We start from the raw sequence: 288,358 nt of genomic DNA, 5'->3' as shown, positions 1-288,358 counted from the left end.
CAATGACACAGAGTTGTTAGAGAAAAGGTTCGGGGACAAGGAGAAGCCTGACTCACAGGAGATGTCTATGCATGAGCAGGACTGGTGGGAAATGAAGTGACAGGCCGTATTTGAATTCTCAGAAAACCACAAGTGAGAGAAGGTAGGGCTTCGAAAGACAGAAGAGTCCTGTGTTGAATTTTGCAATGATGGGAACATCAGCTGGTAGAACACAGATTATATGTTTCATTTTCATGCCCTTACCATGCCCTGAGAGACCAGTATTAATCAGAAACTCAACTTCTGATAGGAAAGAGTTGGAGGGTTTGAGCTAAGTCTAAGGGTAAAGATTGATTACCAGTGCAGATATCAATTTTGGATGTTACTTAGATGCTGTTGCTCATATACTCTTATGCTTCCAATTCTTGGAGAAATTAAAAAAAAAACAACTTTCACACTCTCTTAACAAATTAAACATAAAACCTCCAAAGTTGTCAACTGAGAAAATAATCTCAACACAGGGACAAGATTGGGAACCACATGAAAGACTTGATACAAATCGCTAAGATAAATGGGAGCACTGCCAAAAGTAAAATGTGTGAAAGTCATAAGCAGGTAATTTACACACATACACAAAGTAAAAATGGGTAATAAACATGAAAAGATTGCTACTCTCCTCAGTAATAGAAGCAATGCAAAAGATACAACAATGAAGTATCATTGTTTTCTATCCAACTAAAAAATACTTCTAAAATTTTAACAGCCAATAGTAATGTTAAGAGAAACTTTACAGAACAGTTTGATAATATGCATCAAAAAATACGCATACACTTTGAACAAACAGGTCGTTGCCAGAGGGGAGGGGGTTGAGGGGAGAAAAGAAATAGGTGAGGGAAATTAAGAGGTACAAACTTCCAGTCGTAAAATAAATGAGTTATGGGTATGTACAGCGTGGGGAATATAGTCAATAAATATGTAGTATCTTTGTATGGTGACATACTATAACTAGACTTATAATGGTGATCATTTTGAAATTTGATCATTAGAAATATCAAATCACTATGTTATGTAACAGGAACTAACACAGTGTTGCAGGTCAATTATATTTCAAAAACAAACTATAGAAAAAGAGATCAGATTTGTGGTTACCAGAAATCAGGGGGTTGAGAGAGGAGGAATTGGATGAAGGCAGTCAAAAGGTACAAACTTCCAGTTATAAGATAAATAAGTACTAGGAATATAAAGTACAACATGATAAATATAATTAAGACTGCTTTCATATATGTTGTATATGAAAATTAAGAACAAATCCTAACAGTTCTTATAATAAGAAAAAAATTTTTTTTTCTATTTCTTTAATTTTGTATCTGTATGAGATGACGGATGTTCACTAAACTCACTGTGATAATCATTTTATGATGTATGTAAGTCAAATCATTGTGCTGTGCGCCTTAAACTTATACAATGCTGTATGTCAATCATATCTCAATAAAACTGGAAGGGGAAAAAATATGTGCATACACTTTCACCCAACATTTGCACTTCTAGGAATGTATTATAAGGAAATAGATAGGATATACACAAAAATTTATGGCAGAGGTATTCACTACAAAGCTATTAAAAAAAAGAAAATTTAGAAACAGTCTAAAGGCCTAACGATCAATAATTAGTTGACTAAATTATATTATTTTTAACTTTTTATTTTAAAATAATTTTAGACTTATCAGAAAGTGTTTAGCGGTACAAAGAGATGTTTATAATAATTCTGGAACAAATTCAAACTGAACTCATAAAACCTAGGAAGGCATTTTGGTGGGTGCTTTCTGAGTAGCCAAAGGGGAGTTTGTCTGACAATTCTGAAAGTCTTTTGTGGGGAGGATATGGACAAAGTACACTTCTGTGCAAGCTCAGAAACCCAACAGTCATTTTGACTTGGACCAGGCTAATGTAGGACTGTAAGCTTCCATATTGCTGATGGCTTGGTTACAAAATTGCAATATTAATTCCCCATCCCCTGTGTATGGTGCTGCCTGTAGAGGAAAGTTAGAGTAATGTAAATGATTAAAATAACATTCAGACAGAGATCTTGAAAAGTACAAACCAGTGACAATCAATTCCCAGGAAAATTCTAGAACTGACTGCTACTCAGAATTTAGAAAATTTTCATAAAGAAAAGAGCAACACCATGAGACAATGTAGGCTAACAAAAAATGAGTCCAGCCAGATTAACCTCTTTGACTTTTTTGTCAAAGGGCCCCAAGATTCATAGAACAAGAAAAAATCATAGACTAAATCTAGATCTCATCCAAGTACTTTATGTCTTTTTTGATGTCTGTGACCAGTAGCAATTCTGTCCAATGACTTACTAAAGCACTTATAATTTATTAAGTGCATTTATATAGATGTAGCATTCACTACCATCTTTTTATTCCTTCCATAATGCCTGCACATAATGGACACTTAGTGTTTGCTGAATTGATAAATAAATGATGCTACATTTTAATTTTCTTTGGAGATTCTGGTAAACTTTTCAGTGGAAGGTTAGTTTTTAAAGAACAGGTCCTAAAGATAAATATGAACAAATGGCTCTGATTTTCTTTAGCAGAGGAGGGACGAATAGATTTTTCCTCTCAAGGTCCTAGATGAGAACAAACCATATTTCACTGGGTCAGCCGAGGGGAGGAATCCATCTGTTGATGTTTATAAAACAAACACTTGGGGTTCCATTAGATTCTATCAGTTCACAATTATTACCCTTTGCACGCCTCTTCCCAGTCCCCAAACCTGAGTGGTGGTGACCCAGCTCACTTTCCCCAATGTCCTTGGAAGTCACTTTTTCAGGATAATGAAATTTAGCATGATTTGAGCTATTAAAAAAAAAAAAGTAAGGGAGCTGAGGGAGGCACATGATATGATCAGCTTGGGGCTCACGAATCCACAAAGAAATGTCCTGCCCTTACTTAGAAAACCAGCTGGGTGAGGTTTTCCTCATTTGCTTATGCTTTTATGGATTGAAATTAAGTATATGTTCACATTCTAGAATGTTACCATTTCGATAATTTCAATTCTGTTCCAGACATCAGAAGTCCTGATTTTCCAACTGCCTTCCTGGTGCTTAAAAAATTTGTAGGAGTTGAACTTTAAAAAAAAAAAAAAAAAAGAAAAAGAAAAGGAAGAAAGAATTCAGGTCTTTAAAGGAAACAGCTCATCTTCCCAAATGTTTAAGTTAGAACATAAATTACAGGTAACTCCCACCATAAACACAGCTGCACTCTCTCTCTCATGACATTAAAGACAAACACTCTTCCGTCAGGATCTCAGGAAGAGCAGCAGAGATCTCCCTTTGTGGGGAGCAAATGAAAACAGTCCTGTTGGCATCCCCAAAATGCAGTGCGTTTGAAGATGTGGGCAAACAAACTCCTCCCTCCCATCCACTCTCTCTGGCTTTGAGAGAAGTAGGAACGTTTCCTTTAAAGAGCTTTGACATGAAAGGCAAGGCTTTCCAGCTGGAATGGGAGCCTGTGTGTCAATGACAAACACATGCACTGAATGTCAACAACACAACAGTTTGAAACATTACAGAAAGTGCTTCAGATGACTCTGTTCACTGTGGGCCCGACTGGCCATGCTGTTGAGACATAATTATAAGGGGCCCATAGGCACAGCTCCAGAGCTGGGCCCCATATGAGAGACTGGGCTGAGCTAGGATAAAGAGGCAACAGACTAAGTAACTCATTTTTTTGATAACCTGTCACTGAGATAGCCTCCAAGCATCTAAGAGCAATTAAAATTAAAATGAAGAGAAAATATTTTGTATTTACTCATTTTTTTAAAAGATTTTTTGATGTGGTCCATTTTTTAAAGTCTTTATTGTATTTGTTACAATATTGCTTCTGTTTTATGTTTTGGTTTTTTTGCCATGAGGCATGTGGGATCTTAGCTCCCCAACCAGGGATCAGACCCACACCCCCTGCACTGGAAGGCAAAGTCTTAACCACTGGACCACCAGGGAAGTCCCTTGTATTTATTTTTTAATAAAACTCTGGCTTCGATATCTCTCAGTGCAAGAGCTAGAAATAGAAGGAGGGAAGGGGAATAGAGGAAAGACCAGGAGAAGAGAGAGGTAAAGAGTAGGTAAACCTCCTACCAAATCTTGGATTAGAACCACAGAATTGTAGATCTGGATGGAATGTTAATGATGGAACCCTGTGGTTCTTAAGTCTAGTTGTACCTCAGAATTACCAGGGGAGCTTAAGAAAAAATGAGTGAGATAAGATACGTGATAGGTACGTAGGTAGGTTGATGATAGATGGATGGACAGATAAATAATGATGATGATAGATAGATAGATAGATAGATAGGCAGTCCCCCCATTTCCCACCTTGAGATTCTGAAGGACTTGAGCTAGAGTAGAGCTAGGGCATGGGTATATTTTAAGTTCCCGAGCAGAGGATTCTCTAGTAATTTCAGGGTTGATAAACACTAATTACCAAAAAAAAAAAAAAAAAAAAGGGTGTTCAGGGCTAGGATAGCAGAAGTTTAGGGTGCTCTGGAATCACAGACAAGGAATCCCTAACCCAGTTTGACAGGCTAGAAGGAAGTTGTGACGTGCTGACTAAATTGAACCCTAGACAAGTTGTCAGTCAAAAACAGAGAGAGGCAGAAATAAAACCATAGAGGTAGATGAGGCATATATAACATGCTAAGGAGTTTGGCAGTTATCCAAAGGCAGCTGGGAGTGGTAGCAAGACTTTCAATATGGAATGTCATGTACATCTGTTGTGTTCGCCTGCCAAGGCTCCCTTCTCCCCTTCAGCTGATAACAGAACACATTCATGGGGTTTGGGTGGAGCTGACTCTGTCCTCCAAGCCTAGTTCTACCCAAAGAAAGGCCTGCATGACTCAAGCTTCAGTGATTGGTTCACGTATAGACCCAAGACTCTTCTTGGGACCTGTTCTGCCAAAACCATGTGGGAAGATGTCCTGCTTTTGCTGGGCTGTGCAGCTGGTAGAGTCTGAGTCCGGAGCTCCCACTGACCAACACACCCAGCATGTATATTGGAAACCCTACATCATGCTGGGCCTTTCATCAGACCCATCTTTTGGATTTCCGAACGATGTAGCCCAAGAAATCCCTACATCATTTGTTTAATACAGTTTGAATTGGGTTTCACTCACTTGCAAGCAAAAAAAACCTAATACAAGACCACTATTGTATTTTAGAAAAAACAAGCCAGCTGCAAGGTAGAGAATGATGTACAAGTTCAGAGGCTACTAGAGTCATCTAAGTGAGAAATAACGAGGGCTTGAGCTAGGTGTGGGGATGGTGAAGATGTGATGAGAGAGACAGAGAGAGACCAAGTGAGAGACAGAGGGAGGGAGGGAGAGAACTGCTTCACCACGATGTTTGGGGGTTGATTAATGGAAAGGAAACAAGATGTGATAGATTTATGCAAGTGTCCCTTTAATGCTTACTGTATATAAAATGGGCATAACACCTCATGAGGATTTAATGAGCCCGTACATATAAAGAATATGCTTCCATAGCCACTGTGTAAAAGATAACTTGAGTTATGATGGATATATTTTTAGTGTCTTTGGGTCTGCAGGCAGTTTCCCAGTCATTTTTTATTCAAGTATTGTTTGATGTATTTTTGAGGCATGCTGCAAAAAAAGCTAGTGAAATGGGAATTCAGCTAATGAACTTTTCAGGAAGAAATACTTTTTTCATATCTGCCAGTAAGATTATCTCTTCATATATTGTGAAAAGATATTAAAAATGATTTCATAATTTACAGGAAAAATTTTATATTGATGAATAATTTTTAAAATAATTGTATTAACTGAAGGTGTAAAGTAATATCCAAGGATAAAAGAATCAAGCTTGATATAAATAAATCATGCATTTCTAGAGATTCCTGTACAACTCACTTCAAAAATATGAAGAAAAAGACCATTCTTGTCTGTCCTGAGATGAATTTACTAATAGAAAATTAATGGACACCAGTACTGAAAATTATAAAAACAGGCCAGCCTGAGGTGTGAATAGTCCACTTAAATTTTTGAGGAGTTAAGAGAAGTCTATGTCAGTGAAATGCAAGCAATGAGGCATGATTGACACAATTAGAAAGACAATGACTCAGAGAGCCCCAAGAGATCCAAGACTGTGCACCAAGGCAATAACATCAGAATTGGGGCCTGGAAAATCAAATCTCCAGTTTTAAATAACAAGTTCCTACAAGCTCAATAGGCTTAACTCTGCTGTTCAAGAAAAGTGAGAAGTCACCTGAGGCTGACAGGAATAATGAAACACTGCAACATGGTACAGCAAATGTTTTCTTCAGCATAAGCCAAGACATCTCCATCGTGGTCCTTGATCATCAGCATGGAGCATTCAGTGTGATTTATGCAGGAAAATCCAGAATCTTCTCATCTATTTTGTCCCATGCATCCTCTGTTATTCAGTAAGATATTGTCAGCCACCTTCTGGATATGACTAGTAATCCCTCATAAACTGAAAGTGTGTTTACAATGTATAGATGTATTACAAACAAACAAACAAACAAAAACAACTCCAAGCCTTAGCTAGATCCACCAGGTTCGGGCCATGCCGACAATATTTCCACTTGGGGAAATTTTGTATTATTTCTTGATTGGTTTCACTATCTCTTTTTCATCATTACATGATATTCTAATTGTCATAGCCCCTCTATTAATTGTAGCTTCTATATGCAATGATCATGAATTAGAATCCTTCCGGATTCATAAAAACCCTGACCCATACAGTTGCAGGACAGCTTAGCCCAACCTTCCTCCTAGGGTAGGAATACTTCCCCCATCACTGTCAAGTGATTTCTCTGCCTTGCTTAAATACTTGCAAAGGTAGGAAACTCTCCCACCTATGCTATATTCTGATGCCTACTTTACGTTTTCCCTTCTGTAGAATAAACTCCATCTCTTCTTCCTAGGAAGCAGCTATCTCAGGTACTTCTGTCATCCTCTCCCACAAGCTGCTGCATAAAGAAGTGCTCTTCAAATCTCCCCCAGCACAGAGGTCAGCTTGTTTTGTCATAGGCATAACTTTCAGTATGAAGCCAGATGCCCTTAGATTGCTGAAGCTGATCCCTCAGAGTCTCCACTTCCTAAGGATCGAATGAGCCAGGGTTCTTTCCAGCTTTCTCCAGAAATTCCCCCTGTGAACTGCTACAAAGGTTACCTAATTTTTCTTACTTCTCTCACTAGATTGAAATTTCTTCTCTCCTTACTTAGACTCAGATTCTACGAGCCAGAGTCAGTAAAGGTGCCTCTTCACTGTAGATTCTATAATTTTCATCTTAATTCATGTAGTATTCATAGAAGCACCGGTTTTTAGCCAGAGATGACTTGATAATCACCTGGTGCTTTGGCTCTTCAAACTTCTGTGGAGCCCTTTGACGTCATGTATAATTTTAGAGTTTCAGAGTCGAAGGACACTCCCTTGGGGAGATCCCTCAGTAAGAACTGCTGATCCAGACCAGGCTTTACACTTGAAAGATAAGAAAATAAGGAACATAGAAGACAAATCATTTGTCTGAGATCTTAGAGTTTAACAGTGTTAAAGCTTGCATTAAACCCCAAGTTTCCTGAATCCTGGTCTGGAGCCCTTTCTACCACCTCATGTTGTTGGTGCTAAATTATTAAAAATTGCACAGAAACTGGGATTGCAATTCAGTAGCAAGAAAGGCCTCAGCAAATCCTATGAGGATCTCAGGTGCTGGGGTGGCCATTCATAGTTGTCCTGAGTTGAGGAGGGGGATAATAGAGTGTGAGATGGGGAACCTGAACCTTTATATTCCCACACTAACCAGCCAATAGATTTGGACTGCTCAGAAGACATGTGACCTTGGGCCAGGAAGATCTCTTCAGGGCCTCTGTTGAGAGTTACCTGCCATCAACTCTCCCAGAAGGATAGTGGAATGAGTACCTTTGTCCTAGAGAGGGAGGAATCTGGATAGGGCACCATCACATCCACTACAGTGGGCATGAGAACACTTGCAACCGGCCTCCTATTCCTTCTCAAATAACCCTCAAATTTTTAAGGTAACATTTTCCTCTCTCTCTTTTGTTCTTCTTGGAAGAACTAATCAGCCCATAGATCATCAAGAGCAGAAAGAATGCACCTACGATGCCCCCAAACATATCTGTGCTAGACTAAGGACTCCTCTAAACACTGTAATGACAATTGACCTTGACAAAATGGGGAAAGTCCTTTTCCTAAAATAGTCCCTGGGGGATCCCAAAAGTAATGGGATGAAATTGATTGAGCAATACACCGTTTCGCTTTATAGGCTCTCCATTTGTCATACAAATTATAATGCATACTTATTTCTTGATTTACATTTCGGCCTTCACACAGTTTGCAGCTCCTGCCATGTTTACATGCACCATCTGGAAGAGCTAATGAGCCAAGGAGCACCAGAAATTACAACTTGCTTTGACTAAACCTGGAAGATTTTTACTGGGAATAAAATGATTTTAGTTTCTTTTCTTTCTGGATTTGCAAGGAGATTAAAACTTGAGCCTCACTGACTGTAGGGCAGGAATATGCAAAGCTAATTTTAATGGAGTGAACCTGAAGGCAGCTGGCATCCCTAATCAATTCAGAATAATTTAGCCATTATAGTAATAGTCATGATAGAACGTCTCTTCTGACATTGGAATTTTTTAAAATTACCTAGCCTATACGCAGAGGTCTCAGTGGGTCTCGGAGGGCAGAAAAGGAAACACTAAATGGCATAGAGTCTAAGAACGTGGACTCTGCCACCCCCCCACCATGGGCTTGGACCCAGCTCTGTCACTTAGTATTGATATGACTCTAGACAAGTTACTTAACCTCCTTAGAGATCAGGTGCCTTGTATATAAAACAGGAATAATGAAAGGAACAATATGATGGGTTATTTTTAGAATTAAATGAGATAATGCAAATAAATTAAATTGAACTGTTAAGGCAAGACATTAAAGAATCACTCAGTGATTGTTGGCAGTTAAATATTTCCTGTCTTTAGATAGTTTACCAAACAAAAAAAGTATAATACAAATTCTACTTTCAAAGGCAATTTAGTCTCTCTTGGTCAAATTTGCCCAGTGTAGAGGTAAACTAGATATAGCATGGATCGATTAAATACATCCATAATTAAGTCCAACCACTCATTTTGTCCCATGCTGAGCGTGAAGTTCTTCAGGGTTAGCCCTGATCTAGGAGGCTAAGTCCAAAGGGGCTCTAGGAAATATAAATGGGTATACAGATGGGGCCAACTACTTGAAAGACATTTCACATTCTACTCTTCAAAAAAGTTAAATTTAGAAAAGGAAAGAAGTGACTGTTCTAATCATTTCTGTTGCCATAGCAAACATCTCTCCCACTGGCAAAGTGAAGGAATGAGGCAAATATTAGGACTACCCACTAAATCCAAAAAGATGTCATTATAGTCCAAGAAAGGCTCTTCTAAAAATAACATACTCAATTTGGCATTAATTAATGTAATTTTTATAGTTTATATAAAATGGTATTTTTTATTTATGATTATAAAACAAAAAAATTGCATACTGTAGAAAATACATTAAAGTTTTGAGGAAGATAATAAAAATCACCCAAATGCTACAATTTAGAGATTAAATACTTAACATATTGATAGGTTTCCTTTCGGGGTTTTTTCCCCTATGTACAAATAGGAGTTTTTTTTTTAGAATTGTGGTCATATTGTCTATTCAGTATTTGACTCTGCTTTTTTCATTTACTAATTCACGTAAACACTTTCCAGCATTTTTACCTATTTCTTGAAGATGTGACTTTTAAAAATATGTGATAGGGCTTCCCTGGTGGCGCAGTGGTTGAGAGTCCGCCTGCCGATGCAAGGGACATGGGTTCAATCCCTGGTCTGGGAAGATCCCACATGCTGTGGAGCAATTACGCCCTGTGCGCTACAACTACTGAGCCTGTGTTCTAGAGCCCGTGAGCCACAACTACTGAGCTCGCTTGCTGCAACTACTGAAACCCGCGTGCCTAGAGCCCGTGCTCTGCAACAAGAGAAGCCACCACAATGAGAAGCCCATGCACAGCAACGAAGATGCAACACAGCCAAAGATAAATAAAATAAATTTATTTTTTTAAATGAAGCTGCAATAAACATTTTGCACATTAATCTCTGTCCAAATCTGATATTTTTAAAGGATTCCTAGAAGTGGAATTACTGCAAAGACTGTATTTTTAAGTCAATTATTGCCCATCAGTTGCTTTCCACAAAGATGATACCAACTTTCATTCCCACTGGCAATGTATGAGAACCCACCTTACCAAACTTTTGCCTGTACCGAATTTCAAAACTTCTAAAATTGGAAGAGTATTAATACGAAATAATTGATTCTTGGCAATAAGACTATTTTAATTATCTAAATTAAATTTTGAAAGTTAATTCATGATGTCTGGATCAAAGTTAGTTATATTTGCTATTACGGTCAGTCTCGTGGTTGAATTATCTGCATATTCCTTTATCTTTTGCCACCATTAGTAGTTTACGAGCCTCTAGAGGGCAGCAAAGGGTTTTATGTACCTCCCACAACACAGTATCTGTACACAGTTTATGATCAACAATGATTTGTGAAATGGAAATGATTGAGCTATCTAGCCTTTACGATGACTTCAGCCCATCTTGTGAAAGGGGGAGATACAGATTACAAAATCCAGAAATGTCTATCTCCCCATCACCACAGTCTGACTTGATCAGAGAAATATAAAACAAACTACAGAAAATCAGCCCTATAGTGATAACACTGGCACATCTTAGCTAGAAAAATAGCTTTCAAACTTCCTTTGACCATGGCTCACAATAAGAAAAACACACCATGACTCAGCACACATACATATATAGAGATAGATAGTTAAAATAAATATTGCTTCTCTTGTTAACCTGAGATGCCCACTGGTGTTTTCTATTCTATTTCCATTTTTAAAGAATGATCATCACAACTTACAAAATTATTTCACAATTATTCAGTTTGGAAAACAGTTCAGTAGAGCAAGGTTAGAATTGGCTACCAGTTGCATGGCAGCCTCGTAGGCTGTCAGCTTCCATACCTTTCAGGGGGTGGGGAGACATTTCTTGACCCTCCACTGCTCCTTCCCACATGAGCAAGTCTGTGGAGGCTGCCTCCACCCTGTGTGGTCCCACTGGTGTACCCTTGTTTCCTTAGACCATAGATCCAGGCAACAATTGGTAGTCTGCACTAGTATTGTAGTCTGGCTTGTGATTCAAAGCAGTCCAATGAGAAGAAATCCTTAATTGTTAAAGGTGAAACTTCTGTAATGAGCATGAATGACAACTTATAATCAACTGAAGTGATGAAAACCTTAGGAAAGAGGTGTAGATTTCATGCCAAAACCTCAGATTCAGTTAATTAGTTCACTCTAGAGATCAGAGCACCTCAGAAGTACGAGATCCCTGCTTTATCAGATACCAAATGTCAGTGTCTAAAGGTTGACAAAGACCATAGCACCCTTCACTGAGTTCCAGAAGCTGCCTCTTTCTTAAAAGCTCTAGCAAACATTCTCTGACTCTGAGATTCATAAGCAATTAACCACTCTTCTCATTTCCAGAAACTAGAGTTCCAAATTATGGCATTTCTGATGAAGACTGCAAATGAGGCAATTCTTGATAGGATAAAGGGAGAACTGGTAAACACTTATAAGGATGCAAGTTCCCCTTCACAAACACCTCAAATCTAGCTCTTTTACCACTAGATAAAGCTCTAAATTGATGCAAAAGGTGAAGTCGTCACTTTGCCATTGTGATACAGTGAATCTTCTTCTGGAGATAAAGCTTTAAGATAAATATAAAAGTCAAAAAAAAAACGTTTAATAAAACTACCCTAATAAAAGGCAAGAATCCAAGTAAATCCACATGTTTTCTTTTACTCATAACTAGCTAAATAGTTATTCTGTCCCAGACACCATATTAAAAGCTTTATAAGCATCATCTAAGTCTCATAATTCTATGAGATCAATCTCACTTTCCAGATAAAGGAGATTAGACACAGTAAATGTAAATATTTTGTCATTGGAAGAGGCCATTTGTCCTCAAACACCCATTATCCTCTTCTTGTTTTAGAAATAAACATCCGAGTTTAGCCTGGCACATAGCCACGTGACTAAAGAAAACATTTCCCAACTCCTTCATATAGCCATTGTCTTAGCTTGGGTTGCTTTAGCAAAATACCATGGACTTAAACAACAGAAATTTATTTCTCACAATTCTGGAGACTAAGAAGTCCAAGATCAGAGCTCTCTTCCTGGCTTGCCGACTGCTGTCTTGTATCCTTACAGAGCAGAGAGAGAGCAAGTTCTCTGGACTCTTTTTTTTGGGGGGTGGGGGTTCGCGGGCCTCTCACTGTTGTGGCCTCTCCCGTTGCAGAGCACAGGCTCCGGACGCGCAGGCTCAGCGGCCATGGCTCACGGGCCCAGCCACTCCGCGGCATGTGGGATCTTCCCGGACCGGGGCACGAACCCATGTCCCCTGCATCGGCAGGCAGACTCTCAACCACTGCGCCACCAGGAAAGCCCTGGTCTCTTTTTTTAAGGGCACTAATTCCATCAGGAGAACCCCACCTTCATGACCTCATTTAAACCTAATTAATTCCTAAAGGAATTAACCTAATTAACTAATTAATGGGAGTTAACTTAATTAACTCCCATTGGGAGATAGGGCTCAACATACGAATTTTAGATGGATATAAACATAAAACAACAGCCATGCAATTAAATCCTGGGCAACAAGCTCTGAGTTAAAGTGACATGTGTAATTTCTAGGTTGTTCCCTTAAAAGAGACATGCCCTCCCACTTTTCTTCCCTTCCCACTGGCCAGGATGCAGATTTGGCAGCAGGAGCTGGATCAACCATCTTGAACCACAAAACAGAAGCTGTATCCTGAAGATGGCAGAACAAGAAACCAGATACCATGAAGTTGTCACATCAACTCTCAAGCATGTACTGTGTTATGTGAGACAGATAGAAGCTTCTCTCCTACTGAAGCCACTGTACTCTGTCCTTTGCTACAACAGCTGAATCCATGTTGTAACTAATTCATTATCCAGGTCACATCCTCAATACATAACACAGCCTGCTATTTGAACCCAAATCTGTGTGAATTCAGTTTCTTACAGACCATGCAGTAGTGCCTGCAAAAACCAAAAGAGGAAAGTATACCAAAAGGAGGTCAAGCTGGCATCCAAAGAAGGTGCCAAATACAAACTAATTTTAGCTCTTTGATGCCTGCAGCAAGCCTGTACCACTTCACATTGGAAGGTCAGGCCTCCAGATCTTGAAAGGAAACACCAATAAACAGCTGGAAGGGAGGCCTTCCATCAACCTCGATTATGCAAGCACAAGTCTGACAGTTGCAGATAAGGGCTGGATTCAGGTTTGCTGTAGAAAGCAGCCATCATAAACAATCCATGGAGATAACACCATGTCAGTGACACTTCCCAGCTGAAGTCCCATGTGGCAGCACCAAAGTGCTTTGGTTGTGGCCACCTCTCACCCCACTCACCAAGAGTGTTTCTAACAGCCAATCCCAGTAGCATCCTGGATCCTGAAACTGAAGAGTTGTCCTTCCAAAATCTATGCTTTGAAAGAATCAGGGCTGGCCTGTCTCAAGGACATAACAAAGCAAGCCACCCTCCTCCTCAGCAGGAAAGCCTTGCTTTCCATCACAAAGCTGATTTGGGGACAGTCATTTGATTTGGCCAAAACAAACGAAAACCAAATCATCTGCTTTCAGACCTGAAAGATTTTCAAATCCAGCAACCAGGCACTCTTCCCATTTTTTTATATCAATGCCTGTGCCCTCATCCCCTCCCCACCACCTTGTAACCTGGAAACCTTGTGAGAAATCACTTTTATATAAATATGGGGATTTTGAAGAAATGGTATGCATTTCTTTTGTTTCTCTGAGCCTGAAGGAATCACTAAAATCAGTTGGACCCAAATGTCAGAACTTGGGGCCACATCTCACAGTCAAGCAACAAGGCAAGCAAACCAAATCAGCCCAGCTGTTTGTCCCAGTGGAAGAATGTAGGCCAAGGATGGTTTCCAGACTGCCTGTGGGCAGAAGCAGAAATCCAACACCCCAGAGAAAGACACAATTCCCTGTAAACAAAGAAGGGAAGAACTGTTTATTGCAGCCACTGAAGTCTTTTAATAACAGGCTCCAAGTATGTCAAGCACACCAAACAAATTTAGCTTCACCACCTGTTCCGGAAAAGAAACGCCCAAGCCAAAATCCCCCCAAAAGCGCATAGATATTCTCAGTGTGGATTAGTTGGGAGTCTTTTCAAATATGTTCTATATTAGAGTTTGTAAACTGGGCACTTGACATACACCACATGGCTGCCGTGTAAGACACGTGAAGTTTTTGCTTTGAGCCTAAAAAATCAAACTCCTTTACCCCACAGTTTTTAGACAACCTTTGACAAAATGGTAAGAAGTCCTAAAAAAGCACCAACAAACCTACCCTGGGTGTGACTCTGAGTTGGGGTCATGGGGAACAAAAAAAGAGGCCTATGTTCTTACTGGAGGGAAAAGACACAAACCTGAAAAATTCCACTGTTCAAGAGATATTCCAGGAGAGTGTGGTTAATTGCCCAAAGGGTGGGCTAGACGGCAATTGATAAAACAGAGATGTGTAAGTATGTCAGTGCCAAGAGGTATAAAATGCCACACTATGGGCAGGGAACAGGAAAAGTAATACCTCTGTTAAACCATTAATAAAATTGTCCAACTGGAAGAAAATATTTGCAGGCGATATAACCAATAAGGGCTTAATTTCCAAAATATGCAAACAGCTCATATAACTCAGTAACAAAAAATGAAACAACCCAATCAAAAAATGGTCAGAAAAATCGAAACCAAAATAAAGTGCTTCTTCTCACCCACTAGGGTGGCTATAATCAAAAGGACCAATAATAACAAGTGTTCATGAGGATGTGGAAAAATTGTAATTCTCATATATTGCTGGTGAGAATGTAAAATTGTACAGCCATTTTAGGAAACACTTTGGAAGTTTCTCAAAAATTAAACATGGAGCTACCATATGATCCACGAGTTCCACTCCTATGTACAGTCATCCCTCTATATTCATGGGGGATTGGTTCCAGGACCCCTGCTGATACCAAAATCCTCAGATGTTCAAGTTGCTTTTATAAAAAGGTGTAGTATTTCCATATAACCTATGCATACCCCCTTGTATACTTTAAATCATCTCTAGATTACTTATAATACCTAATACAATGTGTTATATAAATAGTTCCTGGTGTGCTGCAAATTCAAGTTTTGCTTTTTGGAACTTTCTGGAATTAAAAAAAATATTTTTGATCCACAGTTGGTTGAATCCACAGGTATGGATCCCATGGATATGGAAAGCCAACTGTATATACTCAAAAGAAATAAAAACATGTCCACACAAAACCTTGTACATGAATGTTTGTAGCAGCATTATTCATAATATCCCCAAAGCAGAAACAGCCCAATGTCCATCAATTGATGAATGGGTAAACAAAATGTAGTGTATCCATTAAAATGGAATATTATTCAGCAATAAAAAAAATGAAGTATGGATTCTACAACAACATTCAACAGTATACCATACTGTTGAAGTATGCTACAACATAGATGAACCTTGAAAACATTATTCTAAGCAACAGAATACTGTCACAAAAGAACATATATTATTATGACTCCATTTGCATGAAGTATTCAAAATAGGCAAATCCACTGAAACAGAACATAGGTTAGTGTTTACTAGATGTTGAGGGGGAGTGACTGCTAATGGGTTTGGGGTTTCTTTTTTGGGGTAATGAAAATATTCTCACATTAGATATCGGTGATGGTTGCACAACTGTGAATATACTAAACTCCACTGAATAGTACTCTTTAAAGGGACGAATTTTATGCAAGGTGAATTATCTCTCAATTAAGCTGATGTATATCAACTTATGTATATCATAATATCATATGTATGTGTACACACACACAGTTGAAGATATGAGGTGGAGGTGGTAGGTAGTTTCAATAATTGAAACTAATTTATTAGTTACTAATAAATTTCTTCTATTTAAAAAAACAAAAACAAAAAATGGGCAGAAGACCTAAACAGACATTTCCCCTAAGAAGACATGCAGATGGCCAACAGGCACATGAAAAGACGCTCAACATCACTAATTATCAGAAAAATGCAAATCAAAACTACAAGGTATCACCTCACTCTGGTCAGAATGGCTATCATCAAAAACTCTACAATAATAAATGCTGAAGAGGCTGTGGAGAAAAGAGAAACCTCCTACACTGTTGGTGGGACTATAAATTGGTTCAGCCACTATGGAGAAGAGAATGGATGTTCCTTAAAAAACTTAAAATAGAGCTACCATAAGATACAGCATTCCACTCCTGGGAATAACTGGAGAAAACTCTAATTCAAAAAGATACACAACCCCAACGTACACAGCAGCACTAGTTACAATAGCCAAGACATGGAAGCAACCTAAATGTCCATCGACAGATGAATGGATAAAGAATATGTGGTACATGCATACAATGGAATATTACTCAGCCATAAAAAAGGAAATAATGGCATTTGCAGCAACATGGATGGACATAGAGATTATCACACTAAGTGAAGTAACTCAGAGAAAGCAAATATATCACCTACATGTGGAATCAAAAATACGATATTTTGAATTTATTTAAAAACAGAAGCAGATGCACAGACATAGAAAAGAAACTTATGGTTACCAAAGGGAAAATGGGGTCGGGGGGAGGGATAAATTAGGAGTTTGGGATTAACAGATACATACTAATATATATATAATAGAAAAACAACAAGGTCCTACTGTAGAGCACAGGGAACTATATTCAATATCTTAAACTATAATGGAAAAGAATATGAAAAAGAATATATATATATTTAACTGAGTCACTTTGCTATACACCACAACATTGTAAATCAACTATACTTCAATTTTAAAAGTAAACAAATAAATAAAATAAAAAATAAAGGGCCCCCCATAAAAAGGGCAAACACAAAAATATAGTTCCACTCAACATTTACTTCAGAGCAGCTTCTCATCTACTGGTTCTGATTGATTGAGATAATGTCTTAAGTGTTTAGGAAAATGCCAGGCACCTGCTGAACTTTCAACACACTTGTTTTAAATTGATATATAATTGATTTACAATATGGTATTAGTTTCAGGTTGCTAATGTGTTTGTTGTTGAGAGGAAACTGTGCTCCCATGTACTTGCTCCAATCACAGACCTGCTGAACTTGGAAGCCTTCCTTGGCCACCACTCCCTTCCCCAAGCAGTGTTAGGAGCTACCCTGCTGGTGTCCCCACTGCAGAGTCTTACACACACAGAGCTCCTCCTATGATTCAGGAGTAATTTAAAGGTAAGGCACATAGACTCTTCATCTGTGCATCTAATGTCCAATTTGAAGCATGTCTGATGAACAAGTGAGCCCTAAGTGCTAGAAGAAAAGAAGGCAGGAAAGCAGACCTGTGGAAGCACCTGAGCCCCAATCTCATCAGCCTATGGACACACCCGAGGTCTCACCAACACCAACATAGTTGTCCCTTGGTATCAATGGGGGAAATGGTCCCAGGACCCCCTCAGATACCAAACTCTGCTGGATGCTCAAGTCCCTTATATAAAATGGCATAATATTTGCATATCAACTACACACATCCTCCTATATACCCCAAATCACCTCTAGATTACTTAGAATACCTCCTACAATGTAAATGCCGTGTAAATAGTTGCCGGCACCTGCCAAACTCAAGTTTTGCTTTTTGGAACTTTATAGTTTTTTTTCCTCTAATATTTTCCATCCCCAGTTGCTTGAATCCTTGGATGCTGAGCCCACAGATATGAGGGGGAGAGAGGGAGGGCCTACCGTACCTCAGCCTGGAGGGCAATACGCCTACTAGCATCGCCGCTGGGGCACAATCTAATTCCTTGCAAAGTTCCTTGGAATTCTTTCTGCAGTTCTCCAGACAGCATCTCCCGTGTGCTCGCAAGTCAGTTCTGACTACCACTTCTCTTTCTCCTCGGTCAATCTAAGGCCACGCCTTCCCCCGTGACAGCTCAGCTGTACCTCTGTATTGGGAACAGTCCCTCCTCTCAGGTTCTCCAATATGGCTGCATGGAAACAGCTAATCTCTGGAGCACTGTGAAGGCAAAGGTGGCCTCCCTCTCCACCACATGGTCATGAATTGGGGCTGAGAAGGGGGCAGGCTAAAGGGTCAGGTGAAACGGGTTTTTCAGGTAACACACAGCATCCATTTCTCAGCTTTCTCTCTGGGGTGCCCATGGGAAGTCAGAGTAGCAGAGCTGGGATGGGTACAAGGGCCAGCTCCGAAGCCCCAAGCTGCTTGCCAAGTCTGAACTGGGGGGTCAGTCCCCTTCATCCTCCACAGAAAACTCTCTCTGAGTGGCCCTCCCTCCAGGGTTTTTTACTGATTAGGCCCTGGAGACACATTGCTCACAGCCTATCAGCTGTTCAGCCTGTGAAAATGTTGAGACCTAACACAGACCCAAAGAAAGTATTTGTTTGTCCCAAAATATTTTTTAAACCATGCAAAAATTTAACATGAATATTCAGCTAAAGTGTTTACCAAACATAACATTGCATCAACTCAAATACTATTTCCACATGAAGACATTTATCATAGAATATAGGTGAGTTTTCACTTATTAGAATGATATGGGGTAGGTTCTCCAAAAGTAAGAGCTCTGACACAGTACTATATATAAAGTAGATAACTCATAAGCACCTACTGTACAGCATGGGGAACTCTACTCAATACTCTATAATGGCTTATATGGGAAAAGAATCTAAAAAGAGTGGATATATGTATATGTATAACTGGTTCACTTTGCTGTACACCTGAAACTAACACAACATTGTAAATCAACTATACTCCAGTTAAACTTTTTTTTTTTAAGTAAGAGCTCTGAGAGCCTCTGAAGGTCAAAACTGTCTATCTGAAGGTCAAAATAGGCATCCCTCCCTGCCATCTGATTCCTCTATCTCCAGCGTCCTCAGTCTGCCAGACTTGTCTAAAAAGACTGAAACTCAACTGTAGGTACACGTCAACCCTTTTTCATAGGAAAAAAAATTTGTGATAGAAATATCTGAATTTACACAAAAGAATACACAAGCAGAAGAGGCTTCCTCACTTTGATAAATAATTGAAGGTGATTTTTTTTTTTTTTTTTGTGGTACACGGGCCTCTCACTGTTGTGGCCTCTCCCGTTGCGGAGCACAGGCTCCGGACGCACAGGCTCAGCAGCCATGGCTCACGGGCCCAGCTGCTCCGCAGCATGTGGGATCTTCCCCGACCGGGGCACGAACCCGTGTCCCCCTGCATCGGCAGGTGGACTCTCAACCACTGCGCCACCCAGGAAGCCCCTGAAGGTGACCTTTGATGGCAACGGCGCCTTTACTGAGACTTCAGCAACCACATGGAATAAGCTTCACAAGCCTGTTCCTCTTGAAGAAAAATATAAGTTTTTTAAGTGGATTTCCTTTCAAGGTGGGCTGGCAATTCAGCAGACACAGGCAAGTAAAAATCTGACAGAGCGAAGAGCATTTTTATTTTAATCCATGTATACGAAACAAAGTAAAGTTCTTCAAAAAATTTTTTTTCCTTCGCATCATTCTCATTGAAAAAGTAAAAAATTGTTCTCCCTCTTTCTGCTGAGAAAGAACTGTAAGCACGTGGAAGCAAATGAAGAACGCTGCAACCTGTGAAATGGATTGTTAGTTAAACAATTTTATCAGTCTTTGTTCTTCACGTACAGTAATACCTGGGCGGCTCCTTCCTCTCTGTGAGGCAAAATCCAGCCTCTTCCACCTAGAACCCAATCAAAGCAACCTTTCCTAGCTGACCTCAACTGTGAGTATTCCCCAAGAAAATTCTCCTCTACCATGGATCTCACCTCCTTATTTTCTTCACCCTCATTCAACCCATTCCCACAAACCCTTTTCCTCACCTGATAAGCCCAACCTCTCCTGCTGGGGCACAGGTGAAGGTCCAGTCCCCTCACACAGGCTTTCATTCTCACTAAACCCTAACAACCTTCCCTTCTCCAAAATCCCGTAACAGAGCTTTACCCCACAATTTCATCCCTAAATTTATGCTCTTTCATATTATCTAACAATTATTTCTATTTATGTCTTATTTCACTAATAAGATTCCCAGCTTCCCCAAAGGAAAGAATTGTGACTCATGCAACGTTTCCCTCCAGCACAGTGTGAAGCACCTAGTAAACATTAAGTGCCTATTACCTTAATTTGCTTTGAAATGTTAGATCTAATGTGAGAACTGTCATTTCGGCTCTTTGTATGCTCACCAAATGGAATTTCATAACCTCATATGGAGAAATGTAGGTGGGTGAGGTTGTGACAGTACAGTATAGCGGTATCTTTTCATCATAGTCAATTTGACACATGTGCTTTAAAATAATCTATCATTGTCATTTTGACCAGTTCATTGACTGGAACCACAGAGAACTACACCAATTTATGGGCTGATATACAAGTATATCTTTGTGTTTTCCAATGAGCAAACATTGAGTTTTCCTTTTTGTTCTCCACGTCAATATTGACGAACATACTCCTAGCATTCAATTCAGTGTACTCCGAAAACAGAGAGAAAGGAAGCATTTTAAAATTTATCATTCGTGAAATTAAAGGTAACAAGGTAGGAAAAAATGTATCATTTTAGCAGTTTTACCATACCTTGGTAGGAATGGAATAGTCTCTGAGAAACTTTGGTGAGCACTTGCAGTGTTGAGACAGTAAGGATCTAGCTGTCAGAGAAGACCTCTAAACTGCTCTGAGGAAACAGAAAAGGAATTTCTTTGTTGTTTTAGAATGAGTGGGGGGAGGAGAGGAGAGAAAGAAAGGAAAAGAGAGCAGAACCAGGAGAATACCTTGTGATAAAGCCCTTTCCCCCTTTTCCATATGGAGCGAGCCAAAAGATGACCCAAGAGGAGGGACCCAAAAGGATTTTGGAGAATTTATTATAGACTTTTATTGTGAAATATGACCCCAAGTCCATATGTCATCCATATCTTCTACCAAACTATTCAATTAATTCTCTGCAGAACTCGATCTTTATAAAACTCAATCTCTCCACAACTCAATCTTTTCTCAACTCAATCTCTACCCAGATCAAATTCTTTTCAACTCAGTCTCCAATCAGTTAAAACAATACCCGAATCAGCTCAAACTCAATCTAATTCAAACTCTACTTAAGTAAATCTCTTCAGCTGAGTTCCCTAAACTAAATTGAATCCTGCTTACAGTTGCTTTGTATGAGGGGAGCTTTTGGAATCTGAAGCGACCTGCATTTCACATCTAGGCTGTAGCAGCGTAGGTCACAAAAAACACGAATGCACTTGTCAGAGGAGATGATCAGGATGTGAGTTCCTTCTGAATTTGCAGAAATCTTGCTGAGGATGGATTTCTACAGATTCTGGTTTTGAGGCATTCAAGTAAGCTTATTAGACATAAAAGGAGAAAGGGCTCCCAGTTGATGTGAGAGTTATACATATTTCTTAAGTCTTTGAATATGCATATGTAGGCCACATGAAAGTAGGAAAAATCCTTTAGAACTGCTCAAGTCCAAGGTGATGTTTAATGTTGTCTATATTTCTGGGAAAATCATTTCTAGCTAAGAAGGAACTCTTTACACCAAAAGAAATAGAAATCACCTGTGCAAAATCTGTTAACATCATGCAATACCATGGTGTAACACGGGAAGAACAAAGAACTCAGTACCCAGAAGCAGAGCCCTGAAGTTACCCAGAATGCACAGGTTGGAGAGCAAGACTATGACACTGAGCAAAGAGAAAAATAAGTCATTATCAGGTAGTCAGTGAAAGCATTGTACAAAGCACACTGTGGATAGCAAACCTCCTTAGGAAGCCCATTCATGAAGTATTTATTATTTAAAAGGCTTTTAAAGGGTACATCTGGCATAAAAGGGTGGAATGAAGAACAGCAATTATCTACCACCTTTTGAAATGCCACTAAAATAAATTAAAGAATTAAAAATGCATATTGCATAAGGACAAAGAAAAAACAGGGAGGAGACAACTGTCAATGAATGACATCAACAAATTTTCAAAGATGGAAAGCAGATAGGGGAGTACTAACAACTCTAGCAAAGAGAAGTAATCCAGTATAAAAGACAGAGAAAAATTATTTTTTAAAAAACAAACAAGCCAAATCACCTGCAATACCATGGAAAGGCTCATGAGTAGATGCACCAGGAATCAGAAAGTAAGAGGAGACCTAGGAATGAAAACCTGTATCCAACAGTAGGAAGTGATCAAATGCTAAGGGCTCTTTCCCTTCCCTCAGTTCCTTGCAGCCAGGCCACTGGCCTTCTCCCCATTGCTTAGGAGACTGGAAATTTACCCTTTGGAAAAAATGGGCCAGAAACACTAAAAAATATTAGGTAGTGGGGAGTTGACCTGAAGCATGGAGCTCAAAATAGGGGATTAAGGGGCTTCCCTGGTGGCGCAGTGGTTGAGAGTCTGCCTGCCAATGCAAGGAACACAGATTCGAGCCCTGGTCCAGGAAGATCCCACATGTCTCAGAGCAACTAAGCCCATGCACCACAACTACTGAGCCTGTGCTCTAGAGCCCACGAGCCACAACTACTGAGCCCGTGCACCTAGAGTCCATGCTCGCAACAAGAGAAGCCACCGCAATGGGAAGCCTGCACCACACCACAACAAAGAGTTGCTCGCCGCAAATAGAGAAAGCCCGTGCACAGCAACGAAGACCCAATGCACAGGGAGATCAACTTGGTGCTTTGTGACCACCTAGAGGGGTGGGATAGGGAGGGTGGGAGGGAGGGAGACGCAAGAGGGAAGAGATATGGGAACATATGTATATGTATAACTGATTCACTTTGTTATAAAGCAGAAACTAACACACCATTGTAAAGCAATTATACTCCAATGAAGATGTAAAAAAAAAAAAGACCCAATGCAGCCAAAAATAAATTAATTAATCAATTAATTAATTTAAAAAAACTATCCTAATATCCTAAGGTTAAAGGTAGATAGTACAGCCATGAAATAGGAATGAAAAATACAGTATTAAAAATTAAAAATCAAAGCAAAGAGCACTTTGAAATTGAAAATATCTTGGCTGAAATTTTTTAAAATTCGATAAATAAGAGTTGGAAAAGTAGAATGAAAAAGCCAAGGATAATAGTATAGAAGAAAATTAGTACTGACTCTTACTTCTAGCCAAAATTAGAATTGAGATCCCTGATCCAATTAACAGAAGTTCCAGACAGACAGAACAGAGAAAGAAATGCTAAAGAAATAAAATTAAAGAATTTTCCAAAACTGAAGGACATGGGTCTTCGTGCCAAAAATAACCCACAAGTACACATAAAGTGAATTATAAAAACCAACATAAAAGCATATTACCATGAAATTTTAGAATACCAAAGATAAACAGAAAATTCTAAGGAATTATACAGATTTAACAACAACAACAATAATAATCCATTTACAAAGAAAATGGGAATTGGAATAGCATCTGATTTCTTAACAGATTAATAAAATTAGATTATCTTCCTAAGGGAATAGAGCTTTTTTCACCAAAGGAAAATAGCATGTAAATATGTGAGGTGATGGATGTGTTAATTAACTCAGTGGGGGGAAATCCAATCACAACATATACATATCAAATCATCACTTTGTACACTTTAAATATCTTACAATTTTATTTGTCAATTATACCTCAATAAAGCTAGAGGGGAAAAAAATGACTAGATTATCAAAGACAGTAAACCAGGCCTTCAAAATTCTGGCAGATGGGGACAGAATTTTAAACCAAGCCAAATTATTAATTAATCAAGGTGTGGGATAGAATAAAGACATTTTCAGACTGCCCAAGAACTCAAAAAAATCAAGGGATGGGAAAGGCAAGGGATCTGGAAAACAGGGTCCTAAAACCAGAGAAGTCTCACAGTGATTCCTGTGTTGCTGGCCCACAACAAAAACACAGAGCAAATTCTCCAGGGCTGGGGAGGAATCAGAGGTCTGGGGAAAATGGGGTGGTGGGTGAGAAGAGGGAATGGGACCCATAGATTTTTCTTTTTGCAAAACTGGTTTGAGTGTTTTAAAAAATGTTACAGGTGTTTGACAAGTCTGTTGAAGCATTTGGAAAACAAAGTATCGATGCATACATGGAAAACTAAGGCAATGAAAAAATAAGGCAATTATTAACATCAGGATTAAAAAGTCATATATGAAAGGAAATGCAATCATCAAACATTACTTGCTTCTGCACTAAACAACTGATATAGTCATAATAATGCAAACACTGAGCATTCATTTAACCCCAAATCTAGACATAACTAGATTATGAGGAAGGGGACAGGAGCAGAACAAGCAGTGGGGATGGAGGAGAAAGAAAGAGCTAAAACTTCATCCACAATAAGAGAATAATGTCTAAAATTGATTTAAAAATATACATCAGTATGTGCATATTAATTGGAAATATTATAATAAATACTAAAAGCAACAGCTAAAAGAGTTTAATGTGACCACTTTCCAAGAGGCTGGGACAGAGGGTGAGAGGAAGGGAAGAGGGGAGAGCTTTTTCTTTATAAGTTTTTAGTCCTATTTCATTATGTTTATATATGCACATGGATTATTTTGATACAATAATTAATGCTGAAGTCAAAACTAATCAAACTAAATAAAGGGCTCTGAGTGAGTATAGCTATAAAGAATTTCCCACAAATGGTCATAAGAGCTGTGACACAAAAGAGTGACACCCCTCAGTCACCTAAAGCAGGCTGGGACCACCAGAATAAGGACAGCCAGAGAAAAAGGAACACAGACATGGCAGAAGAGAGCACTTCCTCAACACATCTGGTTCAGAGTTTTTATCGATCCCTTTGTGAGAAGGAAATTGGAAAGGAATAAAACCATATATTGTTTTTCATTTTTTTGCACATCCGGTTTTTATGGCCTCTTCCACAGTGTAGGTACAATTATTCTCAACAAACGTGCTCATCACCCTCAGCAAGTCCTGAGGTCAAGGCCCCGTCACATATGTCACAGATAGAAATCTGCACTGGCTGGAACCAAGGGGCAAGTTGAAAGAAAGAGTTCCTCTGAGAGAATGCTAATAGGAACTGACTCTTTGTTTTAACTATTCAAACACCGCAGGCACGCACGCACGCACGCCCCACAGTGTGTTCTTGGGAGGAAATTTTTTAAACTATTCTCTTCTGGCTTCATTTACTCAGCATTTGCTGTTCCTCTCTCCCTCCCTTCTCTTTTTAGTTGATGCACAACTTTTTAATTGGACATTCACTTCCATCTTAACTAGAACAATGAAGTGTAAATTGCCTTGTTTGAGCTGAGTAAAAGGCACAGAACGTTCTAGTCCATAGCATGACTTGGAGCAACAAATTATGATGATGCCAAAACTGACTAAAAAAGCAATTAACCTCACCAGAAAACTGCTCTAATTTAAAAGGATCTTGCTGCATTGGAACTTCTGAATGGGAAGACCGCATATGTTACTGCTATCTAGCTACATCTTCATAAACATATTTTCCTTTTGCTTTTTAATTTTCACAAACATATTTTCATTGCTGAAACAGCCTCGCTGCCTTGAGGGTCTGTCATCTAATAGTCCCTAAAATAAACTATGAGTTTTAAAAAAACAATGTGTTGCAAAACAATGCACAGTTACTCTTTAAAAAAAAATCAACTTATGCTCAAAGAGTTGCTTGTGTAACCCAGAAGCAGTGGGGATTCAGGAATTAAATGATAAACCCAGTGTGGGAGCCCAGCAAACCCTAGCTAGAAAGAAAATAGGGCGATACAAAGCTCATGAGGTAAATGCCATCTGAACAGCACAAGATTGCAAAAGACAATGCACAGAACTAACAACTCAGGACCCATGGCATGACCCCAGAACAGACCTTACCCTGTTACCACAGGCTCTGAAATAAGACCAAAAGAGGAGGTTTAAAATGCTTTAAGTCGGGGCTTCCCTGGTGGCGCAGTGGTTGAGAGTCCGCCTGCCGATGCAGGGGACACGGGTTCGTGCCCCGGTCTGGGAAGGTCCCACATGCCGCGGAGCGGCTTGGCCCATGAGCCATGGCCGCTAAGCCTGCGCATCCGGAGCCTGTGCTCCGCAATGGGAGAGGCCACAACAGTGAGAGGCCCACATACCGCAAAAAAAAAAAAAAAAAAAAAAAAAAAATGCTTTAAGTCACTGAATCATCATTAAAATAAATACATGGCCTTCCACAGTTTCTCTGAAGAGCACAATGCATATTTAGAAGTACACATTTCAGTTCACTTACTAAAATTCAGTTTCATTTCCTTATAATGCATTTGTTTTGTACATGTACATGAAGATAGTTTGAGGGAAAAGTGACACTAGAGATTGGATGATCCAAGGAAAACTTCCCACCAGAAGTAAAATTCACACTGGTGAACCAAAGTTCTGGAGGAACAGAACAAGAAAAAGGGAGTGCACTTATTTTCCAAGTAAGATGCCTTAGTAACTAACAACAAATAAGGTATGAATGCAGAGGAGGAGTGGTCTTAAGTAAGTGCAATGCCTGTGTCATTATTCCAGAAATGTCTAGGTACCAAATGTACCAGTATTATGTACCAACTTCTCCACTGTTTAAAGCAACCAACTCTCAAATTTTCTTGTTAAAGAGAAAATGAATTCTGAACAATATGTCCAGTTTTTTAATGTCTTTGTTTTCAATTAGCAGTCTACCCTTGTGTTTTTTAAAACATTCTCTCCTTCTCACTGTTTTTAATGATAAAGATCCCTATACAAAATCTCAGCAGCAGCCCCATCTTGGGAAAATAAAAATTCCATACCAAAATTGAAAAACAGAATCATGATTTTTCCCTAAATCCTTGAAAAAACGTGATAAAGGAGAGCTTTGTTTTGATATCTTCTGATCTTCTAAGCTCCTGAGGGCTGGAAAATGGAATCACTTAAATAACAACTCAGATTTTTTCCCCTTACAAAACAGAATAATAGTGGGAACATTTTTGTGACTCCAAGGAAACAAATGTTTCTAATTAGTGAACAAGATCAGCAGAGGTAGCAGCTCGGGGCATCTGTGCCTCTCATGAGGGATACTGTCCTGTCAAGCAAAGCAACAAAATTGCCTGAATTCTGTTTGTGAAGGTTGCCACCTACCGAAGAACATGCAGTATTACATCTGGCTTCAAGGAGGAAATGATGGGGGAACAAGGAAAAAGCAGTTGGTAATCCTATAACCGGGTGACACTCCTATGCAAAAGAAGGCAAGAGGGGGGCATGGCAGTGACTTGGCAGGCTACAGCTGTGGATACAGGATGGGTCAATCTGGAAGGCTTGTGTGGGGTAGGTGCTTACTGGACCTGCAAAGGGTCATGCATGGGAGTGAGGGGAGTATGTAAAGTGGAAGGAATAGTTTGGGGACAGAGAGATGACAAAAGCTATGATAGGACAGGGTCCAGGGAGGAGATAAGCCTACGTGTGGCAGAGTGTTTGCACTGGGAACTTGCAGGAAATGAGATTCAATACCAAAGGCCTTGGGTTGATGCCTTACGACTTTTCCCCAAAGGCAGAAAGAAACCCCTGAAGTTTTATCAAGGCCTCAGCAAATGACACTCAATTAAGCACTTTATGGATGCAACTGTCATGCCTGCCTCTGCCGCTGCAGGCTCGCCCCGCATCCATACCCCTCCCTCCCCACCGCCTGAGTGAGCCAGAGCCCCTGAATCAGCTGCTCCTTTAACCCCGTCCTGTCTGAGCAAAGAACAGACGCCCTCAGGAGGCAGGTCCAACTCCAAAGCAGAACCCCAGGAGCTGTGCGAACAAAGAAGAGAAAGGGAAATCTCTCCCAGCAGCCTCAGGAGCAGCGGATTAAATCTCCACAATCAACTTGATGTACCCTGCATCTGTGGAATACCTAAATAGAAAACGAATCATCCTAAATTGAGGAGGTGGACTTTGGGAGCAACGATATACTTTTTTTCCCCCTTTTTTTCTTTTGGTGAGTGTGTATGTGTATGTTTCTGTGTGTGATTTTGTCTGTATAGCTTTGTTTTTACCATTTGTCCTAGTGTTCTGTCTGTCGGGGTTTTTTCTGTGTTTGTTTTTGTTTTTTAGTACAGTTTTTAGCATGTGTTATCATTGGTGGATTTTTTTTTTTTTTTTTGGTTTGGTTGCTCTCTTCCTTCTTTCTTTTTTTTATTACTTAAAAAAATTTTTTTAATAACTATTCTTATTTTTTATTTTAATAACTTTATTTCATTTTATCTTCTTCTTTCTTTCTTTCTTTTTTTTCTCCCTTTTATTCTGAGCCATGTGGACGACAGGCTCTTTCTTGGTGCTCCAGCCAAGCATCATGGCTGTGCCTCTGAGGTGGGAGAGCCAAATTCAGGACACTGGTCCACAAGAGACCTCCCAGCTCCACGTAATATAAAATGGCAAAAATCGCCCAGAGATCTCCATCTCAATGCCAGCACCCAGCTTCACTCAACGACCAGCAAGCTACAGTGCTGGACACCCTATGCCAAACAACTAGCAAGACAGGAACACAACCCCATCCATTAGCAGAGAGGCTGCCTCAAATCACAAAAAGGCCACAGACACCCCAAAACACAGCACCAGATGTGGACCTGCCCACCAAAAAGACAAGATCCAGCCTCATCCACCAGAACACAAGCACTAGTCCCCTCCACCAGGAAGCCTACACAACCCACTGAACCAACCTTAGCCACTGGGGACAGACACAAAAAACAATGGGAACTACGAACCTGCAGCCTGCGAAAAGGAGACCCCAAACATAGTAAGTTAAGCAAAATGAGAAGACAGAGAAACTCACAGCAGATGAAGGAGCAAAGCAAAAACCCACCAGACCTAACAAATGAAGAGGAAATAGGCAGTGTACCTGAAAAAGAGTTCAGCATAATGATAGTAACGGTGATCCAAAATCGTGGAAATAGAATGGAGAAAATACAAGACACGTTTAACAAGGACCTAGAAGAACTAAAGCGCAAACAAACAGTGATGAACAACACAATAAATGAAATTAAAAATTCTCAAGAAGGGATCAATAGCAGAATAACTGAGGCGGAAGAACGGATAAGTGACCTGGAAGATAAAATAGTGGAAATAACCACTGTAGAGCAGAATAAAGACAAAAGAATGAAAAGAATTGAAGACAGTCTCAGAGACCTCTGGGACAACATTAAACGCAACAACATTTGAACTATAGGGGTCCCAGAAGAAGAAGAGAAAAAGAAAGAGACTGAGAAAATATTTGAAGAGATTATAGTTGAAAACTTCCCTAACATGGGAAAGGAAATAGTTAATCAAGTCCAGGAAGCACAGAGAGTCCTATACAGGATAAATCCAAGGATAAACACGCCAAGACACATATTAATCAAACTATCAAAAATTAAATACAAAGAAAAAATATTAAAAGCAGCAAGGGAAAACCAAAAAATAACACACGAGGGAATCCCCATAAGGTTAACAGCTGATCTTTCAGCAGAAACTCTGCAAGTCAGAAGGGGGTGGCAGGACATATTTAAAGTGATGAAGGAGAAAAACCTACAGCCAAGATTACTCTACCCAGCAAGGATCTCATTCAGATTTGACAGAGAAATTAAAACCTTTACAGACAAGCAAAAGCTAAGAGAATTCAGCACCACCAAACCAGCTTTACAACAAATGCTAAAGGGACTTCTCTAGGCAGGAAACACAAGACAAGGAAAAGACCTACAATACCAAACAATTAAGAAAATGGTAATAGGAACATACACATCGATAATTACCTTAAATGTAAATGGATTAAATGCTCCAACCAAAAGACATAGACTGGCTGAATGGATACAAAAACAAGAACCATATATATCCTGTGTACAAGAGACCCACTTCAGACCTAGGTACACATACAGACTGAAAGTGAGGGGATGGAAAAAGATATTCCATGCAAATGGAATTGAAAAGAAAGCTGGAGTAGCAATTCTCATATCAGAAAAAATAGACTTTAAAACAAAGACTACTGCAAGAGACAAAGAAGGACAGTCCATAATGATCAAGGGATGAATCCAATAAGAAGATATAACAATTGTAAATATTTATGCACCCAACATAGGAGCACCTCAATACATAAGGCAAATAGTAACAGCCATAAAAGGGGAAATCAACAGTAACACAATCATAGTAGGGGACTTTAACACACCACTTTCACCAATGGATCTTTCACCAGATCATCCAAAATGAAAATAAATAAGGAACCACAAGCTTTAAATGATACATTAAACAAGATGGACTTAATTGATATTTATAGGACATTCCATCCAAAAACAATAGAATACACATTCTTCTCAAGTGCTCATGGAACATTCTCCAGGATAGATCATATCTTGGGTCACACATCAAGCCTTGGTAAATTTAAGAAAATTGAAATTGTATCAAGTATCTTTTCCGACCACAATGCTATGAGACTAGATATCAATTACAGGAAAAAATATGTAAAAAATACAAACACATGGAGGCTAAACAATACATTACTTAATAACCAAGAGATCACTGAAGAAATCAAAAAGGAAATCAAAAAATACCTAGAAACAAATGACAATGAAAACACGACAACCCAAAACCTATGGGATGCAGCAAAAGCAGTTCTAACAGGGAAGTTTATAGCAATACAATCCTACCTTAAGAAATGAGAAACATCTCAAATAAACAACTTAACCTTACACCTAAAGCAATTAAAGAAGAAAAAAAAAACCCCAAAGTTAGCAGAAGGAAAGAAATCATAAAGATCAGATCAAAAATAAATGAAGGGCTTCCCTGGTGGTGCAGTGGTTGGGAGTCCGCCTGCCAATGCAGGGGACACGGGTTCGTGCCCCGGTCCAGGAAGATCCCGCATGCCGCGGAGCGGCTGGGCCCGTGAGCTGCAACTACTGAGCCTGCGCGTCTGGAGCCTGTGCTCTGCAACGAGAGGCCGCGACAGTGAGAGGCCCGCGCACCGCGATGAAGAGTGGCCCCCACTTGCCACGGCTGGAGAAAGCCCTCGTGCAGAAATGAAGACCCAACACAGCCAAACATAAATAAATAAATTTTTAAAAAATTAAAAAAAAAATAAATGAAAAAGAAATGAACGATAGCAAAGATCAATAAAACTAAAAGCTGGTTCTTTGAGAAGATAAACAAAATTGATAAACCATTAGCCAGACTGATCACGAAAAAAGGAGAGAAGGCTCAAATCAATAGAATTAGAAATGAAAAAGGAGAAGTAACAACTGACACTGCAGAAATACAAAGGATCATGAGAGATTACTACAAGCAACTATATGCCAATAAAATGGACAACCTGGAAGAAATGGACAAATACTTAGAAATGCACAACTTTCTGAGACTGAACCAGGAAGAAATAAAAAATATAAATAGACCAATCACAAGCACTGAAATTGAAACTGTGATTAAAAATCTTCCAACAAACAAAAGCCCAGGACCACATGGCTACACAGGCGAATTCTATCAAACATTTAGAAAAGAGCTAACACTTATCCTTCTCAAACACTTCCAAAATATAGCAGAGGGAGGAACACTCCCAAACTCATTCTACCATTCTACCAGGGTGATTGTGAGGCCACCATCACCGTGATACCAAAACCAGACAAAGATGTCACAAAGAAAGAAAACTACAGGCCAATATCACTGATGAACATAGATGCAAAAATCCTCAACAAAAATGCTAGCAAACAGAATCCAACAGCACATTAAAAGGATCATACACCATGATCAAGTGGGGTTTATCCAGGGAATGCAAAGATTCTTCAATATACGCAAATCAAACAATGTGATAAACCATATTAAAAAACTAAAGGAGGAAAACCATATGATCATCTCAATAGATGCAGAGAAAGCTTTCGACAAAATTCAACACCCATTTATCATAACAACCCTCCAGAAAGCAGGTTTAGAAGGAACTTTCCTCAACATAATAAAGGCCATATATGACAAACCCACAGCCAGCATCGTCCTCAATGGTGAAAAACTGAAACCATTTCCACTAAGATCAGGAACAAGACAAGGTTGCCCACTCTCACCACTCTTATTCAACATAGTTTTGGAAGTTTTAGCCACAGCAATCAGAGAAGAAAAAGAAATAAAAGGAATCCAAATTGGAAACGAAGAAGTAAAGCTGTCACTGTTTGCACATGACATGATACTATACATAGAGAATCCTAAAGATGCTACTAGAAAACTATAAGAGCTAATCAATGAATTTGGTAAAGTAGCAGAATACAAAATTAATGCACAGAAATCCCTTGCATTCCTATACACTAATGATGAAAAATCTGAAAGTGAAATTAAGAAAACACTCCCATTTACCACTGCAAGAAAAAGAATAAAATATCTAGGAATAAACCTACCTAAGGAAACAAAAGACCTGTATGCAGAAAACTATAAGACACTGATGAAAGAAATTAAAGATGATACAAACAGATGGAGAGATATACCATGTTATTGGATTGGAAGAATCAACATTGTGAAAATGACTCTACTACCCAAAGCAATCTACAGATTCAAAGCAATCCCTATCAAACTACCACTGACATTTTTCACAGAACTAGAACAAAAAATTTCACAATTTGTATGGAAACACAAAAGACCCCGAATAGCCATAGCAATCTTGAGAAAGAAAAACAGAGCTGGAGGAATCAGGCTCCCTAACTTCAGACTGTACTGCAAAGCTACAGTAATCAAGACAGTATGGTACTGGCACAAAAACAGAAATATAGATCAGTGGAACAGGATGGAAAGCCCAGAGATAAACCCACGCACATATGGTCACCTTATCTTTGATAAAGGAGGCAAAAATATACATTGAAGAAGAGACAGCCTCTTCAATAAGTGGTGCTGGGAAAACTGGACAGCTACATGTAAGAGAATGAAATTAGAACACTCCCTACACCATACACAAAAATAAACTCAAAATGGATTAAAGACCTAAATGTAAGGCCAGACACTATCAAACTCTTAGAGGAAAACACAGGCAGAACACTCTATGACACAAATCACAGCAAGATCCTTTTTGACCCACCTCCTAGAGAAATTCAAATAAAAACAAAAATAAACAAATGGGACCTAATGAAACTTAAAAGCTTTTGCACAGCAAAGGAAACCATAAACAAGATGAAAAGACAACCCTCAGAATGGGAGAAAATATTTGTAAATGAAGCAACGGACAAAGGATTAATCTCCAAAATTTACAAGCAGCTCACACCGCTCAATAGCAAAAAAACAAACAACCCAATCCAAAAATGGGCAGAAGACCTAAGTAGACATTTCTCCAAAGAAGATATACAGATTGCCAACAACACATGAAAGAATGCTCAACATCATTAATCATTAGAGAAATGCAAATCAAAACTACAATGAGATATCACCTCACACTGGTCAAATGGCCATCATTAAAAAATCTACAAACAATAAATGGTGGAGAGGGTGTGGAGAAAAGGGAACCCTCTTGCACTGTTAGTGGGAATGTAAATTGATACAGCCACTATGGAGAACAGTACAGAGGTCTCTTAAAAAACTAAAAATAGAACTACCATACAACCCAGCAATCCCACTACTGAGCATATATCATGAGAAAACCATAATTCAAAAAGAGTCATGTACCAAAATGTTCATTGCAGCTCTATTTACAATAGCCAGGACATGGAAGCAACCTAAGTGTCCATCGAGAATGAATGGATAAAGAAGATGTGGCACATATATACAATGGAATATTACTCAGCCATAAAAAGAAACAAAATTGAGTTATTTGTAGTGAGGTGGATGGACCTAGAGTCTGTCTTACAGAGTGAAGTAAGTCAGAAAGAGAAAAACGAATACCGTATGCTAACACATATATATGGAATCTAAAAAGAAAAAATGGTCATGAAGAACCTAGGGGCAAGACAGGAATAAAGACACAGACCTACTAGAGAATGGACTTGAGGATATGGGGAGGGGGAAGGGTAAGCTGGGACAAAGTGAGAGAGTGACATGGACATATATACACTATCAAACGTAAGACAGATAGCTAGTGGGAAGAAGTTGCACAGCACAGGGAGATCAGCTGGGTGCTTTGTGACCACCTAGGGGGTGGGAGAGGGAGGGTGGGAGGGAGGGAGACGCAAGAGGGAAGAGATATGGGGACATATGTATATGTATAACTGATTCACTTTGCTATGAAGCAGAAACTAACACACCATTGTAAAGCAATTATATTCCAATAAAGATGTTTAAAAAATTAAAAAATAAAAAAAGAACTTTATGGAAATCATTTCACAATATGTACTTATATGAAATCATCATGCGGTATGACTTAAATTTACACAAAATTCTTTGTTAATTATACCTCAATAAAGCTGATGAAAATTAAAAAGAAGCAAAATAAACAACAAATTAAAAATTTAAAAGAACCAATGGATTAGGGGAACAGTTCCATTGAAATCACTGCACAAATGGTAAACCTCTTGACTCTTTGAAAATTGTCTCAGAGGAAATTATTCAAATTAAAGATTGACATAGTGATCTGAAAGGTAAAATAGTGATCCTAACACCATCCTGGGCCACCATTCTCCACCAGTATACCAAAAGCTATAGCATATGTGGCTACCTGAGAGATCCATCAGTACTGGAGCCCCAACCCTGCCTTCCAAGACATTGAAGCCCCGATTCTGCCCACACATGCACCTCTCTCTCTGTCCCCATAAAAACAATCCTCCCACACTTCTACTTCATTCATTTATTCTAAATATATTAACTGAGCACCAACTGTGTTATTGGCATTAGCATTAGGGGAGAAAGGCAAAAAGACATAAGTGGTCTCTTCCCTCATTGTACTTACCATCTAGGCAAGCAGGGAGATGTTAATTAAACAACTACACAAATACTAGTATAAAAGTGATGAGTACTATAAACTCAAGGTTGTGAGAGCCTAGGTAGGGATAACTGAGCTAGTCTAAAGGTGGAGGGAGTTATGTAAGGAGATTCTTACCAAGGAAACAAAATTTGACCATTACAATAGTCCCCTCTTACCCACGGGAGTTATGTCCCAAGACCCCCAGGGAATGCCTGAAACCCAGTACCAAACCCATATATACCTTGTTTTTTTCCTATACACACATACCTATCATAAAGTTTAATTGATAAATTAGACACAGTAAGAGATTAACAACAATCACTAATAAAAAAAAGAACAATTATAACAATATACTGCAATAAAAGTTATGTGAATGTGGTCTCTCTTTCAGAATATCTTATTGTATGAATTTAATGCCTTTTCCATCTTAACTAAGCACTTATCATGCACTGTGGCTACAACTTTTGCAGTTTGACGCGTGACAGCAAAACTAGCATGGATTTCTTTTTCCGTCACAATTTCACAAATAAAAGACTCATTCTTACCGTAGATCTTAGCAACCTCAGCATGCAATTTTTTAAATTTCCTCTTTAAATCAAGAACTTTCAACTTTTCACTTAACAAAAGCACTCTACTGTTTCTCTTTGGCACATCCAAATTGCCAGCATCACTACTCTTGCACTTTGGGGCCATCAGTAAATAAAATAAGGACTACTTGAACATAAGCACTGTGATACCACGACAGTGCTTCTGATAATAGAGGCAGCTACTAAGTGATTAAAGGGCAGGATGGGCTGGACAAAGGGATGATTCACATCTTGGGCGGGAAGGAGCAGGATAGGGTGAGACTTCATCACGCTACTCAGAATGGCATGCAATTTAAAACTCATGAATTGTTTATTTCAGGAGTTTTCCATTTAATATTTTTGGACCACGGTGGACTGCAGGTAACTGAAACTGAGGACAAGGGGAAACTTCCGTATGCGTTATGGCTGCAGTAGAGTGTCCTTTAGTGGCACTGCTGCCACAAGGGGGCAGGCAGGAGCACAGGGTTTGGCGACCTCAGGTCTGGGTCCACATTTTAACAGCTCTTTCTCTGAACAAGTCACTTTAATTCTCAGTCTCAGTTTGCTCGCATGTAGAATGGGGAAAGTAGTGGGAATTAAATGACAAAGTACACATAAAGGGCTTAGCACAATAACTAGAACATAGTAGACCTGCAATAAATGTTAGCTGGTATGATTTTTGATGTTATTAATCCTCTCTGCTTTTATGTGGGGCAGGAACAATGAAGAAGGAGGGGAAAACAGATATGCATTTAAAGACTGGCATTGCTGTATGCTATTTATATGTGATATATTATTGAACATTATGATTCTAGATAGATCATAGGATCCAGTATGACACAGAAGCAAATAAAACTAATAATGCTATTAGAACTCTCTCTTAGCTACCTTGCTGGAAATTGAACCATTAACTTAACATCATTTCTGTGGGAAAAAGTGTTCCCATCCAAACTGAGTTAACAAAAAAATCCTTTTGAACACAAAGCATTTATAAACTGGTGACAGTCAATTATTTCACACAGAAGAATTTTAAAAGTCAGACCAATGTTTTACATATGATGAAAAGCAGCTGAAACATGGAGTAATGCCTTCTGATGGCTGTTAGCTATTTGACCTAGAAAGGACCGTAGTGATATCATGATGCACTCCCTCATCACACCTGGGAAACAGTCATGGAAATGACATGACTTAGCTGGTGATGGGTAAATGCACTCAGGACTAAAGCCCCTTAATCAGTATCCTTCCTACATCCCATTAAAGTGCTGCCCCTAGATAAATGGGACTTTTTTTTTCTCCTCTATGCCTTTTATTATGTTCACAGGACCAGCCTATGCTGTGAAGAAACAAAAACAAGCAATCTGGAGAGTTTCTGATGACTCAGCACTTTTGAATAACTGGGAAATTTAGGCAGATATCTGGAATGATTTTTTAAAATAAACTTAAGTGACTGTTTTACATAAAATGAATTCTGGGGTATTAAAATGTTTTAACTCTGTTCAGAATGATTTACAATCATGTGAGAAAAACTTGGACATATAAATAGATGATTGGAGGAAATTCTATTAAAAATGTATAAAAATTGGTTGGTGTCCTGTTTTAAATATTTTTTTTCAAACGTACTTTGATGGGTGTATAAATTTAAAATGAAAAGGAAAAAACTTTTTCCACATGGGGCCACAAAAATGCATAAAGCAGACCAAAAATATGAAACTTCTCATATTTGGGGGGAAAAGGTATTCACTTCCCACAACTCTTAATAATTCCTCTTTATACTCAGGCACCATGGAAATGCCAGAGGAACTCGGGTAAATATTTTTATTTTTTAATTGTATTGCCTGGAAACAGTCCAATTCACTAAAAATCAATTCCCAGAAAACTATTTCAGTAAATTGCCAAATTTACTTAGGGCAAATTGGTTTTCAGGAAAAAAAAAAAAGATCTAAAGCTGCATTGCCCAATTGTTGGATGAAATACACATAAGTTATATTATAAATAGCGGTGCTGGCAGTGAGCAGACACAACCTCCATCTCCCTGCTTCTCCTGAGTTTAACTGCTTATTATTTACCTGAAAAGTGTTGTGATTTCTAATGCCATTTCAATAAAATGCTTAAACTCACAAGGGTGCCAAAGAAAGTGGCTCTTTTTCTTGTTTTAATACTGAAACAGTACAAAGGATTGGATTCTCAAATCAGACTCAACAGAACCAGAGACCTTACTCCCTAATAGGCTTTACAGAACAGAGAGGGAGAGCTCCAGGTCCTCCAACTCGGCTTCCCAGGTCCTTTCCTACCTTATTTGGCAATACTGAACTTGTGCAATACCCCCTTTCACAAAAGAAAGCTATTTCTGTCCTAAAACATCTCCTTTTCATAGTCCTGTAGTCATATAGCTGTTAGTTCACAAACCGGCCCCCATACATGGGGAGCAAGAAGAGGCCAGAGAAAGAGGCAGATCACTCCAGATGGGTAGCTGGCAGGTTTAAAAGCAAAGGATCTTACTTACGGGGCTTGTCTTGAGTGGCCGAAAGACAAGTAGATCTCCACATCCACCCACCAGAATGTTAGAAGTTATATAGAGGTCTTACCTGGGTTCAGTCACATATTCAGTCCAGATGGACTGAACACCACCTTACTCTCTCAAGGCTGCATCTTTGAACCGGCTCCGGCTGTGGAAATGGTGGGTAGAATGTATATTTCAAGGGCAGGGGAGGGGATGAGGAGCCTCTGTTTGCCTGGGTCCAACTCTCCGGTCCAACAGCAGTCACGTCCTCTCAATGACCTCCCCCAATAATAGCTTATGTGACATTTTCAAGAGAGCCACGCCCCAGAAATCCATAGATTCCTGGCCTGTTTACCATGATCAGTTCTAGACAGACCAGGCACCTCCTGCTATGCCGAAAACACTCCACAATTGAGGACTCTTCCACTAGTGAACACCATTAGTGTGTTTGCTAAGAGGTCTGTCATTAATATGTTCATAAGGAGATTTACCTTTTTTCCAGCAAGTCTCTTACTGAAAGGGAGAGAATGAATTGCGGGCCTGGTGCTGTCTCTTTCCTTCCCAGCCACCAAGAGAAAAATTATTCATTTTTACTTGCTTCTTTCATTAAAAGCTTTTTTCTCATTTCAAAAGAAAAAAAAAAGTTTGAGGCAAAAATTATTGATAAGCAAAATAAGAATATTTCAATCAACATAATTCTTCATCCAGAGGTTAATATAAATAGGTGCCTGTATATTTTTCCATCTTTTTAATAAATGCATAGTATTAATGAAATGACTACAGGCTAATGGTCCTTGAGACACATAAATTATAAACAGGAAGGGGAAATAAATTTCTAGAATGGCAGTATGAGGAGTTTCACAAACCTCCCAGCAAAACAACCATAACTAGTAAAAATTATATTTTTAAATTGCTTAAGTCTCTAGAAATTTTCCTAAGGGCAAACAGCCCTGAGAGAGCCCTTAGAAAAATATTTGTTCAAGAAAATCTATTAAATCTCAGTAAGAACAACAAGAATTGGTGGCATTTCCCCCACCCCCAGCTCATGATGGAAGCACCAATCCAGGCTGGCACAGCCAAGAACATGAGCCCCACTTTCCCCAGCTCTCAGTCTGGAGCTAAAGTATCTCCCCAGGAGGACCAGGTTGCAGAAGCTCTATTCCAGGCAAGAAGAGCTGTGAGGTTCAGGGCTACCTTCCATCACCCTCAACTCATAGGGCAGAAGCTCTATTCCAGGCATGATAGGATAAGAATAATGGGGCCAAACCCCCTTGATCCCAGCTTACTTGTGGGCAGAGATTCCATGCCAGGAGAGCAAGCTGCAAAGCCCACAGGCTAGGCTACTCCCCCACTCAGCATACTGCTTGTCAAGCAAGAGTGTCATTCTGAGAGAAGTGGACCAATGTCCCTGCCCCAAGCTCTGGAGAAGTGGCACAGATGTTCTGACCAAGGGGAGAGGAAAGCCATAACAACAGAGAGCTTTGAATCCCTCAAAGGAATGATTTTATCTGGAAAAGTATGTGAGGAAGTTTAAGCCTAAGGGCACTGTTGAAAACAGTGGAGATTTTGGTGGTAAGCAATTAAGAGGAGGCTGGTAGCTTTATAAGACTGAGAAGCTAAATTGTAGACCCACGGAGGCTTAACAGGGAGAACTAGTGGGGCAGACAGCTAAGAACAGCCCTCCTGGGGTCAAAGCAAAACTCAAAGACTGGTCTCAAAGACTTTTACTCCTGCAAAAGGCCCGAATTTAATTAGATAGGACTGTAGAGCAATTTATGTCCCAGCATATTGTTAAAAGCAATAGAGCAAACAGCTGGAAATTAGTAGAGTCTAAAAGCTGGGTGTGATACCACCAGAGGTGAACAGCCTGATAGAGCAATCAGGGGAAAGACAATAAAAGCCAGCTCTGCTAAAGACACTATCATCCCAGGGGGGACTGTGGACATGCCCAAGGCTGTACCTTCTGAGGTCTAACATAAGAGGCTTTACCTTGAGGCAGGGCGGGTGGTACTTCCAGCCAAGTCACTGAACAAATATAAAGGAGATCACACATGAAAGTAATCTGAATCCTCAGGGGAAAAAAGGGGGGGCGGGGGGTGGCAAAAAGAGTAAATAAAGAAGGTGAATAATAACAAACACTATGAGTATAGGTAAAGGGTTAAATGTCCTTCTCTATGAAAACTGGCCCTTCAGTTAACATTTTAGTTCTGTCTTCTGGAGAACTGATAAAGGTAGTCTGACTCCATGGGGAAAACAGAACCCTGGGATGCAGTCACCTCTTCTTTCTCTTATTTATTACTATCAGAGTAAGTAAACAAAGACTGGATTATTATTCTCAGTTTGGCTTGTTGTCTTAAATTGACCACCTAAACACTTGAGTGCTCAACAAGTAGATGTTAACTATGACACTGTCAGTCCATTCAAGCTGCTAATAACAAAGATACCATGGACTGAGCAGTTTACAAACAATAGAAATTTGTTTCTCACAGTCCTAAAGGCTGTGAAGTCCAAGATCAAGGCTTTGGCAGATTCAATGTTGGGCGAAACAACCATCCTAAACTACCATCTTTTCACTGTAACCTCATATGGAGGAAGGGGCAAGAAGCTTTCTCAGTCTTCTTTTATAGGAGCACAAATTCCATGCTTGAGGGCTCTGTCTTCATGACCCAATCACTTTCCAAAGGCTCCATCTCCTAATGCTATCAACTTGGGGGCTAGGATTTCAACATGTGAATTGGGGTTGGGGGGAGAAATGAATATGAAGTCTATAGCACTAAGCAAACATTGCTTAATGATTAAGATGATCTTTGGTAAATTGCATTTGAATTGGGAGAGACTATAAATGAGGTCTAAATACCTGATCAGACAGGTAGCTGTGGATCTCCCTGAGTGTGGTGACTCTTATAACTGGATTGTCCTTTGGAGACCCAGGAAGCTCACTGAGTTGTTATAAGAAAGATTTAGTTACTGTGAGGTCTGAGGCTTCCAAGCCATGGCAGCTCCTGACCTGCCTGGTGTGTTTCTCCCATCCTTGCAGCAGAGTGGTACTGCTGCAAAGACTCCCACTGAAAAAGAATGCCTGATGCTGCTGCCCTGCAGATGAGCTGTGTCCTGCTGTGACACCCTCCGCAGCAGCCCGGTCCAGATGTACACTCTGATAGTCTTGAGTTTTAATGTCCGATTGACTCTAACAAGACACCCAGGTGGACACTGCAGACACACAAACACACGTCTTTCTATTACTTTACAAAAAGCAAATCATATCATGAAGACTGCTTGGAAACCCATTTTTATCACTTAAAAAATATGATGGCCATCTTTCTGGTATTAAGTACTCCATATTATTTGCAATAACTGCATAATATCCATTGAATGAACATACCATAACTAAACCTGGTGTTGGACATAAAGGTTTTTTCCAGTTTGTTGCTATTTCAAACCTCATTTTAAGAAACATGTGTGATATTAAATAGTTTAATCTATTCATGATTATTCCAAGGATATATTCCTAAAAATAAGAAAGTCCTCTTTATTTTGCCTGGATTCAGGCTAGTTTTGAAATTTCTACAAAAACCTTCTATGACTATTGCATTGAGATGAGTGCTTTCTCAGCTCCTCAGTTCACTAGGTAAAAGCCTTATCCATACCCATTTTTCTATTATCTAGTACTATATTTGTAATATTAAGTAGGTAGTAAATATTATTTTCCAGAAATTTTCCACAGAATAAAACCACTTAAGGCAAATATACTGCTTAATAGCTTTATAAATCTAACAGTCATGGTTTTTTGGTCAGAGTTAAGGAATGAAATGAGTTTATGGTCTATACATTTCTTTTTTCTTGCCAGTGAAATTGGAACAGGGAGAGGTTTCTTTGGTTCCTGAAGCATGTTTATAAACCTCTTCTAAAATTAGAAGTAATTTATGACTGAATGTTCTGTACAAAACAGCTGTGTATCCATCTGGCCCTGGTGGTTTATTACCTGATATGTCTTATAGGGCAATTTTTAAACATTTCTTTTCATCCACCGAGCTTATTTAATTTCCCTTTGCGTCTGGCCTGAATAATTCCAAAACTCTATTTCATCCTTGTGGCAAACACACAAAATAAATCCCATAATCCCACATGTTATCTTCCAGGGGTCATATTTATAATGTCCATAAATCAAGGAGAAGATTTGAAAAGGATTTTTCTTAAATTCTATTTAGAATTTGTTCATCCTATGCATGAGCTAAGCTTTAACTGATATTGAAGTTGGCTTTTGTCCCAAGTGGGATTATGCCTTTTTAGGCATAGAATCATAGATCTATCTAGAAGGAAGTTGCCAACATTCCACAAAAATTTATCCTCAAAGAAGAGACCATTTCTAAGGAGTTACAATATTTCAAGGGGCAACATGTATAGGTCAATTCATTAAGAATTTATCAGGCTTTCTCTAACATTAAACCTAACAGTAGTAAGAAAATAATGATTGCCTTTGGTTCCAACAGGGCTAACATGGAGAGCCATCTCCTGGAAAGACCAGGAATCCTGAACCCTAGCTGCCAGGTGTGTGCTGCAGTTAATTATCAGAGTGGACCAGTGCGGGAGGCTTTGTACAGGCCCCTGGCGATGGTCTCTGAAGGCCTCACTCTGACGTCCACTGTGTCTGCGGCTTGAGGGCACAACCAAGAGAGAGGCAAGGGGGTGAAATTATTTTGAATGGCTTGTCTAAGTCCAAATGAGGAGAACCCCACATCTGCTGTGAAGGCAAAAAGGCAGGATACTTGTGAAATGGCATAACCTGGACATTGAACTCAGTAAAAACCTAAGCAAATAGCACTGAATGCCTTGGAGAGGTGGTGGACCCAAGTGAGAGAGTGACGGAAAGCCTGTGATCTGCTTGGGTCACCCTACTGTCCATACCCAAAAAATACAACCAAACTTCCACTTAGCCTTGATACGTGGCAAATGAAGTGGTCACAGTGATCCCCCCGCCAAAGCAGGCACATTGCCTGGGTTTAGGGAAGATGGGGTGGGGAGTTAAGGAGTGCTTCCTATAGCTCTGGTGCTCAATGTTGCACATTCAAAACAGAGCCTTGACCACAAGATTAAAAGCCACTTATTTGAGATTTGTTTTTAGTTTTCTTAAGCGACAAGGTAAAGAAGTTTGAAGGGTCTAGATGACCTATAGTGTTCTCTTTGACTCAAAGCATTTAACCAAATACCTAATAATGCCTACCATTATCTACCTAAGGTTTACTCTATCCTAGGCACAGGCATCGCAGCTAGCAGAGTATAAGAATTAAAAGGTAAAAGACTATAACATTTGCTCCCAGATCTCCTATGGAAAAAGAACTATGTCTTATTTGTCTTTGCATTCTCTGGACATCACTGGGCATACAGTGGGCACTCAGATAAATATTAAACTAAATGATCTAAAGCTGTAACTAATTCAAGAAGTGAAAATGCCTCCAAAGAAAGTTTTAGAATTTTATCAGTAATGCAGTATTTATTTTCAGTCATGTAAATGACATCATAGAAAAGTGATATCCCCTATATTATTCTACTTGCTTTAAATAAAATATCTCAGAATACAAACATCAAAGCTTGATCCTGACACCTGAAACTAACACAACATTGTAAATCAACTATACTCCAATAAAAATTCAAAAAAACAAAAGCTTGATCTTGTTTTAGAAGAGGGATTCAATTTTGCTTCTTTGTTAAGACTGGATATGTAAAATTTCCTGCAGTGGGAATAGTCCCCAAAGTATATTCCGCAGAACACCCGTTCTACAGGTCGCTAGTACTCTTTAGGTTCCACTTTCCTAATGGGCCACCATTAGGCTGGGACTAATGGTTTGTGGTCAACTGGGAGTTGATCAAGAGTCCCACAGCTGGGACTCTTCTGTTTGTGGTCAAAAATATTAGGAGAGGGCTTCCCTGGTGGCGCAGTGGTTGAGAGTCTGCCTGCCAATGCAGGGGACACAGGTTCGAGCCCTGGTCCGGGAAGATCCCACATGCCATGGAGCAACTGAGCCTATGGGCCACAACTACTGGGCCTGCGCTCTAGAGCCCGCAAGCCACAACTACTGAGCCCACATGCCACAACTACTGAAGCCCGTGCGCCTAGAGCCCGTGCTCTGCAACAAGAGAAGCCACCACAATGAGGAGCCCGCACACTGCAACAAAGAGTAGCCCACGCTCGCCACGACTAGAGAAAGCCCGCACACAGCAAGGAAAACCCAACACAGCCAAAAATAAAAATAAATAAATTTATTTAAAAAAAAAAAAAAAATATATATATATATATATATATATTAGGAGAAGAGGACAAGGGATAAGAAACCAGGTTCCCAAATCATAACTTCTTGAGCATCCATTGCTACTGAGGGAGCTAAGAAATGCTTTCGGGGCCACTGGGAACTAAGGGCAAAGGGGAAAGGATAATTTAGGCAAGGGAACATGACGTGAGTACAGGAGAAGATGAAGGAAAGACAAAAATGAAAAGACAACAAATATAAGGTGAGAAGGGATATAAAACCACAATTAACACCCCCTTCCACATTCCACAATAATCTCAGAGTTGAGTAAAATTTAAGCCAGCAGAGAGCAGCTGACCAGTGGCCTGAAGACTGCCCTTTCCCCTAGGCCCTCAGCCTCTGAGCCTTGGCCTCCTAAGCCAAGGGAAGCCATCTAAATACACAGCCAACCTTTGTCGTCACTGTGATATTTCCTTCATGTTTCTCACTATTAGAGATTCTGCCATTTTGAATGTACAATATACCGTTCACTAAAATGATTTCATCTTGAGAAAAACAAGAGCACACAAAGGTTGGGCAGCAGGCAGAGACCATGGTTATTTGGCTTTAGAATCTCAGACTCATAGATATTCGGAATGTAAGGCCCTTGGAGCCAACTTGTTTTGGTGTCTGTCCTGCAAGTGGCCGTCAGAGATGTGTGCTTTCATAAACACTGCTCTTTATCTGAGGATCATTAAAGGTAAACCACCACTGTTCACTGCAGCTTCCCATCAGGAGGGACAGTCTAGATGACTTCTTGGGGCCTGTAGACTGTTAACTAAAATATTTGCACCAACCATATCAGATGCAAGCTGGAGGGTTTGGAATGCTATCTGCAATAGTGACATCTGGTGGCTTCTAAGTCCTACTACACCTCATTATGGCAGGAAATAAAACCTGGATTTTAAGCAGTATTTGGTGACAACATAAAGATATTACACGAGTTCTGGAAAAGGGCCCCAGAAATGTTAAGATTTAACAACTTCTGCTCGAAGCTTACGTTGCTTGTTATATTAAAAATAATGACAAAAGAACTATTGTGATGTAAGTCCTTGTTTCTACAGTGGAAGTAGTTAGGGAAATAACCAATTATCTTGATTGCAAGGGGTGCAGCATGTCTTCAAGTGATGTTTTCAGTGAATTTTTTGTCCATGATCTGCTCTGAAGTACTCCTCACCCACACATCTGATAAGTGGTGGCAGCCAGGTAACCCTGCCCATACTCCCTGTACCTTTAAAATGAAATGGACAATAAGCATTCTCTCCTGAGAATCCTGATTTGGGAGAATAAAACATAATGTCATTTATCTGGAGAGCTGAAGGAGGAAGTATCCCATGACATATAGGGACAGCCAAAATGGGCCCTGTACACAGTAAAGTTTTGAGGAATCAGGGTCTATGAAGACATAGACAAAGCTGGCCAGGAGACAGAAGGATGAAATCAACGTCAGAAAGGCCAAGGAGTATAAAAGAAAGCTAGGGAAATCCAGGAGAAGGAAGAGGACAGAGGTGACTACTCTTGATTTCTGCCCTTCTGTGGGCCCAATTGTTCTTTAATTTTTCAAAAATTTCACAGAGATAATTTGAGTGATGTCTTGAGCACAAAAAGAATCTTGATATCAAGTCTTTCTTACAACTCTGAATTGCTTTTCATATTGCACCAGTTCCTAGTACTGTTGTTGCCTATTTTCCTTATTTCTCTCCAGTGCTCAACAGCCCTAATTGAGAGGGCTTCTTGCTTAGAACAACATGATATTGGACACTTTGCTTCTATACGGTTGCATTAAAGACTCAGTCATCAGAGAAAAATATAACCGAAGGATTTCTTTGTCTTTTACTCAGAAAGGCCCAATTCATTCTGCAGTGGTTCTTGAAAGTTCAGAGTCAATCTGAACACGTGCCAGCATGCTCATCCATCTTCCCCATTCCACCTTCCAAACCTGCTCTCCCCTGTATTGTCAGCTTCCCTCCAGGAACCTAACCCAGAGAGCTAGGAGTCATTCTAGATCCTTTCTCATACCCCATATCCAACCGGGTGTCACCAAATCTGCTAAACTTAGAATTGCAGAAGCATAAATCTTAGCTACTACTATAGACAGAAAGTTTGTGCCCCCCCACCAAATTCACATGTTGAAACCTAACCCCCAGTATGATGGTATTTGGAGGTGGAACCATTGGGAGGTACTTAGGTCATAAGAGTGGAGACTTCATGAAAAGGATTAGTTCCCTTATAAAAGAAACCCCAGAGAGTTCCATTGCCCCTTCCACCATGTGAGGACACAGCAAAAACACACCATCTATGAAACAGGAAGCAGGTCCTCACTGTACAATGAATTCACCAACACATTGATCTTTGACTTCCCAGCCTCCAGAACAATGAGAAATGAATTTCTGTTGTTTATAAGCCACCCGGTCTATGATAGTCTGTTATAGCAACCCAAACGGGCTAAGACAGCCACCAACTGGCTTTGTGTAGTTTTCTTACACATTGCCTCATTCCTTTGGCCTAAAATAGAAACGCTTCTTAGAGAGTTAACACATGAAACTCTGATCAGTTCTACCACCACTGTCAACAATCAAAACCAATGGACATTTTTTCCTATTGTAAATTGTTGTAGTTATAAATCAAAATTGTTTTGGTCTTAAGTAAACATTTATTTATCCAACAGATAATCTGACCAAATAATATGTGTCAGGCACTCTGCCGGGCATAAAGATAAGAAATGTGATTCAAATAACTCATGTTTTGAAGAGACATGCTTTTAAACTAACAATTAAATGGTATTCATGCTATAATAAATGTCTGGATAAAAAATATCAGGAAATAGAGAAAGAAACCCTGAATTCTGCCTAAGGAATAGAGATGAGAAAACGATATGAACCTTCAGAATCAAATAGATATCACAAAAAAAGTATTAGGAATATCATTTTTGTCCGTTGTTATGAAATAGGAAAAAAACATCTTTATATGTGATTTACGTATAAATGATGTGACTGCGTGTAAAATGTAAATAAACATTCTTTCCTAGATTTTCAGCACCACCCCATAAAAACAGCAGCAAAATAGGGAAAAGATAAGATTTGGTTTTCCCAAGAGGAAGGTGATGAGGCAACAATTCTCAAAATTCTTCCATCGAGAGGACCAGTAAGTAGAGTGAATGGACCATGTGTCAAATTATCCTGAAGTGCTGCACCCCACTGACCTGTGCCTCACTCACAGCCAAAATGTCCTTGATGTTCCTATGCCCATCATAATAAAGGGCAGAGAACTGGAAAACTTGTATAGAGACGGAGCTGTGCAGGAAAAATCTTGCCCACTGATCAAAGTAGAACAGAACAAATCACTTGAGATTCTTTCCATGGGTCAAAGCTGCAGGGGGCAAATAGGCACTGTCACACTGCATTTTGGGCCAGGTTTGTGTCAAAATGGATACCACGGCAAAAGAACACAAATGACACAGCATCTTGCACCAAGAGCATTATCTGAGAGAAACAGAAAATAGACTGGGCTCCACATTCTCTCACCAAGTTCAAGGCCATCTCAGTAGAAGGGTGGCCATAGTGTTACCTGAATTATCCACCCTCTTCGCTAACCCGATAGTACAGGTTCTTTACTCTTTCAAAGATCGTGGTTCCCAGAACATCATAAACAGTGATTTAGAATCCTAAGAAGAAAACCCAAGAGGTGAAAAGGAAAGAGTTATCTAGGAAGCTGAATTGCAAATGAGTTGTATTAAATTAAGTGACTTTCAGCCTCACCTTTGGAGGTGTTATGTACCCCACATAGGGGAGACATCTTCCTCCTTCGGGGTGGGAATATGACAATTAACATAGTGATATGAAATTTGAATAGAAAATAAATTGTGCTGAATCTCACATATGGTGTCCTAAAAATGTACAAAATGATGTCATCCAAAGGAAGGGGGTGGGGAGGGAGATGGCAATTAGATGGTTGAGGAAGAGGCAGTTGAGAAAACAGATTAATGATGCCTTTGACACAATCAGCCTGAGAGGAATACTGGTTTCCATGACAACCAAACCACTTAACCTAAATTAACAAAGCTGTTAAAAAAGAAAAACTTAAAACATGGGGAGGGGAAAACCCAGTGCATCCTCTTTGGGGAAATTAAGTAGCCTGTCCCATCAGCACCCGTGAGAGGTGTGTGTGTTAACTACATATCGGCAGGGTCCAGTAATTAGTTTTCAGAAACAGCCCAAGGACGTTGAGAAATTGCAACTAATTAGTGCAGTTTTCTGATAGAACTGCCTTATTATTCTGATGCAGCCTTAGCTAGACAGCAAGGACAAGGAATAGACAAAAGGCTGCCTCTTGCTTTTCCCCAACTTTGTGTCGATATCTATACCCAAATATGTTCACAACATCCTCCCAGGAAAACTTTCTCAAGAGTATGCAGGTCAGACTGAATTCCGGAATTTTGTTTGTAGCAGAGAATAGCTGGTTGTGTAGTAAAGCACAGAGGCCATTCATGATGAGACAATGTTCAAATTAAATAATAAAATGTTTATGCATAATTTAATTTCCCCTATATAATAAAAGGGATCATTGGAAAATAAAAATAATTGTATATTCCTGAGTTACTTTTAATACAGTGTAGAACTAACCCTCAATTTTTCTGGTTCTGAGGTGAGCTTGTCTGAATCACAGTAGACATAACTGAAGGTGAATCTGACAGAGACAGGAGAGCAGGGAGGGAGCAGTGTAGTTCATCTTTATAAGCTTGTAAGTCTCCGTTACTAATTCCAACATTACTGTCCCACTTCTACTGAGCCTGAAGATGGCTGGGAAAAGGGGACTTCCCTTGAGCTGCCTCTTTGTTTTCTCCATTAAAAATATATCCAGTATAGATAGTCTACTGCCAACATAAGCAAGAAAGGAAAATAAAATAGGAACTCTAATAATACTGAGAGCACTGTCAAGTTTTAACATTTCTTATAGGTGATATTTTCTAATTTTATGAGAAAAAAATATATAAGTATTATATCAATGAAATTCTGTTAAATCCTGGTTAACATATATTAAATTTTATGAAAAACTAATACTACATTACAGTTTTGAAAAACAAAATTCAAGCTTCCATCAAGTTCAGTTTTAATTAAATCTAAAAGGGAAGAAACTTGCACATTGGAAATTTTCTTAAAACTAAAGAGCATGATGCATACCCACACAGCATCCACACCAGGGTATCTCCTATTTCACAATTTGGTTATAAATTTTGACTCACATTTTGCTTCCAATGCCAGGGATTCAAGAAATATCACTTTACCTGTGAGATGGAAGTGCTATTAATTTGGTAGAAGAAAAGAACACCGCATTGTTTACATTTTACCTTTCACTTTTCACGTTATTGGTGTTTTATAGTTCTTCCTTTATGAATTGCCTATGTCCTTTTTTTCTGCTAGGATCTTCTAATTTTTCTTATAACTATTATTGAAATTATAAAACATTAGAGTATTAATCTTATTCCTGCCACATTTATGAAAAATATCATTCCAGATTATTCCTTTTGATTTTGATGTGTCTTGGCATACAAAAGTTTTTCATTTTTATTGGTAAAATCTAGTGACATTTTCCTTTGAGGTTTCACCTTTTATTTTTACGTGTGGAAATTTTATAATTCTTAGAGCAGTTCAGTATTCATGTATATTTAATGTAATGATTTAGTTGATCTAGGATTTATTTTGATATATGGATCTAACTCAATATTATCTGTATAATCAATTTCCCCAATACTTTTTAAATTGAGATATAATTCACATAAAATCCACCATTTTCAAGTGTACAATTTGGTGGGGTTTTTAAAAATATATTTATTTAATTAGCTAGTTTTGGCTGCATTGGGTCTTTGCTGCTGCACGCGGGTTTTCCCTAGTTTTTGCGAGCGGGGTCTACTCTTTGTTGTGGTGTGCGGGCTTCTCATTGTGGTGGCTTCCCTTGCTGCAGAGCACAGGCTCTAGGCGCACAGGCTTCAGTAGTTGTGGCACACGGGCTCAGCAGTTGTGGCGCACGGGCTTAGTTGCTCCACGGCATGTGGGATCTTCCCGGACCAGGGCTCGAACCCGTGTCCCCTGCATTGGCAGGTGGATTCTTAACCACTGCCCCACCAGGGAAGTCCCGATGGTTTTTAATATATTCACAAAGTTGTGCAACCATCACCACTATCTAATTCCAAAATATTTTCATCACTCCCAAATAAATCCAATACCTATTAGGAATCACTCTTCCTCCAGCCCCTGGCAACCACTAAGCTACTGTCTGTGTATTCTGAAGATTTCATATTAATGGAATCACACAATATATGACTTTTATGTCTGGCTCCTTTCACGAAGCACAATGTTTTCAAGATTTGCCCATGTTGTAGCATGTATCAGTACTACATTCCTTTTTTGGCTGAGTAATATTCCATTGTATCCATATATACATTTTATCCATTCATCAGTTGATGGATATTTGGGTTGTTTCTACTTTTTGACTATTATGAATAATGCTGCTATAAATATTCATGTGCAGGTTTCTATGTGGACATATTTTTAATTCTCTTGGGCACATACCTAGGAGTGAGACCTTGTGATTCTTTCTTTATGATACATTAAATTCCTATTTTTATAAGAATTGGTTTCAGGGTTCTCTGATCTTTTCCACGGTCCTGTCACTTCTTTTTTTTTTTTTTTTTCTTTTTGCGGTATGTGGGCCTCTCACTGTTGTGGCCTCTCCCGTTGCGGAGCACAGGCTCCGGATGCGCAGGCCCAGCGGCCATGGCTCACGGGCCCAGCCGCTCCGCGGCATATGGGATCCTCCCAGACCGGGGCACGAACCCGTATCCCCTGCATCGGCAGACGGACTCTTAACCACTGCGCCACCAGGGAGGCCCCCTGTCACTTCTTTTTGCAAATACCAAACTTTTCCAATTTTAGTAGCCTTGTGTTTTATTAGCTCATAGGGCAAATCACCCTTTTTTCTTTCTTAATTTCTCAACTATTATTGCCTGATGACTCTTCACTGTCAATTTTAGAATAATTTTGTCATGCTGCTGGTATTTTGATTGGGAGTGGAAAATTAATTAGGGAAAATTAATTTGGAAAAATACTGATATCTTTTGCAATATTTCATCTTACTATCCACAAACATGGTGTATCTCTTCTTTTATTTAAATCTTCTGCTATATCTCCCACTAAAATGTTGGGACTTTCCTCACAGAGGACTCACCCATTCCCTGTGAAGGGAACTAGATACTCTAACCTTTGAGGTAATGACAGTGGGACGCAGCCTATGAGCTGAAGTTAACCAAGCAAAGACCTAAGGGAAGACTACCCTGAACAGAGCAGATGATGAGGCAAAGGCTCTGGGGTCAATACCAGTTGACCTACGAAAGTAACAGTGAGAAGGTGAGGGCAGCTGCGACACAGTGGGCGAGGAAGAGCAGGGGGAGTTAAAGTTAGACTTAGCAGGACTCAGATCACATAGAGCCTTGGTGGTCCAACAGGAACCCTTGGACTTTTGTCTCATACAAATAGGAAGCCACAGGAGATTTTAAAGCAGGCATCTGCATGATCCTGCATGAAGAAGGCAGCTCCCTCTGGTCCAGCTAGGAAGTGACTCTCTCAGTGTGATCACATAGCCTCCTGCCCCATAGCCAGGGCCAAGACTTATAGCCAGAAGGGAACTTGAGGGTGCTGGGAGAAGCCAGCTGGTAAACACTCACCTTCTCTTAACAGGCTCATCAGGACCACTAACCCCCCAAAACCTCCCACAGGTGACCCACCACCATTCACACACTTATTATGCTGACACCACCAGCACCACCAGAGGAAATTGCAGGTCCCAGAGGTACCCATTCCCCATCTGCCCGCTCAAACACCTATGAAAAACCCCACAGGGTGACTATGGTGACTACTGGCTTCTGGAGAGAAGCCAGTCAGTAAGTATCCTCTTCCCACCTGCTGGCCCATGCTTCTCCCTCAAAGCTTCTGCCAGAAGGAGGATGGGGACTTTCAATACCAAGAAAGGTGCCAGAAGTCACTGAAACCACCCACCACCCTTAAGGGCTTTGTCGTTGCTTCTTACTCACCCAACTGGGACCTGCTATCTTCACGGCCGATACTCTCTCAACCTTCATTCTCACTGTGGTCCCAGCCATTCAGGTTGCATGAAGGAATTTGCCCTGGTAACATCCGGTGAGCTCACACCCTCTCAACCTGCCAGGGAAGCTGAAGCTGCTGCCAGGCTGAGGGGGCCAGCCTTCATGGGATACATATTGAATTCTAGACAACTGTTAGCATCCATTCCAACATCCTCCTAGTGGGCCTTCCTAAACCGAAGAAGTTTGAAAGCTAAAAACCACATTTCCCAGATACCCTTGCTGCTATAGATCTGGGCATGAATTTCGTTAGATGTCGTAACAGGAGATCTGAAGGCAGAGGTAAGGCCCATCTTCCTGCAACTCTGGGCTGTTTACACTGGCAAGAAAGCTGTGGGAGACACAGATTTTTTCTGCAACAGGGTCTGCGTGCAGCAGCTAGAGAGCAGGTGGCTTCCTGATACCAGGATTACAGCTACACGGCATGTTTTCTAATTCAAGGTTAAATGTGGCAGCTTCGTAATGCTTCACCTTCCTGAGTATGTCCCCAGGTGAGTCACTTCTTCCATGTCTGGAGTCATTCCTGGAGGCCCAGCCTAGAATCTACTTGTCCAATCTGTCTGATGATTTTGTAAGCACCTAGTTTCCTGTTTTAAATCCTTTTCTTCTTAAAGCACCTAGAATGATTTCTACTGAATCTCAACTAATATTGAAATAACAACAAAAAAAACAATGATCTACCATGAGAGAACCAACGTAGGTTTATCTCCTCAGCAATCTCCATACAGCTTATTCACCTTGCATAGCAAAACCATTTTTGCCTGTTCACAGTCCTAAAGAACTGCCTTCACTTGCCACTTCCCCTCTACACGCAGGTTTAGTCATCTGTCAAGCCTGAAGGAAACTTCTAGGCTTCTCTTTTCCAGCTATTCTATGTAGTCCTTCCAGAAGACAACTCAACTGAGGTCTTCCAAGAAGAGGCAAGTCTAGGAAAGGACTCCTGACACCAGTAATCATTCAATACATATTGAAGGCCCATGCTTTGCCAGGGCTGCTTGAAAGGGACTGCTCAAAATCCCGACACCCTCACATTTTTGGTATGAAGGTCATCATGCAGGGACCAAGAGGGAGGCATTTAATTGTCCCTGCACATCAATTCTCTGTGGCGTTGAAAGAAAAAGAAAGCACTGTGGTATTATGGTCCAGCTGCAGTACAGTCAAAGGCTTGACAAAGTTGATTTAGGGGCCTGCCTGAGCCTGCTGTCCCTGCAGCACTAAAACCAAAGGAAGACTTTTCAGTAGGACAGGCTCCTCCTGGAGATGAACTTCCTGCACTCCCACTTATGACTGGTGGGAAAGCCATAGGGCAGCCCATTCAATCTTGGAACATAAGAATGTTTCTGCACAAGGCAGAGACTTTCCTCCGTGTGTGTGTGTGTGTGTGTGTGTACTCATGTGCAGAGAAGAACACATGCATGTATACGCACTTTGTATTGGTAGTGATCTTAGGAAGGAAAAAAAATCTCTTGTGGAGCCTTGGAACTCCAAGCAAATGCTACCTGGAAATGTGGATTTTTCTCTTTAGCCAACAGACCGTCTTCTGAATTTAAGTCTATAGACTTCAGCATACAAAAAAAGAGACATCACAGATACCACAGGTTTGTTACAGTACAGTGAGTTAAACTTTGTTGAATTACTAGTGAAACTTGGTTTTTGAGAGGATTGGTTGGGTATTTGTGCCCCTGTGGTCTGGCCTGTGAAAACCTAGCCCCTCTAGATAAGTGCCATGACGACCACTAGTCAGTCCAGTTCAGAGGCATCCTGCCCCACTCTGAGGTGTCCTGAAACAACAGATTCACACGCTGACCCATGCCCTTCTGTAACTTGCTAAAGTCCCACTGGCAGAATTGTCACCCTGAGCAGAGGGGGCCGACAATACACACCTCTGAGTTCTGTGGTGTGAGAGCCACGCTCCCTACCACGGCTCTCTACAGGGCTTGGCCTTGAAGAGTGAGGGTTGTAACCTTTATTCCTTACTTTCCCCTTTTCCCATTGGGTCAAGGGTAAGGGGTAAATGGTGATAAAATGTGTTTACTTAACTTACCTCTATCTTATGAACTGAGTTCTCTGAGTAAGACCTGCTCAGAAAAGAAGCTTCAGAACTAAGAAGCAAACACCTATGTCCATTGGCAACTGACAGTGTTACATGAGTGCCTTTCCCCAAATCAAAGGATGTAATGAATGTCCTAGTTAAGACTTTCTACTCTTTTCTCAATCTTTCATTTTTGGTATTGTGTTTTCTTCTGTAAATTGTGATTTTCATTCTTTTGATTTTGCAGAATTGCCTACAATTTAAAATGCTTCTTAGGGAGATCAGCTCGGTGCTTTGTGACCACCCAGAGGGGTGGGATAGGGAGGGTGGGAGGGAGGGAGACGCAAGAGGGAAGAGATATGGGAACATATGTATATGTATAACTGATTCACTTTGTTATAAAGCAGAAACTAACACACCATTGTAAAGCAATTATACTCCAATAAAGATGTAAAATAAATAAATAAATAAATAAAATGCTTCTTGTCTCAGTAAGTGTCTGGTCATTCATACTCAGCATTATTTGAATGATTTGGTGCATAAAACAAAATACATCATAGAGAAGACAAGCATACATTTGCTTAACAATAACAACAAAAATTGCAGCCACTGCAATCATCAACCATCTACATTAGACTCGAACTGAAGCCAAAGCCCAGGGACTTGACGATGGGATGAAAGGCCCTAGAAAGTTCCCAGCTTTTCTTCTATTCACAGCTTGTAAAGACCAGAAGCATGGCTTACCTTTGTAAATGTGAGTGCCAGGTCAAGGTCTACCAGAAGCTCTTCTAATTCTATGAAATCATGTTTTCAGGGCTCTTCCTAAATAAATGCCTGAACTACAGGGAAGCACAACCTCAATGACTGTTCCAGGAGACAGCTCGGAAGCCTAGCCTCAGTGCAATCGCCAGCTCTGGGAACTACCTATGTCATTCTATAGCTACCTGTCCAACAAAGATAGGAAAGGAAGCAGCCTTAGCTTAATTGTCAGGTCCTCTCCAAGGAAGGGGCTACTGTCAGAAGAGCTAAACATGGCTGGAGAGTCAGGAATTGCTCGCAACATTCATGGAGGAATCACCAAAAGGCAGTAATGCGAGGACAGTTAGTAGCTGGAGGGCTGTGAGAGCTTTCTCTCATCTGGGAGAGAAATTGCTGGCCTTGGAACAGGAGACTTTTTCCTTTGGACTAAGCTTTACAAACCCTTCCTTCAGAGGGCAGAAGATTGCTCAAGTCAATCAGAAACCAATTTTGTGACGAAGCAGGTGAGAAAGGAAAATGTGAAATCAAATCGATCATGCTTCTGAAGATTTGGGAAGACTTCCAGGGATCACTTTTAGGGAAATGAAAATTGAGCATCAAACGTTGATGGAAAAATTACTATGGGGGATATGGAAGAAGAGAGTTCATATGGAAGGAAAGATGGGAACAGTTGCTGAGTTCGTGCTTCCCTTTGGCTTGGACATTTAATAAGTAAGAGCCATGAAAATGGATTCTAAGTCTATTGAATTAGACCTGGAGTTGACTTGTTTCTTGATAACCAATGGCAGACACTGGGTTTTATTTATTTATTTTTTGATGTGGACCATTTTTAAAGTCTTTATTGAATTTGTTACAATATTGCTTCTGTTTTATGCTATGGTTTTTTGGCCCCAAGGCATGTGGGATCTTAGCTCCCCAACCAGCAATCGAACCTTCACTCCCTAAATTGGAAGGCAAAGTCTTAACCACTGGACCACCAGGGAAAGTCCCAAAACTTGGTTTTAATACCAATTATTGAGAATTTGTGCTGACTTGGTCCCTACTTTCTATACAATATATCCCAACAATGACAATCCAGCCATGGATTTTGTTAATCAAAATCTTGGACATTGGAACTTCCCTCGTAGTCCAGTGGTTAAGACTCTGCGCTTCCACTACCGGGGGCACAGGTTCTATCCCTGGTTGGGGAACTAAGATCCCGCACACATGGCGATGTGGAAAAAAAAGATCTTGGACATTTACTATTTTTTGATGTGTCTAGTAAACTAAGTGTAGGGACATAAAACTCATCTAGAAAGATGAGGAGGGCATCCTGGAGGCACAGACAGGTGCACCAATCTGAAATACCATCCTTCCCTATGGCCCTAGCCATCTCACTTTCTGCTTAGACAGGTGAGAATATTTGGAGATAGCCTTGGGGCCTTCTCCGGTGTAGAACTCAAGAGATAGAAATGTGAGAGCCACTACAACGAACCACACTGTGGCTGGCACTCCATACACAGATCGCTGAATGTCTCAGGGACAGCTTCCAGTCCTGAAAGCAAGTGAAACGAGATGTCTAAAAGAGCATGACACCAGTAACTATCTTTATTTTACAGATGAGATGAACCTTCTCAGAAGTTTCCAAACATAAGGCTCCTTTTCAAGAGCCATGGTTTCATTGACAGTGAACATCTTACAGCTAGTTTTGGCGGGGAGGTGGGGTGGGGTGTGATAATAGCGCTTTTATTTTATTTTTTTAACATCTTTATTGGAGTATAATTGCTTCACAATGCTGTGCTAGTTTCTGCTGTATAACAAAGTGAATCAGCTATACATATACATATATCCTCATAGCTCCTCCCTCTTGCATCTCCCTCCCACCCTCCTTATCCCACCCCTCTAGGTGGTCACAAAGCACCGAGCTGGTCTCCCTGTGCTATGCAGCTGCTTCCCACTAGCTATCTGTTTTACATTTGGTAGGGTATATATATAAATGCTACTCTTTCACTTCATCCCAGTTTACCCTTCCCCCTCCCAGTGTCCTCAAGTCCATTCTCTACGTCTGCATCTTTACTCCTGTCCTGCCCCTAGGTTCATCAGAACCTTTTTTTTAGATTCCATATATATGTGTTAGCATATGGTATTTGTTTTTCTCTTTCTGACTTGCTTCAGTCTGTATGACAGACTCTAGGTCCATCCACCTCACTACAAATAACTCAGTTTCGTTTTTTTATCTTATGGCTGAGTAATATTCCATTGTATATATGTGCCACATCTTCTTTATCCATTCATCTGTCAATGGACACTTAGGTTGCTTCCATGTCCTGGCTACTGTAAATAGTGCTGCAATGAACACTGTGGTACATGACTCTTTTTTGAATTATGGTTTTCTCAGGATATATGCCCAGTAGTGGGATTGCTGGATCGTATGGTAGTTCTATTTTTAGTTTTTTAAGGAACCTCCATACTGTTCTCCATAGTGGCTGTTATCAATTTACATTCCCACCAACAGTGCAAGAGGGTCCCCTTTTCTCCACATCCTCTCTAGCATTTATTGTTTGTAGATTTTTTTGATGAATGCCATTCTGACTGGTGTGAGGTGATACCTCATTGTAGTTTTGATTTGCATTTCTCTAATGATTAGTGATGTTGAGCATCCTTTTCTGTGTTTTTTTGTAATCTGTGTATCTTCTTTGGAGAAATGTCTGTTTAGGTCTTCTGACCATTTTTCGATTGGGTTGTTTGTTTTTTTGATATTGAGCTGCATGAGCTGCTTGTATATTTTGGAGATTAATCCTTTGTCCGTTGCTTCATTTACAAATATTTTCTCCCATTCTGAGGGTTGTCTTTTCATCTTGTTTATGGTTTCCTTTGCTGTGCAAAAGCTTTTAAGTTTCATTAGGTCCCATTTGTTTACTTTTGTTTTTAATTTCCATTTCTCTAGGAGGTGGGTCAAAAAGGATCTTACTGTGATTTATGTCATAGAGTGTTCTGCCTGTTTTCCTCTGTTTTATAGTTTCTGGCCTTAAATTTAGGTCTTTAATCCATTTTGAGTTTATTTTTGTGTATGGTGTTAGGAAGTTCATTCTTTTACATGTAGCTGTCCAGTTTTCCCAGCACCACTTATTGAAGAGGCTGTCTTTTCTCCACTGTATATTCTTGCCTCCTTTGTCAAAGATAAGGTGACCATATGTGCATGGGTTTACCTCTGGGCTTTCTATCCTGTTCCATTGATCTATATTTCTGTTTTTGTGCCAGTACCATACTGTCTTGATTACTGTAGCTTTGTAGTATAGTCTTTACAGCTATTTTTAAAAGATGCATTTATCTTTCTGATAGCTAGTCAGTAAGTTTCCTTTCAGGGTCAAATTTAGCCTGATTTGGCCTTAGAAAGATCACCTGGTTGAGGAAGGGTGGAGGAGGAATGTGTCCTGTTCTTACTGGATAAGAGTTATGCATAAATCTCTGACAAGGATTAGAAAAATCGAATTCCCCAAGGCAAGGAAATGTCAGAATACATGTAATTCCTACTAGATTAAGGGGCACCATTAATGGTCTACTGGTGGGTCTAACTTGTAAGGGGCATATGCGAACCATGGGAGAAGATAATGATGAATTCTAAGTAAAGGGAGTTTTCCTAAATAATCATTCTGTCATCATTAAAAAAAACAAACAAAAAAACCCCTACTTTTCCTGGTATAAAGGATTCCATCTCTTTTCAGAGAAGCCATTTTATGGACAAAAGAAAGACTCCTTAGTTCCATCCCTACATTGGTTCCATTATCACCATTCTTACCTCCATGTTCACCTAGCGTTTGCCAAATAGATATTTTGCCAAATTAACTTATCTGATAATGGAGGGGAAATCAGAAAAAAAGGTGATTATCTCAGGACTTTAAAAGATTATAATTTTCATTGGGGTTTGAGGAAGCTTTAGTATTCTAAACAACTTCAAACACACAAAAAAATAAAAATAAAAAGAGAAAACATTTCCTCTGGTAATAAAGAAAAATACAGTCTCCAAAATATTATTAAAATGACTTTGCTTTTAATCTCAACATGGAAGTGCTCTGTTTAAAACTATTAATGGTTTACTAACATAAACCATTAAGTGAAGGAGAAAAATAAAGTGGAATCTTTCAGGGCTAGAATGAACTCTTCTTTTTTTCCATTTAATATTTGGGTAGGAACAATTCTTGGAAATGATCACAAACGCAATAATTACTGGCTTAATTCTAACTAGATTTGCAGTCATTTCTTTTCATGTTATTTTTGGCATGCTGGCTGTAGAAGTGGCATGCTGTAATGTTGATATAACCAATTTCTCAGAAAACAAGATTTGTGACAATTTGCTGCATTCTGCTCCAGAGACAATCTGAGGCTTTCAAAGTGGGGCTAAAAATGCACACAAATCTTCCCCCACACAGCTGCTTCTTGTTTAACATTGTCAAAAATTTTTAATTAAAATTTTAGATTTTATGCTTGACTTTTTTTTTCCCTTTAAAGCTCAAATGACACTCTGCCTCTTTTAGATATTTGAGAGTCTGCAAAAAGCTAGATAAAGGTCCTAATTGTTTTATCGGAAGAGTTTGTTTTTAAGCTCTTAATATTATTCATCTATATTATATTTTATTCAATCTAAACCTCAACAGGCTCAATGTAGCTTTGAGAGTGAACAGAGCGTATAATTCACCCCAATTCATAACTATGGATGAAATGCCACGGGCACTCCCTGAGCTCTCCTTATAAAAGTCTCCAGCCACATGGTTTTCAATGCCATCTGTAGGACAAGGACTCCCAATTTTTTATCTCAACCCAAATTCCTCTCTCCCAAATTCCAGAGTCATTTATCCAACTACCCTTTCAATATCAAGACATCTATTTAATAGATATCTCAAACTCATTATGTCCAAAACTGATTTCTGAGCAGCCCCCCAAAATCTGCTCTGTCTGTCACTCTATCTCAGTTAATGGAATGCCATTCTTCCAGGTGTCCAGGACCAAACCCAAAACATCACATTCTGGTCTGAGCCACCATTTTGTCTGTATTCCTGCAATAGCCTCCTGTCTCTCTGCTCTGCCCTTGTCCACCTCACTCTATTCTCAGCATGACAGCCGGGGTAAACTTTTCAAAACATGTCACCATGTGTCACTTCTGCAAGGAAAATTCTGCAATGTCTCCTCATTTCAGTCAGGGTAAAGTTCTTAAAAGGGCCCCATTACCATACAAAGGTACCTTATAAACCTCTCATAGGGAGACAATTCTCCTGTTGCTTTCTGCACATCTTGCAAGAAGAGGCACTAACTTTGTTCTAGATCATGTTATCAAAAATCTTTGGATAGCGAGCAGCTTTGCAAAATATAGTGTCTCCTTCCAGAGCAGAGGGCAGGTGTGCTACCTGTCCAGTGTGACAAAGATAATGTCTCCCTCCAGAGCAAAGGGCAGGCAGGTTGGCTTGTAATCCATTATAAGAGATTCGGGTTCCCTGAGCTCAGGGTTCCCAGCTGTGATGGAAACCCACTGGGGAAGCAGCAGCCACCTGGGTGCCTCACATCACCCCCATGGGTCTTGAAAAGAGAAGGGGACTGATGTAAATATACTGATGCTCGTGCTACTTGAGGTGCCATGAGTAATGAGGGGTTTTTGCCTCTGACTCAGGAATCTCATGTCTTCTGCCAGAATCCACAAAACCATGTAGGTTAAACTTGTTAGCTTGCAAAGAGAGCAAAATCTCAGAGCCTCCACAGTTCTGACACCTCTCTGACCCATCTCCTACAACGGTCCCCCTTGCTCACTTCAGGTCAGCCATGTGGTCCTCTCTCTGTTCTTTGAATGCATTGGGCACACTCCTTTCTTTTTTTTTTTTTTTTTTTCGGTACGCAGTCCTCTCACTGTTGTGGCCTCTCCCATTGCAGAGCACAGGCTCTGGACACGCAGGCTCAGCGGCCGTGGCTCAGGGCCTAACCGCTCCGCGGCATGTGGCACACTCCTTTCTTAATGCCTTTGCACTGAGTTTGTTTTCTGCCTGAAATATTCTTCCCCCATATATCTAGTTAGCTCCTCCTCCTCTGTAAAGTCTTGGCTCTAGTTTCATCTTCTCAATGAGGCAGACTCTAATCATCTCACTTAAAATAGCAACAGATACTCTTCCCTACCTCAACATCTCCAGCTCTCTTTACTTGGCTCTATTTTTTCTTTTTTCCGTTGCACACATTCACATTCTTCATATTATAGAGGGGTCAGCGAATGTTTTCCCAAAGGCCAGATAGTAGATATATAATAAATATTTTAAGTCTATAGGCCTTAAGGTCTCTGTTGCAACTACTCAAATCTGCCATTGTGGTGGGAAAGCAGCCATAGATAGTATGTAAATGAATGGGCGTGGCTATTTTCTAATAACACTTTATTTACAAAAATAGGCAGCTGGCTTGTAGGCCTTATATTGCCAACCTCTATACTATAATTTTACTTATCACACTTACTGTTTGTCTTATCCCACTGGAATATAAGCTCCATGAAGGCAGAAATCTGTTTAATTCACAAATATTTTTCAAGTGCCTAGAACAGTGTCTGAAAGAAATAGTAGAACTCAGTAAATTACTTGCTCAATAAAAGTACAATCAGGGAACATATAGACCAATTTTCAAGTAACCTAAACCAGAATTATATTGGAGCCACAGACAATATTTGATTTAAAATTAGATAAACTTAACTTTATAATGATCACTTCCCCTAACTGTCTCACTCACCAGTGCATAGGGGTAAACTGCCAGTAGCCATGGTTGTTCCAAATGACTATGCTCCCTTAGTCACAATCGTGTGAGGGGAGGGTCAGCACCTCTCCCAAGCTAGGCCAATAAAAACTCTCCCTGCAAAGACTTGGAAGCTGAACTGAAAAAAAGTCATCTGTGTGGCTGGAACCATGACATGTGAACTTAGAACTACGGAAGCATGTGGTAGAATTGTACTCATCTGTTCCCCTGAAGCTGGGTGTAACAACATGACTTGCTTAGACAAATGAAACTTGAAGAGAAATGATGTATATGAAAGTTCTGGGTAAAAGCTTTAAAAGCCAGTGTGCTTTTCAACAAATGGTGCAGGGACAACTGGATATCCACATGCAAAAGAAAGAAGTTGGACCTCTACCTCATACAATATACAAAAATTAACTCCAAATGGATCAAAGACTGAAATGTAAAAGCTAAAAACTATAAAACTCTTAGATGAGGACTTCTGGGTAAGATGGCGGAAGAGTAAGATGCGGAGATCACCTTCCTCCCCACGGGTACACCAGAAATACAGCTACACATGGAACAACTCCTGAACAGAACACCTACTGAACGCTGGCAGGAGACCCCAGACCTCCCAAAAGGCAAGAAACTCCCCACATACCTGGGTAGGGCAAAGCGGAGAGATCCCCACACAGAGGATCGGTGCCGAGCGGCACTCACCAGCCCGAGAGGCTTGTCTGCTCGCCCGCCGGGGCGCGCAGCGCTGGAAGCTGAGGCTCGGGCTTCGGTCAGAGCGCAGGGAGAGGACTGGGGCTGGCGGCGAGAACTCAGCCTGAAGGGGGCTAATGTGCCACAGCTAGCCGGGAGGGAGCCCGGGAAAACTCTGGAGCTGCCGAAGAGGCAAGAGACTTTTTCTTCCCTCTTGGTTTCCTGGTGCGCGAGGAGAGGGGATTAAGAGCGCTGCTTAAAGGGGCTCCACAGACGGGCGCGAGTCGCGACTGAAAGCGCGGAGCCCAGTGACGGGCGTGGGACGCTGGGGCTGCTGCTGCCACCGCCAAGAAGCCTGTGTGCGAGCGCAGGTCACTGCCCACACCGCCCTTCCGGGAGCCTGTGCAGCCCGCCACTGCCAGGGTCCCGGGATCCAGGGGCGGCTTCCCTGGGAGAAAGCACGGCGCGCCTCGGGCTGGTGCAACGTCACGCCGACCTCTGCCGCTGCAGGCTCGCCCCGCACTCCGTGCCCCTCCCTCCCGCCCGGCCTGAGTAGCCAGAGTCCCCGAAGAGGCTGCTCCTTTAACCCTGTCCTGTCTGAGCGAAGAACAGACGCCCTCCGGCGACCTACACGCAGAGGCGGGGCCAAATCCAAAGCTGAGACCCAGGAGCTGTGAGAACAAAGAAGAGAAAGGGAAACCTCTCCCAGCAGCCTCAGAAGCAGTGGATTAAAGCTCCACAATCAACTTGATGTACCCTGCATCTGTGGAATACATGAATAGACAAGAAATCATCCCAAATTGAGGAGCCAGGAGTCAGTGCTGTGCCTCTGAGGTGGGAGAGCCAACTTCAGGACACTGGTCCACAAGAGACCTCCCAGCTCCACATAATATCAAACGGCAAAAATCTTCCAGAGATCTCCATCTCAACACCAGCACCCAGCTTCACTCAACGACCAGCAAGCTACAGTGCTGGACACCCTAAGCCAAACAACTAGCAAGACAGGAACACAACGCCACCCATTAGCAGAGAGGCGGCCTAAAATCATAAAAAGTCCGCAGACACCCCAAAAAACACCACCAGACGTGGACCTGCCCACCAGAAAGACAAGATCCAGCCTCATCCACCAGAACACAGGCACTAGTCCCCTCCACCAGGAAGCCTACACAACCCACTAAACCAACCTTAGCCACTGGGGACAGATACCAAAAACAATAGGAACTACGAACCTGCAGCCTGCAAAAAGGAGACCCCAAACACAGTAACATAAGCAAAATGAGAAGACAGAAAAACACACAGCAGGAGAAGGAGCAAGATAAAAACCCACCAGACCTAACAAATGAAGAGGTAATAGGCAGTCTACCTGAAAAAGAATTCAGAATAATGATGGTAAAGATGATCCAAGATTCTATTTCCCAGATCCAAAATCTTGGAAATAGAATAGACAAAATGCAAGAAACAGTTAACAAGGACCTAGAAGAACTAAAGATGAATCAAGCATCGATTAAAAACACAATAAATGAAATAAAAAATACTCTAGATGGGATCAATAGCAGAATAACTGAGGCAGAAGAACGGATAAGTGAGGTGGAAGATAAAATAGTGGAAATAACTGCTGCAGAGCAAAATAAAGAAAAAAGAATGAAAAGAACAGAGGACAGTCTCAGAGACCTCTGGGACAACATTAAACGCACCAACATTCGAATTATAGGGGTTCCAGAAGAAGAAGAGAAAAAGAAAGGGACTAAGAAAATATTTGAAGAGATTATAGTTGAAAACTTCCCTAATATGGGAAAGGAAATAGTTAATCAAGTCCAAGAGGCACAGAGAGTCCCATACAGAATAAATCAAAGGAGAAATACGCCAAGACACATATTAATCAAACTGTCAAAAATTGGGCCTCCCTGGTGGCGCAGTGGTCGGGAGTCCGCCTGCCGATGCAGGGGACACGGGTTCGTGCCCCGATCCCGGAGGATCCCACATGCCGCGGAGCGGCTGGGCCCGCGAGCCATGGCCGCGGGGCCTGTGTGTCCGGAGCCTGTGCTCCGCAACGGGAGAGGCCACAGCAGTGAGAGGCCCGCGTACAGCAAAAAAAAAACAAAACAAAAAACAAACTGTCAAAAATTAAACACAAAGAAATCATATTAAAAGCAGCAAGGCAAAAACAACAATTAACACACAAGGGAATCCCCATCAGGATAACAGCTGATCTCTCAGCAGAAACTCTACAAGCCAGAAGGGAGTGGCAGGACATAATTAAAGTGATGAAGGAGAAAAACCTGCAACCAAGATTACTCTACCCAGCAAGGATCTCATTCAGATTTGATGGAGAAATTAAAACCTTTACAGACAAGCAAAAGCTGAGAGAGTTCAGCACCACCAAACCAGCTTTACAACAAATGCTAAAGGAACTTCTCTAGGCAAGGAACACAACAGAAGGAAAAGACCTACAATAACGAACCCAAAACAATTAAGAAAATGGGAATAGGAACATAAATATCAATAATTACCTTAGGGCCTCCCTGGTGGCGCAAGTGGTTGAGAGTCCGCCTGCCGATGCAGGGGATGCGGGTTCGTGCCCCGGTCTGGGAGGATCCCATGTGCCGCGGAGCAGCTGGGCCCGTGGGCCATGGCCGCTGAGCCTGCGCGTCCGGAGCCTGCGCGTCCGGAGCCTGTGCTCCGCAGCGGGGGAGGACACAGCAGTGAGAGGCCCGCACACCGCAAAAAAAAAAAAAAAAAAATTACCTTAAATGTAAATGGACTAAATGCTCCCACCAAAAGACAAAGATTGGCTGAATGGATACAAAAACAAGACCCATATATATGCTGTCTACAAGAGACCCACTTCACACCTAGAGACACATACAGACTGAAAGGAAGGGGATGGAAAAAGATATTCCATGCAAATGGAAACCAAAAGAAAGCTGGAGTAGCAATTCTCATATCAGACAAAATAGACTTTAAAATAAAGACTACTAGAAGAGACAAAGAAGGACACTACATAATGATCAAGGGATCGATCCAAGAAGAAGATATAACAATTGTAAATATTTATGCACCAAACACAGGAGCACCTCAATACATAAGGCAAATACTAACAGCCATAAAAGGAGAAATCGACAGTAACAAAATCATAGTAGGGGACTTTAACACCCCACTTTCACCAATGGACAGATCATCCAAAATGAAAATAAATAAGGAAACACAAGCTGTAAATGATACATTAAACAAGATGGACTTAATTGATATTTATAGGACATTCCATCCAAAAACAACAGAATACACATTTTTCTCAAGTGCTCATGGAACATTCTCCAGGATAGATCATATCTTGGGTCACAAATCAAGCCTTGGTAAATTTAAGAAAATTGAAATTGTATCAAGTATCTTTTCCGACCACAATGCTATGAGACTAGATATCAATTACAGGAAAAGAGCTGTAAAAAATACAAACACATGGAGGCTAAACAATACACTACTTAATAACGAAGTGATCACTGAAGAAATCAAAGAGGAAATTTAAAAATACCTAGAAACAAATGACAATGGAGACACGACGACCCAAAACCTATGGGATGCAGCAAAAGCAGTTCTAAGAGGGAAGTTTATAGCAATACAATCCCACCTTAAGAAACAGGAAACATCTCGAATAAACAACCTAACCTTGCACCTAAAGCAATTAGAGAAAGAAGAACAAAAACATCCCAAAGTTAGCAGAAGTAAAGAAATCATAAAAATCAGATCAGAAATAAATGAAAAAGAATTGAAGGAAACGATAGCAAAGATCAATAAAACTAAAAGCTGGTTCTTTGAGAAGATAAACAAAATTGATAAACCATTAGCCAGACTCATCAAGAAAAAAAGGGAGAAGACTCAAATCAATAGAATTAGAAATGAAAAAGGAGAAGTAACAACTGACACTGCAGAAATACAAAAGATCATGAGAGATTACGACAAGCAACTCTATGCCCATAAAATGGACAACGTGGAAGAAATGGACAAATTCTTAGAAATGCACAACCTGCCAAGACTGAATCAGGAAGAAATAGAAAATATGAACAGACCAATCACAAGCACTGAAATTGAAACTGTGATAAAAAATCTTCCAACAAACAAAAGCCCAGGACCAGATGGCTTCACAGATGAATTCTATCAAGCATTTAGAGAAGAGCTAACACCTATCCTTCTGAACCTCTTCCAAAATATAGCAGAGGGAGGAACACTCCCAAACTCATTCTATGAGGCCACCATCACCTTGATACCAAAACCAGACAAGGATGTCACAAAGAAAGAAAACTACAGGCCAATATCACTGATGAACATAGATGCAAAAATCCTCAACAAAATACTAGCAAACAGAATCCAACAGCACATTAAAAGCATCATACACCATGATCAAGTGGGGTTTATTCCAGGAATGCAAGGATTCTTCAATATACGCAAATCAATCAACGTGATACACCATATTAACAAATTGAAGGAGAAAAACCATATGATCATCTCAATAGATGCAGAGAAAGCTTTCGACAAAATTCAACACCCATTTATGATAAAAACCCTGCAGAAAGTAGGCATAGAGGGAACTTTCCTCAACATAATAAAGGCCATATATGACAAACCCACAGCCAGCATTGTCCTCAATGGTGAAAAACTGAAACCATTTCCACTAAGATCAGGAACAAGACAAGGTTGCCCACTCTCACCACTCTTATTCAACCTAGTTTTGGACGTTTTAGCCACAGCAATCAGAGAAGAAAAGGAAATAAAAGGAATCCAAATTGGAAAAGAAGAAGTAAAGCTGTCACTGTTTGCAGATGACATGATACTATACAGAGAGAATCCTAAAGATGCTACCAGAATACTACTAGAGCTAATCAATGAATTTGGTAAAGTTGCAGGATACAAAATTAATGCACAGAAATCTCTGGCATTCCTATATACTAATGATGAAAAATCTGAAAGTGAAATCAAGGAAACACTCCCATTTACCACTGCAACAAAAAGAATAAAATATCTAGGAATAAACCTACCTAAGGAGACAAAAGACCTGTATGCAGAAAATTATAAGACACTGATGAAAGAAATTAAAGATGATACAAATAGATGGAGAGATGTACCATGTTCTTGGATTGGAAGAATCAACATTGTGAAAATGACTCTACTACCCAAAGCAATCTACAGATTCAATGCAATCCCTATCAAACTACCACTGGTATTTTTCACAGAACTAGAACAAAAAATTTCACAATTTGTATGGAAACACAAAAGACCCCGAATAGCCAAAGCAATCTTGAGAACGAAAAATGGAGCTGGAGGAATCAGGCTCCCTGACTTCAGACTATACTACAAAGCTACAGTAATCAAGACAGTATGGTACTGGCACAAAAACAGAAAGATAGATCAATGGAACAGGATAGAAAGCCCAGAGTTAAACCCACGGACATATGGTCACCTTATCTTTGATAAAGGAGGCAGGAATGTACAGTGGAGAAAGGACAGTCTCTTCAATAAATGGTGCTGGGAAAACTGGATAGGGACATGTAAAAGTATGAGATTAGATCACTCCCTAACACCATACACAAAAATCAGCTCAAAATGGATTAAAGACCTAAATGTAAGGCTAGACACTATCAAACTCTTAGAGGAAAACATAGGCAGAACACTCTATGACATAAATCACAGCAAGATCCTTTTTGACCCACCTCCTAGAGAAATGGAAATAAAGACAAAAATAAACACATGGGACCTAATGAAACCTCAAAGCTTTTGCACAGCAAAGGAAACCATAAACAAGACCAAAAGACAACCCTCAGAATGGGAGAAAATATTTGCCAATGAAGCAACTGACAAAGGATTAATCTCCAAAATTTATAAGCAGCTCATGCAGCTCAATAACAAAAAAACAAACAACCCAATCCAAAAATGGGCAGAAGACCTAAATAGACATTTCTCCACAGAAGATATACAGACTGCCAACAAACACATGAAAGGATGCTCAACATCTTTACTCATTAGAGAAATGCAAATCAAAACTACAATGAGATATCATCTCACACCAGTCAGAATGGCCATCATCAAAAAATCTAGAAACAATAAGTGCTGGAGAGGGTGTGGAAAAAAGGGAACACTCTTGCACTGCTGGTGGGAATGTGAATTGGTACAGCCGCTATGGAGAACGGTATGGAGGTTCCTTAAAAAACTACAAATAGAACTACCATATGACCCAGCAATCCCACTACTGGGCATATACCCTGAGAAAACCATAATTCAAAAAGAGACATGTACCAAAATGTTCATAGCAGCCCTATTTACAATAGCCCAGAGATGGAAACAACCTAAGTGTCCATCATCGGATGAATGGATAAAGAAGATGTGGCACATATATAGAATGGAATATTACTCAGCCGTAAAAAGAAATGAAATTGAGCTATTTGTAATGAGGTGGATGGACCTAGAGTCTGTCATACAGAGTGAAGTAAGTCAGGAAGAGAAAGACAAATACTGTATGTTAACACATATATATGGAATTTAAGAAAAAAGAATGTCATGAAGAACCGAGGGGTAAGACAGGAATAAAGACACAGACCTACTAGAGAATGGACTTGAGGATATGGGGAGGGGGAAGGGTAAGCTGTAACAAAGTGAAAGAGCGGCATGGACATATATACACTACCAGACGTGGGGTAGATGGCTGGTGGGGGGCGGCCGCATGGCACAGGGGGATCGGCTCGGTGCTTTGTGACCGCCTGGAGGGGTGGGATAGGGAGGGTGGGAGGGAGATGCAGGAGGGAGGGGATATGGAAACATGTGTATATGTATAACTGATTAAATTTGTTATAAAGCAAAAAATTAAATAAAAAAAAGGAAAAAAAAAGAAAAAAAAACATAGGAACAAGACAGGATGACTACCACTTGCACTTTTGTGCATCCAGGCAGGGCTCTCCAATCAGAGCAGTGAGACCAACGGCGGACGCGCCTGGGAAGAAGGAAACAGCCATTATTCAGACGTTACCACACAGAAAACGAAAGATCCTACAGGCAAATTATGAGAAATAATAACAGAACTTAGTGCTGTTGTTTAAAATGTGGACCGTATACTAAAGTTTATTGTACTTTGTATTCAAACAACTGTTAAAAAATCCAATTGAGGGCTTCCCTGGTGGCACAGTGGTTGAGAGTCCGCCTGCTGATGCAGGGGATACGGGTTCGTGCCCCGGTCCGGGAAGATCCCACATGCTGCGGAGCAGCTGGGCCCGTGAGCCATGGCTGCTGAGCCTGCGCGTCCGGAGTCTGTGCTCCGCAATGGGAGAGGCCACAGCAGTGAGAGGCCCGTGTACCATAAAAAAAAAAAAAAATTCCAATTGAAAGATTTTGTGGAGAATGGCACAAATATAAGGAACCTAAAAATAAATGTTTAAAATGTAAGACCTTAACATGAAAAAAAAAAAAACTCTTAGATGAAAACATAGGAGTAAATCCCTGTGACCTTAGATTAGGCAATGGTTTCTTAGCTATGACACCAAAATCATAAAGAACCAAAGGGAAAAATCCAAATAAATGGGACCTCATAAAATGTAAACTTTCGTGTGTCAAAAGACACTATCAAAAAAATGAAAAGACAACTTACAAAATGGGAGAAAATATTTGCTAATCATATGTCTGGTAAAAGTCTAGTATCCAGAATATATAAAGAACTCTTACAACTAAACAACAAAAAGGCAAATAATCAAAAATTTTAAAGAGTAAAAATTTGAATAGACATTTCCATCAAAAAGATATATAGGGCTTCCCTGGTGGCGCAGTGGTTGAGAGTCCGCCTGCCGATGCAGGGGACACGGGTTCGTGCCCCGGTCCGGGAAGATCCCACATGCCGCGGAGCGGCTGGGCCCGTGAGCCATGGCCGCTGAGCCTGCGTGTCCGGAGCCTGTGCTCCGCAAGGGGAGAGGCCACAGCAGTGAGAGGCCCGCGTATCGCAAAAAAAAAAAAAAAAAAAAAAAAAAAAATATATATATATATATATATATATAGCCAACAAACATAAGAAAAGATGCCCAACATCATTAGTCATTTGAGAAATTCAAATCAAAGAAGTCACAATGAAATACCACTTCACCCCCACTAAGAGGGCTATAACCAAAAGCTGGAAAAGAAAAGATGGTGAAGATCATATGTTGATGGTGGGAATGTAATATAATACAGCTGCTTTGGAAAATAGTTTGGCAAATCTCCAAAATTTAAATGTAGAGTTATCATATGACCCAGAAATTCCACTTCTAGATATATACCTAAGAAAATTTAAACCATTTGTTCACACAAAAATGTGTACATGCATGTTCACAGCACCATTATTCATAAAAGCCAAAAAGTGAAAACATCCCAAATGTTCCTCAACTAGTGAACAGAGGGAAAAAAATGTGTTATATCCATATAATGGAATACTATTCAGCCACAAAGACGAATGAAGTACTATTATATGCTACAACATGGATGAAACTTGAAAACATTATGCTAAGTAAAAGAGCCAGACTCAGGAGGTCACATATTATATGATTTCATTTACATGAAATGACCAGAATTTACAAATCCTTGCAGATAGAAATTAGATCAGTGGTTGCCAGGAGATGGGAGGAAGAGGGCATCAGGACTGACTAATGGATTCAAGGTTTCTTTCTAGAGTGATGAAAACGTTCTAGAATTGACAGTGATGATGGGTGTATAACAGTGAATATACTAAAAAACACACTGAATTGTATACACAGAATTGTGCACTTCGAAATAATGAATTTTATACTATGTGAATTATTGCTCAATTAAAAAAACAGTACACATCAAAACCTCAGTGAGATACCACTTCACACATATGAAGATGGTTAAAATAAAGAATGACATCATCGAGGATTGTTGAGGATGTAAAGAAATGGGAACCCGCACACATTGCTGATGGCAATGAAAATGGTACAGTCCATGCAGGCAGTTTCCTAAAAAGTTAAGCATACACTTACATATAACCCAGGAATTCCATCCCTGGGCATCTGCCTAAGAAAATGAAAACTTATGTCCACACAAAGACTTGTAGGTGAAAGTTCATAGTGTTGTTATTCCTGAAAGCCAAAACCTAGAAACAATCCAATGTCCACCAGCTGGAGAATGGATAATTGACATGTAGTAATTTCATACAATGGAAAACAATTCAGCAATAGAAAGGAATGAGCTACAAATATATCCAACATGGATGAATCTCAAAAACATTATGCTAAGCGAAAGAAGCCAGAAACAAAAGCCTATATCTTGTTTGATTCCATTTATATAAAGTTTATACTAAAGACAAAGCTATAGAGACACACAGGGCAGTGTTTCCCTGGGGCCAGCGGGTTAGGAGAGGGGACTGATAGCAAATAGGCAAGGCGGAAATTTTGAGGTGATGGAAATGTTCTAAAACTGGATTGTGGTGATGGTTGCACAAGAGTGTACATTTACTAAATGTAAACTTGGATATTTCAAAGGAGTAAACAGTATGGTATTTAACTTATACCTCAATAAAAGTGTTAAAAAAAAAAAAGCCAGTGTGTAATTTGCCAAACTCCCTTTCCTTTGCCATAGTGATGAGTATCATTACAGATGATGGGGGTTCCAATGGCCTCTACAATGCAGAACAGGGTTCTCTATTGACCTAAAATGCACATACAGCATGAGCAAGAAACAAACTATTGTTATTTTAAGCTGCTGAGAATTGGGAGTTGGCTGTTAATACAGAAATCAATTCCAGAAATGGTATTAACTCAAGTCAATATTAAGTTTAGTCAATTAAGTCAAGGGAGGTTGGATATGGGAGAGAATAATGTCTTAGAAATACTTTGGTGCTGAATCAAATAGATTAAAAGCACACTAAATTTTCAGAGACTGGTACTGCTAAAGAACCACCTGCACTGAAAGAGATGTGACTTTTTGATACTTAAAATGGCTCTTTGGCCCCAATATGGGAGAGGAAAGTGTTGAGAAAGTTGCTCATTTCCTAAGGAGGGCAATTTCCCTGATGGCCACTTCATATGTGGCCAAAAAATTATGGAAAATAAAGAATCACTCAGAAGGTGGAGCCAGATGCCAGAGAGAACAACAGACAAGAGTGCTCCTCCCAGAAAATGGGATCAAGGCCTAATCAAGAAGCATCTCCATTCCCAAGGTGGGAGCCTGAAAATATAGGATTTTAGAATTGCAACAGACCATTGTTTGCTGTGTGTTTCCCATGCTTCACTTATCACTTTCAGAATGGGAGTGTTTGTAGTGATTATCCTGCCTCTGTCCAACCAGTACATAAACTGTGCATAGAGGGCAAATAACTTCTTAGTTCATGGTATCCAGATCAATCAGATCTACATTTGGATTTGAAATAGACTACAGGGCACATCACAAAGATGCCACAACTGGATGATATCTAGGGGTGATCTCCCTTGGGGCAGAAATGAGTTTATTTTGTGTGCAGGAAGGAGAGTGAACCAAATACCTAGACCATGGTGGTCATTAACAACTATTTCTGGTACTTCTCCTTCCAAGTACATGATAGTGTCGCACTTTCCCACCCAGTTAAAGTTAGGTAAAGCTCTGTGATTTGCTTTGAACATGAAATATGTGTCACTTCCAAGTGGAGGCTTTTTTTTTTCTTTTTTGCGGTATGTGGGCCTCTCACTGTTGTGGCCTCTCCCGTTGCAGAGCACAGGCTCCGGACGCGCAGGCTCAACGGCCATGGCTCACGGGCCCAGCCGCTCTGCGGCATGTGGGATCCTCCCAGACTGGGACACGAACCCGTGTCCCCTGCATCGGCAGGCGGACTCTCAACCACTGCGCCACCAGGGAAGCCCCCAAGTGGAGGCTTTAAGAGCCAATTCTTTTTTTTTGAAAAATGGTATACAACATTATATTAATGTCAAGTGTACAACATAACAATTCAATCTTTGTATACCCTACAAAATGATCCCCACCTTAAGTCCAGATACCACCTGTCCCATACAGTTGATGTCCTAGAGCCAATTCTTGTATACCATGATTCCTTCCCCTCTCATGCCAGATGGCAAAGACTCCAACAGCCCAGGGCCCTGGGCGAGGACAATGTGGAGTGGATCCTTTACTGGCCTGCAGTAGAGATGGAACACAAGAGAAAAATAATCCTTTTTGTCATAGACATCTCCCTCCCATCATGTAGCCTGTGAACCACTAGCAGAGGTTCATCTTCTGAGAAGGAAGTGGATGCCCAGGAGAGACAGAGGAAAAACAATCTGCAAAGTTTTTCTACTCTGAATTCCAATACTTCTGAGGATCTCCCACTTTTCTTCCCCTGGGTTCCACAAGACACCCTCTATCTGTTTAACATATTCCTCAAGTCTGTTTTTCATTAACTAGCTCAAGTTGATTTTTTCACTTTCACTTCATTGAGTTATAACTAATACCTCCCCAAATCCATCTAACTGCTCATTCCAAAAACCAAAAGGCAAACATAAAAGCATGGACACATTGGGAAAATCATGGTAGATCCAGCCTAAATGGGGATGTGGCAGACACAAACTAACTGCTGCCCACACCCATTTCCTCTTCTCTGTGAGCCCACAGAGAGGCTACATTACTCTGCCTATTTTGTCATTAGGTGAAGCAAGGTGACTGAGCTCTAGCCAACAGAATGAGAACATGCAGAAGATGATATGTACCACGCCCCTCACACTACCCTCCATGCTTCTTCTCGTTTGGCAGCTTGATGCTAAGGAACAGAGTGACCTTAGCAGCCATGCCTAGAAGAGGGCAGAGCCACAAGAATGAAAGAACCTGGGTTACTGAATCATGACATGAAAAGCCATCCACTGGCAGGAACACCTGATCTGTGACAGACTTTAGCTTGCTCTAACTCATAGAAGGAAGGAGTGGAAGAAAGCATTTTATGCTGAATTAGCCCTTTGTGGTTCTTGCCTACCTCCTCCTTTGATCCTTCCTAGAGCTGAATGAAGCAGTGGAATCATCCACTTTTTACAGAGGTGCTAGGCAAAGTTCAGAGAAGTTAAGTTGCTGGGGAGGCGGTTCACATGTCACTTCCTAGATTAAGTTCAGTCTCAAATATAGACCTCCTGATGTCCAGAGACCAATTTCTTTTCTACTATGAAACATGAATGCTAAAGATTCTTCCTTAAATTGAACATACTAGCAGCTAATCTAAATCTCTGAACTACTAAATAGATTATAAAGAGATGAACATGAAGGCAATCATCCAAGACAACTGTATCATTCATTTATCACTTCATGCTCAGTGCTCAGCCAAAAATATGGCCCAAAGAAGGGCCTTCACATGTGCCTGTAAAGGTTTTTTAAAAAGTCTTACCAAGATGCTCAACATCGCTAATCATCAGGGAAATGCAAATCAAAACTACAATGAGATATCATTTCATGCCTGTCTGAATGGCTATCATCAAGAAGCCCACAAATAACAAACGTTGGAGAGGATGTAGAGAAAAAGGAATCCTTGTACACTGTTGGTGGGAATGTAAATTGATGTAGCCACTGTGGAAAACAGTATAGAGCTTTCTCAAAAAATTAAAAATAGAACTACCATATGACCCAGAAATATATACTCCTGGGTATATATCTGAAGAAAATTAAAACACTAAATCAAAAAGATATATGCACCCCAATGTTCATAACAGCATTATTTACAATAGCCAAGATATGGAAGCAATCTAAGTATCTATCAACAGATGAATGGATAAAGAAGGCGTGGGATATATACACGATGGAATACTACTCAGCCATAAAAAAGAATAAAATGTTGCTATTTGAAACAACATGGATCAACTTGGAAAGTATTATGCTTAGTGAAATAAGTCAGAAAGAGAAAGAAATACTGTATGACATTACTTATATATGGAATCTAAAAAATAATACAAACTAGTGAATATAACAAAAAAGAAACAGATTCACAGATATAGAGAACAAACTAGTGGTTACCAGTGGAGAAAGGGAAGGTCAGAGGGGCAAGATAGGGGTAGGGGAGTAAAAGATACAAACTACTATATATAAAATAAAATATAAGGATATATTTTACAGTACAAGGAATATAGCCAATATTTTATAATAACCATAAATGGAGTATAACCTTTAAATTTGTGAATCATTATGCTGTACACCTGAAACTAACATAATATTGTAAATCAACTATACCTCAATAAAAAAATCTTACCGAGAGGTGGAGTCAAGATGGCAGTGTGGGAAGACATCGAGTTAGCATCTCCCCACAACTAGGGCTCCTGCCAGCCGCTGGTGGGGGACTCTGACAACCAAGGAGATGGGTGAAACCCCAAAGTGAACTGGTAGGACGTAGGGGGACTGAGGAGGGAGGTGAAGTGGAGGTCAGACAGGATCAGCACCCCTGGAGCCAGGGAGACCAGGAGAAGCAGACAGGAGGTACTTTCTGGGAAGAGCAGGAGAGGAGTGGAGGGTGATTGCCTGGCCCACTCAGGCAGGGGAGCCTGCTGAGCTCCCAAGCCAGTACCTCCCTCCAAAGCCCCATCCAGCCTGCATGGGTCCTGAGGGCATAGGAGGGAGGCCGGGGAGATGATGAGAGGCAGGCAGGAGGAGCTATCTGGGAGGAGCAGGAGAGGAGAGGAGGGCGATTACCCTGCCCACTCGAGCCAGGGATTCTGCTGAGCTCCCAGCCCAGTCCCCTGACTTCCAAGGTCCCTCCCACTCCCCCCCCCCGGCCAAATAGGTCCTTGGGGCATAGGAGGGAGGCTGGGGAGATCAGGAGAGGCAGGCTGAGGGGCTCTCCCAGGACAAAGGAGCAGGAGAGGAGAGGAGGATGTTTGCCCCACCCACCGGAGCACAGGAAGCCTGCTGGGCTTCCAGGTGAGGTCCCCTGCCCTCTGAGGCCAGGGGTGGGGGGCACACTTGGGCCTCTTCAGCTCCTTGAGCCTAAGTCCCACCCCCAGAGCCCACAGGGCCTTTTCCAGCCCTGTGGGTCCTGAGCATAGGCCCCGCCCACCACCCAAACCTCACCCCTGCTTAGGCCCCACTCTCCACAGCCAAGACCTTTCCCCCCAACCATTTTTTTTTCTTTTCCCTCCTTGTGTTTTTTGCTATTGTGGTACTGTTGTACCTTCCAGATGTTGATTTATCTATATTTTTATATTCTTTCTAACATATCTGTCAGTTTCCTAGTCTAGTTTTATTTTTTACTTTGTTATTGTTTTTTTTTGCCACCCCATGCTGCTTGCAGGATCTTGGTTCACAAGCCAGGGGTTACGCTGAAGCTCCTGTGGTGGGAGCTTAGAGTCTGAACCACTGGACTAACAGAGAACCTCAGACCCCAGGGAATATTCATTAGAGTGAGGTCTCACGGAGTTCCTCAACTCAGCACCAAGACCCAGCTCTAACCAACAGCCTACAAATTCTGTTGTTGGAAACTTCAGGCCAAACAAGCAGTAAGACAGGAACACAATCCCACTCATTAAAAAAAAAAAATGAGATGGCAAAAAAATACGTCACAGATGAAGGACCAAGGTAAAAACCTACAAGACCAAATAAATGAAGAGGAAATAGGCAATCTACCTGAAAAAGAATTCAGAGTAATGATAGTAAAGATGATCCAGAATCTCGGAAATAGAATGGAGGCATGATTGAGAAATTACAAGAAATGTTTAACAAAGGGCTTCCCTGGTGGCGCAGTGGTTGAGAGTCCGCCTGCCGATGCAGGGGACACGGGTTCGTGCCCCAGTCCAGGAGGATCCCACATGCCACGGAGCGACTGGGCCCGTGAACCATGGCCGCTGAGCCTGCGCATCCAGAGCCTGTGCTCCGCAACAGGAGAGGCCACAACAGTGAGAGGCCCACATACCACAAAAAAAAAAAAAAAAAGAAATGTTTAACAAAGACACAGAAGAACTAAAGAACAAATGAACAGAGATGAACAACACAGTAACTGAAATGAAAAATACACTAGAAGGAATCAACAACAGAATAACGGAGGCAGAAGAACGAATAAGTGAGCCAGAAGACAAAATGGTGAAAATAACTGCTGAGGAGCAGAATAAAGAAAAAAGAATGAAAAGAATTTAAAATAATCTCAGAGACCTCTGGGCCAACACTAAACACAGCAACATTCGAATTATATGGGTCCAAGAAGAAGAAGAAGAAGAGAAAAAGAAAGGGTCTGAGAAAATGTTTGAAGAGATTATAGTCGAAAACGTCCCTAACATGGGAAAGGAAACAGTCACCCAAGTCAGGGAGCATAGAGAGTCCCATACAGGATAAACCCTAGGAGAAACACACCAAGACAAATATTAATCAAACCAAAAAAATTTAAATGCAAAGAAAAAATATTAAAAGCAGCAAGGGAAAAACAAAAAATAACATACAAAGGAATCCCCATAAGGTTATCAGCTGATTTTTCAGTGGAAACTCTGCAGGCCAGAGGAACTGGCAGGATATACTTAAAGTTATGAAAGAGAAAAACCTACAACCAAGATTACTCTGCCCAGCAAGGACCTCATTCAGATTCGATGGGGAAATCAAAAGCTTTACAGACAAGCAAAAGCTAAGAGAATTCAGCACCACCAAACCAGCTTTACAACACATGCTAAAGAAAATTCTCTAGGTGGGAAACAAAAGAGAAGAAAAAGACCCACAAAAACAAACCCAAAACAATTATCAATATGGTAATAGAAACATACATGTCGATAATAACCTTGAATGTAAATGGATTAAATGCCCCAACCAAAAGACACAGACTGGCTGAATGGATACAAAAACAAGACCCAGGGCCTCCCTGGTGGCACAGTGGTTGGGAGTCCGCCTGCCGATGCAGGGGATACGGGTTCGTGCCCCGGTCTGGGAGGATCCCATATGCCGCGGAGCGGCTGGGCCCGTGAGCCATGGCCGCTGGGCCTGTGCATCCGGAGCCTGTGCTCCGCAACGGGAGAGGCCACAACAGTGAGAGGCCCACATACCGCAAAAAGAAAAAAAAAAAAAAAAAAAAACAAGACCCATATATATGCTGTCTACAAGAGACCCAGTTCAGACCTAGGGACACATACAAACTGAAAGTGAAGGGATGGAAAAAGATACTCCGTGCAAATGTAAATCAAAAGAAAGCTGGAGTAGCAATACTCATATCAGGTAAAGTAGACTTTAAAATAAAGACTGTTACAAGAGATAAGGGGGGACACTGCATAATGATCAAAGGATCAACCCAAGAAGAAGATATAACAATTATAAATGTTTATGCACCCAACATAGGAGCACCTCAATACATAAGGCACATGCTAACAACCATTAATGGAGAAATAGACAGTAACACAATAATAATAGGGGATTTTAACACCCCACTTACACCAATGGACAGATCATCCTAAGAGAAAAACAAGGAAACACAAGCTTTAAGTGACACAATAGACCAGATAGATTTAATTGATATTTATAAAACATTCCACCCAAAAGTGGCAGAATACACTTTATTCTCAAGTGCACATGGAACATTCTCCAGGATACATCACATCTTGGGTCACAAATCAAGCCTTGGAAAATTTAAGAAAATTGAAATCAAATCAAACATCTTTTCTGACCACAACGCTATGAGATTGGAAATCAATTACAGAAAAGAAACTGTAAAAAACACAAATACATGGAAGCTAAACAGTGTGCTACTAAATAACCAAGAGATCACTGAAGAAATCAAAGAAGAAATTAAAAAATACATAGGGCTTCCCTGGTGGCGCAGTGGTTGAGAGTCCTCCTGCCGATTCAGGGGACGCGGGTTCGTGCCCCGGTCCGGGAGGATCCCGCGTGCCGCGGAGCGGCTGGGCCCATGAGCCGTGGCCGCTGAGCCTGCGCGTCTGGAGCCTGTGCGCTGCAACGGGAGAGGCCACAGCAGTGAGAGGCCCGCATAATGCAAAAAAATAAAAAATAAAAAATAAATGAAAAATAAAAAATAAAAAATACATAGAAACAAATGACAATGAAAACAAGATGACACAAAACCTACGGGACACAGCAAAAGCAGTTCTAAGAGGGAAGTTTATAGAGATTCAATCTCATCTCAATAAACAAGAAAAATCTCAAATAAACAATATAACCCTACACTTAAAACAAGTAAAGAAAGAACAAAGAAAACCCAAAGTCAGTAGAAAGAAAGAAATCATAAAGATCAGAGCAGAAATAAATGAAATGGAAATGAAAAAAACAAGAGCAAACATCAATAAAACTAAAAGCTGGTTCTTTGAGAAGACTGACAAACAACAAAATTGATAAACCCTTAGCCAGACTCATCCAGAAAAAAGGGAGAGGATGCAAATCAATAAAATTAGAAATGAAAAAGGATAAATCACAACTGACACTGCAAAAATAAAAAGGATTGGGGCTTCCCTGGTGGTGCAGTGGTTGAGAGTCTGCCTGCTGATTCAGGGGACACGGGTTTGTGCCCCGGTCTGGAGGATCCCACATGCCACAGAGCAGCTGGGCCCGTGAGCCATGGCCTCTGAGGTTGTGCGTCCGGAGCCTGTGCTCCGCAACGGGAGAGGCTACAACAGTGAGAGGCCAGCGTACCGCAAAAAAAAAAAAAAAAAAAAAAAAAAATACAAAGGATTATAAGAGAATACTACAAACAACTACATGCCAATAAAAAGGACAACCATGATAAAATGGACAAATTCTTGGAAAGGTACAATTTTCCAAGAGTGAACCAGGGAGATTTAGAAAATATAAACAGACCTATCACAAGCAATGAAATTGAAACTGTAATTTAAAATCTTCCAATAAACAAAAGCCCAGGACCAGATGGCTTCACAGGCTAATGCTATCAAACATTTAGAGAAGAGCTAATACTGATCCTTCTCAAACTCTTCCAAAAAATTGCAGAGGGAGAAAAAGTCTCAAATTCATTCTACAAAGCCACCATCACCCTGATACCAAAACCAGAAAAAGATATCACAAAAAAAGAAAATTATAGGCCAATATCACTGATGAACATAGACACAAAAATCCTGAACAAACTACTAGCAAACAGAATCCAAGAGCACATTAAAAGGATCATACACCAGGATCAAGTGGGGTTTATCCCATAATAAATCAATCAATGTGATACACCACATTAACAAATTAAGGAATAAAAGCCACATGATCAACTCAGATGCAGAAAAAGCTTTTGACAAAATTCAACACCCATTTATGATAAAAACTCTCCAGAAAATGGGCATAGAGGGAACCTACCTCAACATAATAAAGGCCATATATGACAAACCCACAGCAAGCACCATATTCAATGGTAAAAAACTGAAAGCATTTCCACTAAGATCAGGAACAAGACAAGGATGTCCACTCTCCCCACTCTCCCCACTCTTATTCAACATAGTTTTGGAAGTCCTAGCCACAGCAAACATAGAAGAAAAAGAAATAAAAGGAATACAAATTGGAAAAGAAGAAGTAAAACTATCACTGTTTGCAGATGACATGATACTATACATAGAAAATCCTAAAGATGCCACCAGAAAACTACTAGAGCTAATCAATGAATTTGGTAAGGTTGCAGGATACAAAATTAATGCACAGAAATCTCTGGCATTCCTATACACCAACAATGAAAAATCAGAAAGAGAAATTAAGGGAACACTCCCATTTACCATTGCAACAAAAAGAATAAAATACCTAGGAATAAACCTGCCTAAGGAGGCGAAAGACTTGTACTCAGGAAACTATAAAACACTGATGAAAGAAATCAAAGATGACATAAACAGATGGAGAAATATACCATGTTCTTGGATTGGAAGAATCAATATTGTGAAAATGACTATACTACCCAAAGCAATCTACAGATTCAATGCAATCCCTATCAAACTACCAATGGCATTCTTCACAGAACTAGAACAAAAAACTTTACAATTCGTATGGCAACACAAAAGACCCTGAATAGCCAAAGTAATCCTGAGAAAGAAAAACGGAGTTGCAGGAATCAGGCTCCCCAGCTTCAAACTATACTACAAAGCTACAGTAATCAAGACAGTACAGTACTTGCACAAAAACAGAAATATAGATCAATGGTACAGGACAGAATGCCCAGAGATAAACCCACACATACATGGGCACCTAATTTACAATAAACGAGGCAAGAATATACAATGGAGAAAAGACAGCCTCTTCAATAAGTGGTGCTGGGACAACTGGACAGCTACATGTAAAAGAATGTAATTAGAATACTACCTAACACCATACACAAAAATAAACTCAAAATGGATTAAAGACTTAAATGTAAGACCAGACACTATAAAACTCTTAGAGGTAAACATAGGAAAAACACTCTTTGACATAAACCACAGCAGGATCTTTTTTGACCCACCTCCTAGAGTAACGGTCATAAAAATAAAAATAAACAAATGGGACTTAATTAAACTTAAATACTTTTGCACAGCAAAGGAAACTATAAACAAGACAAAAAGACAGCCCTCAGAATGGGAAAATATTTGCAAATGATGCAACAGACAAAGGATTAATCTCCAAAATATACAAATAGCTCATGGAGCTCAATATAAAAAAACAAACAATCCAGTTAAAAAAATGGGTGAAAGACCTAAATAGACATTCCACCAAGGAAGACATACAGATGGCCAAGAGGCACATGAAAAGATGCTCAACATCACTAATTATTGGAGAAATGCAAATCAAAACTACAATGAGGTATCACTGCATGCTGGTGAGAATGGCCATTATCAAAAAGTCTACAGGGCCTCCCTGGTGGCGCAAGTGGTTGAGAGTCCGCCTGCCGATGCAGGGGATACGGGTTCGTGCCCCGGTCTGGGAGGATCCCATATGCCGCGGAGCGGCTGGGCCCGTGAGCCATGGCCGCTGAGCCTGCGCGTCCGGAGCCTGCGCGTCCGGAGCCTGTGCTCCGCAACGGGGGAGGCCACAACAGTGAGAGGCCCGCATACCGCAAAAAAAAAAAAAAAAAAAGTCTACAAACAATAAATGCTGGAAAGGGTGTGGTGAAAAGGGAACCCTCCTGCACTGTTGGTGGGAATGTAAATTGATACAACCACTATGGAAAACAGTATGGAGGTTCCTCAAAAAACTAAAAATAGAACTACTATATGACAGAGCAATCCCACTACTGGGCATATACCCTGAGAAAACCATAATTCAAAAAGAGACATGCACCACAATGTTCACTGCAGCACTATTTACAATAGCCAGCACACGGAAGCAACCTAGGTGTCCATTGACAGATGAATGGATAAAGATGTGGCACATATATACAATGGAATATTACTCAGCCATAAAAAGAAACGAAATTGAGTTCTTTGTAGTAAGGTGGATGGACCTAGAGTCTGTCATACAGAGCGAAGTAAGTCAGAAAAACAAATACCGTATGCTAACACATATATATGGAATCTAAAAGAAAAAAAATGGTACTGATGAACCTAGTTGCAGGGCAGGAATAAAGAGGTAGACATAGAGAATGGACTTGAGGACTTGGGGTGGCAGGGGGAAGCTGGGGCAAAGTGAGAGTAGCGTCGACCTATATACACTACTGAATGTAAAAATAGTTGTCTGGTGGGAAGTAGCAACATAGCACAGGGAGGTCAGCTGGGTGTTTTGCGATGACCTAGAGGGGTGGGATAGGGAGGATGGGAGGGAGGCTCAAGAGGGAGGGGATATGGGGACATATGTATGCATATGGCTGATTCACTTTGTTGTGCAACAGAAACTAACACAGTATTGTGAAGCAATTATACTCCAATAAAAATCTATTTTAAAAAAAGTCTTACCAAGAAACAAACATTCAAGTGTACATCACATTACAATTAAATATCAGCAAAACAGGCGTTATGTACATCTTTCATATGTAGAACAAGAAGACTGTAATTCCATCAAGTGTGATTTATTTAAATAATTCAAATGCACGCTGTAGGTAAACCAGTGTAGCAATATGAAAATATAGAATTCCAAGAATATCCAGCAACCTAAACATGCATCTAATAACACAGAGTATTCTGTAATACTAAGGAATGAAGAAAAAAACATTGACTTTTAAGTTGGGATGATTTATTTGCAATTAAAAATACAATTTTTAAGATGACATCTGTTTTCAAAAATGTCTTAATGTTAAAAATAGGCTACAGGAACTGATGTCTTCATGTTGAAAATTTAGATCTCATATCAGCATGAGCTTACACATCATAGATGATAACATTTTAACACAAAATCAGCAAACGAATACTCATTTGGGAACACAGTTTTGATATTAAAAATATCAGAAGTTCACAGTTTTCTTCTTCCTTCTAGACTTATATTGATAAAATGCTTTTATAGCTACAATCTATTTCACTTTCTAGTACCAGATCCAATGCCTACTTGATCAGCAGATGGATGCTACTAAACACATTTATCTTACTTAGAACTCACACATCTTCAATTTCTAAAAATATTTTGCTCTGTAAAACTGTGACCGCTGGCAACAGGGAAGATAGGATTTAAGTTCAAATGTAATGAGAAGGGAAAAAGTGAGATAAAATGCTGAAAACGTTTACTAATAAAACATTAAATTATAAACTATATACAGGTAGCTTTGATGATTCAACATGAAACTATACATTGATTTGCAAAACGCTATGGCCTGTAACTAAAATCCCTCTACATGTTAAGGAAACATGAAGGGTTTTTAGGTGACCAGATCACTAGACAGGTTTGTGTGTTTTAAGGCAAAGCAAAATTTACCAAGTGAAGTACCTACAAAATAAATTTGCTTTGGAAATAAATCTCAGTAATAAAATAATACTTCTCACTTATTAAATATATATTTTGCCTTTACATATGATTTAGCAACTTACATCAAAAATTTGAGAGTTCTATGAACATCTGCAAATAAATATTTTAAAACACAAGTATATAAATGAATCAGCTGGTATTCATTCAGGTGTTTGGATGGCAGGAGTTAGCAAAGGAAAAAAATAATAAACTACTTAGTTATAAAATTTTCCCCTAACATAGCATAAGAATGCAACATATTGTTGAGAATTAAGCAATTTTTCTGGACAGCATACATCAGTGAAATACATGTGTTCTCCTTCTGCAAATCTTAGTTACACAGAACCCAATGGTACTGTTTTCTTAAGCCGTTAAATTAATAGCCTAAGATTTATAATGTTTGCCATAATCTCTCTTTTCATGTAAATTATTTTCTTAAAGCACTATATAGAAAGCAGTTGTCTACTATGAAGAATAAAATCACTTCTGGAAAAAAATGGAGTAACTAATGAAAATTATTTAAACTCACTTACTATACCCAAAATTGCCACCTGGACACTTGGCTCCAATAAAGATAAGAATGAATTAAAACATCTGTATAACTCCAAAGCAGGGAGTGTCATCCCTTCAAACTGTGGAAGACCTTCCAGCATTTCAAAATAATATAATTCCTTTAAAACTGAAATAAGCAATATTCTTTAACACGTTCATTTTATCCAATTTCTCTGGCGTTCAGTTCTGTTACACTGAGACCAACTTTTTTTCCCCTAAATGATACTACACAGACTACCAATAATTAAAGCTAATTTACTAAAAAATATTAAGTAGCAATAAAACAAAAGCTCCCACTGAGATATACCAGCATCCCTTATATTAGTCATTTAAATTATGTGTGTCTAAGAACTATTGGATTAACATACAAGGTATATTGTATACTAATATGCAACAAAGTTTTACTTAATGAAGGTATTAAAGTACCTTGAGTTTTCCTATTAAATATCCAATCTGTAGGCACTGGTATGCATTTTTTATTAGCAAAATACAGTGAGGTGGCTGCTTTGATTTTCCCATGCAGAGCTGTGTTACAGTATTACTACACTGTAATTTACACATCTGTAAACTGGACAGAATGAGGGTTGAACTTCCTTTGAAGCTAGATCTACATAGTCCTTCAGAGATGGACCAGGCCAAGAATCCGTTCAGCCTTCTCAATCTACTAAATAGTCCCTGCATCACTTCTTTTTGTGGTTATGAAGTTATAAACAGACTGGAATGGACTTTAACATCATCACGATCAGACAGCAATTTCTTAACATAGAAGATATTTCCCCTCATGCTAAATTCTGGTGTGTACTTTTCATTACATTTCAAGTTCTACATTCTGAGGTAACTATATCTAAGGGATGTAAGGACAAAACTACTGACAATGAGAAGCAGAAACAGGGTTTCGCAACAAGCAATCTAATAACATAAAGAAAAAATATGTAAATAATTGGTCTGGGGGATGGGAAACATGAGAAAACCCTGCTCTCCTTCTGAGAGAACAATATAAAGCATTGTCTAGTTAATATTTGTAAGCTGTTTTCTATCTACCTACCTATTGACCTATCTATGTGCCAGATCAAGAAATGTCTAAATATTTAAAATATGACAATTATATGTATGCATATCACTTAGGTTTCATATACATTAAAAATATCAATAATAGGCAGCAAAAGATAAATATATAACTTCAAATAAACTATCTGCCAAATTATTCTCTACGTGGGTAACTACTGCCTAAAAATCTTTAAAGATGAATACTGGCCTAGCTGAGTCAATGGTGAAACATTGCTAATATAAAGGGATTGAAAAGGTCATCCACATTTTCAGAATAATGTTAATCTTAAAAAATATTTTAATCATAAAATCTACTAACATCTCAAAGGTGAGTCACTTCCTCTACAACTCTAAGAGTTTGTGCTGTTACATCTCAAAAAGTGAGGAATGTCTGTAAAATCAGATTTAAATAATAATCTTAAAAATAAGATCTCTCAAGTCTAGTATATAAGGAGCTGGGGGAGGGGGAGAATAATAATGTTCAAACATGCCAACGATCAATGATATCTGCAGAATAAACATGATCAAACAAAAGTTTATGGGAACTTAAACAGAAAAAGCAAAACTCACAGATATATATTTGAACCATGATTGACAATGCAACTATGGTGATTACGTGATCACAGTAGGCAGCAAGTAAAAGCCAGAACTCCAGGAAGCATGACATTGGGAGGCATATAGAAATGAACGTTCCCTGACTCTCAGCATCATTCCAACATGTGCCACTAGCCATGTTTCAAGTTCTCTATAGCCACATGTGGCCAGTGGCTACCGTACTGGACAGAGCAGGACTGAAGGAGGAACAACACTGTTTAGCAGTTGGGGAGGATGAGATAATTTTCCAAGGATTTACCCGGCTGTCCAGTGGTTAAGACTCCACCTTCCAATGCAGGGGCGTGGGTTCAATCCCTGGTCCAGGAACTTAGATCCCACAGGCTGTGTGGTGCAGCCAAAAAAAAAAAAAAAAAAAAAAAAGATTTCCAAGATCAATTCCATGCCCTATGAATCACAAAATCTTAGGGCATCAGAACAACCACTGGAGTCCTCATTGACTCATTTTAATTAAAGGCATTAGAATTTATGACTTATAAATGTGGATTAAATAACTAGGGAAAAAAGAGGAATATGAAAGAAATTAATGAAGAATTAATCAGAATGCCAGAAATTTTTCCTGTTGATCACAAAGACCTTTTCAAAATGATTAGTTTTAACGTCCAAAGGAAGAAAAATCTCTATTCGAAAACATCGATAGACTCACTTTAAACGAATGGATGAGAAATGAAATCATAATGAGTATTAATAGCAGGGGCTATTAGTGGCTAACACAATGTAACTACCTCTAAAAGTAGTTTCAATAGAAGAAAAGCTCACTTTTCTTTGAAAGGTGGTAACTTTCTTCTTTACACATATCCCACTGATTTGGAAACCTGATCGAAGACTCACAGTGACCTCAAAGTTCAACTATAAGGCTTCCAGGCCAGGTAGGAATGATAGTCACATAGCTCTGCTAAACTTACTCCTTTGCAAAAGAAATGGTTATACTCTTAGATTGTTTCAATGATTAAAAATCTTTGATGCTGATTAATCTGGAATTTACCTCCCTATAGCTTCTACTCACTTGTAGTAGAGACATAGCATCAATGAACTTCCTTTTCCTATATAACTTGGGACGTTCTTATATCCAGGAGAAGCACAGAAATATTAAGATATAAGTTCATACAAGAGCTGATATAGCTAATCTTCCATTAACTGTCAAGTGGAAATCATGCCTTCCTTGTCACCAATACTACAAAGCTTAACCTCTACTTGAGTCTTCAGTTTACACAGAACCAATCAGAACTCTGGCTCTTCATTAAAAAAAAAAAAAAAAGGTAATTATACCAAGAACTACACAAATTGCACAAACTGTCAGATATATTGGAAGACCAACCCCCTCACATATGCCCCTCAAAACAGCAGATAAAACATAGTCACGTCAGTACTCATTCTTCACAGAACACCCTGAATCACAAAATAACTCTAAAAATGCAATATTAGCTGATGTCACAATAAACTACTGCTGCCATGGTATCTTTAACATGGCAGGAAACATGAATATTTGTAGCATTAATGATATTACAACATTTAGGAGGAGACCTTCAAGATGGCGGAGGAGGGAGACGTGGAGATCACCTTCCCACAAATACATCAGAAATACATCTACATGTGGAACAACTCCTACAGAACACCTACTGAACGCTGGCAGAAGACCTCAGACCTCCCAAAAGGCAAGAAACTCCCCACGTACCTGGGTAGGGCAAAAGAAAACAGAATAAAGAGAGACAAAAAAATAGGGACGGTACCTGCACCAGTGGGAGGGAGCTGTGAAGGAGGAAAGGTTTCCACACACTAGAAGCCCCTTCGCGGGCGGAGACTGCAGGTGGCGGAGAGGGAAGCTTCAGAGCCACGGAGGAGAGCGCAGCCACAGGGGTGCGGAGGGGAAAGCGGAGAGATTCCCGCACAGAGGACCGGTGCCGACCGGCACTCACCAGCCCGAGAGGCTTGTCTGCTCACCCACCGGGGCGGGCGGGGCTGGGAGCTGAGGCTCGGGCTTCGGTTGGAGCGCAGGGAGAGGACTGGGGTTGGCGGCGTGAACAGAGCCTGAAGGGGTTGGGGTTAGTGCGCCACAGCTAGCCGGGAGGGAGTCCGGGAAAAAGTCTGGACCTGCCGAAGAGGCAAGAGACTTTTTCTTCCCCCTTTTTTTCCTGGTGCGTGAGGAGAGGGGATTAGGAGCGCCGCTTAAAGGAGCTCGAGACAGTCGCGAGCCACGGCTAACAGCGCCGACCCCAGAGACGGGCGTGGGACGCTGGGGCTGCTGCTGCCGCCACCAAGAAGCCTGTGTGCGAGCACAGGTCACTCTCCACACCTCCCCTCCCGGGAGCCTGTGAAGCCCGCCATTGCCACGGTCCCGTGATCCAGGGACAACTTCCCCGGGAGAGCGCACGGCGCGCCTCAGGGTGGTGCAACGTCACGCCGGCCTCTGACGCCGCAGGCTCGCGCCGCATTCCGTACCCCTCCCACCCCCGGCCTGAGTGAGCCAGAGCCCCCGAATCAGCTGCTCCTTTAACCCTGTCCTGTCTGAGCGGGTACAGATGTCCTCAGGCGACCTACATGGAGAGGTGGGGCCAAATCCAAAGCTGAACCCCAGGAGCCGTGCGAACAAAGAAGAGAAAGGGAAATTTCTCCCAGCAGCCTCAGGAGCAGCGGATTAAATCTCCACAATCAACTTGATGTACCCTGCACCTGTGGAATACCTGAATAGACAACGAATCACCCCAAAATTGAGGCGGTGGGCTTTCAGAGCAACGATATATATATTTTATTCCTTTTTCTCTTTTTGTGAGTGTGTATGTGTATGCTTCTTTGTGTGATTTTCTCTGTATCCCTTTACTTTTACCATTTGTCCAAGAGTTCTGCCTATCCGTGGTTTTTTTTTTTTTTTCCTGGTTGCTCTCTTCATTCTTTTTTGTTACTTTTTAAATTTTTTAATAATTATTTTTTAATTTTAATAACCTTATTTTTACTTTTTCCTTTCTGTCTTTCTTTTTTTCTGCCTTTTCTTCTAAGCCATGTGGCTGACAGGGTCTTGGTGCTCCGGCCGGGAGTCAGGCCTCTGCCTCTGGGGTAGGAGAGCAGAATTCTGGACACTGGTTCACCAGAGACATACCAGCTCCATGTAATATTACAGGTGAAAGCCCTCCCAGAGATCTCCATCTCAACGCTAAGACCCAGCTCCACTCAACGACCACCAAGCTGCAGTGCTGGACACCCTATGCCAAAACAACTAGCAAGATAGGAACACAACACCACCCATTGGGAGAGAGGCTGCCTAGTATCATAATAAGGTAACTGACACCCCAAAACACACCACCGGACGCGGTCATGCCCACCAGAAAGACAAGATCCAGACTCATCATCCAGAACACAGGCACCAGTCCCCTCCACCAGAAAGCATACACAACCCACTGAACTAAACATAGCCACTGGGGGAAGACACCAAACACAACAGGAAGTACGAACATGCAGCCTGTGAAAAGAGGACCCCCAAAAAAGTAAGTGAAGCAAAATGAGAAGAGAGATAAAGACACAGCAGATGAAGGAACAAGGTAAAAACCCACCAGACCTAACAAATGAAGAGGAAATAGGCAGTCTACCTGAAAAAGAATTCAGAGTAATGATAGTAAAGATGATCCAAAATGTTGGAAATAGATTGGAGAAAATACAAGAAACGTTTAACAAGGACCTAGAAGAGCTAAAGAGCAAACAAACAATGATGAACAACACAATAAGTGAAATTAAAAATTCTCTAGAAGGAATCAATAGCAGAATAAATGAGGCAGAAGAATGTATAAGTGACCTGGAAGATAAAATAGTGGATATAACTACTGCAGAGCAGGATAAAGAAAAAAGAATGAAAAGAATTGAGGACAGTCTCAGAGACCTCTGGGACAACATTAAATGCACCAACATTCGAATTATAGGGGTCCCAGAAGAAGAGAAAAAGAAAGGGACTGAGAAAATATATGAAGAGATTATAGTTGAAAACTTCCTTAATATGGGAAAGGAAATAGTTAATCAAGTTCAAGAAGCACAGAGAGTCCCATACAAGATAAATCCAAGAAGAAACACGCCAAGACACATATTAATCAAACTATCAAAAATCAAATACAGGGGCTTCCCTGGTGGCGCAGTGGTTGAGAGTCCGCCTGCCAGTGCAGGAGACACGGGTTCGTGTCCCGGTCCGGGAAGATTCCACATGCTGTGGAATGGCTGGGCCCGTGAGCCATGGCTGCTGAGCCTGCATGTCCGGAGCCTGTGCTCCACAACAGGAGAGGCCACAACAGTGAGAGGCCCGTGTATCGCAAAAAAAAAAAAAAAAAAAAATCAAATACAAAAAAAAAATTAAAAGCAGCAAGGGAAAAACAACAAATAACATAAAAGGGAATCCCCATAAGGTTAACAGCTGATCTTTCAGCAGAAATCTTCAACCCAGAAGGAAGTGGCAGGACATATTTAAAGTGAAGCAAGGCAAAAACCTACAACCAAGATTACTCTACCCAGCAAGGATCTCATTCAGATTCGACAGAGAAACTAAAACCTTTACAGACAAGCAAAAGCTACGAGGAATCAGCACGACCAAACCAACTTTACAACAAATGCTAAATGAACTTCTCTAGGCAGGAAACACAAGAGAAGGAAAAGACCAACAATAACAAACCCAAAACAATTGAGAAAATGATAATAGGAACATACATATCGATAATTACCTTAAATGGATTAAATGCTCCAACCAAAAGATACAGACTGGTTGAATGGATACAAAAACAAGACCCATATATATGTGGTCTACATGAGACCCACTTCAGACCTAGGAATGGAAAAAGACATTCCATGCAAATGAAAATCAAAAGAAAGCTGAAGTAGCAATTCTCATATCAGAAAAAATAGACTTTAAAATAAAGACTATTACAAGAGACAAAGGACAATACATAATGATCAAGGGATCAATCCAAGAAGAAGATATAACAATTGTAAATATTTATGCACGCAACGTAGGAACATCTCAATACATAAGGCAAATGCTAACAGCCATAAAAGGGGAAATTAACAGTAACACAATCATACTAGGGGACGTTAACACCCCATTTTCACCAATGGACAGATCATCCAAAATGAAAATAAATAAGGAAACACAAGCTTTAAATGATACATTACATGAGATGGACTTAACTGATATTTATAGGACATTCCATCCCAAAACAACAGAATACACTTTCTTCTCAAGTGCTCATGGAACATTCTCCAGGATAGATCATATCTTGTGTCACACATGAAGCCTTGGTAAATTTAAGAAAACTGAAATCGTATCAAGTATCTTTTCTGACCACAACACTATGAGACTAGATATCAACAACAGGAAAAAATCTGGAAAATATACAAACACATGGAGGCTAAACAATACACTAGTAAATAAACAAGAGATCACTGAAGAAACCAAAGAGGAAATCAAAAAATACCTGGAAACAAATGACAATGAAAACACAAACACGCAAAACCTATGGGATGCAGTAAAAGCAGTTCTAAGAGGGAAGTTTATAGCAATACAGTCCTACCTCAAAGAACAAGAAACTGCTCAAATAACAACCTAACCTTACACCTAAAGCAATTAGAGAAAGAAGAACAAAAAAACCCCAAAGTTAGACAAAGGAAAGAAATCATAAAGATCAGATCAGAAATAAATGAAAAAGAAATGAAGGAAACAATAGCAAAGATCAATAAAACTTCTTTGAGGAGATAAACAAAATTGATAAACCATTAGCTAGACTCATCAAGAAAAAAAGGGAGAAGACTCAAATCAATAGAATTAGAAATGAAAAAGGAGAAATAACAACTGACACTGAAGAAATACAAAGGATCATGAGAGATTACTACAAGCAACTATATGCCAATAAAATGGACAACCATGAAGAAATGGACAAATTCTTGGAAAGGTACAATTTTGCAAGACTGAACCAGGAAGAATTAGAAAATATAAACAGACCTATCACAAGTAATGAAATTGAAACCGTAATTAAAAATCTTCCAACAAACAAAAGTCCAGGACCAGGTGGCTTCACAGTCGAATTCTATCAAACATTTAGAGAAGAGCTAACACCAATCCTTCTCAAACTCATCCAAAAACTGCAGAGGGAGAAACACTCCCAAATTCATTCTATGAAGCCACCATCACCCAGATACCAAAACAAGACAAAGATGTCACAAAGAAAGGAAACTACAGGCCAATATCACTGATGAACATAGATGCAAAAATCCTCAACAAAATACTAGCAAACAGAATCCAACAGCACATTAAAAGACCATACACCATGATCAAGTGGGGTTTATCCCAGGAATGCAAGGATTCTTCAGTATATGCATATCAATCAATGTGATACACCATATTAACAAATTGAAGGATAAAAACCATATGATCAACTCAATAGATGAAGAAAAAGCTTTTGACAAAATTCAACACCCATTTGTGATATAAAAAAAAAACCCTGCAGAAAGTAGGCATAGAGGGAACTTACCTCAACGTAATAAAGACCATATATGACAAACCCACAGCCAACATTGTTCTCAATGGTGAAAAACTGAAACCATTTCCACTAAGATCAGGAACAAGACAAGGTTGCCCACTCTCACCACTATTATTTAGCATAGTATGGAAGTTTTAGCCACAGGAATCAGAGAAGAAAAGGAAATAAAAGGAATCCAAATCGGAAAAGAAGAAGTAAAGCTGTCACTGTTTGCAGATGACATGACACTGTACATAGAGAATCCTAAAGACGCTAACAGAAAACTACTTGAGCTAATCAATGAATTTGGTAAAGTAGCAGGATACAAAATTAATGCACAGAAATCTCTTCCATTCCTACACAGTAATGATGAAAAATCTGAAAGAGAAATTAAGGAAACACTCCCATTTGCCACTGCAACAAAAAGAATAAAAGACCTAGGAATAAACCTACTTAAGGAGACAAAAGACCTGCATGCAGAAAACTATAAGACACTGATGAAAGAAATTAAAGATGATACAAACAGATGGAGAGGTATACCATGTTCTTGGATTGGAAGAATCAACATTGTGAAAATGACTAAACGACTCAAAGCAATCTACATATTCAATGCAAGCCCTATCAAAGTACCAATGGCATTTTTCACAAAACTAGAACAAAATATTTCACAATTTGTATGGAAACACAAAAGACCCCGAATAGCCAAAGCAATCTTGAGAAATCTCCCTGACTTCAGACTATACTACAAAGTTACAGTAATCAAGACAGTATGGTACTGGCACAGAAACAGAAATATAGATCAATGGAACAAGATAGAAAGCCCAGAGATAAACCCATGCACATATGGTCACCTTATTTTTGATAAAGGAGGCAAGAATATACAATGGAGAAAAGGCAGCCTCTTCAGTAAGTGGTGCTGGGAAAACTAAACAGCTACATATAAAAGAATGAAATTAAAACACTCCCTAAGACCATACACAAAAATAAACTCAAAATGGATTAAAGACCTAAATGTAAGGCCAGAAACTATCAAACTCTTAGAGGAAAACATAGGCAGAACACTCTATGACATAAATCACAGCAAGACCCACCTCCTAGAGAAATGGAAATAAAAACAAAAATAAACAAATGGGACCTAATGAAACTTTAAAGCTTTTGCACAGCAAAGGAAACCATAAACAAGATGAAAAGACAACCCTCAGAATGGGAGAAAATATTTGCAAATGAAGCAACTGACAATGGATTAATCTCCAAAATTTACAAGCAACTCAGCAGCTCAATATCAAAAAAACAAACAACCCAATCCAAAAATGGGCAGAAGACCTAAATAGACATTTCTCCAAAGAAGATATACAGATTGCCAACAGACACATGAAAGAATGCTCAGCATCACTAATCATTAGAGAAATGCAAATCAAAACTACAATGAGGTATCACCTCACACCAGTCAGAATGGCTATCATCAAAAAAACTACAAACAATAAATGCTGGAGAGGGTGTGGAGAAAAGGGAACCCTCTTGCACTCTTGGTGGGAATGTAAATTGATATAGCCACTATGGAGAACAGTATGGAGGTTCCTTTAAAAAACTAAAAATAGAACTAGCATACGACCCAGCAATCCCACTACTGGGCATATAACCTGAGAAAACCATAATTCAAAAAGAGACATGTATCACAGTGTTCATGGCAGCTCTATTTACAATAGCCAGGACATGGAAACAACCTAGGTGTCCATCCACAGATGAATGGATAAAGAAGATGTGACACATATATATGATGGAATATTACTCAGCCATAAAAAGAAACAAAATTGAGTTATTTGTAGTGAGGTGGATGGACCTAGAGTCTGTCATATAGAGTGAAGTAAGTCAGAAAGAGAAAAAACAAATACCGTATGCTAACACATATATATGGAATCTAAAAAAAATGGTTCTGAAGAACCTAGGGGTAGGACAGGAATAAAGACGCAGACATAGAGAATGGACTTGAAGACACGGGGAAGGGGAAGGGTTAGCTGGGACAAAGTGAGAGAGTGGCATGGACATATATACACTACCAAATGTAAAATAGATAGCTAGTGGGAAGCAGCCGTGTAGCACAGGGAGATGCTTTGTGACGACCTAGAGGGGTAAGATAGGGAGGGTGGGAAGGAGACGCAAGCGGGAGAAGATATGGGAATATATGTATATGTATAGCTGATTCACTTTCTTATAAAGCAGAAACTAACACACCATTGTAAAGCAATTATACTCCAATAAAGATGTTTAAAAATAAATAAATAAATGATATTACAACATTTAAAAATTCATTGGATAGATTATCAGGTAACTATAAAAGAAAAGGAAATAAAAATACAAATGAAATAAGAACAAATAAAGGAAAAATCTTAATGGGAGATATGAATTTTTATATTTGTTTTGGTAATGTAGAGTTAAAATAAAACAAAAATAACTACCATTACCTTAAATCGTTTCCATTTCATACCAGAAAGTGCTACCAAAACTCTTCTAAGAGCTTTGGAGAATTTTTTTTCCAAGTAACATTCAAAGAAATTTTTGAACAGATTTTCCATTACTAATTGTAATGACAGTTATTTTCTCTTTTGTTTGGTCCTAATGTAAAGTTATATAATTCATATTAATAGCACATGATCAATCTACCACCAATATTATCTGAAGGGGTGGTACTCCGACTTGAGTTGTATTCATCATTTTCCACTGGAAAAACATCCTCAGTATTGGCCAAGAATTAGTACCTTAAAGAAAACAAGACCAAATACCTGCTGGATACAGGCTCATATAGCGGGGAATAAACAGCAAGGAGCAAATTCACAACATGAGCTCATGTCAGTGCCAAACACTTCAAATAAATTTAAACTTGTTTGAATCTCCACACTTTCATTTTATATCAGAGACCACAGACTCAAGCCAATACTTCTGTTTTGATACTGTAATACATACATAAAAACCATAACTATTACAACTCATATTCATGCAGCCTTTCAGTTTACAAAAAGCTATCATATGCATTATCTAATAGAGCCATCACAAGCACCAAGCTCTATGTTGCTATCCCCACCAGGGAAACTGAGTGCCAGAAAGGGTCAATGACTCACTCCATGTAGAGGAATTATTATTAACTAATAGAACTGGGCTCCTGACTGCCAATCTGGGGCTGTTTTTGTTAAACTGCAGAGGCTTCCACGACAAGTTATTCTTCAAAATAGAAATAAGACAAAACCCTGATTCATCGATTCTTGAACTGTTTTTTGTCGCTCTGGATGCAGTCTTGTCCTCAGCCACTGCACATACATATTGGAGAGCTGAGGGGCTGGGGAGGGCAGTGATGATTGTAAAATAAAACACACACTAAGTGGGAATGATCTGGATTAAACATTTTAACATTGTTTGCTGAAAATAAATATCTCAGCCTCAGACCCACAGTTATAAAACTAAAAGAGACCTTGAAATTCATCTGTTCTTTTTCCATTTCACAGATGAGGAAAATATGGTGATGGAGAGAGCACAGAACTCCCTAAACATCACCCCCCGGTAACTGCTGACAGCAGAGCCAGGACCACACAGAGTTGGCTCTCTTCCACTCCATGCCCTGATTGTGTTTGCAAATTAAAGGACTAAGCACAGTCCAGATATTTATAAGGAACCATCACAGTGCTAGAGAAATGAGCAGATTAGACCTTACACACCAACATTACGAGTGTAAAAATTATTATTTTACATATCATTGAAAGCAGCAGGAACTTTATAAGAAAAATAGTCAGCGTATATATTTTAGGTGCTCATTGTTAAGGTTAAGGAAATTTTCTAAAATATAACTTTTTTCCCCTTTAGATACATGGAATTTTTTTGAATTTTGTTATAATAATAACAGACTTAACTACATTCAAAAACAGGATAGTCTCTCAGAACCACCTGTAAGTTACATGAAAAATAAAAAACAATAACATTTCATCACCTTTTCTAGACACAGGTCTTTCAACCTATTACCTACATTACCTGTCCTGTTCACACCCATTGCCTGTCTTTTTCAGGAGTTTTCAGAAAGTTATTGAGCTATTTTGAATGTAGGTGATTCTTATTTCCCCTCTGAAACTTAAATGCTAGGCAACTAAATATCTCTGAAGTTTAACTGACCAACAAAGCTAAAAATGCTTAGGTTGTAAGCCATTTGCTACTTACACAATATTCATTTCCACATTAAAAAAATAAATAATCTAATTATACTTTACTGTACCTGTGAGTCCTTTAAAAGACTTTTCACTCTCCAATTCAAATCGGATATGAAATTTTTTTTGGAGATGCAGAATATAAGAGTTTTCTAGATATTATTTAACATCATTCCATAGGAAAAAAAAACCCCACTTATGTAGACCAATAGTAAACCACACAGATGATAGAAAATATTGACAGTAAAATTAGTTTTTTGTCTCACATTCACAAGATCATTTTTCCACTTTAATACAAGGTCTAATCTACAGCAGATGCCAGTACTAATTGAGAGAAAATTCCATCCTTCATGTTCTGATCAATCTGAGGAAGATTTTTTCCAGAGGTGAAGAGCTGCCTGAATTCTGAAGTGTAGTCTGGACTCCAGTGAGTAATCTTTGTAGTTATTTCTAAAGATAAATAACAATAACGTTGTAATGTCAAAATTCCTTTATACACCAGGGCACCACCACCCTCCTCCCCCTCCTCTCATCTTCATTCCTTATTTGCTTTCAAACGTTAATAGGCGTAACAGTGGATTTTGTTAAAATGCAGATTCTGATCCTGGGAGGAGATGAGGATGGAAATATTCTGTATTTCTAGAAGCTTGCTGGTGGTGGTCTAAAAAGCGTGCTTTGACTAGCAAGGTTTATGTAATTACCAAACCATTCACAAACAGCAAGAAGGTTACAAGGAGGGCTTAACAAATTTTGTGAACTATTTTTAAAGAGTTGACCTCCTTTTCTAAACTGGAAATTTCAGGCAGCCTGTATAAACAAGATGAACATAATCATTCACCCCCTCCATACACACACAAAAAAATTTATATATATATATAGATAGATAGATTTAGATATAGATATAGAAACTCTCACAAAACGACAATCACAACAAAGATAGCAGGATTACTTGGTGACACCAAAATTACTTACTGCAATTCTGATGGGCAAATATCAATGGGTTGATCAATAATTATTATGTGACAATGTCAGGAGGGGCATTAGAAATCCACAGATTATTTAAAAACTTCACTTAGATCATCCATGTTGACTTCTCTTTGCTAGAATTGTTCAGAATCAGCAAAATGGAATGCTTTGGACCTTGGGCTCTGCTTTCACACACCACCTTGGCCCATGGGAGAGCTGTACGTTCTTTCTTTGCAGTGGCATTCATTTCTTTCTATAGCCCTTTACTTTATACAGGTCTAAGGGTTACTTACTGGTAAACTTGATAAGGGTTATTATTCATAATGACGGTTATTATTCATAAGCTAAGCCAACATCTTACTAGAGTTTACCAAAGGACGTAACTGAGTATTCCCTAATTAACTTCGGAAGCTTTGCAAAGCTCCTACTGCACAAGGAAAACTGCAGATAATCAACAGTCTTGAAATTATGAGACGTCTGTTTATGTTGACATCACTGGGACTGTCTTGAGTTAGTGGTGACTTTTGATCACTGCTGGTCTTGCTTTTTCATAGTGAATTACTAGTCTTTTATTTTCATTGTTATAAATTTGCCTTATTCTGCATTGCTTAGATAACATCAAATATGTCCAAATGATATGAATACTTAGAAACCGTATTTTTAGTCCCAAATTTTCCAATGGGACTAAAAATTTTCCATAGATTTGAAGATACACGAATGTCAGTTGAAATAGGAGTCATACTCACTCTCAACAAATTAACTTTAAAAGTGACTTTCTCTCATAACCTCGGCTTTAAAAAAAAAAAAAGATAATGAAACCTCTCTTGGCTCCACTGTGCCTCCAAAGCTTCTGCCCCATTACTATGCTTTATTCACAGCCAAATATCCTGAAGGAGTTGCCTGGAGTAGCTAACTCCACTTTCTCACCTCGCTTGTCAAAGTCACCGATGATCATGCTGCCAAGTTCAGCAGCCACTTCTCTGGTCTCACCTTGACTGACCTCTTGGCGGCCATCTTAACAACTGACCACTCTCTTCTTTTGAAACATTTTGTTCACTTGGCTTTCCTGGATATCCTCCTAACTCACTGGCCACTTCTTTTTTTTTTTTTTTTGCGGTACGCGGGCCTCTCACTGTTGGGGCCTCTCCCGTTGCGGAGCACAGGCTCCGGATGCGCAGGCTCAGCGGCCATGGCTCACGGGCCTAGCCGCTCCGCGGCATGTGGGATCTTCCCGGACTGGGGCACAAACCCGTGTCCCCTGCATCGGCAGGCAGACTCTCAACCACTGCGCCACCAGGGAAGCCCCACTTCTTAATCTTATTGTTTAACCTCTAAAATGATGGCATATCCCAAGGCTCTATGCTGGATCTCCTTCTCTAGCTGTATAACTTTCCCCAAATAACCTCATCAAGCACCACAGCTTTAAATATCACTGTCTCTGTTCTGGTGACTTTGAAATATCTACATTTGGCCTTGACCTTTACACTGAACTCCATGCTGGTATATATATGACTGCCAACTCACCATCTCCACATGAATACCTATAGGCACCTCAAAATATCACAGTCCAAACAGGAGTAATTTTTTTTTTCTCTCTCCTCAATCCTTATCCTCTCAGTATTCCCCATTTCATTCAAGAAGCATCATCAACCTCGAGGCTCAACACCCTCCCTGCTCCACCCCCCAGCCAAGAATGCTCCCCACACAGTCCTCTGGTGACTGGTCTTCTCAGGACTGGCTTTAATTATGCTACATACCACCTGAAGGAAACCTTCCAGAATCAACTCAATCTAAAGTAGCACTCGAGTACCCTGTATCATATCGTAAATCTCAGCAAAGCACATACCATTGCTACTCTTCTTATTTGTTTATTTACCAATACCCCTCAACTTAGAAGGTAGAAACATTGCCTGTTTATGCACAGTTGTCTGTCTAGAACCTTTTCTAGTGTCTAGCACATAACAGGTACTCAGTGAATTTTCTGCTGAATTTGAGTAAATGAACAAACTAGTGAATCAGCAAGCTATTTATGGCCTACAGTTATCATGGCATTCTTTCTCCATGGCAAGTAGTGTTCAAAGCAAGCAGACCACAGGGTTTGTGCCCCCAGTAAGTGAGCCATGATCACAGGAGGTCTGAGAGCCACTGGACAGCAGAATTGATAAAGTACTTTGAAACTGCCACATAGTCAGAAAGAAAAAAGAGGAGAAGATTCAAAGGGCTTCTTCAAATCAATGGCTCTTTAAGGAAATGAGAGAGTTGGTGGAACACGCCAAGGATCAGCAAACTATGACCAAAATTATGGCCAAATCTGGGCACACCCATTTATTTACATATTGTCTTCTATGGTTGCTTTTAATACAATTGAGTAGTTGCAATGGAGACCTTATACTGTAAAGCCAAAAATACTTACTAATTGGCCCTTTACAGAAAAAGTTTGCTGACCCCTGATATAGAAGAGAACAGGCCAGAAATCTGTCATGTAGGTCCCCAAAATCACAACATTTGTAAACAGCCACAGGGTCTGGCATTAAGAGGGTTGGAAACAGCACAATTCCAGCAAAAGCCACAAGCAGAAACTAAGCATAAATTAGCAAATGTAAAATTGTGACTAATTTTTCATTAATGTGTTCATTTTAAGTGTATCAAGTTACTGCTGTTGTTAAAATTGTATTGACATTCCTGACTCCATAGCAATCAAGGAGAAGCTGCCATTATCACTTACCTTGCAGTTTCTAGGACCTTTATGGCCTTGTCAATTTCCCCTTGGTTTTTATACAAAAATGCCAACTCAAACAGAGTAAATGGCACTAGGTAGTGGTCATACTTCAGTAGCTTTTCACTAAAAGAGCAAATGAAAAGCAATTAAGTCTTAACAGAACAAGGAACATATCATTCTTTTCCAACATATATGTATTTTTCCCCATTCTTAAGAAAACAGCTACAGCACTAAGACTATTATCAGAGAAAAGCTGCCATTATACAGTTAAAGAACCTAATAAACCATGGCAATAAATACTATGCCTTTAATATATTACTCTTTTTTTTCTTTTTTACTTTTTTTTTTAACTGTTTTTTTTTTTTTTTTTTTGGCCAAGCTCTGGCATGCAGGATCTTAGTTCCCCGACCAGGGATTGAACCCATGCCCCCTGCAGTGGAAGCACAGAGTCCTAATCACTGGACCGCCAGGGAATTCCCTATATTACTGTTTTATTTTATTCCTTAATATAAATCCAGCACTGAGGATTGTTTACTGCCCTTCAGGTATACAAACGCATGCAGATCTTCAAAGATTAACCCTAGAAAGGACAGGATCATCCCTCCTGAACATGAATGTATTCAGGAAATGACTCCACTCAGAAAATAATGCCACTTATTTCTCACTGAGGTTCAACTCTCTTTGCACTATGCTGTCTTATAATGCTTCAAAATGTCAAGAAAGAAGTGGTCAACACTTCTGTTTTCAGCAGTATTATGAAAATTCTCTGACTACAAAACATCTAGAAGCACTCAAAAAAATAAGAGCAACACCCTTTAAAATGCAGAGCTCAGCTCACAAGGACATAAGGAAAACTCTCAAACTGAAAGCAAAACAAAACCAGAACTCTAAGTATGTGCATGATGCCAAAGCACTCCTAGGTCTGTTTCAGTCTGAATCAGCCAGAGCTTTGTGTCTCAATGTCCACACAGGAGGTGAGGCCTTGGGTCCACATAGTATGTAGAGCCTGAGCTGAGACTCTACATAAAGCTGGGGCTCTGCTCCACCAGAGAAAGGGCAGATGAGAAAAACCCACTTGCAGCATAGGAGGAAGACGGGCAGTTGGCTCCTTGGCCTGAGGTCTAGGTGAGGGGGGGCGGGAAAAAACACATCCCTTAGGAAATTAATAACCAATAGGCCTGCCCTCACATGAATTTTCAATTCAAATTTATGTGGCCCAAATGATCCAAGAACTTCTAAGCAATGAAATTAACATGAAGGTGGCCCTGGCCTGGAAAAGCCTATTGGGCATCTGGCAGAAATAAAAGCAAAATCACTTTAGAGAGAGACTCTTCCTCAATCCTAGCCTCATAGGAGCCTCAAGATAAAACCCCACTGAAGGTGAACTCACAATCCAAAACTATAAAACACACCAGCAAGCAATTCACTATGAGATTCAAAAAATACAACAAATAGCCCAAATGGGTCATCCTTTTGATCCTAATAAAAACACCAATAAAAGCGAACTCAATGGATACTTCTTTAACATGTTTACTAAAGACTGTATATTACTTATTTGGGAAATAGTTGTCTCTTTCAGCTTCTTATAAGGACACCAGTCCTCCTACATTCTCATAATATATAGTCAGAAAGAGGCAGATCAGTAGCTGTGGATGGAAAGGCACATGATATTGAACAAAAAATGTCAACCGGCAGTCTATGGCTGTGATCTATTTGGCTTACACAATGGTTTCCCAAAAATTGAGCCAAGATTTAAAAATCTGGAGACGTTATGCAAAATTCAGATTCCAGGCTTTCAATGAAAAATTGTAGGGACTTCCCTGGTGGCACAGTCATTAAGAATCCGCCTGCCAATGCAGGGGACACAGGTTCGATTCCTGGTCCGGGAAGATCCCACAGGCCGCGGAGCAACTAAGCCCGTGTGTCACAACTACTGAGCCCACACGCTACAGCTACTGAAGCCCGCACACCTAGAGCCTGTGCTCCACAACAAGAGAAGCCACCACAGTGAGAAGCTCGCGGACCGCCACAAAGAGTAGCCCCCACTCGCTGCAACTAGAGAAAGCCTGCGAAGACCCAACGCAGCCAAAAAAAAAAAAAAAAAAACTGTAGGGATTATTGCTACTGGGCCCACACTGTCCAGAGCAATAATCAATTAGAGCTCAGGAGTGGCTGCATTCTTTAGAGAGAACACACAATCTCCCTAATCTGCAGTGCCCACTAATCCCTATTCCTGCCATCATTCAGTAAGGTTACTTGTCTGGCCCCTGTAATTGCATTTGTGACTCCAGATGTAGAGAAGAGGGTCAGGCATCAGAACCTTGACTCAACTCTCTAATTAGCAAAAGAGCAGGACATCATCATCAATGCTCTTGGGGGGTTAAAACTCATTCATCTACAGAAAAATGTCCCTTGCCAAACGAGAAGCAGTTTTAGTATTCATCACAGTCATTCTTTCCTGTCACATTATCATTACAATGATGGCGAGTCTTTTTACTCAACTTTGAATCCCTAGGATTCAGGATCACAGTCTCTGGCACATAGTGGGTACTCAAATATCTGTGGAATAAATGAATGGCAGACAAATGCATGAATCAAAAAAGTATCAGATGTTCTGTACACTGCTGCCAGAATTTAGACAGACACATGTCAGCCTGGCTGTAAATTTAGCTTTTGTAAGTCACCTCTGAACACCAGGTAGAAAGGCATAAAGCCATGTTCCACTTAGGTTATAATTTTTTTCTCAGAGAATAAAGAAAACATTACTGGATTCTCTTTCTGGTAACACCAAGTAAAAGGTTAGCAGCGGGAGATAAGAGCATCACTTTCTCACAGCGATTCCCCAGAAACCACAATTTGCACTCAAGTTGGTTTCATTGTCCGCTTTTACCTTTGGACAATGTGATTGAAACACAATTCTGCTTGCAAAGGCCGCTGTAAGTTCTTCAGGCAGCATCCTTTCAGCAACTTCACTAAGCATTCATCATCTACAGAGTAGTCACTGGAGTCTTAAAGCAAAGCAAACATACAATTCACACACGGAAAGAAAAATACTTGTAAAAATCCTATTTAAGAGTTAGCACTAACAGCTCTTAAGTTTCAGAGGGACCATTTAAAAATAAGGAGAATATGTTTAGCATTTGTTATGCCTTACTAAATAAAATACAATGAAAATATTTCAAATGAAAAGAATACTAACTACATTAATACACCATTTTATTAAGGGGTTCACTCTAGCCACTTAAAATTTTTTTCCGGTGCTCATACTCTAAGTTATGTGACCTTAGGTATAATTATAGGAAGTTTGAACTGTAGATAAAGCAAGAGCTTTATTAGTTCTGTGAAAGGTAAAGCGGTGAGGAGGACGCACGCTGCCTCTTCCTGTGGTTCTGGTCCCTAGCTGTGCTGGCTTCCTGTAGAAGAGGGTAACACTTCCATATGGAGAAGCAGATGGCCTTCTCCCCATTAAAAATTCAGGAAGGAGCACACCCTCTCCAGATCATTATGTTTACAACTTATCAGTTCTCCCAGGTTATGTGCTTTTGGGGAAGAAATTATGTCATAAAATTAGACAAAATGGTTCTGAAGTGTGCAAGGCTTCTAAAGTCCCCACAAACTTCTAACTGCGTGAGGCTAATGCGGAGGATTTTCTTTCAGGACTTTTTCCCTTTTGAAAATGACTCATTACCTTCTACAGCCCAAGGCTAACATATATTAACAGAAGGAACCGTATCATGTGTGACATCTATCTGACAAAGGTTGCCATTTCACATCTATCACTTTTGAATTTGGGGTGGGGTTTTTTTTTTGCAAGTTAAGTGCAACTAACAAATCACTCCAAGACAGACTGATAATTTATACATTTCACGCTGTGACAACACAGGTGGGAAGGGGCAGTAAACCAAATTAATGAGGCTCTAAGAGTCCCTCATACTGAAATACTCTTGCTTTCAGTATAAACGTCAGAAATCACCATTAACACATGCTGGTGTTTTAATCAGTAAACTGCTTGTCTATGGGAGGTTAAGGATGCTACTTAACCAACTCGAAGGAGGTCACTTTACTTCTAGGTGCTGAAAATAGCTGATATTCACCTCTCACTTCCAAGATCTGACAGGTTATTCACTAAGAAAATCACAAATGTCAATGCCACATTACCTTCCCTATTAAAATCCATTCCCCCTTTTCCTCAGAAAAATCTGTTTATGCTTCTAATCATGGATGCTCATTGAAATATCCATTCAAGAAGTATTATCTTTCCAGGCCTAGAACCAAACCCTTATGGTCCATACTGGATGCTAAGTTTTAGTATCACTGTTGTGCATTCTATTGAGTTCTATGTCACATTTTATGACAGTTTGTCTTATCTCACCGTTTTGGTGCTCAGTGAAGGACAATCTTGCTGAGGAACACCATGGAAAGTTGAAGTACCATTAAAACACACAACTTTTATTTAGATCATGACTTTGGGATATGGAAAATGGATTCAAAAATACCATGTTCCTCCAAAAACCTTAGAAAGCAAAACCATTATTTCCTCAGACCACTACCTGTCAGATGATTATTTTCCCTTAAAATGTGAAGGCTTTATCATGACTATCAACCTCACGGGAGAGTTCCCGGATGAACATTTCAACACATTTTACACCCCAAGAAAATTACACAATAATGCTGCCAAAGCACACTTGCATCACAAAAGATCTGCTGAACTTAAAACAGAGGGTAGGCTTAGGGAAAAGGAAATTTGAGGCCCAAGCTACAAAATATGTACAATTGAACTTTTTCGAAGCTAGTTGATATGCACCAAAGGAAAAATGTGAAAATAGATTTAGAGGTGAAGAGCCATAAAGTAACACTTTCCCTTTTATGTAACTTGTATTATGCTTGCTACATAATTGCAAATTAGTTATAACAAATAGTTAAAGTAGAACTACTGAATCAACTTGCGGCTACATGTTGAATTGAGTCAGATTTCGAATGAAGCACTATTGGAATTAATAGCAAATACTGACTCAGGGCATACTACCAAGTTCTTTTCTGTCTTTAAACAGTATTCCTCCTTTTGTATCTCTGACCAGCCTTTCATAACTGTGGCATCGTCAGAGGAGAACACCAGTTATATCCTCTATCATCTTTTACTTTAGAGACACTTAACAAAGGTATGAGAAGCCAAAATACATTCATTTCCTAATAATGTGTATGTGGCGAGGGTGGGTAGGGGGGAAGGAGGTGTTTAGTGGAGGCTGAAGTCACCTCAGCTTTGCCACTTCACTCCATTTTCCAATTGTGGATTTTTTCCCTCACTCTGAAGGATAAGAGCTTAATTATTAAAAGATCCTAAGGGGGTAGGGGTATAGAATCAGGTAGTCATCTTGCGTAAAACCGTGGACCTAGAAGAGATCATCATAAATTTCATGTGCAACATCTAGCAAAAGTGATGTTCAGAAAAGAAACCAGTTTTTTGTTTGTTTGGGTTTTTTTTTTATCCAGCAAGAAGATATACAAAGACAAGTTTGTACAAAGTACAATGTGTCTGTCTGTCTGAGCTCTTCTCCCCGACCTGTTCTGCTTAAATATCTCTCAAAGTCTATCATCTCAATATGTCATTAAAAGAGAAAGGAATGGATGGAGAGAACAGCCTGATTTTCTAAACCTCTATTGCATTTTACATGCGTCGTCTGATACAAATATTACTCCTTTAATTTTTTTCCCCCACCAATGTAGGGACAAAATAAATTTAGAGGGAAGGGGTGAAGAGCCTACTCAAAGAGAGGAAAACTCAATAGTCCCTCAGGACTTCTTAACAGCGTGGGTGCTCTGTATCTGAGGGCTTCACATCCGCAAATTCAACCAACCAGATTGGAGCTACATTTAGGACCCACGGTTGATTGAATCCACAGATGCGGAAACTGCAGATACAGAGGGTGGACTATGGAACCTGAGCATCCAAGGATTTTGGTATCCACAGCGGGTCATGGAACCGATTCCACGCAGAAACTGAGGTACGACTGTATACAGAGCCCTTACTCCCTGGTGGTACGTAACAGTCTATACTACAAAGGACAGACATTCAAACATTAGGATTTATTCTACTGCACCAAAACCCTTATCTTTGTAGTAAAACAGAAGAAGCAAGCTAGCCTGCTTTTCTGGGGGAAAAATACCCTACAAATGTTTTAACTTAATAAAAAGAGGTTTTTCTTTACCTCCCAGTTTTCACATACCCACTTATTTTAAAACATATTCATTTTTCCATCTGATTTGTGAATATGTGGGGTTTAATCACAGATAATTCCCTTAATGACAGGAACAATGCTTTCTCTGCCTGTCACAATGCTATACTTAGTATGGAAAATCTAAGAGTGTTCAAAGGAACAAATTAATGAAGAGTGGCCAAGTTGATTCAACAAAAATAAACACTAGTAAATTTGTTCAAAAACCCAAATACATTTTACTGAAGTACATTTTGTGAAATCTCATTTTTTGAAGTAAACATTTATGGAGTTTCATCTAAGTTACATTTCAAAATGATGGGGCTCTATGTTGAGTTTCCACTCAAATCAAAGTAAGTATTTTTCCTTTTTGAAATTATTCCATATTAAGAAGAGTAAAAAAAAAAATCACCTCACACCCATTAGGATGGCTATTACCAAACAACCAACAAACAAAACAAATTTAAAAAAAAATAGAAAATTACAAACATTGGCAAGGATGTAGAGAAATTGAAACCCTGTGCATTGCTGGTAGGAATGTACAATGGTGCAGCCACTAGAGAAAACAGGATGACAGTTCCTCAAAAAATTAAAAATAGAAATGCCGTATGATCCAGCAATTGCACTTTAGGGCATATATCTAAAGGAACTGAAAGCAGGCTCTCAAAAAAATATTTGCATACCCATATTCATAGAAGTATTTATTATTCACAGTTGTCAAAAGTGGAAGCAACCAAATATGCATTGATGGATGAATAGATAAACAAACTGTGGTGTAAACATCCAAGGGAATATTATGCAGCCTTAAAAAGGAAGGAAATTCGGACATGTGCTACAACATGGATGTACCTGGAGGACATTAGGATAAGGGAAATAAGGCAGCCACATAAAGAAAAATACTGTGTGACTCCACTTACACGAAGTCTCTAGAATAGTCAAATTCATAGTAACAAAAAGTAGAATGGTGATTGCCCACAGCTGTGGGGAGGGGGAAATGGGGAGTTATTGTTTAATGGGTATGAAAAAGTTCTCAAAACTGGTTGCACAACCAAGTGAATATACTTAGCACTACTGTACCATACAGTTTAAAAAATGGTTAATATGGTAAATTTTATATTATATGCATTTTCCTACCATTAAAAATTTTAAAGAATTGTAAAAAATGTAAGGAGGTTTATCATAACTCTATATTACTAGAAACTATGCAGAAAATATGTTAGTGATGGAACATCTAGGACACACAGACAAAGAAAGTCTGAAATGTCCATATAGTCTGTACTTATACATACGTTGTTTTGGTTCTTTGTTAAATAGTACAAACTTTGAGTTCCTCCTTTTGGTCCCAGTTTCTTGAGCCTTCTCATCCACTGGTTTCCCTGGTGCCCAGAAATCAAAGGGAATTATCAGTCCATGAAGATGAATACCTCAATATTTTGGCTACTCTACCTAACCTCCAGATGAAAATGAGCGGAAGTATTATAACTTTTCTGTAAAAGGGGAAGGAAAAAGAAGGGAAAGGAAACCATCATTCTTTTATTTAAAATGATGCCTTTAATATGGGAAGGTGACATACTCGCCCTTCATCAACAGATAAGCTTTTCGTACGACTGTTTTTCAATAGTGGAGTAGAATATTCCACTCACCTGGTATCCCTGTGATCACCTGCTTGTATGTGCAAGAAGGCTAGTGGGGAGGTGGGGAGGGCGGTGGTCTGTGGCCTCAGAACAGCATTGCTCTTAGTTCCATTGCATTCTTTATCTATCCAGCCTGAAACCTTGAGCTTGTTAGCAGATAAGCCCACTGATTCAGCTTGCATTCTTTTCTATTGCTTCTCCTTATTGGTGGGAATCTAAAGCTACAATTATTTTAAATATGGAAGGCAGCCTAAATGCTCAACAATTCTGAAAGAGTTGATTAAATTATGATATATTATCTCCATGGAATGCCATGAAGCTTTTGAAATTATTATAAGGTTACTTAGCAACAATTAAAACATTTATGATAAACTACCATATGATCCAGCAATCCCACTTCTGCATATTTATCTGAAAAACAAATACTAACTTGAAAAGATATATACACCCTCATGTTCATTGCAGCATTATTACAACAGCCAAGCATGGAAACAACCTAAGTGTCCATCAATGGATGAATGGATAAAGAAAATGTGTTTTATATATATATAATAGAACATTCAGCCATAAGAAAGAATCAAATTTTGCCATTTACAACAACAGGAAGGACCTTGAGGATATTATTGCTAAGTGAACAAAAGTCAGACAGAGAAAGACAAACACCATATGATCTCAATTCTATGTGAAATCTTAAAAAAAAAAGAAAAAAACCTCATAGATACAGGTAACAGATTGGTTGCCAGGGGCGAGGGGTTGAGGGGTGGGTGAAATATATGAAGAGGTCAAAAGGTACAAACTCCCAGTTATAAAATAAGTCATGGAGATGTAGTATACAGCATGGTGACTATAGTTAATACTGTATTGCATATTTGAAAACTACTGAGAGAGTAGATCTTAAAAGTGCTGAAGGGCTTCCCTGGTGGCGCAGTGGTTGGGAGTCCGCCTGCTGATGCAGGGGACGCGGGTTCGTGCCCCGGTCTGGGAGGATCCCACATGCTGTGGAGCGGCTGGGCCCGTGAGCCATGGCCGCCGATCCTGCGCGTCCGGAGCCTGTGCTCCGCGATGGGGGAGGCCACAGCAGTGAGAGGCCCGCATACCGCAAAAAAAAAAAAAAAAAAAAAAAAAAAAAAAAAAAAGTGCTGAAGACAAGAAAAAAAATTTTGTAACAATGTACGGTGACAGATATTAACTAGACTTACTGTGGTGATCATTTTACAATGTATACAAATATCAAATCATTATGCTGTACACCTGAAATTAATATAGTGTTATATGTCAATTATCTCTCAATGGAAAAAAAAAAGTTTACGATATAATAAATGAAAAAAACTAGGCTAGAGTATGTCCAGGTACACTATGATTGTAACTATAAAAATAAAGCTAGGATGGAGCTTCCCTGGTGGCACAGTGGTTAAGAATCCGCCGCCGTAACTAGAGAAAGCCTGTGCGCAGCAACGAAGATCCAACGCAGCCAAAAATAAAATAAATAAAATTTTTTTAAAATAATAAAAAATAAAGCTAGCAGAAATTCTAAATTAATTCTGCATAGCAGGAAAAATATGGGTGACTTTTTTCACCCACATCTGTAACAGGGAAGAGCTAAAACGGACTCCCCATTGGATCTGTTTCTTTGACTTTAACCTTTTCATTGCTTTTGTTATTATAATCATACATAATGGCCTGCCTCAGGGAACCCTGCCCACCTGTGACTGGCTGCAAGAAAAAAGAAACTAACACATCCCCTCCCCAGGCTGGTCATTCCAGGAGTTTTGCAAGACTGGTGGCCCTTTTACTTTACTTCCTCACCACCTCTCCCTCTCTGATTCTATAAAAGAAACTGGCATCCAGACCCCGATAAGATGGTTTTTCAGAGACACTAGTCGCCATCTTCTCGGTCTGCCGGCTTTCCAAATAAAGTCGTATTCCTTGCCTCAGCACCTCGTCTCTGATTCACTGGCCTGTGGTGTGGCGAGCAGAGTGAGCTTCGACTCGGTAACACATCTATCAAATGTAATTACGTGTTTAATTTTTTAAAAGTAATTGTAAAGAGAAATGTCATTAAACATTTCAGCCCCATACTGTGGTTGAAGTAAAAAATGATCCACTGTGTAGCACAGGGAACTCTACTCAGTGCTCTGTGGTAACCTAAACGGGAAGGAAAACCAAAAAAGAGGGGATATATGTATATGTATAGCTGATTCACTTTGCTGTACAGCAGCAGAAACTAACACAACATTGTAAAGCAACTATACTACCAAAAAAATTAAATAAATAAATCATCCAAATGAGGTGCTCATCCCTGGAGTCAATCATTTCATCCCCCACGTGGGGAGTATACTGCATATGGAGCCGGTACTCCTTCGGTGCCCATTTTCTTCCAGCTAAGAAAAGTTAGTTACCTGTTAGAAATTTTCCTGGCTATTCTTGAATTTGTATGCCCTTTACAATGTTTATCATCCCAGCAATTTTTGCTTTACTTCTGTGATTAGAACATTCCAGAGGATAAGACCATTATCTTGGAAAAATACCTAAATGATTTGGGGGTTGATAAGGAATACAACAAAAGCTATCACTTATGGTATTGTTTAGCAAAAGTTAAAGCCTCTATTTATGACAGAGAACTAGAAAATGTCAGAGCAAGAAAACCCTGGGTATCATCTGGTCCAACACCACACCCATTTTAAAAGAAATCGGAGGCCCTCCTGGGTATGGGATGAGGTATGCTTCCCGGAGCCTCACAGCTGCAGGATTGGAACTATAAGCCCAGACCAGCTGATTTTCCTCCTACTATGCCAGCTGCTTCCAGTAAATAGAGCTTCCAGGACACTGGAAAGGGACCTCCTGTACAACCAAAGTAATGAGTAAAAAAATCAAATTGTGACAAGATTTCAACTTGAAAACAAACAATTCTCTGTGTCTGTAAAAACACAGTAGTCATTAGTAAGCAAAAATGAGGCACGGAAAGAATCACAACCAACTAAAATCAGTATACATTTCCCTTGAGCTGCTCTAGAACTCAACTCTCTTCTTCATCTTTTTATTTTGTAACAGCCTTAAGATAAAATTCCCATAACATACAATTCACCCCTTTAAAGTATGCAATTCACTGGTTGTGAGTATATTACAGAGGTGTGAACCATCACCAAAATCAACTTTAAAATATTTTCATCACCCCCAAAAACAAATGTCATAACCTTTAGCTTTCACACACCCCCAGTTCTCCATCCCTAGGCAACCACTAATCTGCTTTCTGTCTTTACAGACTGATCTATCCTCCATATTTTATGTAAATTATATCTCTCACTCGGTTTTCTTTTGCAGCTGGCTTCTTTCACTGAGCCTAACGTCCCCAAGGCTCATCCATGTTGTATCAGGTATCTTTTCTCCATCTTGATTGCAATCACCCAGTCACCTCGGCTCAAGCTCTTTTGTCCTCATCATGCACACAAATTAACACGGGCATATGTGCACAGGGAAAGGACGAGAGAGGGGCAACGGTAAAGATTTCCAGGCTCTTACTTTTCATACTTACTTTCACTTTGTAGATCTGCCTCAGCCTTTTCAACAGTTACCAACAGACTTTCAGAAAAATCTTTTCTTTTGCTCACTAGTGGAAAACCATTCCAAACATACATCATTTCCTAATGAGGAAAAATGAGAAACCATTCGCAATTATGTGAGGTTATTCAATGTTCTTTACAACAACAAAACTACCTATGTGTGTTTTGCCTCAGTTGCTAGTGATCTCAAGACAACATTTAGAGATCGTTTTCCTTAGCTTTCCTCATTTGGAATTTAGTGATTTAATTTCCCCTTTTCTCACTTTATTTAATGCTTTTTGCCTTTTATACTGCGAAGTATTCTATATATATATATATATAGTATATTGTGTTTTTACTGAAAAATTAATTTACTCGTTCATTTAACAAGTATTTATTAAGTACCTACTGGTATCCAATCCTTTTGGAAGATAATGGATTACAGATACAGAAATAAATGTAATATTTTAAAATGATACTATGAACAATTCTATTTAATATAGATTTTTGCTGTTACTCTTAAGTAAAGGGAAACATTTTTCAATATCTGCCAATTGTTTATATAAAATGTCTCCAAGGACATCACTGAAAATGAACATAGGAAATATTTTACCTGGCTCAGGTTCTTTTATACCATTAAAAACATGTGACAGTCCGGTAATGCAATCCAATATGCAGAAAATGCATTCATTTAAAGGCCATACGGCAGAATGACAGCCCCTAAAAGTGTAAACTAATGATTTCTCATTGCAAGTTACACTTAATAGGCAAACAGATGAGAATTTTTTTTTTTTTGGACCAAAAGCAAATGTGCTCTTGCTTGAAAATATTTTTCTGATCTTCCTGGTAGTGCAGTTCATATTTTGAAAGGTATGAAATAACCAGGGTAATTAGAATCTTCTTGGAAATAAACGAATGTGAAAATATTACAGAGATATTGTTTGAACAGCCTCTTACAGGGAAGCAGTAGAAATGAGGAAAATACATTGGAGTGGCAGCAAAGTCATCTTTACATTATGGTACTGAAAACTAAGATAACACTACCTTTTGTTTTACATCTAGCTTCTTACTGCTAATAGAGTAAGAGTTCAATTCAATAACTAACCGAACATTTATTTTAACTGATGATGATGTTTTTAAATTTTGCTTTTATCGAAGGAATATTTGTCAGAAGAATGAACGCTCATACCTGACCTTGCCATTTTATGACATATAGGATTTTGGTAAAATTCCTAGTCACCACAAATTCAAGCCAATTCTACACCCTTACCCCTGGAGAAATAAGTGCTCTGAGTTAACCTTCCTTAAGACCCTTAGTAATCAGAGCAAGCTATACATTGTCATGTACACACAAGCATCTAAGTTCTAGGGCAGAGAAAGGACTATGGTGCTCTAGAAAAATTTCAGGGAAGTTCTGTGACACAGAAAGAAAAAAATTTCCCAGCACAAATCACTAGATAGAAATGAAGCAGAAATGGGGCTGAAAGCTGTCATTGGTAAAACAGCAGCAGGCTCCCACGCTGGCTGGGAAAGGGGGATGTTTGGTCATTTTTTGTGATTTGTGTGGTGTTCTTATTTTTATCTGTGCTCAGATATGATTACAGAGTGATCATATATTTTTTTATTAAATTTATCTATTTATCTATGCATTTATTTATTTATGGCTGCATTGGGTCTTCGTTGCTGCAGGTGGGCTTTCTCTAGTTGTGGCGAGCAGGGGCTACTCTTCATTGCGGTGCACGGGCTTCTCAATGCGGTGGCTTCTCTTGTGGAGCACAGGCTCTAGGCGCATGGGCTTCAGTAGTTGTGGCTCACGGGCTCTAGGCCTGCGGCCTTCAGTAGTTGTGGCGCATGGGCTTAGTTGCTCCACGGCATGTGGGATCTTCCCGGAACAGGGCTCGAACCCGTGTCCCCTGCATTGGCAGGCAGACTCTTAACCACTGCACCACCAGAGAAGTCCCCAGAGTGGTCATATTTTTATCTCACTCCATCACAGGCACAGAACAACCCAGTCTGAGGGTGGTGTTCTCCGAGACTAAGTTGGGAAACCTGGGTCAAGGTACTAGGTGCAGGCTAGCTCCCAACGGATGCCTGTGAGGGGCTGCAGTTTTCTTTCTCAGAGAATATTTAAAGAGCTTCTATATCAATGATAAAATAATAAAAAACCCGATGAAATTAGGGAAGTAAGTATATGAACAACAATTCACAAAACAAGAAATAAAAATGAAAAAGCATGTGAAAAGATGCTCAACTGCACATTTAAACAGTAAAACACTGTTGGTAGGAATTTAAATTGGTACAGCCTTTCTGGAGGGCAAACTGGCAATGTCAAAGTATTAAATACATATGCCCTTCAACCCAGAATTCCATTTCTAGACACCTCTCCAAGACAATTTTATGCCCATGTACAAAAAGAGAGATATGAAAGAATATTAATTGTAGCTTGTCTGTAGTAGTAAAAACTGGAAACTAAATAACTGTTAAAGGGGGATAATTGAATAAACTCTGGAATCAAAAAAAAAAAAAAATCATGGGCCTTCCCTGGTGGCACAGTGGTTGAGAGTCCGTCTGCTGATGTAGGGGACACAGTTTCGTGCCCCGGTCCGGGAAGATCCCACATGCCGCAAAACGGCCGAGCCCGTGATCAGCCATGGCCGCTGGGCCTGCGCGTCCGGAGCCTGTGCTCCGCAACGGGAGAGCAAAAAAAAAAAAAAAAAAAAAAAAAATCATGAACCCCCAAAGGAGGACAGCAGGTGTCAGCTTGCACTAAACAGCTTTCCTGTGCTATGTGACTACCTACACAAAACTAAAGCCCCAAAGAGTCATCCTAATTTGATGTATTCAGTACTTAAAAAAAAAAAGTCTTCATTAAGACAATTTAAGTTGAAATTATGCTTTTCACAAGTCTAGCCTAAATGGCATACCGATCAAGAATGTGAGCTCTATGGGGCTTCCCTGGTGGCGCAATGATTGAGAGTCCGCCTGCTGATGCAGAGGACATGGGTTCGTGCCCCGGTCTGGGAAGATCCCACATGCCGCGGAGCGGCTGGGCCCCTGAGCCGTGGCCGCTGAGCCTGCGCGTCCGGAGCCTGTGCTCCGCAACGGGAGAGGCCACGACAGTGAGAGGCCCGCGTACCGCAAAAAAAAAAAAAAAAAAAGAATGTGAGCTCTAGCGCTGGGCTAGAGCACAGCAGTCACCAGCCACTTATGGCTCTGGAGCAATGCGACTGGTTCAAACTGAGACACAGTCTAAGCATAGAACACACACCAGATTTCAATGGATGAGTACAATATAAAAGAATGCGAAATCTCATTAATAAGTTTTTAGAGATTACATACTCAAATGACAAAATGTTGCATAAACTGGATTGAACCAATACTCTTAAAATGATTATCATGTGTCCTTTTATTTTTCAATTTTTTACCTTTTGATTTTTAATGTGGCTACTAGAAAAGGTACAGTTACATATGTGGCTTGCATTATAATTCAACTCAATTTCAATTAAGTCAACTCACCTGTCTCTGCCTGAATTTCCTTACTTGTCAAATGAGGCTACAAAGAGAAACTCCCCTTATAGAGTTACTATAAGAATTAAATGATATATTTTGTAAATAGCCTTTATCAAAATTCCTAGAACACACCAATCAGTCAAAAAACATCTGCTATACTTTTTATTATTCATTAATAATTTATTTATAAATGTTCACCTTACAAACACAATGGTTTTTAATTGAGCAAACTTCACAACAAAAGTTAGATGTTCTCCCTGCCACTGTGAATAGACAATTTATTTCTAGGATGCAAACAGTAAATAAAATAAAGGCAGATACCAGGGCAGGCAAGACGAGCTTCACGGGTGCAGGCAACGAGGGAGAGTAACGTCGAGCCTTCCTCACAGCAAACTTCTCGGTAGGGATCGATTTCCCAGCAATTCTCTGCTTCAAGCCATCCACCTGTCTGTGAAAAGCCCCAGCACCAGTGAAAGGTCATTAAGAACATGTACATTATTTACATCTGTCCTTGTCACGCTGTGCTCCCCAGACTGGTAGCATCAGCATCACCTGGAAACCTGTTGGAAATGTAAATTTGCAGGCTCCACCCCAGACCTATTAAATCAGCAGCTCTAGAGCTGGGGCCCAGCAATCTGGATTTCAATAAGTCCTCCAGAGGATTCTGATGCACGCACAAGTTTGAGAACCACTGATTGACACGTATTTCTTTCTAGTTAACTTAGCAAGTGTCTTAGCCTATCAAACAGAGTCAAGGAAATCTAGATATAAAATTGGCAATTTCCATAAGTAAGCAGGAAAAAGTCCAAAGTATTTACATTGTGGATACTTCTGAGAGAGGCAATAGCGTATACTGGTACATCTCCTATTCCTTTCTGCAAGTATGACACAGATCTGTAAAGTAATGTGGCTCAAAAGATGGCCGTCAATTCATGTATAATTTGAGAAAATGTTTCCAAAGCATAGGTGATTTTGAAAATAATCAACTAAGAACATATACCATGTTTACAACCTTTCTCTCCAAATTCTAAGAAATTCCAATTATAAAATTCACAAGCACATAAAATTGAGAATAGGATGATGAGACTACATGTTCCTTGGGCACTTTCTTATACGTAACTTTGCAAATGCACCAAACACATTGCCAAGAAGAAATTTAGGGAAATATCCAACTATACTGAAAGAAAAAGATGCAATAAGAGGAAAAAACATTCCAGTATGAAGACAAGCTTGTGTTACATTATTTCTGGGCACAATTTGGGAATATGGATTTTTTTAATTGAGGTATAATTGACATATGACATTATATTATTTTCAGGTGTACAAAGGGCTATGGCTTTTAAACCAGAATGCCCATCCTTACTGTGAATTAAAATCAGTGGAAGAGGCAGTGGAAATGTGAGGTGGGAGTTGAGGGAAGGGGTCAGAAGCATGCAGTGGACATGAAACCTTGTCATTTAAGGATCACAGAGTCTGTATGAAGAGAACATTCATTTGGGGGACTCTCCTCTCATTATCCCAACAAATTAGATGCTACCACACATGCAGCAGACCTCAAGCTTTCTCCTGAAAATAAGATTGGTTACATATTTCAAAGAAATTATTTTGATATGGAGAAAATTTACTTTGAAGTACAGGAAGTGTGGATGTAAAAGATCTCAATGTATCTTAATATTCCATTCCATTTGTTGTTTGTGTGAAATGAGGCAGTACCTTCTACCAGTACGAGGTGGCATTAATCTACATGGCTTCCAATAATGTTGATTCTATTAGTATACTTGGTCCTATTGCTAAAAAGAGCTTCTCTAAAAGCATGAAAAAGTAGTCCTGGTCATACCTTCAAATTTGTTCTGACAAATTTGTCAGAGGGTTCAGCCAGGCCATTATTTCTCATAATGTGGTCACACACTATAGTATTCCCCTTAAAAGTATTTGTCACTGGGCTTCCCTGGTGGCGCAGTGGTTAAGCATCTGCCTGCCAATGCAGGGGACACGGGTTCGAGCCCTGGTCCAGGAAAATCCCACAGGCCGCAAAGCAACTAAGCCCGTGTGCCACAACTACTGAGCCCACGTGCCACAACTACTGAAGCCCGCGCGCCTAGAACTCGTGCTCCGCAACAAGAGAAGCCACCACAATGAGAAACCCGCGCACCACAACTAGAGAAAGCCCGTGCACAGCAACGAAGACCCAACGCAGCCAAAAATAAATAAATAAATATTTTTAGAAAAGTGTTTGTCATCAATTATGTTTGAAGAACGCAGTTGGGCTTCTCCGTTCCTTAACTTCCTCATCTCCAGCGGTCACCTCCTCCTTTCCACCACAGCCACCCACCCCTACAGTCACACCTTAGACCACTTCATCACCTGTGACTTTTCGACCTCAAAGCACAAATTCAAGCACACCACCCTTTGAACGCCACTCTCCTCATGCTACCTTGGCTGTTCTACTAAGACTTTCAGTCCTCTTGCCTTTCAACTTTCTCCCAGCTCAGCAGTCTCCTTCTTTCCCCATCCCTCCATCCTCCTGCTTAGACTGCCAGGCAGGCAATCTTTACTGCAGCATGCTCTGGCTTATGTCCTAGACTCCTTGCTAATGCCTAGTCGTTGCACTCATCTGGGTGAAGCTCAGTATCCATCCTCCCTGCAACTGCACTGAGAACAAGTTGGTATCACTGTAAATTCATCAACACCAACCTCAAACGAGCCCTGGCACCGCCTGCCATTCCCCCTCCTGTGTTTCTCTCATCACCTCACTGTCCCACCCTCTACAGCAATGATTTCCAATATTCTTCATCCTCCTCACACCTCCAGCCCACTCCTTTCTCCTTCACTCTCAACAGACAGCCCTGCCTCCTACTTCATGAAGAAAAACAGAAGCTGTGAGGGAGGAAGCCCTCCATCTCACACTACCACACACGAGCTTGCATGCCTCCACACCTGTTCTGGACTTCCTCCCTCCCATACAACAGAGGACCCGGTCCTCCCTCTAGATAAAGCCAGTCCTGCCATCAGTGCTTTGGATTCTATCTCCTCTTGCATTCTCAAGAGCCTTGCAAATATCAGTTATCCCATTTCTCGCTTATACCATTTCTCGCTTATATGTCTAACTTCTCTTTCTCCAAAGGATCCTTCCCAGTGGTTTTTGAGAATGCTCAGATCTCTCCCATTAAGATATTCTTTGATATTACATCTCCCTCCAACTCTTTCTCTCTCTATCTCTTCCCCTTCATAGTCAAAGTTATCCAGGGATGTTATTTATGCTCAACTCTCTTCATTTCTTTGTATCTCATTCCCTCTTTAGCCAATCCCAGTCTGGTTTCTACCTCTGTTCTATTACCTTACCAACTCCCACTCGGGATACCAATGAGCTCTGTGTCCCTAAAACATTTTGTCTTTTTTTTTTTTTAAGCCTACAGCACTCGGTAGTCCCAGGTGCTCTCCCATCCAGGTACGAACCAGCACCGACCCTGCTTAGCTTCTGAAATCAGACAAGATCGGGCGCACTCAGGGTGGTACGGCTGGAGACTCTTGTCTTATTTTTAAAAGGAATTCTGTGTTCTATGAGACATATTTTGAGCAATCCTGGACGTTCATTTTCCTTTGACCTAGATATAAAATGTAGCATTACGTCCTGTCCAATATCAGCTTTGTCTTAGTTCTTTTAATGTGCAGTGCTCCTTCCTGCAAGAGCATCCTCTCATATGCTGTTCCTGCAAGAGCATCCTCTCATATGCTGTTCCTGCAAGAGCATCCTCTCATATGCTGTTCCTGCAAGAGCATCCTCTCATATGCTATTCCTGCAACAGCATCCTCTCATATGCTGTTCCTGCAAGAGCATCCTCTCATAGGCTGTTCCTGCAACAGCATCCTCTCAAATGCTGTTCCCTTGGTCTGAAACTGTTATCACCACAACTCCCCACTGCCCCAGCAGCTCCCAAGCCACCTTCAGACCTCATCTCAACTGTCATTCCCTCTGTGCTCTTATCCATACCTCTCCTCCCACTGGGGAAAGGAGGGACAGTGGGTAGTGTTGGTGATGCAAGTATTATAGGTTTTTGCCTTGCTAACTGGTAGTCCCAGTCACTGAGAGAGGAAAGAACACCAGGTTTGCTAGGGAAGATTGGATGTGGTGAGTTTTAAATGCTTTGACATATCTAAGTGAAGGTGGTAAACGGGAGCTAGATATATGGGTCTGGAGCTCAGTCACAAGGTCTGTACTAGGGATTTCAATTTGGCTTGAATCAGATTTCCTAAGGTTGAGGTTCTAAGACTGACCTTTGAAATCAAAAGCACCAACTTTTAATAGATGGAAGTAGGATGAGCTTACAAAGATACCAAGAAGGAATGGTGAGACAAGTAGGAGGAGAAAAATCAGTCATGTGTTATAATTTTGCATTTACTGGGTGATTATTTCACTGATGTCTAGTTCCACTACAAGATTATGAACTGCACAAGGACAGGATCCATGCCTGTTTATTCAGCACTTAACACAGTAGTCTTCATACAGTAGGTGCTCAACATAAAGGTTAGAGATGAATGAATGGATGGATGGATGGATGGATGGACACTGGTCTAAACAAAGTTAAACAGATTACTTCACAGCAGAGCTTCTCAGAATCTTTGGCACACTAATGAAAACTAAGGGTATATTATATTGTGTTATATTCTTAAGTTTTTCTGATCACAAAATACCTTTGATTTATAATAGTAAACATCTTTAGCTAACAATATCATTTTAGGAAACTGTGTTCAAAATGCAGTAGCAAAGCCCCAGTTACAAAACAAAAAAACATGTGTTCTCAAGATTCCCAATTACACTGGCATATCTGCAAAGTCTTGCTAAAAGGATGACATTTTGACCCTTAGTTAAATATATTTTTTAAGAGTTTCTGTATCAAATCAGATAAGTTAAAGAAATATGAAGGTGAAACATGGAAGAGCACTAAGGGAAAAAGAAAGTATTCGTGTGTTCCTCTATTCATTCAGGATCTTTGTTATAGAAATAGTGTCTTGCTTACCTAAATAAAGTTACCACATCCTCTTTAGTTGCTGCTACATCTTCCTCTGGAAGCATGCTCAAAATTGCAGCTTTTAAGAACACATATGTTGCCTTGAGGAAAAGAAAAGCAGCTAGTCAGAGAGCATCCTAGATACATGACATTGCTATCTTGCAAATCAGGAAAGACCTACAAATCTTCCAGATATAATATTTAAGAGGTATCAAATATAAAAAAAAAGAAATGAAGTCTTATATCACCTGTTCCAAATGAGATCAAAACTTTTCACCTAATTTTGGCCATTTTCCTACTATACAACTGTAACGTTCATGGATGAGAAAATGGACAAAATGCAAAAGAGATCATTATCTCATTCCTCCCAACTTTTCACAAATGGATCAGAATTTTTTTAGAACTCTTTTTTTTTAATTGAAGTACAGTTGATTTACAATATTACATTAGTTTCAAGTGTACAACATAGTGATTCAATATTTTTATAGATTATACACCATTTAAAGTTGTTATAAAATATTGGCTATATCCTCTGTATATTACAACTTTGTATTTTATTTATTTTATAGCTAGCAGTTTGTACCTCTTAATCTCTTTCCCCTAACTTGCCACACCTGTTGGAATGGCTATCATCAAAAAGACAACAAATAATAAACGTTAATGAGATTGTGGAGAAAAGGGAACCCTAGTATACTGTTGGTGGGAATGTAAGTTGGTACAGCCACTATGGAAAACAGAAGGAAGGTTCTTCAAAAAATTAAAATAGAACTACCATATGATCCAGCAATTCCATTCCTGGGTATATATCCAAAGAAAAATGAAAACACAAATTCAAAAAGATATGTACATCATAACGTTAATAGCAGCATTATTTACAAAAGCCAAGACATGGAAGCAACCTAAGTGTGCATCAACGGATGAATGGATAAATAATTAATTTTGATTATTGTGAAAAGCCTTGTTATCAGGGTATCAAAAAGTCTACAAACAATTATCAATACTTGATATTTAATACTTTTTATATATAAGTACAGTTCATCTTCACAGATAAAGCCTCTTTGTTGAAAAAGACTATTTGGATGGCTTTTAAAGCACGTAGTGCTGAGAACAGTGGTTATAAACAGCAGGTACTTAATGTCCACTTCCTCCTTTGATGGATCTCTAAGTTGAGAAAACAGTGTCAGTATCATACTATGGAACAAACAGTCCTAAATGAAAATCATCCTGTACACTTATTAGCAAACAGATATTAATGAAACTGTACTTTACCTTGGACCATTTACTCTCTTTGCAAAGCAGATCTGAATAGTAATACGCCTCCCTCCAGTTTTGTTGGAATACAAAAATCCACATCAGCTCCCAATAACAGAGATGGTGAAACTGTTTCCATTCTTCTTGAACTGAAATGCATTTTCGAAATATCTCTTGTGCCTATAAGTCAATTGCATAAAGCTGATCATCCAGATATTAGACAAGGAGATAATAACCTAATGGAAAAATACATAAAACACTTTGTACAAAAAGAGCAAAATCATCATTCATTAAACCACTCAAGACAACAACACATTCCTTTCCTTACATGCAACAATACAGTTAAATTTTGCCTCTTTATTTAACTCTGTGAGAGGGCCATGGAACTTTATAATGTGGGAGTAGCAAAGTTCCTTTCTTAAGTAAGACGTAAAATGCAGAAGTCCTTTAAGAAAAGATCTAACAATAAATTTAGAACTTCCAGAGGATAAAATATACCTTAAACAAAGTTAAAGGCATGGACAGACTAGGAGAAGATATCGCTATATGCATAACGGGCAAAGGATTAACCCTTATCATACAGCAATTTTATAAAATCCTTAAAAAAAGACAAACAACTCAGTGGGAAAATTGTTTAAAGATATAAATAGGAAATTAGAGAAAAATATATATAAGTGACAAATATACATATGAAGAAATTTTTACACTGGGAAAGATAAATTAAAATATTAGATTATCATTTTTCAACCATCACATTGGCAAAAATAAAAGATAAATAATGACCAGAGTTGGCAAAGAGCACTGAATACAAGTATTCTCATATCTTTATAGGAGTTTAAATGGACTAGCCTTGTTAGGAGGGCAATTTGTCTGAATTTATCAAAATGCAAACATCTTTGACCTAGAAATCCTCATTATCAGAATCAATCTTATATAAATACACCTTTGCACAGAAATATACACATAATAATGTTTACAACAGCATTATGTATAGTAGCCAAATGTCTATCAATAGTGGACTGCTTTAGTAAGTACAGTATATCCATTTCATTGAATGAAACCCAGCCATCAAAAAGAATGAGGAAGATTTAGAAATACTGACCTGGAAAGAAATCCAAGATGTATATTAAGTAGAAAAAAATCAAATCAAGGAAAAATACATGTTTGACCCCATTTGTGTAGAAGAAAATTGTTCATGAGTATATTTATATAAAAGGCTATTCACTCTTCTTCTTCAAGGGAATTAGTGAATAATTTCCTTTGATGGGGAGCACACATGTAGTACAGTGGAGTGACCTTTATGCAGGGGCAAGATTCCAAAGTCAATATGTAATACCGAGATGGATAGTAGTCAAAGATTTTTGAAAGCCCCTTAAACTGCCCAACTGTATTTCTATATCCTACCCTGAATTGCCTCAGGTACTTTATGTGCAAATGTAGAGTATATTCAGTAATCTATGACATATCATAGAGTGCATCCACACAATTAACTTTTGGCTTTTTAATTACATATCTTCCCTTTATTTCTGTCTAGTGCATATAGCTGGACTTGATCATATGGAATGGGTGCACTACACAACTCCACCAGATAGACAGCCCCCTAAATGACCCCCTCAAATAAGTTACCTCTTCCACATTTCCTTTCAGCAGCTCTATCCGGCCATGATAAAACAACATGAGGGAGCCCTGCGGAGGGAGAAACAGACTGTTCAATGGTCAACCCTGGTTGATTGATTATGGTTGAAAAAGACACTTGAAATTCTAAGCGTACATTTGGAAACTGCTGGAGGTAGGGTTCAAGGAGACTCTCTGCTTCCACAACATTCACTTCTCCTGTACCTAGAAATTTAACAGGAAAAACCTCAGTCTTCAAGAAATGTGGTCGACATTGATAACTATTTCTCCAAATTTCATTAAAATGTAGCAAAGACCTATTCATGGAAAACATGAAAACTGTTAATTTGTCATTTTAATATTTGGGAAAGGGCTTCCCTGGTGGCGCAGTGGTTGAGAGTCCGCCTGCTGATGCAGGGGACACGGGTTCGTGCCCCGGTCCGGGAAGATCCCACATGCCGCGGAGCAGCTGGGCCCGTGAGCCATGGCTGCTGAGCCTGCACGTCCGGAGCCTGTGCTCCGCAACAGGAGAGGCCACAACAGTGAGAGGCCCGTGTACCGCAAAAAAAAAAAAAAAAAAAAATATTTGGGAAATAAAAGAAGACAAGTCTCATCTATGACTTTAGTTTAAGAAAGCTCTCGGGCAAATTCTTAGGAGCAGAGGTGGTTGCCTTCAATTCCTAATTGAAATTTCTGGCTTTAATAGCAATATTAAACTTATTTTAACCAAAAATTTAATCTTTTGCTAAAAAAAGAAATGTAATATGCTAAAAATAGATCACCTTAAACAAGCTTTATAGAATTTTTTAGCTGAGAACAGATTAAAAAGAATTTGATGGGGCTTCCCTGGCAGCGCAGTGGTTGAGAATCTGCCTGCCGATGCAGGGGACACGGGTTCGTGCCCCGGTCCAGGAAGATCCCACATGCCGCGGAGTGGCTGAGCCCGTGAGCCACGGCCTCTGAGCCTGTGCGTCCGGAGCCTGAGCTCCACAACGGGAGGGGTCACAACAGTGAGAGACCCGCGTACCACAAAAAAAAAAAAAGAATTTGATGAAAGAAACCCTCCACCCCTCTGCCAAATGTTACTATGAGAAATGTCATAATTTTCCACTTTTACTCAAAAAAAAGGTAAATATAGACTACGTCCTCTTACTGATTTTTCTAAATTTTTACTTACTCAGATGAAAGATAATCAACTTTCAATGATGTGAAATATAATCCAGTCCTTACCAAGTATCAGGGAGATATAAGTATGAAAAGCTAGTATAGTTAAGCAGCATAGTGGAGACCTCATGCTTCTTCCTAAGGCACCTTCCCGTAACTGCAGGATGCCCAACTCCTATAGGAATTAGAGGCATTTTAGAATGAGAAGAGCATGATTGAAACATCATATTCAGAGACTTTAAAATGCTAGCTCACGGATCCCCATCCTCCATGAAGGTGGGGTTTATTTTTCAAGAGCTTAGAATAGAAGTAGTATCTAACTAGAAACAAATTTTACATTTTAAACTGGCATAAGACAATCTCCCCAATTCTTATATCATGTGATCTTAGGGAGAGAAAAAGGTAGAGCTCATTTCATAGAAAATGCTGTATTTCTCTTATATAAATATTAATTTATTAAAACATATTGAGGATCTAAGTACAAAACGCTATGGTGGGTATGAATATATACAGTTCTATGTCTTTAAAGATCTTTCCATCAAATAGCGAAGGTAGTACATGAACACATAATTTTATTGGAATATGGCGAGGGCCATAAGAAAGATAAGTAAATGATTCTGAAAGTTAAGAATACTTGAGCTTTGTTGGGAGAAGATAAGGGAAAGCTTTGTGGAATAGGTGACATTTATCTCAATCCTAATGGATGGAGAGGCTCTCAAGAGACATTATTTGGGAGGATGCCAGTTGGGGAGGACATCCAAAACAGACACCAGCAGAAGCATGGAAACAGAAAAGCACAGGGTCTATTTGGTGAACAACCATTTGCCCAGTTTAGCAGGAACACTGGGGAAGCAAAAAGGATGGGTAGTAGGCTAGCAGCATTGGCTAGAATCAGATCCGAGGGCCCTTGAATCCATGCTATAGTTCGGACTTTATTCAAGGGGCAAGGTGGAGCTACTAAAGAAATAAGGTGGAAGATGAATAGTAGAGGGGAAGGGTAACGATGAAATACAGAGTCTGAATAGATAGACCACATCAGGAAGGGATCACCATAAATACATAATACTTATGGAGAACCTGGACAGTGGAATAAATAGGGAAAAAAATTACAGCTTCTTGTACTTGTTCTCATACATTTCTCAAAACTTGCTCTCTGGACTAACAGGGACAACTTTTGCAATAAGGCAACTCTGGTAATAGCATATTGAGTGTTATGATTAATAAATGTTATACACTACAAAAACAACCACACAGAACTATAACAAACAAAACTCATGGAAAACAAATTTCCTTGCTTAGTTTTATAGTGAAACTTGTAAAAACAAGGAAAACCAAAACACTGCAACTATGCTTGATCCATACGAATCATAAAATGTTAGACAGGGAAATCTAGCCTAATTTCTTGGTTTTGCAGGAAACATTGGGGTTGCAAAAGTGTTAGGGAAGCATATTTTAACCTCACATGAGTACTAAAGATCCAGCAAGCAGCAATATTAGTAAAACATAAATTTTAATCCCAGAATTTAAATAACAAAGATGAAAATTTTTAACTTTCAATAGAAAAACCATCTCTAACTCCTGAAAAATATCATCAAGACCCAATGCCTCTTTATTGTTCTGGAAACAAATTGTTAGTTACGAGGACATGTTGTATTTCTCTCATATTCAATAAATAACTTTTATTTTCCTTGTCAAAATTAAGAAAAAATTAATTTTGTACCCTATTTCCAGAAAATCCTATAAATTCTAGTAGTCTGATAATCCGTGCTGGTAAAAGGGACAGCATCTGTAAGAAAAAAAATACAAGTGTACTTATGTGTTAGTACATCTAACTGTAGATAAATGTTAAACTCTAACCAACTTAAAATTTTAATGATTCAGTAATATGAAAAATTAGAATCAAGGTTAAACCACTGGACACATCTCAATCACCACATACTGCACCTAGTATAATCATTACTTGTGACTTAATTTCATTTAATTAAGACAATACACCTAAAAAATTAAAAACAAAACAAAACAGAAAACCTGGCTTTTTCAGAATGCTCTAAAGAACACTTGCTCCTTTCATGTGGGTTGATAAAGTGATGAGAAGATAACCCCCAGTGTCCACCTCCAAACAGTGTTTCTTTTAGCATCCTTTTCCAGAAAGCAAAAGTCTGTTGTATTCTTCATATATGCAGGCATGACCCAGAAGTAGACACCTACAGCACTACAGCCCCTCTGTGGGATATCCCTACAGAGTAGGATAAAGGGAAGTCCTCCCAGGGCAGAACTTTGAGCAGTGCCCTGGTTGTTCACTTTGCTTGGAAGGAGAAATGGCCATATATGCAATTATTTACTGATTCATGGGTGGTTGCCAATGGTTTGGTTGGATGGTCAGGGCTTTAGAAAGAACATGATGGGAAAATTGATGACAAGGAGCTCTGGGAAAGAGGTATACGGACAGACCTCTCAGAATGGGCAAAAAATGTGAAGATATTTGTGTCCCGTGTGAATGTTCACCAAAGGCTGACCTCAGCAGAGGAAAATTTTAATATTCAAGTGGATAGGGTGATTCATTTTGTGGACACTAGCCAGCCTCTCTCTTCAACCACCTCCATCATCAACCAATGGGCTCATGAACAAAGCAGCCACGGTAGTGTATACACTTACGTGTGGGAGTCCCTTTACCACTTAATTTTCTCACCAATTCCAGTCAAAGCTTAATAAAATATCAAAATATCTAAATAATATAGCAATTGGACAGATATCTACTCAAACCCTTCACCTACCCCAGAGCTTCATCATCCCTCAAACTATATTGTTCCCTCACCTATTTTCAATTTCAGAGCCACCATTGCTATAGCAATAATATTTCTGATGTGGAAATAGAACTGAATTTCAAGCTTCTTATTACCAAAAAATGTTACTAGTCCATTCAGAGAGCTGCATGCTTCCCTTATTATACAATCAAAAACTATTCTGAGCATGTGCAGAACTTTACAGCACATTCTGGCCAAAGCCCCCACTGGTTCACAGCACAAGAAAACTGATCCCACTGTAGCCACTTGCCAACCAAACCCAGGTAGTGGTTCAGGGTGAGGTTCAAATGCAGTAGCAGAGGCACTGAAAACCTAAGGTTCTTTTACAAAAGATTCTGGTTGCTTTCTGATTACTTACCAAATTAAAGGCCCCTATTCCAAGCTTGACGCCACCTTCAAACTCATAGAATAACTGCTGCTCAACTTTGTTCTTCTGAATTACATGCAGGATAGAAAGACATTCTCTGGATTGAAGAAAACAGTTATACTGTAAGTTTACTATGACACTGAAAACTAATTTTAAGTCAAATTTTGCATTTACATACCATAAGATAAATGTCATTAGCCAAAACACTAGAGAATTTTTAAGTGGATGATGCTGTGCTGAGTTTACTCTTTTTTTAGTTTGCCGATATTTTATTTTATTTTTTAATACATCTTTATTGGAGTATAATTGCTTCACAATGCTGTGCTAGTTTCTGTTGTACAACAAAGTGAGTCAGCCATATGCATACATATATCCCCATATACCCTCCCTCTTGAGCCTCCCTCCCACCCTCCCTATCCCACCCCTCTACTGGATAATCATCATTAAGGAAAAATGACACACTCATTTCTACACTGTTTATCAGGACCAATCTTTCTGGGCTTAAAGCAAAAGAGGGTTCAAATATCAGCAAGCATGACTCAGGAGCCATAGGACCGAAGGACTGTGATCACACAGTTTCCCAGCAATGTGTTAGAGGAGACTACCTAGGAATGCTCAGTCTCTCAGCTGTTGTGCACACTTCAGCAACCTACCTTCCACTGAGTAACTGAGGTGCTACTGATAAAAAGACTTGAATTTCAGCATGATCACCATGGTCTCAAATAGACCAAAATAAAACTCACAACTAGGAAAGATTGAAAGAGGAAAGCAAGCTTGATCACAATTGCCTGCAACTGTCCTCTTATTTTTCCCTCTTCCATCCAAGCCAATCTTTCTGATTTCTCACTTTAATTAATTTTCTATGCATTTTCCCTTTCCCTTCACATCTTCGAAAGGCAAATACTTAATAAGAGAAATGCAGATGAAAACAATGACTAAGATGTAAAAATTGGCAATAACCACAAATTGCTTATCAAACTGACAGATATATTTTTAAAGGTAATAAGAAATAGCCAGATATTATGTATCACCTGGTGTGATGCAATTATAAATCATGCAACTTCACTTATGATGTATTCTAGCCAAATGCAGCTAACCTGAATCTAATTTCCAGTTTACAGGAAATATAAGGGGCTACAGGAATGCTATGGACTGAACTATATTTCCCCCAAATTCATATGTTGAAGCTCTAATCCCCCCGCCCAGTGTGACTGTATTTGAAGACAGAGATTTTAGGAAGTAATTAAGGATAAATGAGGTCATATGGGTGGGGTCCTCCTCTGATAAGATTGATGGCCTTATAAGAGGAAGGTCTCTCATTGCCACGTGAGGACACAGTGAGAAGGTGGCTGTCTGCAAGCCAAGAAGAGAGTCCTCACCAGAACCTGATCATGATGGTACCCAGATCTTGGACTTTCATCCTCCAGAACTGTGAAGAAATAAATTTCTGTTGCTTATGCCATCCAGTGTATGATATTTTGTTATGGCACCCTGAGCTGACTATGGCAAGTAACAAGCTAAATGAAAACTCAAGGAAGCCACCAAACAAATCTGTACATATCCTGCAGGACAAATGGGTTGGGCTTTTCAACAACTCTCATGAATATAGAGACTCTTCTAGAATAAGATGTATTTAATGAACGTAAACACTGGATGCTCAAGACAGTCTTGGGTTGGATCCTGGTGCTGACATTCCAGCAGTAAAAGAGATTTGGGGCCAACAGGCAAAATTTGAACATGGATCGAGTATTACACGAAATGAAGACTTGTTGACACGAAAAAGTAAAGATCATTAACTGAAAAAAGCAGGTTAAAAAATAGTACATACAGTGTGATCTCATTTTTGTTTAAAAAATATATATCTTTAGATACATGTAGAAAATATTCTGAAAGAATATATACTAAGGTGTTAACAGCCATAATTACTGGGTGATAAGTATATGGGGTGTGTGTGTATTTTAATATTTGCTCATCCACGTTTTCCTATTTTCCAAAATATATATGCCACTTTTGTGATAAAACCCATTACTTTAATTTGTTAAATGGAAAACCAGTGCTGGCAAAGGTAAGAACAAATAGACACATTCATTTATTTCTGGTAAAATGGTAGTTATAGTAAAGAGGTTGGCAACCTATTGGAACATAGCCACACCCATTTACTTATAGTCTATGGCTGCTTACACCTTGCGGTCATAGAGTTGAGTAGTTGGGACAGAGATCTTACATCCCACAAGCCTAAACACTTACTGTCTGGTATTTTAAGAAAAAGTTTGCCAATCCGATTATTCTTCAGAATAATTTTGCAATATATATCAGAAATCTTACACACATGCATACCTTTGAACCAACAAATCTAATTTTATTCTAAGGAAAGAGCATGGATACACACAAAACTTGACCTATAAGGAAAGATACTGTATTACTACCTATAATAAAAATTTATAAACAAACTAAATAGGCAACAAACGGAAATTGGTTATGAAGACAGTTGCATGCATGCATACATTTATACATACACATGTAGTATATCCACATAGTGGAATACTATGGAGCCATTAAAAGTCATGATTAATTAAAAATACTTAATGACCTAAAATTTTTTGACATGAAGTGAAAAAGGAAATTTCAAAATGACACAAAGCATATAATTTCACTGTATAAAAAGATAATTATATATGCTTATACACATGCACAAAAATTCAAATGTCAAAATATCAACAGGATGGCAGGATATGCATATTATGTTCAGAGTTATTTTCTGTGTAAATATTCTATTTGCTGATAATAGATGATTATTATAAAATGCTCAAATAATATGGAGAAAGCCTAAGTGTCCCTACACAATCATCCCACAGAGAGATGGTCACTGTTAACAGCCTGGTACATAATTTTCTAGTTGTTTTTATGCTTTACTAAGAATGCAATCTTTAGAAAACACAAAAGAGATCATATAGTATATACTCTTCAATAGATTATATTGACAATTTTCCATGAAAATGCATGAAAGCTACCTTATTCTTTAACAAGTGCATATTATTCCATTCTATGGAATAATTTATTTAACCAAATTCCTATTCTTAAATTTTCAAGTTGTTTCAAAATATTCCATAGTACAAACAATGCTGCTAAGAGTGTCCTTAGACCTTCATCAAGTACCTTCCTATATCAGGGACTATAACTATATTTATACCATCCTAATTGTTCATAGGATAAATTCTTAGAAAAACAACTTCTGAGATCGAAGGTGATACATATTCTTAATTTTGGTATATACTGCCAGAACATCCTTCATAAAAACTCTATCAGTTTAGACCCCCACCAACCTATGAGTTTCTCACACTGTCATTTGCCTTGAGTCACTTATATCACAGTTCTATTTGTATCTTTTATTACGGGATATTTTTGCCATGATGAAAATTTATATGTTTATTTGCTCAAGTCAGTCTTCTATGGTTTCTGATTTTATGTCACACTTTAAAAGGCTTCTGAAATTGACATCATATATCTACAGATATGACACACTGAGAAGGACACCATATCACTTCTATAGTATTCTTGCCATAGAAAAATCTGAATTTAATCATTAAGCAACATTAGATAAGTCCACCTTGAGCGATGGTCTAAAAAATACCTGCCCAGTATTCTTCAAAAATGTCAAGATCCTGAAAGACAAAGAAAGACTGAGGGACTCTTCCAGATTAAAACTGACTAAGGAGACGAAACAACTAAATGTGACATCCAGGATCCTGAAGTGAATCCTGGACCAGAATAAGGACACTGGTTGGACAACTAGAAAAATTTGAGTAAAGTCAATGAAGTAGTTAATAATATTATATCAATGTTCGTTTCCTGGTTTTAATAATTATACTGTGGTTCTATAAGACGTTAACATTTGTATATTGGAAGAATACATGAAAATTCTTTGTAAAAATTCTGGAATCATTTCAAAGTGAAAATTTTTTAAATAAATCAAAAGTTTAAAGGCCTTTGTACTTGAGGACTATAAAAAGACTTTCCTATGTTTTTGCTTGTACTCTTCTAAAAATATTTTAATATTAAATCTATATGGAATGTATCATTTTTTAAATTTAATTTTATTTATTTTTTTATACAGCAGGTTCTTATTAGTCATCAATTTTATACACATCAGTGTATACATGTCAATCCTAATCGCCCAATTCATCACACCACCATCCCCAACCCCCCACCGCTTTACCCCCTTGGTGTCCATACGTGTGTTCTCTACATCTGTGTCTCAATTTCTGCCCTGCAACGTGGTTCAACTGTACCATATTTCTAGGTTCCACATATATGTGTTAATATATTTGTTTTTCTCTTTCAGATTTACTTCACTCTGTATGACAGTCTCTAGATCCATCCACATCTCAACAAATGACCCAATTTCGTTCCTTTTTATGGCTGAGTGATATTCCATAGTATATATGTACCACATCTTCTTTACCCAGTCATCTGTCGATAGGCATTTAGGTTGCTTGCATGACCTGGCTATTGTAAATAGTGCTGCAATGAACATTGGGGTGCATGTGTCTTTTTGAATTATGGTTTTCTCTGGGTATAAGCCCAGTAGTGGGATTGCTGGATCATATGCTAATTCTATTTTTAGTTTTTTAAGGAACCTCCATACTGTTCTCCATAGTGGCTGTATTAATTTACATTCCCACCAACAGTGCAATAGGGTACCCTTTTCTCCACACCCTCTCCAGCATTTGTTGTTTGTAGATTTTCTGATGATGGCCATTCTAATTGGTGTGAGGTGATACCTCATTGTAGTTTTGATTTGCATTTCTCTAATAATTAGTGATGTTGAGCAGCTTTTCATGTGCTTCTTGGCCATCTGTCTGTCTTCTTTGGAGAAATGTCTATTGAGGTCTTCTGCTCATTTTTGGATTGGGTTGTTTGTTTTTTAATATTGAGCTGCATGAGCTGTTTATATATTTTGGAGATTAATCCTTTGTCCATTGATTCATTTGCAAATATTTTCTCCCGTTCTGAGGGTTGTCTTTTCGTCTTGTTTATGGTTTCCTTTGCTGTGCAAAAGCTTTGAAGTTTCATTAGGTCCCATTTGTTTGTTTTTGTTTTTATTCCCATTACTCTAGGAGGTGGATCAAAAAAGAGCTTGCTGTGATTTATGTCAAAGAGTGTTCTTCCTATGTTTTCCACTAAGAGTTTTTTATAGTATCCAGTCTTACATTTAGGTCGCTAATCCATTTTGAGTTTATTTTTGTGTATGGTGTTAGGGAGTGTTCTAATTTCATTCTTTTACATGTAGCTGTCCAGTTTTCCCAGCACCACTTATTGAAGAGACTGTCTTTTCGCCATTGTATATCCTTGCCTCCTTTGTCATAGATTAGTTGACCATAGGTGCGTGGGTTTATCTCTGGGCTTGCTATCTTGTTCCATTGATCTATGTTTCTGGTTTTGTGCCAGTACCATATTGTCTTGATTACTATAGCTTTGTAGTATAGTCTGAAGTCAGGGAGTCTGATTCCTCCAGCTCCATTTTTTTCCCTCAAGACTGCTTTGGCTATTCGGGGTCTTTTGTGTCTCCATACAAATTTTAAGATTTATTGTTCTAGTTCCACAAAAGATGTCATTGGTAATTTGAAAGGGATTGCATTGACTCTGTAGATTGCTTTGGGTAGTATAGTCATTTTCACAATATTGATTCTTCCAATCCAAGAACATGATATAGCTCTCCATCTGTTGGTATCATCTTTAATTTCTTTCATTGGTGTCTTATAGTTTTCTGCATACAAGTCTTTTGTCTCCCAAGGTAAGTTTATTCCTAGGTATTTTATTCTTTTTGTTGCAATAGTAAATGGGAGTGTTTCCTTAATTTCTCTTTCAGATTTTTCATCATTAGTGTATAGGAATGAAAGATTTCTGTGCATTAATTTTGTATCCTGCAACTTTACCAAATTCATTGACTAGCTCTAGTAGTCTTCTGGTAGCATCTTTAGGATTCTCTATGTATAGCATCATGTCATCTGCAAACAGTGACAGTTTTACTTCTTCTTTTCCCATTTGTATTCCTTTTATTTCTTTTTCTTCTCTGATTGCCATGGCTAGGACTTCAAAACTATGTTGAATAATGGTGGTGAGAGTGGACATCCTTGTCTTGTTCCTGATCTTAGAGGAAATGCTCTCAGTTTTTCACCACTGAGAATCATGTTTGCTGTGGGTTTGTCGTATATGACCTTTATTATGTTGATGTAGGTTCCCTCTATGCCCACTTTCTGGAGAGTTTTTATCATAAATGGGTGTTGAATTTTGTCAAAAGCTTCTTCTGCATCTATTGAGATGATCATATGCTTTTTATTCTTCAATTTGTTAATATGGTGTATCACATTGATTGATTGGCATATATTGAAGAATCCTTGCATCCCTGGAATAAATCCCACTTGATCATGGTGTATGATCCTTTTAATGTGTTGTTGGATTCTGTTTGCTAGTATTCTGTTGAGGATTTTTGCATCTATATTCATCAGTGATATTGGTCTGTAATTTTTTTGTAGTATCTTTGGTTGGTTTTGGTATCAGGGTGATGGTGACCTCATAGAATGAGTTTGGGAGTGTTCCTTCCTCTGCAATTTTTTGGAAGAGTTTGAGAAGGATGGGTGCTAGCTCTTCTCTAAATGTTTGATAGAATTCACCTGTGAAGCCATCTGGTCCTGGACTTTTGTTTGTTGGAAGATTTTTAATCACAGTTTCAATTTCATTATTTGTGATTGGTCTGTTCATATTTTCTATTTCTTCCTGGTTCAGTCTTGGAAGGTTATACCTTTCTAAAAATTTGTCCATTTCTTCCGGGTTGTCCATTTTATTGGCATAGAGTTGCTTGTAGTAGTCTCTTAGGATGCTTTGTATTTTTGTGGTGTCTGTTGTAACTTTTCCTTTTTCATTCCTAATTTTATTGATTTGAGTCCTCTCCCTCTTTTTCTTGATGAGTCTGGCTAATGGTTTATCAATTTTGTTTATCTTTTCAAAGAGCCAGCTTTCAGTTTTATTGATCTTTGCTATTGTTTTCTTTGTTTCTATTTCATTTATTTCTGCTCTGATCTTTATGATTTCTTTCCTTCTGCTAACTTTGGGGGTTTTTTGTTCTTCTTTCTCTACTTCCTTTAGGTGTAAGGTTAGACTGTTTATTTGAGATTTTTCTTGTTTCTTGAGGTAGGCCTGTATAGCTATAAACATCCCTCTTAGAATTGTTTTTGCTGCATCCCATAGGTTTTGAATTGTCATGTTTTCATTGTCATTTGTCTCTAGGTATTTTTTGATTTCCTCTTTGATTTCTTCATTCATCTCTTGGTTGTTTAGTAATGTATTGTTTAGCCTCCATGTGTTTGTGGTTTTTTTCTTTTTTTACCCTGTAATTCATTTCTAATCTCATAGTGTTGTGGTCAGAAAAGATGCTTGATATAATTTCCGTTTTCTTAAATTTACTGAGGCTTGATTTGTGACCCAAGATGTGATCTATCCTAGAGAATGTTCCACGTGCACTTGAGAAGAAAGTGTAACCTGCTGTTTGTGGATGGAATGTCCTATAAATATCAATTAAATCTATCTGGTCTATTGTGTCATTTAAAGCTTGTGTTTCCTTATTAATTTTCTGTTTGGATGATCTGTGCATTTGTGTAAGTGAGGTGTTAAAGTCCCCCACTATTATTGTGTTACCTCGATTTCCTCTTTTAGAGCTGTTAGCAGTTGCCTTATGTATTGAGGTGCTCCTATGTTGCGTGCATATATATTTATAATTGCTATATCTTCTTCTTGGATTGATCCCTTGATCATTATGTAGTGTCCTTCCTTGTCTCTTGTAACATTCTTTATTTTAAAGTCTATTTTATCTGATATGAGTATTGCTACTCCAGCTTTCTTTTGATTTCCATTTGCATGGAATATCTTTTTCTATTCCCTCACTTTCAGTCTGTATGTGTCCCTAGGTCTGAAGTGGGTCTCTTGTAGACAGCATATATATGGGTCTTGTTTTTGTATCCATTCAGCAAGCCTGTGTCTTTTGGTTGGAGCATTTAATCCATTCATGTTTAAGGTAATTATTGATATGTATGTTCCAATGACCATTTGCTTAATTGTTTTGGGTTTGTTTTTGTAGGTGCTTTTCTTCTCTTGTGTTTCCCACTTAGAGAAGTTCCTTTAGCATTTGTTGTAGAGCTGGTTTGGTCGTGCTGAATTCTCATAGCTTTCGCTTGTCTGTAAAGATTTTGATTTCTCCAACGAATCTGAATGAGATTCTTGCTGGGTAGAGTAATCTTGGTTGTAGGTTCTTCCCTTTCATCACTTTAAGTATACCATGCCACTCCCTTCTGGCTTGTAGAGTTCCTGCTGAGAAATCAGCTGTTAACCTTATGGGAGTTCCCTTGTATGTTATTTGTCATTTTCCCCTTGCTGCTTTCAATAATTTTTCTTTGTGTTTAATTTTTGCCAGTTTGATTACTATGTGTCTCGGCGTGTTTCTCCTTGGGTTTATCCTGTATGGGACTCTCTGTGCTTCCTGGACTTGGGTGGCTATTTCCTTTTCCACGTTAGGAAAGTTTTTGACTATAATCTCTTCAAATATTTTCTCTGGTCCTTTCTCTCTCTCTTCTCCTTCTGGGACTCCTATAATACGAATGTTGTTGCATTTAATGTTGTCCCAGAGGTCTTTTAGGCTGTCTTCATTTCTTTTCATTCTTTTTTCTTTATTCTGTTCCGCAGCAGTGAATTCCACCATTCTGTCTTCCAGGTCACTTATCCGTTCTTCTGCCTCAGTTATTCTGCTATTGATTCCTTCTAGTGTAGGTTTCATTTCAGTTATTGTATTCTTCATCTCTGTTTGTTTGTTCTTTAATTCTTCTAGGTCTTTGTTAAACACTTCTTGCATCTTCTCAATCTTTGCCTCCATTCTTTTTCCGAGGTCCTGGATCATCTTCACTATCATTATTCTGAATTCTTTTTCTGAATGGTTGCCTATCTCCACTTCATTTAGTTGCTTTTCTGGGGTTTTATCTTGTTCCTTCATCTGGTACATAGCCCTCTGCCTTTTCATCTTGTCTATCTTTCTATGAATGTAGTTTTTGTTCCACAGGCTGCAGGACTGTAGTTATTCTTGCTTCTGCTGTCTGCCCTCTGGTGGATGAGGCTATCTAAGAGGCTTGTGCAAGTTTCCTGATGCCAATTTTTCCAAAACCATTTATTAAAGTACCCATATTTTCCCACTGATTTTAAAGAGATTTATGTATATATAGGTTTTTAGTATGCTTTGAATTCCCTGGTAAATGTATGTGTGTGTACATAGAAGTGCATGCACAATGTGCACACACGCATACATGCACACGCATGCACACGCACATACACACACACACACACACAAGCGTTTCTAAGCCCTATGTTCCATTCCACTGATATATATTTCTGTGCCATTACAAGACTATTTTAATTCCTTTGGTTTTTAAGTTTTGATGACTGAAAAAGCAATCAACTCTTTAACATTCTTTTATATCTTCTAAAAAACATTTCAAGAGGAAAAGTAAAAACAATATATCAGGTTCCCAAAATCCACTCCCTTCCAGGATTTTCAATGGAATATAATTTTATGAAATCATTTTGGGTAAAAGCATCTCTTAAAATACTAAATTTTCGTTCTGCTTCTAGTAATGGCAGGGTGGCTTATATTAGATTAACCCTCCCACGGATAACAATTATAAACTCTTGACAAAATGCAAAATACATATTTAAAATATATTGGTAGGCACTGGAAACTGAAAAAAAAAAAAGTAATGGGAAACTGGAGAAGGGTTGAAATTTGAAAAACGAGAACAACTCTTGAAGGGACCTTAAGTTTATATGGCTAGTCACCTGGAAGTACTCCCCAGTACACTTGGTGCGGGGTGCCTAGAACTTACACAGAAAGCCACAGTCTTATTGGCTTCAAAAGGAGCACAGAGTTCAAATCTGCCAGAGTATCTATAAGGTAATGGGGGAATTTTCAGATAGGAGAGAACCACATAGGAGGGAAACACCAAAATCAGTGTTAGAACTCCACTCAAATTCTTGGCTGATTCATGAACTATGTGAGCACTGGGGAAACTCCAAAGAAAAGCAGAGACAAGATAGAAGAAGTAATGGAACCAAGATTTCAGATGCAGTCCACTACCAAAGAGTAAGAGTATGGGCTCTAAGTCTAGTCAAGTCAAATACTTCCCAGAGCAAGAATCAGCACTACTCGGAGAAAGAAAACAGGACCTACAGAGTCTCTACAATGTATCACTATCTAGTGTACAATCAAAAAATTATTGACTTGAGAACAGAAAAACATGACATCTAGTCAGGAGAAAAAGCAGGCAATAGAAATTGACCCCAAGACAGCCCAGATGTTGAGATAATGTCTAATCTGAAGAAAACAATTTTTTTACATGGACAGCATCTCAGTGACCTATTGAACAAAATCAGGTAACTAACAAGTAATTAGGGTCTCAGAAGGAGAAAAGTGAGACTAGAGCAGAAAAAAATACTTGAAGAAATAATAGCTACACATTTCTCAAAGCCATACTTAAGCACATCAGTCAATGTGCTAAGAATCAAAAATACAAGTCTTCAAAGCAGCCAGAAGAAATGACAAATTACAGACAAGGGAACAATAATTAAAATAACAGCTGACTTATGATCAGAAACAACAGAGGTTATAATACAATGGATTGACAGTTTTAAAGGGGTAAAAAAATAAAAGAAAAAGGAAACCTTGTAACTCAAGAATACTATACTGAGCAAAAACAGCCTTCAAAAATAAAGATGTGGGCTTCCCTGGTGGCGCAGTGGTTGAGAGTCCGCCTGCCGATGCAGGGGACACGGGTTCGTGCCCCGGTCCAGGAAGATCCCACATGCCGCGGAGTGGCTGGGCCCGTGAGCCATGGCCACTGAGCCTGCGAGTCCGGAGCCTGTGCTCTGCAACAGGAGAGGCCACAACAGTGAGAGGCCCACGTACCGCAAAAAAATAAATAAATAAAAAATAAAGATGTTTTCAGGTAAATGAAACAGTGAGAATTGCTGAAAGTAGACACACACTGTAAGAAATCTTAAAAGAAATGCTTCAGTCTGAAATTAGACAGGAATGAATGAAGAACACCAAAAATGGTAAATATATGGGTTAATAGTGAAGACCATGACATAAAATTGTTTAAAGCAAAAGGTGGGGCCTCCCTGGTGGCGCAAGTGGTTAAGAGTCCGCCTGCCGATGCAGGGGATACGGGTTCGTGCCCCGGTCTGGGAGGATCCCATATGCCGCGGAGCGGCTGGGCCCGTGAGCCATGGCCGCTGGGCCTGCGCATCCGGAGCCTGTGCTCCGCAACGGGAGAGGCCACAACAGTGAGAGGCCCACATACCGCAAAAAGAAAAAAAAAAAAAAAAGCAAAAGGTGGGTACCACTCTGTGGGGTGTATAATATACATACGTGTACTATTGTAAGAATAGTATAAAAGACAACAGGTGGTAAATGAAACTATACTTTTGCAAAGTTCTTATATTTGTGCAATGGTACAATATTAACTCTAAGTTGACTATGATAAGTTAAGAAGGCTATTATAATCACTAGAGCAAACATTTAAAAAAAGTAAAGAGGGCTATAGCTAAGAAAACAATGGAAGGATTCCACTGGAATACATATACATATTTTTTTTAATTAAAGCAAAAGAAGGCGGAAAAATAAGGAGGGGGGGACAAATAAGGCAAAGGGAAAAAGCAAAATGGTATTCACAAGTGCAAACATATTAACTGTCACACTGAATAAAAAAGCAAGACCCAATTAAGCATGTTCACAAAAAATGCAAATTAAATATAAAAACAACGTTAGGTTTAAAGTAAAAGAATATATGCCATGCAAATACTAATTATAAAAAAGCACGAGTAGCTTTATTAATATCAGACAAAACAGATTTCAAGACAAGGAATATTATAAGGAGTTACGTAGGAACATTTTATAATGATGAAAGATTAATTCATTAGGAAGATAAAACAATTAAAATATATATAAGCCCAATAACAGAGGTTCTAAATATACAAAGCAAATACTGACAGAACTAAAGGGAGAAATGGATGACTCCAGAATCAAAGCTGAAGATTTTTAACTCTGTGAGTAAAGGATAGGACAACTAGATAAAAATCAGTAAGGATATAGAAGATGTGAATGACACTATGGTCCACTTTAATTGAACACCTGAATCACTGCAGACACTTCATTGGAGCAGTGATGTTCTAGTGTCTGGACCAAAGACATACCTGTACATACCTGTCATTTTAAATTTATAAATTGTTTTTAGGAGAGAGAAACTAAGATTATCTAATCAGAAATTATATAAGTACTTTTCTTTACAGATATTTTTCTTTTAAAACTGCATTTAAACTTAAATTGTGTTGTCTTATGGCATTGAATACACCTCAGTAAGCCAAAAATCAAGTGCATTTTTACCAACACCAAATTTTAAAAAACATAGTCATACTGACTGAGAACTTTGAAGTACAAAATGGTACATAGTACAAGAATCACTTAGAAACCACAAGAACGTGGTCAAAAAGGTACAAACCTTGTTAAAATATTTTTTATAAATCTTAATTTTTAACTTACTTATATATTTGGTAACTTGTTCTAATTTTGAGTCCACCTTTGATGAAGTTGATCATATTTTCATCCTGAAAACAATTAAATAATTAGATCATTTAGCAAAAGATTCTTAAACTGTCCCCACAGCTGTGTAGCTGCGTGATTAGAACAAAACACTATCTTTTGAGGATATGATTTTTAAATTAAAACATTCTTCTTGCTTTATATCTGAAATGATTTTTTATCATTTTTCTTCCAAGTTAGAGGACAACAAAAAGGAAACATTTCTTAAATCCTTGCATTACTTTAAGGATGTAAGGAAGTAGTCCTCATCAATTTGGGGCCATAAAGGTTAGTCCAAACGTACTTCAATAAACATCATCAACTACTGAGCAACTTTCTTCTGGGTTCAATGGAATTCAAAATGGCTGACTTTAAGGATATGCTCCAAGGACTTTCCTGTCTGTCTTACTCCAAGTAATGGGATTATGGTTTAGGGGGTACTTTAGCAGGCAGTCTATTTAACATTGTGGATTTCATTCATATACATTTCCAGACCACAAATAACTGATTTGGATTCTAAATTTGTTGTCACTAATATGAAATAATACTGTTTAGGGGAAAAAAGATCACTTCTCTTTGCCTGATGGTCATCAACCATAAAACTGGGGCAGCTGGCCTAAATGAATGACCTTTTTAGGGTGAGCATTCTAGGATTCCAAGAGTCTCTTATTAAAGCATATCAAATAACTGCTTGAAAGATGTTACTCTAATAGAAGGTGCTAATGGAGATAGTCCCGTGCTTTTCTAGTCCGTTAATATCAGAAGGATGCTCTGGTATTGATTTCCTGTGCACTTGAGCATCCTTCTGAAACAAAAGAAGAACTAATTTTAGTTTGTTAATGTCATCAATTACTTAAATACTTAATATTTAAATTATTAAAAGAATCAATAAATGTAAAATTCACTATGCAATTTAAATGTTTGTTTTCTGATTTTAAGGAATCCTCTGGTTACACAAGTTCCAATAATGGCCAGGAAAGAAGTTCTTAAATTGGATTAAAATCTGCCTCAAATAAGAATATTTCATTTCAGGATTCACCAAACATTTGCTGAATGCCTATTTTACAGCAGGCACCCAAACACAGAATCAGAAAAAAGCAACACAACTTGCTAAGGGATGGAGACATGCATGGATGGAGACATGTGGGGGATGTCATGACAGCACAAAGGTGGGCGGGGATGTGAAGAGGTCCACAAAAGCCTCCTGGAAGCATCAATGCTTAAAGCACACACATACACACACACACACACACACACACACACAAAAAGACTGGGAAGTAACCAGCTGAAGGAAAGAAGGCAAGGTAGGTATGAACTTTGCAAGCAAAAAAATAAAACAATGCTCAGGGAAGCATTAAAGATCCTGGTGTGCTTGGCTTGGCCATCTGTGCTTATATAACTCAGCACTGCTGCAGAAACCTACTGCAAAAAAGGGAATGACTAAGGAATAGAAAGCTACCTGTGTTGTACCTGTGCCACTCAAGTATGCAACATACCTGCCAGTAGCAGTTGAGGACACTGGTAAGAGGAGAGTGGGGAACTTGAGGGGAGATACCAGTTTGGTTAGAAAAAGCCTTCCCCATTTGTGATATTCTGATACAGAACCACTGCCATAGTCAATGAGGGCTACTAAATGCTGAAGCAGAGACATGACCAGGAGAAATTCTCATCTTTGAGAGGGTGCACAATTGCACAATGGAGAGTGAGCTGGAGGGAGGAGAAACTACAGACCGAAGGTCCCTGGGTTGCCATGCAGTCTAGGGAAGAGCTGACAAGCCCCCCACTAGAACAATTATAGTCAGAATAAAGAGGAAGAGACGGAGCTGATAAACCTTCAAAAGGTAAAAGCAGCATGACCACAAGCCTGGCTGGATACAGAGGCATGAGAAAGAGGGGAGCCATGGATATCTCCCAGACGTTGCACTACAAGCCCCCCAGACATAAAAAACAAAAAACTTTCAGATCAATGATTTTATTATCAAATTATCATTTGAAAAACACATCAGAAAAAACTGGGGGCCTCCGTGACTAGCCTTATGTTTACTGAGGCAGTAAGACTGTTGTTTTCAACCAGCCTTTATAATATGTGGGGTTTTAGGAAACAGGGCCCTACATCAGATTGACTTAATTTTACTTAACCAGAATCCAACCTAAGAGGTCACCCTCCAGAAAAAGAGAAAAGCAACTCTCAATTCAATGTAAATCATTGAGATTGAGGAAGATTTTCCATCTTACAGTTGAATTTCTGCCCCCTTACAATCTCCACCCCACTTCTACCCCACTTGTATCCATCACCGCCACCTGCGTGGCCACAATGTTAAAATCCGTATTTTTTAGAAGAACTGGAAGCTACAATGACAGGCAAGTACCGGTGGTAACAATTCCTAGAGGTGAAATTTAAATGCCCCATGAGAAAAGGAGTCATTGTTTTGTTTAGTGACTTGGTACGTGGGCCTCTCACTGTCGTGGCCTCTCCCATTGCGGAGCACAGGCTCCGGACGCGCAGGCTCAGCGGCCATGGCTCACGGGCCTAGCCGCTCCGCGGCATGTGGGATCTTCCCGGACCGGGGCACGAACCCGTGTCCCCTGCATTGGCAGGCGGACTCTCAACCACTGCGCCACCAGGGAAGCCCTGTTTAGTGACATTTTTTTAACTGCTCTTCCAAAATAAGAAATAAAAGAAAAGGGAATGAGAATACAATGAGCGGGGAAATAAAATCTGAGGTATACATGGGAAGTTTGGCTCTCGATGCATGCATAACTAAGCTTTGCTGAAGCATCTGATGCAAGAAGGGAACAGCCAAGGATGCTGAAGCCTCCTCCAGCCGGTCACTCCTGTGTGCAGCCCTCCACCATAAGCAAGCACAAAGAGGGATAACCTCACAGTCCTCGTACAGAGCAGCATCCTGAAATTAGGTGAGGTAGTTGCAAGACAGCTTCTTCAAAAGCCAGAGGTTCCCAATAAAGCGAAGTTCGAAACAGAATTTTAAGTACATTTGCGTAGGAAAAAAACAAACAAACCAGGGTCTTCTTTCAGCAAAAGTTTATCAGTAATAACAAATATCTTTCACTACAACTCTAAGTCAAAAGAACTGAAGCACTGACATAGAATGAGCCACATTTCTTCTATGTCGTACTTGGCAGGCTTCCCGGGCAATGCTGATTCTAAGCCAAATGTTCATTACCTGCACAAACGTGAGGGCTGCTTTCTGTAGGAGGCACTCGGCATAACAGATTTCGGCATGCATTTCCTCTATTAAAAACAAATAAAAATATATTAAGGAAAATCCCATATCCACCGTAATTGCTCTGAGATGTTCAGAAAAAACGGGTAGATAAATGAGCCCAAGGGAGACAATAAAAACCTAGGTTGCTTTGGTGCTTCCATAAAAGTGGAATGATGACCTCAGTTCTCAGGCCCTCAGCAAGAATTTTCCAGAATGCATGAAATGTTTGGGGGGAGTTATCTTTGCCTCCATTCACATATAACTGCCAAGAGTCAGGCCCTTGGTGTCAAAGACCCAAACTCAGCTCACCAAAATGTAAAAACCAAAATGTAAAAGCACTTCTTGGAAAAAAGGAAACCACTTATCTGTTAACTTAACGGGAACAGGCAAGTTAAACACAGTTATAGATTGGAAATCTAATTTAAATATACTAATTCTAGCTTCTAAAACATGAAGGCATGATAGTCATGACAATGGTTAGGCATGCTATTAACTTGAAGAGAAAGCAGTAATTCCCTAGGGTTCTAGGAAAAAGAACTGGCCTGCGTGCCCAACTCATGACTCCTCATTCAGGGATGACTTGATGTAAAAAAGTCACACTAGCACAGTTTGGGGCTATTTGGATCACTGAGATATCTAGTGCAGGAACAAGGCACTCACAAAAGGGCTACATAAAACTACGTATGTATCCTTGGGACACGTGGAGTGCCCCAAAACACGTGGCCTATCTTCCTAAACAGTCCATGATACCTGCAGAGATTGGGGAAGGAGAAATCTTTGCATTTTCTTTTTTTTTTTTTTTTTTTTTTGCATAAACAAAATCAGCAGATTCCCGTTTTATCCATGGGATGCAAACTGGTGTGTTATTTAAGTAAATGAGCTTTGGGGTACTTCACGGCCTAGGTGGCAGGGAAGGCCCTGCCACGTGCTAGTTGTAGAACCTCGAGCAAGTTACCCTCCCTCTCTCTGCTGGTTTCCTTGTTCCTGAAGTCCAGCTAATGACATCTCTACCTCAGAGCTGAAGAATTCAACCAGGTGCTACCTGTGAAGCTCACTGGGCAGAGTAAGCCCTCGATGCATCAGCTAATTTCACTAAGATTACTGCCCTTGGTCCATGTCATGCTTTTTGCCAAAAGTTCAGGAAGTAGAACATCTTTATGTGATGTAAGTAACTGAAAAACGGGGTATCTCTGTGTTAATGGGAACATTGTTGAATCTAACTGGATAAGAACTAGTGCTTTATTTCTTTCACTTACACACACAGGACCCCTCCCGACCACACACACACACACACACACACACACACACTACTAGTTCTCACAAACAGGTTCACCTTCCTGCCACGCTCATGTTCCAAAGGCTGATTTACAAAGAAGCAACAATGCAACTAAGATCTTCCAACAGCACGCATAAGATGGGGCCAGACACACAACAGGCCAAACTTGAGGAGCTGTGGCCTCTGCGCAGTCTAGCAGCATCAGCAGCCAGAGTCTCCGTCCTTCGGAACACCTCACCTCAAAGTGCTCCCCTGAATTTTCTCCGTGTGTTCAGTGGGAGAAAAACTGGTAACTTTTATTTTTACAGACTCACTTGAATATCCTCTTTCCAGGGAAACTTGTAACAAAGTGGGAACTGTTAGTAATTATTCACTTTGAAAGCCTGCTCAGTAACCCAGATGGCTGGCTTGGGGCGTGTGCCAAGAAGGGGGTGAAGTGGCTGCTGGGAGAGAACCAACACGAGCAAAGGCAAGGAGCACCGAGCCCTGCGTGGCAAGTCCAGCGGTGCACCTTTGGCTGAAGCACGAGGTGTGCACAGGGAGGAGTGGGCAATGAGCCTGGAAACGTAAGTTGGGGCTGAATTATGGACGACCTTGAATATCAGAGTCTGGGCTTCCTTTGGTAGACAATGGTGAGTCCTTGCAGAGATCTGAGCAGAAGGGCAGATGGATCAGAGTTAAGCTAAAGATGGACAAGTCAAAGAGCAGCACAAATGACGTAACAAGAAGCCAGAGATAAAAGGGAAGAAAGTTTGAACTCTGTATTCTGCGTGTAAGGAATCTTCATATTAAATTCCTTGCACATCCTAAGCACTGTATATAAACGTCGGTTTTTAAAGGCAGTTTGAAAGCCATTTAGGGTAATATGCCAGCCATAAGGAAGGAAGAATGGGTGTGTCCCATGTTAAACCCACAAAAAAGTTTAATTAAATATCCTCTCTCCTGCAGAAAACCAGCCATTCAAGGATGGAAATGGAAATTACCAAGAGGAAAAACAAAGTGCACCCTAAATCCACAATGTTTTGACATGCTCCCTTGAACACAAAGTCTGTTTGGGTTGCAGCAACAGCCAAACTCATTAGGAATAAATGCAATTTAATTTATAAAAGTCTTATTTCTTCACTCTGATTGATTTATATTGGGCAGCCCTTAGCTCTCGAAATTAGACATTTGGCATTTACAAATAGGTACCTACCAGAACATCTTTTAATTATAAATTCTTCAGTTCACTGAAGGAAATATCTTCATTATGCACTGAAGTGTCAGCTAAGCATGCCTTCAGACATAAAAGTCTAAATAAACCTTATTTCAGAATAGGTTAAAGTCACAGCCTGATTTATTTTCATAATTTTTCAATTAAGACCTTAGTTTTTAAGAGCAGTTTTAGGTTCACAGAAAAATTGAGGGGAAGGTACAGAGATTTCCCATATATCCCTTTCCCCCCAAATACGCATAACCTCTCCCATTATCAACATGCCCTCCAAAGTGGTACATTTGTTACAAGTGACAAACCTCCACTGACACATCATAATTACCCGAAGTCCGCAGTTTACATTAGCATTCACTCTTGGTGTTGCACATTCTATGGGTTTGGACAAACGTATAATGACATGTATCTATCATTATGGTATCAGTATTTTTCACTGCCCTAAAAATTCTCTGTGCTCCACCTATTCATCCCCTGGCAACCATTGATCTTTTTACTGTCTCCATAGTTTTGCCTTTTCCAGAATCTTATATGCTTGGAATCATACAGTAGGTTGCCTTTTCAGATTGGTGTCTTTCACTTAGGAATATGCATTTGAGGCTCCTACACGTCTTTTCATGGCTTGATAGCTCATTTCTTTTTAGCACTGAATAATATTCCACTGTCTGGATGTACCACACTTTATTATTTATCCATTCACCTATTGAAGGACAAGTTCTGAATAAAGCTGCCATAAACATTCATTTGCAGATTTTGGGGTTAACACAAGTTTTCCGCTCCTAGTTTTGTAAGAAACTACCATACTATCTTCCAAAGTGGCTGCACCATTTGCATTCCCACCAGTCATGAATGAGAGTTCCTGTTCCTCCACATCCTCACCAACATTTGGTGTTGTCAGTGTTCCAGATTTTGGACACTCTCATAGGTGTGTAGTGGTATCTCATTGCTGTTTATTTTTCAATACTTCTAAATATGCCATGCCCAAAGACAGAATAAAAAGATAAGAACAGTACCATCTATTTTCAAGATGTCTAACATAGAAATAATTCAACATTTCCTTCATCCATATGTGACACATTTCATGCCCTTTTCTACCCAACTACAGGAGAAGGTGTGGGGTATGTGGCTTAGGGAAAGGCAGATCGGGTTTGAACTCTGCTCTGCTAAGCAGGTAATCTTGGACCATTTGTCAAATCTCTCTGAACATCACTTTCTAGTCTATAAAAAGGAGGTTACACAGGTTACATTGGACAATGCTAAGGAAAGCATCAAGGACAGTGTCTCACACATAGAGAGTGCCTTTAAAAAATGGGGCATTATCATTATTATGTTTTAAGTTATTATTATTATTCATATTTATACCAATAATACCATGCCATTCTTTTGTAAACTAAGGTTAAAAAAGAATCTCAAATGCCAGGCTTTATATTGCAAAGAAAAAGGGAGGCAGGGGGAAATGGGCCATGGGAGAGAAGCCATACAGAGGAAAACAGAAGAATATAAATGAGTCAAATTTCTTTGGGGCCCATTTAATTTCCCACTGACCTACTTTAGTGGACTTTAGGTCTCCTGGGGCCAATTTACATAAATGGCCCTAAGATGAAAAATATGAAAACATAGTCTATCTGAAATCAAGGGGATAAATAAACTCTTAAGGGCCCTTGGAGGTCAGTTTCTGGAGAAAAAGATGATGGGCTTCAGCTGCCTGGAGGGACCAGTGAAATCCACTCTGCCGTATGACAGCTGCAGGGCCAGCATCATACCTTTTGGAACAAGTCTTGTAATCCTCTCCTGTTATCAACACTCTAGTGAGCCCAAGTTCTCCAATGTCCATAACAAGTTGATAATACTCTTCTAACAAAGCAAACAAAACTTCATAATGAAACACACTCAAAAATGTGTCTGGCACACACTTGACCACTAGGAATGACAGACAGCAGTATCCAGAATTGCTCCTGCCTTAATCGGCTACAGCTACTTTAACGATTTTGTGTTACCTCTTCCAGAGAACAAATTTGACAATGACAGCACAGGCACAAATGCTCCTTGGATGGCAGCAGCTTTACTCTACAATGGCCTCATTTGAAAGATGTTATTTTTTCTTCTACAGGTGTACTGGGATGCTCCTTTCTTATAAACCATCCTGACTAGAGAATAACACTAATAAAACAGGGCTGATCATAGAACTTCTGCCCTAATCTCTGTGGAATATCAAGCAATTGACAGCAAAAGGAGTCATTTCCTCCCAGCCATTTGATCAAATGCTGCAGACATTCCTGGATTCTTGAATATTCCTAAATGTCCACAAACCAAACATCTTCCATACTGTGAAACATCATCATTATTTTAAAGGTATCAAAATTACTTTGACCTTGAGGAAAAAATTAATAGCTTGTGGAAAAATAGAAACTTTTGTACATGGGTGGTATAAGAATATAAACGGACCTAATTTTTTGCAGAAAAAATTGTCAATATCTATAAATGTTTTCTATTTTCAAATAGTCCCAGTAATTCCACTTCTAGCAATCTATCCTATGAAATACTTACAAAAATGCATGAAGACATTATTTGTAATAGCGAGAAAAACAATGTAACTGCCCTTCAATAGAGACAAAGTAAGTAACTGATGGCACCTGTCCTAAGGAATAGCTATTAAATAGAATGAAGTACAATTTATATGTCTTGACATGGAAAAAGTCAATTGCCAAAAATTACATTGTAGCATAACATGTATCACATGATTCTACATTAGCAAAAAATGAAAAATACATGAAAAACTACAAAAATCCTATGTGTACCTTCTGTATATATTTGTACATGTACACAGAAAAGTCTGCAAGGCTTGAAAACCAACTATTAACAGTGGTTACTTCTAGAGGGTGAGTATGATGGGGCAGAGAAAAAGACATTCCATTTACTTTAAATTATACATGTAAGTGCTGAATTTTATGATCATGACCATATTTTAGTTTTTCAAAGGAAAAAACCCTTTTAAATGCTTCTTACCTTCAGTCAGCTGTTCCAATGATCCTCTAGAAAGAAGACTTGAGAAAGATTCTACGACTGTGCATTTTTTCCTGTATCTGCAGAGAATAAGTAGAAGGGGAGATGGGAAGTAGAAAGAAAAAAATAACAATAATCAAGCTCATTTTCATTTGACATTCATTTCAGTCACAATCACACCAAAGAGTCACCAAAACAGAACTCTAAACCCTAAAATCTCTGGGGCAGAGACCACCCTTTTGAACCCTGCACATCTAGCTCCCAGCACTGGCATCCTGTGGGCATTTAATCCAAGCTTACTGAACAAGTGCATGGACAAACATACACATAATAGTCAATACTAACCCTGTCATGCACCTTCCCTGATCTCTATGGCTAAAATCAGTATTTCTGTTGTTAAGGGTCACCTCGCCACGGGTTAAGAATGGAGTTAGGGTGCAGTGTTTGGAAACTCTCTTCCCTTGAGGGGCTGGAAACATAATTACAAGAGGACATAATTTCAGCAATGTTAAAATTCACCAATGCTAGTTAACAGCTTTTGCTAGGAGCTTCCTATACACACAAAGATTAAAATAAAAATGAAATCCCATGTCATTTCCACCAAGTAAAAGTGTTTAAATATATCCATTTAGACAAATAAAAGACTCCCGTCTGACTTTGCAGCATTTCCCATATAAAAGAAGAATGCTCCTTGCTTGGCCGGGCTTGGCATGTGGTACCTAAACGCTCCACCAGGGGGACCCCGAGAGATGCTTGCTGCTAATCCCACTGAAATCCTCAGCCCTTCTTGGTAAGTTCAAGTACCAACGAGAAAAGTGGAAGATATAGATGCCACGTGTTCCGCCATCCCAGCATCCTACTATAACTCTTTAGTGGAAATATTTTTATCTCCCGTACATAAAACTACTTGAGGCCAGAAACCTGTGATGCTCAAGTCCTTTTGTATAACCGTGGCCAACTTCCAACAGAGCTCTCAGTCAGGCTAAGTGCATTTTGTCACACAGACAGAAAGGTTTGTAGGCGTGTCTCAAGTATTTAATTACTCAGCTCATACTTTTGGCAGGTTTGTAAGGCGTCCTTCATGGCAGAAATGCCATTTTGGATGTCCTGTTGCTCGAAGGTCATGACGGCCTGTAGCACCACAATGGTACTGTAGCCCAAGGCATGGTACATGCTCTCCTTAGCCCTGGGGAGAACACAGAAATTACTACATTTCAATTCAACTGAAAAGCATTCAGGTCTCATCTGAAACTAATCACAAGAAATTCTAGTAAATCCATGACGTGACTTTCACAGTAACAACTTTTACTCCTTCACCATGGTCACTGAAATAATATGGACTATGAAAGACATGCCCTAAAGAACTCAAACTCTGAGGACTTGCCAATTCAAGCCCAAGCAGGCAGCACGAAACTTTCCAGGTTGAAGCAGAGTGCGGCATACGCTGTTCCCTGTTTGAGCACAAGGGGGCAGCCTGCTGACTCATTTCCTAGAAAATGTTTCAAAGCAAACCCAATTTTTCCCAGTTGTACAAGAAGCAGTGTACCATCTTTTGCTCTGAAATAAGTGCTAAAATAAAGGCCACTGGAAATATAGTTTGTGACAGAGAAATTCTGATATGTTTTTTGAAAGGTAAGTCTTGTTTAAAATCATCCCCTCCCTTCTCCCAGCCAGAGGCCACGAGGAAGCAAGATTTTTGCAATAAGTTAGGTCAGCCACAAAGGGCCCAGACAAAAATTCATGGTAGATCCCTTACCAAATCTAATCCCATTATCTGGGAATCCTGATTAAAGTTCTGGATAATTCAAATTATCAAGTTATCTGTTCGATTCTTAAGGACATTCAGCCCAAATGGATGGCACATCCCAGACTCTCAGGCTATGAAAACCTCACCATCTCTTTCCTCAAAACTTCTCAAGCTATGTTAATTCGTTATTTATAAGATCTACAATATTAATGCATGGTTTTATTTTTAATTCAAATACATTTTTAAAATACTTTTTTTTTTTTTTTTTTTTTTGCTGCTCTGCAAAACAAATACAAGCCACAGTATACTTTCCCCCCAAGAAAGAGTCTAAACATCCTTTGGTAATTTGCAGTTAGTCCCAAACAGTGAGGGCACTGGCTATTCAAAAAAAGAAAAAAGAAAGAAAGAAAAAAAAGGAATAAGAGGAGCCCAAAGTGAATCAGCAATTGTGGTTTTAAACCTCCCGTTTAAAAAAAAAATTTTTTTTATTGAAGTGTAGTTGATTTACAATGTTGTATAAACCCCACATTTTAAACCAAAAGCTTCTCCAAGGGAAAAAAGTATTCAAGTGGGAAAAACGTATGTTTAACAGTGAAACATGCATAAAGATCAGAGAATATAAAACTTGACTAAGTGTAAGACTGTCATTTATTTTCATTCCATATTATGACCAGCTGGGTGTCAGTGGAGGAGAAAAAATGGAGACTTTTTGAATAAAAAACAAAGGAGACAGGCAGGCAGATTGAGAGAGGAGAGACAAGGAGAGAACAACAGGCAGAGAGAGAAATAGAGGGAGGGAGAAAGGAAGACAGAGGGATATAGAGACAGAAGATGAAGAGACAGACAGACAGAGAGAGGTCTGAAGGACTAAGAAGGACAGAAGGAAAAAGGCAGATACAGGCAAGGTAGAGCAGTGGTCCCCAACCTTTTTGCACCAGGGACCAGTTTCGTGGAAGACAATTTTTCCACGAACAAGAGGGGTTGGGGTGGGGGGGGTTCTGGGTGATTCAAGCGCATTGATTTATTATGGTCTCTGGGCAGTCAAACCTCTCTGCTAATGACAATCTGTATTTGCAGCCGTTCCCCAGTGCTAGCATCACCCCTCAGCTCCACCTCAGATCATCAGGCATTAGATTCTCATAAGGAGCGTGCAACCTAGATCTCTCACATGCGCAGTTCACAGTAGGGTTCGCGCTCCTACAAGAATCTGATGCCACCACTGACCTGACAGGAAGCAGAGCTCAGGTGGTAATGTGAGCAATGGGGAGTGGCTGTAAATACAGATGAAGCTTCACTCTCTCACCCGCCACTCACCTCCTGCTGTGCGGCCCAGTTCCTAACACACCCCAGACCAGTACCCGTCTGTGGCCCGGGAGTTGGGAACCCCTGAGGTAGAGGATGCGAGACAAGCATTGGGTGGAGACAGCCCTGGGCAATTATCACAGGACTTCACCATCTATTTTATCATCTGTTCTTAACCTCTGAAATGCTAACTGATCGCAGCTCTTCTAAGTCTGAGAATTACCACAGCCTCAGTAGGCACATTAATTTCTAAGATTCAAAGGCAATGAGCAGAGTCACATCACCCTGCTCACCCTACAGACTCCTCAAAGGAATGAGAGTCCCACTCTGTGCCCACGTAAATGTCTTGAAATTATTATCTGAGGTCTAAGCTTCATCCAAGGAAGACACTGTGTTTGGAGGCACAAGGTAAGATTATTCCTGCCGAGCTCTAGTCACACTGTACAGGTGGACAATGGGGTCAAAGTGAGGCCTAGTAAGAAGGCTAAGCATAGGTTTTGCTGCCACATCATCAGAATTAACAGGTTCTATGAATTGAAATGAAACTGCCTAAGTGATTTATCACATAAATAGGGAGTCCCAGTAAGATTTTTATTATCTTAAATTTCTTTTTAGCATCTGAGATGACCATATTTTAGTTCTTCCCACACCCGTTTCTTTTCTTTTTTTAAATTTATTTATCTTATTTATTTATTTTTGGCTGCACTGGGTCTTCGTCGCTGGGCACGGGCTTTTCTCTAGTTGTGGCGAGCAGGGGCTACTCTTTGTTGCGGTGAGCATGCCTCTCATTGTAGTGGCTTCTCCTGTTGCAGAGCACAGGCTCTAGGCACACGGACTCAGTAGTTGTGGCTCCCGGGCTCTAGAGCGCAGGCTCAGTAGTTGTGGCTCACAGGCTTATTTGCTCAGCGGTATGTGGGATCTTCCCAGACAAGGGATCAAACCCCTGTCCCCTACATTGGCAGGTGGATTCTTAACCACTGCGCCACCAGGGACATCCACCCATGCCCATTTCAAAAGAAACTTTTCTCAATGATATTTAAGTTTCAGAGGAATATCCATAAAAATATTTCACTGAAGAAAGCCAAATGAAGCTCTATGAAACTAATAAGATGACACTATTTGAACAAGTATAGACATTAAGATAGGAGAAAGAATCAGAAATGCTCTACTAATTAAAGTTGAAACGACAGATTTCTTAACTGGATATTAAAACTAATCAACATTTAGGGGTCTCAACCAAATTAGTTTATAAATATTCAGGAGGAAGTGCAGAAAAATTAACTGACAAGAATGACATCAGAGACAGAATCATCAAAAGCATCCAAAAAATATATTTTATCTAAAAGAAATAAAGTTAATTACCATGGTCGAAGCAATTCTAAGGCATCTGTAAATTTGTTACTTAGAAATAAGTTCAGTGCCATTGCACATTCTTCCAGGCCACTCCTGAGATCCACCTTGGTTGACAGTGACCTAAAGATCAAGAAAAAAATACACAGAATTTCTACAGTTTTTACTTTATCAAGTTGTCACAGGGAGTGTGTGTGTGTGTGTGTGTGTGTGTGTGTGTACACTTTGGAGACAGAAGGACAGGCTGGAATTCTACTCTGTCACTTACTAGCTGTGTCTCTAACCTCTGGGAACTTGACTTTCTCACCTGTAAAATGGGAACACCACCAACTACTTCATGGGGCTGTTTTGAAGATGGAACAAATTGACAAATAATGATCATAGCAGGCACTTAGTAAATGATAGTCCCCCCATCACTCCGAAGACCACAAGTGTAGGAACTACATCTATTCATGAGTGGGAGCAGAGGTTATTTTGTTTTAGTTTGATTATGTAGGGGTAAGAATGTATGTCAGTGGAAAACTGCATCGTCTAAAATCTAAAGAAGACCCTGCCAGGTTATTTGTTTTTGATTCCACAGGAACTATCTTACAGCTCTGTAAATTATACGTAACTGATATCAATACAAAATAACTGTTGTCTATAGACCCGTGTTAAAAAAGAGACAACGGGCCCAATCATCAAAAAAATCTACAAACAATAAATGCTGGAGAGGGTGTGGAGAAAAGGGAAACCCTCTTGCACTGCTGGTGGGAATGTAAATTGATACAGCCACTATGGAGAACAGTATGGAGGTTCCTTAAAAAACTAAAAAGAGAACTACTGTACTACCAGCGATCCCACTACTGGGCATATAACCTGAGAAAACCATAATTCAAAGAGTCATGTACCACAATGTTCATTGCAGCTTTGTTTACAATAGCCAGGACATGGAAGCAACCGAAGTGTCCATCGACAGATGAATGGATAAAGAAGATCTGGCACATATATACAATGGAATATTACTCAGCCATAAAAAGAAACGAAACTGAGTTATTTGTAGTGAGGTGGATGGACCTAGAGTCTGTCTTACAGAGTGAAGTAAGTCAGAAAGAGAAAAACAAATACCATATGCTAACACATATATGGAATCTAAAAAAAAAAAAAAAAAAAAAGTCATGAAGATCCTAGGGGCAAGACAGGAATAAAGACACAGACCTACTAGAGAATGGACTTGAGGATACGGGGAGGGGGAAGGGTAAGCTGGGACGAAGTGAGAGAGTGGCATGGACATATATACACTACCAAACGTAAAACAGATAGCTAGTGGGAAGCAGCCGCATAGCACAGGGAGATCAGCTTGGTGCTTTGTGACCACCTAGAGGGGTGGGATAGGGAGGGTGGGAGGGAGATGCAAGAGGGAGGGGATATGGGGATATATGTATATGTATAGCTGATTCACTTTGTTATGCAGCAGAAACTAATACACCATTGTAAAGCAATTATACTCCAATAAAGATGTTAAAAGAAAAGAGACAGCAGGCGCAAAATGGAGTCATTTATGCTAAGCCCCACCAGGACTTAAATAACCTAATTACAGTTCCAACCTTCTCCAAGAATGTGACCTCTAACCAGCCAACCTGGAATTTCCTGAACAGCACTTGGAAATCCACTGATAGACCCCTTCCACTCCCCTTAGGAGGGCAACCTAGCCTAAAACAATGCATTCTTTACTATTAATTTCCTCTTTCCCCTGCTTCTTCCTTGCCTTGAAAAGCCTTTCCTTTCCTGCAGCCTGAAGGAGCTCCTTTCTCTTGCTAGATGGGATGCTGCCCAATTCACAAAGAGTTTAATAAAAACAATTAGATCTTCAAATTTAGTCAGTTGAACTTGTTATTTAACACACGTAAATTCTGTCCTGGCCTTCAATCGACTTCCCTCCTCCACTGTGGAAGAAGCTAGTTTTGCCTGAATCTGCACATTCATTTCAACATTCCTTTACTCCATATAAATGTGTGCTGTTTTGATATCTCCTTCAAATCTGTTTTAACATCTGCCTAGTTCTCTCCCTGATTAATGAGTTAAGTAAAATTTTTAACATCTGTTCATTTTTACATCTGTATGAGTCATGATTTTACCTTTTGAAACTCATGTTAATTATTTATGATTGATAGAAATTCTGCCCTTTAAAATGAGAGCCATCTCTAAAATGTTTTGTGTAACATCTTTTAACAAGAAAATATGTCAGTAAGGAAATAAGCAGTACAATGATTCATTTCAAAGTGCTGAAAGTTGAATTTCTGTGCCACCATTCTCTCCATATTCACTTCTTAAGCAGGAAAACAAAAATGCCACTTCGGTTACTCATCTTCCAGAAGTGAGTTCTGAAGGTGCTGCAGGGAACCACCCACCCTCTGTCCCAGGTCTTCTCATGGCTGGTTCCTTCTTGTTATTCAGATATCAGCTCAAAAAGCACCAACTCAAGACCTGCCTCATTGACCTCAGCCCAACCTCTCCCATTGTTTTGTCTGCTCTATACCACTTATTACCATCCAAAATATCTTGTGCCTATATTTGTGGACCTGTTTGTCTTTGGCTATCTTCCCTCTCTAGGATATAAATGCAAGGAGGTTGTTTTAGTCACTGCTATGCCCCCAGGGCCTTTGGTTGTATCTAGAACATACTACAACCCCGTAAGTATTGTTGAGTGGCCGGATGGGTTGGGGGGATAGAGCGCTGCTCTGCGAGACGCTCAGCAACAGAATTCCTTATGCCTGGGACCTGAAAGCCTCTCTCCTCCAGGGTGGTGCAGAAAGGAGACAAGCTCTTGGAAAAGGGGTTAGCTGGAGAGCTCATTTTGTGATGGTTAATTTTATAAGGCAACTTGAATGGGCTAAGCGATGTCTAGATAGCTGGTACAACATTATTTTTGTGTCTGTGAGGGTGTTTCTGGAAGAGATTAGCCTTTGAATTGGTGAACTGAGTAAAGCAGATGGCCTTCCCCAATGTAGGTGGGCATCAGCCAATCCGTTGGGGGCCAGGATAGAACAAAAAGGCAGAGGAAGGGGGAAAGCGTGATCTCTTCTCTATTTGAGCTGGGACATTTATCTTCTCCTCTCTTGTGCTGCTGGTTACCAGGCTGTCGGGCTTCAAATGAACTGCACCACTGGCTTTCCTGGTTCTGCAGCTTGCAGACAGCAGACCATGGAACTTCTCGGCTTTGATAATCACGTGAGCCAATTCCCATGACAAATCTCTCTCTCTCTCTCTCTCTCTCTCTCTCTCTCTCTCTCTCAATATATCTCCTATTGGTCTTCTTTCTCTGAAGAACCCTAATACTAACACAGAATTGCTTTGCCCTTAAGTTTCTAGTGAATGAAGAGGTCAAATACGAATGCTAGGAGTTCACAAACCTCTCTCATGAAAATTTTTCACAAGTAAACTGCTTAATACCTTCCATATCAGTCCAGCTCCAAATTTTGTCAGTGTTAGTTCCTGAACATCTCTTGGATTTATCCTGTTTCACCTCCACTGCCTGCCAAGTTAGCTGTCATTTGCTGCCTGGTGTCTACAGACACATTTCTCCCCCTACTTCCTCCCCCTACCTGCCCCCCCAATCAAATCTCTACCTAGAATTCATTCAGCTAATATTTATGGAGCTCTAACTACACACCAGGCACTCTTCTAGGTGTTGGGAACACACACTGAGCAGACCCATAGGGTTCCCGGCTGTGGAAGAGCTGGGGAGGGAGGGCAGACTTAAAACAAGGAGACCAGTAACTAAGATCATCTCAGACTGGGATAAGTGGTCTGGGGAAGAAACTGGCTGGGGAAGGGGGTGAGGTGAGGCCCAACATTAATGAGGATGCTCATAGAAAGTTCTTGAAAAGGGTGACATCCAAGTGCTGCAGAGTGGAGGCCGCCATGAGAATATCTAGGTTGAGGGGAGAAGGGAGGTTCTAAGCTGGGAATGCGGTGAGCAAGGCAGAGAGTGGGAGGAAATGAGGACAGAAAGCTGGCAGAAAACAGAAACCACGGTGGCAGAGAAGAGGGACTTTGTTTTGTTCTGTTGTTTTTGTTTTAAATAGCAATGTTATTTTATTTTTTTAATTAATTAATTTACTTTTTTTTTTTTTTTTTTTTGCAGTACGCAGGCCTCTCACTGTTGTGGCCTCTCCCGTTGCGGAGCACAGGCTCCGGACGCGCAGGCTCAGCGGCCATGGCTCACGGGCCCAGCCGCTCCGCGGCATGTGGGATCTACCCGGACCGGGGCACGAACCCGTGTCCCCTGCATCGGCAGGCGGACTCTTAACCACTGCGCCACCAGAGAAGCCCAATTAATTTACTTTTTTAACATCTTTATTGGAGTATAATTGCTTTACAATGGTGTGTTAGTTTCTGCTTTATAACGAAGTGAATCAGCTATTCGTACACATATATCCCCATATACACTCCCTCTTGCAGTCTCCCTCCCTCCCACCCAAGAAGATGGACTTTATTCTAAGAACAAAAGGAAATTTTTAGCTCAGCAACCCCCACTCCCTTCCTCATCACCCCTTCCCTTCAACCATTAGGTTTTCCAGTGTTACCTCTCACCTGTTCTCTTAATTTCCACTCCCACCAGTTCTCTCAGAGTACAGCTCATCTTTTGTTACCAAGAAATGGGCTGAGAACAGATACCAGTCCCCTTGCCACAGAAACAGCCACCTCTGCATCTCAGCTGGCCACACTGGCACCTGGGTGGATGCACTTGCAAGCCCAGCTCAGAGGGAGAAACAGAAGTAGGCACTCGGCACCTCCGAACACCGTGAACTCAATTTTCTAAGCGTTTTACTAACCTGTTCACGTGAAATTAAGACCCCCTCCCCTCCAGAATACCAGTGCTACCATGTGTTCCACAAAGAATGACCAAGAGAGCAAGTGGAATCTCAGCTAGGACTTCTCACACACGTCTTGGGGTCAGCTGTTCTCTCCATTCCCGCTGCCTCCACATTAACTGAGACTATCACCACTTCAAGCCTGAATTCTGAAAGTCTCCAAGAATGCCTTCGTATTACCAGCTGTGCTTAGGCGGCTCTCAAACTTTAGCGTGCATTCAACTCACCAGAGGGCTTGTTAAAACAATACCACTAGGCCTCACCACCAGAGTTTCTGATTCAGTAGGCCTGGGGTGGGCTCAGCAAGCTCCCAGATAATACTAATTTTTCTGGACACCACCCTCAGACTATTCTGCCTAAAACAGATGTTCAATCACACTGCCCCCTTAGATCAAGGACCTAAAATGGCAGCCACACTTACCACATAAACCCTTCTGCTCAGCCTCATAACAACTGTCCAACCAGCCTAGAGTGATGAGTACGACTATTTAAAAACAGCCAAGGATCTCCAAGAGGCTCATCGTTGTGACATCATCCTCCTGAAGCCTGATGTGATAGAATGAAAATTCCTGGGCCGGCAATCAGAAGTCAGCATTGCCATTCTCTAGCCTGTGACCTTCAGAAAGTCACTCCACCTCCCTGAGTCCACTGCCTCATCTTTGAAATGCCCTCCCATTTCACAATGTGTGCAGGAGAAGCCAAGGCCATGGTTGCTACGAGGGTACTTGGTGAACTGTCAAGGCCTATGCAAATTAACAACCATGTATATATAATTCTCCAGAAGCTGTGAGCGCTCAGCCCTTCTCAGAGGAACTATACACTCATGGTCTCCATCTGTGGAAACCCCACCCAGGTGCCTCTATTAATATATATCTTCAGTAAATATATATCTTTCTTCCTGTTTCTGAATTAGAAGATATGTTCATCTAAAGGCAAAATGAGTTTTTCAGTCTTCTACTTTAAAAAGGATGGGCTTCCCTGGTGGTGCAGTGGTTAAGGATCCACATGCCAATGCAGGGGACACGGGTTCGAGCCCTGGTCCGGGAAGATCCCACATGCTGTGGAGCAACTAAGCCCGCGAGCCACAACTACTGACCCCGCGTGCCACAGCTACTGAAGCCCATGCGCCTAGAGCCTGTGCTCTGCAACAACAGAAACCACCGCAATGAGAAGCCCACACACTGCAGTGAAGAGTAGCCCCCGCTCATCACAACTAGAGAAAGCCCGCGCGCAGCAATGAAGACCCAACGCAGCCAAAATTAAATAAATAAATTTTAAAAATAAAATAAAATTAAGTAAATAAAAAGGAAAAATATCTAAAATAATAACTTGTTTATGTACTGAAGCAACTGTGGAACACAAGCCAAGTTAGCAATGATGACGGGGGGAAAGAATAAAATGTCAATATGGAAGATAAAGGAGGAATAAATTATGTTCAGAACATCTGAAGCATTATTTGTTACAAAGTTTTTCTTATTAAAACCTTACTGGTGGGCTTCCCTGGTGGCGCAGTGGTTGAGAGTCCGCCTGCCAATGCAGGGGACACGGGTTCGTGCCCCAGTCTGGGTAGATCCCACATGCCACGGAGTGGCTAGGCCCGTGAGCCATGGCCGCTGAGCCTGCGCCTCCGGAGCCTGTGCTCCTCAACAGGAGACGCCACAGCAGTGAGAGGCCCACATACCACCAAAAAAAAAAAAAAAAAAAAAAAAAGAAATCCTTTAATCCTGAGATGCTATACCTCTGTTCTTCTTCCTGCTTTCGACAAGTTTCTCAAGTAGATCAAGAAGACAAAATATACTTTGTCTTAGAGATTTGAAAGTGGGCAACCTTGTCGTCATTCCATTTCCTACGCAAGGCCAAACAACATGTCTCTCAACTCAAAAAGATATGGTAAGAGGAGGAAATGATGGGAAGGCTCAGGGCCAGGGTGGAAAGTCTTTCCTCCTTTTTCCAAAAGTGACTTTAACACAACTGCTTCTGGGTGTCAACAGATATGAAGTGACGAACACAGAACTTAACAAATATCTGCAACTTTGTCACTGGTGCCCTGGAAGGACACGGGCGATAACTCGAACTCAAAATATTTCAGAGTTTTGCAAGGCATTTCAGTTAGCCATGTACTGCTCTCGACATCAGGATCCTTACATGGAAAGATTCTTTCCTGGCTCTTTCAAGTTGAAGTATAATCAAAAGAAACCATGGTTGTCAAAACACTTTGTAAGACTAAACAGATGAGAGGGATTACAACCAGGGAAGCAAATGGGTTCATCATTAAAGATGCTCTGGCCAGGAAATGAGGAGATGGAGCATCAAGATGCAAATCAACCACTGCCTGGCTGAGGCACCTTGGGTATGTCACCTGCCATCCAGGATTGCTTGTTTGTGAAATAGTGACTAAACTCCCTCCTTGATTGCCTCACAGCTTTGTGTAGAAGAGCAATACACCGGGTGTCAGTGGAGCAGTCACATGGGGAGTATACATTAGCTAGGGTGCCATTATGCTCTATGCGGTCTAACTACCCACATACTTGCTCAAGTTTGAAGCATTGCTCAACTTTGCAGATGTCCTTCTGGGCTGCTTCACAATAAATTTACAAGTGCTTGTTTTTACAAATGCATTAGAAGACCTGTTGACTGAAAGGCAGAGTAGGAATATTTGTTTCATTTTTTTAAAGAAAAATCTTAATTTTAATAATTTAATTTTAAAATGAAACCTACAAATGCTAATACTATACTTCTTACGTTTCCCTTCTGTTTCTTCCTTTATGTCTTTAACCTTTCCTCTCTGCCCTCTTTCCAACTCAGAAAATGCACAAATCTCACTCATTTCTACTTAAAGTAAAACCAGCCAAAAAGATAACTTTCGATTTTGTCTTCTCTCCTGAACTTCTCCCACTCCTTCTCTTCATAGGCAAAAGCTTCAAAAAAGAGTTGACTCTCACTTTCCCTACTTCCCCTCCTCCCATTCATCTTCCACTGTAGCCTGGCAAGGAACCCTCTAAGCTAAAGGTCTATGATGACCTAACTACAAAATACAAAGGATGCTTTCCAGCCTTTATCCACGTAGACCTCTCTGCAACACCTGGCTCTGTTGACCTCATTCCAGAACTCATCCCTCCCCAACCCCTTGCCCATCTTGCAGCTACCATCTCATTTAATCATTCTGTCCCTCAAACCTCCATAGCTCTGCATGAAATCATTCCATTAGCTGCTCCTTCAATGTCTGTGTTCATGGGGCTTCCTTCCTTCACTCTCTTCTCATTTGTTTTGCTCTCTCTTGGAAAGAGCACATACAGTTCATGCCTTCAAAACTACACATCGGGCTTCCCTGGTGGCGCAGTGGTTGAGAGTCCGCCTGCCGGTGCAGGGAACACGGGTTCATGCCCTGGTCCGGGAAGATCCCACATGCCACGGAGCGGCTGGGCCCGTGAGCCATGGCCGCTGAGCCTGCGCGTCCGGAGCCTGTGCTCTGCAGCGGGAAAGGCCACAACAGAGAGAGGCCCACGTACCGCAAAAGAAACAAACAACAACAACAACAACAAAAAACTACACATATGCTGAAAATTCCCAGTCTACCGATACAGCCCAGAGCTCTCTCTGAATGCTATGCCCTTAATTTATCACTGCTTTCAGTAATATTTTTTAAATTTATTTTATCCCAGCTTTCAAACTCAGCATTATATAAATTTTGATGCAGTGGTTACCTAGGAAACTATCAGATCAGTTAGAGGACAACTATGAGGGAGGAATACATATTTCTGAAGATAGCTCAGATTTCCATGAGCAGAGACATATGAAATTAAAAAGTAATGTGGAAAATAAACGCCTTCAGATCCTGAGAAGTTATTTTCAACTTCATCTCCATTCCTCAATCCTTATAAATATTGCACCCCTTCATTATATTGTGAGGGTTGAGTCCTAAGACAAACCGCCAAGCCCATGAGTATTGTGAACATGCTCAAAAGTAGCTGAAATTTCAAATGCAAAATCTAAAATGCCGAAGATGTGCTGTATAAAGTTTAATAAACGCGTAAGGATAAATGGAAAGCACTTATTCATGGTATAAAATAAAGCTTTAACAGAGTTGCCTTAATAACCGAGAAAGGAACAACTTACATATTCAAAAAATGACAACTGGCTAAAGTAATTCTAAAATGGGCAGAAAGGAACAGTACTTAGCAATCAAATATGATATTATAAAACATATTCAGTGAAAAGGAAAAATGTCATGATATATTATGCTTTGAAAAGTGGGTTACCAAAGAGTAAAATTAATATGATCCCAATTTAGAAAAAAAATTAATATCTCTATATATGAAGAGAAAAAGAGAGAATACACACCCAAAAAACAGTTATGGTGATGGTAATACATATTTTATCTCTCCTTTGTGCTTTTGTATATCTCCTGAATTGTCTACGACAAATGCTTCTTAAATGCACTTTTAAGCCAAAGTTACAAGAAGAATACAATTAGAAAAACAATCACAATACAATGTTCAATGAATAAGGTATGGCTACATCTATATCAAGGAGCACATGCCTAGAGAAAAGACTGGAATGAAATATACCAAAATTCTAACAGTCCGTGTTAAACTGCTCCTAATTCTTCTTTCTTCCATCTTCCCTGATGCTTGGCAATATGGTTACATTATTTCATAATAAAATAAATGGTTAAAATTTTTTAAGATAAAAATAGGCTCAAGAGGGAGTTGTACCCCAAGAGTTGAATTTGGTTTTGTTTCTGCTTTTATGTAACAGGGTCACCTACTCACTAAATCCCTTAGGAGCTCCGAGACTCCTTCCTTAATTTGTAAAATGGGCACTACACCTACCCAGGCCTCTCTCCACCCTACCCATTAGTAAAACACAAAGTCCTATCATAACATCAACACTGCAATTTACCCAAGGGTTGGACTGCTCTCCCCAGTCCCCCAGGAATACCCGCAACGCCCCCCCATCCCGTTCCTGACCTTTTCACATTAGATGTTCGGTGCTGTCCAGATGCCTGTTTTGTATCAAATGATGAGAAGTGTTGGCTGCTTGTTGCCATATCTACACGAGAAGGCCTGTTAATAAAAAGGCAGTGAGGTTGTTACTTCTTTGTCTTACAGGAAAAGTCTACATAGATTAAAGTATACAACACAAGTCCTTCAATTATTTATATTATCTCACTTCCATTTCTTATTAGTTTTGAAAATCAAATAGCAGAATCCACTCAGTTACATGGTGAATATTCCTGAAATACAGCCCCAATAAAATAAACTTATTTTTCTTTATATTTCAGTACACAAAAAAGAAATTAATGAAATCACCCCCCAAAACTCTCCACCCAAAGATAACATTGTAGCTTGTATATATCCTTCCAAATCTTTTCCCAAGTAAATCTATCTATCTATCTGTCTATATTTTTCTTAATTGGAATGGAATATTACTGTAGGGGAGGAAAAAGTTTTTGTCAACCCTCTTAGGGTCCCCGGCTGGGTCTGGAAATTAAACTGACAAAGACAGATCAACAAGAGAAAAGCACACAAATGTAATTGAATGGTTACATGTACGTGAGAGCCTTCATAGGAGAATGAAGACCCAAAGAAGTAAGCAGAGCAGAAATCTTTTATACCTTTCTGACAAAGAAACAATACATTTGTCAAGAATTGGCAAAACAAATGGTGAAGGCCTAGTGGTAAATGGTGAAGGAATAACTTGGAATAAATAAGGGTTAATTTAACAAGATTTGTCTGCAGACTCTCTGAGCTGTACGAGTCTGTCTCCAGTAAAAACAGAATTTATGTCCTACCTTGAGGCAGAAAGAGGGAACTTTTTCAGTGTTTACTGCTTCTTGATTGCCTTCAGCTCAAAATGATTTTTATGTCAAAGAGGCATACGTATTTTGGGATAACATATTCTGGTTTCCTTCATTATATGCTAAATTTATCCTGAATCTTTTCTTCTCAACAAATACAGAGTTGCTCTATCATAGCTAGTGTCCACATAGCAGTCTACTGAAGAGAGGTAACATAATGTGTTACCTGTCCCTCACTCTGAGGCGTGCTAGTTGCTCCCAATGTTTGGCAATTATCAATACAAACAATACTGCAATAAGCCCCTTTACTCACTTGCCTGATTATTTCCTAAGGATAAATTCTGGAGTGAAAGGGCAAGTATTTTGTAAAATATCTTATGTTTTAAAAACTGCCTTGTTTCCCATTATATATTTATACCACAGAATGCCGAGGTAACATAAAGGAGCTGGAGACCAATCTGGTTTGCAGAATCTCAGGCCACATTTTGACCTAGATCTACCGCAGAGACACATGCGAAGGCAAGCCTACTGCAGAGAAGGAAACTTCCATAGAGCTTAAGAATGAGCCCTGCCCTGTATATAACAGAATCGTCAACCTCCCATCAACGATTCACCTTAACTGTCCACAAGCCATAGAGAAGAGAGGAAAGGGTTATTGACCATCCCTTTAGGAAAGCTTCTTTTTTTTTTAATTCTAAGATGTCAATGCCCTTATTGTACATTAAGTGGAGTTTGATTATATTCTACCTTCAGACTTCCCAATACCCGGTAATATTTTATATTCAACATTCATCTTTTCTTGAACATGTCAAGTTTCCTAAATTTCATACATCAGGTTAGGGGAAAATCAAGGTTCTTTTCAGAAGGGTGGTTGGGTGTGGGTGATGGGAGAAAAGAAAACGCCACGGTTAAGTGGAAATGTAGCTTGAAGGCATGTTATTTTCTATCACAAGAACTTCTTACCAGGAGAATGGAGGAAGCCCTAAGCACTTAGGTAAACGAGACTCCAGGGTACTGACTGACATCTCAGTTTACAAGCAGGGAAAGAGGAATAGATAGATTCAAAGGGCTGTCTAGCCTTTTGGACCATTCTTGCCTATCTGTTCCCTTACAGATTCATTTATAAGGGCTAGAAAAATATGTTCTCTGAAATGTATATAAAAATATCCCCATTTCTCATTTGCCTTATCTTTAATTTTAAAATTCTCCCCAATATTGAAATTTTTATATAATCAAAATTAATCATTTCCCTTTAATATTTCTGATTTTGAGGGCACACTTAGGAAAACCTCCCCTCCACAAAGATTATATAACATAATTGCTGCTTATTTTTTTAATATTTAATGTGCTGATCCATTTATAATTTGAGTATATGGTACAAGATAGTGCTGTGTATTTTTCTTAATCTTTTGCCATTTTTCCCAAGCTAATTTTTAAAAGCCTGTATCTTTACCCCAATGATTTGACATACCATATATATAAAACACTAAATTAATTAAGTTCTGCTAAAATCAAGTCTGTTGTGTCAGGTAAATGTTGCATGTTTCAAAGCTACAATTATAGCATCTTTACCAGGCAGAAAACACTTAAATTTAGCAGAACTTAATAATTATTAATAAAACAATACTAGATTTTTTTCATTTTTCTGGGGTACAAAAGTTTCGTTTTTTATGCTTTTATATACATGTACATTAAGTCCCAGAAATTCTACAGTATTTTAAAATTCATATTAGTATCACAATAAGTACATCATGCTACAAACTGATTTTTTTCCGTTTTTTATAGACCTAATTCACTCACTTACTAGATAGTAAACTACTATCTAGTATTTTATCAAGAACCTATTTTCCCCTTTTTTATGAGAAATGCTTAAACACATGGAGAAAATAATTTAACACACAAGTATATCTAGAATCCACTTTTGTGTACAGTGTGATCTAAATTTAATTGTTTCCCCTACGGATGGGCAATTATCCCAACAGCAATGAATAACTCATCCTTCAGCTACTCAGTAGCTTTGAAATAAGATAAAAAAAAAGATCGCATGCCCACTCAATGCCATCTTGGAGCATTGTCTAACAGGCCCACCCAAGGAATATTTCATTCTATAAGGGATATATCCTTGTTTGACTTGCTATTTTCTATTGATTAAGGTCTATATTCTATAAAATAATATGTTAACTTGAAGATTTTTTTTGTCTGGTACATATGCAAATAATTTGGTATGGTTATGGTTTTATTGCCTTGTAAGAGATTAACCAGTTTTGTATATAACAAATCATTCGAACATTCTTCCTTCAATTCCCCAAATGCTCTTGGAACAGTTTCACCATCTTGATGATTTCCTCATTGATAAGTAAATGTTTGACATGCGTTTACGGTAAAATTATCACACTCCAACATAATGAATGATGCTGTTATCTCTAACCCAGGGCAGGTTTCCGTACATGTACAGGGCAGTTTCAGGCACTCTTTTGATCCATTCACTTATTTGCCTCTGTCTGCACCATTCACACAACTTTCATTAGCTTGGCTTTATTAGATCCTATATGGCAATGGGCAAGCCCTCTACTTTATTAAATGCTCTTTGGGGGAGGGGGGTGTCTGGGACTGCTATTGCAACTTCATTCTTATTTACAAATTTTAGAATCAGTTACTGTAAAGTTCCAAGAGAAGTCCTGCTGAGGTTTTGAGTGGGACTTCATTACATTTTCAGAGATTTTGCAGAGAACTGTCATCTTTACAATATTATATTTTTCACATCTATACACATTTATTCAGGTCTTCTCTTACTTCCTTCAATAAAGGAAGGAAATATACATAAAACACTGCACTGAGGTACGTGTACCCTTGCAAAGACGCCATGCTAGATGTTCCTTATATTGTTTTAGTTTTAGAATGTGTACCACCAAAGCAAGTACAGTCAGTAAAATTTTAACTGAAAAAAATGACTTGTTTTTTCCACTTCTGAGCATAACCTAGACGTTAAACTCAAATGTCAGGAAAAAAATGTATTTTTAGCTAGAGAAAAATATTGCTACTGGGTTTATAGAGGCTAAGAAAAACAGTACATCATATTTCATTTACAGGTATAGGTATGCTAGGAAATGTGTCCTTATTTTGCCCTGATTTTACTGCTTTAATTTCTCTAAGTTTTTAAACAGCTTTATTGATACATTATTCACAGACCATACAATTCACTCATTTAAATTATACAGTCAATGTTTTTTAATATTCATAGATAGTATGTCACTTTCACCACAATCTAATTTTACACTTTGTCACCCAAAAGATACTCTATATCCATCCACCAGCAATTGCTTCGCATGTCCCTCCACCTCTAGCCCTAAGAAACCACTAATTTACTTCCTGTATGTACAGATTTGCCTATTCTGGATGTTTTATATTAATGAAATTATATAATATGTGGTCTTTCATGATTGGTTTTTTTCACTTAGCATAATGTTTTCAAGAGTCATTTGAGCTGTTGCATGTATCAATACTTCATTGTTTTTTACTGCTAAATAATAATCCATTGCATAGATATAACACACTTCATTTGTCATTTCATTAGTTTATGGGTATATGGGTTATTTCCACTTTTTGGCTATTATGAATAATGCTGCTATTAATATTCATGTACAAGTTCTTGTGTGGACATATACTTCATTTCTCTTGGTATACAACTAGGAGTGGAATTGCCGAATCCTATGGTAACTCTATGTTTGACATTTTGAAGAGCTGCCAGACCATTTTCCAAAGTGACTGTGTGATTTTACATTCCCACCAGTAATGTATGAAAGTTTCAGTTTCTCCACATCTTGGACAACACGTGTTACTGTCCATCTTCGGGGGTGTGATGGTATCTTATTGTGGTTTTGATTTGCATTTGTCTAATGACTGGTACTGAGTATCTGCTTAGCTATATATTAACCATTTGTATGTCTTCTTTGGAAAAATGCCTGTTCAGGTTCTTTGGCCATTTTTTAATTGGGTTACTTGCCTTTTTATTATCGAGTTTCATACCACTCTAAATTTTTTTTTAATTAATTTATTCTTGCTGTGTTGGTTCTTCGTTTCTGTGCGAGGGCTTTCTCCAGTTGTGGCAAGTGGGGGCCACTCTTCATCACGGTGCGCGGGCCTCTCACTATCGCGACCTCTCCTGTTGCGGAGCACAGGCTCCAGACGCGCAGGCTCAGTAGTTGTGGCTCACGGGCCCAGTTGCTCCGCGGCATGTGGGATCTTCCCAGACCAGGGCTCGAACCCGTGTCCCCTGCATTAGCAGGCAGACTCTCAACCACTGCGCCACCAGGGAAGCCCACCACTCTAATTTTTAATCACTAGGTAGAACTATTCTCAGATGAAAAGCTTACAGCTTCATTTTTTATACTTTTTCTCTCATTCAAATCATAGTTAGCAGAATCAATTCAAATTTAATTGCCCCCAATAAATCTGATACAATGAGCTATGTTCCTGCACCATGAAATACAAGCTAGACTATTTGAAAAAGAAAAAAATGAAATAAAATTTCAAAAATTAATAAAAAGACACTTAATATCTTTGAGGCTTTTTCATCAAAGTTAAAATCTCTCTTTAGGGGACGAGAGAAATGCATGAAGAAAGACCAGTGGGTGTGCTCCAGGAGGCACCATTATGAAACCTACAGTCGGAATGGCGCCCACTGGAGCTATGACACAGGACTCCAGGGGCACCACCGACAGATTTCTGGGAAACCTACTGCTTCATATTATTGCCCATATGACCAACCTGTCTTTCTTACCAAAGAAAACTGCTCCTCAGACCAAATTCTGTCCCACGGATGATGTTTTCAAATAGCCATTCTCATGGCCAGCGATGAGAGGAAAAAGGGAGGTGCTACTCCTACTGCTGGGAGAGCAGAACAGCCCAGAAATTACCAGGCACTCCCCAAATACATGTTACTGTCAACTTCACCCCCTCGCCTGCTGTGCTATCAGAATCAAAGGAAAGGAGCTTCCCGGTGGTGCAGTGGTTAAGAATCCGCCTGCCAACGCAGGGGACATGGGTTCAAGCCCTGGTCCGGGAAGATCCCACATGCCACAGAGCAACTAAGCCCGTGTGCCGCAACTACTGAGCCTGCGCTCTAGAGCCCGCAAGCCACAACTACTGAGCCCGTGCGCCACAACTACTGAGCCTGCGGGCCACAACTACTGAAGCCCGTGTGCCTAGAGCCCGTGCTCCACAACAAGAGATGCCACCGCAATGAGAAGCCCGCGCACCGCAACGAAGAGTAGCCCCCGCTTGCTGCAATTAGAGAAAGCCCACACGCAGCAACGAAGAGCCAATGCAGCCAAAAATAAATTAATTAAAAATAAATAAATTTTAAAAAAGAATCAAAGGAAAGAAATTTCAACATTTTTTTTTGCTATACTAGTCCTACCCTTTAGAGGGAAGATCTAAAAAGCTGAAAAAGGCCAAAGGGCAAGCACCAACACAGGATATAATTATTCTATTAGGTGAGATACTAGTGAATTTATAAACTAGATAAACTACCCCTAAAAAATTCATGCTTAGACTTATTAAAAAAGGCTTCCTCGATCAATATTTTAAACCTTCATATTATCTGAAGGACTTGGGTGGTTTTTACATTCTTTGTGCTTTTCCATAAAAGGAAGAGCTCAAGGAGGTGGAGAAACTTAACTTGGAAGAAAGAAGAGTTAGAGGAAAGCAGAGAAAAAGGAAGAACATGAGAGCTATTTCCAGACACTTCCCTCCCTTGTTCACTTGGAAGGTTCCAATGCATCCTTCTAGATCAGCTTCTCTGGAGCTGTATCCTACTCCCAAACGATTCAGAAAAATACATAATAGTGAGTATACAGACAGAGAAAAATACACAAATGTGGCAAAATGTTAAAAAGGGATTCAGGGTATAGAGAAGTTCTCTGTATTATTCTCATACCTTTACTCTAAGTATGGAGTTACTGCAAAATAAGACGTTTTTAAAAGACAGCTCCTGTAGCAAAGGGCAGAGAACAGGGATTAAATAGGAGTGGCCACTAGGCCTCCGGTACCTGTGGACCAGCCAACACCAGTGGAGAATGCCAAGCCCTTGGGGTCATGGGCACACCAACAGGTCCAGCCATCACAAGTGCTTCGGGAGCAAAGGCAGCAAGGACAGGGGTCACTGCAAAAATAGCTGATGAGACGTCAACCAGAGAGCAACACCCAGACCAGGGCTCCATCCCTGTGTCACTTCCTCCTGCCCCCAGAGGCCATCTGGGAAGGAGGAGAGGGAGGGTAACCTTTGAGAAGGGAGATGTCAGCCCGATGCAGAGTTTAAATTTTTACTTGCCTGGGCATTTACCTCTCCTACTCCCCCAAGAAAATCTGAGTCCCTCTGAAAGAGGCTGTCTGAATTTTGAACAGATGATGTCATCTTTAATTGACAACTTAATGGTTTTTTTCCCATCCTCAAGGGAGATGAGAGTTCCAGGACAAAGTGAGGACAGGTGAAAAGAATAAAAGTTCATCTCTGGATAAAAGAGAAAGCATGCTCAGACCCTACTCCCTAAGAAAATGGAGAGTGGGATTTACTGTCTCTTTAGAAAAAAGAAAGTACCCCAATAGATGCTGTTTTTCGTGCCCAGAGCCACAGCAAATCACTGACAGAGTTGGAAACTAAAATCAGAGCCTGTATCTTTTCAGTTTCTTTCCTTAGGCAAAGCAAACTGTACTCCACGTTATTTAAAACAAGTAACAATAGAATGTTAGTTGGCAAGAGATATACACGGTACCTGTTTCATTTTGCTGGGTTTTTTTTTTTTTTTTTACTGATTTTTTTAAATTTAAAAGAAAATCTCTTCCCTACTGGAAGGTTCTCTTATTTCTAGTGGAAAACTTCTACCTAATCTTTTAATTATCCTTCTTCAGTTCCCTACTGTAGTGCGAGTTAGGAGAAAGCATGCCGCAACACAGGCAGAATGTTGGATTCTACCCTAGCTGTGCAAGCAGTGTGACTATGGACCAATCACTCACCTCTGCCAGGGGCTGGGGGTGGGGTGAGTAGGAAGCAGGGAGGCTACTGTTTAATGTGTGTAGAGTTTCCGTTTTACAACATGAAAAGAGTTACGGAGGTGAATGGTGGTGATGGTTGCACCACATTATGAATGTATTTATTAATACGACTGCAGTGGTGGTTATGATGGTTAAAGTTTATGTTACATGTATTTTACAATGATAAAAACAAAAACAACAAAAATGGGGGACTTCCCTGGTGGCACAGTGGTTAAGAATTCACCTGCTAATGCAGGGGACATGGGTTCGAGCCATGGTCCAGGAAGATCCCACATGCCGTGGAGCAACTAAGCCCGTGTGCCACAACTACTGAGCCTGTGTGCCACAACAACTGTAGCCCGTGTGCCTAGAGCCTGTGCTCCACAGCAAGAGAAGCCACCTCAATGAGAAGCCCATGCACTGCAGCGAAGAGTAGCCCCCATTCACCACAACTAGAGAAAGCCTGTGCACAGCAACAAAGACCCAATGCAGCCATAAGTAAATAAATAAATTTATATATAAAAAGGGGGGGGGGAGCAGCACACGCACAAAAGCCAGAAGAGGGTTAACAATACATTTGTCCTGTCTACCTCACAGGGATGCTCTGCGGAAGCGATGCATTCCATTTTGTAAAATCACTTTTTAAACCGGAACATGACATAAATGTGGTGCTGATGTTGTTAGAAGAGTTAAGTGATTGGGGCCAAGAACTTCCCATTAGACAGACCACTGCACTCCTGCTACTCAGCAGTTCAAGTTTCCCGCAGTCACAGCCAGAGACCACTTAGTGGCACTTTGCCACTTTCCTTAGTCCCTCAAAGGAGGGATGCAGACCCTTTTCAGGATGCAGAGCAAATGGAGGTTTTCAGCATAACACTGAATGGGGGTAACTGTTTAACATTTCTTTTAAAACACCACCTAAAACAAAGATTAGCAAAAAAAGAAATTTCTAAAAAGCAATGGTGAAAACACGCTTTCCTTTCATTTGTCTCATGATCCATGAGGGAAAGAAAAATTAAGGCTACCCAAAAGTTTTCCAGGTTAGGTAATGTGTCTCTCCTTTGGGTTCCATGATCAGAATTTAAAACTCATCATAGTGGGCTTCCCTGGTGGCGCAGTGGTTGAGAGTCCGCCTGCCGATGCAGGGGACACAGGTTCGTGCCCCAGTCTGGGAAGATCCCATATGCCGTGGAGCGGCTGGGCCCGTGAGCCATGGCCGCTGAGCCTGCACGTCCGGAGCCTGTGCTCCGCAACGGGAGAGGCCACAACAGTGAGAGGCCCGCATACCGCAAAAAAAAAAAAAAAAAACAAACAAAAAAAACTTATCATAGTATGATGAATGGTCTACTTTTCAGTTGCTGTGAGTAGCTTACAAGCTTTTTAAGGACAGGGACTCTCTTAGCCCAGAGAAGCTCAATAAGTTTTGGTTGAATGAATGACATTTGTATTTATTCTATATTAGCACCCTTGTGCCAAACACAATATCAATACTTGGCATTTTATGTCACTTATCTAGATCACGGAAAGTACCCATGAATATCATGGAGTCCTCATTCACAAGCAAGCAGGTATCAGTAAATATTACGGCTTCCCCCACATATATCTATTAGAGGAGACAAGCAAAACACAAGGGGAAACGTACAAATACTCAGGTAATTAAGCGTCAAAGTTTAATTTTCTTTAGGTGTTTTCATAGTGGTGTACTGTATATATTCATATTCAGCCTGTGGTACCAAGTGGGCACATAAAATGGTTTTGTTATACAGGGATGATATTGCCTTTAAAAATAGCTAATATTAAAGATGGGTGATGGCACATAATGCTGTATATTAAGGCCCAGTTTGCTAGCTCATGGCAAGGCTCAAATTCTGCCCCACCCACTAAGCTAAGAAGATAATGACTACAGCCCCAAACCACAAGAGAAAGTCAAGTCTGGGTCCCACACTTCTCTGGTTTCTAAAATATAGTCACCTGTAATGACCTGAAATAAGATATTCTATAAACCACTAATCTAAAACGATCACCAAAGAAATCCATTCATACCACTTGAATGGTCACTAAAGACTTTCCACACCGGGTATTCCCTGGTAGCACAGTGGTTAAGAATCTGCCTGCCAATGCAAGGGGCACAGGTTCGAGCCCTGGTCCGGGAAGATCCCACAGGCCACAGAGCAACAAAGCCCGTGCACCACAACTACTGAGGCTGTGCTCTAGAGCCCGTGAGCCACAACTACTGAGCCCGCGTGCCTAGAGCCCGTGCTCTGCAACAAGAGAAGCCACTGCAGTGAGAAGCCCACGCACCGCACCAAAGAGTAGCCCCTGCTTAGGGCAACTAGAGAAAGCCTCGCACAGCAACAAAGACCCAAGGCAGCCTAAAATAAATAAATTAAAAAAAAAAGACTTTCCACACCTGTGAACTGATGAACTATCAAAAGAAAAACAAGCTATGCATGAAATTCATGTCAAACTCTGGTTCGTATAATCTGCCCATAGATGCAGTCCTGCCCTTTCTAAAATGAGCCAAAGACATAAGTGTAAATTTTGTGTTGAAAAGTAGAAAGCAAGTCAAACGATAGGAAGATCTCTGAGCATGAGGTCAAAAAACCTATAAGCATTTTTCATATGCAGAGGGCACTGCGACTTTATTAAAAGAGGGAGGGGGCTTCCCTGGTGGCGCAGTGGTTGAGAGTCCGCCTGCCAATGCAGGGGACATAGGTTCGTGCCCCGGTCCGGGAAGATCCCACATGCCATGGAGTGGCTGGGCCCGTGAGCCTGCGCGTCCGGAGCCTGTGCTCCGCAACGGGAGAGGCCACGGCAGTGAGAGGCTCGTGTACCGCAAAAAAAAAAAAAAGAAAGAAAGAAAAAAAAGAATCTAATCCATTTCTTCTCCACTAAGATATGAAAACGATGACACAGCAAAAAGCTGCTAAACCTCCCTCACTGCTTTGTTCAGGAAACCACACAGAGCTTCAAAATCCCTTATCTCATGACAGGCCTCAGAGACTTCTGCTAATCAAATGAGAGATTTGATGCAAAAAATGGGAGATTAAAAACCATACAAAGTCACAAGTGGGTTATAATCTTATAAATTTGTTAATGATGTACTGGGTTGGAAATCAAAACATATTTTCCATAAAAACAATGATTGATATATATCTATACCAATATATATCTCTATGCATGCGTTGTGTGTGCGTATATATATATATATATATATACACACATGCATATATCTCTATGTACATTCATATGTATATGCACACAAATATGTTAAATTCTCTACCTAAGCCATCAAAGCCTATTTAAGCCCTAAGTTATAAATAACTGGCCATAGTCTTAAGAGCCAGGAGCGAGATGACTTCACCACTCATACTTTAGTGACACTTCAGTGGCTCATCATGGCCCTTGCCACAGTTTCTTGGCAAGGTACCCTTGGTACCTGTCTTTCTCTAACCAGACTATCCTCACTAGAACTGAAGGCCTCTCAAGCTTCTTGGCAAACCCTGAAGAGACCATGGTGAAGGGGATCAGAGTATGTCACCCCAAAATATATCATTTTCACGTAAAGATTATTTTGAGGTGAAGGCAATTAGCTCTCTGCTCTCCTCCTTTCTATCTAAAATCAGGGTATCAGTTTCCTTTTGTAATGATGTCTCCCTCTCCCCCACCGGGAAGAAAACTAGTCCAAAGATAACTCTTATCACCTGAGAGGACTCATAGCTGCATAAAAAACTTACTAAACAATTCTTCTCTAACATACATTTTCTAATCATCTTCCCATAACTTACCTTCATCCAGAAGCCCCCCCAAACTCTTTTATTTAGCTTCTTCTCCACACTTCATCATTCTTTGTTTAGATGGTAAATAAGCCCCAAATTCTAACCACCTCCTTGAGGCACATTTCTTTGTGAACTTTCGTATGTACGTACGCAATTAAACTTGTTTTTCTCTTCCCTTGCTAATCTGTCTTTTATCCATTTAATTTGCAGGGCCCCAAGCATGAACCTAAGAGGACAGAGGAGAAACTTTTCCTCTCTTACAATGGTCTCTCATATCTCAGGGTCTTTGCCCTAATAAACTCTGCTGATACACCTGATTGCCACTAGTATCTAGCAATATCAGCCTCAATTCAGACATCTCCTCCTCCAGAAAGCCCTACAAGGTCAGCATCTCTCTGAACTCCTGCCATCACCCAGGTGTAGGTTGGTCATCCCTCATCTGTGCTCCCACAGAACCCTGACCTTCTCCATACTACAGAGTTCATCCCATTACATCCCAATAACAGTTTCTTGAATAAACTGAAGTGCCTGAATGAATATTAATAAGTCAGAGCCAAGATCAGACAAACACTTTACAGGTTCAGGTTCTTATTGCTACTATATTGTTTTTGTTTTATTTTGTTTTGTTTTGTTAATTTGGTTGGTTGGTTTGGGTCTGTTGTTTGCTCTTGATTCTGGTTTTGATTTTTTAGTATATATCTTTCCAGATACTGCAATGGAGTGAATGGTGACTAGGAAATCTAGCTACTGGCCCCATTTTAACTACTGTATGATCTCTATGTTTGCTCTCCTCCATCTGTAAATTGAGGGGGTAGTCTAAGAATGGTCCCTAAATCTCACTGCCCATAGTCCTCAGGGCATGCCCGTAACAAACACAGTTCTCCCTCCAGAGCTCAGATAACTCTAATAAGCAGCCAGGTTTGGGGACCACTGGAAGGGGCAGAGATGTAAAGTCAAGTCACATCTGGGATCGAGTTCTAATTCCTCCACTCACTTCCTGTGTGACCTTCAGCAAATTACTTAACCTCTCTGCATCTCCATTTACTTGCTTGTTACGGCAGAGATAGTAACTAGTTTATAGGATTGAAGGGAAGATTGATGCACACAGAGTACCAATTAATGGCTGGCCCACCACAGATGATCAGTAAATGGTACTGAGGCCCCTTCCCCCTCATGTGTATTCTCATGGCATCGTATCATTTCTCTGCCACGGCCCCTAAGAGCTTCCAGAGGGCAGGGTATCTCTGTCTTACTCTCCACCCCACCCCCAGTGCCCAGCACAGTGCCTATGGCAATGCCCAACATTACAGCACACACACAGTATTTACTGAATAACATACTAGAATATACTAACATAACCAATTTCCCTCCCTCTCTCAATAGACTAGACTGTGACCTCCTCCAAAGCAGGGCTTATTCCTTATTTACTGATCTAAAAAACAGCACTTAATATAGCGCCTATCACATGCTTGTTGAAATAATTCAATTATTTTCAAAATCTCTTTCCAGGTCAAGCATACCAAGGATCTGTGTTTCCAGAAGATCTGGGGCAGAATTACTTGGAAGTATTTGTATGTCTTTAATATAAATATTTGGCTGCAAAGTACCAATACTTTTACAGTTGAAAAATTACAACACATATAATGAAATAATTAGGTAGTTTCTGAATGTTCCCCTCACCTGCTTATAGTATCTGCTCCATGAGGGCAGATATAATATCTTGTTCAGCATCATGTCCCCAAAGCCTGGCAAGAGCTTTGTGACAAATGTAAACGTTTGTTAATGAATGAATGAAAGGAATGAATGAATATAAGTTCTTTACCAGTCTAGGTAAGGCAGAATTTCCTACTTTTAGGACTCTTTCCTCATTGAATTCAAAGTTGCTGCATTTAGGAATGACGAAATGTTTAAAAATAAAAACAGCAGATGTTTGATCTCTGGGTGGTAGAGTTTCTTTTTTAAAATCCTTGATTTATTTTTTATGCTGCAGGAAATCAATCAAAATACTAGCACCCAAAAAAACTCACATAATATATTCTGCATCTACAAAGACGACTGTTAACCGTTGGTATTTAAAAGTATTTTGATTACTGATCTCTGAACTTAACTTTTAGATATCACTTTAGCTAATGTGATTTTAAGATAAAGGAATGAGATCAGTAACCAAATGATCTGAATCAGATCACTAAAATAATAAGACTTTCATGTAACAAAGACCAATCAAGAACATATGGGGGTTATCAAGGGAACCAAAATTTAACCTCTCTCTTTACAAAAGGTTCAAAATTGATTCAATAAAAATTCAGCAAGGATACAGTTCTAGCCTCCAGTGTATTCCAAAGGGGACACAATGACTAAGGACAGATGTTTAGACTAAAGGGTCTGCGTCACCAGAAAAAAAATGGCACCAACTCAAATGCACAATTAGAAAAGGGTGGGCATGCAAAGGTCACTCTTGGGTAACTCCCCTTTACTGTGATCTGCTACAAAGAGACTGGCTGAACCCGACACATCACAGACAGCGGTGAAGTCTATGACTACTGACGCTATTCTGCCAGCATGCCACGGTACTTAATTTTTAGGGTTTTAATCACCTTAACAAAACAAAACGCCATAATGACGCCAACAAAGGACATAAGACAAACAGTGAATACAAAGTGAGCCGTCATCATCCTTCCATTGTTCTGCAGCCCCATGCACACCTTGCAGCAGCAGTAAACCAGCCATAGCATCCCGGGAAGACTGAATCCTTCTCAGCAAGATTCACTATTTTCTCCAATTTCAGCACTCACTCTCAGGAACTCAAGAAAAAAAGATATGGGGCGGGGTGGGGGGGAGCCCTGGCAGGCTTGACTTGAAGGCTTTAATGAAGACAATGTCAATTAACATAAACTGCAGGTCTCCAGTGAAATTTCACTCCAAGTTTTTTAATCAACATAGCTTTCCTTAAATTAAATCCTCACAGATCCAAAGAGAATGCTGCAATCATACCCCCAGGAACAGCTAAATAAATGTAACATACTCACAGGTTTAGAGCAGCTGTAACTTTGAAGGAATTAATATAGCCCCACTGTGAAGATGCCCTCTCTTCTACGAGATTTTTTAAAAGCCAATGAAAAGAAGAGACAATCCTCAATTTAAAAGGCAAAAAAATCCTCAATTTCTGTTTTATTTCTTGGTCTCCGGTGAGACTCTCAATTACTGAGCTTAAGAAAAGAAGTTGCCCGGCAGCTGACAGCATCCCAGAGCTTCCCAGGGCAGAATTTAAGACATGTCAGTTAAAGTGGCAGCTACACTCACTGCCGAAGCTGATGCTCCTGCAGGAAGGGATGCCGGGAGATTTTTTTTTTTTCCCAATCTCTGTTGCAGCCTAATTCTAATCCATCACTGTTTGATTATCCTAGGGAAGCAAGCAAGAAAAATACAAATAGCCTGGATTTATAAAATCCACAGGGCCTTTTAATGATTTTTCATCTAATCCAGGGATTCACCACTATCAAAGAGGGTTAAATGAGGAATAAAATGAATTACCTCTTTTGTTTTAAGGAAAACCTAAGAGCAGTCTGATGCTCCCAAGTTAGAATTGGATTTTATATCTTACTGACTTTTTACAAACACTAAATAAGGGAAAGTCAAGCTCTGTGAAGTTTTCGGTCAAATGGGTTAAATGCACAAAAGTTAAATTAGTGAAGTGAATGAAATATACGTATAACGTCACTCCACTGTAGATGGAAACTGCAATTTAAAATTAATATTAGATAAAGAATATTTGAATTGATTTTGATGAAACTCAAAAAAATAAAGTAGGCTTAGAGATGGTCAGTGACTTGACAACTTTCTTGTCTTGCCTTAAGGGCTCTTACACATATTAGAACTGGACTGTTTCTGTGATGTGGCTCACAGTTTAATCTGATTATAAAAGTATCAGGTAATGTACTCTGATATCTCCTGATTTAAAAATAATAAAGTCCTTACAGAGAACTGGAAACAAAGAAGGAAATTAAAACTGTATATGTATCCACCATGCATGATATTTTTACCTGTGGTTAGGCTAACTAATGGCCCCAAAGATATCCAAGTCTTGGGCTTCCCTGGTGGCGCAGTGGTTGAAAATCTGCCTGCCAATGCAGGGGACACGGGTTCGAGCCCGGGTCTGGGAAGATCCCACATGCCGCGGAGCAACTGGGCCCGTGAGCCACAACTATTGAGCCTGAGCGTCTGGAGCCTGTGCTCCGCAACAAGAAAGGCCGCGATAGTGAGAGGCCCGCGCAGTGGCCCCCACTCGCCGCAACTAGAGAAAGTCCTCACACAGAAACGAAGACCCAACATAGCCAAACGTAAATAAATAAATTTATTTTAAAAAAAAAGATATCCAAGTCTCAACCCCTGGAACCTATGAATGTTACCTTATATGAGAAAAGAGGCTTGCAAGCGTAATTAAGTTAATAATCTTAAAATGGGAAGATTATCCTAGATTATTTGGTTTGGGCCCTAAATGCAATCACAAGTATCCTTATAAGAGGGAAGCAGCAGGATATTTGACACAAAAGGCACAAGATGATGTGACCCTGGAACCAGAGTGATTTGAAAAGACTATGCTGCTGGCTTTGAAGTTTGCATAAAAACAAAGTCAAGGTGCCCTCACAGAAAACTTCCTTTGCTGATAAAATAAATAGAAATTAAAAGCTCGTAATTGCATTGCCTACAGGGGAGACCAAAATTATGCCTATACCTTTAAACATGCTACTTTATCAGAGCTACATGGAGCTTTAACACATTTTGAGATCATTCTGCTCACAGGTAATAAAAAAAAATACTCCTTGCTGGCTTGAATACTTTCACTCTGGACAATAAACATAAAATAAATAACACAGAAATTACACAAAAATAAAAATCACGAATAAATCCCCAAATACCTCTTCAGTGTTAAGCAATTTCAGAGTCCTTTAAATTTGTTAGTGGCTAAGTCTTCAGACTATTAAATGTGTATGATACATGATACACAACTATACATTATTTATAAATAATGTACCTAATGCAAACATCACTTCGTCTCTGAGGAGTTCTAGCTACAATGTTCTACAAGCATGAGGACACAAAGGGAAAAGGTAGGAAGAAGGGGAGAGAGGGAGAACCAGAGATACTGGTTAATTTTCAAAACATAGGCAACGGAGAAGTTTGACACATTTCAAAAGGCAAAGCTCCCAAGTATCTGCTTTTGTGGTGTTTTATTACTCATTTCAGGTTGCTATTTTTATCCGGATGGATAAACATATCAGAAAACAAGGCAGATAAAAAATGGTAGAAAGTTAACAAAAGGTAGTGAAGCTCACTACAACCCCTAAGAGTATGACAGCTCATTTACATAAACTTCAGATGGAAAGTGAGTCAGCCCAGAGTTGAGTAACGGCAAAGGAGTCACTGACAATCAGCACAGTGCTTAGTACGCCCAAACAATTGGACATTACCTAATTATGTATGTACAGGTTGATTAACACAACCAGCTGTCATCATTAAAAAGAAGAATAAAAACACATCCCAAAAGATCCTTTAACTCACTCTCCCTTTGAACAATCACAGCAATATCATTGTGCCCTATACTTGCTAAGTTCTCAGTAAATGATGGCTGGATTTTTTTTAATGCACTGCAAATCCTTGCAGTTTACTTTGAATATTCATCTATAGTTTCCGATTAGTACATTAATTCAACAAATGTATTAATTCGACAAATACATATTGAGCATCTACTATATGTCAAGCATCGTGCTTGGGTACAGGGTGCACGACGATGAGCAGAAGAGAACAGTCCCGGGGCTTCCCTGGTGGTGCAGTGGTTGAGAGTCCGCCTGCCGATGCAGGGGACACGGGTTCATGCCCCGGTCCGGGAAGATCCCACGTGCCGCGGAGCGGCTGGGCCCGTGAGCCATGGCCGCTGAGCCTGCGCGTCCGGAGCCTGTGCTCCGCAACGGGAGAGGCCACAACAGTGAGAGCCCCGCGTACCGCAAAAAAAAAAAAAAAAAGAAGAGAACAGTCCCATCCTCCTGGTACTTCAAGAGTCCAAAGGAACAGGCAGTCAAAAACAAGTAAAAAATAACTACAAAATGAGAAAGGGTGTGAGAGGAACAAACAGGATGCCAAGATAGAGGAATGAGGAAGGAGTAACCTATCAGGTGAAGTCATTAAGCAAAGTGGGAGGACATAGCACCTGAGAGCTGAGGATGACCAGGAAGAAGCTCTGGGAGGAATGGAAGGGAGTCGCTCTGGTCAGAGAGGCCAGATGCACAAATCTAGGGCAGCAAAGGTCTAGCTCAGTCAAAACCCTGGAAGAGGCTTCTGGCTGAGGGCAGAGAATGAGGGTGAGTGGAAGCAGTAAGTGGGGACCTGACCTTGACCTCAAGCCTTGCGGGCTGAGGTAGATTGGAGTCTTCATCCTCAGAGACATGCAAACTCATGCACAGATTCTAAGCAAGACAGTGACATCATCCAACTGAATTTCTAAAAGGATTTTCTAAAAGGATCACTCTGTCCTGAATCAAACTAACCTGCTGTTAATAAATTATGAGACAACTGGGAAATTTGAACACTGACAGCATATTTGATGAATGTTGTTAATTTTTTAGGTGTGACAACAGCCTTGTGATGTTTTTAAAAAGAGACCTATGGGCTTCCCTGGTGGCGCAGTGGTTGAGAGTCCGCCTGCCGATGCAGGGGACACGGGTTCGTGCCCCGGTCTGGGAAGATCCCACATGCCGCGGAGCGGCTGGGCCTGTGAGCCATGGCCGCTGGGCCTGCGCGTCCGGAGCCTGTGCTCCACAACGGGAGAGGCCACAGCAGTGAGAGGCCCGCATACCTCAAAAAAAAAAAAAAGAGACCTATGTTTTATATGCATACTAAAATACAGATACAGTGATGCCATAAAAGGCTTATAGATTAGATAATAGTTCTGTTTCAATGCAATTTCCTGCCCTTGTTATCTGAACGGTAATTACGTATAAGAGCACGCCTTTGTTTTCAGGAAGCACATACTGAAATATGTAGAGGTAGAAATAAAGTATATTGTCTAGGATATGATTCCAAATAACCTGGGGGTGGATTATAGATGAAGAAAGATCAGCCTTGAGTTAACAGCTGTTGAGGGTAAGTGGTGAGTATACAAGAGCTCAGTTTACTATCCTCTTTACTTTTTATATATGTTTGAAATTTTTCATATTAAAATTTTAAAATAAGGTAACTTCGGCTGTTGTGTGGAGAATGCGTAGGATGCAGTTGGGAGGGTGGAAGAATAGAGAACAAAGGAAGCATGAAAACACACTGGGGGCTCTTAAAGTAATCCAGGCAAAACCTGACAGCACCTCGAGCTAATGTAACAGAGAGGAGAGAGAGAGAAGTAAACAGATGGGAAATAAATGTTGGAGGTAGAAATCATCAGACTTGGTAGTAGGGAAGTTAAAGAAAAGGGAAGGAATCAAAGATGTCCACCAGGCATCTGGCTTGAGCAAGTGGGTGGAGACATTTACAAAGATGGAGAAGCCTGGGAGAGGAAACGGTTTAGGAGGGATGAGGGAGGCGGCCACCAAGAGTTCACTTTGAAACACAGAAATTAAGGCATTTGGGGGCGGGGACTTCCCTGGTGGTCCAGTGGGTAAGACTCCACGCCCCCAATGCAGGGGCCTGGATTCGATCCCTGGTCTGGGAACTAGATCCCACATGCATGCCACAACAAAGATCCCGCATGCCACAACTAAAACCCAGTGCAGCCAAAATAAATAAATATTAATTAATTTTTTTTTAATTAAGGCATTTGTGAAATATCCAAGTGAGTGATCAAATAGGCAAGGATTGGACCTATTTCCCATTACAACTGTTAAGGTAGTCCCGGACAGAGTAGTAGTCATGCCCAGAAGGCCACTCTTGGAGGAGGTAAGGAAGTCAGTACTGGGAGCAGGGCTTCTCTGACTTGCAGGCACAACTTGGGTGTTGCTACCTGGGGTTGAGTGATGGTCAGAGAGGCTCCTGAGCCTGCAGAAAAGGGAACCACAATGACAAAGGCCCTGTCCATAAGGGTTTACGGGTCATTTTCCATTCATTTTGCCACCAACACCACCAAGTCTTCCACCTCCCCTGGGCCTCCTTGGTCAAATGAGACAATTGGACCAAAGGGTCACTAAGAAGCTTTCCTTTCAGCTTAGGAAATACTGTCATTCCTCCTTAGAGTGAAAGGAAGCATTCATAGAATATACATACCTTAACTTAAAATGTGCATACACGCTCCCTACCCGCCCCCCATAAGCTTATATAAAGAACTACTTATTGTGGAAGGTTCCAATACAATGGCGGACCATTAAAGAAGACCTAACAGTACAAAAGAAAATACACAGAAAAGCAATTCAATACAGGGAAAAGACGCTCGGGATGCTGCTCAGTCTGGGCTTTTTAGCGAAATTTATTTCCATTCACTGTATTCCATGGACTCTATAACACAGATTTTTCATCATGTAATATCACCAAAACCCAGATGTATCTTAAAATCAAGAGCAACTTTGATTGCCCCAGATCAAAGTTAAATTCTTAGGGAAAGGATCCACATTGGCTTCTGCCAGTTACCTGAAGGCAAAACCAAGCTGATCCACTTAAAATTAAATTACCTGCTTGAAGTTGTTTGGGCCACACAGGTACCTAATATTCAGACCACAAACTAGCTTGTGACTGAAATTCTGAGAGTGCTAAAAAGTTAAACACAGGATTCCCATACAGCCCATCAGTTCCACTCCTACGTATATATGCCAGAGAATTACAAACATGTGTCCACACAAAGAACTGTGCACAGTTGTTTATAGCAGCATTATTCACAACAGTCGAAAACTGGAAAAAACCTGATTGTCTATCAACTTATGAATGGATAAACAAAATGTGGTATATCCACACAGTTGAGTATTATTCAGCCCTAAAAAAGAATGAAATACTGACACATACCACAACATGGATAAACCTCAAAAGCCAGACACAAAAGAACATATATTGAATAATCCTATTTTTATGAAATGTCTATACAGACAAATCTAGAAGCAGAAATTAGATTAGTGGTTGCCTAGGAGTGGGAGTGGGAAAGGAGAATTACTGTAAAGGGGTGCGGGGTTTCTTTTTTGGGTGATCAATTTTTTTTAATTAGATTGTAATGATGGTTGTACAATTCTGTAAATATAATAAACTCCAATGAATTGTAAATTTAAAACAGGGATTTTATGGGATATAAATTCATAATGTGATAGAGCTATTTTTAAAAGTTCCCAGGGCAGAGAATCTCAAGAGAAGTTTTTTTCCCCTCCCTACCTAGTACCAAGATTGAAATACACACATTTCCTTACTGTGTATTCCTGCATGACAGTTTTATTTTTCCCTTCCCTTAGGCAAAGTCACCTGTAAAACTCTCCATTGTGTTTTTCTCCTTCCTCAGTGGTATATACAATGTCAGCAGCATCTTAGATCCAATGAAATAATTAAATGCCAACCTGGTTAAGAAAAATCAGGTTGAGGTCAGGGCAGAGAGGTGCCCCTCCAGACCTGAGCAACATTTGGATTACCTAGACAGAGAAGCTGGGTCAAGGAAAAGATCACAGAAATATGAAAATTAATCTCACTCTGCCTGTAGTTACTAGTTATAATTTAACCACTATGAAGAAAAATATTAACTAGATATTTTTCAACTGCCATTCATCAAATATCACCCTAAGTAACCTTAAAACAGACAAAACTATTGCACCATAATTAACTGATCTAAACTGATGGGGGGCGGGGGGGTTGCCTTAAAAGCTTTACCTCATTCTAACCTACAGTTTGTAGTTCAAAAGAGAAGGTGTGAAGAAGGACGAAGTCCATGAGAAATGTTACACTACAAAATATTTTTAATTCTACTGTAAAGCTTCTTATCACCTGACTAAAAATGTCTGCCTCTTTCAACTTCTAGACGTAAGAACAAATTCACCATAGTTCCTGCACGTAAACACATACATCCCGTTGCCTCAGGACTTGATCAAACACCTATGAATTTCTATATAAGGATAAATTCAAAATTTTAATAAGGTACTATGGAATATTAAGAGATCACTGCTGAAAACATATTAAACCTGAATCTGCTCTAACAGTCTTTGCACATAAATTTGATGTCTCCTCTGACTTCTCTAAACTATCATAAAAAGAAAATCTTGATTAAGTAGTACCCAACCAAGCCCCCCAGTTAATTAGATTTTTGTGCCATGGCCCACTGTGGTTTTTATGAGAAAGAGGTTAATTGAAAACACTACCAATTCACTTGATTCCAAGCAGTTAATCTACTCTCCTCACTAAATGGAAGCCAGGAATCCATGGTGACCCAAAATCTCTTGTGTCCACAGGTGTCCCAGGTAACCCTAGTATCTCTCAAAACCCAAAACCAATGCCAGCCACTCCGATCTCCCAACCAGAAACAGCTCTTTGGAAACCCTGGAACATTTTATTTATTCTTCATATGTCATATCACTTAATTCATGAACAGACTTTATACCCACCACTACATCTTCAGATATGGTAGTTGTGTACAAACAGTGGGCAAGAAGGATACCCAGTCATCAGAGCACCAAGAAGCACATACCAGTATGGAATTATTAAATCAGGGAGCCAGAGACTAAGGCAGAGCTAATCTTCTAGCAAATTTCTATAGGCCATGAGATGGGTCTAATGTACGGTTCCTCCCTGAGAGATTACCTCCTATGCTAAACAAGTCAGAAACTTCATAAACAATTTTTTAATTTTTAGAAAGGACATGTTCAATGTCCCACTAACTGTTTTATATAAAAAAAAAATCTCTAATTTTCCCTACAGTTCTAAACGTTAGAGATGTTTGTACGATCTATCAGCTTGTAAATCTAGCAACTTCCCCAAACAGTTAATCACTTAAAATAACACAATTGTTACACAAAGATCCAGAACTAGGAAAATCTACATCTGTGGTGGTGAATTCATTAAGCAGAAAAGGAGAGTAGGAGATAATTTTCTTTTGTGGAAATACTTTAAGGCCTCCCTCATCTGTTCACTTGCATCTTTTCATTAGAAATTCAGGAGAAAGTATTCACAGGAAGAAATTAATCACCAGGTTGGCAAGAGGACCACATCCTGCTACAGAGAGGTGGAAGCGTTGCTACCTGCACATAAAACCAAAATATGCGGTTCAATCAGCATACGGAAAAAGAACTTGACTGATTTCAGCAGCTAATGGATCACAAGAGGAATGTCGTGGCATCGTAAATTTAATAAGAGGGAACGAGAGAGAAATTTTGGCAAACCCTGAAATTAGGACAAAATAGAAGTTCACATAAAAAACTGAAGAATTTTTTTACAATTAAAATATACTTGTAATCAGAGAGAAAACATACATAATATTTTAAAAGAAAAATCTTGAATAACAGATTACTTCAGTAATATTTTTAATTTCAGAAAGGGTCAGTAATACAGGAGACATAGTACAGTAACATCACATTCTATGTTATGGAATAGAGAAACATCCAAGAGAGCTTTCCCTGTGAATGAAGCACATCCTACTAACTTTCAAATGCTGTTTGAAAACATTTTTACTCATTTTGGAATTTTCTTAACATGTGTGATACAAGTCTCTACCCTCTTAAATAGAACATACTAGATATAATTTAAACTTTTTCCAATGTCTCAGAGACAGCAATATGAACATGCTTTTCTCAGTGGAGATTAACAGCATCCAAGGTGGGGGAGTAGTATACTACCAATATTTACAGAACACCTACTATGTGTTTATACCCATTTTCACATTTAAATTAAATTTCATTTTATCTTCCCAATAAATCTGTGAGAGGATAAAGAAACTGAGACTTAGAAACTGTCCCAGAGGGACTTCCCTGGTGGCACAGTGGTTAACAATCCTCCTGCCAGACAGGAATAAAGATGCAGACGTAGAGAATGGACTTGAGGACACAGGGAGGGGGAAGGGTAAGCTAGGACGAAGTGAGAGAGTGGCATGGACATATATGCACTACCAAATGTAAAATAGATAGCTAGTGGGAAGCAGCTGCATAGCACAGGGAGATCAGCTCGGTGCTTTTCAACCACCTAGAGGGGTGGGATGAGGAGGGTGGGAGGGAGACGCAAGAGGGAGGGGATATGGGGATACACGTAGGCATATAGCTGATTCACTTTGTTATACAGCAGAAACTAACACAACACTGTACAGCAATTATACTCTAATAAAGATGTTAAAACAAATAAAAAATAAATTAAAATTTAAAAATTAAAAAAAAAACAATTCTCCTGCCAATGCAGGGGACACGGGTTTGATCCCTGGTCTGGGAAGATCCAACATGACGTGGAGCAACTAAGCCCGTGCGCCACAACTACTAAGCCTGTGCTCTAGAGCCCACAAACCACAACTACTGAGCCTGCGTGCCACAACTACTGAAGCCCATGCACCCTAGAGCTTGCACACCACAACTGCTGAGCCCACGTGCCGCAACTACTGAAGCCCGTGCGCTCTAGGGCCCGCGTGCCGCAACTACTGAGCCTGCGTGCTGCAACTACTGAAGTCTGCATGCCTAGAGCCCGTGTTCTGCAACAAGAGAAGCCCCTGCAACAAGAAGCCCGCGCACCGCAACAAAGAGTAGCCCCCGCTCGCCGCAACTAGAGAAAGCCCGCGTACAGCAATGAAGACCCAAAAGCAGCCCAAAAAATTTTTTTAAAAAAAGAAAAAGAAAGAAACTGTCCCAGATCTCCCAGGCAGTAAATGGCAACTGAGACTGGTGCTCAAGTTCACCTGTCAAGTCCAAGGGCTTGACTCACCAGAAAGGTACATCTTGTTGTGTGCACCTAAACTAGGTAAAACCACACTGCTGTGCTTTGGAGTTCTATGACTGTATGTCATATTTACTTTCTTCTTTCCCTGCCATTTTTTGCTACTATCAACAAACTGGCTTCTAAAACCACCTCCTCGGGAAGGGGAAGCTGGGACGAAGTGAGAGAGTAGCATTGACATATATACTCTACCAAATGTAAAATGGATGGCTAGTGGGAAGTTGCTGCATAGCACAGGGAGATCAGCTCAGTGCTTTGTGACTACCTAGAGGGATGGGATAGGGAGGGTGGGAGGGAGGCTCAAGAGGGAGGGGATATGGGGGTATATGTATACGTATAGCTAATTCATTTTGTTGTACAGCAGAAACTAACACAACATTGTAAAGCAATTATACTCCAATAAAGATATAAAAAATTTAAAAATAAAAATAAATAAATAAAACCACCCTCTCACCATACCTCTTAGAACTCTGGCAAAAGTATGCCAAAAAGCATAAGTGTACTTACATTCATTGTAAATAGACTCTGGATGGAATCCTCTACTACAAGTAAAGGGCAAGATTTTTAGAGCATGAGCTCTAATACCTACTTTGGCTACCCTTTCCGGCTTTGGGCTCTATTTCAAAGAGGTAAGGTTCTCAATTAGGTAAAGTATTACTATTATGTGTTGCTACAACTAAGGTGAGAGAAGCAAGTACCAGGGACATTTTGGCAACATTGAAAAGGAAACACAAAACTGTTTAAGAAACAGTCTTAGGTGTCACAAGAAATAATGCACATCAGAAAACTAAAAGAACTAAACTAAACTAAGAACTAAAGTAAAAGGTTTTAGTTCTTAAAATCCTAATCACAATTAAGTTTTTTTATTCACATACATATTCAATGACATAAACACTAAAACTTTAGGACAATATAAAAATTTGCAACTCTAACATAAAAATAGCAATTAAGGGAAAGTATCTGTAGCAAATAGGACAAAATATGAAGGTGTATATATATTTTAAAGTTCATAAGTATGTAAAAGAAACATTGAGAAAAAAGTTAAATAGGCAAAAGAAGACTAGAATTCATACAAAAGGAAATGCAATGGACTAAACAATGATTATAAGAAAAAAAATTTGGGGGTGGTGTGCACCACATGGCTTGTAGGATCTCAGTTCCCTGACTAGGGAATGAACCCAGGCCATGTCAATGAAAGCCTAGAATCCTAACCACCAGGCCACTAGGGAACTCCCAGAAAAAAATTTTAAGATAAAACAATTAGGTATCATTTAAGCAGCAAAATGGTTTCAAATAATACCTAGGGATGATAATGCTACATTTTAAACCACTTCACTTCTACGCAGTTCACAGCCGTGCAAACTGGTGAAACCCTTTTGAAAGTGCTGGGGACTGAATAGCGTTCTCCCAAATTTCACATGTTGAAGCCCTGATCCCCAGTGTGATGGTATTTGGAGATGAGGACTTCGAGAGATAATCAGGTTTAGATCAGGTCCTGAGAGGGGGGCCCTCATGACTAATGCCCTTATAGGAGAAGACCCCAGAAAGCTTGTTCTCTCGCTCTCTCTCCCTCTGCCATGTGAAGACACAACAAGAAGATGACCATCTGTAAATCAGGAAGAGAGCTCTGACCAGAACCTAACCACACTGGCACCCTGATCTCCGACTTCCAGGCTCCAGAACTGTGAGAAAATAAATCTCTGTTGTTTAAGCCACCCAGTCTATGGTATTTTATTATGGCAGCCTGAGCTAACTAACACAGAAAGGCAACTTGAGAAATATCGCATTAAGAATAAAAATATTCATCCCTTTTAATCCAATAATTCTACATGGGTGAAGTTAACCTTTTGGAGATATTCAAAAATATGATAAAGCTATACACATTAAAATGTTCACTACTTAGTTTTAAGTTTTTAAACCAGTGAAAAACTAAATGTCTAACAAAGGAGAAATGAATAAGTAAATTGCGATGTTCCATTTGATCTAATATGATGTCATTTAAAATCATTACAAAAATTATGTAGGCTTATAGGAAATGCTTATAATAAAACTAAGTGCAAACCAAAAGCAAAAATCTACAATATGAGGCTAACCATGTAAATAAATATGGGCAAGATGTAAAAGGGTTAGCTATAAATAAATAAAATTTAATTTGTTGGAAAACATTTTTTCTTTCATTTTAGTTTAATTAAGGTTACAAGAAATAAGACTCAAAAATATATTTGATAGTAACTTTAGACACATCCTTTCTTAAGCTTAATCACATCCTAACTGTTAAATTATGGAGAAGTGAATTTTTCCAACAATAGCCACTACACTCAAAAAAATGAAAATGAAATATTTACATTTCTTATAAGAAAACCATCAATTTTTCTCTACTACATACATTTTATTATGTTACTACTTACATAGAGAGGGTTTCCAAGGCATCTTCAAAGATGTCCTGGGGGGGGAACAAAAAACACAATGAGTTTCTCAAGAATCAAGAAATTTAAATAGAAAAGAGAGAGAGAGAGAGAGTGTGTGTGTGTGTGTGTGTGTGTGTGTGTACTCCCCGTGTGTGTGTATTCCCCATGTGTGTGTGTACTCCCCGTGTGTGTACTCCCTGCGTGTGTGTGTGTACTCCCCATGTGTGTACTCCCCGCGTGTGTACTCCCCGTGTGTGTGTGTACTCCCCGTGTGTGTACTCCCTGCGTGTGTGTGTGTGTGTGTGTGTGCACGTGCACCCCTCGAGGCCGAGTGGGGACAGTTTGGGTGGGCTGCAGTAGAACCATTCCACTTAACTCTTACTAATGGAATTCCTTTCAGAGAAACCAACACATGAATTTAAGTGAGGTTTAATTTAGGGTTGGTTTTGTCACTAATAAGACGAGTAAGCTACTCAGCCAGCAATCAGACTGGGCGAATCTGAAGAGAATGTGACTCCTTCAGTGGGGTCTTCACTCCTCAGTCTCATCCAACCCAGAAGCAGAATAAAACAAAGAACAGGACCTGCCCGATTCAGTCGTCTCTTTCTCCATGGCTGGCCACGTTAGCACGTCTGGGCCATCGTGTCACGTCTAACTCCACTACCCGCCCAGCAAGTCTCCCTGTCACCAGCCTTTATCTGTAGCATACAGGGCAGCCCTTTCCTTCATGCCACTGGCCTGTTCAAAATCTGCAACAGGAGAAAAACCCAAACACACACACATACACACATAACACACACACACTCACATCTGCTTACAAATCCACACATGCACCCCACTCTCATACACACTAGCTCATACACTCACAAGCTCACCCCTAAACTCACAGTCATACACACACACAAACACACATACACTCACTCACTCACAAACTCACACTCACACATGAAGCTCCCTCACAGCTGTAAATCAAATCCAAGCTCCTCATCCAGGTATTTGGGACCCACCATAACCTAGTCAAACCTTCAAGGTCTCCTTCTCTCACATCCCTACCACCTTCTCCACAGCCAAGCACAAGGACCTCACTGGTCTCCCTACTCCCAAGCTTGACATCTGCCATTCAGCTCTTCACGCAGCAGCCTCAGTTATTCTTTCCTTTCCCTTCTTTTAATAAGCTCATACCATTCCACTGCTTTAGACCTCTTTAAAAGCTTTCCATTGCACTTAGAATAAACCCAAATTCCTTCCCATGATCTACAAAGCCCTAAATGACCCTGCCAGCCTCTGTCCACCTCTCCACCCGCCAGACTCACTCCACTTCAGCCAAAGGTCTGTCTTTCTGGTCCAGGCACAAGCCAAATTCATCCCACACCTCTCTGCATTGTTTCTCTTTCCTAGAATGTTCTTCACTCAACTCTTCCTATGACTGACTCATTCTCATCCTTCCGTTTGCAGTTCAGAAAGCCACCTCCTCAAAGAGACCACCTCTGATAACCCTAATTAAAATTACTAAGAATAGCAGCTTACTTATAGTTTCCCATCATCTGATTTCTTTCATTCATAATACTTATCATAGTCTCTAATCACCTTATTTGTTTCCTTGGTTACAATCTATCTCCATTAGGGCAGGTTCTCATTTATCATGTTTACAGAGAAACCGCCGGGTCTTGGCACGCTGTTGCTCAACGGCTACATGTTGCATAATGAATGAATGAACTGAGCCTGGACCATCAAGGCACTGATCACATCACCTCATTTACAGATAGGACACAGAAATGAGGAAGGAGGGTTACAGAGCTTTTCCCTCATGTGACCATTAATATTGAACAATGTATACAACATACTGATTCTGCATTTAGGCAGGAAAGGAAAAAAAATGTGTAAATATAAAAAAGAAGAAACAACATTATAAGTAGTGGCAGAAGTGAGTTTAGAATGTGGGATCCCTGACCTATTGATCTATATTAATACCATACTCTGTGAGGGAGGCACAGTCAAGGGCAATTCTTTCTTACCCTTCACTCTCCAGAAATTAGTGATTGGAACAATATCAGAAGACTTTGTCATTTTGAATCACAGCTCAGTGTCCCACATGCCAGCACACAGGTTTATTATGTGAGGGGTTGTGGAGAAGGGGAGAGACGAGTACTCTCCAGGAATACAGATCTGGTAATGATGACCTGTTACTTGTGCCAGACACCAGCTCATGGTCCCTCTGCCATCCGTTAACCCCACCTGGGCCTACCTGTACCGGGAAGGGGGAATGCAGAGAGCATGCTCCTCGGAGCTTCTGTGCATCCAACCCCTTCCTCACAAACCTCAACCCAGAGCAGGGCTCACAGCAGACGCTGAGATACTGAGTGGGCTTCAGAAAGGAGAACTCGGGAAGCCAGTTTTCCTTTTCTTTTCTTTTTTTTTTTTTTTTTTTTTTGCCCTACGTGGGCCTCTCACTGTTGTGGCTTCTCCCGTTGCGGAGCACAGGCTCCGGACGCGCAGGCTCAGCGGCCATGGGTCACGGGCCCAGCCGCTCCGAGGCATGTGGGATCTTCCCAGACCGGGGCACGAACCCGTGTCCCCTGCATCGGCAGGCAGACTCTCAACCACTGCGCCACCAGAGAAGCCCACCAGTTTTCCTTTTAAAAGGAGACAAGGATAATATTTACACTTAAACAAGTAATACCCCCATCCCCACCTCAAAACAAGAAACACTAAGTTATATCCAGTAAGAAATCATCTTCACTTGAGGAACATCTCTCCATTTTGTCATATGCAGAGGGTTCTCTAAACAAAGCATTCTGTACAACGTGGTAACCAGAGTTAACAATACTACATTATATATTTGAAAGTAGTTAAGAGAGTAGATCTTCAAAGTTCTCATCACACACACAAAAAAATTATAACTATGTGAGGTGATGGATGTGTTAACTAACCTTATTATGGTAATCATTTCACAATATACGCATGTATCAAATCGTCAAGTTACATACCTGAAACTCACACAATGTTATTGGTTAACTACATCTCAATAAAGCTGCTGGAAATTTTTATTTAAAAAAGAATGTTAGGGCTTCCCTGGTGGAGCAGTGGTTGAGAGTCCGCCTGCCGATGCAAGGGACGCAGGTTCGTGCCCTGGTCTGAGAGGATCCCACGTGCCGCGAAGCGGCTGGGCCCGTGAGCCATGGCCGCTGAGCCTGCATGTCCGGAGCCTGTGCTCCGCAACGGGAGAGGCCACAACAGTGAGAGGCCCGTGTAACGCAAAAAAAAAAAAAAAGAATGTTAAAATCTATTTTTTTCCATTTAGATGAATAATAAAAATTTAAGAGAATGCCTCTATTAGTAATGGGAAAAATCCACCAGAGTTCTAGGATATTATTCTAATAAACTAGAGATGAGAAAGAGAGAGGAAGGAAGGAAGGGAGGGAGGGAGGGAGGGAGAGAAAGAGAAAAGGAGGGAGGGAGGGAGGGAGAGGGGGAGAGAGAAAGGAAGGAAGAAAGGAAGGAAGGGAGGAAGGGAGGAAGGGTATTGACTTAAAAAAATGCACAATGTAAGAGTGGCAAGTTAAGTTTGATTTGGGGCAACATGAAGACTGCAGCCCAGGAGACAGCATTTCAGATAACTGAGAAACTGCTCCAAGGAGGCGAGGGGAGGAGCCATGATATATAGGAGTTTTGCAACAACAGGCAGGTAGTCTGGAATGGCAAAAGATTATTGTTAATTAAAGAAAACCAGATATCTCAAATTAAGGAATTTAGCGCTTTCGTATGTATGGGAAGATGCATATCTTCCTGTATTTTTACACCCTGAGTTTCCTCAGGGCTCACCACAGGGAGTGGCTTCAGTCTGATGGCTGCTAGATGGCAGGTATTCTTTTCAGCCCTGAGTTTCCTCAGGGCTCACCGGCTCACACTGGAGGGCTGCAATCGTTGATGACTGTGACATCCTTTGTTTATTGATAAGGCAGGAAATACTCCATTTATAAATATTCCATTCCATTATAAATATTCCACTTATCAAGGGGAAGAAAACTTTGTCTCTGAAGGTCAGACAAAGGGTGAACTTTTTTCACTTAAGAAAAAGGAAAGGTAAAGAGAAGAACTAAGATTTAACGAGCGCCTATCATGTGCCAGGCACTTTACAAAAGCTCCTCCCAATTTGCAGCAAGCAAATCCAGTCGCAGGTAACTACCTGCCCAATATTACACAGCTGACAAGTGAAGGAAGTGAGATTCACCCTCAGATTTCTTTAATGCCAAAGTATTTTTTTCAATGTTAATAAAAAATATCCAAAACCTAGAGCTAAGGCAGTTGGGCAGGAGTGGAGAGTGGGTGGGTGAGGAGGGGGCGGCATATCTCTGCAGGTCATACTGCATGTTGTTGCACAAATCTTCCCAAGGATTCCTGAATTCTCTAGGAGAACTTCCTTGTGTTTGAGACTTTGCTATTTACTATGAGATGAGAAACCAGATACTGTGAGATGACATGTTAGCTTGCAGATTTCGGAATGGAGAGAAAACCTCAGTGATTAGTTTTATAGCCCTGTAGGCCACTATCCAGTTTTACCTGTAGCCTAGCAATCTAAATCTAACACTGTTTTTGTTTTAAGCCTATAAATACCCAGTTCCACAAATACCCGGAGAATCAGTTTACCACTTTACTGTTTTCCTCGTTGATAGGCTAAATAAAATTTCTACACATTCACTTTATATCTTTATGAAAGTCATATTTCTAATTTTTGGAAATTATACTTTTAAAACATCTTTATTGGAGTTTAATTGCTTTACAATGTTGTGTTGGTTTCTTCTGTATAACAAAGTGAATCAGCTATACATATACATACATCCCAATATCCCCTCCCTCTTGTGTCTCCCTCTCACTCTCCCTATCCCACGCCTCTAGCTGGTCACAAAGCACCAAGCTGATCTCCCTCTGCTATGCAGCAGCTTCCCACTAGCTATCTATTTTACATTTGGTAGTGTATATATGTCCATGCCACTCTCTCACTTTATCCAGCTTACCCTTCCCCCTTCTCGTGTCCTCAAGTCCATTCTTTACGTCTGAGTCTTTATTCCTGTCCTGCCCTAGGTTCATCAGAACCATTTTTTTTTTTTAGATTCCACATATATGTGTTAGCAGATGGTATTTGTTTTTCTCCTTCTTACTTGGTATGACAGATTCTAGGTCCATCCACCTCACTACAAATAACTGTTTCGTTTCCTTTTTATGGCTGAATAATATTCCATTGTATATATGTGCCACATCTTCTTTATCTGTTCATCTGTCAATGGACACTTAGGTTGCCTCCATGTCCTGGCTATTGTAAATAGTGCTGCAATGAACACTGTGGTACATGACTCTGTGAATTATGGTTTTCTCAGCGTACATGCCCAGTAGTGGGATTGCTGGGTGGTATGGTAGTTCTAGTTTTAGTTTTTTAAAGAACCTCCATATTGTTCTCCATAGTGGCTGTATCAATTTACATTCCCACCAAGAGTGCAAGAGGGTTCCCTTTTCTCCACACCCTCTCCACCATTTACTGTTTGTAGATTTTTTCATGATGGCCATTCTGACCGATGTGAGGTGATACCTCATTGCAGTTTTGATTTGCATTTCTCTAATGATTAGTGATGTTGAGCATCCTTTCATGTGTTTGTTGTCAATCTGTATATCTTCTTTAGAGAAATGTCTATTTAGGTCTTCTGCCCATTTTTGGATTGGATTATTTGTTTTTTTGATATTAAGCTGCATGAGCTGCTTGTATATTTCAGAGATTAATCCTTTGTCAGTTACATCATTTGCAAATATTTTCTCCCATTCTGAAGGTTGTCTTTTTCTCTTCTTTATGGTTTCTTTGCTGTGCAAAAGCTTTTAAGTTTCATTAAGTCCCATTTGTTTATTTCTGTTTTTATTTCCATTTCTCTAGGAGGTGGGTCAAAAAAGACCTTGCTGTGATTTATATCAAAGAGTGTTCTTCCTATGCTTTCCTCTAAGAATTTTTATACTGTCTGGCTTTACATTTAGGCTTTAATCCATTTTGAGTTTATTTTTGTGTATGGTGTTAGGAAGTGTTCTAATTTCACTCTTTTACATGTAGCTGTTCAGTTTTCCCAGCACCACTTATTGAAGAGGCTGTCTATTCCCATTGTATATTCTTGCCTCCTTTATCAAAGATAAGGTGACCATATGTACATGGGTTTATCTCTGGGCTTTCTATCCTGTTCCATTGATCTATATTTCTGTTTTTGTGCCAGCACCATATTGTCTTGATTACTGAAGCTTTGTAGCATAGTCTGAAGTCAGGGAGCCTGAATCCTCCAGCTCCGTTTTTCTTTCTTAAGATTGCTTTGGCTATTCGGGGTCTTTTGTGTTTTCATACAAACTGTGAAATTTTTTGTTCCAGTTCTGTGAAAAATGCCATTGGTAGTTTGATAGGGATTGCATTGAATCTGTGCATTGCTTTGGGTAGTATAGTCTATTCACAATGTTGATTCTTCCAATCCAAGAACATGGTATATCTCTCCATCTGTTTGTATCATCTTTAATTTCTTTCATCAGTGTCTTATAGTTTTCTGCATACAGGTCTTTTGTCTCCCTAGGTAGGTTTATTCCTAGGTATTTTATTCATTTTGTTGCACTGGTAAATGGGAGTGTTTCCTTAATTTCTCTCTCAGATTTTTCATCATTAGTGTATAGGAAATGCAAGAGATTCCTGTGCATTAATTTTGTATCCTGATACTTTACCAAATTCATGGATTAGCTCTAGCATTTTTCTGGTAGCATCTTTAGGATTCTCTATATATAGTATCATGTCATACCTCCCACACCATATACCAGTCTCTCTAAGTCCCAACCCCCAGCTCAAATTCTATCCCTTTCCTGCTGCTGCTTTGGGGAGAACATTTCCTCTGTGGATTCCTATCAGCACCACTAGGTTTGGTACCTGATGTACAGGGAACTGCTAGTCAACAGTCTCCCACCCAGCATTAAATATCCCCACATACATTCCTCACAGAGCATAACAAGATTTTTCTACCTCTGGTCTCTTTGCTTCCCCAAACTCACCATCAACTTCCCAAAGCTTCATCACTGCTAGTTTTCACTTCCCCAGTGATTACCACAGCTGGTTTCCCTTAAACCTCCCAGTACTGTGTAGGCATACCACATGAACTCCAGTTGAAACACATATAGTCAGAGAAGCATCCAGAGTCCTTCCGGTTTAAGGAAAGTAACACAGGAAAGCTCATGCTGCTGACAAAGAAGATGTGTTCAAAGGAAAGCCTCAGTGTTTAGTTCTGTCCTTGAAGGCTGCTGCATTGGCCCCCCAACTCCCATGCCGAGGCCAACCTTGAGGAGCTATTATGCTTGGGCATAAGTGTAATAAATATTTATTTGCGCCACACCTGGCTCCTAAGCATACATTGCCTCAAACGGTACCTGGCTTTCTCAAGAGCCTATCTTGACTCCTGGCTGCAGTCAAGGGCCATCTGACTCCTTTTGAATCCACTTTATAACCTAACACAGTACTCTGCACTTCAAAGACTCTTAGCAGATGACTGTTGGCTGACTGGCTGACTGAGAACCCTTGCCTTGAGATAGGAGGTCCTTACCTTGACAGTTTCATTTTGCAATTCAGCAAATGGGCTAACCCTGTTAGGTGAGAGATTCCTGGGTGGGGCGGCGGGGGACACCTTCCAGATGCAAGCTAGCACTCCAGGGCTTGCTCCCTGCTAGGTGGGGAGCCTGAAACCTACCCCCTGCCCCCAGAGGGATGGAGGATCCTGGACACACAGAAACAGACACAGAAGTGAGGAAAGGGAATAGGGGTGCTGCATCAACTGCTAAGGCTTTCCTAAACAATTTTCATCTTAATTTGTTAACTTTGTAACATTCTGAGTAGCAAAAATGCATGCAAGTGCCTTTAAGTGACAGCAGGTTCTTAATAAATGTTTATTTCTTTAAGAATCTTAAATAATGGAGATACTAATGATGAAGATGTTTATATTATTTTTATCCCTAAGGGGGAGAGGCAAAGAATAAAGACAACAAATATGCAATTAACAGCAATAATTTAAGTACTCTGTATTAATTTCCAAAGAGACCAAATAGATTTACAAACTTTTCAGGCCTCCCCATCTGAATTTTAATTCACTTTGTGGTGTGAAAAGAAATATTTATGTGGCAAAGATTACTCCAAGAAGGAAGGGGGAGTAGGAAGGAACGTGATAAAAATTAAAATGAGATACTGCAAATCCAAAAAGTCGAATCACTTCTCTATGACCTCTTCCTTTCTCCCCTTACCTCCTTATTCTCCTCCTCCTCATCTTCCTCCTCTGCCTCTTCCTCTATTTCTCCCTCTCTCCTATGGATGACTTGAATGGGTCTGAGAGCGGAAGTCCCCATGTTCTCATTTAACTGTTGTTCTCTAGGGAGGGATGACAAGGTCTGAGGGGGCTCTGTCGGCTTTTACGCAACATTCCATTTGATGAGTAAGGAAGCTGTGTGTTTGGTACCGTGGACTCAAAGAACCCCAGAGCTGCTGAGAAGTCTGACAACTCTGACAGATTCCACGCCTGGCTCTGGGGCACATCTGGACTATTCCCAGGGGGATGAGACATGAAGAGGGTGCCCCAGCCTCGTGCAGGACTAAGGCAGGGATTAAGAGCCATGGGTATTGTGGCCCTAGGAACTGCAAACACTCCTCTGCATGGTATTCTCCCCTGGTCAACCAATGTGTCCAAAATGGAAAACAAGACTGACACCAGTTGTTACACTTTACCATTATCTTAGTGACACACCAGGAGTCTTCCTCAAATAGTGGCTATAAATCTTTTCACACATAAAAGGAAAAAGCACATTGCTAGTTAAAGGAATCATATGGGAAATGCATAAACTTAAGTGACATCATTTCCTACTATAACTTCAATAAAGTGCTGAGTTCTCCAAATCAGGATTAATTAATTTAAAATATACCTTTATTATATAGCCATGAAGTGACCCTTAGAGCAAAATTGGGGCAAACAACTTTTTTTTTTTTTTTTAAGGGTACTTTAATTTATTTATTTATTTATTTATTTTTGACTGTGTTAGGTCTTCGTTTTTGTGCAAGGGCTTTCTCTAGTTGTGGCAAGCGGGGGTCACTCTTCATCGCGGTGCGCGGGCCTCTCATATCGCGGCCTCTCTTGTTGCGGAGCACAGGCTCCAGACGCGCAGGCTCAGTAGTTTTGGCTCACGGGCCTAGTTGCTCCACGGCATGTGAGATCCTCCCAGACCAGGGCTCGAACCCACGTCCCCTGCATTAGCAGGCAGATTCTCAACCACTGCGCCACCAGGGAAGCCCCCAACTTTTTAATATATGCACCCTGAGCTCATGTGTCAAGGAGAATTTTTCATCTGTTCACATCTGCTATCCATGGCCTTTAAACTTTCTAGTTGCATTTTACAGCCTGCATTTTTTAAAAGTTCATATTGTAGGAGGGAACAGCAGTGCCCTGAGGCTCTCTGGAGCCAAATGTAAACCTCGGCTTCAGTATCCCCATTACTGCATCTAAAGGGTACAGACACCACTTATACCTCCCCTTGAAGGATTAACATCAAAACTTAACTGACCCACAGAGCTCCTAATGAAAGAGAAGGAAAGCGACGAGGGCCCATACACTAGAGACCCCTCACACCCCTCGTCCCCACCGGGCCCTTGCAGTGAACAAAATGTGACCTTTCCAAAGTTATGAACAGAATTCTCAAAAGTAGCAGACAAAAAAGAAAAAACATGACACAGAGTTCATCTTCCAAATCTGCCCAGAAGGTTTATAAAATCTAATTTTTTGGATATGCTTACAAAAAAACTGGAAGTTTTCTAACATTATTCAAAAATAGTTTTTAAATTTCAGATAATGCAAATAGTAAAAATCAGCTGCCAGGGGCTTCCCTGGTGGCGCAGTGGTTGAGAGTCCGCCTGCCGATGAAGGGGACACGGGTTCGTGCCCCGGTCTGGGAAGAATCCCACATGCCGCGGAGCGGCTGGGCCCGTGAGTCATGGCTGCTGAGCCTGCGCGTCCGGAGCCTGTGCTCCGCAACGGGAGAGGCCACAACAATGAGAGGCCCGCGTACCACAAAAAAAAAAAAAAAAAAAATCAGCTGCCAGAAGAAAAAAATGTGTGCCTGAGAAATTTTTATTTTAAACATTCATCACTTGAGATTGAAAATGATTTCACACATTCTCCAAGTACAGTATTAACATAGTTCTCTAGGTTCTCTCATGCCAGAGAAGTACTCCAATATTACCCCATAAGTCCTGTCTTTTTTTTTCAAAGCTTCATATTTACCAAAACTCGCAGGTCTGATAGTGAAAATAGGAGATATACAGTAGTAGTCACTCCATTAGGAAGGATTACATTGAACACAGAAATAAAACTGAGCATATTTTTACTAAGCCACTATTACGTGTTGGTGAGTTAGGTTTTATTCAAAAATTCCCTTAAGTGCATTTCCAACATAGGACAGTGGAAAACATAAATTTAGGCCAGGAAGTTAAACCTGTCTGGGTCTGAATCTCAGCTCTACCCCAACCCTGGGAAGGTCTAGCCTTCTGAATCCTCCTCCACTGACTTTCAAGAGCCTATCTTAATGCCCTGCCTGAAATCAAGGGCCATGACACTCCTTTTGAATCCACTTTGTAACCCAACACAGTACTTTTGCACTTTGCAGACTCTTAACAATGGGGATTCCAACCGCCTCCCCAGATTGTTGGAAGGATGCTAGTGAGTTAATGGCGTGTAAAAATCCAACTCAAAACAGGCTCAATAAATACAAAATATAATTCCTGAGGATACTAACTTCTCAGATATGGGATGAATCAGTAGATTCACAGAGACAGAGCTGGGATCCCTCCCTCACTGTACTTCCTCAATAACTCCTTCCCACTAAAGATTCTGCACCCTCTTTTGGAAGAGAGAAAAAAGGCTGAATGTGGGAATATTTATTGCAATAAATACTCAGAAATGTTAACTGTCTTTACTTCTCCCATCTTGAAATGCCTTTGTCTCCTATCCTTTAATGCCCGGACTCTTCCAACTCAGTGGGTGGCTCAGCCCAATAAAGATAACTTATGGGCACAGAGCCCAGGACCTCAGCTCACTGGGGAACAGTGACCTTGGCCAACACAGTGTGACCTTGGTTAATATATTCAACCTCTTGGGGCTCTAGCCGCCTCATGAGTAAAGCAAAGAGGTTGGTATAGATGCCATCCCTTACTCAAAACCCTAAATTCTCTGAATTAAACACAAATCCTCCCCAATAAGGTGGCTGTTTGTCTATCACACATGCTAAAGTAAAGTCCCTCAGGGAAGGCTGACATCCAGAGGGACTGCACCTAAATGCAGTGCTGCTGCTGGTGGGAGTGTGAATTGGTACAGCCACTATGGAGAACAGTATGGAGCTTTCTTAAAAAACTACAAATAGAACTACCATATGACCCAGCAATCCCACTACTGGGCATATACCCTGAGAAAACCATAATTCAAAAAGAGTCATGTACCAAAATGTTCATTGCAGCTCTATTTACAATAGCCCGGAGATGGAAACAACCTAAGTGTCCATCATCTGATGAATGGATAAAGAAGATGTGGCACATATATACAATGGAATATTACTCAGCCATAAAAAGAAACGAAATTGAGCTATTTGTAATGAGGTGGATAGACCTAGAGTCTGTCATACAGAGTGAAGTAAGTCAGAAAGAGAAAGACAAATACCGTATGCTAACACATATATATGGAATTTAAGGAAAAAATGTCACGAAGAACCTAGGGGTAAAACGGGAATAAAGACACAGACTTACTTGAGAATGGACTTGAGGATATGGGGAGGGGGAAGGGTAAGCTGTGACAAAGCGAGAGAGAGGCATGGACATATATACACTACCAAACGTAAGGTAGATAGCTAGTGGGAAGCAGTCACATAGCACAGGGAGATCAGCTCGGTGCTTTGTGACAGACTGGAGGGGTGGGATAGGGAGGGTGGGAGGGAGGGAGACGCAAGAGGGAAGGGATGTGGGAACAGATGTATATGTATAACTGATTCACGTTGTTATAAAGCAGAAACTAATACATCATTGTGAAGCAATTATACTCCAAAAAAGTTGTAAAAATAAATAAATAAATAAATAAAAATAAATGCAGTGCTGGGCTTTCAAAGCCCTATCAGTTACACTAACTCAATCCTCAACAGCCAGCTAATATGTTAAGTACCAGGCAAAGCAGTTCACACAATGACTCTTTGGAATTTCTAACAACTTCTAGCCAAGCACAGAGAAAACGTGAGAATTAAAAAGAACCACCAGATGTCACCCTCACAAATAACAAATGAACTGGACAGCATGACTTTAGTTTCTGCTAACATATAGAGAAGCATGTTTTTAAAAAATGAAACAGTTAACTTTATGAAGGGGGAAATATTTTCCTTTCTGCACCTCATTATAAATATGGAGTTGAGTTGCAGCTTATAGTAGGGGTTAAGTTCTAAGGCCAGTACTTAAAAGGAAAATCACGTAGAGTCAAAATTGACATTAACCAAATACTTTCAATTGCCATTATTATAGAGTTCACATGGTTTTGTATATAACCTCAGAGAGGAATGGGCATGTACAAACACAAAATGTGTACAGCAATGTATGGTGTGTATTAAAGAGTATATATGCAAAACAAGTCTTTTTACAATGGTGTATTGTTGAATTTGTTTAACATAAATGAGCAAATTATTTTACTCGCCTGTACATAGTCCTCAGTTACTATTTTTATGATTGTAAAATGAACCTTGGCAATCACTTAATAAGTCACGCACTCCTGTCCTCTAGTACCAGCCCTACCTAATCTACAGTAAACAGAGGAATATCTAGGGCATACTATTTTTGCAGGAGAATAATTTTACACAAAACAAACAGCAACAAAGAGAATCAAGAGACTGAGTTTTAACATTTTAAACTGCTTAATTTTGAAACCATCATGAGTAGAAGTATTTTTAAATTAAAATGAAGAGAGCTTATACTTCTTCCTATAAATAAATAACCATAAATTCCATTTATTAACACCCAGGCACTCTGTTAGACACTTAGATGCTTATTTCCAATTCACAAACAATCATAAAAAAAAAAAAATTTCACCTCTACTATTACTACTACTACTACTATATTCTGATAATAATAATAAAAACAATAATAAAAGGTAATACCATTCATTGCCAAACACTGCTCTAAATTCTTAAAGTGCCTTAACTCATTTAATCTTCACAATGACCCTATGAGATAGGGCTATTATTATATCCAAATAAGGAAACTAAGACTCATGGAGATTTAATTAACTTATCCAACATCTCATAGATGAGCCTCAGTTTTTTCATCTGTGAAATGGGAATAATGCCACTTAATTTACAGCACTGTTTTGAGGTTTAACTGCGATAATGTATTTAATGCACCCGGCTCCGTGTTGACACAACACTAACAAATCATTTCTTTTGTTATCATTAAAGTGGTTCTACAGCTGACAGTCTTCAGTGCAGCCTAAGGACAAGCAAAAAGAAACCCCTTGCATCATCTTATTTGACCCTCAAACTTTCCAACTATAACAGAAAAATGGCAGAGTTAGCATTCTCTTACTTGTAGCTCGGTTCCAAAGTAAATGTCTTAAAAAGAGAATCTCATCTCTTAATATGAGTGCTGGGAAGAGGCAGTTACTGAAGAATAAGGCTTCAAAGGCAAACTCAAGCTGAGAAAGCCCATAATGTGGGAGAGATAAGGTAAGACTTGAGCTCACATGCCCAGAATCAACCTCCCTGGGTTCAAATTCATTTCACCACCTACTAGCTCTATGACCTTGGGCAAGCCTTCTCCTTTCTTGTACCTCAGTTTCCCATCTCACTGGGTTATTCACTGATTAAATGACACAAGTGCAAAGCACCCAGTACAAAGTACCCAGGACAAGACACTCATTATCACTATTATTGTTGGGACTTGACTCTCCTAAAGGCACTAGTGAGTGGTACTAAGTGATGCAGCCTGGAGAAGGTTGGGGAGTGGGCAGGGCACAACACTTTGCACTAGGAATTCTGATTCTGCCCCACCCCCGGCTGACATGTCCAGGTGTCCCCAAAGAGATCCGATCAGTCCACCACCACAGAGGTCAGCCAACTACAACTCATGAGCCAAATCCAAGCTGCTGCCTGTTTTTGTAAATAAAGTTTTATTGGAACACCGCCACTCTCAATCATTTACATATTGTCTATTTATATATTTCCTGTTACACCCGCAGAACTGAGTAGTTGCAAGTGAGACGATATGGTCTACAAAGCTCAAAATATTTACTATCTGGTCTTTTACAGAAAAAGTTTGCCCACCTTTGCATAAATGGATAAACCATCAAATTTCCTTCCCTACCCCGTTAGATATTTTGAGAATAGAGTAAGAAACAGATGTGAAAAATCGAGAAAATAGTAGGAATTATTTACCCAAAAAACTCACAGCCTTCAAGCTTCAAATTCAAGGGGGAAAAAAATAATGCTAGATCATGGGTTTAGAGTCCTACCAACAGCTCCATCACTTCTTAACTATGTGTGGCTTTGGGCAAGTTACTTGGCTTCTCTAAGATTCATACTCAACACTGTAAAATGGGAATAACAGTAATATCAAATTTGTGGGATTGAAAGAATTAAGTGAGCTGTATGTAGGTGTCTGGTCCATAGTAAGTATTTGATAATGTCAGCTCTCATTAAATGATTACTTTCATTGTTATTACTGCAGTAGAAAGTTTTATGTCCAAATACTGGACCACTCAGACAGTACTTTCCCTCCCAGGGTACATACTCTCATGAGAACTATAGGTGCTAGCAAAGCAGAGATGCTGAGAACTCTAATCTGTTCTTTTGGGGGAATCTAAGAGACAAAAGGCTAAAACTTCGATGTATTCATTTCTTTCAAGACTAAATTCTCCTTCTCTCCCACCAGCACTCCCCCCTCAACATCAAGAAAATTTCAGCAAGAAGCTAAATGCATACCTATACATTTGTATTATGTAGAGAAATAAACTTTATTTATTTAGACAAAATGACTAAATCAATCCCATCATATGTGAAATGCTGACAGTTTGCTTCTAACAAGAAGCAATTAAATATAGAAACTTATTCCAAAATAGCAGAAGGGGGCTTCCCTGGTGGCACAGTGGTTAAGAATCCGCCTGCCAATGCAGGGGACATGGGTTCAATCCCTGGTCCGGGAAGAACCCACATGCCACAGAGCAACTAAGCCCGTGCACCACAACTACTGAGCCTGTGCTCTAGAGCCTGCAAGCCACAACTACTGAAGCCCATGCGCCCTAGAGCCCACACACTGCAACTACTGAGCCCACCTGCCACAACTACTGAAGCCCGTTTGCTCTAGGGCCCACGTGCCACAACTACTGAGCCCACGTGCTGCAACTACTGAAGCCCACGCTCCATAACAAGAGAAGCCAACACAATGAGAAGCCCACGCACCGCAACGAAGAGTAGCCCCTGCTCGCTACAACTAGAGAAAGCCCACGGGCAGCAATGAAGACCCAATGCAGCCAAAAAAATAAATAACTAAAATAAAATTAAAAAAAGAATGCAGACATGGACTCCTGTACACGTAGGAATTTATTTTGTGATTCCGTTAAAATTTAAATTGGAGAAAGAATAATGAATTATTTAATAAATGATGCTGAAGAAATTGGTTATCTATTGGGACCAAAGTGAAAATAAACCCATATGCAAATTTCTAGGTGCATTAAAGAGATAAACACAAAAACAAGAGATGAATGTATGCAGAATATTTTTCAAAGTCTTGAAAACAGGGACAATCTTTCTAAATAAGACACAAAACCGAGAAGCCATAAAGAAAAGAGTAAAAGGTTTGGCTACATAAAAATTTGAAACTTCCAAGACAAGCAAATGGCTAGGAGAAAATATTTAAGGCACCATAAACAAGCAAAAAAATTATTATCCATAATATATAAAGAACTCTTACAGATCAATAAGAAAGAGACAAACAACCAAAAGAATCATAGATAAAGGGTATGAAGAAACTGTGCACTGGAAAAGAAAACCAATAGCCAATAAACTTGGAAATGTGCACCTAAAAAGTACTATTATTTTGTCCATAACACTGGCAAACATTTTTTTTTTTTTTTTTTTTTTTTTTTTTTGCTTTACGCGGGCCTCTCACTGTCGTGGCCTCTCCCGTTGTGGAGCACAGGCTCCGGACGCGCAGGCTCAGCGGCCATGGCTCACGGGCCCAGCCGCTCCGCGGCATATGGGATCTTCCCGGACCGAGGCACGAACCCGTGTCCCCTGCATTGGCAGGCGGACTCTCAACCACTGCGCCACCAGGGAAGCCCTGGCAAACATTTTTTAAATTGATAATATCCACAGTTGGTAGAGATGTTGGAAAATAGAACGTATACTGTTGCTACAGTCTATTTAGAAGTCAGTCTAGCTGTACTTATTAAAAAATTTTAATGCATACACAGCAATATTACTTCTAGGATTCTATATTATTAAAATATACACATGCACAAGGGTCCATCTATTATGGTACACACTGTATTGAAACAACCTAAATGCTCTTCAACAGGGAAGTAGTTAAATAAATTATGGTACAATTATATTATCTAACTCTCTTCCGTCGTTAGATAAAAAGTAAAGCAAACAGTAGAAATACCTCCCAGATATATTAAATGGAAAGCCTGTTCCTGGGAAAGGTGTATGGTATAAGATCCCATTTACGTTAGTCAAAACTCAGTGCTGGGCTTCCCTGGTGGCGCAGTGGTTGAGAATCTGCCTGCCAATGCAGGGGACATGGGTTCGAGCCCCGGTCTGGGAAGATCCCACATGCCGCGGAGCAACTAGATCCGTGAACCACAACTACTGAGCCTGCGCATCTGGAGCCTGTGCTCCGCAACGAGAGGCCGCGACAGTGAGAGGCCCGCGCACTGCGATCAAGAGTAGCCCCCGCTCCCCGCAACTAGAGAAAGCCCTCGCACAGAAACGAAGACCCAACACACCCAAAAATAAATAAATAAATACATTTATTAAAAAAAAAAAAAAAAAAAAAAACTCAATGCTGATTTCTGCTAAGCATGGGCAGGGAAGGAATGGTAAAGTGAAAGATCATGTTGTGGCTTCTGAATGACTTAAATCTTTTACAACAGGAATGCTTTGATGTATTGCTTGAGTAATGTAAAAAAGAATGAACAATTTGAACAATATAAAAAAAGTTGAAGCATTTATTTTGCAATAAGTAGATCCAACATACCTACAGAAAAATTCATGCACAATAAGGTAAGATGACATTTCAACTAAACTGCTTCATAACCCAGATCCTTTTGTGCCCAGTATAAGTGAAAAGCACTTTCTGTTTCTAGGAAACCGGTTTTTTGTTTTTTGTTTTTGGTCACGCCACGTGGCTTGCAGGATCTCAGTTCCACGACCAGGGATTGAACTTGGGCCATGGGTGTCAAATCCTAACTGCTAAACCACCAAGGAACTCCCCCCAAAAAAATTTTTTTAACTTTAAAAAAATATATTTATTGGGCTTCCCTGGTGGTGCAGTGGTTGAGAGTCCGCCTGCTGATGCAAGGGACACGGGTTCGTGTCCCGGTCCGGGAAGATCCCACATGCCGCAGAGCGGCTAGGCCCGTGAGCCATGGTCGCTGAGTCTGTGCGTCCAGAGGCTGTGCTCCGCAACGGGAGAGGCCACAACAGTGAGAGGCCCGCGTACCGCAAAAAAAAAAAAAAAAAAAAATTATTTATTTGGCTGCACCACGTCTCACTTGCGGTACGCAGGACCTTCACTGAAGCGTGCAGGATCTTTAGTTGTGGCATGTGGGATCTAGTTCCCTGACCAGGGATCGAACCTGGGCCCCCTGCATTGGGAGCACAGAGTCTTAATTAACCGCTGGACCACCAGGGAAGTCCCTAAAACTTCTTATTTAGAAATAACTTCAAATTTACAGAATGGTACAAAGAAAGCTTGTATGCCATTTATTCAGATTCATCTAGTGTTAACATTCTGCCCCATTTGCCTTATAATCTGCTCTTCCCTCTCCCTCTTCAACTCCATTTCCCTTCTTCTCTATCTAGATAAAAATTTTTTTCTAAACCATTTGAGAGTAAATTACATATATTGTGGCCCTGTACCTCTAAATACTCCAGTTTGTATTTTTAAAAAATACAGATATTCTCTTACATAACCACAGTACAGTTATCCACATCAGTAAATTTAACTACTTTAAACTCCTGTCCATTTTCCAATTTTGTCAATTGACCCAACAATGTTCCTTGGTAGCATTTTTCCCTGCAATACAGGAGCTAGTCTCAGGTCAACTATTGCATTTAGCTGTTCCATCTCCTTTGCCTCCTTTAATCTGGGACATTTTCACAGCCTTTGTCTTTTATGACACTGACATTTTTGGAGAGTACAGCCCTCTTCTTTTTTTTTTTTTTTTTTTTTTTTTAATAGAACCTTCCTTATTTAAAGTTTCTCTGTGATCAGATTCAGGTTAGACTAGTACAGAAGGGACCCTGTGTCCTTGTCAGGTCACTTGTATCTGGAGGCACAGATGTTGTCTGCCCCCACTGGTGATATATTAATTTTGGTCACCTGGTCAAAGTAGTGTTTGATTTCTCCACTGTATAGTTACCATTTTTTTCTTGCAAGTCATGAGGAATCTGTGGTGAGATAGGGTAAGAGCAGATCAATATCACGCTCCTCCCCCAAACTTGTCTATATCACCTGTGATGATGGCTACCTGACTCCATCTTTACTAGGAGAGCTGAACACTGCTTTCCTACCTCTAGCACTCCCTCCACTTCTACCAGTTGGTCTTTGGCATTCTGCTGAAAGTAAATCCCTCCCGTCTCCTCCATGTGTCTATCTAGTTGGTCATCATCCATATGGACTCAAGGAGACCTATTTTCAGTGGTCTATAATACATTACTGTCCTTACTTATTTTGGTGCTCAGATTGTCCCAAATTTGGTCTAGGCAACTTTTACATTTTTCACTCTTTACCCCCTCAGAGCAAATTCTAATACCTAGAACTTGCTTATTATGAGAATTCTGTTTTTCCAAGGACTCTTATAAGGTTAGGCACATCTAAACTTTTACAATAAGACTCAATTATTTTTCCGAGTCCCCTAATGAAAACTGAGGTATGTAGCCACTGACCTACACACTTGACACGCCGATATACATGACAAAATGGACTTTGTTAAAAAAGAGAACATTAAGGGTCTGCTTGATTTGCTGCCATATGAAGCTGAGTTTCCTTACCAATTCTTAGCTGATTTAATAAATACTGGGAGAACCTAAAGGATCATCGGCGTTTGTATCAGAATAATGGTGCAGACCTCTAAAACTCAGTCTCTTTAATTGTTTCTTTTTAATTAAGAGAAAGAGCTATCTATAGTGAAAACTGGCAAGAGTGTGCAGCCAACCTGAAAATAAAGAACTGCCAAAATTAAGAAGCTGAGAAACATCTGGAGACAACAGAACAAGTCAGAACAATCAATGGAGTTTTGATCAATCACAAGAGAAATTTGAGGAACTGCAGTACAATTTACAGAGACAAGAGCTACTGAGAGCCTGAGAGATTTGTGGCTGTAGAAGAAGTAAGTTGATTCTGGGTGAGAATTAGGTTACACCCATTAAGATATACCCGTACAAGACCCAAAAGGCTGAGGTCATTTTCCTGCCCCTTTCTGACTTTTTCTGCTGTCAAGCAAGGGTGAGGGAACTGACATGGTCTCAACAGCTGGGCTCAGCATCCTTTCTCCACCTTCCAGCATATATAAGACAGTGGCAGCAGAGGTGTCTCCATTCTGGCTTCCTGATCCCTGAACCACAGCTACTGCAAAGCGCTGGGAACTCTTAGCTCTAGAACCATCAGCCACAGAATACCAGCACCTGCCCTAGTGAGTCAGTTCTGGACAGCACTGAGGGTCTTTCACAGAGGCCCAGCCTAGAACCACACCTACAGCCCTTCTGTGCACTTTGTAAACATCTGGGGATTCCCTTCTCAAACTCTTTCTTATGTAAACTACCTACACCAGTTTCTGCTTCCTGTGCTGAAACCTGATGGAGAGAGATGACAGAGAAGAAAATAAGCAAACAAGATAACACAGATGGTGATTATATCTATGAGGAAATAGACAGGATGCGTAATAGAGGAAAGAGAAAGGCTGCTTTGAAGATGAAACCCAAGGAAAACTGCACTTGGAACCTGATCTTTAAAGTGAGGATGGAAAGTTAAGAAGGAGCTGGTCACGTGAAGAACTGGTACAGTCTGCAAGGCTGAGGAAACTCTAACGCAGGAGCACTATGGTGGAAAAGAACTGGGCATGTTCAAGAAACCTAACGGAAGCCAGGGTGGCTACAGCAGAGGAACGAAGGGGAGAGGGGCAGGAGATGAGCTGGAGGGGGAAAGCCAAAGAAAAGAAGTGTGGATTTCATCCTAAATAAACAGTTTGAAGCACTGGCGTAATGTGATTACCATTTGTAAAAGCGCACTTGGGCTACAGAGTGAGAGTGGATTGCAGAGCCAGAGAGGAAGCAGGGATACCAGTGAGGATGCTCTTCCAGAGATGCAGGGGGGAGAAGACAGTGGTGTGGCCTGGGGACATAGCGGTGATGGAGAGAAGGGGCCAGTATGCAGTAAGGAGCCATGTTTTGGAGGTAGATCCGACAGGACTGGCTGATGACAGAGACGTGGGAGGCAAAAGAAGCGTAAACTGAGCGGAACAGAGAGGGAAGATCAAGGATGAGGCATGGGGAGGGCTTTTTTGGTTGAGTAATGCTGCTTTAAATTGTTCCCCCAAAGTCTTGTGTTTGCTCCTAAAATAATTATGGAAGGGGTGACTGTCACCAAATTGCCACAATTGAAATGGAATGCTTTTAGGTCTTTAACAAAGAGACAGGAGTTCATTTTAGCATGTCACATGCCCCCCCCCCTTGAACCTAATCTATTGTCACGTGAAACCTGCTCCCTGAGGCATGCAGACTTAAAGTTCTGACCCTGTACATCAAAAAGGGGGACTCTTATCTAAGTTAAAATGTAACCTCCTCCACCATAAACTATAAAGGGAGGTAAAAGCAGGTAAGCCTTTAGAAGATTAAAAAAAAAAAAGATTCTTTCTAAGCTAGTAGCTTTACTTTTTAAATTTCCAATATAATTAGCATTACAGTTGGACTTGTGGAACCTAACACCTTATAAAGTCATCTCTACTATTTATGAAATTGGAGTAAATTTGCTTGACGTCTCATGAAAAAGTCCACGAATCTCAATGTTTTCTATTTTGAAAAGTTGAGAGAAATACCACCTAGGCACATATGCTAGTATTACTAAATAGAAAACTGTTAGAAATGTGAACACCTCAGGCTTCTAAAAGCATTAAGTGTATGAATAAATTATACTCATCCTCATTTTCTGAATGCTCCCTATTTAGCCCAGCTAGATTACATGTGTTATTTCACTTCATCCCACTGCAGGAGTGAGGAAGCTTTGGCTCCAAGTGTCTTGCTCTTGGTTACCTAGCTTGGGCCGGTGTCCGCAAGGGCATTTACCACTGTTTGTATTTTAAAAGGAAAACAAACCAAAAAACCCTTCTCTCTCAAAACTAGATCTTAAAATGAATATCAGCAAATGCATACTGAATATCAAGATGTTCAATATGGCTAGTTGTAGTGTTTGATACAATCTTACTAGGATTCTTTCCTGCTCTGTAAAATTCTAGCCATTCTTATGTACTGATAAAAAGCAAAATCTATCCATCATTGCTATTCAAATGAATGGCTCTGGATGAGTTGCCCAGGCTGCTAGTACCAACTCTCTGAGGTGGCCATTGGAATCCCCCACTGACTGATGAGGAGACTGAAGCTCACAGAGATTAAGTAACTTGCCCAAGGTCACAGTGCCTCTGCAAGTGACAGAACCCAATCCATGTCCACTAACCTGTAAGCCCATCCATGTTCCTTCCTCTCTCCCACATGCCTTCCTAGGAACAGATACGACAAATCTGAAATTCAGATGGGGTGCCTGAAAAGAGGCAGAAATTTTTTGACTGTTTGTCCTATTTGAGACTTGTGCTAGGGTGACAGTCCCTTTCACTCAACTGTTAATGGCTTAGAAATGCAATTGCTTGCTTGTGCTTCTGGCAGCAAGCTAAACATGTTGGATAAGTAGCATCTGCCTTGGGGAATGAACTAGAAAATCAGGAAAAACCATCATCTGTATATACTGCACATCTGCTTTATTGCAAATGGGACAAATTATTCATCTCGACAAGGGTAATTCACTCAGCCCTCGAGCCTGTCTTCTGATGACGTCACAGTGTTAAGAGCCAAGTCAGCGCTGACCCAAATGCACTCTGCTCTGCAGTCTTGCTTTTTGATGCCTAACATGTCTGCTTTGTCCCCATCATATATAATGGCTGCTCATTTTTACTTCTGCCTGGGAAATTCTACTTTATCCTGATGATTTCTAATTTTTCAATCAATTTAAAGGTGAAAGGTATATTGAGATGAGAGCAGACAGGCACAAGGAATCTTTATGGGGTCATGAAAATGTTCTTAAATTGGATTGTGGCGATAGCTGCACAATGTAAATTTACTAAAGATCAATGAATTGTACACTTAAAAGGAGTGAATGAATGGCATGTAAATTACACCTCAATAAAGCTTTTTTTTTTAAGAATACTGAGATAAAGCTAACAGATTATGGAGGTAAATTCTCCTTTCTGGTTGAAAGGCTAAAAATATCACGTTGTTAGAAAGCACTGAATGGAGTTCCTTTGCTGCTTTCTGGGGGGAAAGTCCCACCCTTTCCTTCTGGAACACCAAGGCACCTACATCCTATCCCTGCTGGGTGTCATAGCCTGTATGGTGAAAGAGGAGTATTTCTCCTTGGAAGCAGCCAGGAATGCTAAATGGTCATTGAGTACCTAGAGGGGAGAAAATAAGGGAATATCTGGAAAAGCTGGAGGAGGAATGTACCTGAGGGAGGTCTTCAATGATGAAGAGGAATCAGCCAAGTGAGGGAACAGTGTATGAAAAAGCTGAGAAGTGAGAAAGGCTGCCCCTTTGGGAGACGGCGCCTGGAAGGGGAGCTACAAGCACTTCACCACAGCTGATATTAAAGGTCTTGTTAGGAGGGCAAACTCCTGGGAACCACCCCAGACCTACTGAAGAAGAATGGCTTGTGGTAGGACCTAGGAACATGCATCTTAATAAGCCACCCACTCCCCTAACCAGGTTACCTATGCACCCTAAAGCGTGAGAACCACCGAGATAGGTCCTAAGTAAGGCCTCATACACCATGCTAACTGTTTGCATAATACCTCAAAAGCAAATGAAACACTGTGGATAGATTTTAAGCAGCAAGGTGAGGATGGACTTGAACTTTAAACACAGCAGTCTGGCATGGCACATGATTTGGGGGCAGAGAGAGAACCCTAGAGCTCCCTCCAGGGCCCAGGAGTACACACACACTGTCACCTCCTTTACCTTTTAACCTCTTAAACTAAGTAGCCGAACACAAACATATCTCCTACAGTCTCCTATTAACATCTAGGTGCTTTACGATCTTATGGAAATGTCATAAGAATGTTATGACATTCACCAATGTTAAAGAGGGGACCATCCTGCACAGCCACACATTTGGAGAAACTAGAGGTTACCACACATACCATTTAGGTGTCAGGGGGCAAATGTCAGTTTCAAAATATTACAGACATGCGGCTTCCCTGGTGGCGCAGTGGTTGAGAATCTGCCTGCCAATGCAGGGGACACGGGTTCGAGCCCTGGTCTGGGAAGATCCCACATGCCGCAGAGCAACTAAGCCCATGAGCCACAGCTACTGAGCCTGCGCATCTGGAGCCTGTGCTCCGCAACAAGAGAGGCCGCAATAGTGAGAGGCCCGCGCATCGGGAGGAAGAGTGGCCCCCACTTGCCGCAACTAGAGAAAGCCCTCGCACAGAAACGAAGACCCAACACAGCCATAAATGAATGAATGAATGAATGAATAAATAAATAAATTTTTTAAAAAAGAATTCCCTTTCCTGGAAGTGTGTGAACAGATAAGTCACATAAGAAACTAAGAGGGCCAGTAAACATATAGTGAAAAATACTAACTCACTAGTTAGCGAATAAAAGTTTAAAAAAAATATATTATAGACATGGCTAAGTCCCTTGCTGACTATTATAAACGCTGTTCTGCTGAAACAGATGCCCCTTTGAGCCCATGTTTACACTCTCTTTTGCGGTAAGTGGTTTCCCCTCTCCGCTCAGGGAGGGAGAGGTGTGAGGATTATAAACTTGCAGAATTGACATAGCTGGAGTCCTGAGATTAGCCTTAGAGGTAACTGCATCATCCTAAAGGAATCCAAGTGGAAGAGGAGTCTTGCAGGACTCTGCATGGGCCGACCTTTATGCAAGTTCAGTTCCTTATTGGATTGGGAAATCAATGTCAAGTATCCGCATCATGCAGCCTTAATAATAATGGTACTAAGGGCCAACATTTGCACCCCATATGCTAAGCACTTTATAGGGTGTTAATCCGCTCAACAACCCTCTGAGGACTCTCCTGGTGGTGCAGTGGTTAAGAATCCGCCTGCCAATGCAGGGGACACGGGTTCGAGCCCTGGTCCAGGAAGATCCTTCATCCCGCGGAGCAACTAAGCCCATGCACCACAACTACCGAGCCTGCGCTCTAGAGCCTGTGAGCCACAACTACTGAGCCCACGTGCCACAACTACTGAAGCCTGCACACCTAGAGCCCGTGCTCCGCAACAAGAGAAGCCGCGGCAATGAGAAGCCCATGCACCGCAACGAAGAGCAGCCGCAGCTCTCCAGGACTAGAGAAAGCCCGCATGCAGCAACGAAGACCCAACGCAGCCAAAAGTAAATAAATAAATAAATAAATAAATAACTCTCTGAAGCAGGTTCTACAACATTATCCCCATTTGACTGATGAAGAAACTGAAGCTTAGAGAGATTAACTTATCCAAGGCTGTACATGGAGGAGCAGGGATTCAAACCCGTCTGACTCCAGAACTTCTGCCATAGCACTTCATGGGGTGTGTCAAATAGATTTCTACGTTTTCCGAGTTTTTGATGCCTATAATAGGAGTATTAAGGAAACAAGCAAATTTAATTCATAAAGCTTACGATGCTTTATAAACAAACTCACGCATAGCCCTAGAAATCACCTAGTACAGGGGTCAGCAAACTGTTTCCACAAAGACCCTATAAATATTTAGGCCACGTGGGCCATACGGTGTGTCCTAACTACTACCTCTGACATTGTGTGTAAACAGCAACAGGCAACACCTAAACAAACGGGCATGTCTGTATTCCAATAAAACATTATTTACAAGAACAGGCAGGAGGGAGGTTACATTGTCCTTGCAGCACAGTCTGCCACTCCCTGACCCAGTGGAAAGGGCCATGAATGTAGAGTTAGAGCACTTGGCTTCTAACCCTCATTCCATGCCTAAGTGAGCTGGGTGGCCTTCGGCCAGTCACTGCCTGTGTCTAGGCTGTGTACTTCTGCATTAGTTTCTCCCCTATAGGCTGAAAAAATAAGGTGAAACTACATTCGGACACACTAAAACAGATTCTCCATCAAACCCATAAATAATAAACAGTGGCAGCAATACCTTAAGGTAAAGCAGAAGGGAAGAGAGAACTAGAACGTTAAGGGTACTTCTATGTGCCAGGTGCTTTGTAAAACAGACTCGTATTTCATCCTGTTTGCCAACCTTATGGGGTAGTTATCATTATTCCTGTTTTATAAATGAAAAGCATCAGACAAGTTAAATAACGAGCCCCAGGTCACATAGCAAATGAGACAAGAAGCCTAGATCGGAATCCAAGCCAGGGGTAGCTATTCTCGAACAGCAAGCACTCGGGCGATGATTTTGCACAGACGATGACATCTGAGTGCTTCTGGCAGAGGGTCCTGGAGCCAGGCCTCATTCCCCTCTCTTCCGGACTCTCCCACTCTGTCATCTGTGTTGCCCGCCTCCTCTCCAAAAGATCCTACCCCATTTGGTCTGAAAAAATGATGTGAGACTCTGAGGTTTGTTGCCTTTAGCTCTGAGTGGAAGGACTGTGATTCATGCATGGATTTAAATAGACCAGGAAGCCCAGAACTCTGGGGCAAAGCAGCCTAAAGAAGCAGGGCAAGAGAAAAGGAGGACAGAGGACACCCTCAGAGAACGCCTGACTGGTCCTGCTGACCGCACCAGAGTCATGGGTCCAGGGGTTCTGCGTCTGACAACTTAGCTGAGGGTAAGAGTCTATGTGACAAAACACAGCCTATGGAAGTACTCAATCGTGCCTGACTTGTCTGCCTCCTTAACTAGTGCATTGCAGGTTACAGCCATCAGTTTAAAACTAAGTACTTTGGAAATAGGGCTGGGAAAGGAGAAACCACCCAAGAAATGGGATCATCATTGCTTCCTTTATCAAAAAAAAAAAAAAAAGAAAGAAAAAGAAACACATTTCCCAAATGTGGGAGGATACATATGTCAAGGAAGAAAATTGAAACAACAAACAAAAACAAAAAACCCAAACTGCTTAGCTGAGCATTCAAGACCTACCAAAATCTGCTGGAACACACAGAGCACTGTCTTCCAGCCTCGACCACAGAGCCCTCACACAGTCTGCACTTCAGCCTCCACCAAGCTTCACCCATGCCCAGGCATGTTCCCCTGCTGCTCCCTCTGCCTGAAGGAATGAAGCCGTGATCTGCTCTCCATGGCTGCCTGCTAAAACTCCACCCCTCAAAGTCCAGATCACATGTCACCTTCTAGATCACAAATGTCAAAGCCGAGAACTTCAGAAACAGATCATCAAGGTCAAATCCTTCAGGTTAAGTAACAGGAAACCAAGGCCCAAAGGGGTTAAGTCACACAGCTGGGCAGTAAAGACTTGGTCTGGAAACCAAGTTAGCTGATCTGACTTGGGGGCGGAGGGGCAGGGAGGCACGCCTCACCAGCACCTTCAGGGTGAGTGACGACCCCAGGAAAGCCCTCTCTTCCTCCTCCTCCTAGAAGCCCCAGGCCTGCTTACAAGCTCGCCGAACTCTCCCCTCCATTCCAGGTGAGAGTGGTTTTGTGTGTCCATATTCCTGCTTGCCTGCTGCAGAGGGATCAAAACCATGTCTTTCCCATCGTGTTATCCCAGTACCTAGCTAGCGCTGCACAGAGTGGGCCTTCAGGGGGCTGTAACAGTCATTCGACAAAACAAAAACACCAGAAAACAACCTCCCTCCCCAACTCCGGTCCTGTCTTCCTCCAATCAATCGGCCTCCATGCACTGCCAGAGGGACCCACCTACAGCACGGATCTCACCACACCTCTGCTCATCTGAAACCCTTAAATGCACACCATGCACATCATGATATCCACGATTCCGCATGAAAAACTTAGAAGAGCCCTTCCTGCCCTTGAGCCTCATTTCCTGCCACCCAGAGCACCACAAGCACTTCTTCACCTCCGAACTCTATGCTTGCTGTTCCCTCTCCCTGGGATGCACTGCAAGAGTTCCCTTTGTCCCCAGCTCTCTTCTACATGGCTAATCCCTACTCATCCCACAAGATTCAGAATGTCTAAGAAATGGCCTCCTTGAGGAAACCATCCCAGATTACCCGTTCCCTCCCCCCACTCCAGGTGAGATGCCCTCCTCCGTGCTGCCAAAGCACCTTGGCATCCATCCTGCGTAGTTCTCAGCACAGAGAATTGCATCTATTTGTCTACACACCTGCCCTCCACCTCCCACTAGACCATCACTTAGGGCAGGAGCACCTGGCATAAAACCCGATACATTAACTTAGACTGAATAATCTTCTCCTTCACTAGTTACAATCAGACCCAAGAAATATACATAGTGCATCATTTCATTAAAGTATTTTAAAATACAGGTCCACAGATCTCAGCAAAAAAAGCTCTTACTACACACCCAGTCTTTCAATAAAGAGCTCAAGATGCATAATGGCATTATGAACTACCAGGAAGTCAACACGTCAAGCAAGAGTGCCTTTAGAGAGGTGTGGTGACCTAGCCAGTGGCCGACTGGCCAGAGTCTGGGTATGTGACCGACCCCCACTAAGCACAGGGATGGAAGAGGAAAGTTCTGACACAGTGACCGAGGGGAGATTTGACAAACGGAAGCTCTTCCCAGGAAGCCTCTCAGCGCCCAGGCGAGTCCCCGGGCACTCCTCTCCTGGGAAGCGAGCACACAGTAACTTCAGGAGACCTGCCTGAGCTGGCCACCGGGGCACCTGAGACTGGGGGCCGGGGGACTGTCAACAGACTAGCCTCTCAGAATTCACAGTATCCAGTTCACACGGTGCATAATTAGTAACAGCACCCGTGCACAGGGAGCTAAGATAGGAAGGAAAGCAAACAGCTAACCCAAGGAAGAACTGATTCCTGTCTAAGAAGCATGCCTGCACCACTGAACTTGAGGGGGAGGTAGGAGGTGCGGGGCAAAGGGGACGTGAGCAGAAAATGAGGGCAAGTTTCACTGAGAAAGTAGCATTCCCAGAACAGATGGGCTTTCAAATGATTCAAAATTTAACATTTCAGGGGCTTCCCTGGTGGCGCAGTGGTTGAGAGTCCGCCTGTCGATGCAGGGGACACGGGTTCATGCCCCGGTCCGGGAAGAATCCCAGCCCAGGTCCGGGAAGAATCCCACATGCCGCGGAGCGGCTGGGCCCATGAGCCATGGCCGCTGAGCCTGCGCGTCCGGAGCCTGTGCTCCGCAACGGGAGAGGCCACAGCAGTGAGAGGCCCGCGTACGGCAAAAAAAAAAAAAAATTGAACATTTCAGGAAAATTGCCTGTTTGTTAACCTGAGCTGGCATCCAGGCTGAGGACGGTAAGCTGATGCTATTTTTTTCCTCTCGCTCACCTGCAGGATCAATTTACAAACATCCTTTCCTAACCTTGCCCAGATTCATCCACTCATAAGCAAATGGCCGTGCTCCCTCAGTAAGGAAAGTCACAGTGAACCAAGCAGGTGAGTGGATTCTGCATGAGGTCCTTCCCCACCCTCCACACCCACCGGAAGGCTGAACCTTACCCAGTTGTCTTCTTAGGTAACAGCACCACCAGCCAGCCAAGAATCATCTCTTACCGGCTCCTCCCTTCCCCCCATTCCACTGCCCCTCCAAGTAGGGAACAGGCCACCAGGCCAATTCCTCCTCCAAGTCCTCCCTGAGAATTCCCTCCTTTCTGGCCTCCTCTCTCCAACCCCATGACCTCTGCTCCACTCCAGTCCTCACCACCTCCCATTCTGAACTGTTGCAACAGCCTGTTGCCCTTCCTGCCACCACCTCCAGTCTGGCTGCACCAACTTCACCAGACTTAGCTTCCTAAAATAAATAATTGTATCACTCTTGCCTAGTTAAAAAGCCCTCTGGGTCCCCATTTTTTAGGAGATCGCAGCCCTCCGAGGCACTCCTCCCCATATGCTGAGCACCCTGCTGACCCCAGGGTGTGCTCTCATCCCCCCCCATCTCAACTTTCACCCACGCCTCTGCCTTATCGCACTTGCTCCACCTAGCACACCCTTCAAGATCCACTTCAGGGAGCCGGATTCTTCCAGCTCCATTCTTCTTCCTCCTCCATTCTTCTTCCTCAAAATTGCTTTGCCAATTCGGGCTCTTTTGTGTTTCCATATGAATTTTAAAAGTTTTTGTTCTAGTTCTGTGAAACATGCCATTGGTAACTTGATAGGGATTGCACTGAATCTGTAGATGGCCTTGGGTAGTATGGTCATTTTAATAATATGTATTCTTCCAATCCAAGAACACAGTATGCATTTCCATCTGTTTGTGTAATCTTGGATTTCTTTCATCAGCGTCTTAAAGCTTTCAGAGTACAGGTCTTTTGCCTTCTTAGGTAGGTTTATTCCTAGGTATTTTATTCTTTTTGTTGCGATGGTAAATGGGATTGTTTCCTTTATATACACACTACTATATATAAAATAGATGACCAACAAGGGCCTCCTGTATAGCACAGGGAACTATACTCAAAATCTTGCAATAACTAAAATGGAAAAGAATCTAAAAAAGAAAAAAATATATACATATATATATATACACATACATCTGAATCACTTTGCTATGCACCTGAAACTAACACAACATTGTAAATCAACTATATTTTAATAAAAAAAAATTTTTTTAAGACCCAGTTCAAATACCACCTCTTCTTTAAAGTCTTTGCCAGCCGCTAAACGAGGGCAACCAACCATTCCTGTTTGCACCTGTTGTCCTGGAGTAATTACTGAAAGCAGCACACTGACTTCCCCAGGGCCCTGCTGTGGATGATAAATTATATGGCCCTCCTACCTAAAATCTACCCTGACCCAAAGACAGCGCTTGTTACTTGTGTAACTGTGTCTTTTGCTAGAGCGTGTGTTCCTCAAGAGCAATCAAGCCATATTATCTCAGTATGGACTTCCAGCACCTAAAGACTGCCTGCACCTGGGGCAGTGCTCAATGAACACTGATGGAATCAAAGAATGAATCTGATCCGAAGAAAACTGTAGCAATCAGTTTTATCTAAACTTCATCTAAAATGCCAGTGGGGAAAATTTCTAAATCAGAATTAGATCGAAAAAGTCCTGGGCCAAAAATTCAGGCCATGAAAGCATCTGTCACATAAACCATTTCTTTCCCTAATCAGTGTTTCTCAACTTTTTTTCAGTATTGTCCCCCTGCCCCAGGAACCTTTTTAGACATTTTTTTCCTAACCATATCCCCCATGAAATGTTAATAGCACAGAGATATATCTGTACTTTATACATAAAAGAGCAAGTATAAAGTTTATTCTTCTTATATAATAATGGGTTCAGAATGGCAATAAAAATGTTAAGTCATGTTTTAAAATTTAAAGCTATTAACATTAAACTTTGTATTTGCTGAGTAACTTATAATGTAATTTTAATGTAAAAATGTGATGTATCAAATTATACATAAAAATTGCCAATTTCTACATAACAATAGCAATGTAACCAAATTTTTCAAACTTTCAAAACTGCTATTTTTCCAGAAAAGGTAAAACAATTGAAAAAAAAATCTTCTTAAAAGTTATTTTTCATGAACTTAACTCTTGTTTTATATGAGAAAATAATTTTTAACTTATCCAGCTGCTACATATTCATTCAGATATCATCAATAGTTTCTCTTTTCAGTACTTGGCATAGTCATTAGTGGGTTGAATAATTCTAATAGGATTAAAGAATAAAATATAAAGTACTTTTATTTAATTTTCAAATCCCAAGTCACACACAAAGCAGTGTGGGTCAAACATAAGCACTTAACATCCACAAGGCAGCCAAAGGCAGACCTAATGGATAAGGAAGTAACCAACAGAAATATGACTTCAGGATCAAGCTATTGATGGACAGAAAGTTCTCCAGTCATAGCCATCTATTTGCCATAGGTTTGTAGTAATGATCCTGCATACATTCTGTATATCTTCCATGAACTCAATGTCAATGTTGCTTGTGTAATACCCAAGAAAAACCAATGAGAGAAATTTAAATGTTAAGAAGTAAGATTTTGCCCACCAAGCTTTGAAGGGCCACAAACCACTGGAACATCTGAGAAGTTTCTGCCTCCCTCCAGAACCAATTTTTGCTGCCCCTGAGGCTGCAAGCCCTAACCTCTGTGTTCCCACGTTTACCCTCCTAGCACCTAGAGAAAAAAACAAAAACCCCCAGCTTACCTAAGAAAACACCCCATTCCACAACTATAATAAGGGCCCCTCTACTACCATCATCTCCTTGGGTACTTTGAAAGAAAAGCGATTCCCATACTATTAGCCTTTCTCCCAAACAAAGGAGCCCCCCACCTGTAAAAGTGTAGACTTTTGAAGCTGGAAGAACACTCAGGGCTCATAGAGCCTTTCCATCTTCAGATGAGGAAACTTAAAAGAGCCCTAAGAGGTTGAGAGACTGGCTCAATCAAGGTCACTATATTGTTATAGACAGAGATCTTGTCAGCCTGGGTCACTGTTGTATCTCCAAGCTAGGCCCAGGCTTGGCACATAACACAGGCAGATGTTTGCACACTTAATGAATGAATGGCTATTGGGCAAATTAGTGACAGAGCTGAGAGCCCAGTTCACCTAATTCCTAACCTACCACTTTTCCAACTACACCAATTTGTCCCTTTTTACTTTCCTAGAATATCAAATAGTGGCCTCAAAGACTATCAAATTTATATTAAGTGTTTGAAGAGCTTCCCAGCTCCTTTAGTTTCACACATCCAGAGTTGAAGAGCAGGGTCTTGTGCACTTGTGGTAGAGTGCTTCAGCCCACTAAAAGTGAGGGACTTTCCACAAATAAGTCAAGGTACCCGGTTGGCAATGCATCACTTCTTATTTGCTTACCCTGCCTTGATCTCTTTTCTAGAGTTCTTGTTCATGTGCCATATCTCCTTACCCAGACTGAGAACCGTAGAGAGCCGAAACTGCCTTCCGTTTCTAAGACACCTACTAAGTTTAAGCACGAAGCAAATGTTCAATAAATGTTTGCAAAACTTATTCCAATGGAAATGGTGCACCATGAGGGACAAAAGTGGATTTGGCATGAACAAAAAAATTCTGTTTGTACTTTGCTCATTTCCTAGGACCAGTAGAGTACCTAACATGTAATGGGAGCCTAACAGTTACTGGATTTTAAAAAACAAATGAAAGATATGGCAAAAACTGAGAAGTTATTAAGCATAGTCTTCATTCATTCAATAAATTCATTGAATTTATTCATTCAATAAATATGTATTACCAAGTATCTGTGTGCCAGGCTCTCTGCTGCTCTGAAACCTAATTTCCCCCACAGAGCTAGAGCCCTCCTCCCTAGCAAACGCATGGCATTAGGTTCACCTTGCAGGCTGTGGGCACAGCTAGGGTAGCCATGTCTCAATATGCCCAAGATAGTACCAGTTTACACCTATTGTCCAAGCATTCTCTCCCAACAATGCCCTGGTCTAGACAATTACATCACCCTAAGTGTAGCAAATCTTTTTCAACAAGAAGCCCAGGGATTCAAAAATTTCACTTCCACATTTACTAGCTACTTCCAGTCCCCTTTTTTTGGCTGTGCCATGCAGCATGTGGGATCTTAGTTCCCCAACGAGGGATCGAACGCATGCCCCCTGCAGTGGAAGGGCAGAGTTCTAACCACTGGACTGCCAGGGAATTCCCTACTCCCAGTCTTGTTTCCTTATTTCTAATACAGGCATAACACATTAAACTAAATGGTTATAAATAGAAAAGTGGCTGGGGACAAGGCTGGGACATCAGATTGAGACTACACTGTAGAGAGCCTTGCATGCCAAGAACACGGATACATAATTTAATATACAGCAGGGAGCGATAAAAACCCTTAAGGGAGAAAGTGAATGTATAGTCAAAGCACCAAGAAAGTGTTATGACGTTGATTACAGAAAAGATCTAAGACAGGAGGAATGAGAAAAGCCGGCTCCAGGTCGTACCAAAAAGACAGCCTAAAGCTGTAAATAAAGAAAGGTTGTCACAGATGAAAACGGCAACAAATATGCATTTCATCATTTGCCTTTATGTGTAATTTTAAAGTTTCAACAATACATGCAGCTATGCAAGCTCTAGTTCATTGATCTGTGGTCCTGATACCCTCCTTGGAAGGCACAGGTTGTAAGGAAGCATCTGGACAGTCCGGCTTGCCCTCCTGTCGGCCAGTCGTGTAAAGGAGCTGGAGTTCGGTTTTTGTTTTATTTTAAGGGCTACATTTCAACATAGTATTCGTTGTCAAAGGAGTTTCCCGACACTGAAAGAGATGAACAGGAAGCTTAACCCGCCAACTCCAGATCTTCCACTATTGCATCATTTGAAACTAAGCCTCCTCAGTCAGCGACTTGTAAAATTCAAGTCAGGTAAAATGGCAGCAGCAGCCGCTGCGGATGCTGCTGCTGCGGCCGCCGCCGCTAGCCTCAACTTAAAGCGCCGGAGAGCGCGTCTCTCCGGAGCTGCCAACTGCTCAAAGGAACAGTCGATAAATCAACAGGTCCTGCTCGCCCGCCCGAGGGTGCTCAGACCCGGGCGCGCCAGCCACTGGAGGAAGTGGCTAATTATTTAAAGACAGTCGAGACCACTGGAGGCCAGAGTCGGCTCTCCAAGCGCCTTCCCTCCGTCCACCACCCACACTGGGAACATGCTGGGAAAAGGCCCGGGCCCCGTAGACGGAGGGGAAAGCACCAATTCCTGGGCTGCTGCTCCAGGTCCCTAGCCCTCCAGCCCCTGGACAGCCCTGCACTGCCCGCGGGTGCAGACACCCCGAGGGCTCCTTTTTCCTCCGGCTGTCCCCCTCCTCTCATCGACTGCAAGCCTTTCTGTTCTGCCACCGGAAACTTCCAGAGAAGGTGAGATTCCCAGGTCAAGAGACGATTCTACAAACTCTAAAGGGCCAATGTCGGGACTTAAGAGTCAGACCTCATAAAGCCTAGGCGTCCCTGGTGAGGCTCAGTACTGCTCTGTACTGCGGGTCCTGCGCTCCCGCGCGTTCGCACCCATCCACCCGCTACCCGGACGTGGTGTCCTCCGATCCGCAAGAGCCCACGGTGCCGGCGCCCGCAACTTCAGCAGCGCCTCCGCTCCGAGAGCCGCAGAGACCCTCCTCGCTCCAGCGAGGACAGACCTCCCAAGGCCTGGTGTCCCCAGCCGCAACCCCGTCCCTTCCTCCGGGAGGGAGGCTGCAGGTCCCAGACAGGGAACCAAGGGGGCGGGACCTTGGCCGTCCCTGCCGGACTCGCTCAACCCTGCCGAGCTCGCTCATTCCTCCCGGGCTCCAGGGGCAGTGCCCACACTCCCCACCGGCCAGTACCTCGTCCGCTTCCAACTCTGCTCCGTTGCCTACGAGCGCCATGTTCCTCCTCCGGCTGCCGCCGCCCAGAAACCAAACAGGGAGCTCAGAGCCAACTCAGTTTCTCGGCTCCGGGCTCAGCCCAGCGCCAGCAAAGGAGGAAGAGGATGGCCCCGCGCTCCCGCCGGGTCCCGGGCGGGGCCAGCGCGCAGCTGAGGGTGTGCTTTCCCCGCCCACGGCGCCCGCACACCAGACGAGCATCCATTTCCCGAGCCGGCGCCGGGTGGCGGGCCTCTACACAAGCTCAGCCCCCTGCAGGCCTTGCCCCGCCCTCTACGCGGCTCTGACTAGAGCAGCCAATCAGATTCTCCAATGCTTTTCCGCCTCCAGACGGCATCCACTTAGGATCCACGTGGGCGGAGTCACCTCGTGGGCGGAGTCACCTCGTGGGCGGAGTCACCTCGTGGGCGGAGTCACCTCGTGGGCGGAGTCACCTCGTGGGCGGAGTCACCTCGTGGGCGGAGTCACCTCGTGGGCGGAGTCACCTCGTGGGCGGAGTCACTGGCGAACTTCGCTGGTCTGGCCCACTCTCTGGGAAGGCACCTGAGAGTACCAGCTTCCAGTACTCTGTGAGGAGGCCTGGAGCCAAGAGAGCACTAGGTTAACGAGGCCAACCAAGGTCAAAGCCACCTATCCCTGATGCCCCTTTGAACCGTCCACCTGGTCCCTGGGCCAGTGCCAGTCCCCTTCCCTCACCAGGTGCGCACGGCATCTCGCAGATGGTGAGGCCAGAGAGCAGCCTTGAGTCAAGGTCACAAGTCACGCAAAGGTCTCTGTCATTCCACCTGTCCAGACACTAAGTCAGGGACATCATCTTCAGATACAGGAATGCCGTGTTTGCTTCTGTGTATGTTTGAAAAATAACAGAAAAACCACAGGACATATATTTATACAACTTAAAGCTCCTCTACCCCTCCTCCCAATATCCTGTCACGATGACCCATTTTGAAACCCCAAACATATGTACATAATTCGTGCTTGAACTATAAGATCCATGAGGGTGGGGATGCTGTTTGTCTTCTTCAAAACTGTATCCCCAGCACCTAGAACAGTGCCTTACACGTAGTAGATGCTCAACAGATATTTGTTGGCTTCGTTTAGAAATTGATTCCTGTGTCTAACATGTAAGGTAATTGAACTATCCAACTGAAAAATTATAAGCTACATTTTTTAGGGTATTTGGGGGGGGTTGGTCAGCTTTATTTTACATACGATAAAGTTCACCAAGTTTAAGTTTGTAATTTGATAACAGATGTTTACAAAACAGCATTCCAATCATGAAAACACACCCAAAAAGTTCCCTGTGCCTCTTTGCTGTCAATTTACTTCCCCCACTCCCTGGCCTCTGGCAACCACTGATCTGCTTTCTGTCACTCTCATTTTGCCTTTTCTAGAATTTCATATAAATTCTATCACAGAGCACAGGATCTTTTGTGTCTGGCTCATGAAGGGCTATTTAATGGTCATCCAGTGACAGTTATAAAAATTACTAACATTTATTGAGTACTTATTATGTGCCAGGACTATGCTGAGCCCCTTGAATAAATTAACTCCTTTACCCTTCATAACCCCATGAAGTAGGTGCTGTTAACTTACAGATGAGTGAAATGAGGGTCAGAGAGTTTAAGTAACTTGTTTGAGGTCAGCCAGCTATTAAGGAAGTAGGGATGCCAGAATCTGAACTTCAGCAATCTGACCTTAAGGCGTGGTGTTAACCATTGTTCTGCACTGCCTCCAGCCACCACCTTCCCTTTCTTTCTCCCTATTTGTTTCAGTAGATCAGCTGCCTGCACATGTCTATTACACATACTTTCAGTGAATCACCTTAGCATCCTTGAAACTTGCTCTACAATTTTAATGAGTCACTATGTACCTTTATACTAGAAAAATAAAATGGCTTCCACCCCACAAACAACATGGGAAAAAATGGATTAGATTATGGTGATGATTGCACAACTCTATGATTTACTACAAATCCTTGAAGTATATAATCATAATGGGTGAGTTTTATGGTCATATTTCAATAATGCCACTTTTAAAAACAGGTTAACACATTCTTTCAGCACTCTTAGAATCAGATATGTGGAGCTAGAAAGGACCTAGGGGTCATTTAATTCCAATACACCTGAAAGTTTCCATTCCTCCCCCAACCTCCTGTTTATGCTTAGCTTTCTGAGGCTGGATTTCCTGTCTGGGTCCAGATTCCACTCTGTATTGCTCATGCATGATTCCGTTTTTTAAAGTTCTAAAATTTAGTTGGCTCCTAAATTAATATTACATTATTTGACATTAAACCATCCTGTGGTGGCTTCTTCCTCTCTTGTATGCTTTATTATTGACTTTCAAATTTCAACTCCTCAAATTTTGAAGAGGTACAAAAGAACTTGGCACTAATTAGTGGCATGATTATGTTATAGTGAGAATCAAGTTTAATTTTTCAGAAATGATTCTTATAGATAAAAGTTGGTAATTTTTTTTAAATGAGAGATCAAATCTGAAGCCCTGTATACCTTAATAACAATTAACATTATTTATTTATTTTGGGCTGCATTGGTTCTTCGTTGCTGCACATGGTCTTTCTCTAGTTGTGGTGAGCAGGGGCTACTGTCCGTTGCGGTGCACAGGCTTCTCATTGCGGTGGCTTCTCTTTCTGCGGAGCACAGGCTCTAGGCACGCGGGCTTCGGTAGTTGTGGTGTGTGGGCTCAGTAGTTGTGGCTCACAGGCTTAGTTGCTCCATGGCATGTGGGATCTTCCCAGACCAGGGCTTGAACCCTAGTTCCCTGCATTGGCATGTGGGTTCTTAACCACTGTGCCACCAGGGAAGTTCTGCCCTGTATACTATTTTTTTTTAAACATCTTTATTGGAGTATATTTGCTTTACAATAGTGTATTAGTTTCTGCTTTAAAACAAAGTGAATCAGCTATACGTATACATATATCCCCATATCTCCTCCCTCTTGCATTTCCCTCCCACCCTCCCTATCCCACCCCTCTAGGTGGTCACAAAGCACCCAGCTGAACTCCCTGTGCTACGCGGCTGCTTCCCACTAGCTATCTATTTCACATTTGGTAGTGTATGTATATCCATGCCATTCCCTCCCTCTCCATCACCTACTACCGTGTCTTCCTGCTACCTCTTAGCATTTATCACTATCTGAAAATATCTTGTTCATTTATCTGTTTACTTGCTTCTGGTCTATCTCCCTCAACAACACCCTCACATACACTGTAGTGTAAGCTCCATGAGGGAAGGAACCTTGTGTTTTGTGTATACAGCAAAACCCCAGTGTCCAACTCTAAATGGATATGTCATAAATGGTTATTGAGTGAATGAATGAAAGTATATAAAGTACATAGTACACAGAGCATTTTGTTTAGACCTTGAAATGCCAATGCTTTAGCATAATGATTTTTTTAAAAACAGGGAAAACCAGTAATAATGAGGGAGATTAAAGAATGCAAATTACATGAAATCTAAAAAGTAAATAATGTTTTTCATAGGGTGATGTGGCATGCATGATGACTATCTTTAATGCCTACTCATTTTTTTCAAAATTATACAAGAGCTAAGTACTTAGAGGTCCCTCAGTGACCTAAAGGAGATTAATTCAGGTCCCTGAGAGAGGCTTAAATGCTAGGGGAAAAAATCTCATCATTTAGTGGAGGCTGAAATTCTCCCTTAAGAATATCCCTGCTCTAGGCATTTGGAGCTGGGTAAACACTCATTTTGCCAGTTGTTCACTTTTTCACACACACATATACCTATAATCTTTCCAATCACCTTCCTATTTACTTTCACTATATCTCTTTAAATTAGAATAATCTCATTTTTTTCAGATGAGGAGAGACCCACAGAAGAGAAAAGCAGAACAGAGACTAACTGCGGCAATATGAAACCTCAGAGTGCAGTGTTGAGGATTTAAAAACAAGAATAAATAAGGAATCTGTGGCAGAGGTGCTCTTTGCCACCTGCTGTTTGTTCTCCCCTTGTTCTATTGGTAAGAGAACCTGATTTTATATAAGGCAGCATGGTGTCCAGCTAAAAGATGGCATTTTCAAGAACTCCTTTACAACTAGGAATAGCCAATGTAACTAAATTCCAGTCAATGAAATATATTATATTTGACTTCCAGGAAGGCTATTTAAAGGGAAAGGACTGAACAAAGGCATATGGCACTTTTGCCCTTCTACCTCTCCTCCTTCCAACAGCCTGGAACAGACATGATGGTTGGAGCTCCTGCTGCCCTTTTGGACCATGAAGTAATACCTTGAGAATGGAAGCCATAAACTAGAATAGTGGGACAAAAAGACAGAAAGAGTCCGGATTCCTGATGACCGTGGAGCTACCACACAAGTACTTGACCAGCAACCTCCAAATTTCTATTATTCTCAATTACTATTAATTATATTAATTTCCATTACTATCTTGTTTAAGTCACCATTATACTGAGTTTTCTGTTAGATGCAAACAATCTTAAATGTATATGTGTAAGTATCTAATTCAAAGTGTTATTAGATGTTCTGGGTTCCCATATGCCTTCCCACTGATTTCAGCTGAAGCATTTGGAACTTCTAACCCAGTGTTGGATTGGAGTAGCCTACTTAGAGCAGTTTTGTAGCCCATGCACACCTTCTTTCCTGAAGACACCTCCTTCAAGTCCTCTTTCTCGGGGTTCTGTTGTGCCTTCTTTTCTGGCATGTTTCCCCTTACACTGCTAGAATCCATTATTGTCCTACAATCCAAATATTCTTCACATTCTGAATAATACTAGCATCTTTTTTTTTTTTTTTTTTTTTGCGGTATGCGGGCCTCTCACTGTTGTGGCCTCCCCCGTTGCGGAGCACAGGCTCCGGACGCGCAGGCTCCGGACGCGCAGGCTCAGCGGCCATGGCTCACGGGCCCAGCCGCTCCGCGGCATATGGGATCCTCCCAGACCGGGGCACGAACCCGTATCCCCTGCATCGGCAGGCGGACTCTCAACCACTTGCGCCACCAGGGAGGCCCTAGCATCTTTTTTATGATAAAAAAATTGTATTTCACGCACAGTTTTAGTAAACCAATAATTATCTTTAGCCATCTTTGGCAATTATATTCTCATAGCCACTTACAGGCTTAGTACTTACAACACTTCTGACTGAGCACTTTGGATTTATATTAGGCAATTCCTACACTCACCAAGAAGAGTCAGATACAAACCTCCTCCCTAAGATCTACACATAGTAACATCTATATTCTAAAATCAGTTTTGACTCAGCACTAAAATGTAGCTCTACGTGTCTCTAAAGCAATGGCTCTCAAACTTAAGCATGCATCAGAATCACTCAGAGGGCTTGTTGAAACACAGATTGCTGGTTCCAATCCCCAGAGTTTCTGATTAGACAGGTCTGGGGTGGGGTCCACTTGTTGCTGCAGTTGCTACTGCTAATTCAAGAACCAGGCCTTAAGAATCGCTGCTCTAAACCGTGGTGAGCAACTTGAGCTCCCTGGGCACAAGCAGCCTACCTGGAAGATATAGCCCACCCTCTAAGGGATCAAGGTGAAAAGCTAGAAAAGTGCTTTTGTGCTGCTACTTAGCATACAAAGACTAACATTAACATCCCATCTAAACGAAACGCTGTAACCGTTTTCTCCTTGATATTCTTTCAACAATGAGGAAAACAATCTAAGTGGTGAAAATATAGCTTTATTTTCATATGATTCAATAAAACCACATTCATTTCATTTTCATCAATTTTTCCTTTTGTTCAATTGACCGACGTGAAAAAGAGGTAGGTCCTCACTGCTCCAAGTGAGCCTGATTCCCACGCAGATACTGGACCATCAGTAATTAAGCCTCATCTCTTAGCTCCTTGAGACCCTGATTTGTGATCTTTGAACAATCCACTTCAATTCTTTTAGCTTCTTTTGTGGATGTCAAATATAGAATGAGGGATAAAAATACATGACTTTCCATATCCACAAGACTACAACCCTGGGATTTAGTTGGAGTGAAGGAGGCTCTCCTTGATTCACAGTTACGACAGAGAGTGGAATGTGGTGACTGGAAGCAGCCACGGAGGTGATTTTACATGTTCCCAAGTTACCAGGTATCTCAAGTAATTTCCCCCAAAATGCCATACTAGCTAATATGCTGGTATTAGCATTTTTAAGGGGAAATAATTTACACTATTCTCTATACTTTATACTATCTATATACTTTCACGTCTTTTTGATGTTTCTAGCTGACTTGGAATTTCCCATTGATTTCTAGAAACATATATAAACATTGAAAAGTAGGCTCCAGGGTGATGGGCCTCAGGTGCAGTTTGAGATCCTCTGACACCACTCAGAAGTTATATCTGGGCTCAGAGGCATAGTATTATTTCTGCACATCTGAACTGTTTTATTGCCTCCTCAGCACCTTCACTGTGAGGTGGGCAGGGCTTACATCTCAACAGATGAGAAAACTGAGGTTCTGAGATGTTAGACAACCTGCCCAAAGTCATTACTGAGTGGGGATCAACCACATGTTAAGGCCCTTTTCTGTTTACATCCTTTATAAAGGATATAACTGTGGCCTGGAGGCTGTTTTTTGGAGAGGCTAGGAAAGGCTTAAATACCCCCAAATCTGCCTCAGTACAACAAACATACCCCAGAAACTGGTGAGCCCACCTACCACTCACCAACACCCCACAACCCACCCCCGACACTGCCAGCTGTTTATTTTGTCATTATCAGACAATTCCAAAGCCTTTGGAGACATAAGACACTTGGTGAACTCAAAATCTGCACTTCATGCAGAAGGGATCTATAAAAATCATAAATGTCAAACTGTGAAGAATGCTGACACAAGTCCAGAGAAGTACCTCCTGCAGGTAACAACCTTCAACCACAAAAAACCTACCTGAAGGCACTGAAGAGAGACCCAAAAAAGGTAGATTCTGAAGGCTGCTGGGGTCTCATACTCCAGAAAGAACTTACTCTGTGGCTTACTTGTTTTTTATGGCATTAGCCTGAGGAGAGCCTGTGTGATTTAATTGGTTCAAAGAACATGAGGACAGAGTTCAGGGCAAACACAGCAGCTGGAAATTGAGAGGAGATATCCAGGAAAGGGAAGGGGGGATGGGGTTTAACTCCTGGGACTATAAACTCCTGTCCAAATCTCTGGCTGACCCCTGACCCGTACACCTGTGAGGCCAACTCCAAACAGCCCAGATAAGGTTAAAAGAACTGAGCTGAAATCTCAGCAGCCACTCACACTAGGGGAAAGAGTGTTTATTGTTTGTGTTTATCCAAATTAACTGATTTAAAAAATAATCAGTCAATACTGTTCAGAGGATCTAAAAGAATCCAGCTCAAACTCTGGTGTATTTGATTCCAAAGTTATCTTTCTAGCTGCTTCCTACCTATTTAAGTAATCTCCTTTCAAGCATTGTAGGTGGGAATAGGAAAATTAGCACATCTTCCTTGAAAAGTTTGGCAATGACGATCCAGAGTTTAAAAACCTCACAGCTGGAAATTTATCCTATAGATATACTCACATATATGTAAAACTGCTAATGCACAAGGTTACTCACTGTGGCAATACCTGTAATAATATAAGCTTGACATCTATCTAACTATCCATCAGCAGAGAACTGGCTAAATACGTTGTGATACTTCCAAATAATGGAGTATTCTTCAGCCTTAAAATAAAGTACATAAAAATGAGGAACCCCTTTAAGGGCTGATACTGAATCATCTCCAACATATATTATTAAGTGAAATAAACAAGGCACAAAGCAGTATTCATTGTTCTCCAATATCCCTTCACACTTCTTCCAAACTTTTTAGCCAGATACTTCCTCATCTGGAATCGACTGCTTTTTCCAGTGTCCCTTGCAGCTGGGTGTGGCCATGGGATTGAGGTCTCCTCAATGAGGTTTGAGCAAAACTCTTTATGTGGCAGCTTCTAGGACCCTTCCTTAGACACAGGTATTCTGTGACCTTTGCCCTTTGTCTTCATTGGACACATCCTTTATTGGATACACTCCATCCTGCTGTCTAGAACATGGATACTCTCATTTTGGTTCATGATTGAGCTGGAAGAAACCTCAATGCTTCTTGGAGATCCGGCAAGTACCAGCTCTGGATCACATACACTTGGAATTTTACATGAGAGAGAAATAAACTTCCATCTTGTTAAAAATCACACTTATTTTGGGTCTTGAGTTATTTGAAGTTGAATCTAATCCTAACTCTTACACAGGTATAAACACTGCAAGGATTTTGCCAGATCTGGCTAATTTGCCCTCCAGAAAGACTGTGCCAATTTGCACTGCAACGAGTACTAGAGAGCCCTTTTTGCTGCACTGCGTTGCCTCCCAGATGCCAGCTGCCGGATGCCAGCTGCCGGATGCCTAATGGATCCAGAGACAGGTAGAAAGGACCCATAAATGTGACCTGGACACCAGGACAGGCAGAGGTACCAATGCCAACAAGAAGGAACTTCAGAAATTGAAGCTTCCCTTACTGACACTGGTTTCAACTAACCAGCCTCTCTTGTTCTTCTCACTTTCTTCAGGTTCAAGAGCTTTGTTCTCTTCTATTCTGAGTCCCCTCCAATACCAGCCCCAGACCTATTTCCTGGTGGAAAAACCAAGAATTTGGATGCCTGCCTCTCAAATAGAGAAAGAAAGAGCAGCAGGCTTCACCCAGTGTCCGCGTCTCCTGCCTGTTGAATGTGGCACCGGCCAGCAGAGTGGGGTGTGCTGATCCATAGCCCTGACTGATATATCAAACAAGCAGGAAATAAGAAGATATGATCAGGAAGCAATTTAATTCTCTTTCCCACTGTCCCTTCTGGTCATGCTATTTTCTGCTCCTGGGCAGAATCTTAGGTAGGTGCCATAGCTTTTGACATCACTCGGGGATATTCTGGAGTCTAGCCCAGCCTAATAATCATAAAAACCCAAACATCATTCAATTTAAAATTCCCCCCACCCCATTTCAAGCTTCTGTAGAGGGAAAAGAGAAGACAGACTGTTTCTTTCCTCTTTCTCACTCTTCCTCCTCACCTCCATCACTAGCTACAATTTTGGGATCCTCATAGGACAGAGATGTTGGAGGGTACATATTTGTAATGAGTAGTAGGTCCCAGAGATCTAATGCACAGTATAATGAATATTGACAACCATACTATATTATAATCATTAGACTTGCTAAGAGACTAGAACTAATTAATTATTCCAACCACTAAAAAGGAGTGACAATTATGTACCATGATAAAGGTGCTGATTATCAATTGCTACAATGGCAATCATCTTGCAATATATAAATGTATCAAATTAACCTGTTGTACACCTTAAATTTACAGTGTTTTATGTCAAATACGTTTCAAGTCAAAATAAAAATATATAAAAATTTTAAATGTGGTGACCCTCCAAGGTTGGAATGACAGAGATAAAGGGCACAAGAGCTCTCACTTGACTGCTACGGGTGCCCTCTTCGTGGGACAGATGACTAAAGTTGATTTCTTCCTGTCACAAAGGACTTTTGAGGGTTGTTTGGAGATTTCTGCAGGTATGGATTTTAGCCTCCCTCATCCCCAGTGCTTCCCAGGGAAAAATGCTTCTTTGGCAAGGGGGGGACCCTTCACTCCCACCATGTGTTCCCAGAGAATGTCTGAAGATCCTGTTAAAGACAACATACAGTCAGCTCTATCTGTGAGCATCTCATCTAATGGTATACAAGAAACACACATTTGTCCCCGACATCAGAGGACGTGCAGCTTGCCTCTAAGGAAGCCCTTCTTTCCGGCTAAGTCCCCCACCAGGCTTTACATACACCTCCCCCAGCATAGGCAGACACCAATCCCTCTGCCCTAAAGCTCTGGTGGATGCCTATCAAGTTTTCTGAGTGGTTTTACTGAAAGCTCCTTTGCTTGAATAGAAGGGAAGGAACAGCCCCCATCCCACTCTCCTCTTCCCCCAGAGTGGGGTAGAAGGAGAACTTGCAGAAGACACCACAGTTCTCTCCCCTAGAATCAGCTTTACTCTTATTATTCCAATGACCTCTCAGGAATTCTTAGCATTCTCTTGCATCACCTTGAAGTGGATAATAATCCAAGGTCACAAAGCAGGTTCCGGAACTCACTCTCTTTGCATGTGCTACAACAGATGGCCTAGTCCCTACCTTGCCTGTAAGGGTGAAGGTGAGGGTCCTTGGCACACTTTGTTTTATTTTTAGGCCTTTGGGTCTTCAAACAGATAACACTGTTTGCCTCCAGGGAGAGAAACTGTCTGTTGGCGAACACAGAAGTGGACAGAATAATTTTCAGAATACACTAAAGAGATACGCTGCAAAAAACGTCTCTGCCGTTTTTCTGGTAGACTGCCTCTTCGTTTTAAATACCCAAACGTCCTAGAATATATACTTTTCAAGACGTTTTTCAGCCAACATTTACATAAGAAAAAAACTATATTAACATTCCCGAAATACTTTTCAGGAAAAGTCTTATGTTATAGTCCAAAAACAATTGGTAGAATATTAGAATCTTACCTAAATGGTTTTGAAAAGTGTACTGTCAGCACCAGGTTTCTGCCTCAAAGATGGTGCTGATGCAGAGACACGACTGCCTGCAAAACAAATATTGTTTATAACCATACGAGTTGTTTGGTGACACGGAGCATTTTTTATCCTAGCAAAACTGTTTAACAGTGTTTTGATTATATTTTAGGAAATTTAGGGAGCTTAGGGTCGATATTTAATGTGTTATAATTTTTCTTATTTAATATTTTACTTACTAGAGCAATGTTTCATAATCCTGCCTAAAGAGTACAAGGTTCTCCATAATTTTTCTTTGACCCAATTTACTAATGGCTGGTCCCAGTTAGATAACTGCTTGTAAATGACTGATAACTGCAAACAATTTCTGTCCAGCAGAAAAGTTTTCCCCAAAGTTTTATTGCCCTGAATTACATTAACCAGTTTTGCATCCACTTATCAACCTCATTTTATATTTTCTTTCAATGACTATAGATACATATGTTTCTGCTATGCTCCTTTGAACCAGTGTTAGGATCCTACTGGTTTCATTATTAATGAATTAAATATGTTTTTAAACATGTGCTCACAGTATGTTTGTATTAGTCATGTTTTTAGCTTTCTGAAAATTCTAAAATGATAATTCAAATGTTGAAGGAAGAAATTTTAGAACCACGATCATATCATTCCATTTATATGAATGTGTATATGTACATGAAAAAGGAAATATTTGAAATAATTTTTACCAAGATAGTTAACGTTAGTGGTTTTGAAACCGAGGGTAATCATCAGTTAGACCCACTAAATCTGGAACCTGCCTTCACTGATCACGCTTGCTTTAACTGTTGCTACAAAAACTTTGATGTCCTTAAGCAGCATGTAGCCTAGACTATAAGGTGTTTGCCTGAGTTGTGGTTTTTTTTTTTTTTTTTAGGAATTTGGAGTCAGCTGTGTCCAGTTCAAGCTCAAGCCAGTTAAGAAGGGTTAGGATAGGGCTTCCCTGGTGGCGCAGTGGTTGAGAGTCCGCCTGCCAATGCAGGGGACATGGGTTCGTTCCTCGGTCTGGGAAAATCCCACATGCCGCGGAGCGGCTGGGCCCGTGAGCCATGGCCGCTGAGCCTGCGCGTTCGGAGCCTGTGCTCCGCAGTGGGAGGCCCGCATACCGCAAAAAAAAAAAAAAAGGTTAGGACCACCGACCCTCCAACTAGGTGTATACCAGTGATCTTTTGACATCAGAGGGCCAAAAACTTCACCCTCAGAAAGCGCGTACCTACCATTTCCTGATCACGGGTCCAGTGAGGAAGCCTGTAGCTGCTACGCCTGCGCAGAACGACAATTACCGGAACTTTTTATTTCCAATCACTCTTCCTCAGGCTCCCTACGCCTCAGACAGCCCTGCTTCTCAATCCCAAAAGTACCCCGAGCCCCTTGCCTTAGGAGAGATGGTTCTGAGAATTGTGCTCCTATCTCGTCGCCTGGTTGCCTGGAGAATAAACCCTTTCTCGGCGGCAAACGTCGGCATCTCAGCGTTTGGCTTGCTGCGCCTCAGGAAAAACAGACCTGGGTTCAACAACGTTCTTCTCTGAGAGATGGGTAGAGTATTTTTCACTTTCTTATAAATACATTCCTTTACTGTTTACATTACTTTACAGTGGACTTGCATCATTTTTAAAATTAGGGGGAAGGGCTTCCCTGGTGGCGCAGTGGTTGAGAGTCTGCCTGCCTATGCAGGGGACACGGGTTCGTGCCCCAGTCCGGGAAGATCCCACGTGCCACAGAGCGGCTGGGCCCGTGAGCCATGGCCGCTGAGTCTGCGCGTCCGGAGGCTGTGCTCCGCAACGGGAGAGGCCACAGCAGTGAGAGGCCCGCGTACCGCAAAAAAAAAAAAAAAAAAAAAAAAAATTAGGGGGAAAATAATACAGTTTATTCTCATTGTTAATGGTAATAATGTTCTATAAAGTTGCCGCAAATACTGAATTAGCAAATACTGAGCTCTTGCTAATAGGGGAAATACAGGGTTAGTTTCCTGCAAGCTTCTGGTCACAACATTTTTGTCAGCTGATCAGTGTACGTACCCTTGTTTTTGGGGTTGTTTTTTTTTTTTTGCGGTACGCGGGCCTCTCCCTGTTGTGGCCTCTCCCATTGCGGAGCACAAGCTCCGGACACACAGGCTCAGCGGCCATGGCTCACGGGCCCAGCCACTCCGCGGCATGTGGGATCCTCCCGGACCGGGGCACAAACCCGTGTCCCCTGCATCGGCAGGCGGACTCTCAACCACTGCGCCACCAGGGAAGCCCCATACCCTTGTTTTATGTGTGTTTCTGTTTAAAAACATTTATATATTGTTGACTCACTAACATTGACTTCACAGACAACAGCACTATAACTTATGCCTGAGCAAAGCTTGTCTATACACTTAGACGCATCAGCACTGTGCTTGAGGGCCAGTTTAAGCAACAGATTCACCAACAAACAACAAGAAGCACAAAAATGAAAAAAAAATGGCACTAAATAGATTACAAAAAGGATACTGGTTTTCAGCATGACAGTGAAATGAGAAAGCAGAGTATTGCCTCATTTAACCTCAGTTGGGAACGTGAGCATTGGATGACTCAAATTTTCCACTGCTTTGTACATTATAATTTAGAACATAAAATGTTTAAGTTCTATAAATTATAATTTTAGAATGTCAAAAAGCTAAAACATGACTCTAATACATATCATGAGCACACACTAAAAATCTATTTAATTCATTAGTAAGGGAACCAGCACAATAGTAATGGTGGTTCAAAGGAGCATAGGAAAGACCTTGAAAGTGCCACAAGTATTGACTTGGGGGTTACAAATAAATTTTAGCAAGTTGGTGAATTCAAAATACTGAATCCACAAATAATGAGGATAGACTATATAGCTATTTTTTACCATTTGAAACTATAATACAAAAGAATTTTTTAAATCGCCTATGTAAGCTTTGCCTCAGCTGCTAGACTCTGAGCTCTAGAAGACAGGGATGATTTCTCATTCATAACGAAATACTAAACAGCTAGCTAAGTGCCTATAGTATGTGCTTAAGAAATGTCCTTTTCTCACCACCACCCACTTCTCTGAATGACAAACTACAGAGCACACACAAAAATTTGTTCTCAGTTCTGTAAAGAAGTTCTGCTGTTTAGAAATCATCTGTCATTGTTTTTAGCCACCCAGCATCTAAAACTCTGTTGTGAGAGAACTCCCACCTAAAGCAAAGTTTACCTCCCTCTTGAAAATCTGAAAATGCCAGACTTTCTTCCACAGCCTCCTTTGTAGCAAGAATGCAAGTTATGACCTAGGGTCCACCAATCACTAGAGCCCAACTCAGGTGCTGAATTCAAGGCTTGTACGTGAACCAGCAGGTATCCTGCAGAATCCATTGATCAGTGTGGGTAGTGACAGTGGAAACTGCTACAAGCCGTTTCCAAAAGCAGCTAGAGAAACAGTCCTAGTGAAGGTGGTCAGTGTCCAGTAGTGTCACTAGCACTGGCAACATGATCTGCAGAGTCTGTACAGTGGGGCCCACCTTGTGGCATGATAATGGACATTATTTCTGGTTGTGAAGTCTCTAAGTTGGTTCTGTGAGCCCTCTGTAAAACAAGCAAGATATCCTTCTAATAGCCTTTTAATTAATTTCTTTTCTGCCTCAGTTAGCAAAAAATGGTTTCTGTTGGGGTACTTCCCTGGTGGTCCAGTGGTTAAGACTCCGCGCTTCCACTCTAAGGGGTGTGGGTTCAGTCCCTGGTCAGGAAACTAAGATCCTGCATGCCACGCGGCACAGCCAAAAAATGAAAAAGATAAAAAGAAAGAAATGGTTTCTGTTGCCTGTAGCTAAGAATCCTGACTGATACATATATACATACACACATATATGGAATTATCCTCCTAGATAACAAGTTGGTCTCAATTTGACAGCTTTAACAAAGAGCAAAATTACAACAGATTAAATAATAACATGTGTTGAGCATGCACACTGTACCAGGCACTTTACTTATATTATCTGATTTATCTTATCTGGTAGATCTTGTTTTCAGTATTTTTTTATGGAAGTATAGTTGATTCACAATGTTGTGTTAATTGCTGTACAGCAAAGTGATTCAGTTATACATATATATATATATATATATATATATATATATATATACATTCTTTAAATTTTTTTCCATATGGTTTATCATATGATACTGAATATAGTTCTCTGTGCTGTACAGTAGGACCTTGTTGTTTATCCATTCTCTATATAAAAGCTTACATGGTAGATACTGTTTTGCTTCTCACTTTACAGAAAAGGAAACTGAAGCTTAAAAGTGTATGGTAGAGGATGAGGTTACCACCCCTATATCTATTCTTCTCTTTTTCCTCAGCAATAGAAAATCCAATTTTTAGCTGGCCACAAGTAACCAAAACAGAGATTTACCTTTCTCAGACTCTTTTTTTTCCAACTGTGACAACCTTAAAAAAGAGCCAATGATATGTAAACATAAGCATTGTATGGCTACTCCTTGAAACTTACTTAAAAGATTAGTTGGCCTTTACCTTTGTCTTTTTATTCTTTCAATTTGCTGGGATGTAGATGTAATGGCTGGAATTCAAGTGACTCTCTTGTACTATGAGGATACACAATCAGAATGCTGATCTAGCAAAATAGAGAGAAACTAGGTCCTTGATGACCATGTAGCCACCATATCAGTTCTCTACTGCCTATGTCTGAATTTTCTTTATGTTAAAAATAAATAAATAAATCTCTATCTTGTTTAAACCGGTGTTAGTTTAGGATTTTCTGTTGTTTAGAGGTGAATGCTAACAAATTTAAGGGGTAATATGCCCCAAATCACTCAGCTAGTGATGAGACAGGAAATGAAGCATAGTGCCAGAGTCCTTGGCCGCTGCACTTTCTCTTCTGAGCCGTGGTGCCTCAGTGCCACCATATATTAAATCCAAAAAGATCTGGGAGAAGACCACACCACTCGCAGAATTTGGTAATAACAGTGTTTTCTCTATTTAGGGTCTAGAAATCTTATTTTTCTCAGGGCAGAGAAGAGGAGAGGATTAATCTTTCTCCTACTACTTTCCCAAACTTCCACCCTCTATGATTTTCTTCATTCCTTTTTTTCACCTAAAATAAAATAAAAATAACATTATCATGCACTTTTTGAGTAACCAGACTCTAAATCGACAGGCTACTTTTCACTCCAGAGCCAACAAGGATTCACTTAGAGACATTTATTTATTAGTTAATTAACTATGAACAGTGAAAAGTTGATGAAGCAATGAAGAATATATATTTAGGCTAATTTTTTTCTACTCTTCTTTTATTCTGTTGTCTTCGACAAAGTTTTGTTTCTAACTCAGGTAATACCTAGACCTGAAATGAGTTTAACCTACAGTCAAGTCAAACTTAATGTTTCTCAGTGGTTCTCACTTTATCTTCCTGGTCATTTAAAAAAATCTACATAAAAACAAAAGAAAATTAGAAGACAAGAATCGTGATGCTCAATTATATAAACTAAAACTGGAGGATTTTATAAAAGCAGAAAACAGGTTTTAGTGAAATTTTATCTGCTTTTTGTACCCCATAAAATGGATAGACCCCAGCTTTCAGATTCCTGTAGTATAAAATAGAACTAAAAACACCTGACCTTTGTCCTACTTCCTTAAACAGAAAACGTGAGCAAGGCTCTTATCACATAAAATTATTACAGCAAGTATCTCTCACCTGATCTTGAATGGAAGAATATAAAATTTTATACCAGAGAGACTAGGTCTACTGTAGTCTCCTTTCTATAAATTTTTAGTGCATTTTGCAGCCAGCAGAGGGAGGGTCATATGAATGATTTTTGAAGCTTCTGCTATATTCAGACATTTTAAAATGTGCTCCGCAACGGGAGAGGCCACAGCAGTGAGAGGCCTGCGTACTGCAGAAAACAAACAAACAAACAAAAAAACACAAATGAGGCTGTCTTAAGTAAAATCGGAAATTTATTAAGCAAAATAGGACATTTATTAACCTACATAAATTAAAAGTCCAAGACTAGAGTGTGCACTGGGCATGCTGGATACAGAGGCTTAGGCTAGATATCAAGGACTTAGTATTGCTCGTTCCATGATTCAGCTGTTTTTTGTTTGTGTGTATGTGTGTGTGTGTGTGTGTGCGTGTGACAACAGTGTTTTCTGGCAAAGTCTCTTTTATTGAAAAAAATGGCTGCCAGTACTTCCAGGATCACCTTATTTTCTCTCACAGCAACTTCAGCTCAAAGAGTTAATTTTCTCCCAATGGTTCTGGCAAAAGTCCTGGCATTCACGCTAATTGGACCAAATTGAGTCACATATCCACCCACAGAGCCAGTTACAGTGACCATAGGAATACAGTATTCTGATTAGCTGCTCCAAGTTGTGTGCTGGTTCTGGGGAGACACATGGACTGCAACAGGGGAGTAAAGGTTCCCCGGGAAAAATCAAGGTACTGCTGCCAAAAGCAGGGTGAATGAACACAGGATAGGTAAAAATAACAGGTTCACAGACTATGTGACCGGATAAGGAACTTTATGAAGAAGTCCCAATGATAAGATAAAAACCTACCATATTTGCCTTACCATGAAAGGGCCATCTTTCCTCTGAGTGCATTGTAAGGTTCAAAATAGTAAGCTTTCATCTACATACCACTCCCATTACCCACCAAGCCCATGTGTAGTAGGCTTATAAAATTAGTCAAAGCTTTGTGACTTTATATTACATTTACATTATTCACATTGTCAAATGTGAAATCTAAAAGGAAAAAAGTGTAACAATATAAATGGTTTTCTTTCCTTTCCTGTTGTTGGGTTGTGTGTGTGTGTGTGTGTGCGCGCGCGCGCACGCTCGTGTGTATACACACACGAGAATAAGCATATTTATATGTTGTTTTGTTTCTTTGCCTCATGTATCAAAGCCTTAGAGACTTGCTATCTTCCAAGATGAGGTGAAACTCCCCCATCAGCCATTTTACCCTCCACATCTCTTTTCCCAAGTGAGCCATTCCTGTTTCCTAAGAGTTTCTGGCTTCAGCAGCTTGAGTGAAGCAGTCAGCACAAAGTAATGTGTAGAGAGAATCAACTATTGCCGATTTAATCTGCCTCTTACTGTGAGGGGGCTTCAGAGAACATTGAAATGGGGCACTGATCTCTGGCTCCTCGGCACCTTGTGAAAGATAGAGGGATTTATTGATAAAACCATCTCCCCCACTGGGTTGTAAGAGCCTCAAGGACTTGGAATTGTTTTACCGATGTCTGTCTCCACAGCACCCAGTATGAGGGACTAGAGGATGAATGGACTCTGCCCCCAAGTCATTCATAGTCTAGTGGAAACATTAAACTGGTGTATGAATAACCAAAAATATAGCACAAGTGTAAACTACTGATGAAACGGCTTTGGAATTTCAAAGAAGGAAGCACTTTTCTCTGGCTGAATGGACAAGGATTTTTTTTTTACTAAGGAGGTAGCTTTAAGAGTGGTAGCAGAGGGAGGGGCAGAGCTGGGGCGAGAAATGCCAGGCAGAGGAACTGCTAGAAAAGAAGACAAAAAAGGTGACTTTTTTGTCTTAATCACTAGCACCAGAATAGGAGAGAACATTCTTCGTTTGGAAAATTCTTTGGTAAGCTACTAAACTAAGGGTGAGAACTTCAAGCTCATGGGTGACTACTTGCTTCAAGCAAATATCCCAATCCCTACCCTGTACTGGGTGAGGCAAAGGAAAGACTGACGCACAACTAGATTGGGGGACCGATGCCCTGAGCCATACACTCTCCCATATGGAATGCGCTAAGCATTTGGGGAAATGGCAAGGAGCTCAGAGGGGCTGCAGTGCTTGGGTTGCTTAAGTGTGTCATGGATGACAGCCTGAAAATATAAGTTGGGGCCATAGCATAAAGTACAAAATGCTGATTATGGAATTTGGAGTTTATCCTGATACCAATCATCTTAGGCTACGGCTCTTTTCAGTAATGTCCCCACTGTCCCTCTTTTTTTTTCTTAAGAGAGATCCTGTATACACTTTACCCAGTTTCCTTCAATGGTAACATTTTGTAAAACTCATACGGGGAGTTCCCTGGTGGCCTAATGGTTAGGATTCTGGGCTTTCACTACCATAGCCCACGTTCAGTCCCTTGCTGGGGAACTGAAATCCTGCAAGCCGTGCAGTGCGGCCAAAAAAAAAACTCATATAAAATGGCATCCAGGATATTAACATTGATATGATTTACCAACCTATTCAGATTTTCCTAGTTTTATTTGTACTCATTTGTATGTGTGTGCATATTTTGTCCTATACGATTTTATCACATGTGTAGTTTTGTGGATCCACCACCAACCACAGTCAAGAAATTGAGGAGTGGGCCTCCCTGGTGGCGCAGTGGTTGAGAGTCCGCCTGCCGATGCAGGGGATACGGGTTTGTGCCCCGATCTGGGAGGATCCCATATGCCGCGGAGCGGCTGGGCCCGTGAGCCATGGCCGCTGGGCCTGCGCATCCGGAGCCTGTGCTCCGCAACGGGAGAGGCCACAACAGTGAGAGGCCCGCATACCGCAAAAAGAAAAAAAAAAAAAAAAAGAAATTGAGGAGTATTAGCATTTCAAAGATACCTCGTATTATCCTTTTGTAACTACACCCGCCTCTCTGCCATCTCACATCACCCTCAACCCTCATCCCTAACCCCTGACAACCACTAATCTGTCCTCCACTTTTGAAATTTTGTCATTTCAAAATGTTCCATAGGTGGGATAATACAGTATGTAATTTTGGAGGATTAACTTTTTCCACTACACGTGATTTCCTCATGATTCATCCAAGTTCTTACATGTGTCAATCGATTTTGTATGTAATTTTGGAGGATTAACTTTTTCCACTACACGTGATTTCCTTATGATTCATCCAAGTTCTTACATGTGTCAATCGATTTTTTTTTTTTTTTTCTTTTTGCGGTATGCGGGCCTCTCACTGTTGTGGCCTCTCCCGTTGCGGAGCACAGGCTCCGGATGCGCAGGCCCAGCGGCCATGGCTCACGGGCCCAGCCGCTCCGCGGCATATGGGATCCTCCCAGACCGGGGCACGAACCCGTATCCCCTGCATCGGCAGGCGGACTCTTAACCACTGCGCCACCAGGGAGGCCCCAATCGATTTTTTTGTTGTTGCTAAATAGTTTTCCAGGAAAGACCTGTACCACAGCATGTTTAACCGGTCGTCTGTTGAAGGACTTCTAGGTTATTTCCAGCTTTGGCTATTACAGATAAAGGTGTTATGACCATTCATGTACAGGGTTTTGTGTGAACATAACTTATCATTTCTCTGGGTTAAATGCCCAAGAGTGCAATCTCTGGGTTGTATGGGAATTGGATGTTTAATTTTATAAGAAATGGCAATTTTACATTTCCGTTAGCAAGTGTGAGTATGAGTTATTCAGCCTCTCCACACCTTCTCCAGTGTATGAGGTTATCGTCATTATTTATTTTAGCCATTCTGAAAGGTGTTTAGTCATAACTCATTATAGTTTTTATTTGCGTTCCCATGGTGGCTAACGAGGTTGAGCATCTTTTCATGGGCCTGTTTGCCCCCTATGTATCCTATTTGGTGAAATGTCTGTTCATGCCTTTGCCCATTTTCTAATTGGGTTGGGTCTTTACTCTTGGGTTCTGAGGGTATTCTAGATATTTGTCCTTTGTTGGACATGTGGTTTGCAAACAATTTTTCCCATTCTGTAGCTTATCTTTTCAATCTCTTCTCATGGGCTTTCACAGAACAAAATTTTTAATTTTGTTGAGTTCAGATGGATTAATTTTTCCTTTCATAGATCATCTAAGAAAACTCTGCCTAGATCCTAAAGAATTTGTTTTCTGTCTTTTTTTTTCAAAGAGTTTCACAGTTTTACATTTAAGTTCATGACTCATTTTGAGTTAATTTTGGTGTTAGATTGAATTTTGTTCAGGCGGAGTTTCATTATCTGACTATAGGTGTCCCATAACTGCAAACCTGTTTTTGAAGAGTCTATCCTTCCTCCATTGAATTGCTTGTGCACCTTTTTTTTTTTTTTTTTTTTTTTTTTTTGCGGTACGCGGGCCTCTCACTGCTGTGGCCTCTCCCGTTGCGGAGCACAGGCTCCAGACGTGCAGGCTCAGCGGCCATGGCTCACGGGCCCAGCCGCTCCGCGGCATGTGGGATCTTCCCGGACCGGGGCATGAACCCGTGTCCCCTGCATCGGCAGGCGGACTCTCAACCACTGCGCCACCAGGGAAGCCTGCTTGTGCACCTTTGTCAAAAATCAGTTGGGCATCTTTGTGTGGGTCCGCTTCTGGGTTCTCTGTTTTGTTCCATTGATCTGTGTGTCTAACCCTCTACCAATACCACATTGTCTTTTTTTTTTTTTTTTTTTTGGCCACACTGCGTGGCTTATGGGATTTTAGTTCCCTGACCAGGGATGGAACCCGTGGCCCTGGCAGTGAGAACGCCAAGTCCTAACCACTGGACCACCAGGGAATTCCCCACGTTGTCTTAATTACTGCAGATATACAGTCAGCCTTAATATCAGGTAATTCCTCCTATTTTATTCTTCTTTGTCAAGAATGTTTTAGCTATTTTGGGACCCGTGCCTAAATTTTGGAATAACTTCATCTCTATCTCAAAAACGCTTGCTAGGATTTTGATAGGAATTGCAATAAAACTACAGATCAATTTGGGGAGAATTGACATCTTTACCATGTTGACTCTTCCAATCCATAGCACAGTACGTGTCTCCATTTATTTATGTCTTTGATTTTTTAAATCAGTATTTTGTAACTTTCAGCATATAGATCTTGTACATGTTTTGTTAAGTGTATACCTCAGTATTTCATTTTCTTTGGGGCAACTGTAAATGATTTTGCATTTTTAAATTTCAGTTGCTGCGTGTTCATTGTTAGTATATAGAAATGTTACTTACTTGTATATTGATCCTGTGACTTTGCTGAACTCACTTATTAGTTCTAGGAGGTTTTCTTGTAGAATCCTTGGAATTTTCTGCATAGACTATCATGTCATCTGCAATTAAAGACAGATTTCTGTTTTTCTAAACTGTATCTCTTTTATTTACTTTTCTTCTTATGGCAGTGGTTAGAACTTCCAATACTATGTTGAATAAGAGAGGTGAGAGCTGACATCTTGCTTTGTTCCTGATCTTAGAGGGAAAGCATTCAGTCTTTCGTCATGAAATATGATCTTAGCTGTGGGCTGTTTATAGATGCCCTTTATGAAGTTGAGGTAATTTCCCTTCATTCCTACCTTGCTGAGACTTTTCATCATGAATTGATTTTCAATTTTATTAAATGCTTTTCCTGCATCAATTCATATGATCATATGATTTTTCTTCTTTAGCTTGTTGATATGATAGATTATATTGATTGATTTTGAACATTGAACCAGCTTTGCAAGCCTGGAATCAATTCTACTTGGTCATGGTGTATAATTTCTCTTATACATTTTTGGTCCACACACTTTTGAAATCCAGAAACTTAGGTGTCATCCTTAACACTTCCCTCGCCTACACATTGTCTCGTTACCATGATTTTTACCTCCATTTCTACCACTGCCCTTCTAGTCAAAGCCCCTATTCTCTCACTTGTTACACTTCAACAGCCTCCTAATGGGTGTCCTTACGTTAATTTTTTTTAAGATTTTATTTTTATTTATTTATTCATTTTGGCTGCGCCGGGTCTTAGTTGCGGCATGCGAACTCTCAGTTGCAGCATGCATGCAGAATCTAGTTCACTGACCAGGGATTGAACCCAGGCCCCCTGTATTGGGAGCACAGTCTTACCCACTGGACCACCAGGGAAGTCCCACCCTACATTAATTTTTGCTTCCTTCCAACTATTTTCTACACAGCAGTCAAGGATATTTTCATACCAAAAATCTAGTATTGGCGCTTCTCTTTTTAAAATCCTTCATTGGCTTCCCGCCACCCTTAGGCTAAAGACTCACATCCTTAACATAGCCTACAAGGCCCAGTGTGATGTGGTCTTTCTCTAACTCTTTTTTTTTTTTTTTTTTTAATTTATTTTTGGCTGCATTGGGTCTTTGTTGCGGTGCATGGGCTTTTCTTTAGTTGCAGCGTGCGGGCTTGTCATTGTGGCGGCTTCTTTTGTAGCGGAGCACGGGCTCTAGGCACATGGGCTGCAGTAGTTGCAGCATGCAGGCTCAGTAGTTGTGGCTCGCAGGCTCTAGAGAGCAGGCTCAGTAGTTGTGGCACACAGGCTTAGTTGCTCTGCGGCATGTGGGATCTTCCTGGACCAGGGCTCGGACCCGTGTCTCCTGCATTGGTAGGCAGATTCTTAACCACTGCGCCACCAGGGAACCCCTCTCTAACTCAGACATACTACATCTCACTCTCTGTGCCTCAGCATATGAGCCTTCTCTGTTTCCCCCAGATTCAACTGCCACCCACCTTGGGGCCTTTGCATATGTTATGCCCATATACTCCTTCCTTCATCCTTTGTCAGGATGACTTTTTGTCAGGATGACTTTTCAACTGACAAATCACTTTTCAAGGAAAACCTTCCTGGCTCCTCTAGCTTGGTCAGGTCCCTGTTATACTCTTTTATAGCCTTCTTTTCCTTTATAGCATTTATCTCAGTTTGTGAGTATATATTTATTTGTATAATTATTTGATTAATATTAGTCCCTCCTGAGACTGTAAAAGCTTCATGAAAACGGGGACTATAACTGTTTTACTCAACAAATGTATTTTGAATTAATAAATGAAATCAACTGCCCTACTTAATTACTTTATCAGCATACGTTTACTGAACATCACATGTACTTATCAGGAGAACATTCATTTAAGAGAATGATGGAGGGGGAGAGAGAGAGAGAGAGAGAAATGTTTATTAGGTACATATCACATACAGCCAAAATAATCCTTATGTGCTATGTCATGTAATTAATCAGGGATGAGGATGTCTTCTGCTAATTTAATTGATAAAAAATTATCAAACAGCTATAGTGGCCAAGTCATCTCTGAGTGGTAGGATTCAAAATAGTTTTTCTTTTTTATATTTCTCTGATCTTTTTCAAATGAACACATGAACATGTATTACTATTTTAATACATTACTGTAAAGACTTTAATTCATTAACATATTAATGAATAGAGCAGTGGAAATTTAATGGAAAATGCTGTAGCTTTATTCAGCTTTCCTCAAAATATGTAATCCAAACAGATTTCAAAAGATAAAAGTAAAAATTTTATTTTAAATATATCAGTTCTTAATTGATAGAATATAAAGAATTTAAATTATACCTCTAATGATTATTATGTCAAAAATACTATACTATGCTTGATTATATTTCATGAAAACATAGCACTACATTCCCACTCAGAAACACTTTTGTAAGAATACACCAAAAAACTGTTAGCTGCAGTCTGTTCTGAGGATTAAGGTGGGATTGAATGATAGAGTTGTGAGTCAGTCAAGAGACTTAACTTCCACATTATTATCTGTGTTGTATTTATATTATTTACTTAAGTTTGTATTATTTTCTTATCTTTTTTACTACTTTTTAAAAATGCATTTGAAAATTATTTTTTAAAAGAAACGGATGACCTTGATTTCTATGACCTTTCCCATCCCTCCTCATCACACACTTTCATCAACAAACATAAAAACATATACACATTGCAGCTCAAATGGAGCAGTTCTGTTATATATGCCAACCTCAAAAATAGTAAGAAAGTGATTTCTGCTTCTCAACAAGATAGAGTAAGAAGGCTTAGATTTATCCATTTGTCTGAAATGACTGAAAAATAGTGTGTGTAACAATTATGTTTGAAAACAATGGTTTTCAGACATTGTACATCAGGCAGTGCAAGACAGTGGTCCCTGAAAGATAGGAAACAAACCAAATAAGCCCTATAATTGGCCAACCTTACTATCCGGAAAGAGTTTCCAGGCTGCAGCTTAGGGTGAGGGAAACTGGAGGAAGCCCAATAGCCTCCCTGAATTGAGGAGACAGATGAAAGCACAGGGAGGCCAAAGTAGTTTAAGTTCACAGAGCAGAGGATTGGAGAGAAGAGAGTTGCAGAGAGAGAGAATTCTGGAAATCTGCAGAAGAACCCGCTTGAGTCCGCAGCTAATTAATCATCACCATATTAATGATTAGCAGGAGCAATCCTGGGAGATCATACAGTGCCAGTAATTCATGTTCCACTAGACAGAGTAGAATATCTCATAATTCATAGGACATCAAGTAGAGTACTTAGAAGGGAATTGGCTCAGTTGTGGGGCAGAATTAGCCCTTGATCAAATGCTGCTCTGGTCCTGCTTAACAAAGCTTAAAAGCAAGACCCAGAAGTATACCAATGTTTCCAAGTAGCTTAACTGTGTACCAGAACAAAACTCAACAATATTTATAGGAATACTAATATATACAGCACTCGACAGATTAAATACAAAATGCCTGTGGTGTAAGTCAAATCATGATGCTGTACACCTTAAACTTACACAGTACTGTATGTCAATTATATCTCAGTAAAACTAGAAGGGAAAATTGTCTGTCATGTTACCGTGGAAAATTACCAGGCATGTAAAGAAGTAGGAAAAAATAACCCATAATGCAGAGAAAAAAAGAATCAATCAATAGAAACAGATCCAGAAATGATAGATATGACAGAATTCATAGACAAGAACATTAAAACAGTTATTATGGTATTCCATATATCTAAGAAGGTAGAGGAAAGATCAAGCATGTTAAATAGACACATAGAAGACATAACAAAAGACCCGAATGAGATTCTAAAGGTGAAAAATGTAATGTTTGAGATGAAAACTACTCTAGATGATAGTAACAGCAGATTAGATACTGCAGAAGGCAATATTAGTGAACTTTAAGACAGTGTTAAAGATGATACACGACGAACAGAGAAAGAAAAAAAAGTAAATAGAGCAACAGTGAGCAGTAGGACAATGTCAAGCACCCTAATATATGTGTGATTGGAGTCACAGGAGGAGAGGAAGGATAGGGGAGAATAGAGAAAATACTTGAAGAAATGGCCATAATTTTTACAAATTTGGAGAAAACTATAAACCCACATATCTAAGGAGGTTAAACTTCTTAGGTTAAACAAATCACAAAAATAATAAGAAACTTCTCATAGTGTGACTAAATAATACAGGTATCCCCTACTTTCAGAAACTTAATATGTTCATTATTTATTGCTAATGAACAAATCATCCCCAAACTTCATGGCTTAAAACAATAATAATTAGTTATTTTCTCTCACAATTTCTATGAGTCAGGAATTCAGAAGTATCTCCCTCAGCAGTTCTGGTTCAGTCTCCCAGGTGGTTGTAGTCAGATGAGAGCTGGAGCAATTCCCTGAAGACCTGACTGGGACTCACTCATGTGACTGGCAAGTCAGCACTGACTGCTGTTCAGGAGCATCGGTTCCTCTCCCCACTGACCTCTCCACAGGGCTGCTTGAGTGTCCTCGTGGCACGATGGCTGGCTTTCTGCTGAGCAAGTGGTCCAGGAGAGTAAGGCAAAAGCTACAATGCCTTTTATTACACAGCGTCAGAAGTCACAAAGGGCCAGCCCTAATTCAGTGTGAGGGGAGACAGTATAAGATGTGAATACCAGAAGGCAAAGGTCACTAGGAGCCATCTTAGAGTTGGCTACTGGACTCAATATTTTAAAAAATTAAAATTACCGGAAAGGTAAAGCATAAAAATTATTATAATACGAGCACTCACGAAAAGTTTCCTTAAAATAACAAGGAAACTTTTTTTTAAACATGATTCAATTTGTTAAATTCAGTATCTGACTAACTTGGAAAGCATCAAGCAGAGCACACCTGTAACTGACCATGGGTTACATATAGCAAGACTGATGTTCAGTTATGTGAAGGAACTCCACTATAAGCATATGGTCTGAATGTGTCATCTCAAAATCCTGGTGCCCAATGTGAAGGTATTAGGAGGTAGGGTCTTTGGGAGGTGTTTGGTCACGAGGGTGGAGCCCTCATGACTGGGACTAGCGCTCTTATGAAAGAGATCCAAAAGAGCTCCCATGCTCCTTCTACCATGTGTGAGATCTGCAACCCAGGAACGTATCCCTGATGGCATCCTGATCTCAGACTTCCTGATCTCAGACAAACAAATTCCTGTTGTTTATAAACCACCTGTCTGAGATATTTTGTTATAGCAGCCTAAAGGGACCAAGACAGCAGCCTTCGAGTGTTTTTGACTTAGTACATTCATCCTGGAAAAGCATCTCTCTGGATTTAGTCTTCCTACTTCAGCTGGCCAATGATAACTGACCATCATCTATAAGCTACTTTCACTGTGGAGTGTCAGTCTTAGGCAAGTTATCAGGGAAAGTTGCCTTCACTTGTGATCATTCAGGTCAGCATAGACACCCCTTCTTCGGGTCTTATCATGATCACGTTCCTGTAACCGAACAGGACCCTGTGGGGCCTTCCCGCATATCCTCTGCTTTAGCTCCTCTCTGAGGTACCTGGATAACAGTATTTGATGCACATTTCCTGAGTTGTTTTACTGATGTGAAAAACCCCCACCAAGTGGAAGATGTTAACTTCTTGATGACCATGAGCACATCACCCCAGGCCTCCTGGAGCTTAAGGACTAATAATGTTAACCCCTGTGACACCACCTTGTTACCTCACCATCAGCCAATCAGAAAACTGGGCATGAGCTGATCACTTACCTGGCGACCCCCCTCCCTCACCTGGCTTTTAAAAATGCTTCGGGGAGCTCGGGGCTTTTTAGGGCATGAGCCAGCCGCGTCCTTGCATGGCCCTGCAATAAACCTTGCTCTGCGCCAAACTCTGACTTTACGGTTTGTTTGGCCTCACTGTGTGTCAGGCACACAAACTTGCTCTAACATTCCTGTCCCTCCCTTACCTGAAGGGACCTGCACACCCTGACATCTGGAACCCTGGCGCTTACTCTCCCTACCCCTACCCCGCCGTGCTCTGGGGAGTCCATCTAGAATCACCTGACAGAGCCCAATGTCTCCCTTCCACCTTCTGCTGTCCCTCCCCTCACCCCAGGGCAAGGTGCCCCTGCATAAACTTGACATGTATTGAGTCTCTGGGAATAGAACGCTCTTTATAACAAGTGAGTCTGACACTTTGCTTTCAGGTACTCAACTTAGAAACACATTTCCAAGAACATGTGATGTACGAAAGTAGAGACAACCTGTAGTAGAAATGACAAAAACTGACCAAGAGTAACATAATGGACACATTGTGTTTGTTTGTCAGGAGAAACCATCCCTGAAAATATAAGAAGCAAATCCACCTGGCTTTAGAAGAAAAAAAATCCCTGAACATTATTTATAATGTTTAGTGCCAGTCAATTTATACCTCTGAGGTTTGGAAGGAAGAAGGTATGACTGGAAAAGTAGTTACACCTACTCTTTTGATCATCTCTCTGGCCAACACACTCACAAAATACCAACACATTCGTAAACTTTTAGCCAGGAAACACAGAAGGTCATACACATGCACATACCACCCACAAGCATTTATACACTCAACATTCATTTTGCTGTTCTAAAATTTCCACACAGCTCTGTGAGTTTGGAATGGAGTTTGGAATGGTAGTGGAAAAAAGCATTGATCTGAGAAAAAGAAAAATAACAGCCATCACTGTGCAGGAGTAGGAGTTTGGCTGCTAACTGAAATTTAGTCATCCTCTCTAAAACTGCTTCTTGCTCATTATAAATGACAAGGCAATATGTATTTTCTGTGCTGAGTAAGCTGGAGACCCCTGTGAAAATCCCAGTGGAAGCAGCTATCGGTCTCATGCACACGGTCTGGGCCAGCATGGTGGCAGATGCGGTGGCAGGTGAAAAGAGAGTGAAGCTCAGTCCCAGACCTTGTTACCGAACCAAACTTGGGTCCTCTCACCCAATGCATAGTAAAGCCAATCTACTGACAATGGGTTGTGGTAAAGGAGGATACAGCATTTATTGCAAGGCGCCCAATGAGGGGCCAAGCAAGGAGAATGGGCAGTTTGTGCTGAAAAGACATTAACTCCCTGATGGCTTTCACAGAAGCGGTTTTTTTTTAAATTATTTATTTATTTATTTATTTATTTATATTTTAATTTAATTAATTTATTTTTTATACAGCAGGTTCTTATTAGTTATCTGTTTTATACATATTAGTGTATATATGTCAATCCCAGTCTCCCAATTCATCCCACCACCACACTCCCTCCCCCTTTCCCCCCTTGGTGTCCATACATTTGTTCTCTACATCTGTGTCTCTATTTCTGCCTTGCAAACCGGTTCATCTGTACCATTTTTCTAGATTCCACATATATGTGTTAATATACAATATTTGTTTTTCTCTTTCTGACTTAATTCACTCTGTATGACAGTCTCTAGGCCCACCCACATCTCTGTAAATGACCCAATTTCGTTCCTTTTTATGGCTGAGTAATACTCCATTGTATATATATATACCACATCTTCTTTATCCATTAGTCTGTCGATGGCCATTTAGGTTGCTTCCATGACCTGGCTATTGTAAATAGTGCTGCAATGAACATTGGGGTGTATTTGTCTTTTTGAATTATGGTTTTCTCAGGGTATATGCCCAGTAGTGGGATTGCTGGATCATATGCTAATTCTATTTTTAGTTTTTTAAGGAACCTCCATACTGTTCTCCATAGTGGCTGTATCCATTTACATTCCCACTAACAGTGCAAGAGGGTTCCCTTTTCTCCACACCCTCTCCAGCACTTACTGTTTGTAGATTTTCTGATGATGCCCATTCTAACTGGTGTGAGGTGATACCTCACTGTAGTTTTGATTTGCATTTCTCTAATACTTAGTGATGTTGAGCAGCTTTTCATGTGCCTCTTGGCCATCTGTATGTCTTCTTTGGAGAAATGTCTGTTTAGGTCTTCTGCCCATTTTTTAATTGGGTTGTTTGTTTTTTTAATATTAAGCTGCATGAGCTGTTTATATATTTTGGAGATTAATCCTTTGTCCATTGATTCGTTTGCAAATATTTTCTCCCATTCTGAGGGTTGTCTTTTCATCTTGTTTACAGTTCACAGAAGGGTTTTTAAAGGCAACATTAGGGGTGAGGGTTGTACGGTGCCTGATCAGCTTGTGGACATTCTTGTGATTGGTTGATGATGAGGTAATAGGGTGGTATTTCAAGAATTAACATCATCATCCGGTCTGGGGTCTACATGCTTGTGGTCAGCATGCAGTTAACTTCTTCCACCTGGTGAGGGTTTTAGTTTCTGCAAAACAACTCAAGGATATGGCTCAGGATATTATCTATAGCCCTTGAGGAGGAACTAAAGGTCCTTGACTTTGTTTTATGGCTAACCTATTATTATTTTGTCTTGTTTTGATAATAATAGCCTATTATTATTTTGACTGTTTTCCTTTGTTTCTGCATTTTCTCACTTCTCTGATTAAAATTGCTCTTTGGAACTTGGGGAAGGCCTAGAAGGCTAAAGCTTTTCTACAAACAAGAGGTGGGGGATAGGGAGTGTGGTGGAGGTGGTGGTCTGTCCCTGGGAAGGCCCTACAGGGTCCTGCTCAATTTCAGCCTCAAGGCTCTTGAACACTAATGAGAATCCAAGAGGCAAAAGGGGGAAGGAAGAAAGCCCAGTGACCCCTCCCCTAAAAATGTGCTTGGGATGTGAACACAGACTATAAACCACTTGAAAATACCTGGAGTTGGATCAGTACAAATTGTGACACAAATGATTTTATTTTAAAGATAAGGACAACCAGTCCATAGTGGAAGTTTGTCACAAGTCATACTGGGTGCCCAGGTGGAGCACTGAAATTCTTCCCAATAGCTACCTTTAAATGAGCTACAATTAGTCAGATATTTTTTGCCCCATGGTAGGCACCTGAATCAGGCATCCATTAGAGTACCATGGGCTTCTGTCATTCTGGGGTGACTTGGTGATAGAGCACAGGGCTTGTCACCATCGACTGAAAACTGAAAAAAAATACACAACCTAAAAGTTGAGAGTTATGTTTTATTCAGCAAACATCCTTAGGACTTCAAGCGCAGGAGACAGCATCTCAAGTAACTCTGAGTGACCGCTCCAAAGAGGCAAAGGGCTCAGGGAGCCAGGATATATAGGAGTTTTAGCAACAAAAGACCAGGTATTGGGAACATCAGAAGATTACTGTTAATAAAAGAAAACCAGACATCTCAAGTTGATGAAATTAGCACATTTCTATGTATGGGAATATGCAAAGTCTGGGCCTATTGAAATTATTCCTTTGATATGCACCTCAGCTATTGGCATGGGGTTGGGGGGCAGTATCCTGTGTTTTCTCATCCTTAGTCTCCTCAGTGTGCACCATTGGGGGTGGCTGCAGCCATTGACTACTAGATGGTAGGCATTCTTTGTTTCCATCCTGAGTTCCCTCAGGACTCACTGTCAAGGTGGCTGTAATGTGGTGGCTTGATGGCTGCAACATCCTTTGTTTATGATACAGCAGGCGGCATTCTTAGTTCACATCACCAATATGAATTCACAGAAGGAAAGTATGGCTGACAATCTGCATCATGCCCTTTAGAGGTACAAACTGTGTCTGAGGGGAGCAGTGTCCTGAACATTTTCGTTTTACTTTCTTTCCCCCAGAAGAAAACAAAGACGGGCTTGCCTCCTAGTGCCTTCTCTTTCCCAGCTCCTGGGCATATGTCCTTAAAATTGCTTTGGAAATACAAGGTGGTCTTATGAGTTTGTGAGAGGTGGCCATAGCCATAAACTCAGCAAACTAAGCTTCAGTAGTTCCACCAGATATACATTTCTCTACTCAGCCTTCAAGACCTCTGTAATCTGACCTTATTTCCCAGCACCCCACACCCCGCCTCTCAGGTTGTCTCATCAATCACCCAAACACACCAAGTCAGAACCTGGGAACTCTGCCCAAATGGTTCCCTTCTTCTGGAAAGTCCTATCCCCCACACTCTTCTACACTTCCTTTAATTGCCCTTAATCAATATTACAGAATATCTGTGTTCTAGAGAACACAACATCCATCAGTCACCCACTGTTTTCCAAAGCCATCTTTCAAAGTGATGTTTAGGGAGAGTGATAATTGATCTATTCACCCATGTAACAATAGCTGCCATTACTGATTCTCAACCTTGACCAGCCATGTGTTAAGTGCCTGCCTGAACTATCATGTTTCATCCTCACAATAACCCTTCAAGGTTCCCTGATCCTCATATGTTGTCCCTTTTATTGTTATGTAATATTATACATGGACTCAAATAATCTGTAGAAAAAGAAGAATAAACAAATAGTTTAAAATCAAACACAAATCATATTTTCCTCATGAGGTTAAAAATAACCAATCATCAGACCATGAATGAATCTCATAGATCATCTAGTCCATGGCTCTGAACACACACGTTCTGACTGATCAGTTTCTTTCTTCTTTTTTTAAGCTCTGAAGATTATTCTGATAACTAGCCAGGTTGTAAAGCAGTAACCCATTCCAATTATCTCATTTTATAAGAGATTGGAAGGAGAAAGATGGCACTAACATTTGCTGAATGCCTACCACACTGCTACCTGCTTACCAAACTTAGTTAACAAGGGGTGAACTGAAAGTAAGGATGTCAGGGAATTTGCCCAAAGGAAATGAGCTAGGTCATGGCAGACCTATGTTGCTTCTGTCCTAGCTTCAAATTCTTTCCTCTACCTAACTAAAACCAAACTATTTAATTAGCATAAGTCTTTTACATAGATGATCACACTTATTTTTTGCAAAAAAAGATATCACAAAATAAGTACTATTATTATTCCTATTTTATGCAAGTGAAGAAATTGAGGCCACTACAGATGTAATTCGCCTAAAGTCAGTTAGCTAGTACATGGTGAAGGTAGGGCTTGAATCCAGATTTTTTTTCCATTTTAGGGGTAAATTTTAATAGAACATGCAAGTTTTAACTCTTAGACCTTAAACAAAACTTTAAAGTTCCTATTTGTTTCAGAATGGTTTTATGGGGAACCTAATCTGTAACAAAAAGTTGGCATTCAGTGCAAAGGTGCCAGCGTTTTTCAGCAAAGTGTACAAAAGTTCTCAGGGGCGTGGGGCAAGGAGTGAGGTGCTCAGACATTTTCAACAGCAGGCGTTCTCTCATCCTCTTGACGGGAGATGGGAGAGACCCACTGGAAGAGCTTCATTAAACACCATGTAGCAACCTCGCTGTGTCAGAGCCCAGCATTCTTGGTGTTGCACAGCACAGATTTCCTCAACCATGGCTACACGTTGAGGATACCTGACGGCAGTCAGCCTTTCCTTCAGTTTCAGTCATGTCTTTATCATCCCTAAGGTCAAGTTTAGCTGCCATTAGGACGAGGGGTGTGTTGAGACAACGGTGTCACACTTCAGGATACCACTTTGCACGGACATTTTCACAAGATGCAGGACTCAAAAGAGAAAAGCAAATTAAGAATACGTCAGCTTGTGGACAGGATAAGGATGTGATCTGTCATCATCTTGTTGTCCAGCTGCATCCATAAGCCCGGATTCACCAGTTTTCCATCTGCCATAACATGGGAAGAATAGTTATCAAAGACAGTGGAGATCTATTCTCCAGGAAATGCATTGGTGGCATCCCACATCAGTAGGCAAGTTTTACTTACAACTCCATCTCCCACCACCACCCACTTGACGACCTCCATCTGGGCATCAGCGGTGGGGCACAGGGTGCCAGGGTCTCTGCCACCTTGCCCTATACAGCTAGAAGTTGAAGCCCAGCAGCGGCCACCACCCAAATCTCCAGATTTTTTATTTCTCAATCTTGTGCTTCACACTCACTGGCTTCCTTTGCTGATACAAATGTGCAGATCTCATGCTCTTTCCTCTACCTGCCTTTGACACTTCATTGTGTTTTGCACCTATTGCAACTTCATATTGCAGTATCATGGCGTTATTGTTAAATCCCCACCAGTGCTGCAAGGTAGAGAGGAAAGTTTATGGTTCTGGAATCAGATGGCCCTGGCTTTTAATCCCCTCTCTCGCCAGTTTTGAGATCTTGGGCAATGACAATAACTTCCAACATTCATTGAGAGCTTATATGCTCCAGTGATGCTGAGAGCTTAATATGCATTAATTCATTCGCTCTTCAAGAAAGGAGGTAAATGGGAGGGAGATGCAAGAGGGAGGAGATATGGGGATATATGTGTATGTATAGCTGATTCACTTTGTTATACAGCAGAAACTAACACACCATTGTAAAGCAATTATACTCCAATAAAGATGTTTAAAAAAATAAAATAAAATAAAGCTTATGGACTTACAATATGAAAAAATAAGTGTTATCTGAACTGTCAAAAAAAAAGGTAAAAACCATTAATATTCCCATTTTGTGGAAGAAGAAACTAAGAGAATCAGTTTTCTTATGTGTAAAGTGATGATAGTCACATCTAATGTGCCAGGTTGTCATGAGGCTTACATGCGATAACCTATAAAAAGTGCCTAGAACACACACGTAAATTTTTGTCACCATTCCTCCCCTCCCTTTCACCTTTCTCCCTTGAGCACAGAGACCTCATCTCTACTGCTTGTGCTTCCACCCAGAGTCAGTGGAAGTGGTGAGCATGTAGCAGAGATATGTAAGTATTATCAACAGTCAATTTGGTAGAATGGAAGTCTCCTAAAATTTGATCTTAACTCCTCTTTCACCAAAGATACCAAATAAACCCATGCTGACCTTTGTCATTTTCTCTGACTTTCACTAGTCATTCAATAAACACAGCTGGTGAAACAGCTACACTTCACTGATAATAACAGCGACTTGACATGTTCCACCATCATGTTCTGGACGCAATTGACTAAGAAAAACCCACATCCGATTATGACAAGATGCAAACGATGTAACTCAGTGCTTTGCCACTCTGGCCATGAAAATCACCTGGGAAGCTCTTTAAAAATGTTGATGCCTGGCTCTGCTCTGGAAATTCTGATTTATTTGGTCTGAAGTGGGGCCCAGACTTTAAAAATGCTTAAGTTCTTTGAATGACTCTAACGGGTAGCCAGGGTGTCAAGTAACTGATTTACCTATGCACATGAATGAGAAATTCATTTTAGCCAGTCAGATTACTATTTAGGGTGAGAAATCTGTCTCCCTGCATGTGATATCATTTGGACTAAAGCCAAATATTTTAGCCTTGTTCAGTAACCACAGAGGGAAACTGAAAAAAATCCAACCTAGACCAGGATCAGTAAATACACAGCTGCCCCCTTGTGCCCACAATCACAATTCTCTTCCCCACTCAGTCATAGTCTTCCATCCCTTCCCAAGAGAGCATCTTGGTTGTCACATGAGATGGAGCTTAGTCTTGCACAAGATACACCTACACTTAAAAAGCTATTATAAGGACTTCCCCGGTGGTAGTGGTTAAGAATCCTCCTGCCAGTGCAGGGGACACGGGTTCAAGCCCTGGTCCAGGAAGATTCCACATGCCGCGGAGCAACTAAGCCCATGTGCCACAACTACTGAGCCTGCGCTCTAGAGCCCACGAGCCGCAACTACTGAAGCCTGCGCACCTAGAGCCCGTGCTCCACAACAAGAGAAGCCACCGCAATGAGAGGCCCGCGCACCACAATGAAGAGTAGCCCCCACTCGCAGCAACTAGAGAAAGCCCTTGTGCAGCAACAAAGACCCAATGCAGCCAAAAATAAATTTATTTTTTTAAAAAAGCTATCATAAGACAGTATTTATTAATAAACCTCGATCAAGAGCTTATGCGCCAGGAGGTGGCTTCGCTGCTAGCAATATGAAGATGGGTACGATGTGGTTCCTGCCCTCGTGAATTCAGTCTTCCAGAGAAGAGAGGATGTGGAAAGCACACTAATATAAACAGAGTTTTTGGAAGAAACAGAACAAAGCAACTGTCTATGCCTGGGAGAATCAGGAAAGACAAGGAGAGTTGTCAAGTGTGTTAGATCACAAAGGATTGAGTAGGAGGAATTCGTCAGGCCCTGTTCAATGGAAAGGGCCCTATTCAGTGGAAAGGAACTCACCAGGCCCTGTACAGCATGTACAAATGCAGTGACATATGAACAGCTGTTGGGTTTAGATATGTAAGTGGTACTATTAGTGTGACTTCAGCCTAGAGGGAGCATGAAGGACTGACAGAAGGTCAGGCTGGAAAGAAAAGCATTATGGCTTTTGCATGGCATTTTGGTATTTGGATGACAGCCAGCACTGTCCAATAGAACTTGGTGTTGGTGGAAATTAAGAGGGTGGTTCAAGTAAGAAAGTGGATGGTAATTCCGAGAGCAGGCCTAAACTCAAAGGGAAAATCTTAAATCTATCAAGAGTTTGAGAAATCAAGATATGATTGTATGTTTTATTTTAAATAGAGCATTTCAATTATGCTTATGTCTTTAATCCACTTGACAGTGACATTTGAAGATATTAAATCAGCAGTCAGGTTTATGTCATTAGCTTTTTGCAAATTAAAATAACCTTTTTTCTTATTACAAAAGCAATGCTCTGCATTATAAAAAAAAATCTGAAAATGCAGATAAGTAAAGAGAAGATAAGAAAGTTACCCCTGAGGTAACTGGACTTCCTGCTAGGTCAACTGGGACTTGAGGGTTTAAATAAAAAATAGAGAAAAACATCTAGTGATGTTTTATAACTACTACTTAATCGCACAGTATATATTAGTGATTAGCACATTTTTCAAATTTCCAAAACCTTTTCTTCAAATGAATCTTATGTAGGAGATCAATATGTAAAACAGATTAAAAAATAGAGGGTGGTGCCCTGAAAGCCCTCAAACAATCCCCAAGTTGAGCCCTGAAGCACCTCTTGGCACCTTAGAGTTCTTCAGAGCAGCTTAAAGTCCATTGGAATTTATCATTCCAGACCTTTTTCCAATGAATGATATTCATATGTATTAGTTTATAAAATGAGGTTCATAGGAAGTATGCATTTTTATAATCTAGTTTCATTTCACAATATTATAAATCATGAACAGCTTTCCCACATAAAGATATTTCCTTCTATAACATCATTTTAAACAGCTGCATTGTATTCCTTTGTTTTGATTTACCATATTTATTTAACAATCCCCAGATATTAGACATGTCATTTGTACCCAGTTTTTCCTATTTTTAAGCAACACTGTGACTGGCATCTTTGTAAGGAGTTAAATATGTGTGTGAATTCTTCTTTATTTCATAAAGATTCACATTTTAATGTGTTTTTCAAAATGCCTTTTAAAACATGTACATTGACAAGCATTGCTCTGGTGAACCCGTATATATGACCTGGAATAGTGGTCCATGGAGAGACAAACTGATGAGATGGGGATAGAGAAGTACTGCTGACTGGCATAGACAAGGAATGGTTGTCAAGAAACACTGGGGATAAAGATCCAGCAATGGCTGTGTGCCTGAAACGTGTTAGGAATCTAGTCCTGGCTTACATGTCAGGGTGGTTATGGGTCCCAAGACCAGTTTTGCTACATACTAGTTTTGCTACATACTAGTGGTTAAGAGACATCCAAATGAGTGTTCATCTCTTCCAGAAGAGATTATATGTGGAGTAGTAACTCCACATATAATTTTAATAATTCCTCATCAAGATAACCCCCTTCAAATTTTGTCTTTTATTTTATTTGCTAAGGATTATTATTTAAGGATTATTCATTTTGGAAAAAGCCAGAAGTCACTCACAGCTGATTTTAGAAAAGCTTGGGAGGGTCCAAAACAATTTCAGAAAAGCCAGGCTATGAGCCTGAATGCCACTGTGGGTTTTTTTTTTTCCCTCACTACTGGCTTTTACTCATAAAACCATTGGGTCGAACCATTAAGATGTTCTGACTGATTACTTTTGCTTACAGGATGTATTCTTGATTGTCATAGAAGCTTTTCAACATAGATTCTGCCTATGATGTTTTTATTCTCTGCTTTTTATTGAAGTATAGTTGATTTACAATGTTGTGCTAATTTCTGCTGTACAGCAGAATGACTCAGTTATACATGTATATATATTCTTTTTTTTATTCTTTTCCATTATGGTTTATCCCAGGAGATTGGATATAGTTCCCTGTGCTATACAGTAGGACCTTGCTGTTTGTACATTCTGAACGTAATAGTTTGCATCTACTAACCCCAGACTCCCAGTCCATCCCTCTCCCTCCCACCCTCCCCCTTGGCAACCACAAGTCTGTTCTGTGTGTGTCTGTGATTCGGTTTCTGTTTTGTAGATAGGTTCATTTGTGCCATATATTTTTTATTTTTTTTTTTAATTTATTTATTTTATTTACTTTTTTGGCTGTGTTGGGTCTTTGTTGCTGAGCACGGGCTTTCTCTAGTTGTGAAGAACCGGGGCTACTCTTTGTTGTGGTGCGCAGGCTTCTCATTGCTGGGGCTTCTCATTGCTGTGGCTTCTCTTGCTGTGGAGCACGGGCTCTAGGCGCGCAGGCTTCAGTATTTGCAGCACACGGGCTCAGTAGTTGTGGTTCACCGGCTGTAGAGCACAGGCTCAGTAGTTGTGGTGCATGGACTTAGTTGCTCCGCAGCATGTGGGATCTTCCCAGACCAGGGCTCGAACCCGTGTCCCCTGCATTGGCAGGCGGATTCTCAACCACTGCGCCACCAGGGAAGCCCTGTGCCATATTTTAGATTCCACATATAAGTGATATCATATGGTATTTGTCTTTCTCATTCTGACCTACTTCACTTAGTATGATAATCTCTAGTTGCATCCATGTTGCTGCAAATGATTCTGCCTATGATTTTGACAACTTGGTGGTCTGGGGCAGTGTTCTGCCCCAGACTTCAATATGTTTTTTCCAGGTCATGGCAGAAAACTAAACCTACTGCCTACTGTTTAAAAAAATAATAAAAACAACCTTTTCCCAGTTTTCTTTAATAGAAGAGAAGGATATTCTTGGCTATTCTGTTCATCACTTAGCTGAATGGTCAAATCTTCACAGAATATTTTTCCACTCAAGTTTTATTTTTATTTTCCAGAACAAAAATTTCTTTAGCTAAATTTAACTCTTGTGGTTCATTTTAAAAGATAATTCTTTAGTCTTCATCTTTGTAGGGGAGGAAAAATCTTTTTCCTATACCCTCTTATGTTCAGTGAGTGGGGCCCTACAAATTAGGCTGACAAAAGACAGATTAACAAGAAAAAAAAAAAGGTTATTATGTATGCATATGGTGGGGGGCTTACAGAAATACAATGAAAACCCCAAAGAGGCAATCAGACTCAGAGGCTTATATATCATTTTAACAAAGGACAGTGAATTTGTGGAGAAGTGATAAGACAAAGGAAAAGGGTTTTTAGCTTCTAGGAGTAGTAAAGAGTGGGAAGGTAAATATATGGGGAAACTAATGGAAGATAAGTATTATTATTATTTTTTGGCCACATGGTATGGTTTTCAGGATCTTAGTTCCCCAACCAGGTATGGAGCTCAGGACCCCGGCAGTGAAAGCACCAAGTCCTAACCACTGGACCGCCAGGGAATTCCCAAACTGTGGGGGGGGGGGTTGTATTATTTTAATAATGTTTGTTTGTGCAGGTCCATCTTGGTGCTCACTTTCCATCTTCTTCGTGGCCAGAAAACTCCCCCAGGAGAGGGGATTTCTGGCAGTACTCATTTCTCAGAAGTTTCTGTTTTCAGTCAGACAGGGAAGCTCTGAGAAGACTTCTTTCTGCATCTGATGATTCTCAGCTCTCTTCAGCTCAAAATAAATATGCCAGAGTGGCATATTTAGGGTGGCATACTCTGACCCCCTTCACTCTCATAATTAATCATCTATTTGAACACATTAAACCTCTAGAAAAGAGCTTGCTACAATATCATAGACATCTTTCCCACCATCCTTTTAAAAAGAAGTTCCCTGTTTTCTTTTAGTCACTTATGTTGGTTATAGATATTTACTTTTCATCTTAATTATCTTCTTTAAAGTGTCAAGTGTCTCACTTGCAGTTAATTTTGCACAGAGTTCCGTATTATTTAATTCAAATATCAATAACTTGTGGAACTCAATTATTCATATCAGTTATGCATGTCCATTCACCATAGGAAGTAGAACAACCCTAAGCACCCAGGATATGTCACATTTCCACTGTGCCTACACCTCCTTGGTTTCCATAAAACACATAGGAAGCTTATTTCTTTAGAGATATACCCTGAGTTGAGAAACTCCCAACTATGTCAACAACTTTCAAGAGTCTTTACTTTCAAAATATCTTCAATTTTATTCCTATTAAACAACATTATGGGACAAAAACAGCTATGAAGGATAAAATAACAAGTCTATCCTGGGATAAATTTGCATATAGAAAATCAGTTTGTAAGCAAATTTTAGTAGAAGCAACAGTTCCTGATTGCAAGATCATTTGTCGGTGGACATTGTTCAGAATTGTTCAGAATAGGATGTACAGTAACTGCTCTTTTTTTTTTTAATAACAACTAATGCCACTTTTAAAAAAAATTTATTTAGTTAGTTATTTATTTATGGCTGTGTTGGGTCTTCGTTTCTGTGCGAGGGCTTTCTCTAGTTGCGGCAAGCGGGGACCACTTTTCATCGTCGCGGTGCGCGGGCCTCTCACTATCGCGGCCTCTCTTGTTGCGGAGCACAGGCTCCAGACGCACAGGCTCAGTAGTTGTGGCTCACGGGCCTAGTTGCTACGCAGCACGTGGGATCTTCCCAGACCAGGGCTTGAACCCATGTCCCCTGCATTGGCAGGTGGATTCTCAACCACTGCTCCACGAGGGAAGCCCAGTAACTGCTCTTTAGTTGGGAACTTTAATAGGTGTGTTCGGAGGGTGGCAAAGAGTAGAGCAAGACTTGTAAGCCAGACTTGTAAGTCAAAAGACCTGTAAAAATCTCCTAAGTTAAAAGAGAAAATCAGGATAGTGGTTACTTCTGTAGGGGTAGGAGGGCTACATAAAAGCTTCAGATGCATTATTATTATTATTATTTTTGGTACGCGGGCCTCTCACTGTTGTGGCCTCTCCCGTTGCGGAGCACAGGCTCCGGACGCACAGGCTCAGCGGCCATGGCTCACGGGCCTAGCTGCTCCGCGGCATGTGGGATCTTCCTGGACTCGGTCATGAACCCGTGTACCCTGCATGGGCAGGCGGACTCTCAACCACTGCGCCACCAGGAAAGCCCCAGATGCATTATTAACCTTTATTTATTAAACTCCATGAGGAGAAAGAGGAGGAAGAGGAAGAGGGAGGAGTTTGATATAGGGATTTTAAAGAAAGCCCAAATTGACCCTATCTCAGAGATTCTGATTTAATTTTTCTGGATTGAAGCGGGACTTGGCTTTTCGTTTTTAACTATCCAAGGGCAGCCAGCATTGATACAGCTCACTCACAGAACAGAAGAGTTGCTAACTTAGGAGGGAAAAAAAAAATCGGTCAGTGGTGCCACCATTTAAGTCATTTTAACCATCTGTCATTTTTGCAAAACCAAGGCAGTCAACGTAATGTTTGTTTTTCTCAGTATTGTTTTAAACAAAGTGGCCCTAGAGGCCTGCATCAGGCAAAAAAAAAAAGGTCTAAAAAAGGTCTAATCTTTATAGATTCAAGAATGTGATTTAGTACAATCAAAGCTAAGGTGTACCCTTTTGACAAAAAGACTTCAACTGATGACACATTAATCAGTGGGAATAGCTGTTGTTCAAGCAGTATTTTATGCTTGGGAGGCTCCCAAACTGGGAAAGGAGGAGGAATGATCATGTTGGTGGACAGTAGATTCAAAGAAGACATTTTACAAAGTTTTTAAAAATGTAGTTACCTATAATGAGGTTACCAAACATACAGAAAAAATTATGGGGAATAATGTAGGAGATATCTGTGGATCCAACTCAAAGATTTATCAGATCTTTCCCTTATGCCATATTCGCTTCAGATATTAAAAATGAAACATTACAGATACTTTTAAGGCCCCCTGTGCACTCCCACTAAAAATGTAACTATTATCATGAATTTGATGTTTATACTTCTCATGCAGGCTCTTATTCTTTTACTATATCTGTGTATCCATAAACAATATATAGAATTATTTTGTGAGTTTTAAACTTTATGTAAAGGGTAACATGTGCCACATGTACATGATTTTTCATAACATTGTTTTGAGATTTACCCATGTAGATACATGTAGCTATAGGCCATTCACTTTACCACTGCTCAGTATTCTTTTATATGAATGTATAAAAGAGAGCCAGCACCAGCATCAGGTCCCCCGGGCCCTGAAACCAGCCACCTGGGACCCAAACTTGCCCCCACCCACCAGCAGGCCAGCAGTTACCACATGAGGCAGGGCCTGGCAGCTAACTGAGTTGGGAGCCAGTTCCACCTACCAGCACGCCAAGAGTAGTCAGTCCTGCCACAACAGAAGGGTTCACACAGCTCTCACTGGGGATACCCCTAGAGCACATAGCTCTGGTGACCAGAGGGGAGTGCATCCCCTAGGATGCCTCCTACATAAGGCTGCTTCTCCAAGACTGAGAAATGTAACTGACTTACCTATTACATGGGAATAAACACAGAGAATTAGGCAAAATGAGAAAACAGGGGAATATGTTCCAAGTGAAGGAATAAGACAAAACCTTGGAAAAAGAACAAAACAAAGTGGAGATAAGCAATCTACCTGTTAAAGAGTTCAAGGTAATGATTATAAGGATGCTCAATGAACTCAGGAGAAGAAGGAACAAACAGTGAGAATTTTAAACAAGAGTTGGAAAACATAAATAAGAACCAAACATAGCTGAAGAATATAATAACTGAAATTTAAAAATACACTAGAAGGAATCATCAGTAGATTAGAGGATACAGAGGGATGGATCAGTGAACTGGAAGACAGTGGAAATCACCCAAGCTGAACAGAAAAAATAATTTTTTAAAAATGAGAATAGTTTAAGATACCTCTGGGTCAACATCAAGTGTACTAACATTTGCATTATAGGGGTCCCAGAATTAGAATAGAGAGAGAAAGCATCAGAGAACTTATTTGAAGAAATAGTACCCAAAAAACTCCCTAACCTGGGAAAGGAATCAGACATTGAGGTCCAGGAATCACAGAGTCCCAACCAAGATGAGCCCAAAGATGTCCACACCAAGACACATTATAATTAAAATGGCAAAAGTTAAATATAAAGAGAGAATCTTAAAAGCAGCAAGGGAAAAGCAAGTAGGGAACTGCCATAAGGCTATCAGCTGACTTTTCAGCAGAAACTCTGCAGACCAAACAGGAGTGGCATGATATATTCAAAGTGATGAAAAGAAAAAGCCTACAACCAAGAATATTCCAGACGGCAAGGCTAGCATTCAGATTTAAAGGAAAGGTAAAGAGTTTTATAGGCATGCAAAAGCTAAAAGAGTTCAGCAGCACCACTAAATCAGCTTTACAAGAAAGGTTGGGACTTCCCCGGTGGTCCAGTGGTTGAGAATCTCTCTTGCAATGCAGGGGACGCGAATTCAATCCCTGGTCAGGGAACTGGGATCCCGCATGCCATGGGACAACTAAGCCCACAGGCCGCAACTACTGAGCCCACTTGCCACAACTAGAGAGCCCGCACACCCCAATAAATGAAGCCATGCACTCTGGAGCCTGCACGTCACAACTAGAGAGAAGCCCGCACATTGCAATGAAGATCCCACACGCCAAAATGAAAGATCCCGTGTGCTGCAACTAAGACCTGACACAGCCCAATAAATAAATAAATATTGAAAAAAAAGAAATGTTAAAGGTACTTCTCTAAGTGGAAAAGAAAAGACCATTTCTTCTAAGATCAGAACAAGACAATGATGCCCACTCTTGCCACTTTTATTCAACATACTATTGGTAGTCCTAGTCACAGCAATCAGTCAAAAAAAAAAAAGAAATAAAAGGAATCCAAATTGGAAAGGAAGAAGTAAAACTGTCAGTATTTGTAGATGACATGATACTATATATAGAAAACCATAAAAATGCAACAAAAACTACTAGAACTAATAAATGAAATAAGTAAATTTGCAGGATACAAAATTAATATACAGAAATCTGTTGTGTTTCTATACATTAATAACAAGCTATAAGAAAGAGAAATTAAGAAAATAATCCCATTTACAATTGCATCAAAAAGAATAAAATACCTATTTTATTATTTTTTTATTCTTTTTAACCAGAGATAAAAGACCTGTACTCTGAAAACTATAAGACGTTGATGAAAGAAGTTGAAGATGACCCAAAGAAAAAGAAGGATATTCTGTGCTCATGGATTAGAAGAATTAATGTTGTTTAAATATCCATATTACCTAAAGCAATCTACAGACTCAATGCAATCCCTACCAAAATTCCAATGATATCTTTAATGGAAATAGAACATATAATTCTAAAATTTGTTTGGAAACAGAAAAGACCCCGAATAGCAAGAAAGAAGAAGAGCACTGGAGGTATCAAGGACCCTGATTTCAAACTGTACTAAAAGGCTACAGTAATCAAAACAGTATGGTACTGGCACAAAAACAGATACATAAATCAATGGAACAGAATAGAGAGCCTAGAGATAAACCCACACTTATAAGGTCAATTAATCTATGACAGAGGAAGCAAGAATATACAATGGAGAAAAGATGGCCTCTTCAATAAGTGGGGGTAGGAAAACTGGACTATTTCTCACACCATATAAAAAATGAACTAAAGATTTGAATGTAAGACTGAAAATTATAAAATTCCTAGAAGAAAACATAGGCAGTATGCTCTTTGACATCAGTCTTAGCACTATGTTTTTGGATATGTCTCCTTAGACAAGGGGAAAAAAAGCAAAATAAACAAATGGGACTACATCAAACCAAAAAGCTTTTGCACACGCAAAAACTTTTGCACAGTGAAGTAAAATTTCAACAAAAAGAAAAGGCAGACTATTGAATAAGAGAAGATATCTGCAAAAGATATATCAGATAAAAGGTTAACATCCAAGATATACAAAGAACTCATATGACTCAACATCAAAAAAAAAAAACCCACTGACAAAATGGTCCAAGTACCCGATTAGACATTTTTCCAAAGAGGACATACAAATGGTCAACAGACACATGAAAATATGCTCAACATCACTAACCATCAGGCAAATGCAAATCAAAACCATGATGAAATGCTACTTCACACTTGTCAGAATGGCTAGCATCAAAAAGACAACAGAAAAAGTTTTGGCAAGGATATGAAGATTTTACTTCTGGATATTTACCCAAATAAAACAAAAACACTAATTCAAAAAGTTACTGACTCCAATGTTCACTGCTGCATTATTTACAATAGCCAAGATATGGAAGCAACCTTCCATAAGTGTTCATTGATAGATGAATGAATAAAGAATATGTGGTATACACATATATAAATACATACATATATTCGTATATATACACACACACACATACATATACATTGGAATATTATTCAGCCATAAAGAAAATGAAATCTTGCCATTTGAGACAACATGAATGTCACTAGAGGGTATTATGTATGCTAAGTGAAATAAGTCAGAAGGACAGATGCTGCTTGATCTCACTTATATGTGGAATCTAAAAACCAAAACACACAAACAAACAAAACAAAGCAAAACAAAAACAGACTCATAGATACAGAGAACAATCGGGTAGTTGACAGAAGGGTAGGGGTCAGGGAATAGAGAGGGAATAGGTGAAGGGGATTAAGACATAAACCTCCAGTTATAAATAAGACACATGAATGTAACATACAGTATAAGGAATATGATCAATAGTACTGTAATAACCTTTTGTAGGAACAGATGGTTGCTAGACCTATAATGATGATCATTTCATAGTATTGTATATGCAGATGTCAAATCATTATGTGGTTGCTATTGTAAATGGGGTTTTCCTCATTTTGTCTGATTGTGATTTGTACATATATGTTAAGCTATTAAGCTTGTACCTAACATTTACTATATTGGGTAGTTTCTTTTTTTTATTTTTTTTTTTATTTTTTTTTTTTGCGGTATGCGGGCCTCTCACTGCTGTGGCCTCTCCCGTTGCAGAGCACAGGATCCGGATGCGCAGGCTCAGCGGCCATGGCTCACGGGCCCAGCCGCTCCGCGGCATATGGGATCCTCCCAGACCGGGGCATGAACCCGTATCCCCTGCATCGGCAGGCGGACTCTCAACCACTGCGCCACCAGGGAGGCCCTATATTGGGTAGTTTCTTGTTCAATTATTTTGGGTTTCCTAAGTTTTACAATAATAACATCTGCCAATAGTGATTGTTTCACTTTCTCCTCTCCAATTTTTACACCTCTAATTTCTTCCCTTATCTAATTGCATTAGCTAAAATCTCTAGCACCCTGTTAAATAATAGTAGTGACGATGGATATCATTATCTTGTTCCTGACTTTATTGGAAATATTTCGAAGTTCTGTCATTAAGCATGACATTGGTTTTAAGCTGAAATTAATTTATTTCACCATGTTATCTATATTTTATTCAGTATTTTTATCAAGCATAGTTGTTGAATTTGGTCAGATGTATTTTCAGCACCTATGGAGATAATTATATGATCTTCCTCCTCCAATCTATTAATATGATAAAAATTATTAGTATATTTCCAATATTCAAATTTCTAGAATAAACTCCAGCCCATATTTCATCTCCTCCTGCTTTCTGGCCGTGTCCTCCTTTTTCTCGCCATCTCTTTCATAAGTTCTTATATTCCTGCTTTTGTGTCTTCCTTTAGAGAAGCAATGTTTTATGATTTTTGAAAACTCATAGCACAATGTTTGGTGATTTTCTTCACCACTATTTTCAACTGAATCTTCTCTGGTTAGTTTTGCTGCTCTTTCCCACTTTTTATATTTTAGGATCTTGGTATTGGTGTCATGACAGCTCTCTTGTTATTACTCATTATGGAAAGAGTTGAGTTTTCCTGTCCTTGCTATTTGCAGTATTTATTTCCAGAGAGTATATTTTTGCTAGCATTTTTCTGAGGTCACTGAGCCACTGTACTATTTTTACATATCTTTGTTGCATGACCTGAAAACTTGTACCCCTCTCCAATTTTTTCCTTCAGTCTTATATATTTCATATTTATAAAGGCTAAACTGCCTGGATTAGCTATGTATACATAAATAAAACTGTTTTTGTTTTTGCATTAACATGATGCCCATTTAATTATTTTCATGTTTTTAATGATTTGGTGATGTGTGGGGAACAGTAGACAAGTTTTGTTTCTTTTACAAAGTAGAAATAGATTTGTTTTTCTAATTATAATGTATTTTAATTGTTTAATGCAAACAATATGGAAAGTGTTGGCTCTGTAATCCCACCATGAGTAACTAATTTATTACTGTTCATAGTCTGTTGTTCTAAGCTTCCAAAATTTTTTCTAAATACACTCACAAAATAAATATACATTCACATGCATTTTTTTTTCTTTTTTTTTTTGCGGTACGTGGGCCTCTCACTGTTGTGGCTTCTCCCATTGCGGAGCACAGGCTCTGGACGCACAGGCTCAGCGGCCATGGCTCACGGGCCCAGCCACTCCGCAGCATGTGGGATCCTCCCAGACCGGGGCACAAACCCGTGTCCCCTGCATCGGCAGGCGGACTCTCAACCACTGCGCCAGCAGGGAAACCCCACATGCATTTTTTAAAAAATGAAATCATAGCATATATTCTGCTTTGTGGCCTGTTTTTTCACTTATTATATCATACCTCTTTCTGTGTTAATAAATATAGACCTATAGCTTTTTAATGGGTACAACATTACTTATGTCACCAATCTTTTATTGATGATCATTTAGGTTATTCCTCATTTTTCACTGCTATAAACAAAACTCCATGAATGTCCCATACTCTTGTCTAATTGTCTTCTCAGAATACACTACTAAGTAGGAAATCACTAGGTCAAAGGATATAGCTATTTAAAAAGCAAATCTCTGTTTACTAAACATAACTTCAGTTAGCTTAAAATATAACCTACCAATCATGCGTTGGTTTTTTTCCACTACATTAGTTACAAAATGTTCCTATTCTAAAATAATCTATAAATAAATCTCAAATAAATGAGAATTTCTAGTTCACATAAAATTTTTGTTATCCCAGAAAAAATTGTTTTATGTTATAGTCCATCAAGTATCAATACTTCTGTCTCCCTGAAAAATGCAATGATTTATTAGAATTAATTTTTTTACTATGTCTTCCCACAGAATAAGAGATTACAAGAATGACCATAAAAGGACTGAGGTTTTTTTTTATGTCAGATTCAATAAGGTATAATTTGTGTACAGTAAAATTACCCTTCTTAGTGTATAGATTTATGTTTTGACAAGTACATATGGTCATGTAACCACAATCAAGATGTAGAACAACAACAACAAAAAAGATGTAGAACAGTTCCATCACCACAACAAATTCCCTCATTCTTCTTTGCTGGCAGTCCCACCCCCAACTCCAGGCCCTGGCGACCACTGATCTGTTTTCTATTCATATAGTTTTGCCTTTTCCAGAATTTCATTTAAATACACTCATGCCAAAAAGAAAAAAAAAATAGACTCGTGCAGACTTTTGAAATTTACTTCTGTTGTTCAGCATGATGCCTTTGAGACTTATCCAAGTTGTTGTGTGTAGCAATAGTCTTTTCCTTTCTGTTGCCAAGTAATATTGCATTGCATGGATGAAACAGTTTGTTTCTTCATTCACCAGTTGGAGGATATTTGGGTTGTGTTTCCATTCTTGGCGATTATGAATGAAGCAGATAGAAACATTCACATTCAGGTCTTTATTTTACCATATTTTTTCATTTCTCATAGGTAAATACCTAGGCCTAGGATTGATGAATTGTATGGTGTATTAGGTTCTCCAGAGAAACAGAACCAATAGGAAATTCTATCTACATCTATACCTACTGATACTTTTTGAGAGAGATAAGAGTTGATGTTGCAATCCTGAGTCCAATATCTGCAGGGCAGGTACTGGCAAATAGGAGACTCAGGGAGGGTTTCTGTGTTGCAATCTTTTTTAAAATAAATAAATAAATAAATAAATAAATTTATTTATTTTTGGCTGTGTTGGGTCTTCATTGCTGTGCATGGGCTTTCTCTAGTTGCGGTGAGTGGGTGCTACTCTTCATTGCAGTGTGCGGGCTTCTGTTTGTTGTGGCTTCTCTTGTTGCAGAGCACGGGCTCTAGGTATGCAGGCTTCAGTAGTTGTGGCACGTGGGCTCAGTAGTTGTGGCTTGCGGGCTCTAGAGCTCAGGCTCAGTAGTTGTGGTGCATGGGCTTCGTTGCTCCACGGCATGTGGGATCTTCCCGGGCCAGGGCTCGAACCCGTGTCCCCTGCATTGGCAGGCGGATTCTTAATCACTGCACCACCAGGGAAGACCTTCTGTGTTGCAATCTTGAGGCAGAATTACTTTTTCTTCAGGAAACCCCATCCTTTGCTTCTAAGGCTTTCAACTGATCAGATGAGGCCCACCCACTTTATGGAGGGTAACTGGCTTTACTCAAAGTCTACTAATTATACATATTAATCACATCTAAAAAGTATCTTCATGGCAACATCTAGACTGGTGTTTGACCAAATAATTGGACCTTATTACCTAGCCAAATTACCAAACTGTTTTCCAAAGTGGCTGTACCCTTTTGTATTCCCACCAGCAAGGTATGAGTGTTCATGTGAGTGATTTATTAAAAGCATTCATTTATTCAATGCTTATATGTATACTATTTGCCACAAATGAAAAGATCAGTACTATCCTCAGGACTTTGTAAACAAACGTCCAAAAGAGTGTTTTCTACTTCCAAGTATCAACCTTAGGAAGAAATACATGTATTCTCACACAAGTTTAAAAGGTAGAGTATGCTGTTCAGTGTGACATAGCTGATAACCTAGTTTACTAGCCAGTTTATCGCATCCTTCAAATTTTGGCTGATGTTTTAAAATTTAACCACTTTATACATGCCCTCAGCAGAAACCAATATCTTTTTTTTTTTTTTGGCCGTGCCACGTTGCTTGCGGGATTAGTTCCCCTACCAGAGATTGTACCTGGTTACCCCCTACCTACAGTGGAAGCGCGGAGTCCTAACCACTGGACTGCCAGGGAATTCCCACCGATATGTTAATTAGAAGCTTAAACCAGAAAACCAAGATGGTGTTGGTTGAAGAGGCAATGCTTTCCCACCTTGACCATTGTTCTGACTTTCTTTCCCAGTAGATGTCAGCTTTTAATGAAAAACGAAGGGGTTATGTAAATCAGCTATGACTCATGGGGAGAGAGTAAGGAATGACTTCTTCCTGCCCTTCTACAGGAGGGTGCTTAGCCTTGTGCTCAGCCAGTCATCTCATCACCACGGTAACACCATCCCTTCCCACTCTGGGGAGCTCTGCCTGCCTCAGCTGGTGGAAAGGGCACTGCCACATTTGCATTAGAAATCAAATAATACTTTCCAGTAAAAACCTCAATGACTAATGCATGCACAAGGACCAAGGCACAGGTATCACGGGCAGTAGGCTTGATGGCAATGAGCAGAATTAGCCCAATGTTTATAATATTCATCTTAGCATCATTTCACCCTTTAGTAGCATGGGAAATCAGTGACTCAGAACTCAGGAAGCTCGTAGATGAGCAGAGGTTAGTACCAAATAGGAGAATTCCCTCTTGTCCAAAGAAATAACAGAGAACTGGAGCTGTCCCCAGCAAGCCTGCCAGGTTTTTAGGACTGCTCCCAGCTGACCTGGCCCCCAACACATTGCCTCAGTGCTTGTTCAGGACCTCTTTCTCTCTCTCCCCGTCTCTCTCCCTCTTCCCTCCCTCCCTCCCTCCCTCCCTCCTCTTTTCTCGCCTTCATTCTCTTCTGTTTGCTTCTGTTTCCTTTCAGGTTTGATTTTGAGTGACTGCTTGCCTGGATGACTCATACATCCTGCTGGGGAACTTGGTCCCAGGACATCCCCCCATCCCAGCTCACTGCCCCTCCCCTCCCACTGTGTCCCTGGGGGTGGGAACTGCAGTGTCTGGAAAGGGGACCTGCTTATTCCTCATCCCGGCATTTGTTTTCACAGTTTATCCTTTCCTCCTGTCCTCGTCCTCATCCCCTACTCCCACACTTCCTTTCTCTTTTCTCTCTCTCGCTTTACCTTTGCTGCCCTACTTCGCACCCTAAGCCTTAGCGCCCTTACAAAGGCAGCCACAAGTTTTGCCCCACGGGGGATGCTGAGGTCTCTTGTGGATGGCCAGCCACCAACTCCATGCCATACCACACTGGCCCCAATATACAATCCTGGTGACTAGATATCCATAGTCCAAATATGTACATTCTTCACAGACACAGCCATGTGTTACAGAGCCATACGAGTCACTGAGTCAGAATAACTAGCTTCACTACCGTGGTCTGGCCAGATCATTCACATATCCATTTCCTCTTCTTTACCAACACAAACCCAAGTTTAGTAAGTGAAGCAGCCATGTGTCAAGTCATACAAAACTACATTTCCCACCTTTTCATGAAGAACGACCTGACGGGTGGGAGTGACAGGTTTTGGGTCATGGCTTCATGAAAAACCCATTAAAGGAGGGCTGCCTTCGCAAAAAAAAAAAAAGAGGGCTGCCAGCTGAGACCCACCCTTTTGCCTTTCCCCCCTTTGTTATGGGCTGAATTGTGCTCCCTTCCAAAATCATATGTGAAAGTCCTAATCCCTAGAATGTGATTGTATTTGGACATAGGGCCCTTAAAGAGGGAATTAAGTTAAAATGGGAATTAAGTTATAAAGTGGGTCCTAATCCAATATGACTGGTGTCTTTGTAAGAAGAAGAGATCAGGACACAGACAAAGAGGAACACAGAGGGAAGACCGTGTAAGGACAAGAGGAGGGGGCCATCTACAAGCCAAGGAGACAGGCCTCAGAAGAAGCTGACCTTGCCAACACCTTGATCTCTGGCTTCTAGCGTTTAGAACTGTGATACGATAAATTTCTGTTGTTTAAGCCACCCAGACTATGGTACTTTTTTATGGTAGCACTAGTAAACCAGTAATATCCGTTCCTCCATCTTTCTGCCTCAAAGTGGATGTGGTAGGAGGTGCTGCATTTCCCATCTTGAAACCACGAAAGACCTTGTGCCCCTTGTTAAGGCTGTGGAGCAGAAAGTTAGAATAAACCCAGGACACGGGCGACACTCCAGAGCCACTCCAGCCCACCTTGTATAGGCCTCTGTTGTTTCAGTTCTCTGTGTTGGCAGCCAAATGCAATTCATAAGGAAAGTACCTGGTTAACTAATTTTGCACTTTTTACTCAGCCAGGCTCTCTAACCTTCCTTGCAAAATCCTCCTTCCACCTCCTCTCAAATTTTCTGGGCAATATGCTGGCTTCCTCTCCTTGTCTTCCTCCTCGGATAGCCCCTGCCTTTTATGCCACTTGGAATATCTCCGCCAGGGCCACTGCTAATGGTATCTTTGGGAGATCTCCAAAGCCAGCCCCAAATGTGCTATCTCCCACATCTAACCCCAGTGCCCAAGAAGGCTGGCATCTGCCCTGGCTCTGTGCCATCATGTGCCACCAGCTCTGAAGGACCAGGGTCCCAAGACCCTAAAGTTTCTCAACAAATCAGCTCCTCCAACTTCCAGCTTAACCCCTTCAGAGAGCTCGGCTAGAAGCACACGCCACACCATCCTCCAATATTAAAGTCCCTCTCTTCAATTACTTCAAAATCAGGTTATCGTGTATTCACTTGTCCCTTTCCCAAAATGTTTGCACCAGTAGAAGCATTCATGGAAATCAGTTGCACTTAAATCAAAATTATCTCCCCCCAAAGCCCTTAAATTCCAAATTCCGGAGCTCTACTATAATATTCAGGAGTATGCCTAATTGTGAAAAGATCTAATGAAGTTGACATCGGACTGGTATTGCTCATTAATGTAGCTGCTCCAGTGAAAAGGTTGTATCTGTGAGAGCCTGAAAGCATTTTGCAGCAATCTCAAAGTTTACACTGTCCTCTGTTACTAAGAAATGATTATATCAGAGCAAAGGTAGAAGCATTAAATGATTACCCAACCAGTTCACCTTTCTCCCTTGAATTTTGAACAATCACCTCACTGATTATTTTGCAGCAGGATTCTTTTCATCTGAAAATACCTCTTTGCCAGACTGAGGAGAAGCATACACTACAAGGTTCACAGTGGCACTTTCATGGAGGAAGAATTTTGAATTGTTATTTCTTCTTTATATTTTCCCATAATTTTTGAAGTTTCCATAATGAGACAGCATGGATGCTATATGTAGAAAAAGATGCTGTTTACCTTTCAGGCTTATATATACATATATATTTTTAAATAAGTTTATTTTATTTATTTATTTTGGCTGCGTTGGGTCTTCGTTGCTACACAAGGGCTTTCTCTAGTTGCTGCGAGCAGGGGCTACTCTTCGTTGCAGTGCGCAGTCTTCTCATTGTGGTGGCTTCTCTTGTTGCGGAGCATGGGCTCCCGGCCCGTGGGCTTCAGTAGTTGTGGCATGCGGGCTCAGTAGCTGTGGCATGCGGGCTCAGTAGTTGTGGCTCGTGGGCTCTAGAACGCAGACTCAGTAGTTGTGGCGCACAGGCTTAGTTGCTCCGCGGCATGTGGGATCTGCCCACACCAGGGCTCAAACCCGTGTTCCCTGCATTGGCAGGCGGATTCTTAACCACTGCGCCACCAGGGAAGTCCCCAGACTTATCTTAAAAAAAAAAAAAAAAAATTCAAACTGTTAGACATTTCTGTTGTTGCCTTCCTGGATGGAAAAATTGATGGGCCAGAAGCTTGCATTCATGAACCCTATTAACATGACTATTAGATTCTACCCTCTGTAGTTCAGAAGAGTTTTTCCCCCATTTTGCATCCTTGTTCAATAGGATTTTTTAGAGAATGTGAACATAACCTAAATAATCGAAATCATACAATTAAAAATAAATATTCTAGCATCAGAAGAAACAATTGGCAATTGCATAAGAAAGTCAATCTGAAAAGTAGTACTTACACAGTGTCCTGGGGAAGCTGAGTGTGTGACAACATGAAACAGAATGTGCTTTTGTGAGACTGCCCAGGCAATCATTTTTTTATTACGAGAGAATTTTTGAAATCGGGAGGAGACATGTACCGAGAGCCAGCTGTCTGTGTACTGAATGGCATTCTTAACAACTGGTGGGAAATAGCACTTGACTTAATTGGAATCATTTTTTAAAAATTGTCTAACCTCTTTCCCCCTTGGTTTCCTTCTCTATAGAGCAGGAATGGTAACACCAACAGAGGCATCACAAAAATTAAATATGTTCTCTTGCATTTATCTAATTAGTGATAATTTGATTTCAGTGTGACGAGTTGAGGAGCTGATAATAGTTTGATTATTTCTCCACCCTTTTGTTTCTGTTTTTTCTTCCTCCGTGTGACTTTTGAGAACTTCAGTTCCTTTCAGTTCTCCCATCTACGTGTGCACATAGGGGTGTAACAGTAGGAAAATCAGTCACTGTTGCTTCTGCTTCCACAACTTCATGTCAGGGAGGGCTACCGAACAAATAAGGACTTTTATCCACCAGTTCCCCATTCATTTTTCCATGCTCTCTTAGTCTTTTCAACACTGAGATTCTTTTTACTCAGTGCTCTGAACCAGGATATTTTGGAGGAAAAACCCCAGGGTCTTGTTAAAGACTCAGCCCCACCCACTGGAGCCCAGTGCTGGGCTTCCTCATGCTGCCTGCCCACCTCAGGGGCTGAGTTAACTTTGGCTCCTCTAGACCAGGGCCTGCCTCGGCCTCCAGCCCAAGCCTCATGACAAAGATGAGAGTCAGTAGTTACTGATCACCTATAATGGACCTCTACTCCTCACTTAATAGCTCATCTCTTTGGCTGAGTCACATGAAATTTCCATTTCTGGCATCCAGAAGTGGTTGGACATTGGTAATTTCATATGGCTCAGCCTAATATTTGTCATTATTATTATGCCCATTTTATAGATGCAGAAACTTTTTTTTTTTCTGTAAAAGCCCTGAATCTTTCCACTCTTGCCTCCTGAGATACTTAAAGGAAAGAGTCCAGCCTGGGAAACACCATTTTATGGAGGGAGGCTCTGTCCAGGCAGGACCCCTAACCACTGGCCCTCAGTTCCACTCCTTCCTGCACCCTGTTGGTTTCACAACTTAGTCAAAACCTGGAGATGCACGGGGAGGGGGAAGGGTAAGCTGGGAGGAAGTGAGAGAGCGGCATGGACTTATATATACTACCAAATGTAAAACAGCTAGATAGTGGGAAGCAGCCGTATAGCACAGGGAGACCAGCTCGGTGCTTTGTGACCACCTAGAGGGGTGGGATAGGGAGGGTGGGAGGGAGACGCTAGAGGGAGGGGATATGGGGATATATGCATATGTATAGTTGATTCACTTTGTTATAAAGCAGAAACTAACACACTATTGTAAAGCAATTATACTCCAATAAAGATGTTAAAAAAAAAAAAAACCCTTGAGATGACACTCTTGAATTCATCATTTTCAGTCTGTACAAAGAACCACTTTAAAGCATTCTTGTTTGCCTCTGAGAGTGTTTTCTTTGGTGCCACAGCAATTAATGGTAAAATAAATAATTTTGATCAAAGTTTATTAAAGCCGTATTGCCACCATGTAGAATTAAAGTAAGTGGATGGATGTATTGCCTGTGTCCACGTACATAGATTGGTCTGATTCACAGCAGATGTATGTATTCTCTCTCCCTCTCTCTCTGTCTTTTGCAGGGTTCTGATGGCTACCTGCTCAATGGACAAATACGATTATTTTATCACTTGAGAACATTGTAAGTTTGGAAATCTGTGCCAAAGCCCACTGCTCTCTTCTCTCGACTTCCGGAAGACTTATTAGACATCTGTTTAATTTTTGCAATAAATGTGTATTGAGCACTGGGATGGTTAACTTTATGTGCTAACTTGGCGAGGTTATGGTGACAATTGTCTGGTCAAAGGCTAGTCTAGATGTTGCTGTGAAGGTATTTGTGGATATGATTAACATTTATAATCAGTTGACTTTAAGTAGATTACCTGCATGAAGCCTCATCTAATCAGCTGCTGAGAAGAAGCAATTCGGCCTGAAGACTGCTACAGAGAAACTTGGCTTGAGTTTCTAGCCTGCAGGCCTGCCCTATGGATTTCAGACTCAAGACTGCAACACCAACTGTTAGCTGAATTTCCATTCTATAAATTTCAGACTTGCCAGCCCCCACAATCACATAAGCCAATTCTTTAAAATAAATCTATGTATCTGTGTATCTGTGTATTTATGTATCTATGTATCTATGTATCTGTGTATCTGTGTATCTATGTATCTGTGTATCTGTGTATCTATGTTTCAGTGTATCTGTGTATCTATGTATCTATGTATCTGTGTATCTATGTATCTATCTATCTACTATCTATCCATCTCTATCTATCTATGTAATTGGTTCTATTTCTCTGGAAAACCCTGATGAAAACAAGCACCTACTGTGTGCTAGGCACTGTGCTAATCAGTGAGGACCCAGATAAACCCATCGATGAGATGGCCTTTCTTAACTGCAGAAGAAATATGTTCAGAGAGAAATTAGATCTCACGGTAAGGTCTATTAGAGTGAGAATAAAGTGCTGTGTAAATCAAAAAGGAGGCGACTCATTGTGCCTGAGGGGATGAAGAACTTGACCTCGTAGAGGTGACCTGGGTCTCAAAGGGTAAGTAGGCATCCCAGGGCTGATTAGGGCTAGTGGAGGTGTCATCCAGGGAGAGGCACTGTAGGAACCATTCACCAAGCCCAGGGGTTTGTGACTCAAGGTCCCATCCTAAAGCCTGGATACTGCAGGTGCACATTACGAAATGCTGTGATCACGAGGTAGAAGACTGAGACCAAGCTGTGGAGGCTGTATTGAAACTGAGATGCCCCAGTGCTGAACATTTCTAAGCCAAGGCTGGCAGTGAAATGAAGTTTAGGATTAAGTGCTAACTGGGACTTCAAGGTAAAAGGCAAAATAAATGTCATTTCAGTATAGGAAAAAACTCTCCATTTTGCAAATAGAAAAGAATGAGTCAAGAGACTGTAGCTCTTCATTCAACAAACATTTAATGAGTACTTACCCAAGGCCAAGAAATGTTCCAGGAGCTAGAAATAAAGCCACATGTAAGATACAGTTTTTAGGCTCCGTAGTCAAGGAGGGGAGGGGGCAGAAAGTAGTTACGTATTTCCCAGCCCATCCAACCCAGAGTTGATCAAATGGCGGTCACGTTCTCAGTGTCAGCCATCTCCTTGCAAAGTCTCCCAGGTATTTTCAGGAACCTTGGTGGCATCTGTTAACTACCTTCATGTTCTACTCTGGCTCCTTTCAAAGATGTCTGCTGTCGGGGCCTCTGCTGTCAGGGAATCTGCCTCAGGTCTCTTCCGTTGCTTCCACTGCACCTCTTCAAGGCACACATCTCCAACCTCTATGTTGGAGAAGGTGGTTTCACAGATGTATACTTAATGTAAAAAACAAATCATCAAGCGGTTTGTATTAGTTTTCTATAGCAGCTATTTAAAAAATTATGACAGGGGCTTCCTTGGTGGCACAGTGGTTGAGAATCCGCTTGCTGATGCAGGGGATATGGGTTCGAGCCCTGGTCTGGGAAGATCCCACATGCCGCTGAACAACTAGGCCTGTGAGCCACAACTACTGAGCCTGCGTGTCTGGAGCCTGTGCTCCGCAACAAGAGAGGCCGCGATAGTGAGAGGCCCGTGCACCGCGATGAAGAGTGGCCCCCGCTTGCCACAACTAGAGAAAGCCCTCGCACAGAAACGAAGACCCAACGCAGCAAAAATAAATAAATAATAAACTCCCACCCCCAACATCTAAAAAAAAAATTATGACATACAACTGGTCATTAAGAATTAGAATGATAGATACTAAGTTTTGGTAAGGATGTGAGGAATGGGAATACAGTTGGTAGTGAAGGGGTTCAGGATACACTACCCCAAAATATGGCACCTTGGCATATCGCATCTCTTCAGGTGAAGGAATCTGAGAAAACAGCAAAAGCAAAAACGTCACTCTGACCCCCATTCTCCCTTGCTCTTCTTTCCTGAAACAAGGCATAAAACTCCCATGTGAGAGGTACCCTCCCTGCACCAGGAAGAAATTCTTATCACCAGACAGGAAATCTGGGGCCAAGAAACCTGTACAAACAATTCTTGTTAAACTAACCCTTATCTTCCCAGTTACTGCTTCAACGTGTACTTCTCCCAGCCCCAAACCCTTTATCTTGTCAATTCTTCACAATTTTTTTGTTTCTTCGTCTAAAAGGTATAAAAGTATCCTGCTCTAGTCACTTCTTCGGGTCTTCATTTTCTTGTGACGTTTCCCATGTACATGTGAAAATTCAATAAGATGTGTATGCGCCTCTCCCGTTCATCTGTCTTTGTCCGTTTACTTCTCAGACCCAGCCAGGGACCCTAAGAGAGCCAAGGAAAACTGTTTCTTCCCCTGTAGTAGATGACTCCTGTGACCATTCTAGGAGGCAATATGACAGTACTTACATTTAATCAGTGTATTCCGTATGTCCCAGCCATCCCACTCCTCGTAAACCATACCAGAGCCATTCACACGCGGGCGAGCGTGAGGCCACATGTACAAAGGGGTTCATTGCAACATTTATGTGTTAGAAGGAAGTTTTAAGCCAGAGACCTAGTGTGGAAACAGCTCCATGCATCAGTTAAATACAACACACTAGATACACAAAGCAGATTTTTAAAACCTGGTGCTGAGTTTTTTTAAAGGTACAAAAGAAAAAAAGCTCCTAGCAAAATACCATTTACGTGAACTAAAAAACATGCACACAGAACATTACACGTTATATGAGAACACATTCAAGTTCAAAGATATAGTTAATACATTAGAATGGTCGCCGATCAGAGGAAGAAGGAAGTGGGAGTGGAGAATTCATCGATCAAAGGCAGTATTCAGTTCAAAAATGAAATTGCGGTGGTCAGAGCTCTTAGCTGCAAAGAGCAGAAACCACTCTGGTTGACTTAAACATAAGGGGAAAAAGATCTAAGGCTATTGGGTAGTACATTAAATCACCTGGAAGGCCCAGAGGCTACGCAGTCAGAATCACATCCACGAATCACACCACAGAATTGGTTGGGTGCGGCCACCGCCAGTCTCTGCAGACTAGACTACTTGCAGTGCCTGAATGAAAAGACACTGAATACTGCAGGCATGTTCTCCACGATCAGTGAGAAGTCTACTGTCTGTTCTTTGCATCACTAGCTGGAATAAGTGTCTGAAGCAGATGCATCGGAATAGCCAAGCCTACCTCACGAGCAGTGCCCTCTATCAAGGAAGCTGGCAATGACTATTTTTAGCATCCATCGTGAGATGTAGTATCTGCCTCCCCCAAGGTTCATGGAGTGAAGAAATCATTCAGCAGAGGAGGCTTCTAAGTTGGGCAGCCGAAATAATTAGAAAAGCCCTCTAATGAAAGTGCAACCAACTTTCAACAGCAACAGTATGTATTGAGATCAAATAAGACTTCATTGACTTCTCCAAAAAGGCCACTGAGAACATTTTCCAGAACAGTTTCAATGGAATACTGCGGGCAGGAGACAGATGGTAGTAAACTGGAGAGTGAATGGGAGATGAAAACGTAGAGATAAGGAGTGTAGACCTGTAAGGAGCTTCACTGTGAATGGAAGGATAGAGGGGCTCATGTGTAGAGGAAAATGTAGAATTAATGAAGGACTTTGGTTTTATTATTTTTAAGATAAAAGAGATTTGATCACATTTTTAGGCTGAGAAGAAGGTGCTAGCAGAGAAAGGTCAGAAAGAAAACAGATGATTTTTTAAAAGCCACAGCCTAATCAGAGCCCAGGTGGAAGGATTAGCCTGAAAATGCTGTAGGGAGAAATAGCTGCTCCTGTGAGTGAGAGAAAAGAAGTAAGGATGCACGTGTCTGTGTATAAATGCTGATGTGGGGAAGCGCAGGTAGTAAGTAAATGTCTGTGGGACGGCCCCTATTTTATCTATGAAATAAATAAGCAGGAACAACTGAGGGAGGCAGAGCTGGGGGTGAGTTAGAAGCCTGGAGGAGAATGGTGACATTTTCTAACTGCTAGATAAGAGAGGAGCTTGTTGTTACCAGGTAAAGAAATTATTGAAACATGAGTACAGGGAATTCCCTGGCGGTCCAGTGGTTAGGGTTTGGCGCTTTCACTGCCGGGGCCCAGGTTCAATCCCTGGTGGAAGAACTAAGATCCCACAAGCCTCCGGGCCAAGAAAGAAGGAAAAAAAAAAAAAAAAAAAGGTGAGTACAGTTAAAATTGAAGATTATGAACCTGAAGTGGTTCCAATCTGCTTAATGATTGTTCTTCCTTCAGCAAAACTGCTGCCTTTGTGTGGAAGCAAAGAAGGCTAAGGTCTGGTTCATGGAAGTGCAGGGCAAGTACAGAAGAGCACTAGGATGTGAGTCTTGAGCCTCCTAGTGAGAGAGCGGTTACGTGTTACTCCATCAGGCTATGGATTAGGTGAGGGAAATATGGCCAGGAGTGGGTAGATAAAGGGATTAAGGTATTTCAAAGTTCCTTTGAGATTGAGGGTCAGGGGTTAGAGCTGGAGTGAGAGCTGGAAGGATGGGAGTTTGTGGTCAGAGCATGGACTTTTCGAGTTTTATTTTTATTTTTTATTTTTTTGCAGTACGCGGGCCTCTCACTGTTGTGGCCTCTCCCATTGTGGAGCACAGGCTCTGGACGTGCAGGCTCAGTGGCCATGGCTCACGGGCCCAGCCGCTCCGCGGCATGTGGGATCTTCCCGGACTGGGGCACGAGCCTGCGTCCCCTGCATCAGCAGGCGGACTCTCAACCACTGCACCACCAGGGAAGTCCTCGAGTTTTAGATTTTAGAGATGATAGCTCATCAGGTTCAAGATGTGCCCATTAAAAAGCAATCACCTAGGGCTTCCCTGGTGGCGTAATGGTTAAGAGTCCACTTGCCAATGCAGGGGACCCGGGTTCGAACCCTGGTCTGGGAAGATCCCACATGCCATGGAGCAACTAAGCCCGTGCACCACAGCTACTGAGCCTGCACTCTAGAGCCCGCGAGCCACAACTACTGAGCCCATGCGCCACAACTACTGAGCCCGTGCGCCACAACTGCTGAGCCCGTGCAGCAAAGAAGACCCAACACAGCCAAAAATTAATTAATTAAATAAAAATTTTTAAAAGCAATAACTTTTGATATGAGGTCCTGAGGGCAGAAACTATTTAGAGAAACATCTACAGACAGATAACCATCTGGCCCTCTGCTTGGAAGCCTGAAATTAAGAAGCATAGCACTCAGCGAAAACTAGTCCTACAGATGATGCATTCCCATCTGGTAGCCATAGGTGGTAGACATGGCCCAAAATGAGGATTTGATAAGGAGTTGGAGATAAAGGGGGAAAAAAACGCCCTCTGTGAGCTGGATTATATCATAAGCAAAGAAAGAATTGTATCAGAGCTTGGCAATCTTATGGTAAAGAGAAGGATGCCAAGATTTCTGTGCCAGCCAAAGTAACCATAACTTGAAGTATCTTTGTTAACACACCTAAAGAAAGAGTGTCTATCTGGTTGTGGTTGGGTTGGTAAATGAAGCATGAACGAGAGTCAGAGACACAGACACGGACTTGATGCATCTAGCACAGGGCCAGGGTGCACACTGCTGTCCCCACCCTTGGGCCAAGATAGCCTAACAGCCAGATTCCTGCCATTTATCATTCCTAGATGACATTAGCCATTAAAGTCATCCAGTTGTTTTCCTTTCCGCTAATTCTGTGCTCCCTGAGTAATCATCTTATTGGATTCTGGCTTCCCACATAGATTTTGCAAATAGGACAAGAACATGTTGATCAGCAACATAACTCTTTGGTCGTGATCAGTATAGATCTAGTGGTTAATTAACAAATAGGCATTTGAGGTTTATACATGTGTGTTTGGTCAAAGGGAGTCAGGCCCCCAAGCCCAAACACTTTAGGATGCCCTAACTATTGCATTTCAGATGCTAAAACGCTAAGTATCATCCCTTGGAAAGTAGCACAAAATATGGCCATGATATGAAGTTGGATTCGGTGATGACAGTCCTTTCCTAGGTCGTGCTTCTGTGATCCACCGCCCTCCTGCAAGTCCACCATGGATTTCTGCATGCAATCTAAACAGGAACAACACTCATCTTCTCTTTCCGTCTAACCAGAGAGTATAGATTAATAGTTAAACTAATCAAGCCATGGTGATTTGTTATATGGTGACATATAAGTATATAAATATTATACATCTGCATGTCAGTGTGGCATTTGCAAAAGATTATACCAGGGCAAAGAAATCGGAAGGAAATGTCCTCTGCTCATAAAATAAGGAAATGAACAGGTTGCCATGCCAGTATGAAGTTGATGATTTAGCAGCAGGTCTAGAGCTAAGTAGATAGGCAAGCAAAATCCAGGTTGGGCCCCAACTCCATGACCTGTGCTGTGTAAATAAGTCTTTCTAGAGCTGTCATTATGTAAGCATTATATTGAAAAGCATGCCCTTAGTGTATAAGAATAAACAAATTTATCTCCCACTCTCCTTTGAAATATATTCACTGGGGCTTGTTCTTCCTCTTCCCATGCATAAAAATGGAAGCAGATCCTATGGCTTTTCTAATTATTGTCAGGTGATTCAAGATCCCCTTGTCAGTTTTCAGTATTTCAAGTCTTATGTAATAGTCAAACTTTGAACTTCATGTTCAGCTGGGGCCTCTCCTCCCATTGCCCTGCTCTGGCTTATTGCCAGATGTTATCAGCTTCTTTCCTTCTCTCACTTTGGGCTTTTACTCCTTCGCCTCTCTTTTACTACCTGTGTTTCTTGTATTTCCAAGAAAATTATTACTTGCACTGTTACAGTTAACTAGTTGGCACTCTTTGAAACTGCCTGATAATCAAAGCTTTATCTTTAGAGAGTGCGTTTATGAATTTTGGGGAGACCCCTGATCTAGCAGACAATAACATTTGCCCCAGATGGTTCAAACAAAGAGACTCTAATGAAGGGCCTGCTTATAGAGGTGAGCACAGGGTTAATGGAACACAGAAGGGATGATGTCACATACAGATTTGTAACAGTGAAAGCCATTACCACTCCAGGTAGGAGAGGGCAAGGGAAGGGAAC

At 40.5% G+C, this 288,358-nt stretch overlaps 1 protein-coding gene and 1 pseudogene across 2 annotated transcripts; both read right to left on the bottom strand.

Annotated features, from left to right (window-relative positions):
• Positions 1-97,618: 97,618 nt before the first annotated feature.
• On the bottom strand, positions 97,619-225,867 carry TTC39B (tetratricopeptide repeat domain 39B). 2 transcript variants are annotated; one of them, XM_060102110.1, is made up of 21 exons: positions 225,611-225,867; positions 190,683-190,717; positions 163,785-163,880; positions 153,971-154,081; positions 150,614-150,745; positions 149,563-149,639; positions 144,032-144,099; positions 140,808-140,872; positions 128,162-128,267; positions 126,720-126,785; positions 125,066-125,174; positions 123,993-124,060; positions 123,848-123,907; positions 122,240-122,401; positions 120,980-121,071; positions 116,283-116,409; positions 112,445-112,553; positions 108,568-108,654; positions 103,957-104,074; positions 101,073-101,189; positions 97,619-97,831 (listed from the first exon to the last, which is right to left on the bottom strand). In XM_060102110.1, exons 1-21 carry the CDS (start codon positions 225,650-225,652, stop codon positions 97,741-97,743), a joined length of 1,938 nt encoding a protein of 645 aa, XP_059958093.1. In that variant the 5' UTR covers positions 225,653-225,867; the 3' UTR covers positions 97,619-97,740. The 2 variants fall into 2 exon arrangements, with proteins under 2 accessions (XP_059958093.1, XP_059958095.1); XM_060102112.1 differs by lacking the exon at positions 190,683-190,717.
• Positions 225,868-258,212: 32,345 nt separating this feature from the next.
• LOC132491644 (ras-related C3 botulinum toxin substrate 1-like) lies at positions 258,213-258,888 on the bottom strand (annotated as a pseudogene).
• Positions 258,889-288,358: the final 29,470 nt, after the last annotated feature.

Source organism: Mesoplodon densirostris, chromosome 6 (genome assembly GCF_025265405.1).
Source record: "Mesoplodon densirostris isolate mMesDen1 chromosome 6, mMesDen1 primary haplotype, whole genome shotgun sequence".
Classification (NCBI taxonomy): Eukaryota; Metazoa; Chordata; class Mammalia; order Artiodactyla; family Ziphiidae; genus Mesoplodon; species Mesoplodon densirostris.
The sequence above is the reverse complement of the archived record's forward strand: the minus strand, read 5'-3'. Positions and strand labels throughout refer to the sequence as shown.

What these genes read in the sequence shown, in the direction of transcription:
- TTC39B (XM_060102110.1), bottom strand. Translation starts at nt 225,652, where the DNA reads ATGGCGCTCGTAGGCAACGGAGCAGAGTTGGAAGCGGACGAG. An exon ending in CGAACATCTAATGTGAAAAG is followed by an intron (nt 154,082 to 163,784) that starts GTCAGGAACGGG and finishes CTTGATCTTTAG; the next exon opens with GTCACTGTCAACCAAGGTGG. An exon ending in GAATAGGGGCCTTTAATTTG is followed by an intron (nt 126,786 to 128,161) that starts GTAAGTAATCAG and finishes TTTTTCTTACAG; the next exon opens with ATGCTGTCCCTTTTACCAGC.